The sequence below is a fragment of the Porites lutea genome, chromosome 4 (genome assembly GCF_958299795.1).
Source record: "Porites lutea chromosome 4, jaPorLute2.1, whole genome shotgun sequence".
NCBI classification, from domain to species: Eukaryota; Metazoa; Cnidaria; class Anthozoa; order Scleractinia; family Poritidae; genus Porites; species Porites lutea.
Window position 1 is genome coordinate 33,134,008 of NC_133204.1, and position 255,000 is coordinate 33,389,007.

A 255,000-nucleotide genomic window follows, 5' to 3' on the forward strand; every position below is an offset into this window, starting at 1 on the left:
ATTGTACATTTCTTTGCCGATGTTTTGCACGACGTTCGACTGCAACGTGAAACTTCCAGAAACTTCCTAGTTTTTAAGGATGGAAACAAGCTTGAAGCCTTTAAAAGCCAAACTGAAAACTTTACTTTTTAAAGAAGCCTATGATTTATAGTTTTAAGACTCATGAATGACTTGTTGATAGACGTTTTTAAGGTGATTTAAATTACTTAGTTTCAATACATTTTTTTAATCGAATCTGATAATTGCCTTTTTAATTGTATATATAGAGAGATTTATACTAAATTTTTAGGGTTTCTTCCGTATTATTTATTATTTATTTTTATTCTATTTTATTTTTATTTTTTGTTAGTGCGCATTAGATCATATATTTGAATGCTATTTTGCGCCTGATAAATAATAAATTATCATTATTATTAGTTACACGTTTTATGAAGGAAATGTCGGACGTGTTCTCGTTCGGTTTTTTTTTCTTTGTCGCTCATTTTCACCCTGGTGGCCGCTAGCATCCCGCCGCTACAAAATTTCGTCTTGTTCCAGTCCAACAAAAAATGTCCCCTTTTGTTTTTTCTCTCTCGCTGTAGCTCCTTTTCTCGTTGAGCTTCGCTGGCCTGTCGCCCTACTTTCTCTCTTTCTCTGTCTTTTTCTTTCACTATATTCCAAATTTGTGGTAATGACAATTAATCATAGCTTAATATTTAAAACAACACGGATACAGAAACATTTTCCTCTTTCCGTTTTCGTCTTTAGTCTCCGCTTCACAAGACGCGGGTGGCCATACGCTTTCCCACCAAAATAACTTAACATTTGGCATCGGCTTACTTGTAGTGGGTGTACGGACGGTCGTTCGGGCGTACGCTACGTCATAACCAAATTTTCGTGCTTTTTATCTTAACATTGGGGCTCCGCCGAGCGCGCTTCGCGCACGGGTGCGCCGCTAAAAACCTTATCGGTTCCCTTATCGGCGCAATCGATGAAGACTCGAGATGTGGTTTTCCGTTCTCTAGATTACTCGAAGAGAAAACTTTCTCTCACACTTTTCCGATCAACTGTTCGACGAACCAACGCTGTCAACTGTACAGCACAAATCTACCAGAGAAAAGCCGCGAACAGTAAAATTTTCCCGCGAAATTCTGAACCAGTCAGAAATAGTCTCCCTAGTCTTTTTTGTTTTTACCCTTTGCAGACCCCTCCAGATCAAGAAAACACACTCAAACATCAACCGAACCACAGGTTTTGTTTTTGTTGCAGGCGGGCTGCCTGGAGTACGCTTGAAAAATATGTGCTCGTAAAACGGCTTATCTTGCCTACTTCGCTACTGGACACCAAAACTGTGTGACAAAACAACAATAAACAAGACTTCATTCACACAAGACAATTGTCTCGTAATTTAGCACAAAACGCTATTCGAGGCAGGGAAAAAGTAAACGTACTGAAGTTAATAAAAATGAGTCACCTAACAGTACAGAAGCTGATCTTTAGAGTTATACAATGTAAACAGAAAAAAAAAATGAAAAAATTTATTTCAAAAAAATTAAAAAAATTGGGGCAGTATTTTGGCTTTAGGTTCAGGGAGGCTGGATCCAGCCCACATAAAGCATAGAAAAAGTTGTCAATCATCTTGGGACCTAACATGAGATCAGGTTCTATTTTCGTTTCGCGTCAGAAATAAACGATTCTGCGTGAGGGAATGTATGATAGCTGCTGAATTGAGCCTGATCTCAGGTTACTTACGACCGATATTGTTCGAAACACGGAATTTTTTCAATATGGCCATGGCGCTATATTTTGTTTTGTACTTAGTTTTAAATTCCCTTGCATTTACTATCTTATTCATATCATTGATGTTATTGCCGATTTTTCTTCATTCTATTCAATGATTCGTTTCAAAAACGCTTTATTCTACCGGCGCGGAATGCTCTCTGCATCGCTCAATCTACTCGAACATTCTTCTGGCAGAATTGATCCATGTCAAGGAGGAGTGGAGAGTCCCATGTCACTAACTGTCTCAGACAAGTTGACTGATACCTCACACTGGTGTCGGATTTTAGTTTAAAATAGATATTTTTTTATTTTAAACTTGCTTGCTCGAGGCCATTGTCGAAACGTTTTAAAATCTTTCAAACTTGACGACTGTCGAGAAGGAAAAAAAATACAATATCGGAACATTGAAAATGAACCATTTCTATCTATAAATAATTAAAAATCATCCCTACTCCAGTTCACTAGCCGCTGTGGAATATGAATATCTAATTTTCTCGCAAACGTTTGGGTTATTTTTTTGGAGAAAATGTGAAGGTGGCATTAAATCTTTCATCCCTTTTTTTTCACAGAAAAAAAGCCATCGAATGGAAATCGTTTAAAAGTGGAAGCGAAATGTGGAATTTTGTCCCTTAGTTTTTCGAGAGCGTTTATAATTTATAAAACTAAAATTCCAGCCGGCATCGGCCTTTAAACGATTGCAGTGTCATTTACAAACACGCACAAATGTCTATATACTCTTTTCTTCAGACCCCAACTGAAATACATGGAATATCAGCGTGCTGGGAGTGAAGTTTATTATTATTATCTTGGTGAAAAAAACAAAAAAAAAACAAAACAAAAAAAACAAAACAAAAAAAACAGCAATAACAATAATTATTCTCCTTTAAAAGATCGCCGGAAATTTAACGTCTGAAAAAAAAAAAGAAAAAACACGTTTTCCCCTTAACACATTTAATTATTTTGGCCGATATAAAGCTTTGTTTGTTTAATTTTTGCTGTTGTTGTTTTTTTTCATCTTTAGCAGCCTGGGTCCATTTTTTTTCATGAGGCTAGATGACTTTATATTTAAGCTTAACAAGTAACTTTATTGAACGTGCATTTAGCAAAAGCTGCTCGCGGCTAACCTGAGATCAGGCGTTTTTCTTTGCTTCTTTGTTTCTTTGGCTCGAGAGGGGAAAAAGGGATAATAGGGAGAGGGCACGATCTCAGGCTAGCTCGCGGCAGGCAGTGTAAGGACAATATATACTGTTACATTTTATCCAAAAAAAGTTACAAATATGACTTCGTATACATGCATGTATAAGATATTTTTACAGGATTCCAAGCTAGTCCAGTTGCAGCTGTCCTGTGAGAAAACAACGTTTTCCATTTCCATTTGATGCATTAACTATAGTGATCGAGTTTTTGTTATACTGGGTGGGAATTATATTCTCTCTATTTCAATTTATATTCCCCTTATATAACAACATTTCATTTGTACAAATCAGTCCAATCTGCATTTTTTTTAACATACTTGCTTCAGTAACATTACATAGCATGCGGTCTGAAGTCAAAACAAATGTTACCATAGCTTTAGCTGGTTATTCCTTTAACAGACCTCTCTTCGCAATGGGGAATTTCTTAAGAGATAAAATGTGACATAGCAAGGTTTAGGAGACGCGCTAAATATTTTCTGCTGAATATAGAATTAGCTTCAAAAACTTGTTTTCTAAATGTTTGTCTGGGCCGAGGCTTTCACAAGCTTTGAAAATTATCTTCTCCGAAGTCTTAATATCCCGTGGAGCTGAAATGAAACCTAACGTAAGTACGGTATGCTTTTTTTCATGCTCTTAAATTCCGTTATTTTCCACGGACCTTTCGATTTGAACATTTTGAAAACACGACACAAAGTTTGACTAAGTATCCATCTTCTTCGGGCGTTTTGGATTTCTCTATATTCCGTCAGTTCAAGGATGTTTACAAAAATGAGACAGTATGCAAATTGAGATTACAAAGAGTTGCGTTTTATTTGTCTGAAAAGTGTAATGACACTCCAGAATTTTCATTTGCTAAGTTTGTTCTGATGGTTCATGGAAATAGCACTATGAAATATTGATTACAGGAAAATGTTGTCAAGAAACCAGTGCACCTGTTGTGAGGAATTTTGAGCAGGGAATCTTTATTATCCAATTAGATTTCTTCATTCTAACATGAGCCAATCAACGTGTAGTATCCATTCACCGGTGAGTGCGCCCAGCTCGGTTAATCAACAACCAAAATGGCCGTCTGTTCGTTGGAACTGCACGGTCGAAGGATTATTGTCGTGGTCATGATTTGATAAAAGCTCCACTGTGGCTTAGACCACACCAGATGGTCGGTTTATAAGTGGATATGTCCAGTGGAGGGGCTAAAAACTCTTCCACACGCCTTTTACCTCCGATAAAGAACCCCCTTTTCAACCCACACGAAGATTCCGAGGAAGTTCGTGTTACGTCTGTGGTGGGTATTTTCGTGTTAATTTCTTGACCTATTCCCTTCTGGTAATGTTCTCACGAAACATTGTATATGTGTATTATAGAATAGCCATGTGGAGCGAACTCGTCCTGGGCGGAGATTGGGTGGCTTATCAAATCTTTTTAGCTCGCGGAATCGACATAGGTTTTCTCCAAGTTCTGATGGCCGCGAAGAACATGTCCAAGAACAAGCCGGCGAAGGTGTCAGCGGAAGTTCTATGAAACCGACTGTCTTAGCCAAAGGAAAAGCTACTAAAACATCGAATTTAGAAAACAGAGGAATTGTAGTAACGCCCGAGTTGTCACATCAAGATACGGGGTCAGAGACACAGAAAACAGTGAACAACCGCAGGGTACCAAGTTCACAGAACCGTTTCTCCCGTAACCTCAGCAACAACACAACGGAAGCTAATGTTACTAGCGATTCAAATAACAGGGAAGAGGATTTTCCTTTGAGCAACGAGAGTAAGGGAGGAGTTAAAGGTCGAGTCAGCGAGGAGAAAAACTCTTCTGGGCTTTTGCGAAGAGGCAAAGAGAAACGATCGCTTGTAAAACAAGATTCGGAAGATAGCTCCAGATTGACTCAAAGTGAAAGGCTGGGTTCAAACTCTGCTTCGGACAGCGAGGTGATAGTCCGAGGAAGTCATTCAAGAAGAGAAGACAAAAAGAAGCCGGAGAGGAAATATCATAATGCTATGTCCCTGAGGTAAATTATGATCGAAGTGAAATCTATGTGTTTTGTATATGATGTAGCCTGCGTTAGAACTCAGACACTTAATTATAGCGCCCTTTTGTCTCTTGTGCTCACACTGTGTCAAATTCCTTAATTGGGCAGCTGAAATTCTTCGCACCTACGATCAGGTTACCTTAGAAAAATTGAAATACATGAAATAATCTCTAGTTAGAATCAAGCTGGTGGTAAAATTATACCTGTTTATCACTTAATTGCAAAATTGGAAAGAACAGTTGATGAACAGAAAGCAGAGAAGCTGTTTGGACTTTGTTTTGTTTTTCAAATGACATTGTTTCGAAACGCTTTTTCTATAGCATCTATTTTGCGGTTTGCACAGTAGTTAATTACCATCGTATTTAATGAATATGTAGGAGGCATGCACACTCTAATGAACTTGTCATAAACTTCCTTTGCTGATAATGTTTTCATAGAAACCATCAAATCTGCCGCTACTTTCCGGGGGGGCGGGGGGCTACTTGGGTTAATTTTAGCTGGGCATGTGCCGCTTGCCTCTCAGAATCCCTAGTTCATCATAGTCTATTGTGTGGCTTATTAATACGGACCCCATCATAGTCACTGACGTACACTGTAGTCACTTTTACTGTATCTACATGGACATCTAACATGTAAAGTATAAAGCCTTTTAAGTAAGTCGTCCTGAAATGAATTGACATACCATAAAATTCGGAAAATAAGCCCCTCCAAATATAAGCCCCCCAAACCGGTAACGCAAAAAACCCTCCGTTAAATCGCCGTTCTAAATATAAGCCCCCGAAGGCTTGTACTTGGAAAATTGCCCTCAAATACAAAGTAAAACAAAGGAAAAACGGTAAAATTTACTTCCAACTATAAGGCTAGCCCAATCAATTTTGAAACGCAAATTCCCTCCAGCTCTGTAGATAAGCCGCTCCGAATATAAGCCCCTCCATAAATAAGCCCCTCAAAAAGGGTCTTTGAAAAGTATAAGCCCCGGGGCTTATTTTCGGAATTTTTTTAAATTCTTCCCGTTTAAATCCCTACCTACCTGAATTTTCTGACCCCTCAAAATCCTGAAAATATCTGACCCCATTCTTAATTTCTATTAAATGTGACTCCATCCACTCGCTCATCCCCAATTAGCCTGTTAATTGGAAGTACCCATCCCCACTTTGAGCTAATTTTTCTGATAGTCATAATTATATCCCCACCCTACCAATTAATGGTTGCCATGGTAAAGTCTGTACTGTCAGCTCTGTGAAATGAAATGGAATGGTGACAGTTGGCACAAAAGTAAGGTAAAGATGTAACAGAGATGAACATAGGCATGAAAAACTGACAATGGGCTTCCTCCTCAGCACGTGAAACAAAGGGTTAACAAAATATAGTCTTCCCTCCCCTCCCCACAAGTTATTGTATTGTATCAAAGTTTGGTTGTTGATTTATCCAGCTGTCCAAAACAAGATGCTCTAACATGCTAGGGGCCAATCCTTGCCTAAATCAAGCTATAATTGTAATTTGAGGCCTATTATTAGGATTAACTTGTAGCAAGTACTCATTAGGGACTTAAAAGCAGCTGCGTCTAGGATGAAAACAAAGACAAAATTATTGTGACGTATGCTTTCCTTAAGACTGGGGTGAGATGAGATTTGTTTTTGACCTCAAAATACAGCTTTAAGTGTGGGTTTACAACCTAGAATGAAGACAAACTTTCTAGGATGGCATCATTTAAAGAACAATAATATTAATGAAAAGAGAGTTTAAAAATTTTGTTCCAGTTAGAACAAAATCTTTCCTGTGTTTTTGCCTGAGTTTTCCACAAAGTCCTCAGGATGAAGATGAGTGCTGAGATATGCGCAATAATGCATGTACTTGTCAATTCACTTCAGTTGTTTTCATTTTCTTTCTACATGTTAGTGCCAGTAGGTTGGTGTTAATTATAATAATTATTAAACTGTCTCCTGAAATTTCAGAAGTGACTGGAGGGAAGCCACAGCATCAGGAGATTATCAGAGTCTTCTTGAATTTTTAACAAGAACATTTGATTCATTTTCTGAATTGGTCTCAGTATTTAAGGTATAGTCAGTTATTGTAAGTAGAATATAATGACATTGTACATAATGTAGTTTATTGCAGTTCTCAAGATGAGAATGCTGTTGTACATGTACTAGCCTGCAGATTAAAGAGTATCATTTTTAAATAATAAATTATCACCACAGCTTCTCTTATATTTTATAAAAGTTTAAAATTTTTATGTGTGAAAAAACGTGTTCATTAATATTTTATAGGAACCTTTTTTGTAATTTGGCTGTGTTAGTAAGAGTCTAAAAAGAAGAGAAGAGTTTTGTATTTTTCCGTTACAAATAGTGATTTACTTTTATTTCCTCAGAGGAAAGATGACTATGACCCAGAGGAGTTTAGTGAGAGTGGTATTGATTATGATTTTGTGCGGATAACCTATGAAATTGTGCTTTCCTTGGTAATTATTAAAACTTACTATTGATTTTTTAATAATTCATTTAGGACATTATAGAGGATGTTGAAGTAAAGTTCTGTTTACTATAGCCTCTGAGTGTGTTGCAGACAGTCTGAATTCCTGATAAAAACAGTCTTTGTGACGGCTTCCAAACACCACTTGTTCTGCAGGTATTCCTTAGGTTTTCAGGGATATCTGTATATCCATTTCTGATTGGCTTTTAGAGTAAATTTCTAATGCTCTCTGTGATTGGACATTTCGTTTCAGAGTGTTTTAGAAAAGTAAAAAAAAAAGTCCCCTTAAGAGGTGCCAAGGTAGTGATTAGATTGCTATGAAGATCTCCTGGTTGCTGCTGAGGAGATTTCTGTGTTCCTCAGCTTCCTGTACACACCTACCGTTTGTATTTTCTCATCTTTCAACTGGCATGGATTTTCAAGTCATTATGTATATATGCAGTGTCCTGACCACAATTTTTTTAAAAGGGTTTGTTAACTAATTCTGGTTCTTGCTTTAGCCCCAAGATGTGCAAAAGAATGTCCTGAAATCTGTGATTAACAGCCTCTTACAAGACATCAAACGGTAATAAAATTAATTAATTATAAAATAGGTTGTTTCCTGCCTTTTTTTTCTTGTATGCTATATGTAAATTTCTAAATCTTAATGTGGTGGTTGCAAGAAATATCAATACCAATCCCCCCCGACCAGTTGTGGTCAATCTGCCTCTGTAAAATTGAATTATCTCAAAGGTAGGGGTTTGATATGGACTAAACCTCTCCATGAGGGAAGAATGGATATAGTTTTTGTTGGAGGCGTGTGTGGCTGAGCGGTTGACACCTCAAACTCCAGATCTGGATGTCGGGGGTTCAAGCCTCACCCATTGCATTGTTTCCTTAGACAAGGAACTTTACTCCACTTTGTCGCTCTTCACCCAGGTGTATAAATGGCGTGGGTACTGGTGACATACTGCTGGGGGGTAACCCTGTGATGGACTAGCATCCCATCCAGGGGGGAGTAGCAATATTCCTAGGCATACTTCATTCTAAGGAAACCAGGATAAGCTCCGGCTGTTTGGGCCTTTGGCTTGTGTGGGCCTTTACCTTTTTTATAACTTGTTTATTTTTCATTCACACAGTAAAAGAACTAAAAATGATCTCAGAGCCTACATCATCTTGTTACAGGTATTACACATAAGTTTATAATTGTATTTTATTTTCCACTTTTCTTTTTACTTATACATGTACATGCATCTTCAATAGATTTTGCATTAATACATGTGCCAGTCAGAGCCTGTAAGAATTTTAGGCTGTTTTAAAAATGTTGAGCAGTGGAACAGTACTGTACATGTACATGTATGGCTTACATCGTTTCCTGGCTCTTTGACCTTTTGGCTCCTTTGTACTAGATCTGTTAGGCCCCATGTCATTTGACATATCTTCATATTTGTTACTGTAGTTATAATTGTACTTTCTTAAAATTGGGCTGTCAATATTAATATTCAACTGTCCAAAACAGGGTGCACATGCTCTCACATAATTATGCAGAGTGTTCATTAGGCATCGGAGATTGGAGAATTCTCTGTTTACTAAACACAGAATTCTCCAGCTGATGTGCGATGCCATGTTTTTCATTCATACATTCATAATGTAGTGTTACAACTTTCTCCTGCTATATACTAGAAATATTCCTAATGATGGCATGCATATCATCAAAACCCTGCATATGGGATCAACCTTTGCCTGAATCACTTAAAACTGGATGGTTTTCAATATGTTGGTGTTGTTGTTGTTTCCCTAGAAAAGTTATTTGAAAAATGATACAATGTACATTTATTCAAAATGTAGTTAACATAAATTGTAACCCATTCTTTTGTCAACATTACAGAATCCTCAATTTAACAAATCAGCCACTTATGTCATCTTTGCTCACCTTCTCCGACAAGTGTCATCTCTTGCCGATGGAGAGCATCAGTTTCTTGTTCACTGGTTTAGAAGGTTACTTAGACTATTTATTTGTTTTAGAACATTAATTGCATGCATCATTACAGGTACATTGTTAAGGCAAAGAAAATTGTTTTTTTAAGGTGGCAACTTTTTAACTTGCAAATATTTTTAATTAGTGTTGGAATTAAAGAAAAAGGAAACAGTGCAAACTGTGAAAGTTGGATATTGCTGTAGCTTCCAGAGTTTACTCAAACACAGATAATTAACACTCTACAGTTATTTAAGTAGCTTTTGCAGGTGCATAAATTTTTGTCCTTAGTTTAAATTTTATTTCCTTTGTTTTCAACTCATTATCATACATTACCATACCCCAAAATAAGGGGAAATAAGATTTAAACTAAGGATAAAATTGAACGACAACAAATGTCAAGGCCACTAACTTGTATGAGTTAAATTAAGGATAATGAGGGTAAAGATGTTACATGTACACGTGCCAACTGAGTTTTATCTACCCTACATTGTACACAATGTATTCATGTAGTCAGGCTAATTAGCAGGTGGCTACATAAACAAGTTTTTCCTATGAACGTGTTGTGGTAATGCAGTGTCAGTCGATCTCAATTTCATTAAAAAGTTTTTTGATCTTTTGTTCATAGAATTCCTGTCAATACCTTTAAAGGACTTATTACAAGAGTACAACAGGTTTGCTTATCCAAGAGTTTTTATTTTATTATAGAGATCAAATTATTAAGAGAAGTCATGATAGATCTATCAAGCTTTATAAAACCCACCTTGTGAATTAATCTCACTTTTAAGCACAGAAGGAAACCATGCTCATTATTAATGGCTGCTGTCCTCTAAACTGTAAAACTGTACAAGGCAGTTCTACCTTATTGTTTTGTTTCATTTGTAATTTTTTATGGGACAGATTTTGTGCATGTTATTATCGAGATGCATTTTCCTTGATGTGTAAACATTGAAAAATAATTCACAAGTTATGTTATTAAAAGTAATGTCAACAGTGACCTTGTAAGTTTTTTACTCAAAACATGTCTTGAGGAATAACTGGTACATGCAGTGGTGATATTGATCATGAGTTGATGATGAAGTAATGGCTTTGAAATGAAATTTTAAAAAGATTTTTACAAACTGTTAAGAGTTAAAAGCTGGTCTTTGAGTCAAAATAATAAAAGTTAACACCATAAAACATGTTAAAATGATTGGATCCAATATAAGCTTTTGCTTAACTGTTTATTTACTATGATGTGAATAAATTTTTCTTGTACTGAGAAATTTTATATTCTTAAAGTTTATTAGCGTCCGTCTGTTTCCGGCCAATATCAATGATCTCCCTTCTGAAGAAAAATGTACCTGGTGGATTCCTTCTGCTGTTAAAGTTCTGGCATTACTGAGTATGCTATTAAATATTAACCTTTGTTTTCCTATGTTAAATATACTGCTTTTGTTTCCATTACGAGTATTAATAACAAAATATTTTAATAACCACATTTTTTAATAATTTGTCAATTCAACCATATAATTTATTTAAATGTCAAACACGAGAATCAGTTTCCAGATGCTCTAGAGCCTCACAAGAATAATTATTTTCTCAGTCTAATTTGGATTCAAAGTAAATTTAAGTATTACTCTTCTTTCTAGCTTAGTTGATTGACTTTGATGTGATTATCAAATCGACTAAAAAATAAATTGTTAAACCATTAAATAAACTTTAAACTAGCTGAAATTTGTAGTTTCCTTTCCCTTTCCAAGTTGACCAAAGGGGTATTATATATTTGAGGTAACAACACTACTCAAGATGTTCCATCAATAACATTTAACGTGTTAACCAAGGTAAATGTAAATGTCTCTATCGTCACATCACATTTATAATAATATATTTTGTAATAATACTAAATTTACAACCTGGAAAGTCACTGATAATGTCTTTGACCAAATTTTGTAAACAAAAATAATGTGTGATAGTTATAACTGGAAGTTTTACCTTCGAGTGTTTTTTAAGTTTCCTTCTCTCAGTTTTTCTCAATTTCTTTTTGTTGCGGTATAGGCATAAGTGGTTTCAAAACCTTAAATCCCCACAAGGGGGTGTATGTATTTATATGGATGTCTTTGGCAGCAGCATAATTATATGCTGCTCATTGTAAGGTTAAAAACTGATGTTTAGTTTTTAATATCTCAGATGCATCCAACTGGTTGTTCACTCCGCCCCTCGTGAACCACACCTATTTCTACAATCAGTCCTTGGATCACATTGACCTTATGAGTGAATATTATTCATGGCAAAATCCTGGAGCTAATCCTGGGTGAGTCAATTCAAATCAAGAACTTTTTCAAGTGGCACTGTCATCAATTTGCTGACTCTGACTGCTGATTGTCATCTGGGTTGATTGTACTGCTTGGCATTAATACAATGTAAACTTGTACAACCTGTAAGAACACTGCCCTAAGACCAAGTGACTAACATTATTACTAGCAGAACTCCACACATTTGCCAGCGGAGCCACATAGCTAAGAAAATTTGGTTATCTTACATCCATCCGAAAAATTTTGATAGTCATGTGACTGTAAATCTGTCCAGCGTCTATACCTAGTGTACATGTAAGAGCCTGGAACCTGATATTACACATCCTTGTTGTGGGAAATTGGCACATGCCAAAACAGGGTGTTTGCTGACCAGCATCAGGTGACTGATCATCGGCTGAGGTGTCAACTCATTGCGGTTATGTGTTTTATTTTTAAGTTCTTCGCTGACAAGTTTTAGTTTTCAACTGATCCTAGGCTTAACTCCAAGTGGATTTCTTTTCAATGGTTACAGGTTATATTGTTTGAAGTAAATTACAAATTTATGAATGGGAACTTCTCCTTTAGCCGTGGCTAAATCTATATGCTACTCAGCTTTCACTTGACTCCATGAACATTCTTGGTGGACACACAAAATGCAGCAGTTGAGTGGTTAACCCCTTCTGGACGGCTTGATGAAAACTCTTAATGTTCTCAAAGTTTTCTTGCCCCAGGGAATGCTGCTGACTAACATTGCTCTTGCCTGGGGGAAAGTGAGCATGATAAGTTACTTGCCCAGGAGCCTTTTTTAACCATATGCTACTGCGGCTTGATGCTGCCGAAAGTGTTGGGTCCCTGTGACTTGAGAAAAGCTTTACCTGAAGGAGCTGCTGGTTCATTATGTGGTTATGTTACAAGTCAAATTTTATTTTAGGTTAATTTTGATATAACCTAGGTTGATTCTCAATTGCCTTTGTCTCCTAGCCCTGGAAGACAAAGGAAATTAAAAATCAACCCAGAATAAAGAAATTTGACCTGAAATCTAATTTGACCTGTAATGGATATATTGTGAAATAAATCTCTACCCAGAGGACAGTACAATATATTACATGTATGATTACTTTCCAAATCTCATCCACTGGGCTAGGTGTATTACCATTGTGGTTCTTTTAAGTGTAAGAGAATAATGATCTGCATGGTAATATTTTTTTCCCTATTATTGACTTTTTAGGAAGTTCTCATTCTGTCAGTACCCTTTCATTCTGAGCCTAGCAGCAAAGCGTTTCATCATGCAAAAGGACTCTGAGTCACAAATGATTGTAATGGCCAGGGTAGGTTGTACTGTTGTTAAAGTGTTTTCTCCAAGATCTTTCTTTTTTGAACAGGACTCAAAAGATTGTCTCTTTCTATGTTATGAATTGATAATTTAGCCATAAAAAAAAAAAAAAAAAATTAATGGCAAAATAAACATGTTTTGATCAATGCACTCTATTGCATCTGATACAATGTTAAAGTTTAAAGAATAAAGATGAAGAGGTTATGTGTAGTAGAATCTGGTTTGTGCTTATTTTCCAAGCAAAACCTGCTAAGTGAGACTGATACAAGTGCCTCTCCTCTGCTGTACCAAGTTTATCAGTTAGGTTTGGCACACAACCAGTAGCATGGGCTTAAACTATTCCCTAGTGGGTTAAAGGAGCTGCGTGACAAAATATTTCAAAGTTCAAATGGTGGGAGTCGCCACCAAACTTCATGAAACATAAAAATAACTGCTGAAACCATCAAAAGAACTCACGAATTACACAGCAAATACAAAAGGCAGCGCGGATGGACAAACTTGAAGATGATTTAAACGGATTGCCAGAAATTATCGAGGTTTTTGAAAATTTGTTAGCCTCATTTTCGTTGTTTGTATCGTTTGATAAAATGCTTGGGAGGCATATTTGTTTGGCATGAAGCTGTGATTTTTCAAGTTTCATGGCAAATTAGGACGCATAACTGGCATTATAAACAAAATGAAGTAGTCAGCCATGACACATGCCCTCTAAGGCAGCAAATGACTCATGTTTTTGTCCGTTTCCAATCATCAACAGAAAAGCCTTGTTGCAAAAGTTCAGCGGAGGGAAATGCCTGACATGGGAATGCTTTTTCTCAACATCAAAGTTCGCCGCTCAAATTTAATTTCTGATTCTCTAAATGAGGTAAGTGATCATTGATTTCGGACAGCTAGAGCTATTCTAATAGAATTGGGGATTTTGCAAGAGAAGAAGCAAGATTACTAATGTGAAAGGCTCTACCCAAATACCTCCCCTGGCTCACTAATTTACTTTTAGGGGGAGTGGGGGTGGGGGCATTTTTGCATAAGGAAAAGGGACAAGGCACAAACTATACTGAATACTCTCAAAACTTTTCAAGCAGGCACTGCTTTGTGACCTTTATATTCTAGTGTCTGAACATGTGAAAGTTTTTTGTACTGGAAGAAAATTGACATTTTCCTTAGACCGATTCAATTAGAATGCCAAAAAGGAAGACTATTGATAGTACTGGCAGGTACCATAGTGCCGTCATGTGCTATGCAGGGTTCGGTTAATTGTCAGCCAGTAACTTAGGGATGAATGTTATCCCAATGCTTTAATTCTCATATTCACAGAATTTCTACTGGTAATTGTAATACAGGTAGTTTACGAGAATCAAAGGCCGTTGGAGATAAACAGGGCTTCTGATATTTCGCGGAAAGAAAGCAAAATTTCGCGGGATTTTCAGGGGCAAATTCGCGGAAAAATCGGCCGATTTCGCGGGAAAAAAGTCAAAATTCGCGGAACAATCGGCCAATTTCAGGCGATTTTCGCGGGAGAAAAGTCAAAATTCGACGAAAAATCAGCCCATTTCGCGGGATTTTAGCGCAAAAAAGTCAAATTTCGAAGGATTTTCAGGGGCAAATTCTTAGGAAAATCGGCCGATTTCACGGGAAATTTCGTGGGGAAACTTCGCCAAGAAACAATCCGTAAAAAGCAGCCGATTTCCCTGGGTTTTGTTTGGCAAATTTCGCTAAAATCGATCAATTTTGCGTCGATATGACCAGCGTTGGTGAACGTTTTTGTTAACAGGGATAATCATTAAATTTTGCTCTTTCAACATCAGTTCGCTCGAGAAATGAGCGAATGTTTAAGCTATTAACATTATGGTTAGTGCCCAGTTTTTCGCAACGTTCATCTAAAAACGCCTGGTACTTTTGGGACGTTCTTTACTCTTTGCAGTGACGAAGTTTCAAGCTAAATTTGAACGTTTGGGGTGAATAAAACCGGTCTAATAGCCAAGATAAGTATTAAATATGTTTTGCCGACATGTATTTGGAAATATTTCTGGCGGACTTCGCGGTATTTCGAGTTTTTTTGGGAATTTCGCGGGATTTCGCGGAATTATCAGAAGCCCTGGATAAATGATGAATTAAGCAAAGCATTCATCGTTCAGTCTCTTCAATTCCATGGCATGAAATTATTTTTCCTTGTGCTTAATTTCTATGCAACTGTTTATTTCGACTACAGTCACAAGCACTTGAAGTAGAAGATTTCTGCTGTTAGTTATACTCGATGTCACTGTTAAAACTGCTGATCGTTATTTTTACCTCTCTTAGATCTCTCGCAAGCAGAGAGACTTAAAAAAGAAACTCAAAGTGACATTTGCTGGCGAACCAGGCCTAGACATGGGAGGCCTGACAAAGGAATGGTTCCTTCTGTTGGTTAGAAAAATATTTAGACCAGAATATGGTAAGTATATTGATGAACCTACAGTTAAACTCCTCTAGATAGCCACTAGACACTATTTAATTTGATTTGCAGACACCAAATGAGTTTCAAAAAAAGAGGTCGTATGTTGTTGCTGGTGTTGCTGTTGTCGCTGTTGTCACTATTGTCACTGTTACCACTGTTCAGTGTTGTCTCTATTATCACTGATGTCACCATCATCGATTTTGTCACTGTTCTCGCTGTTGTCACTGTTGTCACTGTTGTCAATGTTCTCGCTGTTGTCACTGTTGTCACCGTACCAGCTGTTGTCACCATTGTCACTGTTGTCGCTGTTGTTGCTGTTGACACTGTTGTCACTGTTGTCACCGTTGTCCCTGTTGTCACCGTTGCCACTGTTGTCACCTTTGTCACTGTTGTCCCTGTTGTCACCATTGTCACTGTTGTCACTGTTGTCGCTGTTGTTGCTGTTGACACTGTTGTCACTGTTGTCGCTGTTGTCACTGTTGTCGTTGTTGTGACTGTAGTCACCGTTGTCACCATTGTCACTGTTGTCACCGTTGTCAGTTTTCGCTATTGTCACTGTTGTCACTATTGTCACCGTTGTCATTGTTGTCACCATTGTCACCCTTCTCACTGGTGTCACTGTTGTCACTACTTTCACTGTTGTCACTGTTGTCACCGTTGTCACCATTGTCACTGTTGTCGCTGTTGTCGCTGTTGTCACTGTTGTCACTTTTGTCCCCCTTGTCACTGTTGTCACTGTTGTCACTGTTCTCACTGTTGTGACAGTTGTCACTGTTGTCACTGTTGTCACCGTTGTCACTGTTGTCACCTTTGTCACCGTTGTCACTGTTGTCACTGTTGTCACTGTTGTCACCGTTGTCACTGTTGTCACTGTTGTCACCGTTGTCACTCTTGTCACCTTTGTCACCTTTGTCACTGTTGTCACTGTTGTCACCGTTGTCGCTGTTGTCACTGTTGTCACTGTTGTCGCTGTTGTTGCTGTTGTCACTGTTGTCACTTTTGTCACCGTTGTCACTGTTGTCACTGTTGTGACAGTTGTCACTGTTGTCACTGTTGTCACCGTTGTCACTGTTGTCACCTTTGTCACCGTTGTCACTGTTGTCACTGTTGTCACCGTTGTCACTGTTGTCACTGTTGTCACTGTTGTCACCGTTGTCACTGTTGTCACTGTTGTCACCGTTGTCACTCTTGTCACCTTTGTCACCTTTGTCACTGTTGTCACTGTTGTCACCGTTGTCGCTGTTGTCACTGTTGTCACTTTTGTCACCGTTGTCACTGTTGTCACTGTTGTGACAGTTGTCACTGTTGTCACTGTTGTCACCGGTGTCACTCTTGTCACCTTTGTCACCTTTGTCACTGTTGTCACTGTTGTCACCGTTGTCGCTGTTGTCACTGTTGTCACTTTTGTCACCGTTGTCACTGTTGTGACAGTTGTCACTGTTGTCACTGTTGTCACCGGTGTCACTCTTGTCACCTTTGTCACCTTTGTCACTGTTGTCACTGTTGTCACCGTTGTCGCTGTTGTCACTGTTGTCACTTTTGTCACCGTTGTCAGTGTTGTCACTGTTGTGACAGTTGTCACTGTTGTCACCGTGTCACTGTTGTCACCTTTGTCACCGTTGTCACTGTTGTCACTGTTGTCACTTTTGTCGCTGTTGTCACTGTTGTCACCGTTGTCACTGTTGTCACTTTTGTCGCTGTTTTCACTGTTGCCTTTGTTGTCGCTGTTGTCATTGTTGTCACTATTGTCACCGTTGTCACTGTTGTCACCGTTTTCACTGTTGTCACTTTTGTCGCTGTTTTCACTGTTGCCTTTGTTGTCGCTGTTGTCATTGTTGTCACTATTGTCACCGTTGTCACTGTTGTCACCGTTTTCACTGTTGTCACCGTTGTCACTGTTTTCACTGTTGTCACCGTTGTCACTGTTGTCACCGTTGTCACTGTTGTCACTGTTGCAACAGTTGTCACTGTTGTCACTGTTGTCACCATTGTCACTGTTGTCACTGTTGTCACTGTTGTTACCGTTGTCATTGTTGTCACTTTTGTCACCGTTGTCATTGTTGTCACTTTTGTCACCGTTGTCACCGTTGTCACCCTTGTCAATGTTATCACTGTTCTCACTGTTGTCACCGTTGTGACTGTTGTCACCATTGTAACCGTTGCCAATGTTTTTAATGTTGTCACCGTTGTGACTGTTGTCACTGTTGTCACCGTTGTCACCGGTGTCACTGTTGTCACCGTTGACACCATTGTCACAATTCTCACTGTTGTCACCGTTGTCACTGTTGTCACCATTTTCACTGTTGTCACCGTTTTCCCCGTTGTCATCGTCGTCACCCTTCTCCCTGGTGTCACTGTCGTCACTGTTTTCACTGTTGTCACTGTTGTCACTGTGGTCACCATTGTCACCATTGTCACATTTGTCACCGTTGTCACTGTTGTCCACGTTGGCACTGTTGTCACCGTTGTTACTGTTGTCACCGGTGTCAGTGTTGTTGCTTTTGTCACCGTTGTCACCGTTGTCACTGTTGTCACCATTGTCACTCTTGTCACTCTTGTAACTGTTGTCACTGTTGTCACCGTTGTCACTCTTTTTTACTTTGTCAGTGTGTCACCGTTGTCACCATTCTCAATGTTATCACTGTTGTCACTGTTGTCACTGTTGTGACAGTTGTCACTGTTGTCGCCGTTGTCACTGTTGGCACCGTTGTCACCGTTCTTACTGTTTTCACCGTTGTCACTATTGTCACCCTTGTCACCATTGACACTGTTGTACCTCTTGTCACTGTTGTCACTGTTGTCAACGTTGTCACTGTTGTTACTTTTGTCGTCGTTTTCACCGTTGTCTCCCTGGTCAATGTTTTCACTGTTGTCACTGTTGTCACTGTTGTCACCGTTGTAACTGTTGCCACTGTTGTTGCTGTTGTCACCGTGTTCACTGTTGTCACTGTTGTCACCGTTGTCACTCTTGTAACTGTTGTCGCTGTTGTCGTTGTTGACACCGTTTTTACTGTTGTTACTGTTGTCACCGTTGTCACTGATGTCACCGTTGTCACCTTTGTTACTGTTGTCACCGTTGTCAGGGTTGTCACCGTTGGCAGCGTTGTCACTGTTGTCACCGTTGTCACTGGTTTTACCGTTGTCACTGTTTTCACTGTTGTCACCGTTGTCACTGTTGTTATCGTTGTCACTTTTGTCAGCGTTGTTACTGTGGTCACTGTTGTCACCGTTGTCACATTTGTCACTGTTGTCACTTTTGTTGCTGTTGTCACTGTTGTCACCGTTGTCACTGTTGTGACCGTTGTAACCGTTGTCACTGTTGTTGCTGTTGTCACCGTTGTCACTGTTGTCACTGTTGTCGCTGTTGTCATTAATGTCAGCGTTGTCACTGTTGTCACTGTTGTTACCGTTTTCACTGTTGTCGCCGTTGTCACTGTTCTTACTGTTTTCACCGTTGTCACTGTTGTCACTGTTGTGACAGTTGTCACTGTTGTCACCATTGTCACCGTTGTCACTCTTGTCACCGTTGTCACTGTTGTTACGCTTGTCAGCATTGTCACCGTTGTGACTCTTGTCACTCTTGTCACTTTTGTCACCATTGTTACCGTTGTCACTATTCTTACTGGTATCACTGTTGTCACAGTTTTCACTGTTGTCACCGTTATAACCGTTGTCACTGTTGTTGCTGTTGTCACCTTTGTCACTGTTGTCACTGTTGTCACTGTTGTTACCGTTATAACCGTTGTCACTGTTGTTGCTGTTGTCACTGTTGTCAGTGTGTTCACCGCTGTCCCATTTGTCACCGTTGTCACTGTTGTCACCGTTGTCACTGTTGCCACCGTTGTCACCGTTGTTACTGTTGTCACCGTTTTCACTGTTGTAACCGTTGTCACTGTTGTTTCTGTTGTCACCGTTGTCACTGTTGTCGCTGTGGTCACTGTTGTTACCGTTGTCACTGTTGTCACCGTTATCACCATTGTCACCGTTGTCACTGTTTTTACCGTTTTCACTGTTATCACCATTGTCACTGTTGTCACTCTTTTCACCGTTGTCACTGTTGTCACTGTTGTGACAGTTGTCACTGGTGTCACCGTTGTCACTGTTGTCACTGTTATGACTGTTGTCACCGTTTTCACTGTTGTCACTGTTGTCACTGTTGTCCCTCTTGTGACAGTTGTCACTGTTGTCACCGTTGTCACTATTGTCACCGTTGTCACTGTTGTCATTGTTGTCACTGTTGTCACCCTTGTCACCATTGTCACTTTGTACCTCTTGTCACTGTTGTCACTGTTGTCGCCGTTGTCACTGTTGTTACTTTTGTCGCCGTTGTCACCGTTGTCACCCTTGTCAATGTTATCACTGTTGTCACTGTTGTCACCATTGTGACTGTTGTCACCGTTTTAACCGTTGCCAATGTTTTTGCTGTTGTCACCGTTGTCACTGTTGTCTTTGCTGTCACCGCTGTCACTGTTGTCACTGTTGTCACCGTTGTCACTCTTGTCACTGTTGTCGCTGTTGTTGCTGTTGACACCGTTTTTACTGTTGTCACTGGTGTCACCATTGTCACCGTTGTCACAGTTGTTACTGGTGTCACCGTTGTTAGCGTTGTCATTGTTGTCACGGTTGTCACTGGTTTTACCGTTGTCTCTGTTTTTACTGTTGTCACCGTTGTCACTGTTGTTATCGTTGTCACTGTTGTCACCGTTGTCACTGTTTTGACTGTTGTCACCGTTGTTACTATTGTCACTGTTTTCACCGTTGTCACATTTGTCACCGTTGTCATTGTTGTTGCTGTTGTCACTGTTGTCACCGTTGTTACTGTTGTTACCGTTGTAATTGTTGTCACTGTTGTTGCTGTTGTCACTGTTGTCACTGTTGTCACTGTTGTCGCCGTTGTCACTGTGTTCACCGTTGTCACTGTTCTCACCGTTGTCACCGTTTTCACTGTTGTCGCCATTGTCACTGTTCTTACTGTTGTCACCGTTGTCACTTTTGTCACTGGTGTCACCGTTCTCACGGTTGTCACTGTTGTGACAGTTGTCACTGTTGTCACCGTTGTCACCGTTGTTACTTTTGTCACTGTTGTCACTGTTGTCACCCTTGTCACCATTGTCACTCTTGTCACTGTTGTCACTTTTGTTACCGTTGTTACAGTTGTCACCCTTCTCAATGGTATCACTGTTGTCACCGTTTTCACTGTTGTCACCGTTATAACCGTTGTCATTGTTGTTGCTGTTGTCACCGTTGTCACAGTTGTCACCATTGTCACTCTTGCACCGTTGTCCCAGTTTTTACTGTTGTCACTGTTGTCGCTGTTGTCGCTGTTGTCACCGTTGTTACTGTTGTCCCTCTTGTCACCGTTGTCACTGTTGTCACTGTTGTTACTGTTGTCACCGTTTTGACTGTTGTAACCGTTGTCACATTTGTCACCGTTGTCGCTGTTGTTGCTGTTGTCACTGTTGTCACCGTTGTCACCGTTGTTCACCGTTGTCACCATTGTCACCATTGTCACCGTTGTCACCGTTGTCACTGTTGTCACCATTTTCACTGTTGTCACCGTTGTCACTGTTTTCACTGTTGTCACCGTTGTCACTTTTGTCACCATTGTTTCTGTTGTCCCTGTTGTGACAGTTGTCAGTGTTGTCACTGTTGTCACCGTTGTCACTGTTGTCACCGTTTTCATTGTTGTCACCGTTGTCACTGTTGTCACTGTTGTCACTGTTGTCACCGGTGTCACTCTTGTTGCTGTTGTCACCGTTGTCACTTTTGTCACTGTTTTTACCGTTGTCACCGTTGTCACTGTTGTCACTGTTGGCACTGTTGCCAGCGTTGTCCCTGTTCTCACCATTGTCTCTTGTGTCACTGTTGTGACAGTTGTCAGTGTTGTCACTGTTGTCACCGTTGTCACTGTTGTCACCGTTGTCACTGTTTTCACTGTTGTCACCGTTGTCACTTTTGTCACCATTGTTTCTGTTGTCCCTGTTGTGACAGTTGTCAGTGTTGTCACTGTTGTCACCGTTGTCACTGTTGTCACTGTTGTCACCGTTTTCATTGTTGTCACCGTTGTCACTGTTGTCACTGTTGTCACTGTTGTCACCGATGTCACTCTTGTTGCTGTTGTCACCGTTGTCACTTTTGTCACTGTTTTCACCGTTGTCACCGTTGTCACTGTTGTCACTGTTGGCACTGTTGCCACCGTTGTCCCTGTTCTCACCATTGTCTCTGGTGTCACTGTTGTGACAGTTGTCAGTGTTGTCACTGTTGTCACCGTTGTCACTGTTGTCACCGTTGTCACTGTTGTCACCGTTGTCACCTTTTTCGCTGTTATCACTGTTGTCACCGTTGTCACCCTTGTCACTGTTGTCACTGTTGTCAGCAATGTCACTGTTGTCACTGTTTTCACTGTTGTCACCGTTGTCACCCTTCTCACTGGTGTCACTGTCTTCACTGTTGTCACCATTAGGGAGTTTAAGATACGGAGACTACGGACTACGAACTACGGCTGGACGAGCGTTGTCCTTTGTTCGTAGCACTGGGTTGAGTCGTACAAATATAGAACGTTAAGATTGCACTACAGACAGTAGACTACGAGAGAAGAGGCGGAGAGGGAAACAAGACGCAAAGATTTTCTTGTTTTCATCACAGTTCACAAAAACGCAAGTCAGTTTTGCATGTGATCTTATCTTTAGAACAATGAACAAATTCTTCCATACTTGAAGGAAGCAATTACGTCGGGTGAAATTGGTAAACAAAGTTTTGGTTACACAGGTTTTATTTTTTCGCCCATGAATACTTCTATGTCAAATATTAAAGAAATAGACAGAAATAGTAATAGCTCATTTATTAGATTTAGATGATGGACTTCTCCGACTACTGATCTGATGTAGTTTGAAGTATTGAAATGCCGAGTTTCGATTGTCTCGAAGATGTTTACGTCATTTTCATTCAGCAAATGGCACGATTCAAAAACTCGCATAAACAAATTTTACACACGTAGAAAGACACAATGATCAATTCGACCAAACATTGAAACTTTTCAAGTGCGAAGAGTAAGTAAATTACCTGCATGATTTCTCTTCTCCTACGCCGTCAATCTGAATTCTGCTTATAAACATCTGAGCTTAATATGAGCTTAGCTAGAAAGATTTGAATCACAACAGTCGATTAAAAGCGTAAATCTGAGCAGAAATTAGACACAACTTACATATTTCGCTTCCCTCTCACTTAAAGCAGGTGAATTGAAAACTTTTTTACGAAAAAATGAGATTCTTGAGTTACCGGACGGCAAAATACGAGCAAAATGTTCTCCGTAGCCGCAGGACTACGCGGGAAAAATGAACAGTCACGTGGTTTTGATCATGCGCAATAGCATGTTTATCCGTAGTCGTAGTCCGTACTCGCCGTATCTTAAACTCCCTATTGTCACTGTTGTCACTGTTGTCACTGTTGTCGCTGTGGTCACTGTTGTCAATTTTTTAGCCGTTGTCACTGTTGTCACTGTTGTGATAGTTGTCACTGTTGTGACAGTTGTCACTGTTCTCACTGTTGTCACCGTTGTCACTGTTTTTACCGTTGTCACTGTTTTCACTGTTGTTACTGTTGTCACCGTTGTCACTGTTGTCATTGTTACCGTTGTCACTGTTGTCACTGTTGTCACTGTTGTCACCGTTGTCACTCGTCACCGTTGTCACTTTTGTCGCTGTTGTCACCGTTGTCACTGTTGTCACTGTTTTCACTGTTGCCTTTGTTGTTGCTGTTTTCATTGTTGTCACCGTTGTCACCGTTTTCACTGTTGTCACCGTTGGCACCGTTTCGCTGTTGTCACTGTTGTTACCGTTGTCACTATTGTCACCGTTGTGACCGTTGTCACGCTTGTCACCATTGTCACAGTTGTCACTGTTGTCACCGTTGTCACTGTTGTCACTTTTGTCGCCGTTGTCACCGTTGTCACCCTTCTCAATGGTATCACTGTTGTCACTGTTGTCACCGTTGTAACCGTTGTCATTGTTGTTCCTGTTGTCACCGTTTTCACTGTTGTCACCGTTGTCACTCTTGTCACCGTTGTCACCGATGTCATATTTGTCACCGTTGTCGCTGTTGTCGCTGTTGTCACCGTTGTCACTGTTCTCACTGTTGTCACCGTTGTCACTGTTGTCACCGTTGTTACTGTTGTCTCCGTTGTCACTGTTTTCACCGTTGTCACTGATTTCACCGTTGCGACTGTTTTCACTGTTGTCACCGTTGTTACTGTTGTTATCGTTGTCACTGTTGTCACTGTTGTCACTTTGGTCACCGTTGTCACCGTTTTCCTCTTTTCTCACTGTTGTCACTTCACTGTTGTCACCGTTGTCACTGTTGTCGCTGTTGTCACCGTTTTCACTGTTGTCGCTGTTGTCACTGTTGTCACTGTTGTCACCGTTGTTACCGTTGTTACTGTTGTCACCGTTTTTACTGTTGTAACCGTTGTCACTGTTGTTTCTGTTGTCACCGTTGTCACTGTTGTCACCGTTGTCAATCTTGTCACCGTTGTCACATTTGTCACCGTTGTCACTGTTGTCGCTGTTGTCACTGTTGTTACCGTTGTCACTGTTGTCACCGTTCTCACTATTGTCACTGTTGTCACCGTTGTCACTGTTGTCACCGTTTTCACTGTTGTCACCGTTGTCACTGTTTTCACTGTTGTCACTGTTGTCACTGTTGTCACCATTGTCTCTGTTGTCACTGTTGTGACAGTTGTCACTGTTGTCACTTTTCTCACTGTTGTCACCGTTGTCACCGTTTTCGCTGTTGTCACTAGTGTCACCATTGTGACCGTTGTCACTCTTGTCACTGTTGTCACTGTTGTCACCAGTGTCACTATTTTCACTGTTGTCACCGTTGTCACCGTTGTCACCCTTCTCAGTGATGTCACTGTTGTCACTGCTTTCACTGTTGTCACTGTTGTCACTGTTGTCACTGTTGTCACCATTGTCACTGTTGTCAGTGTTGTCACTATTGTCGCTGTTGTCACTGTTGTCACTTTTGTCACCGTTGTCACTGTTGTCACCGTCGTCACCATTGTCACTATTGTCACTGTAGTCACTGTTATCATCGTTGTCACTGTTGTCATTGTTGTCACCGTTGTCACTTTTTTCGCTGGTGTCACTGTTGTCACCGTTGTCACTGTTGTCACTGTTTTCACTGTTGCCTTTGTTGTCGCTGTTTTCATTGCTGTCACTGTTGTCACCATTGTCACTGTTGTCACCTTTGTGACTTTTTTCACTGTTGTCACTGTTGTCACTGTTGTCACCGTTGTCACTGGTGTCACTGTTGCGACACTTGTCACTGTTGTCACCGTTGTCACTGTTGTCACTGTTGTCACCGTTGTCACTGTTGTCACCCTTGTCACCATTGTCACTCTTGTGACTCTTGCCACTGTTGTCACTATTGTTACCGTTGTTACTGTTGTCAGGTTTTTGACCGGTTTCTCCGCTGTCACCCTTCTCAATGTTGTCACTGTTGTCACTTTTGTCACCGTTTTTACTGTTGTCACCGTTGCCACTGTTGTCACCGTTGTCACTGTTGTTACTGTTGTCACAGTTGTCAGTGTTGTCACTGTTGTCAATGTTGTGACTGTTGTCATGGTTGTCACTCCTGTCACCGTTGTCACATTTGTCACCGTTGTCACTGTTGTTGGTATTGTCACTGTTGTCACCGTTGTCGTGTTGTCACTGTTGTCACTTTTGTCACCGTTTGTCACTGATGTCACCATTGTTAGTGTTGTCAACGTTGTGACCGTCTTTACTGTATTCACCGTTGTCACCGTTGTCACTGTTGTCACCATTGTCACTGTTGTCACTGTTGTCACTGTTGTCACCGTTTTCACTGTTGTCACCCCAGTCACTGCTTTTGCTGTTGTTACCGTTGTCACTGTTATCACTGTTGTCACTGTTGTTACTGTTGTGACAGTTGTCAGTGTTGACACTTTTGTCACCGTTGTCACTGTTTTCACTGTTGTCACCGTTGTCACTGTTTTCACTGGTGTCACCGTTTTCACTTTTTTTATCGTTGTCACTGTTGTCAGTGGTGTCACCGTTGTCACTGTTGTCACTGTTGTCATCGTTGTCACTCTTGTCACTGTTGTGACAGTTGTCACCGTTGTCACTGTTGTTACCGTTGTCACTATTGTCACCAATGTCACCGTTTTCACTCTTGTCACTGTTTTCACTGTTGTCACCAGTGTCACTGTTTTCACCGTTGTCAGCGTTGTCACTATTTTCACTGTTGTCACCGTTCTCACAGTTGTTACCATTGTCACTGCTGTCACTGTTGTCACTGTTGTCACCGTTGTCACTGTTGTCACTTTGGTCACCGTGGTCACCGTTTTCCTCTTTTCTCACTGTTGTCACTGTTGTCACCATTGTCACTGTTGTCACCGTTGTCACCATTGTCACTCTTTTCACCGTTGTCACTGTTGTCACTGTTGTCACCGTTGTCACTGTTGTCACCGTTGTCACCATTGTCACCGTTGTCACTGTTGTCACCGTTTTCAGTTTTGTCACTGTTGTCAGTGTTGTCACCGTTGTCACCGTTTTCACCGTGTCACCGTCGTCACTGTTGTCACCGTTGTCACCATTGTCACCGTTGTCACTGTTGTCACCGTTGTCACCGTTGTTACTGTTGTCACCATTGTCACTGTTGTCACTGTTGTCACCGTTGTCAGCCTTGTCACTGTTGTCACCATTGTCACTGTTGTCACCGTTGTCACTGTTGTCACTCTTGTCACCGGGTTTCACCGTTGTCACCGTTGTCACTGTTTTCACCATTGTCACTGTTGTCACTGTTGTCACCGTTGTCAGCCTTGTTACTGTTGTCACCATTGTCACTGTTGTCACCGTTGTCACTGTTTTCACCATTGTCACTGTTGTCACTGTTGTCACCGTTGTCAGCCTTGTTACTGTTGTCACCATTGTCACTGTTGTCACCGTTGTCACCGTTGTCACTGTTTTCACCATTGTCACTGTTGTCACTGTTTTCACCGTTGTCAGCCTTGTTACTGTAGTCACCGTTGTCACTGTTGTCACCGTTGTCAGCCTTGTCACTGTTGTCACCATTGTCACTGTTGTCACCGTTGTCACTGTTGTCACTCTTGTCACCGGGTTTCACCGTTGTCACCGTTGTCACTGTTTTCACCATTGTCACTGTTGTCACTGTTGTCACCGTTGTCAGCCTTGTTACTGTTGTCACCATTGTCACTGTTGTCACCGTTTTCACCGTTGTCACTATTTTCACCATTGTCACTGTTGTCACTGTTGTCACCGTTTTCAGCCTTGTTACTGTTTTCACCATTGTCACTGTTGTCACCGTTGTCACCGTTGTCACTGTTGTCACTGTTGTCACTGTTGTCACCGTTGTCAGCCTTGTTACTGTTGTCACCATTGTCACTGTTGTCACCGTAGTCACCGTTGTCACTGTTTTCACCATTGTCACTGTTGTCACTGTTGTCACCGTTGTCAGCCTTGTTACTGTTGTCACCATTGTCACTGTTGTCACTGTTGTCACCGTTGTCAGCCTTGTCACTGTTGTCACCATTGTGACTGTTGTCACCGTTCTCAGTGTTGTCACTCTTCTCACCGGGTTTCACCGTTGTCACCGTTGTCACTGTTTTCACCATTGTCACTGTTGTCACTGTTGTCAGCCTTGTTACTGTTGTCACCATTGTCACTCTTTTCACCGTTGTCACCGTTGTCACTGTTTTCACCATTGTCACTGTTGTCACTGTTGTCACCGTTTTCAGCCTTGTTACTGTTGTCACCATTGTCACTGTTGTCACCGTTGTCACCGTTGTCACTGTTTTCACCATTGTCACTGTTGTCACTGTTGTCACCGTTGTCAGCCTTGTTACTGTTGTCACCGTTTTCACTGTTGTCACTGTTGTCATCGTTGTTACCGTTGTCACTGTTGTCACTGTTGTCGCTGTTGTCACTATTTTCACCGTTGTCACTATGGTCGCTGTTCTCACTGTTGCGTTGTTTTTTTTGCTGTCCCTTTCTTCACTGTTGTCTCTGTTTTCACCGTTGTCCCTGTCTTCGCTGTTGTCACCGTTCTCACCATTGTTATTGTTGTTACCGTTGTCACTGTTGTCACTGTTGTCACTGTTGTCGCTGTTTTCACCGTTGTCAGTTTTGTCGCTGTTGTCACCGTTGTCACTGTTGTGACCGTTTTCACTGTTGTCTTTGTTGTCACTGTTGTCAATGTTGTCTCTGTTGTCTCCATTGTCACTGTTGTCACTGTTTTCGCTGTTTTCACTGTTGCCGTTGTTGTCGCTGTTGTCATTGTTTTCACTGTTGTCACCGTTGTCACCGTTGTCACTGTTGTCATTGTTTTCCACTGTTGTCACCGTTGTCACTGTTTTTACCGTTGTCACTTTTGTCGCTGTTGTCACTCTTGCCACCGTTGTCACTGTTGCCACTGTTGTCACTGTTGTCACTGTTGTCACTGTCGTCAGTATTGTCACTGTTGACACCGTTGTCACTGTTTTCAGTGGTGTCACTGTTGTCGCTGTTGTCACTGTTTTTGCTGTAGTCACTTTTGTTGCTGTTATCACTGTTGTCACTGATGTCGCTGTTGACACCGTTGTCGCTGTTTTTGTTGTCGTGTCTGTTGTCATTGGTGTCACTGTTATCGCTGTTGACATTGTTGTCACTGTTGTCGCTTTTGTCACTGTTGTCACTGTGGTCGTTGTTGTCACTGTTGGCGGTGTTGTTGCTGTTGTCACTGATGTGACTCCTGTCACTGTTGTCACTCTTGTCGCTGTTGACACTTGTCACTGTTGTGATTGTCACTGTTGGTGCTGTTGTCGCTGTTGTCACTGTTGGCGTTGTTGTTGCTGTCGTTGCTGTTTTTACTGTTTTTGCTTTTGACACTGGTGTCACCGTTGTCACTAATTTCACTGTTGTCGTGCAGGGCACAATGGGAAGGAACCTTTTTATTTATCGACTATTGCTATATTTAGTGGGGTACCCAGCGGGGTTTGTGCGGAGGAGAGAAGCCTGTCCCTTAACAGGAGCCTTTAATTGTTCCTTTGTTACAACGCTAAAGGGTCTTTTACTTCATGTTATGTTTTAGGGATGTTTACTTACAATGAGAAGTCAAGAACGTACTGGTTTAGCAAAACATGCATGGATAATGACTCTGAATTCAACTTAGTTGGTGTTGTATCCTTTTAACATAGTAAATGAAATCCCGTTGATCAATGCAAAGTACATGTAATTTCACTTTGAATTTGTTAAACTTTTTCTTAACCGTGCAACAGCTAATGGGCTTAGCAGTTTACAACAGCATCATTTTAGATATCAGATTTCCTCCTTGTTGTTACAAGAAACTCCTGAGTCCTGCGGTAGTTCCTTTTCGCGATCCTCATGCTACAGTTGGCATAGCACCGTTGGGGCTTAAGGACTTAATGGAAGCCATGCCGGTAAGTTTCCGCGGGTCCAGTTTTTTGAAAGGTTTATAACACTATCCACCGGATAAACCTCTGTCCAGTGGGTAAAGCAATTGGTTTCCCTAAAAATTATATCCACTACTGGTCTGGATAGTGATTTATCCGTTGAATAGCGGTATCCAGCGATTGAGCAACTCGGGCTAGGGGCTTTTTTCTCGAAAGTGGCGACAGGAATGGCTTTGAAAGTAATTCATTAAAATTCTTAAGCAAGCAAAGCAAAGCAAATAGACTGATTAGGGGGTTAGACCACCCACTACTGTTTCTTACATTTTGAGAGCTGCAAATTATTTTTCCTCTCCGGCCAAGTCACTTTTTTGGTCGGACAAAACAAACGTCGACTCAACCTAAGACAGATTCTGCCTCTTGAACAATTACTGTGCGTTATAAGTGCCCGATATTTTTATAGACTGGTTACTGCCATCTACTCACTGCCGTAATTTTATTTTGGTGGGACAAACATTCATTGTGCTTAAGGTAGATTTCATTCGTCTGCAAAGTCATATTTCTCGGTATTTTGAATTTTGTCTGGACATCATTTCCGACCACTTAAGTTTTTCGTCGGACATGGGCCAATTTTAAATCGGACATTTTCCGATGACCGACATTTACTTGCAGCTCTGGAATGTGATTTTAAAGTGTAGCTTCGGGCCACGGAAACGGATCCTTATCCCATAACAAGGAATTAGGCCACGCTACCTGGAGCTTCCTCATTCCCAGGATTCCTTCTTTGCTTACGCGGCTCGATTGCTTAGTCTTTTGTGGCGCGCGTGATGTCTTTACTTGGAGCGCCCTTAGCATTTATATTGAAGTTTATATTATCGTTATCTCTTGTAGGATCTTGGGCGTGGCCTCAAGGAACTCTTAGAGTACGAAGGAGATGTGGAAGAAGATCTCTGTCAGACATTTCAGGTCGGCTGTCAATATATTTCTAAACTTATTGTAAACATTAAACCCATCGTTGCCATAACTTTAACTTAACTTTGTGATAACATCGGTGATTACAAATTTCTCCTTTTTGGAGTTTGTAAATCTCATTGACAAGATGGGGTGTAGGTTTAAAGACGTTAGAACTAAAGGGCTCGAGAAACGATTAGAATTTTGATGAGACGCGCGTTAATTTTTTCGTATTTCACTTTCACTACTTTTTCTTAACTTTCTCCAATCAGGTTTTTGCAATAATTCAGAATAAATTTATGATTATTTTCCAGATTTCTTACACTGTGTTTGGGGAGGTCATCACTCACAGTTTGAAGCCCAGGGGTGATAGAATCCCAGTCACAAAGCAAAACAGACAAGGTAATTAACTTTTACTACTATGTTTGTGATAAACCTCCCCTACGCTAGTCGAACCCCTGATCCACTAGGTAGGCGCCTCAAAAGTCACAGTTTCGAATTCTTTCAGAGTCGAGTAAAATGTTTATTTTCCAGTAGGTGGTTAAATTAGACTGAAAATAAGCATTTATAGCGTAAGGGTTGATTTCCACTGTCGCGTAATTTTTACGTGCGTACGTGTGTAAAATTTACGTTCGCAAATAAAATAGAGGCAATGTATGAAAGGTCGCACATAAGCGTAAAAGTAGACCCTCGCTTAACTTCACGTTTAATCTCAACACTATATCTTGGCTCTTTTATTTATATTCACGTGATTAAAACTTTCGTGCGTTAAGGTGCGTAGCCAAAAAACGCGTCAGTGGAAATCAACCTTTACTTTGCTAGCCATTAAGTTATCTCATTGCTGTACCTAAGATTTTCATCCCTTTTGTCGCATGGTGCACATAAGTGGGCTCGACTTGATGCCATACACTGTACGCAGTCCCCCATTTCGCCGCCATTTTTCTTCTTTTCTTGAAGGAGAGAAGTGCCGAAGCTTAACACGATAGGTTGTTTGAAGTGGCGTGGGGTAGTCTGTACCAGGCTTTCAGATGGAACAGGCGTGGCAAAAACAAGCTCAAGGGGATATAGAACGCGTGTGATCTGATCTCTCTCCAGCCCCCGCGTGTTTTTCGCATCAGTTTTCACGATCTCTGCACATTACGATTTTGGAGCCTGGAGCGGAAAGTAAGGAGAAATCCTATCCGCCAAATTCCCACCTTATTCTGTCTTCTTGGCTCCTGCGCACACTTCGGCTGCATTCTTGTCTTTGCGTTAAGAAGCATAGTAGTGTTCGGTTCATCGGCGGTTACGACGGCAATGCTTCAGGACAGGCTCACCACTGCCGTGTGTAAACTTTTGTTACAATGCGATGTTTTCATTTCCGTCTCAGAATACGTGAATCTGTACGTGGATTATCTGCTGAACAGGTCTATATACCAACAGTTCGCGTCTTTTTATCATGGTTTTCACAGTGTGTGTGCTTCTAATGCGCTTATTGTAAGTACAAGTTTTACCTTCCCAGGCCAGGATCAGTAGTGCTACTCTTTGTAACTTGTCTTGAAAAATGTTATTAAAACATAATTGTTTTAAAACATTTCGCCAAGGCAAAGGGTCAAATGTCAAGCTTTCAAAACAGGAACTTAAACAATTATTTACCCAGTTTGAATTTTGCTATTGGTATATGCAGTAAATAGTAATGGTGGACTATTTTGATAAATTTGTGGCACACCTCCTTTCATTACGTGCAGTATTTTGAGATGAATGTTGTCTTTTATCCAGATGTTACGTCCTGAAGAAGTAGAGATGTTGGTCTGTGGGAACCCTGAGCTTGACATGGATGCTCTCAGGAAAGTCACAGTCTATGAGGGTTGCACTAAGAATGATCCTACTGTGAGGTTGGTTAACTGGCGTAAATCCTTATAGTAACAATATTCTAATCCTTTTCTGCTTCTTAAATGTAAATCTTTCGAAAGATACTGCATGCTGGGTTCGTTAGGCTAAACAGGCCTTTCCAGTCATGTATGATAGAGTACAGTATTTGTTCAAGCGGAACCGCGAGTGGTGTTACTGGAAAGTTTAGCAACATTTCCGGTGAAGTTCCTTGGAAAATGGCACACGAGAGAGAGAGAGTTAGCGACCAATCAGCGGCCGAGAAATCGCTCAGTTTAATTGTAAATAACTTTTGCAAGGCCAAGCCACTATTAAAGGATGTCCACTGATACGAAGACCTCAGTGGAAGTTCAAATAGTGCTAACTGTTGGTAACACCGGCACTATAAGGTGGAAATCTTGTTGCTTTCTTAGGTATTTCTGGGATGTTGTTCTGTCATTTTCACTGGACTTGAAGAAAAAGTTGCTGTTGTTTGCTACTGGTAGTGACCGGGTTCCTATCGGCGGCATGGGTGAAATGGAATTCAAAATCATTCGCATGGAAGTACCGAACAGCACGAGCATGTAAGTTGTCATGACAACAAATAACACCTCAAAGCCTATTCTAGTTTCAAACTTTGACACACATAAAGTTGTTTTGTGGTAAATTCGTCTCTTTGAGGTGCATGTACATAAGAAAAAATCGACGAAATCGAAGGGCGAGCTATAACGTGACCTATCGGTTACTAGCGATAATATCCTGCGAGCAAGCTCCCTCGGGATAAGGGGTGAGAGAAAACCGCCCCCAGAGAGCTTTCTCGGAGGCTATAGCGATAAAGGGAAGGGTGCTCTTCCTTTTGAAATTATGGTTCAAGTTTTAAGCAGCTTAGAATCCTCTCATAAGGTTGGTATCGTTATTTTCTTCAGAAGGCTTTTCATACCTTTGTTTTTGTTCTTGTTTTGCAGGTTGCCCATGGCACATACATGTTTCAACCAGCTCTGTCTTCCACCGTATAAAAGCCGAAAGATCCTCAAACAAAAACTGACCATTGCCATTTCAAATGCGGAAGGTTTTGGGATCGAGTGAAACAAGGGGATAACAGCTTGACTCTGTTACTGACTCAAACCCGCGGGGCGGGATTATGTGGTTTTATCTCTCATTGACCACTTTTTCAAGAGACCTTGTCGGCTAACTTTTAGTCGCGCCTAAGGGCGAAGTTATTTCACAGACAGGTTTCTTAGTGATAATTTTGATTGCCTGTCTTGTAGATTTAATTTTGATCCTAGTATGGACAAAAACTAAATTATACTTGTGGTTATACTCGTCTTGACCATCTTAATGAGTAAACGTTTTTTGAGTCTGTAGTGTACTAAGGTAAATAAGGCTTTAAACTAATTGATACTAGTTGTAAAAAAAATATCTTTCTATAAGATTTTACGTGTTACCAAAGTGAGGGTAATTAGTATGTAGCAGTTTTGATGAATTTGTTTCTATCTGTATAGTTTATTATAGTTGTTTACAGTGTAAATACCACCATTGAAGGGTATTGTAGATATCACTTAAATCAATTTCTTGTTTTTCTTTTTCATTTTTATAAGGGCTAGTTAGTTTTCTGGAAAATTTCTGTTGTGTGGGGTGTGGAGACTGATGAAATTCGAATATGTATCTCTTTGAAACATTTCAAACGGACAATTTTTTCTAAGTTGTCGTCCAGTCCTTTTTGCGTTATTTCTCTTGATTTATCTTTCATCGGTTTTTTGGTCTATTGCTCCTTGTTGTAACCTAATAGGCCTTTAAAAAATACCATAATACTGTTTGTTTTCCCTCCAGAATTTTGCATAAGCATTGTTTTCAATTTCTCTTGGGCCGTTGGGACTCGCGCCCCTAGAGAAATTGAAAACAATTTTTATGCAAAATTTTGGAAGGACAACAAAAAGTATTATGGTATTTTTGAGAGACATTTTCTTGCTCTGCAACCACGTGACAAGGCGGCCATGTTGGGGGTCAAAACAATATAATTTTTTCTGGAAGATTTTACATGAAAATAGAGTTTAATTCCCAGAGGAGAGAGATGCTTTTGTTCTTCACCAGTGTGCTCATTGTGGTTAACCCCTAAGCTCCAATATTAACAAGCATTTTCGGATCAGTGTAGGTTTCTGGGCAAGTGCCCACCTACCCCACACCTAAGCCAACATTATCACTTATTTCTCACTTAGGGCAAAATGTTTGCGTAGGGGAGGGGAAGGTGGGCAGTTTGCCAGAAACCTAAATTTATCCGCATTTTCTGCATACTGTTCTTCATACATTTTTTCTGGTACTTATTCTTGAGAGTATTTGTTCAAACATCAAGCCCCTTCATCTTTGGTGATTGATTCATGTATTCTCATTACCTCTCTTGATGAACAAGCAGTACCATTGTTAGGAGAAATTAGATGCTGGTTACTTTTAGGGCCTTAAAGGTTAACGTACTTTTTGATGGTATTGTATTCAGCTTAGCTTGTTTATCGTCTAATGTTCGCATGATCCTGTTTCGCCAATTGAGTTAATCGAGTTTTCTGAAGTTGTAATTAAATCTGGGCTTGAATCTGTGTACCTGTGTGCTTTATTAAAACACCATTGGCACGAGACTGGTCACTCGGTAATTAAAGTCTGCGTTCTAATAAGAACAAACTGATTTTCTGAAATATGGTGTATAGAAGCAAGGTAGTGAGGCAAGATCTCAGAAACCGACCCCCTTGGTCCCCGATACTCGCTCAGTCCAAATGTCCATCTGTTGCGGTGTTCCCCTTAGAAGGATTGATGCTACCTAGTCCCTAAGCCTCTTTATTCCTCACGGCCTGTGCGTTTCGGATCACTTGGTCCGAAATTGGGTCCGAACGAGTTTGTCTCCACGCTGTTCGCCGGTTTTGTCAACTTTTGACTGGGACCGGTTTGCAAAAATCCGTCAACACAGCTGGAAAGGACGCCTTAAGGTAAGTAACGATGCCAAGTTTGAACGTGATTTGTTGAATACTCACAAAGATATGGCTCCGCAAAGTCGCCGAATTTTACAGAGGTTTGTATGGTGGCGGTAAATTGGCGAACCCCACCACACAAAGGTCTGTAAAATTTCGCGACTTTGTGCAGCGTTCGCTCGCTGTTGACGTATCACTTTTAAACTTCACAGGTTTCCTAATTTTAAGGTGCTCTTTCCAGTAGTGGCAACGGATATTCTCTCACAGGTCTTAATCAAAACTTGAAAAAAACCGTGGGTGTATTGTTTTCAAGCTCAAACACAAAAAATTTCAACGGGCGACGGCCCCGTGCCGCCAATGAATAGAACTCTCTAGGTTGTGTGTTTTCTTTTCCCAATACAGGTCATGAGATAATACTCTGGAGAACTGTTTCTTTCAAATTTGGTCTTGTTTACATACTTATAATATATGAAAAGACAAAGGGCCATGTTGCCCGGGGACCTCTATGGGAAAGCAAAACGTACAAGGTAAAGATCTATTCACTCTTAACCAAGGTGTTGACAATACTCTAGGAGAGCGTATATTTGAGCGTCCGAATTGGACGTGGTATATATGTAAGGGTTATTTACCACGAACGAGGGGGTATGTGATATATTCACCTGGTGCCCCTCGGGGCGGCATCGGGTGAATATATCACATACCCCCAACGGAAAGGTACTTGGGGATAACATGCTTATTTTCCACTTGGGAGGTTTCCTAAAGAAAAAAACTTCACGGAAAAAGCTTTGAATTAATTTTCTAGAGATGGTCATTCCCAAGAGCCTCGAATTGTTTGAGGTTATGGAAATTGGTCAATTCATGTGGAGTAGTCAAACAGCAGTTTTACCCGAAAGAGATGAGTAACTCAGAAGAAGATGTATTCTCAACGTTAAGGCAGAGCAGTTTTGGAAATTCTCTTGGACCTTCCACCGCGACAGATTTTTGTGTCAGTCGTCCAACGAGTCACATTGCAAGCAAGGATGTTCGCAGGTTGACGTTGGGGATGTTATGTCAGTTTCGTTTAAAAGTGACGCTGCCGGCAATGCGAATTTCTAGTTTGAAGAACATTGCGCTATGACAACTGCCGATCTACGAAGAGAATGAAGTCCAAGAAAATGTGGTAAGTTCATTAAATTGAAATTTAAAATTCTGACTTGTCTTGTTTTACTGGGGTGGTTAAACACGTTGAAAAGAATATCAGCAGGGGAATGTGATGAGGGGAATAGGACAAGGGGAATATGAGCAGGGCATTATATATTCCATCGTTTTGTTATTAATATCAGCTATTATTTCAGCCCCACACTCCCCTGTTTACAATCGAAGCCGCCACCAACTTTTCAGACAGTGAATAGTAAGGAGGGTTTATGGATTATATTCCCCCAAGGAACAAAGGAAACTGAGCAAAGTGAAAAGTAAGGTAATCTTGATTTGACATCACCCCCAAGCCTTAGTGAAAACAAACTCTGATTTTTGCCCCCAAAATTCACTCACTCCTGGTTGTTTGATTCAATCCAATATAACACATTCTCTCCACGTCCTCCATGGAAATATTACCAAAACTAGCCGTAAACAAACAATCCTAAATCAGCATTTCATTTCAACACCTCGCTACAACACCCACCCACCACTCACAGTTACCTTCCACCAAAAATATTTGACTTGCTTCGAAACAAGTTCTAACACAAACCAATATTTCTTAACTTCTTGAAAACTGGTTTGCTCGTGACGTCGCGGCGGCCAAGTGGCCAAGAACAAGAGCATTTATTTCCTCTGGGAACTAAACTCCATTTTTCATGTAAATTCTTCGAGAAATAATTTTTATTGTATTGACCCCCAACATGGCCGCCTTATCACGTGGTTGGGGAAAATGACGCCTTTTGAACAGTTTGAAACAAATCTACCATTGGGACTGTCAATAGTTAATTTTGCAGGGTCCTTTACGTTTTTTAAATTAAATTTGAGGTGATAGCTAGCCACACAGCAGAAATCTGCCCGATTTAATTACGTAAGTCATGAAAAAGATTCTCAATACATAAACTTGGTTCCGCTTTTATTCTCATAATTAATTATTTACAAACAAAAAACACAAAATAAAAGTATGTTTTGGTTAATACAGAAGATACAGCGATTCAGCCAACGGGTACGGGCAGGAAACTTTATATTATAAAGAAAAAAAAGGAAAAAAGAAAAAGAAAAAATAAAAGAAAAAAATGTAGTAGATAATATAAGTACAGTCTGTCCAAGGAGGGGATAGAAGAGCGCCTTTCTCCCCTCCCCCTTTTTTGGCTAAAAAAATTTAGGCAAAGCACATGTATAGAAAAGGGCCAAGACAGTTGTCATTCCTGTCGTTCATGACGTCAACTTTCTCGTTACTCAAAGTCGCTAAAGGATTTTCTCATAAATTTACTGCTAGCAGACCGCCCTGTTCGTTAGCCTGTTCCAGGCTCCAACATAGTAGCGCGAAGAGATCGTGAAAATTGACGCGAAAAACGCATGGAGGCTGGGGCTTCTTCCCCCCCCCCCCCCACCTTCGCCCTCTTTCCCAGATCACTCGCGTCCTAGTTTTCCTTGACTTGTTTTCGGTCCCTACTATCTGGGAGCGTGGCACAGGCTACCTTCTCGCAGGCTATCTACACTTCTAATTTTGTTATTTAGCTACGGAGTGCCTCCAGGCGCGCTTTCATGTCTTCCATTTCCCCTTCATCATCAGACGGAACCATGGCTGCAGCTCCTTCTTCTTCTCCCTAAGACGAAGAAAAAAAAAGGAGCTTTACGTACAATAATCTTTGGTTATTTCTCTTTCTCATTGAAAGACAAAATAGAAAGATTTACAATGATTTACAGTCGTTTAAGCAACGAGCCATTTCGGTAACGTCCTGTTCGCTTATGTCCTAAGTCGTTTCGATAAAGTGCGAGATCATTTCGCTAACGTTAATTAAGTCGTGGTAGTGGTAGTGGTAGTGGTAGTGGTAGTGGTAGTGGTAGTGGTAGTGGTAGTGGTAGTGGTAGTGGTAGTGGCAGTGGCAGTGTCAGTGGCAGTGCCAGTGGCAGTGGCAGTGGTAGTGGTAGTGGTAGTGGTAGTGGTAGTGGTAGTGGTAGTGGTAGTGGTAGTGGTAGTGGTAGTGGTAGTGGTAGTGGTAGTGGTAGTGGTAGTGGTAGTAGTAGTAGTAGTAATAGCAGCAAAACTTTATTTATCCACGGTAACGATTCACAAGAGTACTCTTTCATCGAGCAGTGCTTTATTAATTATCACTACAAAATAAAAATTAATCTATAACTATAACTACAATTCTACTAAATAATAATTACTACAGATAAAACTGTGAGTTACTATACACAATTACATAAAATAACAATTGGCTAGATGATTTGAAAGAGCTAAGAAAGGGCTGTGTCTTAGCGCTCGGAGGCAAGCTGTTCCACAGAACAGACCCGCGGTAATGGAAACTACGCTTACCTAACTCAATCTACGGTCTAGGAACAAAAGGGCTGTATTTTGAATTTCTTAGATTATGTGAGTGAATACTGGATGTAGGTTTTACAGTTCTGTTTAGATAAATCAGAGCAGTTATGAAGAGACATAAACAGGGCAGTTGCTAGTTAGTTGCCTAGACCGTCAACGATCCAGACATTCCCAGCTAAGGTCACCAAGGATAGCGAAGTCCAGGTAACATTTACGTCAAAAAAAGAGATTAAGCGTGCAGTCCAAATTGGAAATTTTTGGAGTTTTTCAGACTGACACACACCTACGCTACCCCAAACGGAGGAACAGCAATCAAAAATGGTTCGATGAGAGCTTTATGGAACACAAATAACAAGGGGTACCAAGGGTAACAAGGGGTAACAAGGATAATAAGAGGTAACAAAGGGTAACAAGGGTAAGAGGGGGTAAAAAAGGTGACAAGGGGTAACAAGGGTAACGAGGGGAACAAGGGGTAACTAGGGTAAAAAAGGGGTAAAAGGGGTAACAAGGGAAAAAAGGGGTAACAAGCGTAACAACGGGTAACAAGAGGTAACAAAGGTAAGAAGGGGTAAGAAGGGGTAACAAAGGTAACAAGGGATAACAGGGGTAACAAGGGGTAACAAGGGGTAAAAGGGGGTAACAAGGGGTAACAGGGGTAACAAGGGATAACAGGGGTAACAAGGGGTAACAAGGGGTAAAAGGGGGTAACAAAGGTAACAAGGGATAACAGGGGTAACAAGGGGTAACAAGGGGTAAAAGGGGGTAACAAGGGGTAACAGGGGTAACAAGGGGTAACAGGGGTAACAAGGGGAACAAAGGGTAACAAGGGCAACAAAGGAAACAAGGGGTAACAAGGGGTAACAAGGGTAACAAGTGGTAACAAGGGGTAACAGGGGTAACAAGGCGTATTAAGGGGTAACAACAGGTAACAAGGGGTAACCGGGGTAACAAAAGTAACAAGGGGTAAAAAGGGTAAGCAGGGGTAACAGGGTAACAAGGGGTAACAAGGGGGAAAAGGGGGAAACAAAGGTAACAAGGGGTAACAAGGAGGAAAAAGGGGGAACAAGGGTAACAAGGGGTAAAAAGGGTAACAAGTGGTAACAAGTGCCAACAAGGGTAATAAGGGGTGACAGGGGTAACAAGCGGGAACAAGGGGTAAAAAGGGGTAACCGGGGTAACAAATGGTAACAATGGGTAACTAGGGCAACAAAGGGTAACAAGGGGTAACAAAGGGTAACAAGAGGTAACGAGGGTAACAAGGAGTAACAGGGGTAACAAGAGGTAACATGGAGTACAGGGGTAAAAAGAGGTAAGAAGGGTAACAAGGGATAACAAGAGGTAACAAAGGTAACAAGGGAAAACAAGGGTAACAAGGGGTAATGAGGGTAATAAGGGGAAACAAGGGTAACACGGGGTAAAAAAAGTAACAAGGGGTACCAAAGGGTAACAGGGGTAAAAACAGGTAACAAGGGGAAACAAGGGGTAACGAGGGTAACAAGGGGTAACAAGAGTAACACGGGGTAACAGGGGGTAACAAGGGTAAAAAAGGTTGACAAGGGGTAACAGGGGGGAACAAGGGGTAAAAAGAGGGAACAAAGGTAACAAGGGGTAACAAGGGAAACAAGGGTAACAACGGGAAACGAGGGTAATAAGGGGAAACAAGAGTAACACGGGGTAACAAGGGGTAACAAAAGTAACAAGGGATAACAAAGGGTAAAAGGGGTAAGAAAGGGTAACAAAGGGGTAACAAGGGGTAACATGGGTAAAAAAAGGTAACAAGGGATAACAAGGATAACAAGGAGTAAAAAGGGGTAACAACCGTAACAAGGGGTCACAAAGGATAACAAGGGTAACAAGGGGTAAAAGGGGTAACAAGGGCAACCAGGGGTAAAAAAGGGTAACAAGGGTAACCAGGGGTAACAGGGATAACAAGGAGTAACAAGGGGTAACAGAAGGTAACAAGGGTAACAAGGGGTAACAAAGGGCAACAAGGGGTAACAAGGGTAACAAGGGTAACAAGGGGTAACAAGGGTAACTAAGGGTAACAAAGGGTAACAAGGGTAACAAGGGGTAACAAAGGTTAACTAGGGGTAACAAAGGGTAACAAGGGGTAACAAAGGGTAAAAAGGGGTAACAAAGGGTAACAAAGGGTGACAAGGGGTAATAAGGGGTAATAGGGGTAACAAGGGGAAAAAAGGGGTAACAGTGGTAACAAGGGGTAACAGGGGTAACAAGGGTAAAAGGAAGTAACAAGGGGTAAAAAGGGGTAACAGGGGGTCACAAAAGATAACAAGGGTAACAAGGGGTAACAAGGGGTAAAAAGGGTAAAAAGGGGAAACAAAGGGAAACAAGGGTAACAAGGGGTAACAAGGGTAACAAGGGGTAACAAGGGGTAACAAGGGGTAACAAGGGTAACAAGGGATAACAAGGGGTAACAAGGGGTAAGAAAGGGTAACAAGGGGTAACAAGGGTAACAAGGCGTAACAAGGGGTAACAAGGGTAACAAGGGGTAAGAAAGGGTAACAAGGGGTAACAAGGGTAACAAGGGTAACAAGGGTAAAAACGGCTACCAAGGGGTAACAAGGGTAAAAAGTGGTACCAAGGGGTAACAAGGGTAACAAGGGTAAAAAGTGGTAACAAGGGGTAAAAAAGGTAACAAGGGGTAACAAGGGTAGCAAGGGGTAACAAGGGTAACAAGGGGCAACAGGGGTAACAAGGGGTAACAAGGGGTAACAAGGGGCTAACAACGATAACAAGGGGTAACAGGGGTAACAAGGGGTAGCAAGGGGTAACAAGGGGTAACAGGGGTAACAAGGGGTAACAAGAGTAACAATTCGTAACAGAGGGTAACAAGGGGTAACAAGGGTTACAAGGGGTAACAAGGGGTAACAAGGGGTAAGAAAGGGTAACAAGGGGTAACAAGGGTAACAAGGGTAAAGACGGCTACCAAGGGGTAACAAGGGTAAAAAGTGGTACCAAGGGGTAAAAAAGGTAACAAGGAGTAACAAGGGGAAACAAGGGGTAACAGGGGTAACAAGAGGTAACAGGGGGTAACAGGGGTAACAAGGGGTAACACAGGGTAACAAGGGATAACAAGGGGTAACAAGGGGTAAGAAAGGGTAACAAGGGGTAACAAGGGTAACAAGGCGTAACAAGGGGTAACAAGGGTAACAAGGGGTAAGAAAGGGTAACAAGGGGTAACAAGGGTAACAAGGGTAACAAGGGTAAAAACGGCTACCAAGGGGTAACAAGGGTAAAAAGTGGTACCAAGGGGTAACAAGGGTAACAAGGGTAAAAAGTGGTAACAAGGGGTAAAAAAGGTAACAAGGGGTAACAAGGGTAGCAAGGGGTAACAAGGGTAACAAGGGGCAACAGGGGTAACAAGGGGTAACAAGGGGTAACAAGGGGCTAACAACGATAACAAGGGGTAACAGGGGTAACAAGGGGTAGCAAGGGGTAACAAGGGGTAACAGGGGTAACAAGGGGTAACAAGAGTAACAATTCGTAACAGAGGGTAACAAGGGGTAACAAGGGTTACAAGGGGTAACAAGGGGTAACAAGGGGTAAGAAAGGGTAACAAGGGGTAACAAGGGTAACAAGGGTAAAGACGGCTACCAAGGGGTAACAAGGGTAAAAAGTGGTACCAAGGGGTAAAAAAGGTAACAAGGGGTAACAAGGGTAGCAAGGGTAACAAGGGGCAACAGGGGTAACAAGGGGTAACAAGGGGTAACAAGGGGTAACAAGGGGATAACAACGATAACAAGGGGTAACAGGGGTAACAAGGGGTAGCAAGGGGTAACAAAGGGTAAGAGGGGTAACAAGGGGTAACAAGGGAAACAAAGGGAAACAAGGGTAACAAGGGGTAACAAGGGGTAACAAAGGGTAACAAGGGGTAACAAGGGGTAAGAGGGGTAACAAGGGGTAACAAGGGTAACAAGGGTAACAAGGGGTAACAAGGGGTAAGAAAGGGTAACAAGGGGTAACAAGGGTAACAAGGGTAACAACGGCTACCAAAAGGTAACAAGGGTAAAAAGTGGTACCAAGGGGTAACAAGGGTAACAAGGGTAAAAAGTGGTAACAAGGGGTAAAAAAGGTAACAAGGGGTAACAAGGGTACCAAGGGGTAACAAGGGTAACAAGGGGCAAAAGGGGTAACAAGGGGTAACAAGGGGATAACAACGATAACAATGGGTAACAGGGGTAACAAGGGGTAACAAGTGTTACAAGGGGTAATAAGGGGTAACAAGGGTAACAAGGGGTAACAAGGGGTAACAAGGGTAACAAAGGGTAACAAAGGGTAACAGGGGTAACAAGGAGTAACAAGGGTAAGAAGGGATAAGAAAAGGTAACAAGGGGTACAAAGGGTAACAAGGGGTAACAAAGGGTAAAAAGGGGTAATAAGGGTAACAAGGGTAACACGGGTAACAAGGGGTAACAAGGGAAACAAGGGGAACCAAGGGGTAACAAGGGTAACGAGGGGTAACAAGAGGTAACAGGGGTAACAGGGATAACAAGGGTAACAAGGGGTAACAAAGGTAGCAAGGGAAACAAGGGTAACAAGGGGAAAAAAGGGGTAACAAGGGGTAACAAAGGGTAACAAGGGTAACAAGGGGTAACAAAGGGTAACAAAAGGTAAGAAGGGGTAAGAGTGGTAAGAAGGGGTAACAGGGGTAACCAGGGTAACAGGGGTAACAAAGGGTAACAAGGTAACAAAGGGGTAACAGGGGTAACAAGGGGTAACAAGGGTAACAAGGGTAACAAGGGGTAACAAAGGGTAACAAGGGGTCACAAGGGATAGCAATGGTAACAAGGGGTAACAAGGGTAACACGGGGTAACAAGGGGTAACAAGGGTAACAAAGGGTAACAAGGGTAACAAGGGCTACCAGGGGTAACAAGGGTAACAACGGGTAACAAAGGGTAACAAGGGGTACAAAGGGTAACAAGGGGTAACAAAGGGTAACAAGGGGTAACAAAGGGTAACAAGGGGTAACAAGGGTAACAGAGGGTAAAAGGGGTAACGAGGGTAACAGGGGTAACAAGGGGTAACAAAGGGTAACAAGGGTAACAAGGGGGAACAGGGATAACAAGGGGTCACAAGGGATAACAAGGGTAACAAGGGGTAACAAGGGGTAACAAAGGGTAACAAGGGGTAACAGGGGTAACAAGGGGTAACAAGGGTAACAAGGGGTAACAAAGGGTAACAAGGGTAACAAGGGGTAACAGGGGTAACAAGGGGTAACAAGGGTAACAAGGGGTAACAGGGGTAACAAGGGGTAACAAAGGGTAACAAGGGGTAACAAGGGTAACAGAGAGTAACAGGGGTAACGAGGGGTAACAAGGGTAACAAGGGGTAACAAGGGTAACAAGGGGTAACAGGGGTAACAAGGGGTAACAAAGGGTAACAAGGGGTAACAAGGGTAACAAAGGGTAACAAGGGTAACGAGGGGTAACAAAAGGTAACAAGGGGTAACAAGGGTAAAAAGGGGTAACAAAGGGTAACAAGGGGTAACAAGGGTTACAAAGGGTAACAGGGGTAACATGGGTAACAGGGGTAACAAGGGGTAACAAGGGTAACAAGGGGTAACAAAGGGTAAAAAGGGTAACAAGGGGTAACAGGGGTAACAAGGGGTAACAAGGGTAACAAGGGGTAACAGGAGTAACAAGGGGTAACAAAGGGTAACAAGGGGTAACAAAGGGTAACAAGGGTAAGAAGGGTAACAGAGGGTAACAGGGGTAACGAGGGTAACAAGGGGTAACAAAGGGTAACAAGGGTAACAAGGGGGAACAGGGGTAACAAGTGGTAACAAAGGGTAACAAGGGGTAACAAGGGGTAACAAGGGTAACAAGGGGTAACAAAGGGTAACAAGGGGTAACAAGGGTAACAAGGGGTAACAAAGGGTAACAAGGGGTAACAAGGGTAACAAGGGGTAACAAAGGGTAACAAGGGTAACAAGGGGGAATAGGGGTAACAAGTGGTAACAAAGGGTAACAAGGGGTAACAAGGGGTAACAAGGGTAACAAGGGGTAACAAAGGGTAACAAGGGGTAACAAGGGTAACAAGGGGTAACAAAGGGTAACAAGGGTAACGAGGGGTAACAAAAGGTAACAAGGGGTAACAAGGGTAACAAGGGGTAACAAAGGGTAACAAGGGGTAACAAGGGTTACAAAGGGTAACAGGGGTAACATGGGTAACAGGGGTAACAAGGGATAACAAGGGTAACAAGGGGTAAGAAGGGGTAACAAAGGGTAACAAGGTGTAACAAGGGGTAACAAGGGTAACAAGGAATAACAAAGGGTAACAAGGGGTAACAAGGGTTACAAAGGGTAACAGGGGTAACATGGGTAACAGGGGTAACAAGGGATAACAAGGGTAACAAGGGGTAAGAAGGGGTAACAGGGGTAACAAGGTGTAACAAGGGTAACAAGGGGTAACAAAGGGTAACAAGGGGTAACAAGGGTAACAGAGGGTAACAGGGGTAACGAGGGTAACAGGGGTAACAAGGGGTAACAAAGGGTAACAAGGGTAACAAGGGGGAACAGGGGTAACAAGGTGTAACAAGGGTAACAAGGGTTAACAAAGGGTAACAAGGGGTAACAAGGGTAACAGAGGGTAACAGGGGTAACGAGGGTAACAGGGGTAACAAGGGGTAACAAAGGGTAACAAGGGTAACAAGGGGAACAGGAATAACAAGTGGTAACAAAGGGTAACAAGGGGTAACAAGGGGTAACAAGGGTAACAAGGGGTAACAAAGGGTAACAAGGGGTAACAAGGGTAACAAGGGGTAACAAAGGGTAACAAGGGTAACGAGAGGTAACAAAAGGTAACAAGGGGTAACAAGGGTAACAAGGGTAACGAGGGGTAACAAGGGTAACAAGGGGTAACAAAGGGTAACAAGGGGTAACAAGGGGAACCAAGGGGTAACAAGGGTAACAAGGGTAACGAGGGGCAACAAGGGGTAACAGGGGTAACAAGGGTAACAAGGGGCAACAAGGGTAGCAAGGGGTAACAAGGGTAACAAGGGGTAACACGGGCAACAAGGCGTAACAATGACAACAAAAGGTAACAGGGGTAACAAGGGGTAGCAAGGGGTAAAAAGGCGTACTAAGGGGTAACAGGGGTAACAAGGGGTAACAAGAGTAACAAGTGGTAACAAAGGGTAACAAGGGGTAACAAGGGGTAACAAAGGGTAACAAGGGGTAACAAGGGTAACAAGGGGTAACGAAGGGTAACAAAGGTAATGAGGGGTAACAAGGGTAACAAGGGGTAACAAAGGGTAACAAGGGGTAACAAGGGGAACCAGGGGGTAAGAAGGGTAATGAAGGGTAACGAAGGGTAACAAGGGGTAATAGGGGTAACAAGGGTAACAAGAGACAACAAGGGTAGCAAGGGGTAACAAGGGTAACAAGGGGTAACACGGGCAACAAGGGGTAAAAATGATAACAAAAGGTAACAGGGGTAACAAGGGGTAGCAAGGGGTAAAAAGGGGTACCAAGGGGTAACAGGGGTAACCAGGGGTAACAAGAGTAACAAGTGGTAACAAAGGGTAACAAGGGGTAACAAGGGGTAACAAGGGTAACAAGGGGTAACAAGGGGTAACAAGGGTTACAAATGGTAACAGGGGTAACATGGGTAACAGGGGTAACAAGGGGTAACAAGGGTAACAAGGGGTCATAAGGGATAACAAGGGTAACAAGGGTAACAAGGGGTAACAGGGGTAACAAGGGGTAACAAGGGGTAACAAAGGGTAACAAGGGGTAACAAAGGGTAACAAGGGGTAACAAGGGTAACAGAGGGTAAAAGGGGTAACGAGGGTAACAGGGGTAACAAGGGGTAACAAAGGGTAACAAGGGTAACAAGGGGGAACAGGGATAACAAGGGGTCACAAGGGATAACAAGGGTAACAAGGGGTAACAAGGGGTAACAAAGGGTAACAAGGGGTAACAGGGGTAACAAGGGGTAACAAGGGTAACAATGGGTAACAAAGGGTAACAAGGGTAACAAGGGGTAACAGGGGTAACAAGGGGTAACAAAGGGTAACAAGGGGGAACAGGGGTAACAAGGGTAACAGGGGTAACAAGGGGTAACAGGGGTAAGAAGGGGCAACAGGGTTAACAAGGGGTAACAACGGGTACCAAGGAGTAACAAGGGGTAACGAGGGTAACAAGGGGTAATAAGGGGTAACAGGGGTAACAAGGGGTAACAAGGGGTAACAAGGGGTAACAACGGGAACAAGGGAGAACAAGGGGTAAACAGGGTAACACGGGGTAACAAAGGGTAACAAGGGGTAACAAGGGGTAATAAGGGGTAATAAGGGTAACAAGTGGTAACAGGGGTAAGAAGGGGTAAGAAGGGGTAAGAAAGGGGGGAACAAGGGTAACAAGGGGTAACAAAGGGTAACAAGGGGTAACAAGGGTAACAAGGGGTAACAAAGAGAAACAAGGGTAACAAGGGGTAACAAGGGGTAACAAAGGGTAACAAGGGGTAACAGGGGTAACAAGGGGTAAGAAGGGGTAACAGAGGGTAAAAGGGGTAACGAGGGTAACAGGGGTAACAAGGGGTAACAAAGGGTAACAAGGGTAACAAGGGGTAAAAAGGGGTAAGAAGGGTAACAAGGGGTCTCCACAGCAAGGGGTAACAAGGGTAACAAGGGGTAACATAGGGTAACATGGGCAACAAGGGGTAACAAGGGTAACAAGGGGTAACAAAGGGTAACGAAGGGTAACAAGGGTAACAAGGGGTAACAATGTGTAACAATGGTAACAAGGGGGAACAAGGGAAGAAGGGTTAACAAGGGGTTACAACGGTAACAAGGGTAACAAGGGGTTACAAGGGGGAAGAAGTGGTAACAAGAGGTAATAAGGGTAACACAGGGCAAGAAAGAGCAGGGTAACACAAAGTAACAAAGAGTACCACAGGACAACAAAGGGTAATACAGGGTATAAACAGAGGGTAACAAAATAATGGTAACAAAGGGTGACACAGGGTAACACAGATAGCCAGTCTTTTAAACGAATTGCCGTAGATGAATACTCTATGCCTGATGACTCACCGGTAACTTGTCTGTCACGTGACCTGCCTGTCCAAGAGCACCTGTGGGAAAATAACACAAATAAGGAAACCGGTCGTCTTGACACAAACTTAAGCAGTGAATTAACTGCACAAAAATTTCGATCACTGAGAGTAAAGATAGTGTGTGAACAAGAAAAACATGGCGTGAATATTCTTTGTGATACATGTATAAGCCAAGTAAGCCAATGGGCCATTCTGCAGTTGTCTCAAACCTCTGTTTCAAAGCGAGGCTAAGTGCCAAGCCATCTATATTAAAATGACATTTTACTCTCATAGAATAAAACTTATTTTCACAAGAAAGGTTTTACACTTAGCCTCGTTTTGAAAGTCAGAGAGTTCTTGGAAGTTGGGGATGGCCTATATACATGCAAGTAGTGATACCAGAAAGTTAAACTGTTATCAGTGCTAAAGGTTGTTAGTTTATTATTAATAAATTAGTTAACAGTGAATTTTATTGTACAAGAATCATTAGATTCACATTTTAGGCTTAATCTGTCGGAGTGGAGGCATGTGCGGCTGAGTGGTTAACACCTCAAACTCTGGATCTGGAGGTCTGGTGTTATAGCCTCGCCCTCACGTTGTTTCCTTAGACAAGGAACTTCACTCTACTTTCTCTCCCTTCACCCAGGTGTATAAATGGGTACCAGTGACATACTCCTGGGGCTAACCCTGTGATGGACTACTGGTAGTATCCTATCTAGGGCCAGGGGAGTAGCAATATTACTCCTAGGGCATGCTTCATGCTAAAGAAACCAAGATAAGCTCTGTTCGTTAGGGACTTTGTGTCGTGTGCGCCTTTACCTTTACCTACTGCAGCAGATGCTGACAAGAAACTAACTATCCAGCTGCAACTCTCAAATGCAAAGAATACTACACGTAGCTGTAGTTTCACTGTACCTTTTGTGACTTCAAACAAAACTTTTTCAACTTCTTCTTGTGCTGCTTCCTCTAAATCATCCTCCTCCAGTCCTTCAAATGTGTCTTCTAACATTTCTTCTATAATACCGGCCTGCAAGCATTCATGGAGGTAAATTCAACTTAAACTTTACAAGTATAATTTGAAAGTTTTTTTCAATTGTGTGGAGACCCTATGACACCCTATTAAACTTACCCATTTAATAGACTAAAAAAACGTAAAAAAGTTTAAAATGTAAATGGTTGCCCTAGCCCTTCCAAACAAATTTCAAGGACCCGTCAAGTTTTTTCACAAGAAGGCATTCTGGAACACCAGAAAAAATGTAACATTAAGGTTGACCCTTTGATCTCTGAATTTTGTGGGGCCTGTTTGGATGAAATCATCCATTTTCATCCAATTTCTGATGTTTGACATTTCCATCATTCAGTATATTGTAGGTCTTGATTGTTTTTTAATGAACATCTTCCCATTTTTGAAGGAAAAAATGATGCAAAGTCATCTTAATCCTCTGCGATATTGAAACTCGTTCAATGATAGCCTTATAGCTTTGATGGGGTAGGAGAGCTCGAAAATAGGCCTAACTGTGCGTTCCGCAGAAAAATATATCCCACATTTTGGTAGCATATATTTGTTGTGGGTCATATTTTATCCTTGGTTAAATTTTATTTCCCTTTGTTTTGAGGTATGGTAATGTATGATAATGAGTTTAAAACGAATGGAAATAACATTTAAACCAAGGATAATATTGAACCACAATATATACGTGTTTCAGGATGAAAGGGTTACAGTTGTAAACAAGTTTTTCAATTGCCACACTTTATTAAGATAACCAGTATGGCCTGTTCCAGGCCCCAAGATGGTAATGTGTGTGCAGAGATTGTGAAATGCCAGGTCACACCCATCTTGTTTTCACGATGCCCCTACTATCTGAGAGGCTGGCACAGGCTAGATAACCAGAGCACAGCAGGTCAAATTCATGCCTTCCAAGGATTATTAATTTTGTAACAGCAGTGTCATTACAATGTTCAATGAAAACATAAGTGTACACTTAATTTTGTGATATTACTTTCTGCCCATCCACAATAATAATGTTAAAAGTAAAATAATAAATTTTATTATATAGACGCGAGTGTTTTACTGGAAAATATACCACTCGTAAAATTCATAAAAACTTCATCTGGGACCCGAGTGGTTTATTTTCCATAATCTCACATGTGAGTTTATTGATGACGTAATTTTGGTAATTTCCCTCTATCATTTTATCAATGTCATTTTGTCTATATAATAAAAAGAACATTACACGGCGGCTTGAAGGTATGAATTTTATTTTCTCGTGGCCAAAACAATATTTTACTCACTTGCTGCGCTCGTTCGTAAAATATTGTTTTGCCACTCGAAAATAAAATTCATATCTTTGCGCCAGCATGTAATATCCTCTATATACAAAATTATGTAATAGTGGTGTGCCAAACATATTGATTATAACCAATCATTGATTAAAATCTTTCAGCTGCAATAAAATCAATTATGGAAAATAATTTTTATGGCAAAAAAAATAAAATTTGTTGTTAGCAAATAAACTCATATGTGACGCAATTTTAATGGTCTCAAAAAGAAGAAAGAAAATTTGATCACTCTGAAAGCACAGAAAAATTCTACATTAACTGCAAGTGAGAATCAAACTCACGACTCTCTGAGTTCTAGGTCAGATGCTCTAACCACTGAGCTACTATGCTGAGAAAACTCGAATCCACTGATATCCCTTTTCTGATACATTTTGTATGTTTCTGTTATGTTCTAAAACATGGTACAACAGCCATCTTATTAAAATGGAATTCTTACAAAGAGAATTTTCAGTTATACAGTAATCAATAATACAATTGATCGGATGAGTCAATCTGATTATTTCTGATGATTAATTATGAAATCTCAGGCAATTCCCAACAATAATAATATGTAAGAAAACATGCATGGAGCAATCTAACCATTTGCATACCTTCATCATCTCTTTGGACAGTTCTTGCATTGTTGCTTGAATTTCAGGCACCTTTACCAACTGCTGCATGTATCGCATTACTTCACTGCTCTTTTCGAGTGAACCAGCAAGTCGTAGAGTTGCTGTGTATGGTCAAATTGGCAATTCAACTTATCATCATCATCAATCTTTATTTATACACGAAATCGTATTATTTTACATGGTCTTCCTAGTAATCGTGCTTTAAACTAGACTAAAATACTCTAAGGAACTATTGACTATAATGTTAAAAATACAAAAACTTACATTATTATTACATTATATATTCTTACATAGTCAATGATGTGGCACAGTAGCAAGGACATAAGGCTTATTAGAGCTGTAAGGGTTTGCCATTACGTTCTTCCTCAAACAATGTATAATAAAACAATGTTAGATTTGGTTTTTGTGTGATAATTCTCTGAAATAATGTTAATGTCTTGGTAGGTGCTAACATGTCTGCCTCAGCCAGTATGTAACACTTTACACTGACATTGATGACTATAAAGCACCGCTTACAACCCATGGACTTATGCATTTTGGTAAGGAGTTTAGGAGGACTTAGAAACGGAGGGGTTTACATGTATATTTGAGGGGGCTTATACCTAGAACTCAAGGTAAAAAACGCTTCAAAATACATCATTGTAAGCTACACTAGCTTGCAGTTTAAAATATGTTTGCATTATTCTGGTTTTTGATTAACTTAGATAGCCTCAAAATGTCATAATAAACTGAATTCATTTCAATATCAAAAAAACCTTGTTAACAATCAAACTACAAATGACTCACCGAGCTGATTTTTCATACTCATCTCCACAGAGTTCAGTTGTGCCTTGGAAGCATAGATTTTGCTTACAGCTTTCCTTGACTGGACAATTTCTTTGCCAAGGATCATACATACATCTTTCTGTCCCTTCTTAGCAGCATCTCTCAGAGTTCTTGTGGCCTTCTCTTCCTCCCTTTGAATGGCTGCAAAGTGCATTTACAAGATAAACTGACGTCAGACTGATTCAAATTCTTAGCAAACTACAACTTTTTGTGTAAAAAAAAAAAATTTGCAACCATTTTTTAAGGATTTTTCAAGGAGCACCTACAACTACATGTAACAGATCTTGAGTAATTGTGCACCCCTTGGTCGACATAGTGACCGATACATCGCCTGACACTCGGTCAACATATTGGTCAATATATTGACCGAAACATGACTGACCCAGTCGACCTGCTCACCAAGTGATGTCAGCCGCCATATCAACCCATATATCGGTGGAGCGTAGGTCGATAGTGGTTGTCCAATTGTCGGTCGACATGTCAATTGATAGGTTACTGACATTCTGTAGAATGATACCTTACTGATACTTGCGTACTTTGCGGACTGTGATCTGTGTCGCAGATGTAATTTAACCCAGGTTAGTAATGTCTGCGGAGAAGCACAGATATCCCTGTTCTCCTCCCCATCTCTCAGAGGCTTCTTTGCATTAATTGTTGTATGTCACTCGTGAGTTTCACAGGTTTTTACAGAATACAACTTCCCTGTTCATTAGAAAATGACATTTTGACCACTTTCGTTATGGTATCTCGTGGGAAGAAAAACCATATGGACCTTACGAAACTATGACAGCAACCGCAACGAGAACAACAAAAAAGTAATAGGTTTGATGAGCAAAACAACAACTCTGCATATGCATCACGCTTTTTTGAACTATCTTTGCAACGACCTGAAATGACCAAATTTTAAGTTTACTTGAGAACTGGAAGGGATCGGCAAGGCAATAAATTCTACCATCTATGTCTGAAATCCAGTGCAGTCACCTTCCTTCAGCTCCAAACAAAATTCCCATCTTTTGAGTAACATGGCGAAACAGGATAATCGCGAAAATGGACGTTGACGTTGTCAGATCGTAAGGTCCATAACACTTCCAGTCACCCATACTACATGCTTTCAAGACGCTAGATGCTTTTAAAAAGACCCTAGAGCACATAAAATTATATGACAGTATATCAATATACCACCGACAGTCAACTGATATTCCACTGCCAATTAAAGGTCACCATATCGACCGAGTGTTGACCAATATACTGGCCAAATATTGATACTCACCTGATATTATATATGGATCGATATGTCGACTGACATCACGTGGTCGACAGGTTGACTGAGTGTTGGTCGATATGTCGACCGACATCACGTGGTCGACAGGTTGACTGAGTGTTGGTCGATATATCAACTGACATATCGGTCGCATTTCGGTCGACATATTGACCAAGTGTCGGTCGATAAATCAGTCGCTGTGTCAACCAACAAGTGAACAAATTACACAAGATCCCAACTAACAAGGAAAGTAATTTCACAGATTTTCACAAAAATGCACATTCCCAGTCATCAATCGTATGGAAACCAGGCTCAACTGTATGCAGTTTTATACTAGATGAATTCACTGACACAGGAAGTTTTGTCTGGATCCTGGTCATTCATCTCTGTTCTCAGTGCTGTAAACTCTCCCGGATAATCTGGGAGGCTCCAGATTTTCAACCGTATCTCCCGGTCTCCAGATTAGAGTCTGAAATCTCCCGGATAATCGTCAAAGTTTGCCATTTCTTGTAGACTCGACTCTCTGACAATGAAATTTCAAATACTTTGCATCGTTTGAGTGATTATTTTCTTAACATTGAACGTTTCCTTATAAACTCCAGTATGCCAATGAAATATAAGCAATAACGTGATTGGTGGCAAGTAAACTAATCAGGTCAAATGTTACAATTCCAGCAACATCTTTTTCGCACTTTTTTTTGGAGGAATGACGTCATGCGCTGTACATTATGACGTCATCCACCAATTCTCAATATCTGAAGACTAAAAAGTTGACAGCCCTAGTTCGGGATTGAGCCAAATGAATGCAAAGCTTGCAGTAGCATATACCTCTAATCTGCCTATCAAGATTTCTGTTTTCTTTCCTTAGCCCTCTACACCATTCTTGAACCTGGAAAGAGATTAAAAAGTCCAAAATGTAGATAGATACATCTACTCTGTACACTGTATACTGTGAATGTATGAGTAGACCGTTCATTAAGATTTCACCAGAGTCTGCAGCAGTCATGTCTTGAGACGAAAGTTTTGTTTTGTGATAACAATTTACAATAGCAGTTTGGCATACGCTTACATTGTATAAAGCTTGAATTTCTACCTGACTATTTTTTTGTTATAATTCGATCTGTGAAGACGATAGACATGAATTCAAGCTTTATTAAACGAAGTAAGGTTAAGTTCTATCTAATCATTTTATACAGCGTCCCATTTTCAATCAAAACTGGCCACAGTTTAATCTCTTTAAGGTGGCCGGATATTCGGCAATTGCTTCAATATGTTACAAGTAAGGTTGAGATCGATAATTAAAGGTAAGAGCCTGAAATCGAAACTGTACGTTGCAAGCTTAGAGGTATGCACCCGACGACTAGTAATGTTTCAAGTCATCTTTCATTAAAACCCTACAGACCTGTTCCTTTGGTGTCTTTTGAGGAGTTTGTCCAAATAATCCCATTCTGTAATCCAGAAAAAAATAACAGGATTATTCCAAAATAGAACATGTACTCAACATTTCTTTCTTTTGCCTGCCCCTGTGTATATCTTGACGTCATTGACTACATCAATTTCGCATCGGAAATAATCGGAGAGAATCCGAAGAGTTATCGATTTAACGTCTATCTTCGTTTCGTCAGTGGTGGAACAGAAGTGCAAGATGCCGGGCGTTTCTATATTTAAAGATGTTCCCCTTGTCCCGACAGACCATGTCTTTCACGTTAATCAACAATACAAGGACGACACAAATCCAAACAAAGTAAATCTGGGGATAGGAGGTAAAGTTTCTCTTTATTTTTGTGGAAAGTCGGGTCTTAAATTCTGACCGTCACGCGTTTGATCCGGCTGAGTATGTACCCGTGATCTGGAGTCGTTGTTTACAGTCGTTTACTAGTCTTTACTAGGTCGTCGTTTTCTAGGTTGTCGTTTACTAGGTCGTCTCTTTCTAGGTCGTCGTCTTCTAGGTTGTCGTTTTCCAGGTCGTCGTTTTATGGGTCGTACACGTAGGTCTTCCTTTTCTAGGTCGTCTTTTTCTAGACACCCGTGATATAATGGACGTGGCCAACCTCACAAATTCATATTTTTACCTTTTTCTCCTGCTATTTTAGCTTATCGTGACGACGATGGAAATCCCATGGTGTTGTCCGTTGTATCCAGGGTTGAAAAACAGCTGGCTGAGGAAATCGCAGCCAAAACGTTGAATCATGAGTACTTATCCATCGACGGTTTAGGGTCATTTACTCAGGCTGCCTGTAAACTTTGCCTGGGAGGAGACAGCCCCGCTATAGCAGAAAACAGGGTACGTTACATTTTTATAAGTTCATCGTGTGTGAATAGCGATAGCCTTTAACGAGGAAAATCTCAGATGCCATATTCCGACCTAAAAAGTTACATAATAACATACCTTATTATAGGAAATTAACACTCCATAAAATTAACGCGAATCGTTAAAATTCGCGTTAATTTAAGTCGCATTAATTTTGTTGAGCGTTAATTTCCGCGACGTTAATTTAATTAAGTACAGCGTTAATTTCCGCGCTCTTAATTTCCAGTATTTTAACCCAATTCTCATTTGTTGCCCCTATTCATTTCCTTCAGAAGTAGTGGGGAGAAGTTGATGAAATATCAAGCAAATTCATAAATTGTGATCATGTCCGTATTTGTCATGACCACTCCGTTTTACAAAGCATTGATATTACAAGGAGAAATTGGATGCTGATCACTCTTAGGGCGTAAAGGGTTAACATGGCCCATTTTGACGTTGCTCGTGTTTCTGGAAGAAGCGACAACAGACACATATTTGCAGATAATTTATTTGATATTTTATTGTGTTCTGAGTTGGAAATTATAGGCTTCCTCCATGAGGGAAAGCAATGGACAAGTATTTAAGTTAATTGTCTCAGTCAATCAACTACCCCAGGCCACTCCGAACCCCTGTTCGTTTGGTATCTTTTGTTGCAAAACTCTGGTGGAATCCTGGAAAATACTTATTATTATTAGGAATCAAATGCACTAGGAATTTAGGCAGTGCCTTATATTACTGGATAATTTGCTAATTGCACTGCCATGAAGGTTTCAATATTTTATGATGTGCACATTGCCATTTCCAATATTGTTTTGGATCCTTGAATAAGATGTGTTTGGGACTGTGAATACAATATCTGACATCATTAATGGTTATACCTTTTTGAGATGGAAATGAGTCACAACAGCATAGTTACGAGTGTTTGTCTAGTTGAATTGCATTTTAAGTAAATGACAAAGCAGCACAAAAAAGTTGCAAAAGTTAACCAAAAAAACACATGCAAAGATTAGCAGGATCATTGTGGAGCTCAAGTGCAACAATACAGTGTATCTTGTATTTGGGTTCTGTTGATGTCTATAGCATGTTTGTTTTTTTGTATTATTGTTATGTGGTATTAAAGACTATGATCCAAGGGGAATTGCAGTATTGATTTCAATATTGTGTGGGTACCTAAATTAAAATGTAACACATTGCAAAAGTAGGTCTCTAAAGACCCTGATGCACTGCTAGATAGGGTTTATCAGATTATGCCTGCATGATATTGAACGTGATACTATACTTGAAAAATAGAACGTATATTCTGGTTCAACACTTGTCTCGTTTTTAAACATGATCAGATGTTGTACATGTATGGTAGTTCTTAAAACTGTATGCTTATTCCAGCTACACCAGCTACAATGTACAATGTTGACAAATGTACATTCGTATATGGACCTGTATAGATTACAACCTCATATTTCCCAGGGTCCTCTCCTACTCCTGTCCCCTGCTAGTAAGGCTGAATACTTTCAACAGTCCCTCAGATGACTTTTACACATGAAGACTCATGACCTGTGCATTTTGGCATTATGCCAGGCTTTCAAGGACAGTACATGTATTGATGTTAATCGCATTATATTCTCTTAGACCCTTCTGATGGTGAATAGCTCTGATGAGTTTGTTATTGGCCGTGGATTTTAATCTTTCTTATCCACATGCCGGTGATTGTTTGGTTGACAGGTGTGTGGAGCTCAAGGTATTTCTGGTACTGGGAGTCTTCGTCTTGGAATGGAGTTCTTGAAGAAGTTTCATTGCTCAGATGTGGTGTATCTTTCTAAACCCACGTGGGGTAAGTTTCTGTGGCAGAGTTTTTTTTTGCAATCTTGAAAACAAGAACAACTCCCAAGGCACCTAGTTGAACTAAAGATTAAGGTGGATTGAGCGAATTTCTAAGAGTTTATAATTACAGTGTACAATGTATATCAATATGTTGTAGTTATTTTTTTATTTTCTTTAATTTTTGTTATCCCTTTGTTTTTGGATATGGCAATGTATATGTATGCTAATGAATTTGAAGCGAAGGAGAAACAAAAAATAACTGAAAGAAAAAATTAACTACAATGTATATTAAAATCTGAACAACCACAGTAATTGGCCATTAAGGGATTAGCACTTTTGGTTTGGAAGTGCAACTTAGTCTCATACAATGTAGTAGTCATTTCACTCAGATACATGTATGTGTAAGAAGACAGACAGCTTTAGCCAAATTGTTGTGATATCGAAATACATGTACATTTTCATGTGCATGTACGTTTAATATTTTTAGTAATATTGTGTTGAGGGGCTCTTTTAAGTTACGTGTACGGTGTAGTGTTTTCTATGGGTTATGTTAAAACAAAATATTATGGATGCCTACTTGTAATTTTTTTTATATGCATTCTTGAGACATGTATTATCGTTTTTATGGCCTTTAAGTCTCCAGTTCATTGAAACTTAATAATACAAAAGAAAAGAGGGCCTCCAGTGGCCTTTTTTCATTGGAAATTTTGTGTTGACCATCAAGTGTCCCTCATTACTCTTGAGTATGTATATAAGACTGTATTAACATGAACAACAAAAACTACTACATGGTGTATTAATTTTATTGTTAAATCATTCTGTTTATTTCATAATTTTATGATGCATGTGATAGTTAATAATGCCAGGGTTTGCAAATTTTATTGATGAGTGGAGTCAGTGTGACTTCTGCTTCACAAATTTTGGAGTCATTTTGGAATATTTGGAGTCAAGTACCACAATGAAAAACGCCATTTTCAGACTTGCCAGACGGTCCTGGCATGTATACACTATCGTGAGGGATACACGAAGTAGCTGTGGCGGTCCGCTGACCTGGAAAGCTCAAATCCATGATGGCGGTCATCGAGTAAACTTTGATCGTAATTTACCCTCTTCCTGTTTTGTCGTGCAGTATAATTCTTTAATTTCGATGATTTAATTAAGGTTTACAACGTTTACAATTAACGTGAATTGTATTTGATGTGAAAAAGGTAAGGACAAAACTGTGCTTGTTACCGCAAATTTCTGGAGCCGTAGTGGCTCCCTGTTTGTTACCGAAAATTTCTGGAGTCGAAGTGACTCCCTCCGTAACCTCCATGGAGTCATCTGAACAATTTTGGCGTAAAATACTCCAAATTTGGCGTATTTGCAAACCCTGAATGCTGTTTGTGGGAAAAGAACCTTGGAGACAGTATGCATTGTGTAGTAGGAGACTTTCAGTGCTGTGACACTAGGTACATTTTGAAGGTCAAAAAAAAATTATTTTGTCCTACAACATACATGTACATATACACTCATACAGTATGTCTATTATGCTTGTGTCAATGTGAATATGTTAATAATATAAACCAGTCTTTAATGTATGTGTACATCAGTTTTGTGTGATCTTGTTTAGGGAACCATAAAAAGATGCTGCTTGGTACTGGCTACAAAGCTGAAAATATTAAAGAATACCGTTACTTTGATAGTGCTTCAAAATCATTGGACTTCAGTGGAATGTGTGAAGATTTGAAGGTTATCATGAAATCATTATTTATTTTAAACATAATAACATTGTATCATGCACATAAACTGCAAAATTACTGGATGCATTAAACCCATTGACAATAGTTTATAGATGGGTGTGGGGAAGGAGCCTGGTAAAAATGAAGGGAGCTGCAAGCAAGTCTAGAAGGTAACCATGACAACCCTGAAGTTTCAGAAGTTTGGGCCCTGTTTAACAACAAAAAACTGCGTTTAAAATGTTAAGTGTATTAACAGAACCTTACAGGAATAGCCCACAAAAGTAACCTATAACAGAACATGGTTTGCTTTACTGATAAAATGGATGCATTATTAAACAATTTACAATTGTATTGTAAGTTGCATTACAAACCAGGTTTCAGTGTAATTTGATCAATTTTCAGAATGCTCCAGAAAACTCTATTATCCTGCTTCATGCTTGTGCACACAATCCCACTGGAGTGGACCCTAACCAGGACCAGTGGAAGGAGATTGCTGAGATTATGAAGGTATCTGGAGATAATCCTTGCTCCAAGAAACAAGAGTTAGTCTTTCAGTGTGCCTTTTTTCTTAATAAAACTATTAGATTTCTAACAGGATTGTTGAGCAGGCTTTGATGAGCAAGTCGTATGTCATTTTAAAAAAGATGCTTTCGCTGCAGTCACCATCATCCTTGCTAAAGTTCGTTATTATAGAGAAGGAGAAGTGCACATGATGTCATGTTACCAAGGTAGGAAAATTTCTGAATCACACAAATAGGGAGCTTAAGAAACGATGACAGCAACAAGAACGGCAAACAAGCAACAGGTTTACAGTGTGTATATAAACAAAATAACAACTTTGCATGGCATCACGTTTTTTTGTACATTTCTTAGTCATCACTGTCCGACTGTGGGCCATGAAACTTCCTAATTTCACATGCCCACTTATGGAATTGGTGAACACAACACAAATGTTTGTTTTTCTTTTTCTTAACCTAGATACGGTCCTTTTGTATTCAACCCCAGAAAATTTTGCCAACATTTGACAAATTAAATGAAATTGAATGAGATCAATGAAGTTTGAAACAGTGCAAATCCACTTTTCAAGTGATGTTTTCAGTTTGTTGTCATTCAGAAATTTTGCTACCATGGCAACGTGACGTAACGACTTCTTCTCTCTATTGTCATGAGAACTTCAACTTCCTCGAACCTGTTTTTACTGACAGCTACATGTATGATTAGTGTAGTATAAGTTGTTATAGGATGGTCTTGATAATACTGTAATATATTTTGTGTTTCCTCTCAGAGACAAAATCTATTTCCACTAATTGACATGGCTTATCAAGGTTTTGTGACTGGTGATCCTGATAAGGATGCCTGGGCTGCTCGTTACTTTGTTAGCCAAGGATTTGAGGTCTTAATTGCACAGTCCTTTGCAAAGAATTTTGGTCTATACAGTGAGTAGTATTTTGGTGTGGATTCTCTGTGTTATTAAAATATTTACTTGCAAGTGGAATGTTTGTATGTTGTAGGCTCATGTAACAATATCTGCTCTCATGTTAAATCCGGGTTTTCCTTTGTTTCTTTTGAATAATTCAGATTAGGAAACAATAATTCTTAAACTTAGAATTAAAAGGAAATTCTGAATCAAAGTAGGCTAAATACTGATGTAACCCAAGATCGATTTTACCTGCAACACTCTTTTCCTTTGCTAACCCACTAATCCTGAGGTCTTGTACACAGGCTAAGTTGTGAGCAACAAGAATGCATTTCTTGTAAATTGCAGATGAAAGGTGCGGCAATCTCTGTGTGGTGACAACTGATAATGAAACAGCTGAGAAGATTCGCAGCCAACTCAAGGCGATCATTCGTCCCATGTGGTCCAATCCACCCAATCATGGAGCTCGTATTGTAGCAACTATCCTGAACCAAGACGCCTTGAATACTGAATGGTAAGTTAAATCAATCAAAAGTGAAAGGCGTCTTCTGTCATACATGTCGAGGTAGTTGTACGTAAAACCTAAAAGTGCATTTTTTTTGTGGCTTAAGGCCCACCAACGTCCCTTATTTTATCGTAAGATCGTCAGGATCGAGCGCCAACCGATACGAGCGGCCGTCATGGTTTCTTATGTACCGAGGGGGTAGGCGTCGGGGTTTTATAGCGGTGTGGGGAGGTAGGCGAAAGATGGCCGCTCGTAATACAAAGTGCTCGATTTCGACGATCTTACGGAAAAATACTGTTGGGGACTGTGAACAGTCTAGATGTCGGGCTATTAAATGTGGTCAATCTAAGCACCAGGCTTTTCTGAAAGAGGGATGGGGAGAAAAAAGAAACGAAACGAGGAAGCCTTTTCAAATCCCCTCTCAACTAACACCTAAAGATGACCTGAAGCACCCTTGCTTGCACCGCGCGTCCAAACATTGATCTGATGGCTGTTCAAACATGGCTAACACGTTGCGGCATTGTGCATTAAGCAAAGGAAATATTGGAAAATGTTGAATGTCATCACTCTTATATGTACAATACTGACCCAGCATCATCCAACCAGCGACCTCTGGCTCAAGACATCGGACATTTCTGATCGTGTTCTTGCAGTCACAGCAAAGAAATGCATAAAGATTTGTTGTTTTGTCAAAATATTATTTTACTATAGTTAATTAATTTGATTGCTTTTTTTACTTTCACGCTCCCATCGCCATTGTCGTTGATTACGCTCCCCATTCTTCGTAAAGGAGTGTTACATGACAACAGAATGAGTAGCTGTTTTCCCAGTGATGTCCTTTTATGATTTAGCCAGCGAACTGCAGACGTACTTCCGGTCGTCGCCTCTCTCCCTCGGAAAGGAGGAGGGTGAGAAGCGACGACCCGAAGTACGTCGACAGTTCGCAGGCGAAGGGGTCATCTGTAATTGACTTTGCGAGTGAAAGATTACCTGAGTTAATAATTAAAAGTTAATTTGCCGCTTTGAGAGTTCAGAAACAGACGATATGAACGTTTGCCCTTCATCAGAATAGGCATGTTAAGCAAATTGGACAACCAACGTAACGTGAGAACGCGAAAACGTGCGAAAAAGGAATGAATGCGACTTACAGCAGTGATAGATATTTTGGTGATCTCAGAGTTGTCTCAAGCCTCTGCTTCAAGGCGAGGCTAAGTGCAAAGTCATTGACAGCAAATGAAACTCATTTTCTCGAGTAAGTTTTGCTCTTAGTCTCGTTTTGGAAAAACGAATTTGCCGTTCTGCCGTCGTGATGCAAGATCACAGTTGAAAGTGAAGTGCTTTCTTAGGGCGCTTTTTATTTGTCAGAACTAGCTGGTCGGACCATAGCCGGACCAGTCATTTTGACGATGAAATCGGCTTCTTCCAGGGGTTTTCACTGATAACCCATCTCCTTCCTGCACACTATTTAGGATTTGCCTAATCTGGCCGGATAGTTTTGATTAAGAGTGAAATTCTCATTACGACGGGAAGGGTCTGGCCGGTCAGTTCTGATGAATGGAGAGCGCCCCAAGGCTATGTTTGCACCATACCGCATAGTTTTTCTTGCCCACACGAAAAGCTATCAGTTTTAGTATGAACACCCATCCGAAATGTGACTCTCTACTTTAGAGATTGACGCGGTGCAGCTTCGCTCGGTTTCAAAAATAGCGCCGAAATCACCGTTCTTTTGTGTGGTCAGTAGCCCTATCAGGTCTTACTTTCGAATCAGGCGCAAAAGCTATCCGGAGTACAGTGAAGACAGCTTAAGACTCTTGTCTTACTGATTTGTAGGCGTGAAACATTGAAGTCAATGGCTGGACGCATTCTCAATTGCCGAAAACTCCTTCACGAGAAACTGAGATTACTGGGAACACCAGGCTCATGGAATCATTTGGAAGATCAGAAGGGAATGTTTGGATTCACCGGCTTAAGTGGTGAGTAACTAGTGCTAATTGAGGCGCACGCGAAATGGGTAATAAGAAGTGTTATTATTATTAGGTATTTCTCTCATGTTATATTGAAAACTGTAAAAACAACCAACATGTTTTGCTGTCGTGCTCACTTTTCGTCCGGTCAGACTTGCACGAGCATTGATCACTAGAAAGGTTATTTCCTACAAGGCAACCTTTGGTCACGTCGCGTGAAAGACAGTGGGGACTTTAAGGTGGTGTTACACGAGACCATTCGCAACGACGATTTTTAGCTCAACAAAGCGTTGCAACATTGTTGCGACCGACATTTTTTCGAGTGGTTACAACATTGTTCCAACATTGCAACGCTGTGTTGCACTAAAAATCGTCGTTGCGAATCTTTCCGTGTAACATCACCTTTGCGATCGGACGACGCGACGGCTGCGAAAATGTCGCTTCTAAAATGAGTTTGCATTCTTCCGGTCTTTATCGCGATTTTTCCAAATCACTTACTTTGTCAAATGTAGGCGAACCCTCCAGGAGTTGAATTTCTAAGAACTATATTCAAGTTTGGAGAAAGAATAAAATTTCGTCGTCGATCATTTATGTCCTCCCTAAAAAGTAAAATCAGGCAATTTCACGTCGTAGTCGTGTAAAACGGCAAAGAAATGTACAAAAAAGTGAGATGCACGTGCATAGCTGTTGTTTAATCCACTAAACCTGTTGCTATTTTTGACGTTCTCGTTGTCGTCGTCGTCGGATCGTATAGTCCCTATTAATAGAACGTAACGCTATCGTGCTCTCGTTTTCTGTTTTCTTTTTCGCGCAGCATTCGCACCTATCGCTGTTAAGGGGAGATATTTCTGTCGATTCAATGATTATTTCCTATTTATATTCACGACTACAAGAAGGGAATGGGTGTACAGCTCGGACTGTGAGCCTGAGTGTTTATTGCTGTCCGAATAACATAAAAAGTTCAACATCATAACGAAAGAATGGTATACAAATATTCGAAAACCCAAAAACTCAATGGGAAAAATTGGGAACGTATTCCCAAACCAATGCACAACCCTTGGGGGTTAAACGTAAAATCAATGATAGATAAATAAAGTAAGATATAAGAAATAAAAGTTGAAAGTTCAAGAGCTGAGATGAATCCGTTACAACTGTCAAACCTTTTATACCTTACAACAATAGAGTCAATTAACACCATAACTGCTCACCTGCGTTCATTGCATGCCACTTTGTTTAGCTCCGTACCAAGTAATCCGCCGGTCAATTTTTTCATGCTTTGTTTGCGCATCATTGTACACGCATTTATCACGATGACATGGGACCACAGGCAGACCACCCTCTGTTTGTGCGGCCGTTGTTTTGAAAGAAATACAGGTGAACATTACGGCGGCTACAATTATGAACTGGCACCAGAACTTGCCATGCCATACGTACGAAAGTTGACAAATTGTTCTTTAATCATTTTGAAATGACGATATTGTGCATTGGTAATTCTATTTTAAATACCTCTCTGACTATTTTGTTTTGACTGGACATTAACTGGACTGCGATGAATTTTGGAGTTTAAGCTGATTTTCTGATTTCGCCACGACCTTAAATAGAAATATGTTCATACTCTCTATATTAACTAATCGGATTTTTACTGATGTAAGACTAAACTTTTAAAATGATCAAGATTAACAGCCTTCGAATCCATGGATTACAACAAATTTTGTCAGAGAGACATTCGAGTGAGAGATTAGGTTAGAGCTCTTCCCTTTAACTTGTGTTTTTGAATGAAATATAAAATTTGTTTAACTGAAGAAAGAGTGTACTTCCTTGTGAAGCCTATCAAAAAGAGCTTGTCCCCGACAAGCGGTTCAGTTATTTGTAACATTTGGACTAGGAATTGCGCAGGTGTAAACCAACAAAATCAGTCAGTTACTTAGTTTTACATCCTTTTCAGTGGATCAAGTGAGGCTTTTAACCCAAAAGCATCACATCTATCTTCTGAACAGTGGTCGTATTAACGTTTGTGGCATAACCCACAAAAATGTCGATTATGTTGGCCGAGCCATTCATGATGTTGTGACAAATACCAGTGCTCATCTCTAGTGGGTTGTCACTCAGGCATACCTCGTTCGCATTGTAAGTTTTGTTACTTTGAAATCTTTGTTATTATAGTGAGCAGTCTTCACATTTTTGCATTATGGATTATCGGGCAAGGTGTACATGTATTATCCCTTACAAGGCAGTTGCAAAGTGCTAAAGACTTTTAAAAAGATATTTAAAAGTTTTATCCAGCACAAATGCTTTGCTACCCTGTAGTTCGTTGCTTGTTCCTTTCAAATGAGTGTGAATGAATTTTGAATTTTGATCCACGACCCCTGTCTGTTTTTTCCTTGGCGTCTCAGATTGGGCAAGTCATGAACGACACGTTGGCCTCATTCTTTTTCTTTGTCCCTATTACAGCAAGCTTCATACAATTCTTAAAACAATACGGAAACCGCTGTAAAAAGGCTTCTTTTTACTTGTGTGGACACTTACTTGGTGGGGACTAAATCCTGATGTGCCATTTTCGTCTTATTTTCTCCGCAGTCAAGCAAGTAGAGTTTCTGGCCAGCAAGTACCACATCTATCTGCTGAATAGCGGACGGATCAACATTTGTGGAATCACTTCTGCCAATGTGGATTACGTTGCCAAGGCAATTTATGATGCTGTCACTACATGTAATGCTTGAAAATCATATCGTCGTTTAGCCTTTAGAGACATCGACAATTATCGTTTTCTGGGTTTGGGTGTGGACTTCAATGCCACTTAAGTCTACATGTTCTATGAGAAAGCTGGTTCTGAACCTTCTTTGACTTTTTCTACGGGGCTAGGGTTAAAGGAATAACTTGAAGTGTTTGGTCTGGTGGTTCAGATCTGAAGGTTGGAGTTCCGAAGATTGGTCTTTTCTTCAACAAAGAATAGTTGGCCAGGCTCTGTCTCTTTCTTCACTGACATGTTGTGGTTAATTTTTTTATTTCGGTTACGTTTTATTTTTCCATTGTTTTTGGGTATGGTATTGTATGCTAATGAATTTAAAACAACGGGGAAAAACAAAAATTAACTGAAATAAAAAAAAAATTAACGGCAACATATATGTTTCAAGAGTACTGCGTCTTCATCTCTTCTCGGAGGGGTTTGAAATGAAGCACTGGTGTTTACCTGGACCCATTTTGACTATTGTTAGGCCATGATTCAAGCATAAATAATTTGTATGTGTGCTTTTTTTCCCGGTTGCTCTCGAGAAAGTCGAAAAGAAACCGTGTTAAATCAGAAGATCAGTAACAGTTCCTAGAACATGGACCGTGGTGATGTATTTTTTTATGTTACAGTGAAAAAGAGTGGTTTTTTTTAACCTTAGTAAGAAATAAAGCCAAATGAATATAAACAAACGTGTGGAATGGTTATAATTCAGCATGTTAGTCCCTCAGGGATTATACGAAGAGTCCTGACTCACCAGTGTAACCTATTTACCCTTAAAACTATGAAACCAAGTGCGAAACCTGTTAAGTGAAAACAATTTTTATTTGCATAAGAGTGAAATACTTTATCATTCTTTGTCATATGAATGATTTCTTGCTTAACCTCGTTTTGAAAAAGAGGTTAGGGGCAACTTGGAAATGGTCTGGTCAGTCAATCATATTGCGTAGCCATGTGTAAATCAAAACAACTGCAAAATAACTTTATACATACACACATTCTCTCAAACAGCTCTTATTGTCTCAATTATGTCATCTAGTTCATAATCTTAAAAGGTCTCAAGTAATTATATAAACTTTCTAAACACTAAAATAAGATAAATCATGCACAGCTTAATATTTTTTTGTTCATATATTATTAGGAATCAGGACTTACGTACTCTTTTTCTTTTCTATATTCTCACTTGTTTTACTTCTAATTACTTTTAAAATATGATTTTAAAAACATTGCATTGTATTGTATTGTCTGCCTATTCTGAACGGGCTCCCGGTAGTTAGTCAATCGTTATTTACACCACTTTCTAATTCATTAGCAAACGACGACACCGCATTCACTAATTTCAGAACTGACCGACTGGGCCATTCTCGTTGCAATGATAATTTCCCTTTTCAACAAAACTCTTCAGCCAGATCAGTGAAATCCTAAATAGTATGCACGAAGGAGAACGTTTGTCAGCAAAAACTCTTGGAAAAAGCCTATTTCATTTTCAAACAGGTCAGTTCTGACGAATGGAAAGCGCCTGAGACAAGGCATCTCAGTGTACAAGTGCGAATTGAATTCTTAAGTCGAAGAAACTGAGGAAATCTCTTCTAGCCTACGCATTCACGGTTCAGTATACCGTAAAATTCCGAAAATAAGCCCCCTAAAATCGTAACGCAAAAAACCCTCCGTTACATCGCCTCTTCAAATATAAGTCCCCCCCCGGGGAGGGGTGGGGGGCTTGTACTTGAAATTTGCCCTCGCATACAAAGTAAAACAAAGCAAAACGGTAAATTTCCTTCCCACTACAAGCTAGCCCAATCGATTTTAAAACGCAAATTTCCCTACGTAGATAAGAACCTCAGAATATAGGCCCCTCCAAAAATAAGCCCCTCAAAAAGGGCCTTTGAAAAATATAAGCCCCGGGGCTTATTTACGGAATTTTACGGTATTGCAGCCAAAGAAAGACGAATTAAACTGGAACCAGAAAACTCGACGATTTTGGGTTGCATTATAGCGCTTATAAACTCTTCATTCTATACAAAGCTGTTTAACGATATCACCGTCCAAGATGTATCTGATGAGGTAAAAGCTGTTAAACTAGGAATCGTTATACCTTAATTGTTTTGACATCGTTGAGTGCATAAACTGAATTCTGATGACTAGGACACTGCCTCGGCCTCTGTTTACTCGAGGGTTGTTCAGCCCGTTGTTTGTCTGAACTGAGTGGCAAAATTGAAGCAATTTTGTGAAAGCGAGACTGCTGGTAAGATTAAAAGTTTGTTTCTGTGAATACCTACTATGGGTAGCTTTGCATCATCCTCTGACGCAGCTCTATAGCGGGGGCACCCAACGAGAACATAGTTCAAAACCGCTTAAACATAGCACTGTTAAACGTATTTTAGTATTTAAACGGTAGATATATGCTTACTTTTATCCCCTAAAATTTTTTCATCTGTTCGGATTTCCTAGCTGAAAGTCTAGTGATCCGAAAATTATAGGGATCAAAACTTACCCTTTCGAAAATTTCAGCCAGAAAACAGGCTTCCGAAAATTCTAGGTGACCTTTTTACGCTAAAAATCCGTTAAAAATGGGCAATTATACCATTTTGTAGATGTTCGAAAATCCCAGGAGAGGCAGGCAAGCAAGAAATTTTACAACAAATGTTCCGAAAATTCTAGATCTCAAATCGTCTTCCGAACAGATATTTTCCGAAAATTGACATTGGGTGCCCCTGTCTATAGATTGTCTACAGTTGGGTCAGCTCAAAATTGACTGTTTGCGTTTCGTCATAACGCTTCCTTCCGCCCTCCTGCTCGTCAGACTCCCTATTTTCATTTTTAGACGCGCGTCTTAGTAAATTCTCTCCCCGCATAGTCGGGCAAAGTTTGCGAAGCTGTTCTCTGAAGTCGGGCATTCTCAGTGAATATACCATAAAGTTCAAAAATGAGTTGCTTAGTCGTAAGAACACTGCAATGTATATGATTACCCCTGGTGGATATTTGCAAGGATCCGAATATTTACAGGCGATTATGTAAGTGTTTATGACCTGGAATGGCAGCCATGTTACAACGAAAGCGCCAATTATAATCAACAAAGTTCTTGCCAGTTTTCGCTCCTGTTCTTCTTGCAGAGAAGACCGGTGTCGCGTTACCCAAATGACAGAATACGAGGTGGAGATTATTACAAGTGGCAAAACGAGTGACGATATGAAAAAGACGCTAGTAAAGCGGTGATCCTTGACAAGAACCTTGACCATAATTAAACCACTGATCGCTAGAATCCATGGTACGCAGACGGCAACGATGTAGGTGCAACGGCTGAGCATTTGGTGGCGGAAAGGAAAACAGACGGCACACATTCTCTCCAAGGAAATCACGGCGATAGTAAAGATCGATGCCAACCCAGTTATGATGTCCAAGTAATGGCTGGCAAGTCTCACTTCAGGCGGCTGGTGAGTCAAGGTGATTGTTATGAAAAGAGGGAGAACTAGCGTTCCTATTAACAGATCCGCCACGGTTAAGCCGATGAGGAGAAAGCTAGTTGACCTTCGGCGAAGTTTCTTCCTTGAAAATACTGCGATTGTAAGAATGCTAACGCCAGTTACTAGCACCGCAAGTAAAGCGTAAAAGAAACACAGAACTACTATTCCTTCCATCTCTGCTGTATATGACTTGAGAGGCAAATGAGTTGTGTCTTGAGGTTTTAACGCCTAGTGATGGCTTTCAGAATCGTATTTTGGCGAAAGCAAATGCAAATTCATGTAAATGATATTCGACTTCCTGATTGCGTGAATTTAGATTTGATTCGCAGATGTCTATTGGCGTGTATTTATATCTATCTTAATTCCACTCAACTGGATGTCATTTAACAAAAAAACGAGATAAATGAAAATACGAACCACAAGATCATCGGATCACGTATCTCGATAACGCGGAATACGCCAGAAAACCGGAACACTTTTAAAAGGAAAAGCCCAAGCGTCTTTTCGGAATATATATATGTCTGGATTTATGAAAACATGGCTTCAGTGAGTGTCTAAAGGTCCTATGCTAAAAGTGTCCTTGGTACCAAAACTTTGACCCTCCCCACCCAGGACAATGGGTGACTGTCTGCACCTCCCACTGAGCTCTGCAATTATCATGATAGTCATTCTCAGCAGAGGCCTGATTCAGCTGGCTAGGACAAATTAAGACCAAGGTACTCGCTAGTCAAAGCCTCCACTGAACACTGCTGCTTACTGAAGGGGCTGTGTCAAAACAGCCCCCTCCCTACCCCACACTAGTTTTGACCCCAAGGCTTGATCCACCCACCTACTGTTAGGGCAGTACCTGGGCTATCCAGCCGGTGCCGACCAAGACGTCAAGCCCCCTATTTTTTTGGACACCGGACTGGCCTGGATCCGGGCTGCGCCCGGCACCAGGCGAAAACCTGGTGGCCACGTTTTAAAGAAATCAGACAGATCTAAATATATATATATATATTTATGTATACCGAAAACTGGGCCTTGCAAACTGCCACCTTTGAGCTCTTTTTCGCTTCTGTTTTTATCGTCACGGGACTTATCTCCTCGATTTGTGAATAATATTATAAGCTAATGGAAGTCCTATGTATCTTTCCAATGGTTTTTAAAGTGAAACCGATATTTAACCCAATTTAGCCAAATGTATCCTTTACGGAATAAGTCAAACATAATACTAATAAACGACATTTAAAATATAAAAAGGTGAGGCATGAAAAGTGATCTTGATTGATTGCTGACAATTTTTATCTGATCAAGTTGAAATTAATATTGACATATATCGTTGTAGGTCCGTGCACACTTCGGCCAATCTAATTTTTCATTTTTCCAACAAAAACGGAAAAAGGAAATATTACTAATCCTTGTCATATTTACATATTTTAAGGTACAGAAAAAAGGAAAGCGGTCAGGAAAATTGATCATTTTTTCATTTTTCTAATTTTGAAGTCCTCTTCAAAAATACAAAAAACAATTTAAACGGCTAAAAGCGTATTTTGCTATTTTTAATTTTCGATATTGTTTGAAAAGCGAGAAAAACGAAATAATCTTCGATTTCTAATTCATTTTTCTATTTTTCCATTTTCCCACAAAAATAGGGAAACGGAAAAATGTAAAAAATATATTTATTCGAACCATTTTTTTATTTTTTCCGTTATGTTCAAAAAATGAAAAAATAGAAAATTGGCGTACCTGTCGCCTGATTTTCCATAATTCCATTTTAACAAGAAAAATGAAAAAATGACAAGTGTTGCGAATAATTTTTCCATTATTTCCATAAATAGAAAAAAACAAACAAACAAACAAACAAAAGCGGGCAATTTTTCATCTTTTGTTTTAATGAAAAATAGAGAAGAAAAATGACCAATCTTGAACACTTACCAATAAAGAAAAGATAAACCTAATTCACTTTCACTTTTGGATTTGATTAGATGATTCCTTTACCTTATTACTTAGGACCCACTCTGTGGCCTGTTCTAACATTGCGTCACCATAAAGTGTTCCTGTTGCATTCCTGTGGAACGTTTCCCCATACTTGTCGTGCGAGTGGGTGTCCCATGGGAACTAAAACCAAAACACCCGTTCTGCGGCAAGATCCGTTATTTCGGCAGGCTAAGCAGTCTACTTTGAGCATCTATTTCATTTAAAAGGGGTCCGTGCACACTTCGGCCAATCTAATTTTTCATTTTTCCAACAAAAACGGAAAAAGGAAATATATCATATTTGCATATTTCAAAGTACAGAAAAAAAGAGAAAAAAAGAAAATGGTCGGGAAAATCGATCATTGTTTTCATTTTTCTAATTTTGAAGTTAAATTCAAAAATACAAAAAATACTATTAACGGCTAAAAGCGATATTTTGCTATTTTTATTTTCTTGATGTTGTTAGAAAAGTGAGAAAAATAAAATAATCTCCGCGAGTCCTAGATTATTTTTCGATTTTTCCGTTTTAGAAAAACAGAATATTGAAAAAATCATATTTATTCGAACCATTTTTTCATTTTTTCCATTTTGTTCAAAAAATGAAAAAATACAAAAATGGCATACCTATCGCCTAATTTTCCATAATTCCATTTTATCAAGAAAAATGAAAAAAATGACAAGTGTTGCGAATAATTTTTCCATTTTTTCAATAAATAGAAAACAAACAAACAAAAACGGACAATTTTTCATCTTTTGTTTTAATGGAAAATAGCAAAGAAAAATGACAAATAATGAACATTTACCAATAAAGAAAAGAAAAACCTAATCCACTTTAGACTCATCACTAGTTTTGTTAGACGATTTACACAGGGTCGGCGGAGACGTGGGATGGGGAGGGCGGGTGGGGGCCCTTTAGTTCTCGGAATGCGAAAGTAGTTTCATTCACTTTTGGATTTGATTAGCTGATTCCTTTACCTTATTACTTCGGACTCACTCTGTGACCTGTTCTAACACTACGTCACCATAAAGTGTTCCTGTTGCATTCAAACTGTGGAACGTTTCCCCATACTTGTCGCATGGGTTTCCCGACATTAACGATCTTTGCTCTCGTCTTTCCAGGGCTGAGTTGCTTAAAAGGTGGATAACGCTATCCGCTGGATAAATAACTATCCAGTAGATAACGCAATCGGTTTCCCTAAAATACATAAAAAATTATCAGGCCGCTCGGTAGTGATTTATCCGGTGGATAGTCGCTATCCAACGTTTAATCAAATGTGTAAGCAAATGTATGGGCCAGATCATTAAGATGTTCTCTCGCGCGAGTGTATACTAGCCGCCTTGTTATGTTTAATATTAATTCAACATACTTTACTCTTGCAATCCTCAAAGACCCGATCTGCAGCAAGATCCGTTATTTAGGCAGGCTAAGCAGTCTACTTTTGAGCATCTATTTCATTTAAAAGCGTCTGACCTCTTCACTGGCGTGCTCTTTATTTGTTTTGTGCATGTGACTGTTCATCGACCTTCTTTTTAACTCCTTCCCCTTAATCTCTCTCACGAACCTCTTTTTTTTGTGCTGGGACCATACTGTTGCTGGCTTGAAAACCGTTGAGTTACCCCCCCCCCCTTTTCCCGTACCAATTTTCACGCCTTCTCCTCCTCCCTCGTACCCTTTCTAGATTTCTAATATTCTTCATTTCCACGGCCGGTACGTTACGGTTTTCCCGCCGCTTTCATCCACAGTCGACTCCCGACAACTCAAACCTTCAGGGAAATCGAGATCAAAAGTGAATGGAACTACGTCCGCATCTCGAAAACTAAGCCCTCCCACCCCCTAAATTCCCCCACATCTCCGCCAACCCTGGGTAAATCTTCTAAGCAAATTAGTGAGTCTCTTCTTCACCGTTAAAATATTCATAACTTCTCACTTTTCTACGCCATTTTTCAATAAAATAAAAAGTGAAAAACTGTCTGAAAGGGTGTATCGTTTTAAAGGTTTACTATTTATTAAATAAATAAAAAAATAGAAAATTGCTCGCAGCACTTGTCATTTTTTCATTTCGTTAGGTATGCTATTTTTCTATTTCTTCATTTTTTGAACAAAATGGAAAAAATGAAAAAATGGTGCGAAGAAATATGATTTTTTCATTTTTCCTTTTTTCTATTTTTTGCGAAAAACGGAAAAATAGAAAAATGAGTTAGGAATCGGACATTATTTCATTTTCCTCATTTTCTAACAATAGCAAGAAAATAAAAAATAGCAAACTATCGCTTTTAGCCGTTTACAGTATTTTTTGTATTTTTGAATTGAACTTCAAAATTAGCCAAAACGAAAAAATGATCGATTTTATTGACCATTTTCTTTTCTCCTATTTTTTCCAGTACTTTAAAACATGTAAATATGATAGGGATAAGTAACATGTCCTTTTTCCGTTTTTGTTGGAAAAATGAAAAAATAGATTGGCCGAAGTGTGCACGGACCCTGGAGCTTTAGCAGTAAATTCGATACCTCTGAGTTCGAGCGCAAAAAACTTAATCGCCTTTTAAAATTCGATGGAATAAAATCTTTTATAAGGTAATTTAGTCTTTTAGCTTTAACTTGATATATAACTTGCCTTTGTAGCGAAAATACTCGCGCGACTAGAATTTTTTTCTGTTGGCACCTCGTTTTCCTTTACCGAGACCTTAAGTAACAACGGACGGCCACGGCTTCGAAAAAGTCACTTAAAAAGTGAATTCGCGCTGTTTCAGACTTTATCGCGTTTCTTCCATCTCGTTCAGTCATCAAATGTTGGCAATTTTATGTCTAGAGTTGAATTCTAAAACACTGTATCAAAGTTCAGGAAGAGAAAAGAAAGCTGTTGATTTATTGTGTTCCCGTCCTCGACGAAACGTGAAATGAGGCACTTTCACATTGTGGTCGTGCAAGAAATGTACAAAAAGTTGTTGTTTTGCTAATCTAAACCTATAGAGTGTTTTCACATGACGTCACGGTGGCCATATTGGTGTCCCAAAACAATGAAACGGCGGCCATGTTGGTGTCCCAAACCAATCCTCTGGGAGTTGAACTCTTTCCTTATGCAAACCTTTCTTTTGTTCCAATAAATTTACATAGATGCTGGCCACGTGAGTGAAACACTCTATTGCTTTTTTTGCCGTTCTCGTAGCCGTCGCCGTCGCCGTTGCTTAAGCTCCCTATTAAAGTGGCTCTGTCACGGCTGTCTACTTCATTTTGTTACCATAGTCACTCGAATAAGACTGATTAAGGCATTCCCTTGGGGAGAATCAATGACCGGACTCCGGAAATGGCGAAGACCGAGCCTGGCTATTTTTTTTATTTACATTGTTTATTTACTCTCTTTTGTGTTCAGGGTGTTTCTGTTTTCAGTTTCGAACTATCTTTTGTTTTGTTTTTATCTTGGCTTCCTTTTAATTTTTCATTGTTGGGGCTTTAGAGAAGGCCTCCGCATGATTCTCCCTCAGGCTCGAAATCATTTATCCCGACGAAATGTGAATGATGTGATACAATTGGCTTGGTTTCAATTTGCGAAAGAAGGAATGACCCGAAAGGGCAGTAAGAGAAGCTGCTAGTTAGTGAAAATTTACAGATAATCACGTTTTACTTACATAGTCACTACAGGTCCTTTTTTGACTCCAAAAGGGAATAGGACAGGAGGCTTTCGGAACCCAGATGTAGACGGATCAATAGTTTATAAATCTTGTTTCGCTATTGGCTATTATTTCCAATCTCCTTGCTTTGGATAAGACCAGCACTTGTTTTTAGTCGTGTAGTTAAATATGTTATTTGTATTTGGGGAAGAGAGACTCCTCACTGGTAGCTACAATGTTATGAGCTGTTGAATATAAGCTTCGGTTATGATTCGCTAATGGCTTAATCGGAATCCAATTTGTTGACCTTTATATACAGGTAAAAAATAATAAAAAATCATGCATTCGGCGGGAAGTCTTCTAAAAGGGCCGGTGACCGCGTCCGTTATATTCACTGGTGACCGTTTTGAAAAGGTCAAGCTAACAGAGTACTGATAAGGTAAAATTTTCGGAAAGTTCAGTCTTGTGACCGTAATATGCAGGGTACAACAGGTGTATACAGGTTTGACTATATGATTCTCTCTCTACTAGCTACCACTGAGAGAAGCCTAATTTATAATTATATTAACGCTGTAGGACTAAGCAATAATGAACGTTTGAAAACTCTGAGCAAAAAAGTCAAACTAACCTAATTATCAAATAAAATAACGAATACATGCATTCGTTTAGGTCGGGCACCCAACGTGTGTTTTCTGTACTTGCGGACGGCTAAAAATTTCAAAATCCATTCATGTACAATTTTCGAAACTTATCTAATAAATTCCCTACGATTTTCTGAAGTTTTATTTTCACATCACTTTCCAAGTTAGGCTGTGTTTTTCGTAGAAAAAAGGAAACCTTAAATTTTCGGATTCAAAAATGCCATGGAGAGGGGAATCGTCTCACTTTCGTAATACGTCAAATTGCATCTAAAATTTTCGGGGAAAACAATACTCAAGCCTTTGTAATTTCGATGACTCTAGTTCCCCTAGGATGACCGAACAGATACAAATTTTCAGTTTAGCGCCGCTTAGAAAGCCTACAGTGTCTCTCAATGTCTTAGCTTTAGGAGGAAACCGTCGTTGGGTGCCCCTGATTCGTCGAACGGAAATATGCAAAAGGTTGCGTTTCACCGACTGGAGAATTTTTAGAAGAGTTCGCCTGTTTTGAAAGTTAAAAGTGACGACCTGAGCAACGTCTCTCTCGCGCTCGTTAATACTGTCTTTTGCTCTTCTTATACTGCAGGCAGCAGAACCCTGCTCTCATTCTCTTTTGGTGTTCTCCTAAATTAGAAACTGAATCATTCTTCAGGTGAAGTGTCTTGTCGACTTATGCAAAAATTACTGCAAGGTTGAAGCGTTTTGCAGAGTTGCTGTTTGAAGTCAGGCATTCTCAGTGAATACACTATAAAGTTCATGAAGGAGTTGCTTATTCGTAAAAATACTGTCACGTACAGTATTGGAATTATTACAGGATTTACGTGGGGTTGTTTGCAGGAAGTTCGTCTACATGCTATGTTATAGATGCTTATGACCTCAAAGGGCAGCCATGTTACGACAAATACACCGATTATTATGAAGAGAGTTTTTGCCAACTTCTTTTCTTGAGCAAGTCGTAGCGTAGAGCGATGATTACGCTGCATAAAATTACCGTGCTTTTTCCAAATGGCAACGTATGAAGAGCAAATAATTATAAGTGGCAGTAGGAGTAGGTGATAATGAGGACGTCACTTAAGTAATCATCTGCGATCCCTATCACAGTCCCAGAAACAACCAAGGCCCACGGCATGCACAAGGCAAAAAGGTAAGAACGCTGGCTTAGCTTTTGGTGAAGGAAAGGCCAGCAAACGGCGTACATTCTCTCTAACGAAATCACGGCGAGAGTAAAGATTGATGCCAAACCAGTTATGATGTCCAAAAGATAACTTAGCGATGCGACTTGCGGCGGCGGTCGAGTCAACGTGACTATAATGAAAAGAGGAAGAACTAGTACTCCAACCAAAAGATCAGCCACGGCCAGACTGATTAGAAGATAATTACTTCGCTTTCGACGAAGTTTCTCCCTAGAAAACATTACGATGATAAGAACGTTCACACTGGTAATGAGGATTGCAAGAAATGTATAGAACACGCACAGGATTAATTCCTCTGCCATATCTGTCTCCTCCTGGCGAGAGATGATTTGCTTGTTATTAGCTTTTGCCCTAACGTGTTTTCTTTCGAACTTCGCTAGCTCTAAGGAAAGTTTTCTGCCAGCAACAGAGTACGTCAAATGTTATATGATTCTCCTTGATCGCTTGACCGAATTTGAAAACGGTTCGTCTGTAGGCGTGCTCATAGACCCGGAAAAATTAAAATAGCTAGACTGTGTCGAAACGTCCCTAGCGGCGAAGAGCGGGGAGAAACGGATGTTAAAGGGAAGTTATAGGGTTATCCATATGTTAAAACTCTCCAAAAGAAATAGTTATGGTTATTAAAAGTAAGAATAAATAAATGAGTAAATAGATACAAACTTTGATGATTGTAATAATGACAACAGTATAGTATAGTGATAAGACGATTCTTAGTTAACCATTAAGGTAAAATTTAAGCTTGGATTTACGGTTGAAGACTCTAAACAGTAAAAATGCAATTTAAGAAATAAGATATTTTTGGACGACGCATTTTTAAATGTGCCCTTTTAAGGCTTCTAAGTTGTCTTGCTAAGTGTCTCTTCTTGTATGGAGACGATTTGCCCCAAAAGTTAAGGGGTAAAACGCTGCCCAAGAATGCAAAACGTCCACTTCCTGTTGACGTTAGTCGCCTAAGAACGTCCTTGCTAACCGCCCCCTGACCGCTCCACGGCGACAGGAACATCTAAAAGCAAAACGAGCATCACGTTATTTTGTCAACTGCATGATCAAAATTAAGATGTGAACTGACCAAATCATTAAAGGGCCAACGTCACGCTACTTGGCGGCTCTCTTTTAAAAAACTAAAACGTGCCTTCAATTCGTATAAAAAATAATGGTCCAGTCTTGTTACTTCATACTATATTTATTAGGCATCGAGACTGTTTTCTGTTGTTTGTTGCTACCGATGGCAAGGATGGATATGGATTGGAATTTGAAAAAGTTGGGCCAACATTTTTTAAATTTCAAACTTATGCCCACAAAAAATCATCAAAAAATAATTTTGCTTCGTATTCCCCGATGAATTTATTTTTTGTTGATACCGTCTTCATACTCTACAGGAGAATTTTTCGTGGGACCGTAAAGCCTAAATAATGACACAGAGTTGACCTAATACAGCAATATCCTCGTGACATAGCCACTATAAATTTACTCGACAACGGGAATGGCAATGCGATAAATTTTACATTCACATCGACGCGGTCCCTTTCAGTAGGTCCGATCTACCAGGGGCACTCAACGAGAATATAGTTAAAAACCACTTTAACATAGCATTGTTGAACGTATTTTAGTATTTAAACGGTAGATATAGGCCTATTTTTATCCCCTAAAAATTTTTCATCTGTTCGGATTTCCTAGCTGAAGGTCTAGTGATCCGAAAATTATAGGGATCAAAACTACCTTTTCGAAAATTTCAGCCAGAAAAAAGGCTTCCGAAAATTCTAGGTGACCTTTTTATGCTAAACATCCGTTAAAAAATGGGCAATTATACCATGCTTGGGAGGTTTGAAAATCCTAGGAGAGGCATGCAAGCAAGAAAATTTAACAAAAATTGTTCCGAAAATTCTAGATCTCAAATCGTCTTCCGAACAGATATTTTCCAAAAATTGTCGTTGGGTGCCCCTGACCTAATTTCCGTACTTTTTAAAGTGACTAGGTGACTTGAAATAATCGAAAAAATAATAATCATGTAATATTTGTGTTATGATGTCAGTTATAACAAAGATCAACATGTATCAATTTGTTTAAGTATAAGAGATTCAAAGATGGAAGGTGCACCTACAAAAATACTGGGTCGAGCCAACTTAAGATTAAAAACACGAGAAAGGATATATGAAATGGTTTCTATCAAAGTTATCAGTGTTTATTTTAGGGAAAAATTTCGATATGCTGTAGAGGACAGTTACCCTAAAGAGACCAGATGAATGAAACCTTGCACAGGGAAAGTGGATGTAAATGTAAATTTTATTTATCATTTTACAAGGAATGGAACGCAGTTTGAAATATATTTGCTCCGATTATTTACCTAATGGCTCCGCTAAGTCTTTGAACAATCTGATAATGAAAAATGACTTGATGGATCGTTTTTATGGATGGTGGGGATAAATTAATGGATTACAATCCCGGTTGCGTCTCAGAAACATTTACGACGGAACACTGAGCCCTTTTTTACTGCTTTAGAAAATTCACTTCATATCTGGATTCAGTAGGGATCCGCTCAACCATTTTAGTCCAATAACACGTGTTGGAAAACTGCGAAAGCCAGAGATAGCCAAACAAGGAACTTGCCGGTGTGAGTTGTTAAAGCAGTTCCATTACACAGTTCCAGATCACAGCAATTTACAGTGCAGTTTTCGCCGCCGCTGATGTACTTGCAAGCTCGAGGGGTACAAAAATCGTTTGCAAAACATCCACGTTCGTAGACGTCAAATTGTTTCCCCCAGGCGTCGAAATGAACGCGGGTTTTGGCACAGACGTCCAACCATGACGCACAAATCACTCGACTTCTCTGCTGGTCACAGTCAGTCCAGTTTACTTTTGAGTAACAGGTATAACACGTCAAGGAAACAGCTGAAAACATAAGAAAACGCTCATTAGGGTCTTTCAATCCAGTCACTCCAATATTGTCATGGGGTTTGCTTGAAATAAGGTCCTGGACGTCTCTGTTATTTGTTTTATCAGCCAATAGCTGATGAGAAAATCAAACCGTAGACACTAAGATGGAAAAGTGAATAAAGCATCTTTTGATTGTCCAATCAAATTACTGATTGTTTTAACGAAAGATGTCAAAGCGACCTGTCCGTTATTTTTAGAACGTTCGCTGAACCATCCAAAAGCCAAGCGCGTTTTTGTAATCTCTTGATAAGAGTCTTTCTTTCACCTGCTCGATTTTGGCTACTGGGGAAAAAGACTCTGCATGAGAGTAAGAGTACGTGCTGCTTGTTGCTAGGATACACTTTCAAACCCAGGCCTTATTTCAGTGCGTATGGTTTAGCGAGCTCAGTTATGACCATGGATTTACCAATTAACGGAATTAGCTCGCACTTGGTAAAAACAGTGAGAGACCAAGAATGGCTAGTCCAGATGTTCGGGCCTCGGCAACTTTAAAGGCTTGATGTAATTCAGGCGGAGCCTCACTCTAGAAAGAAAAAGGAGGCTCTCATCGCAGGGTGCAGAATGCTTTGCTAAATTGTTTTCCACTTAATAACCTTTTAACCCCCAATATCTACATACAAATTCTCCATGCTGATTTCCAAACATTTCCTCAATGATTAGTTGAGAGAATTTGATAAAAGATCAAAGCATTTTTTTTCTTTGTTGATCATTTGATAATCTCTCATAACCTTTTCTCTAGATGATGAATAAGTGCTTTTAGGAGAAAGTTGATGTTGGTCACTCTAGGGATTTAAAGGGTTTAACTAACACCGTTCTACAAGGGATTCTGACTACGTCATTAAGCAAGGTGGATTGACGCAAGGCGTACAAATAAATTTTTTGTCAACGGTGCTCGTTCACTATAAAAACGGCCACCTGTTATCTTTTGACAGCACGTTGGAAAAGGTATTACGATTAATTCAATTTGCTCAGCACAAATTTTGCTGTTTTCTTTTGAATTTCTTCTTAAAATCTGAAAGGAATTGATAACTTTGACTGAAATAATGTTCGCAATACTGAATAGATGAGAGAATATGGTGTTCAGTTGACCAAAGAGCCTTTCGACCCAGTTGATATTTTGAATATGAGCCATTAGTTTGTAAATGCAAGTTGCAATATCACGTCGTTAGTATGCACCAACGCTCACTTTTTTCGAGTGAACCTTCACTAACCAAATCTGCATTTACCATTTATCTAGCTATTACTTGCTTTTTTGTCTTTTTAAAGTCTTCTTCGTGACTTTGCAGTTCTTCAGACATTTTGTGTGCATTCTATTTAACCGCTAATACAACCGGTTCTCGAGGTTTCACTGTAAATTTTCCACCCTTGAATCCATGAACATTAGCCAGTCAGGGGCTGACCAAACGTATTGTAACCATTGCCTTTGAAAATTGTTTATGCCGCACAGCTCTCAATATATGGCATATATACATCACAAGTAGCAGCTTTGCTAGCTGCAAAATGAGGATGTCATTAGTAGGTTACCAGAGCTCAAGTAATTTATCGATGGCAGTTATCCTCGATTGCCAATAGCTGTGCTTCTTTCGGAACGGATTTTTTAAACGCTTTTCGATGATGTCGGCTGACTTAAGGCCGAATTAGAGGACTTTCAAAATGGCTTCCTGAAAGCAGTTAGAAGGACCATTAAAATTCCTGACTACTACCTTTGGTTCCCGGTTATTTCCATGCGCAAGAGTGTTGTTGTGAGAAATAATTGCCAAAGTACTTACCGGTTTTTTGAAAAAGCGCCGAGAGGATAAGTATTTCAATTGCACTCCGCATTGTTGCTAAACGTTTCAAATATTTCGTCTAAAAAAACAAAAACTTTTGAAGGCGATATTGAACTGCGTTCAAGGCCAGTGACTTGTACCGCAAAGCATTCTGGCCTTTTTCTTATGCAAAAGTTTGCAAAAATGGACTTCTGGACACTCGAAAGCTACATTAAGTACTCCGGTGCTTTTTTTTTCAATCGTGAATACGACTTCTACCTAGTCAGAATGTAAATGAAAGTCGAATTTTGGGCTCGTTCGGGTGAAAAGTTCCAGGAGAAGACGGAACGTCTCAAAAAATGGCCTGGTTTCCGATCGGAATATTCCTCCCGGAAATTCCTGTTCCTTTTTTTACTTCAAGATTTCTTCAACCTATCATTGTTACTAGTTTCAGTTTTTTGCGGCCATTTTTCGGCAGCCAGGACTGATTTGTGTAAAGGTAAATCCAGAACGGAATTTGCCAGTCCCGAGTTTTGCTTACCAGCAGTTACCCTGAACTACCGTGATCAAGGTTTTTTAATGTTAATGGAAAAACAACTGGCCCTGTCTCGATCAGATAGCAAGGCGGGAAGTTTGCCTATATGAAGAGCATGGCTAACTAGTTTAGTCCGCTGAACTTCAACGCGGTCGGTCAGGGTTCATTAAACGTCGCTTTGGATTTGTTTCTCAGTCGTCCTGCAAATGTCTCCCAGACCACGCATGCTCGTAATATCGTTGGCATTGAATACCTGAAAATCATGTTCGTCAATTCTTGTGTCTAGGCACTCCTGTAAATCGTATATCTTGCAAATTTTAGACATTTTCAGTACGTTTAAAAGCTTTTGGAGATGTTCTTCATAAGTAATATAGCAGACTTGAAATTAAACGGACGAGAAAATAATTCTATTAAGTGAAGAAATTGTTTAAGACTGCTGGGTCAAGGTTGCCGTATCACCGTACCATTCAATCACAACAAAAAACAGTTCTTGACTTATTACAAACGACCTGTGTAACCTGTGTAAACATCGTTTGTTAAGTTTAATTAACCATCTATAGGGATCCTCTATCATAATTAATAGTCTTAAATTAATTATTTTAATAAGTTACAAAAGTGGAATTTTCTATCCGAGAGTCTTTGACTTTCTTTTTTATATTTCTTGCTACATATATTTTATAAACGTCGTTCAACAACTCTTCTTTCGCTTTAAGTAGATAAGCGTTAACTAAGCTTGTTAGTCATGCTTAGTGCTTGAGAAATGTTTGTAGGTACAAGAGTGTTGCACCACGCAACAGAAATGACAATTGAGTAGTCCTAACGTAAAACCAAAACATAACATTATGCATTTTTTATCACAAATTTTATTAAACATTTAGAGGTAAGTCTGTTCCGTTAAGACAGAGGAAGGATCTTAAATTATCCTACACTCGGCTTGGGTTGGAATATATCAAAAAGTGCTTTTAAACTGTAAGTACATCCAATACTTCTCCCTTTGCTTCCATGGCCAGCAGTCCAGAAGTTACAGTTGGCAACGTCTAGATCAAGTCTTAGGGTAATCATATATAGAAGTAAAATGACTTAATCGCGAGTCAAAATTTTTTTATACTGATATCTTACATATCTTACATAAAGGATCGGAATTTCTAAGCCCCAGCCGACGACTCACGAAGGTGATTCAGTTTCACTTAAATAATTCTTGAAACTGAGGCGTTAAAGACACTGTCTAGCTAAGGGAGGCCGCCTTCAGCCTAAGGATGTAACGTTCCATTCTCGAGTCACTGAAACAACTAAACTGCACCTTAATCTAAATTATACGAGATACTCGACAAGATAACTGTAACACCGAGGTTAGGGAAGTAAAAAGCTGTTCACATATCGAGGACCTTAGTTTAAGGTAGGCAAGTTTAGTGCGTACGCTATTCAGTTTACTAAAACTTAATGGGAGCTTTTGGTATTACGTAAGTTAATTTTAAAACATTTGCTTACTGGCATCTGTTTCTCTTTTTCTCCCGTACTTATAATTTCTCTAGGAAAACCTTTACGTAAAGGAATTTAAGGAAAGGAGTTGAAAGTTAATCCCAATCCCAAGACCAGTTGCGGAAGCCATGGCAGCTGAATGTGTTCCAAGTGTTTTATGGAAGAAAAAAGCCTTTGTGTCCATCGCAGTTTTGCTTACGGTAAGATTAATTGAGGTGCATTTTCTCCCAGTCTCTAGATATTATGTTATCACGGAGTAGTATACTGAATAGATGATTAATTTTTGAGTTCATCATTTAATTTGCCAGTTTTGATGAATCATGACGTTCATAGGTCGCTCGTTAGGAACGAAACAATTTTCGAATGAATTATTCATGATCATTCATCCTTCATCTCAATTCGACGCCCAAGCTATAGCCGAGTATGAATGTTTGTTTATCGGACAGTGGTGGCCTAGTCTCCATTTATTACGTTAGGCCGTGAAGTTGAAATAAGTTAAGGAGGGCATGTTAAGCAATCATTGGGTTTTTTCGGAAACCATTGTTCCAAAGTTAAGTAATATGTTCTGGAGTGGGCATCATTTGCTTTCTTTTGTATTGCGTCCTTGGTGATCCCACTATTCGCAATATCAACGCTATGTTTACACCCGAAGCGATGTTTCCTGATTATTGTTGTTTCCGGATTTATTTACTTTTAGGGTATTGGGATTCGCAGGTGTTTTCACACATCAGTAAAAATCCAAAATCATTTACTGTACTTTGATAAAAACTGTTCACTTTAAATTCCAAATTCAGAATCTCAGGCCACGCCACCAAATCCGGACCTTGTTATTTCGGATTCACGCATCTACCATGTAACGAATCCGATACCAAAATCATTGGACTTGTGACGTGTTCGATAAAATCTCCTCTGGTGTCAACCTAGTCCAAGTTGAAACTGGAAATCACACTGTTTCTTATGGAGGAGTCAAAGTATAAGAGAAAAATATCCCACGACACTACAAACTAAACCGTCTAATAAGATGTACAGGTTTTTACTTTCCAATGGCCATTTCAGAGCAACCGCGACGCCAATGCTTTGGACCGCAAAATATCCATTGAAAAACAGCTAAACCTACTTTTTATCCTTAAATTGTGCATGTAGGAATTTTCTATTCACCATTATACGTGTACTTACATCGATCATTCCCATTCTATTTATTAAGAAAATTCAAAATTGTCTTTTTGTATGATTTCGCAGATTATTACAAGCGGGAAATCTCTACCTTTTAGGGGTAAGCACATTGACTTTTCTTCCTGTGGTCATTTTAATACAACTGTTATAGTTGCAAGTAACTCACAAGTGAACTGAACTGTTTCAAGAAGTATTGGTAAGGGTAATGAAGCCTAATTTCACTGATGGCATCGTACTGATGTACAGCGGTAACAATTTTGCGTCTGTCCTATTCTAATAGCTATACACTTGTAAATTGTACTTGTAAAATTTTTATTGAATTGACCCTTGGATGATATAGTTAGTTGTAAAAGCATTCCCTCCACAAATTTCTCCTACATGTCAACTGTCCCTCTCTACCGGCATCTCTAAAAGACGAACGCCCCCTAAACCGCTCATTGGTCCCGTAACTGATCTTAAGAGCTATTTACATGATACTGGAATGACTTTCATTCTGGAAAGGTGTTCATTCCGTCGCCACGTGTCTGTATTTATTCGTTGACCTGATACTGCTTTTAAATCCGGGTGAAATTCTTATTCTGGTATAAAGTTTCATTCAAGTATATTGTAAGCTGAGAATGGACTTCGTTCCAGGTTGAAAATTGCAAACCGTGTAGTATGGTGGTCCATGAGCATCTGATCTGGCGCATTTACTGCGAACGAGAGCTAACGCCCTAGGCCGAGCCGGTCGATTTTATCATCTGAATGCTGTGCTAACTTCACTCTGGAACGAAACTCATTATTCAAAATTATTGCAGTATCAAGTAAACAGCCCATTAAACCTTTTCGAATTACTTTACTCTCAAATATCTCCGCTCGGAAAATGCTCAGATGATTGCGGTCGCTTCTGAACACTTTCCGATGGCCCGGCTTTTTGAGCTTGTCTCTCGAGAGAAAAACAATAGTATCCATTCCTTGTTTCCACATTATTGGAGGGTAACACTGGCACTTTTTCATCAGATTCCCCTAGAAACTTGTTGGGAAATTTTAATATAGTCTTACTTGTATCGGAATAAAGTTTATTTTATTTAGACAAACTATATGAAAGAAATAGGTGAAGGAGAAAATCGCGGATTGTCTTCTTTTCTTATTTAGACCTGTGCAACACACCGTTGGGAATGTCCAACTTCCAAATCCCAAGCCATAACCTACATGCTTCTAGAGACACAGCATACTGGGAGAGATGGAATGCTAGAATAAATGATAATGTCAGCGGATGGTGTGTGGGATATTCAACCGACCGAGAATGGTACCAGATCACGCTTGACGCTGAACATTACATTACTGCTGTTGCAAATCAAGGAACACACAGGGGGTTTGTGTATGAGTTCTCTCTGGCTTTCAGCCGAGGTCTTGGTTGGTTCGACTACAAGGAAAATGGAACTATCAAGGTATGAAATATTATGATCTCACTGACCGAGGCCGACTGTAATAAAATAGTGTACAGAAATTTTCGAGAAATTAAACAGGCCTCTTTTGTAATACTATGATATAGTGACTAGAATGGATACTCCAAAGTCAGGTTAACACCTCATATTTAGTAAAATGTTAAGTTGTGGTCTGGGTCTTGTTTCTATAGATAAGATTGAAGGCCCCACTTTTTTTAGGAAAGCTGTCCTGAAAGAGGGTCATCCCTTGACCGTGTTGCCCCGGATACGCGGATAAGCGAGCAAAAGTGTCGGCAGGGCTAAAAGGGTGACCCGGCCAGGCGGGTAATTCCTTTCTCTAGCCGAGTCAACGTTTTGTTTTTCATCAGCAAACAACAACAACAAATTTATTGTACCCAAAGCAGAATATTATAGCAGTTTACAAGTTGTTAAATTAATCCGTTAACCAAAAAGGGTACTGACTTCCTGAAGTAACTAATAAGTTAAAAATGCCAAGAAGCCAGAAAAAGATTCATACAGTTTGCAGGTTTTCTAAAGAAATGAAGGAAACATTGGCTCGCTTGGGGAAGCTAGGGCAGGCGAATGTCCCTTCTTCCTAGGACAAGTTTTCTCCGGATAAATGGTGGCTAAGCTATTGTTATCTGCGATTTTCCTTGTGGCTGTCCCTCAGTCTGAACTCATCTTCTTGTATCGGTTGTCTTATAACGCTGTTTTAAGGCCATTCCAGGTCAGAATTTTAGCCTCACTTTTTGACCATCTTCTTGTTTTATTTGTGATGTCATTATGATTAATCATTCCTTTTGTATATGTTTTCTCTCTGCAGAAATTCCGTCGCAACATATTGGACTTCTTTCGTACAGTTTCAATACACAACCTGTCGTTTCCAGTAAGAGCAACGGTGATGCGAATCTACCCCAAAAGAGCTATTGATGACGTTTGCATGAGACTAGAAATCTACGGCTGTCTAGGTAAACGTTCCAGATGTTCGTTTTCAATTTTAAGCAATCTAAAAAGAGGTTGCTTCATGGGAGAGAAAGAGAAATAGGTCAGGGCTCTCATTCCCTTTACGAAGTTGCCTCTATTTTAAGAGTTTTGAGTCTCAGCTTGTTTTCACGAATACCTTGAAAATCGATTGCTACTGACTGTTTTTCTCAAAGGGCTAATGGGAATTAGTACACAAAAAAAGCAACGAATCCTCAAATACAGATCTGAAAAGCAGTACGTATGTTTCACTTTACCCGACTTATTGTTAACTTTTAAAATACAGTGAACGAAGCTTTCTATCAGCTTTGGCTGGCGTGCAAGAGAAGCTAGCTTCGCTCACTTAAAATTGGTTAATGATCACTAAAGCAATCATACCTTAAATAGTTTGCTAGTTTCGATTATCTCTTGTTACAGATGAAACCAAATGGTGCTAAAAGATAGAATAAAAGATCACTCCTCGCTACTTTTCTTGTGTATTGCAATTGTAAATCTTTTTTTCTTTAGCTTGTTTGGATTCATTTGGTATTGGAGAGAGGATCATTTCTGACAAAGCCATGATCTCCTCAACTACAATGGGTGTTGGGTTCGAGCCCTTCCATGGTCGTCTGAGGGGCATGTCAGGAAATGGTTCCTGGTGCGGTAAATCTTCTGATTTGGATCCATATCTACAAATTGATCTTGGAGACAGGTTTCAGGTCTCCATGATTGCAATACAAGGAAATGAACTCTACGAATGGGTGCAAGAAATTTGCAGGTATACGTTAATTGATGGGGTTTAGCCATTTAAATATATGTCATGGTGATGTTGTTTCTTTATCTTTCTAAGCCTCGATAAGCCGGCTACCAGTATGACAAATAATGAGAGGGATCTTTACATTTTAATGTTAATTGGTCTTTTTAGCTCAGTTGCATGGAAGTCTGCTGAGCGGGAGGCTTGGGTTCATAAACTCACCGTGCATGCGAACGCACTTAAATTTTTCGCGCGTAAATGAAATAGAGGTAATGTATGGAACGTCGCTCGTAAACGTAAAAGTTGAATCTCGCTCAATTTTTACTTAACGCGCGACCTTCTATATATCGCCTCTATTTTATTTACGCACATAAAAGTTACGCGACAGTGGAAATCCACCCTAAAGCTCGCCAATTCTTTTCTTCGTTACGCTTTCCAGGAGAGGAACGCGTGACCTTGGTTTGTGGTTTTGTGACTTGAAGATCATTAACGTAACATAGTCTTTTTTCGTTGTCTTACACAGAGCAGAGTCAAATCAAAGTTCTTTGCTGAGCTCAACTGAAAATATCACGGTTGGAAACAATTCCGTCGGAAATAATTTTTTTATAAATGCTACAATGGCCAGTAATTCTTCAGGAAATATTACGCTTACAAATGTCACATTGGCTAACAATTCTTCGGGGAATATCACGATTACAGATGTCACATTGGCTAACAACTCCTCTGGGAATATCACGATTACAAACATTGCAGTGGGGCAAAATTCTTCTACGGACGCGCTCAATGTCACTGAATTTAATACAAATACCAGCAATGCTACGCTTAACAAAGCAGAAAGTCCACCCTGTCAAGAAATCCTCGAAATTCGAAGGAGGGCCTTTGTAGAAATGTTTAAGTTATCGTACAGCGACAACAGCGAGCAGTGGAGTTACTATCACGAAGGAGGGAAAGTGAAGGTATGTTGATTCATTATACATGCTATTTGCACGCGATTCTGTGAACCAAGAACCCGTTTAACCTGCCGTTTAACCTTGCAAATATATCACTTGTTATACCAATGAGAGCACAGTTGTAATTCGGCCGCCGTCATTGCTCCCCGCCACTTCGCCACTTTGGGACGTTTCGTGAGTGAGAGACGTCTGTAGTTTAGCCACAAATATTCCGTAATGATGACATCAGTTTATTCAGAATCTATCAGTCTTTCAGGTCAAAAACATTAACGTCTGTCTCGTGCGGCTGTATTTCGAGGATGAGGTGGCCATTGGTAGCTCGACTATCCTTATCTCGTCACTCAACGCCTTTCCTGAGTGATACGTGACGAGATCATGAAGCGCTGTCTAGGAGACTGAGGGAACTGTACTTTAGTTTGGTTTCTTTGAACAGGCTATCGATTGTGGTTGGAGGAGGAGAGGGAGTGCAGCGTGGAGTGTTGAGAAGGGGAGAGACTCCCGTCTCCGTCTAATTACGCTTTCTTACCCTTTCCTTGTCCTATCCTGCATAAAGGTAGATTTAAAAAGTGGGTTAAATTTAACGTGCGTATTAGGACGGAAAAGGCGCGCATATCGGTGAAAGTTGAGGAAGTTCAACCTTCACGTCCACGCGCGACTTTTTAAACATTGCCTCTGCTTTTTTTATGGTGCATTTCCAAGTTGAACCTCGCTCAACATTTACGTCTCTGCCCGACCCCTTCTATATCGCCTCTATTTTATTTAGGCATGTAAAATTCATGTCTGTAGGGACATTTCCCCTTGTTCATTTCCTTTCTTTCTATTTTATACGTTGTTAATGAATGAGTGCGATTCCGGTTTGCTAGGAATTTGAAGGAAGTACCGATACATTTACTATTGAAGTGAGAAGTTTGGAGCTGACCGCTCGATACATTAGAATACATCCTGTGACATATAAATTTCGACCATGTTTGCGAGTCGAGATTTATGGGTGCAAAGGTATAGTATGATATATGATGGTTTATCTGCTGTGATATAGCTTCGTTCCTCTTTATCATTCACTGTATTTTAATACCTTAGACAAATAAATTGCACACTTCTGAACAGTTCTAGGTTCTAGGAGACGGCAAAAGATCTTGCGAAACCTGGACATTGTCTTGCATCGCCAAGGGCTCTAGTCTGCTACACAGCCGTTTCTAGTGTTGTCAAGCAACGCTTCTCCCTACTAGTGGGGAGGAGCGTTGCGTGACGATACTAAAACAGGTGTGTAGTAGAATACAGTGGCTCTAAATACCCTTTACCTTTGCCTTTCTTACGTGAACTATTCAAGAATATGTGAGCATTAATTTTTTGTGCTAACCCCTTAAAAAGGAGAGCTGGATAAACGGCTCTACTTTTCTACCGTGCCTTTTGTCCGAAAAGGCAATAAATGCTTCCTGACACCCATGGCGCCGTCTGGTTGATCGGCGCCGCGATTTTTTTTAGCAGACATCAGGCAAGGTTACTCCGGAAAGGAAAATTTTCTTATCACGAAAAATGAGAAAATCACGCGTTGTTTAGTCGCAAACCGCTCTGAACCTTCAATGTACGTTCGATCCTAAAGAAATTTTTCTCCAAGGATTGTGAAAGATTGTGAAACTTCGGCATTGTGAGCCGTTATGTACGTGTTCCACATCCAACGTAAAATTGGCGGCCAGTTGGCCAGAAATTTTGGCATTTTGGCATTCCATTTTTTGCTAGTAAGGTTTGTAGTTGAAAGATGCGGGAAAAAAAAATAATATAGCAACTATGCTGAGCGTTCCGGCTATGTAATCGTGTCAATTTCGCTTTGGATCATGTATGATCCAAAATTGCGGTTCACTTTGTTGAATGAAAATTTTGTTAATATCAAATGGAATTTCAAAGCCGGCACTGAGAGCAGTCAGTGAGTAAAACGTTTGTCACATTTTTTTTTGTTTGTCATAAAAAAATAATGTCCTCTTCTGATCGAACCTAAGGACGGTATTGTTGTGTTTTTTCTTCCACAGAATGTACAGACGCTCTTGGGGCCGGCTCAGGGCACCTGCCCAACAAGGCGATGACAGCGTCTACTTTCTTGGGCCCAGGCTATCAACCTTGGCTTGCTCGTTTGTTTAATCCGGACGGGGCCTGGTGCTCAGTCACAAATGACGAGCACCAGTTCCTCCAGATTCAGTTTGCTCAAATTCGGCTGATTCGTGAGCTGAGGATTCAGGGATCTGTCGCCAAGAAAGCTTGGGTTAAGGCGTACAAGCTAGAATATAGCGAATATGGCGAGACGTGGGCAACATACGACAATCTGGGACAGGTATTAAAAAACTAATGTGATTACATGATTGTAATGTGATCACAATGACACTATGTGGTGTCATGGGATGTCATGTGATCACAATGACACCATGCGATGTGATTAATGCGATCGTATCACATGATCACTTCCAAAAAAGACTTTAATAATTTCATTTCCATAAGAAAAGATTATTACATGTTTAGTTACTGACCGTTCAAAGAACCTTTAAAAAATTTGCACTATTCAATTCTTCGATATTGGCCGTCTTTTTGAATAATGCTTATTACTCTTGCCTTCCTAGGCTCTTCCTATGCGTTACGCCATTTCGTCAATTGACGGGAAACACAAGTGGTCTAAAAGTCACTCTTTCCATAAGTTTTGCGCCAAAGGACGGAATAACATGTTGCAGAGGATGAACTTTGAAGGCTTTTGAGTTTGAAAATATTCAGTAACTAAACACTTTGACATGTTCTTATTTGAGGGTACAAAATACTGTCCTTTCCTGGGTGTCTTTGTTCGCTGAAACCAAATATGAATTTAGCAACGCGTATTTGCCAATAGGTTTTACACCTTATAGTAAATCGTATTCTTCATGTTCTTGTTTTGCTTGTAACGGAAGACCGAATGTCGGCGAAAGTTAGGTAAACAAAACCGTGGAAGTCACTAACCAGATGAAAAGCTTACAAGTTGCTCAAAGCGGGAGCCAAAGGTAGTTACGGGTTATTCTACATGGTTGAATTCACATTTCCTTCTCAGGCCACGACTGGGCTAAGGCTGTTGCTGATTTGAACGTTGACCTCTTACATATTCGAAAATGGTGTTTCGAAAATCGTCTTCTCCTGAATCCTGATAAAACTAAGCTTATTGTTTATGGAAGTTGCAAAGTTTACAAAATCTGCCGGATATATCCGTCTCTCCCTTTTAGGAAAAGAACTAATACCGGCGCACGTCGCTTAAGACATAGTCGTGACTTTTGACTCTAGCATTACTTTTCACGAGTTTATCGTTAAACCAGTTTCTTCCTGCTTCTCAAGTTTAGCTCAGATCAGCCATGTTAAGCACGTGTTTGACAGATCGACTTTAACCACAATAATTAACACCAGAAACCCATAAGGGGTTTTCAACTTCTTATGAGTTTCTGTTAACACTCAACGTCTAGTATAAAAACGGTAAATAGGACAGACGCATTAAACGTCTGAAGACTTTAACGTCTTCTGTTAAGTGCTTCGATTAGACGCTCTTAACACACGACTTTAACGTCTCAGACGTTGAATGCAACTAGTATAAAAACGGGACCCCGTAAATGGGCGAGTTTCGTATTCCCCGGGCGGCCTAGGACGATTGCTTGTTTTTGCGTGAAAGCGAGGCTAAGCGGGTCACTTCTCAACAAAAAGACAAACAAAAATGAGAAAACTGCGTTTGAGGTGCCGAAAAAAAGAAAATTTGAAACGTTGAAAGGTTCCGGAGGCTTCAAAACGTACTTACAGGTTTGAGAAATCATTGTTTCAAACAGCAAAAGAGAAATCAGCTCGTCATCACTGAGAAAAACAACGAGCCTAACCAGAAATCGACCGAAATGGAGTTCAATAAAAATGGACGATGGTTTCAAAATCCTTAGGCACTGAAGGTAATTTAATGTTATTTCAGTGATGGTTAAAAGTTCTTAAAGCCATACCTTCAATTGGAGTGGATGTACTTGTCGAAAGCCTGCAAGTTAAACTGAAACCTTATTTTTAGTTTACTTTTTTTCTAACGAAGCGAATGCAAAATCTTTAAATTAACCGACGGGGCAGACGTTCTGCATTGATTCCCTGCACTATGAGAAAGTTAAATCGGTTTCAACAAAGGTGACTAAAATAGTATCAGTTAAGTTAGTTTCGAGTATAAGGCACCTTTAATAACACGAGCGGCCTTATTACCCTTGCTACCCTCGTTACACCTTGTTACCCTTGTTACCCCTTGTTACCCCCTTGCTACCCCTTGTTACCCCTTGTTACCCCTTGTTACCCTTGTTACCTTTGTTACCCCTTTTTACCCCTTGTTACCCCTTGTTACCCTTGTTACCCCTTGTTACCCCCTTGTCACCCCTTGTTACTCTTGTTACCCCTTGTTACCCCTTGTCACCCTTGTTACCCCTTGTTACCCCCTTGTTACCCCTCGTTACCCTTGTTACCATTGTTACCCTTGTTACCCTTGTTACCCCTTGTTACCCTTGTTACCCTAGTTACCCCTTGTTACTTTTGTTACCCTTGTTACCTCTTGTTACCCTTGTTACCGTTGTCACCCCTTGTTACCCTTGTTACCCATTGTTACCCCCTTGTTACCCCTTGTTACCCTTGTTACCCCTTGTTACCCTTGTTACCCCTTGTTACCCCTTGTTACCCCTTGTTACCCTTGTTACACCTTGTTACCCCTTGTTACCCTTGTTACCCCTTGTTACCCTTGTTACCCCTTGTTACCCTTGTTACCCTTGTTGCCCCTTGTTACCCTTGTTACTCCTTGTTACCCCTTGTTACCCCTTGTTACCCCTTGTTACCCTTGTTACTCCTTGTTACCCCTTGTTACCCCTTGGTACTCTTGTTACCCCTTGTTACCCTTGTTACCCCTTGTAACCCCCTTGTCACCCCTTGTTACTCTTGTTACCCCTTGTTACCCCTTGTTACCCTTGTTACCCCTTGTTACCCCCTTGTTACCCCTCGTTACCCTTGTTACCCTTGTTACCCTTGTTACCCTTGTTACCCCTTGTTACCCTTGTTACCCCTTGTTACCCTTGTTACCCTTGTTACCCCTTGTTACTTTTGTTACCCTTGTTACCTCTTGTTACCCTTGTTACCGTTTTCACCCCTTGTTACCCTTGTTACCCATTGTTACCCCCTTGTTACCCTTTGTTACCCTTGTTACCCTTGTTACCCTTGTTACCCCTTGTTACCCTTGTTACCCCTTGTTACCCTTGTTACCCTTGTTACCCCTTGTTACCCCTTGTTACCCTTGTTACACCTTGTTACCCCTTGTTACCCTTGTTACCCTTGTTACCCCTTGTTACCCCCTTGTTACCCCTTGTTACCCTTGTTACCCTTGTTACCCCTTGTTACCCTTGTTACCCCTTGTTACCCTTGTTACCCTTGTTACCCCTTGTTACCCCTTGTTACCCTTGTGACCCTTGTTACCCTTGTTACCCTTGTTACCCCTTGTTACCCCTTGTTACACCTTGTTAGTCTTGTTACCCCTTGTTACCCTTGTTACCCCTTGTTACCTCTTGTTACCCTTGTTACCCCTTGTTACCCTTGTTACCCCTTGTTACCTCTTGTTACCCTTGTTACCTCTTGTTACCCTTGTTACCGTTGTTACCCTTGTTACCCCTTGTTACCCTTGTTACCCCTTGTTACCCTTGTGACCCTTGTTACCCTTGTTACCCCTTGTTACCCCTTGTTACCCCTTGTTACCCTTGTTACCCCTTGTTACCCCCTTGTTACCCCTTGTTACCCTTGTTACAGTTGTTACCCCATGTTACCCCTTGTTACCCTTGTTGCCCCTTGTTACCTTTGTTACCCCTTGTTACCCCTTGTTACCCCTTGTTACCCTTGTTACCCCTTGTTACCCCTTGTTACCCCTTGTTACCCCTTGTTACCCTTGTTACCCCTGTTACCCCTTGTTACATTTGTTACCCTCGTTACCTCTTGTTACCCTTGTTACCGTTTTCACCCATGTTACCTTTCTTACCCCTTGTTACCCCCTTGTTACCCTTGTTACCCCTTGTTACCTCTTGTTACCCTTGTTACCCCTTGTTACCCTTGTTACCCCTTGTTACCTCTTGTTACCCTTGTTACCTCTTGTTACCCTTGTTACCGTTGTTACCGTTGTTACCCCTTGTTACCCTTGTTACCCTTGTGACCCTTGTTACCCTTGTTATCCCTTGTTACCCCTTGTTACCCTTGTTACCCCTTGTTACCCCCTTGTTACCCCCTTGTTACCCCTTGTTACCCTTGTTACGCTTGTTACCCCTTGTTACCCCTTGTTACCCTTGTTACCCCTTGTTACCCTTGTTACCCCTTGTTACCCTTGTTACCCCTTGTTACCCCTTGTTACCCTTGTGACCCTTGTTACCCTTGTTATCCCTTGTTACCCCTTGTTACCCTTGTTAACCCTTGTTACCCCCTTGTTACCCCTTGTTACCCTTGTTACGCTTGTTACCCCTTGTTACTCCTTGTTACCCTTGTTACCCCTTGTTACCCTTGTTACCCCTTGTTACCCCTTGTTACCCCTTGTTACCCTTGTTAACCCTTGTTACCCTTGTTACCTCTTGTTACCCTTGTTACCCTTGTTACCCTTGTTACCCTTGTTACCCCTTGTTACCCTTGTTACCCCTTGTTACCCTTGTTACCCTTGTTACCCCTTGTTACCCTTGTTACCCCTTGTTACCCTTGTTACCCCTTGTTACCCCCTTGTCACCCCTTGTTACTCTTGTTACCCCTTGTTACCCTTTGTTACCCTTGTTACCCCTTGTTACCCCTTGTTACCCCTTGTTACCCTTGTTACCCTTGTTACCCTTTTTACCCGTTGTTACCGTTGTTACCCCTTGGTACCCTTATTACCCCTTGTTACCCCTTGTTACCCTGGTTACCCCTTGTTACCCCCTTGTTACCCTTCTGACGCTTGTTACCTTTGTTACCCCTTTTATCTCCTTTTACCCCTTTTTACTCTTGTTACCCCTTGTTACCCTTTTTACCCTTGTTACCCCTTGTTACCCCTTGTTACCCTTGTTACCCCTTGTTACCCCCTTGTTACCCCTTGTTACCCTTGTTACCCCTTGTTACCCTTTTTACCCTTGTTACCCCTTGTTACCCCTTGTTACCCTTGTTACCCCTTGTTACCCCTTGTTACCCTTGTTACGCTTGTTACCCCTTGTTACCCCTTGTTACCCCCTTGTTACCCTTTGTTACCCTTGTTACCCTTGTTACCCCTTGTTACCCTTGTTACCCCTTGTTACCCTTTTTACCCTTGTTACCCCTTGTTACCCCTTGTTACCCCTTGTTACCCCTTGTTACCCTTGTTACCCCTTGTTACCCCTTGTTACCCTTGTTACCCCTTGTTACCCTTGTTACCCCTTGTTACCTCTTGTTACCCTTGTTACCGTTGTTACCGTTGTTGCCCCTTGTTAGCCTTGTTACCCCTTGTTACCCCTTGTTACCCCTTGTTTCCCTTGTTACCCTTTGTTACCCTTGTTACCCCTTTTTACCCTTGTTACCCTTGTTACCCTTGTTACCCTTTTTACCCCTTGTTACCCTTGTTACCCTTGTTACCCCTTGTTACCCTTGTTACCCCTTGTTTCCCTTGTTACCCCTTGTTACCCTTGTTACCCCTTGTTACCCCTTGTTACCCTGGTTACCCCTTGTTACCCCCTTGTTACCCTTTTGACCCTTGTTACCTTTGTTACCCCTTTTTACCTCTTTTTACCCCTTGTTACCCTTGTTACCCCTTGTTACCCTTTTTACCCTTGTTACCCCTTGTTACCCCTCGTTACCCTTGTTACCCTTGTTACCCCTTGTTACCCTTGTTATCCTTGTTACCCCTTGTTACCCTTGTTACCCCTTGTTACCCTTGTTACCCTTGTTACCGCTTGTTACCCCTTGTTACCCTTGTTATCCTTGTTACCCCTTGTTACCCTTGTTACCCCTTGTTACCCCCTTGTCACCCCTTGTTACTCTTGTTACCCCTTGTTACCCCTTGTTACCCTTGTTACTCCCTTGTTACTCCCTTGTTACCCTTCGTTACTCTTGTTACCCTTGTTACCCTTGTTACCCCTTGTTACCCTTGTTACCCCTTGTTACTTTTTTTACCCTTGTTACCTCTTGTTACCCTTGTTACCGTTGTCACCCCTTGTTACCCCCTTGTTACCCCTTGTTACCCTTGTGACCCTTGTTACCTTTGTTACCCCTTGTTACCCCTTGTTACCCTTGTTATCCCCTTGTTACCCCCTTGTTACCCTTCGTTACCCTTGTTACCCTTGTTACCCTTGTTACCCCTTGTTACCCGTGTTACCCTTGTTACCCCTTGTTACTTTTTTTACCCTTGTTACCTCTTGTTACCCTTGTTACCGTTGTCACCCCTTGTTACCCCCTTGTTACCCCTTGTTACCCTTTTGACCCTTGTTACCTTTGTTACCCCTTGTTACCCCTTGTTACCCTGGTTACCCCTTTTTACTCTTGTTACCCCTTGTTACTTTTGTTACCCTTGTTACCTCTTGTTACCCTTGTTAGCGTTTGTTACCCTTGTTACCCTTTTTACCCCTTGTTACCCTTGTTACCCCTTGTTACCCCTTGTTACCCCCTTGTTACCCTTTATTACCCTTGTTACCCCTTGTTTCCCCCTTGTTACCCCTTGTTACCCTTGTTACCTCTTGTTACCCTTGTTACGTCTTGTTACCCTTGTTACTCCTTGTTACCCCTTGTTACCCCTTGTTTCCCTTGTTACCCCCCTTTTTGCCTTGTTACACCTTGTTACCACCTTAATACCCCTTGTTACCCTTGTTCCCTCTTGTTAGACCTTGTTACGCTTGGTACCCTTTGTTAGCCCTTGTTACCCTTTGTTATCCCTTGTTACCCTGTTTTTTCTTGTTACCCCTTGTTACCCTTTGTTACGCCTTGTTACCCATGTGACCCTTTGTTACCCCTGTTTAATATAGGCTTTATTTTTTCAAAATATTTAGTCTCATAGAGAAAAACGTACGGGTAGTTTGGTTGACGAGAAGTCAACACTGAATTTTATACAGACGATGTACTGAGCAGTTTAAACTCCTTTTTACAAGACTAAAAAATAATACTAGGAAGTAAGATAATTAAAGGGAATAAAATATTGTCATTTTAACAAAGTTTACCGTTTTCAAGCTTAAAAGTTTACGTCTTCTTTTGGCTTCGTCGGTTTTTTTCTTTGTTCTTTTATTAAGTACTATCAGCTTTCCTCACAATTTTATTGTTTGCAACAGATATCCCTTAGGCTTTCTGGTAAAGTTTAAGCTTTAAAATCTTATTTTTACAAAAAATTTGTATTTCCAGCGACTCAGCGGCAAATTACCCATGTTTATTGTTTTTGCAAAGAAGTTGACCTTCATTTACACCAATCGACTTTAACGTCTCTAGCATAAAAACGGCCATTGTATTATTATTGTATCCATGAATAAGGAGGTTTAGAATCGCCTTTAAAGCAAACGGCAAACTTAAGATTTAATTATAAGTTGACAATTTACATGCATGTATCGTATGAGGAGCTGAAAACTTTTTAAAATAATTCTTATGGACAAACGTGGCGTAAAACTAATTCTTTTGGTGTAGAAAGATACGATGATAAGTATAAAGCTTGGTCAAGTGGTACAGTTTGCAGCACTAGCTTTAGTCTTTGCCCTTTTTGGCAGAAGGCCGATTTTTATATTTTTTTCTTTTGCGTTTTCTTCTTAAGTGTTCTAAATGTCACAATCTTTTTCTTTTTCTTTTCTTTCTCTCACAGGATATTGAAGGCAACACTAATGAGGACGAAGTGTCAGTGAAGACATTTTTGACTCCTTTTATAGCAAAATTTGTTCGAATTCGACCCGTGACGTGGCATCAGACCATTTGCTTGCGAATTGAGCTGTACGGTTGTGAAGGTAAGGTATTAAATAAATAAATAAGTAAATGAAAATAAGTAAATAGATAGATAAATGAACAAATGAATAAATGAATGAGTGAATGAATGAATGAATGAATAAATAACGATTTTGAGGTAGCATATCCATATGGTGGTTCTTCATGTACATGTACCTGATTCGTGGTCGAATTTGAATTTGGAAATGTTGGTTTTTGAGGAGAGGGGAAAACCGCAGTACCCGGAGAAAAACTTCGCGGAACAAGGAAAAGAACCAACAACAAACTCAACCCACATATGGCGTCGACGCCGGGATTTGAACCAGACCATATTCGTGAGAGGCGTTTACTCTTATTATGCGCCATCAGTCCTTGCTCCCCTCCCACCTTTCTTAGTTTAACCTGAGCCTTATCTTGTATACAAATCCTCTCAGGTTTTCAGCTCAGAAGTTGATGACCGAGATCAAATGGCGAGTCGCAACATAAAAACAGCTTTCTTATTTCTGCAATCAATTGTCACTTAGCCTTTAAGGCTAAAGCGCAACATGCATGCTTCTTATTTTCCTGAAAACAAGTTTTCTTTCGTGGGCTTTAACGCCGATGTGAACAAAAATTACGATACGCGTAAATTGTGGGCAAGGACACTGGAAAGCTCTAAATACTTCTAAATACGTTTTGTTTGGTTGCTATTTTCGAGCCTGTCGAGCAGCGTTCTGCGAGGGTACGTTAAAAAGTTGAGCCAATTACTAATGAGACTTGAGCCTTTAACCCAGCTATCTGTTATAGTGTCTTAGAACTTATCTACTTTAAAAAACGCCCACAAAATAGAACTGCGATTTCCTCTTTCATGCTAATGCTTTCCATATATGTAGAATGCCTAGTAACTGGTGACAAATAAGCTTGTTGACTTACTTTCCGTTTATGCTCCAGTGTCGTCTAATCCTAAGCCCGCTTCATGTGTCAAGCTAAACTGGTTCTCATATATTGGGTGGATGTTTTGGCCAAATTTCTACTTGAAGGTTGCCAATCTACTGTTTCTTTTTAACGCCAGTGTTTTACCGTTAACGTTTCTTTAGTTTCCTTTGTTTGAAAGACCGTAGTATTTGAATTAAACAATAAATAACCGGTTATCTTTAGTTAAAAAACAAGGGAAGATGAAGGCAGACATGAAATCCCCTATTGAAGTGCAGTTCATCACTCTAGAAATCTTTTATTCTTCTTTGCAGCTTGCAACGATCCGTTAGGAATGGAATCAAATCAGATCTGGTCTGGAGACATAAAAGCCAGTCATTACAGGACAGGATATTACCCATATGAAGCACGGTTGAATGGTAAAAGTGCTTGGATAGTCGATTTTAATCGCCTTCGAAAACCTTTCATTCAAGTGAAGGTCCAGAGTTACGGTGAATACACAGTGACTGGAATCGCGACTCAAGGATTTTACCATAACGTTGTTCGCTCATTTACCTTATCATACAGCATGGATGGCATAGACTGGGCCTACTATAGGGAGGATGGAAAAGTCAAGGTGATAAACTAAACTCTAGAGATTCTAGAACGAGACTTGCCCTTCTAAAAACTGTTCACTGGAAATTATAAGATAACTTAGGAAAAACGGAACGCATTAAAGTTGCATGGTTTGCATGGAGGCGGCTGCCACCATTGCAGCTGAACAGCATTCCATTTCTTGACCAAAATTTCAAAATTTCTTCCGCTGAAGAAGCTTGAACCTTGTGGATTGAGGAGGGGGGGAGGGGTGGGGGTGGTGTTGGAGTCGCGTCTGGGGCATTGCTCTTTTAGAACATTAAGCCTATCTTCTTAGATCCTCGAAAATGCAAATTTTAACACTCAGGTCATCAAATAGAATTGTTGTTGTTGTTTTTTTGGACAATTTATTTTGCGCTATGGTGGTCACTTTTTCATAAATGTAATAAATACCAGAAGCAGGATCTCTCGCTTCATATGGATGGTATTAACAGCCAGCGGTACCGAGGCTTTTGAAGTGGTGGTAAGCCTCCGGTTACCGCCAGACAGCAGACACTCTCACCATTGAAGAGAACAGCAGTGTTCTGCAAAACCTGTCCGGGGTAAAAAGATCAGTTTTGATAACTCTTTTTTCCAAGTATAGTGTGGATACAGTGGAACTCAAATATATCAAAGGACTAAGGGTGTTACAGGCTATCGTTATATCGTTATATCAAGGTTCTTTTCCATATATTTTTTTCATTACCAGGGCGAAGAATATCGTTCGTTATACTACTACTACTACTAATAATAATAATGATGGTTTATTAAAATACACATGGTGGCATAAAAACTATGAATTACAATGTGCTTACATAAGTTACAACTAAAAATAAAATTACATTTGTTTCAGAGGGACTGGGATTACAGGCTATTTAAAAGTTATTTACAATTCAGATATAGATAAAGTACAATACTAGAGATAACTAGACTCGTAAGATTAGTTAATTTTCGCCATTACTGGGAAAAAACTAGAACCGAAGCGTTTTGTTACGTGCGTATGATTACTTCTGGCAGATCTCTAACTGGAAATCTACTGAGTCCATGCACGAGTGCACGCATTTTTTTTTCGCTAAATTTTCCTGGCAAGATCTTTTTTGGTTTCGGCTTTCCCTTCTCATAATTTTTGGAGCCGATTTACTGAGTATTCCATAGACTTTACGAACAACTAATGAATGCTAGATATTCATCACAGACGAATGTTATGATCAAAGATCCCTTTTTCTTTTTAACTACTGTTTGGGAGGGAAGAACTACCTAGGTTTGCATGGAAAACAATAAGGTCCTTGTAAACATTGAGATTTCATGCATGAGTATGTTATGTTTTTTCGACAGACCTTCCGTGTGGGTGACCGTTCCAAACTGACAACAGTGCACGAGTTATGGAGGGAAATCTCTCCTGTTTTTGTCAGGTTAAATATTGAAGATGCTACGTCAAGTTGTGGATTGAGGTTTGAGCTATATGGATGCAAAAGTAAGTTAAATTAACATGTAATTTCCATCTACGTTGATTGAGTCATCAGAACAATATGTAGAATTAGGCGCAACTTTAAAGCGGAGTAAAGTGAAGTAAAGCGGCTCTTCCACATTTTTTGTTGACGAAGGCGTACGCCCAACCAAAGTAAAATGCCTCACCGCATTCTTTTCAAAGGGCCTTCGTCCGTGCGTATGATTACTTCTGACAGATCTCTGACTGGAAATCTTACGGTTTCCGGGTAAAGGCAATTATCTGCATCGGTTATGGGCGTACTTGAAGACAAGTCATTACTTGACAAACACCAAATCAATCGTTTCTTTTGTAGGAGTAAGCCCTGGAATCATTTTCATCATGATATAAAACCTAAGGCTGGTCTTGATGGTACTTGAATCATTGTATTATCTCTTATCTCACAGGATACCGAGTCTTCAAAAAGAACGCAGCTCTTGGGCAACAAACTTGGCAGTCTGGAAATGAAACTGAAAACTCAAGATTAGCAGTTGATGGTAACAGGGCATCCAATTTCTCTCTTGGTTCATGCTCTCTTACAGAGGTGTCCGAGCTCGCCTGGTTTCAAACACACTTGGGCGCGGACGTGAAAGTTACCGGGGTATTTATAGTGGTTCGTGGCGATGACTTCTACCAAGAAATTACAGAACTAAGCATTAGAGTTGGCTATAGACCGGAAAAGCTAGGAATTAAGGACCCACCCTGTGGAGGTACTACGCACCTTTTCCAAAGAGGTTCAGGGAGAATGATCCGCTGTTTACCAGTAGAACCTGGCTGGTATGTTACCATATTTTCTCCAGAAGTCAACAGCACTCTCAGCTTATGTGAGGTGGAAGTTGAGACCGCCAAGCTAGGTACGGTTTTCTTAAGTTACCTAGTTTTGTTTACTAGCCAGGTCGCTTATACCCTGAAATAATGATATAGGCTAAACGAACCAACGGTTTTGGAGCCACAAACTGATCGTATGCGCGTTCATTCTAGTCATAAATCAAATATTTTTGTGATGTGTTATATGAAACACGAGAAGGGGCTTTTTATTTGATGTCATTCAAAGATCCAAGCGTAGTGCAAAAGACATTCTCAATAGGAACAGTTAAAACCTCTCGTAAACGACCACCTACTGTAAGCGAGCGACCGTGACCACTTTTTGGGCAGATGGGTTGAGTTTGATTTTCTATTACTTTTGAGAGCGGCTCCGCGTAAATATCAAATAGACGTGGAAATAGTCAAAAAATGACCTGGCCTCAAACTCAGCCAGAATAAAGCCCTATGGGCCCTACTTACAAAATCGTTGGTTGAAGTACGATCGAGAGAATAATATTTTTTGTGACTTTTGTTGTATTTTTTACCGCTTTGTGGACTTTTTGACACTTAATACTTTAACTCAGCTTTATTTTAACAAATCTATACACATTTCGGACCAATATTGTTTCGAGAAGTTACCGAATAATTAAAGATTTGGCGCCTACCGTAATTCGTATTTGGTTGTGCTTCGGTCAAAGGTCACGTTTTTTCGCCTGTTTTTAGTGTAACACTTACATTTGCTTCGCTTTGTCAGCGCTCGTGATTTCATTTACCCAAAAATTTTATTTCGCTAATTTGAAGAAAAAAGAATGCTTTTTCAGACTAAAAAAGCCTTGGTGTTCAAAGCCATGTACCAATCCGCTTTTTTAGCTCGCGAAAAAGTGCTACATTTTGACGGTTGATTAAGCGATTTTGAGTCAACAACTTTGAAAATTTCTTTAAAAATCTCTTGTTGACCAAATCGCGAACTAATCAGTTAAAATTATAGAGGAAAGATAATAAAAGTACGAAGCGTCATTATATTTTAGTAGCCAACTTTATTTTAAAATGTACGAGCCACTGAATATGACTCTAATTTTGCATGATTTTTGTCCATTTTAGGCCTCGGGCAGAAAAAGATTCGTTAAAAAAATACTATTCACTCGATGGTACTTAAACCAACGATTTTGTAAGTGGGGCCCATAGGGCTTTATTCTGGCTGAGTTTGAGGCCAGGTCATTTTTTGACTATTTCCACGTCTAGTTGATATTTACGCGGAGCCGCTCTTAACTTCTTGTAAGCGACCACTTGGCGATGACGCGTGGTGTGATCTTTTTATTCACTGTATGTACTGCGCATGACTATGCCACTTATGCGGAGGACTTTCAGTGACAACATGGAACTACACAGATCGTAATTTGCGTTCACAAATTTGTGTCAGGAACTTTTCTCGGAAGAGATCACCTGTAATTTGATTACCGTAAACGACCACTAAATCTTTGCATTTTGGGTGGTCTCTTAGGGAGGTTCGACTGCACCTTATTTTTGTCTTTGTACCACAGTAAAAGATGATGGCCTTGGAATGCAATCCGACCGCATCTCAGATGAAAGGATCACTGCCTCTTCTTGGCTTAGCTCCGAACATGTGCCATTCTATGGGAGAATGGGGAGAAACATTGGACATGGAGCATGGTGTGCGGCAGTGAACGACACAAATCAGTTCCTCGAAATTGATCTGGGAATAGAACATATGATCACTAAAATAATCACTGAAGGAAAACATCGTCTGTCTAAGGATCACCTCGGAGAGGCTTGGGTGAAAGAATTTTTTATCTCCTATAGCACAGGGCTAGAGCACTGGAGTTACGTCAAAGATGTCAACACTCAACAGCCCATTGTTAGTATAAAAAACAACTTTTCTCTTAGTTTGGTTTAGCTGACTGTAAAATGCTTATACCCCCCAAATTATCATATGCCAGATGAAGGACAGTAGATGGTGGTCCTTTTTCTCACTGTTGATATGTCACAGCCCCCCTTTTTTCTCATATTGTGGTTAGTAAACCTGCGAAATTAAAGGGGCAAGAAATACCAGCGCTTCGCTTTCGCTGATTGTTTTTAAAGTGCGTCGGGATGTTGCAAACAGTCTTTGGTATTGAGCCGGTTGGGAAGGTTCAATATATATCCATGTAACTCAAAGAGCTTCATGTAGATACTGTAGTGTCTATTGATGAGATATTGGTTGTTACCGACTTTATGATGATGACTTGGACAATTTTTACGTTCAGAGTAGACCACGAGTTAGATAAAAGTCAAAGGATATGGTGTAATACCTTTCCATGTTTCTATGCGGCATGGTTTCCAGCATTTACGAAGTCGTATCATCGTTGACATTCGCGTAGCTGGCCTGTTTGTAGGGTATTTTTATGTCTTCTCGAAAAGGTAATGGAGAAAAGAAAAGAGCTTGTAAAGTAAAGATAGACGCGTGGAAATGATAACAAGAGCGCTTTTCTCCTTAAATATGATGCATCCTTTGTGGCTAAAAAAATGCTTTTTTGAAAAATTCCAATCGTGCCATTGTAAACCGCATCTGGTTCGCAGAAATAATGAGCTATAACTATAACTTAAAAGTCTTCCCTCATTTTCATGTCACATAAGCCCTTCTTAATTACCACCAAGTTGTGTTTTGGTCTGTACAGTGTAACATGCAACCGGAAATTTATATTGTCAACTTCGAAATGTCATTGTAGAAATTTTTAAGCGTCGATGACCAGACATTGAGAAGAGAAACCAACTTGGTGGATTTTAACGGTCGCGCGATGCGGGTTCACCCTATAAAGTGGAAAACGTGGCCATGTCTACGAGTGGAACTCCAGGGCACTAAAGGTTTGATCAACTTTTAATTTAGGTAGTACCAATTTTTCTGTGGTGAGTGGATGGTCGTTGGATTTTTCGCGCCTTATTGTGGAAGACGATCTACTTACTCTCTTGAACTTCTTGCGTCGCAACTAGCTGATTAACAATGCCGAACAAAGTAGGAACCATTTGCAGTCTAAAGCTCGTTACGCCAGTCTCTTCTAAGCTAGCAGGCGCATGAAAGTAATATGTAATCTCGTACCCAGATCTCCCACGGCCAGAGTGAGATTGAGCAATATGCACAAAAAAGGACGGGGCGTGCGAGGGCATGCGTGTCTCCATTATCCTTTCCTGGCAACGCGCCTATTAGTCTGATAGCCGAACTCTGCTTAAGATCTCACAAAGTGTTTTTTAATCAACAAAGAGTGACACTCTGAACGTTTGTTAAATGAATTATTTCACGTTAGGTCGTGAGGTCGCCTAGTCTGCTACACAGCCGTTTTTAGAGTCGTCACGCAACGCTCCTCCCCTCCTTGCGTGACGACACTAAAAACGGCTGTGTAGCAGACTAGAGGTCGCCTCGCTTAGAATGACTGCAGCACTTAGTGTGTTACTTGTTCTATTGCTTAAGTGTTGTGATATGGTGTAATCTAAAAACTCAAAGTGTGTGGATTCATGCTTCTAGTTTTTACTGACTGTTGTAATTCTGCATTTAGTCTGTTCAGATCCCTTGGGTTTGGAAAACATGAAGATACCTAACTCAGCCTTCACATATTCATCAAGTTACTCTAGAAATCAAGGTTATTATGCCCGATTAAACGACAGAGGTTGGTATCCCACAGCCACAGACGAACCCGCTACTTTGAAAATTGGATTCCAGCCTGAGAAAAGGAAGATAACTGCGATAGCATTACAGTCAGGAGGAGGATATGTCTCCACTTATGAATTATACTACAGCCCCAATGGTTTGTCCGTGGAACCTTGGATAGACAACGCACTTGCAAAGGTACGTTTAGGCACGCCCTTAAATAAGAGTAATTTATTTAACAGATAGGTTCCTTGTGTCTGTTGGATTCATGATAACAAATGACGTCAATATTGGTTGGGAATTTTTTTTTTGGCCCAAGTCTGATATTTTATATAAAACTGTACAGATACATGACGAAATGGAATTGATTTATACAGGAATTGTAAGTAGAGAGGTTGTTAAGGAGGGTGATTGAGGGTGAAAATTACATTGAATATCCCATGCGAATGAACAAGGAATGTAAACTTTGAAATTTAACTTCTGAAAGACCCTCTTATCTAAGCTGGCAACTTCTTCACCCACCCTTGTCACCAGCTTCCTCACCTCCCCACATTGCCAGCCTCCTCACCCATCTACCCTCCTAACCCTCCTCCTTACCCACCTCCCCACATTGCCAACCTCCTCACTCACCCCACCTCCTAACTATCCTCCTTACCCACCTCCCCACATTGCCAGCCTCCTCACCCATCCCCACCTACTAACCATCCTCCTTACCCACCAGGTCCCGGTTGTTCAAACTTTGGATAGCGCTATTCAGCGGATAGCGTAATTGATTTCCGTAATACCTGCCCGCTGGATAGTGATTTATCCGGTGGATAGCGCTATCCAACGTTTGAACAACCGGGGCTTGCTCGTTACTAATAGTAGCGTTAGAGTGGTTTAAACTAAGAATCGTGCTTCTACTGCTCAGAATTAAACAGAACGGTAATAGAAATACCTCAAAAACTAAACTGATTAAAAGCATTATTCAACATCGGGAAAAAAACTTGAGTGTGGGCCGTGGGATAAGCAGTAGTGGTAATTCTAGATCCAAAGAACCCTGGCCCTAGCCCCATCCATTTCACTATCTCGAGCTTGCATACTTTGGGGTAAATAAAGTGATTTTATAGGTAAAAATTCCTTTTCATACGCTTTATTTTAGGTTTTTTCAGGACTCACAAATTACAACAGTATTAACAGAGTGTTCTTACCGCACTCTGTAGAGGCCAGCTTCCTGGTTTTTCGTCCAAGTGTCTATTTCGGCGATAGAGTTTCTCGTCTTGAACTATACGGATGTACAGGTTTGATCATCTCTTATTCACTACCCATTCTGTTTGACCACAGGTTGACTGGGCTCATTGTACAGAATACTTGGTGGAAAATATCTCGTTGTTTTCAATTATGACTCCTTAAAAGCTGTATGCTAACGTTTTTTAGCTATTAATTACACGCTTTATCCCCCAGAACGTACACCTTCGTTGCGCTTTTGTCATTTTTTTTTATTTTTTAAAAGCCTCGGGATAATCTACCTAAGTGTGTCGCAGTGGTGGTTGTGTCACTTGGTGGCCAATTCTAGGGTTTTATTTTTGCCTGTGGTGCCTGCATGGTTTACCGACTACCAGTAGCCTTGGCTTAATCATCTTAGTCGCTGTAGCAAGCTTCACGTATTTTCAAATTCTTCCCTTACTTGTAAGATCTTACTAGATCTGCTGAGACGCGATATCCGCCTTCTCCTAGCAATGCTTTGCTTGCTGATTCTTTTGCTGACTTTTCCACTGCCAAAGTTGAAAAGATTCACACTGGCCTTGTGGCAAGAAACATCTATCGCCAGCTGATGACGATGAATTGCTTACAAACGCTGCTGAATTAAATAAGGAGGTCAGTCAAGAGGATGACAAGAAATTTTCTTACCAGCCTCTAAGCAAGTCCTGTTGTCTTGATCCTCTGTCGTCATCAGTTCTTAAGGGCTGCTTCCCTGTACTCCTACACTGTGGATCATGAAATACTGATATCTCGGCTCTCGAACCATTTTGTAGTGAAGGGAATTGCATTGGCATGGTTTAAGTCTTTCTTAACGTCCCGCACACAGTTTGTTAAGGTAGAGGAGGACATGTGATCAAAGCGACCGTAGCTGAGTGGGGTGCCTCAAGGATCGGTACTGGGCCTACTGCTGTACCTCGTCTACAATGCACCGAATGCTGATAACATCAAAAAGCACAACTTACCATACCATCTGTACGCTGATAATACGCAATAGTATTTATCCTTTGATACTGATTGCTGTGCTGATTTTTGGTGAGGCAAATTAAAGTTGCGTGTTGAACGCCGTTTCGGAGAAATTGACCTTGGAATGTGTAATAACGTTTTGAAACTTAAGTAGAACTAAACGGATCTTGTCGTCATTAGCTCCAAAGTTACACAGACCACAGCCACAGACCAAATCTTGAATATGTTCGGATCGGAGATGAGTTCATTGCCCCTAAGTCGTCTGCTTGTAACGTAGGAGTCATAATGGACAATTGCTTCTGTATGGAACAACATGTGAAAAAAGATATGTAATGAGGCAAATTACCATCTCACGAACATGTCAAAGATTCGCAAATATCTCACCCTGGACTCTGCCGAAATTCTCATCCACGCTTTCCTTGGTTCTAAGCTTGACTAATGTAACCTACTTCTGTATGGTATTCCCAAGTACTTAGCTAGTGTAGATTACAGCGTGCTCTGAATACGTCAGCTCACATTGTCACATTAACAACGAAATATGGTTCAATTACCCCTGGCCAATAATGTTCAGCAGTGCTACACGCTTGGTCTCCATAAGTCTTAAGTTTAGCCAGTAGTACAGCAGTTCTTGGCCACTGGAACGTAATGACCAAGACAACCTTCGATGACTCAGGCGACTAGAAATCTAAGACGGTGCTCTACTGTTGAGTGCTTTATAGACTAATATGGGAAGCTTGAAAATTAGTAATACGGGATTGTACAGGTAGGCAGGGTAGCTTAAGGCCTCAAGGCTATGGAATAACTTGCCTGTCAGTATACGCAAATCTCTATTAATAGCTATTCTTAAAAACTCAGTTGAAGACTATCTTCTTAAAGAAGCCTATATTGTTTAAACTTTTATTTCTAGTACACGTATTTACATTTGAATTTTCTGTAAAGTTTTAGATTTTAGATTTTTCAATTATACATCTTGTACATTATTAATATTTTTAAGCTTCGTAATTAATTTATCTCCGTGTTTTTTTAGCTTTTAGTTTTTACGTTATCATAATTATTGCAAAGCCCTATGAAGCCCTGTATAAATTATTATTATTATTATTATTATTACTAACCATACATTGATTTTTTTTTTCGCAGTTAGTAAAAAGTATAATACAGTGGGGGTTAAAAGTCATCGAAAAATCGCCAATTCATCATTTGCTGCATCAAGCTGGAAGCCTGGCTACTACCCTTATGCAGCTAGGCTAGAAATGTCTATCGCAAATGGGTCATGGTGTGCTGCAACAAACGAAGCTGGAGAATATTTAGAGGTAGATCTTGGGAGAGAGCTTGTTATGGCAAAAATAGCAGTCCAAGGCGACTCGGTCCAGTCGTATGGTGTGACCTCGTTTAGCATTTCGTATTCAAAGTATGGCGCTCAGTGGGAAAACTACATGATTCACGGGGATGTTCAGGTGAGAGCCAAGAACTTCGAAGAAAAATTCTCTGCCAAGGACACTTTAAAGAACTGTAAAAGGTTTGATCCAAGGAGTCATTTCATAATTAGGTTGAGGATGATCGTCCTGTTGAACGCAGTCCTGGATAGGAGTGTTATTGACAGTGACTGACGTTTCGACAAATTGTGCGGTAGTCATCTTTGACTCTGAAGATGACTACCGCACAGGTTGCCGAAACGTCAGTCACTGTCAACCACAGTCCTATTCAGGACTACGTTAACCCGACGATCATACTCAACCTACTTACTTTAAAGAACTGTCTATCGGTTCATTCGGTGCCCAAGATGATCTCAAATTATATATTTTAACTTTTCAATCTTAAATTTCTGAATGTTCATGTAAATCTTTTAAATCCTAAATTTTTTAAAATTTAAGATTTAATTAAGATTTAAGATTTAATTTAAGGTTCAAGATTTAAAATTTAATATAAAATTTAAGATTTAATTTAAGAATTAAAATTCTTAAAATCCCGAATTTTCATGTAAATTTTTATATCCTACTTTTCAAACTCTTAATTTAACTTTTGAAATTTCATGTATATGTTTAGCTTTCCCATCTTTTATTTAAATCTTAGATAAGAATGATTTATCATAGACTAGTAAACACGACCTCTCAAGCAGCTTTACTGCTTTTAAATACTGATCGCTTTTAACTAAAGGATATTCATTCATTCATTCACTCATTCGTACTAGGCTCAGCAAGCACACGATATAATTATCCATCATTAGCCAATCTAGGTTATAAGATGCCAGATTTTTCAAAGGCAAGGCAAAGGATCGCAAGGCAGTGAAGAGAGAAAATTAAACTTGTTACCGAAGCGAAGAGAGAATAAAGAAGTGAAGTCGTCTACGTAAATTATTTATTTTCTAGACTTGTTCCTATTTTACCGCCCGATTCATCGCAATCGATCGAGAGAATCCGGTTGATTATATGGAAACCAGGTGTTTACTTGAAAAAAAAAAAGCAGTTTATTTGAGTGTCAAGGTATTTAGCACGAAAGTACTAATTGGGGACACTATTTTGACGTCTCCTACTGGAGACGAGACTACCATTTTACGTGGTCATCCGAGCCACGCTAAGGTCTAGCCGCTTGCAGTGCCAAGGGAGTACCCTCATTTCTCAGTTATTTTAAGACCCCGAGTATTGGTCCGACCCCGTGAATCGATCCCGCAACCTTCCGCTCTGCACTCATGGTAAGCGCTCTGCCGACTGAGCTTATCCTGCCACTGACGAATGCTTCGCTTTGACGATTAGTCAGTTACAAGATCATAAATGCTACTTTCGTTACTCTTATAAGTCGGTATTTTCAACAATGTTTCTCTGTACACAATAAGGAAGCTATTCGATCTCCTTATTTTCTCCGTATTTTCATTTACATTTCAGAGTTTCTCTGGGTCATATAACAGCAACGTCTCTTGGAATGTTCTGACAAGTCCTTTCTTGGCAAGGAAGGTCAGGCTTATTGTCCTTGGTTGGAAAACCTACCCTTGTTTGAGGGTAGAAATGTTCTCCAAAGGTCAGTTTTAAAATCTAAGATGCTAACTGTATTGAAAAGCGTTGACGAGAGTTACACACTGAAAGCCAAGCTGTTTACAATGGCCATGTAGGGCTCTTCCACACGTATCCGTTTTTGTTTGAAAACGGATATTTTTTTCTCCGCCTTGGTCTACCGTCCATAGGTAACGGTCGCCAAAAACGCATCTTTTCAAAAACGGGGGGGGGGGGTATACAATGTATATATGTCTGCCACGTAACGGGTTTTCAACGGAATAGTTCAGTGTATGTTTAAAAGGTATACTTGATGACCGAATAAACGGGATGGCCAGAACGAAAGAACTAAGAAGACTAACTACGAGCTCTTATCTCACGCCAATACTTCATTAAGTTAAGAAAATTAGCCTTCTTTATAAAAAAGAAACATAAGCAGCGTTTTATGAGATGTATAGTCAGTCATTTAAGGATTAAAGGATTTAAAATTTGTTATTCCTCTGCTAATCTTGCACTCCACCGTCGCCAAAAACACCATGTCAGTGGCTGTTCTATTAAATTTCGGAAAAATAAGGAAGAAAGGATTGAAAGAAAGAAAGACATAAAGAAGAAAATTTTACTGCATCGTATTTTGTAGACTGTGAAGAAAGTCTAGACGTCAGCCTCAGTGAAGCCAAGATGGGTGGTTACACTGCATCTAGCTCTCTAGGCCCTATGTTTGAGCCATGGCGAGCAAGTCTTCTTAATTCAAGTAAACAACACGGATGGTGCGCTGATGAAAGTTCAACGCAGTTTCTGCAAGTTGATTTGGTAGCTCTTCATAAGGTTACAGGAGTGTCAACAAGAGGTATTCGGGCAGGTATCGTGGCTAATGACTCTTGGGTAGAGAAATACAGAATTCAATACAGTGAATTTGGAGATGTTTGGATTGATCACAAGGAGCAAAACGTTACCAGGGTATGTTGAGCGGAAAAGAAATGTCTCCCTTGTTTTGCCTTACCTCGGAGCTTTAAGGCGCATTGTTTTCTTGACAGCAATGTCATATATCATTCTCCTGAGCCGCCTCAAGCTAATTTTACAACGTGATTTTTAGAGAAGTAGGTCTGTCGATGTAGCCTGAAGAATTCTCTTCCGCCCGTAATCATATCCAGTAATATATTTAATCGTAGAGCGCTCAAATTGTTTTCGACTTGTCGGTGCGGCCCTTATTTCAAAATTGCCATTTGCCTATAGCAATTTTCTAAGTATTCTAATTTCTTTCCCGCCAAGAAAAGCTAAGTTAGTTTTGGTGGTCACAAGTCACTCTCCAGATCCAAGTAAATGACAATAACAACAGCAACAATGTCAGCATTAACCTGTCGAAAAACAGCAAGTGCTGCAATTACAAGGTTACGTTGCTCAGTCTTGGGCAGCACTTTTGAAATTTAATGATAGTCATACTACAAAAGAGAAGGTCCCTGATCGCTAGAATTAGTTTAAAAGTTAGTTTTTACACCACACCACGCCACTACGTTAAAAATTATATCCCTGAAAGATTGGCGAAAATGCCAATAAAATCAAATTTGGTAACTGAATATTTCATTCATTTTCTATATTTCTAGGCCTATGAAGCAAATAGGGATTCTGTATTTCTCAAGACACAAAACACCAGTTTTTACGCAAGGTTTGTTCGGATCATTCCTACTAAGTGGCACGACGCCATCTGCATGAAGGTCCAGCTCAAAGGATGTCCAGGTTTGCATTTTTTGAGTTACAGCATTCACGGCAAAAGGTACAGCTGAGCCTCAATGATACTCTTTATATACTTATTTTTGGTATCACGGAAAATGGCCCAGCCGCGCCTCATTGATACCCTAATTTCATGTGTCAGGGTACATCTTTCAGCCCATCAAAGCCATAAAGCAAAACAAGCAGGCTCCAAAAGTAATATTCCTCGTGCTATAAGCCATTAGCCAAAAAGCGCTCTTAATGTAATATTCTTCGTTCTATGAGCCAAAAACCATGAATATTTCTCGTTCTATTTTTTTTTCTAGTTTGCTCTGTACCCTTGGGATTAGAAGACGGCCAAATTAAGGACAGTCAAATTAGAAGATCAACTGCAAACCATATTAGTATGTCCAATGCTAGGCTCAATAATGAGTATGCCTTCGTCAGCGGTGTTGCTTCGCAACCATTTGTTCAAGTCGACCTTGGACCAGCGCGAAAGCAGGTCACTGCCATTGCCGTACAGGGAAGAGATCGTGGGCGTGTTCCATGGACGTTTTATGTCAAGTACATGAGCGACTTGCCCCAATGGTCTAATTACGCTGAAAACGGAGTTGTACGGGTACGTTATTTCCTAAAAAAAAAACCGTTTGAGGCTAACGAGCCACTCTGAATAGACCAATCGTCCACTTTTTTGTCACGTTAATTAAGAATGGTGCTTTCGACATAGTCTTGCTATTTTACGGTCTTGCGTGCAGTGAGCGTCAGAGTTCCAGGACCACAAATTATCCAACTAACACAAATGATCCTTGACCAGTAGAGTGGAGTGCAAATTACTAGTTTTCATTTGCGGCACTGTACATTTTTTAATTAATAATGATTTTTCAATGAAAAACGGAGTTGTTTGGTTTTTCCATGCACTTGTGGTTTTTGTTTCTCTTACTAGGTGTTTCAGGGACCAGAAGACTTGAACTTTGCAGCCAAACATTTTTTCAAACAGAACTTCACCACTCGCTACATCCGTGTTATACCGCTAACCTGGGGCTATGAAGCAAGCATCAGAATTGAACTGTATGGATGCTCAGGTATGTTGGTCGTCGAAACAAGTTAACTTTCAGAAAAGAAACTTTAGAACGCGTGATGAAATAATATAGATTAATATATTGCTATAGATGCAAAAATATTTTAAGATATTTAATATAAGCCCGTTGTTGGAAAGGTTACCCTGCGTGTCAGACGCAAAAAGGGAAGAGGGAGGGGAGGGGAGGGAAAAAAAGCAAAAGGTAAAAGGGAGAGGGAGCGCCGTCCCTTTGCTCTCTCCCCAATCCCCTTTCCTTTTCGTCGATCCTCACCTTTCCATTTTGACGCCCACTACGCAGGGTAGGGAAAGTTGTCAAATGCCTCATCCCGGGAAGGCAGTCGATGACAAATGCCCCGCGTTCATTGTTCCTAGAATCTATTTTCTTTTTACCTATAACATACGGTATGGACACGTTTTTGTTGTATACATCTGAATGGATTCACCTTAATTATATCAGTGAGTAAAATAGACCGTGATCATTGTGTAAGTACTAATATTTCCTCGTATGTCTTTGCTTTTCATCTCTAGTCTGTGAAGATCCTGTTGGAATAGAAAGAGGTCTCTATAATATAACAGCCTCCTCCTACAAAGGAGCTGGAAACGAACCTTGGCGGGGACGACTTAATAGGCAAGGTATCTGGCGTCCCAAGACTAACTATGGATGGGAATTTCTTCAAGTTAGTTTTGGTCACCTGATGGACATCACAGGGGTCGCTACCCAAGGTGAAACAGCAGCCTGCGGGAGAGTCCGGATATTGTTTCTGCATTACAGCCTCGACTCCCTGCGCTATGATCAGTACTTTGATCCTTTCACCGGAAATGTGAGTGCTTAGGGTAAAGTATATAATCATACTAGTTGAAGCTGTTGCCAAAAATTCCAGCGAAACAGGCTTGACAAATGCTTTTTTTCGGCGACATCACAACATAAGCTGTATCTGATCATATTTATTCAAGTGGAGTGGTTATGAAACTCGTTAGACTCCTTTGTTACATGTTTTCGTTAGCATCGTTTGGACCTGACTGTGCACAACTTTTAATAGCATTCCTATCAATTTGAACTTATTGACCAATAGAAATATCGCACTTATTTATTCAGTTACAATTTGTGAACAAAGAACAAAGGATTTTGCATGGCCGGGGAGCTTTTCGCATGAACTGCGGCACCGTTGTTTTCAACTTTGATGTTTGCCGGCTTTCATTACTAGCTTTGATGTAATTTATATTCTAATTCGCTACCCTGCTCAAACGAATATAAAACATTTATCATGTAATAAGCAACCACAATTGGGGTGTGTCAACACGATCCGCGTGCGACCCTCTTTATTAGGCCTTCATCAACAAAATGGATGAGAATGATACAACAAAACAGCTTGAAAACTCGGAAATGTAAAAAACAGAAGGAAAACCACCCTACAAAACGATCTAAACTATGTTCGTATAACAATGATACGGTAAACGTCCTAAACCTCTCATATAGCAGCATGCAAAAACTACCTTTACGAGAAACTGAGAAACCTAGCCACTGGGGGTTTAATTTTGAGGTCGGAGGGACGGTCGTAAGACTCGAATGAACATAAATGACAACAACTCAAGTATATATAGCCTACCGTTAATGAGGCAATTGTAACAACATACCATGTAACACCCCCAAAAAAGGGTTACAAAACCCATGATAAATACATTGGCTGACTAACGACATCCACCAATTTTTTAACGTGGCCCGAACCTATTTATATACTGATGGTTATGTTTTGTAATCGCGTTTTTCAGCGGGAACGATTTAACCGATATCTATGATACCGGGAATTATCAGAAAAGCTTGGAGTTTCATTAGGGACAATCTTTAAAATTAAGAAGGACGATTTTGAAAGCTTAAAGACGAAAAAGATGAGAGCGAGCCCTGGACGACCTCTTATGATCGATACCAGAATGGAAAGATTATTAATCCGACAAGTCAAAATCCTTCGTCGCGAAAACCCAAATATCACTTGAGGTAAACTGGTTGAGGCGTGCGGATTGCATACAGGTCAAGTAAGCAATAGAACGGCCGTCGTGTTTTGAACAAGTATGGATTTGGGTACAGACAGAGGCTCAAAAAGGGGGTTCTTTCCTCGAACGATATTGTATGCAGATATCGCTTTGCTAAAACGATTCGCAAAGAAAGATCGAGAGACGTGTGGACTTCCAAAGTAAACTTTTGCTTAGACGGAGTGAGTTTCTATGACAAAAGAAACCCTGCGGGCCAGGCAAAAGACCAACAAGGCCGAATATGGAGGACTAAAAAGGAGGGTCTGGCTGAGGAATGTACTTCGAGGGGAAGAAAGAGGGCAGTGGTGGAAGAGTTCTTAAGCTTTTAGTGGCTATTAGCTACAACAAAGGGGTTATAGCTTGCCATCTATACGAAAAGCTAGATGGACAGTTTTTTGAAAATTTTGTTAAAGCCAATTTTGGTAGTTTCTTTAGAAAACCGACAAAGCGCTCTCCCGCCTTTGGCTTCAAGACGGTGATCCGAGCCAGAACGCCGCGGGAGTGAAGAAGGCTTTAAGAAAACTTATAGCAGAATTGTTATCCATCCCTCTCAGAAGTCCAGATTTAAATCCTATAGAGAATTTTTTTCATTCAGTAAGAAGCGACCTGAACCAACAAACTTTGAGTAAAAATATTACTCGTGAAAACTACGACGAATTCCAAAGCCGTGTAATAACTACCTTTTTCAACTGACCTGCCGAATCGATTGATAAAATTATTGACTCGATGAATGGTTGTATCGATTTAATCATTGAAAAGAAAAGGAACAGAATAAAGTACCAGGCAGTTGTAAGCAGAAATGCCTACAATGGTAGACAATCAATACTTGTAAACAGAAGCTAAGATAAAAGGAATTACAGTCTTATGCAGTACAAAGCTGACGTCACTTACGTTTGTCTACAACGTTAGTTCCGGTTTGTAAACCGTGTACTTTGGTGCCTATTTTGAGGGCGATTCTTAGGCTAAGACATTCCGTCAACCAAGGCAATTATGTGTTCTGAATATAGTACATAATAATCTGGACAAACAGAGCACATTGTTCTTAAAATGGCGATTTCCAAACGGTTTACAACGATTTACTAGCGGTCTTTGAGGAATAGTTGATGTAAACCGTTGTATAGGACGTAACATGTGCTGTTCTTTTCATTCTGAGAAGACCTCTGTAATGGTAAGTTCTTGTTAACCGTTGGAAATAGTGAAATATATAGGAATAAATCTTTTGCAACGACAAAAAATGCTCAGATTGATGTAAACCGTTGGGCGACATGACGACACGCCTGGAAATTATTTTTAGAAACCGCAAGTAAATAGACCGCACTTGGTTCAATAGCAACTGTAGCCATGTTTCACTGGGAGAACAATCCGTGTCAGTGTCTTTCTCTGCTTCTGACGTATCGTAATTGCGTATCGAGTCCATAACGGCGTCTAAAGAGCAATGAACATTATAATTCTGTGACCATGACAACTACGCCTTGTTGTCACTGTAACGTCAGTCTTGAATGCTCACCCTGCCCCGGAGCATTTACAACCCTGAGAGCGGGCCAAATACAAATCAACATTCATTTTTGCATTCAAAAAAATTTATCTTTATTCTATTCCCCTGAAAAAACACTTTCTTTTCACTTCAAATGTTTACTTTGGCGCATACCGTTCAATATCCCGAAAATACAATCTTGGACAAAAATGTTAAGAAAAATGCACGTTGTATATGTAATTTTAGAATACTTCCCTCTAAAGCCCGGTTCACTCAAGATACTCCCCCCTCCCCCCAAAAAAACAATGTTGAAGTGTGGCCCGAACATTTTTGCTGCCTACTAAACAACATTGACCAGGGAGGGGTGGGGGGAGGGGTCACCATGGTGCCAAATACGCAGGGTGGGTCTCCTGTGTGTAAGAAAGAGCAAAATTCTTAACACTTTTTGTCCAAGATTGCAGTATCTAAAAGGGTATTCTTACCCAAAGTCTTATTGCAAGAAACTAAGTAATCAGAAACCCACGGCGAATACAGTTAGCATCATTTTACGAGAAGAACTACTTAAAGCTGAATGCGTGGTGAGATTAAAATTCTCGAGATTCTCGAAAACTACGTGGTATTGATATGACTTCTTTTCGAAGTGATATTGAAGGTTCCGTTCTACTCCAACATCAGGATGTTGATGTGAATAACTATGATGAAGTGTTACGGTCGCTACTGGACAAGCACGCTCCTGTGAAAGAACGAGTTATCACTGTCCGACCATCTACGCCCTGGTATACAGCTGAAGTCACTCCTGACAAGTAGAAACGCAGACAACTGGAACGTAAATGGCGAGTATCGAGACTCCCAGCTGACCCGCGAGCAGTATGTACACCAATGTAACGTTGTGAATAATCTGATCAAGTCTCTTAAGTCACAACCCTATTCGTCTATTGTTAAAGAAAACTGTTCAAAACAGTTCAGAAGCGCCCTCCAAAGACGACCTTATGTTAGCTGATGAATTTTCTACCTTTTTTACTACTAAGACAGATACACTACGTAATGATCTCCTTGTTAAAAAGAAGGCTCTTATTGATTAGGCCGAATGTGTTACTGGTGAGGTACTCGCTATGTCGTCGACTACATTTTCAATTTTTACTGAGATAAAACTTGATGACATCGGGGAACTGACTGCAGCACTGCTCTCGAAATCCTGTGTCTTGGATCCATTACCATCTTCCATTATCAAACAATGTACAGCCCTATTGCTGCCTACTATTACTAACATCGTCAACCTCTCTCTTCGTGAAGGCTGGATGCCTGCGTGTTTGAAATCTACAGTAATATCACCTCTGCTCAAGAAACCTGATGCGGCTTTTATAATTCAAGAACTTTAGTCCCCTCTCAATTTTGAAGGCGCTATCGAAGATTATTGTGAAAATTGTTGTTCTCCAGTTAAACAACTATCTGACTAGTAATAACCCACACGAGACCTTTCAGTCAGCCTATAAAGTACATAATTCCACTGAAGCTGTCATGGTTAAGGTACAAGATGATGTTCTTCATGCAATTGACAGCAGTAGGGCCGTTGTACTACTTATGTTACATTTATCTGCTGCTTTTGATACGGTGTCCCCTGAAATACTACTGAATTAATTGTCTCAACGTTATGGTATTACAGGGTCAGTACAAGAATAGTTCGCATCCTACCTGTTATCTTGTACACAATTTGTTCAAATTGAATGTTAAAGATCCTTTTTAGGTGAACTTAATTGCGGTGTACCGCAGGGGTCTGTTCTTGGGCCTGTCTTATATGTTTTGTTCACCTCACCAGTGGCTGATGTCTTAAAGAGACACAATCGTACATACCATCTCTATGTTGATGACACTCAGCTCTATGTGTCTAGCATTGAAATTTGTGTACAGGAAATGAACAATTGGATGATTCTTATGGTCTTAAGCTAAATGAGGAAAAAACCGAGCTGCTTCCTAAGTTTACTTTATCGGCCCAGTCCTTCACTGGAATTTGTTCGTGTTGGGGGTCAAACTATTTAACCGTTCTCTTCTGTTCATAATCTGGGAGTGATACTCTATCCCAGTGCTGATATGGAAGACCACATTAAGAAGATATGCAAGACTTGTCATTTCCATTTAACTAATATTAGTAAGATAAGAACATATTTGCATCGTGAACCTACTGAAGCAATTATCAACGCTTTCGTGACTACTAACTTGGATTACTGTAATGCGATTCTATATGGACTACCTACCTATATGGACTAAGTTCTCTTAAACCGCCTACAGCTAGTTCAGAATAGAGCAGCGCGTATCGTAACATTCAGCAAAAAGTATGAACATATAATACCTAGCTTAATAGACCTACATTGGTTGCCTGTTGAGTACCGTATTATTTATAAAATCTTATTGTTGATATAAATGGCTGTCATTGGATTTTCACCAAGTTATATATCCAATTTACTCAGTTTTTGTAACAGCTCCTACTCTTCGCGTTCTTGCTCGAATAAGTTACTTCAAGTCCCGAGATCTAAGCGAAAGTCTTATAGTTATCGAAGGACCTATTGCAGGACCTAAATTATCGAACAGTTTACCAGCATCTTTAAGAAATGTCAATTCCTTGAATTCCTTCAAAAAACACTTAAAAGACACATTTATTTCACCAAGCCTTTTCTTAATTTGTAAATAGATTTAGATTTTCTGAGTTATACATATATTTACTCGCTTGGACAGTTATTTGTTATTTTTGATATCACTATTTCTACCCTTATTTTTATTCCTCTTGTTGTAATTTATCTGTATCTTAATACATTTTGTGTAATTGTAATATTGTATAGCGTCTAGAACAGCTTGTGATATAGACGCTATAGAAATGAAGTTTATTGTTATTATTTATTATTAAAACTGCATGAAGCTCTGTTGAGCTAATACCTTCGATTGGCTCTAACTACTCTCCGCCCCCTCTGTTAAAGATGATTTCATGCAATTTCAGAGATTCATGATTGGTAGCGTTAGCTACATGTATAAACTCGTTTGATGATTTTTATTCTCCGTTGATATGAATTTCTTATTTTGCAGTTAACAAATCGGCCACAATTTTCCATTGTCTGCACTCTTATAGACCATAGAAATGACGCCCATAAAATATCAACGGAGAATAAAAATCATCAAACTAGTTTTTTACAATAACATTTATTTTTAGTTTCCTGCGAAGTTTCTTGGAAAATCACGCTCGAAGCGACGCTTTCCTTGTTGTTTTTCGTATTTTTGCTCTACCTTTGCAGCTTCAAGCACCAACGCACTGTCAGAAATTTCTCCCCATATGCTAAAATTTGGTTCTTCTTTGTCCATGTTAAGGAATAAAATTATTTTTACGAAAAACCAAAAACAAAGCAACCGGCACTGTGTGGCATGTTAGGTCATTTCCATGGTCTATACTCTCATAGACCACAGCTCTCGACCAATCAGCACGCGAGGATTCGCTCAGTTATTGTAAAAAATTTCACGGTAAGTGTATTGATACAAGCAAGATTTCCGTTCAAAAATGGTTCTAGAACAACTAACTAACTACCTCATAACACAACCATAGAAATCTTAAACTAAACGTGCCTGGGAGGTTGAAGACATCCCGCAGACAGACTAGCAGAATTTTTTCATAGAGTTAAATGATCTTCCTTTTGTATTATGTTTTGGGACGCCATATTAGACTTTCCACATTCTCTTTTTCCCCGACGATGTGAAGGGAAAAATTATCTAAACGTTCAAAATTAAAGTCAATATAATTATACGAACTTGAAGCCCTTTTTATCCATAAGAAAGAGCAATATATGATTATATAAATAAAATCATACTTTTTCTAAAATTATATAACCTAGTATCATGGTTTTAGATTCTTAAGTGACCCAACCATAAAAAAAGCATTATCAATATGAAACGTTCTTTTTTATTGATACAAAAATTTACCCGAACGACAAACCAAACGAATCATTTTGAATACGAATCTGAAAAGACAAAATAAATACTTTTAAATTAAAAAAATGAGAAAAGCGAAGAACACAATTTTGAAAACGTTACAATGATATTTGCCGTAAATTTTCATTGTTCTTTTAAAAACCAAGAGTAAGGGGTTTCACGCGGGCAAATCATGGCTGTCGACAAAATTGATGATAGTCATCATAACTTACTAAAAGAAAAGGCAAAACAAGAAAAAACATTTACTTCAATTCCGTTTCGGTTTTTGCTCTCCTTTGTTGCTGAAACATTAATCATTTTAATTTCCATTCTAACGCTGCACCTATATTTGCTACCGTACACATTGAGGGTCCGGAGCTGGATACCGAAAAGATACAAAAAAGTGAAGAATCAATAAAAAGCAATTGAAATTAATTTTTTGGTTCCACCAGCTTAGTCAGCTTTCTTATTTGCACCTTTTAGACAGGATGTTTTATTTAGCATGCTTCGCAGAAGAAAAGGTGCTAGTTTAATAACTCAGAATTTTCTCAAGTCCCCGACATTGTGCATTGTCGAGCCGTCTCTTTGTCAATTTTTGTCCTTTTTAAATGTTAAAAAAATTCTTTACTTCTGTGCTAATTACCGCAATCGTTCATATTTATGTTGTCTGGTTCATTCGACTGTATATTTTCTCCTGCCTCACGCTCAAAATAATCACCAAAACGCACAACTTATGACAAAAGCTGTGTTTGCTCCTGTCTAATTGCTTCACTACTTTCGTTGTCAGTTTCCTGTTTCCTATTTGGTAACAAGCTGATGAAACAAAATTAAGGTTATTTTTATTGTTCACAAATTAGAATCTCTAGTGAGAAACAGTTTAGTGTTTCTTGTACCAGACTGAGCGGGTTGAATGAAAATGGCAGCCATCAATTACAGCTATGCGGAAAGAAACCTTTCTTCCCCCGGTAACACCAACCTAGGGAATATTGCGGAGGACTCGGAAACTACCAAAGCCGTCAAAACTTTCGTCTTGTCGTCTTTGATCGCCGTAGCCATTTTTGGCAATTCTTTAGTTATTGCGTCCGTTTACAGGAACATAAACAAGCGAATGCGTGTCGCAAGTAATTTCCTTGTGGTGAACCTTAGTATCGCGGATTTTTTCTTAGCGATATTTAGTTTGTCGAGGTTGATCGGTCTCACTTACATTGGCTTTGAGTGGCCTTTTGGCGGTGTTTTTGGTCTAATCAGCTGCAAAGCTTACAACTTTTTCATCGCGTTTTTGCTGTACGTTTCCACAATGAACTTCATGGCGATAGCTTTCGACCGTTTCGTTGCTGTTTTCTTCCCTTTATCGGGGATCATGAAAGGAAAACTATTGTATTTTGTCATTGCTCTGACGTGGATAATTCCTGGCTGTTTCTTCTCATTCTTCTGGAAAATGATGAACATAGAAGTACGTCTTGGCATTAGAGTATGCTACGCTAATGTACTTGCTGTTTTTCCATCGGTAAAAGCATATTTTAATTTTCTCTTCGCGCAACATATTATTGTCATCGGCATTCCGATTGCAACAACCGTCGCACTTTACGCCGCTATTGGTGTGAAACTTCGACAACGGCGGCCTCCGGGAAATCAACAGGAAGTAAGTGTTGTTCAGAGTGAACTGATTGCACGTCGCGTTGTTCGAATGATGGTAACGGTGATTTTGGTATTCTGTTTGTGCTGGAGTCCTCTGTGGATTATTTCCACGATCTGCAATTCATCAAAAGACAACCCCGTCTGCAGAAATCCTGATGTACAATTCCTAAAATTCGTTGTGGCTTATTCTAATAGCGCCATCACACCATTTGTGTATCCGTTCTTCTCGGCCAATTTTCGGGAGAGTTACAAGCAAATTTTACGAAATAACTTCTGTTGTAAATGTGGACAAGTGAGTCCACAACTAAGTTCAGTTCGGGGAACTGTCTCCGCTCACAGGGCACCAGTGCAAAGCTTTCCACTGCAAGGACGGTCTTCAAATTAACAAAAATTGTACCCTTGAATTTACCGATGACAACTTCTGCCCGTGTACATTGAAGGCGTTGGAAAAATAATAGATAATTGTAGACATTTGTAAACTAAACGCTTACGGTTTGAAAGCAATAGACACTTACATTCCTTGGAATGGTCACCGCAATTTAGCTTTCCAAATCCTTGAATTTTATCAGTTAATTGGAGGACGTTATTTTGCAGGAGACAACGGCAGACAAAGATTTAGATATAGTTTAACTCACGTGTAAAGGCATTAGTTGTTAGTTCTGTTCCATTTCGCGACAAATCCTCAAAGTTTTTTAGTTGAAATGAAGAACTCCACTGATAACTGTTCTCCTACAAAATGATGCAAGTTGTCCATTGTATAAGCGACTAGATTCCGAATTTTGTAAAGTACATGTATAACGGGTGCTTTTTTTGCGAGCCACAGTCCCCCCCCTTTTACCACGCCAACAAGTTCTTCTAAAATTTATGCTTGAACTGAATAACCAGGCTTGATGAAAAAACACCCGGCCTTATCTATCTAAAAGGTGAGGCGACAGCCACCTCAAACAGATTGCACGATACGTCAGAGCCTCTTTTTTGTCTTCTTCGCTAAGACAGTGACGAGAAATTCTTTCTGCTTATAGGGTGAACTACAAGAAGTATATTCTTTCATTGACGAGGGAAAATTGTACAGTTGTCTGTCACTCGCGGATATTTTGCGACTATAATTTCTTAAGGAAAAGGGCTAATTCCCGCTACATGTACCGCAGTGTAATTGTGTCTTGTCTCTGTATATATTTTATGTTTCCACTGGACAGTTACATTAAATAAAGCAATATCTTTTGGCCATATGGTGCTCTAATCATATGGAGTCTAACGAAGGATTACAAAAGAAACCCCTATTCAATGAGCCACGTATCTGTACGGCCTATGGACATACAATTGGTTGCTTATTGAGCTAGCAACAGGTAGCGGAAAGAAAATGCCCCTCACCGTCTTTAGGCTCTTCTGTAAATATTAGTCATTTGGTTCTTATTCGATTGAGAAATACTACACTCTGTCAAATAAAACACTTTTAAATCAGCTTTGTGAGCTTTACATAGGTCCTTTGCCCAACAGGACACTTCCAAGCCGGGCTTGTTTGTTACTTTGTCTTTAAATCTTCATCTGACGAACGAAGGAAAACAATCCTAATTTCGCCTCTCACTGATTTTTTTCGCTGGTTTCTCGCCACGTTAGCTAACCTTTCCTCCCCGCTTTCCTCCAAAAACATCCACAAATTTATTTTTTCAGGGGATTACACTCGACGGGAAGTAGCTCGCTTAATTAGGTAAATGATCAAGCAATGAAAATCTATTCCACTTTCCCGTCCCCCTTTTTCGTGTCGGACTCACTCCAAATTTGTAATTACTACTACTTTAAAATCAAAATTTGCTCCCGCCGTGATGTACACCCCATAATCACTTAAAATAGCCTGTCTGATAAAGCGAACTTTTCATTACTTTTATTGTCAGTAAATCACGTTCCTGGAACGTTGTCCATTATTCCAGCTTTTCATGAATCAAAAACTGGTAACCCCCTTCCCCTACTGGTTGAATCTGCCTTCTTCAAACGATATTTTTTGATGCACAGTCAAGAGTTGAGAGGAGTTGACTTTTTTAGACCTTTGAACTTACGAAATCACTGTATCTTTGAAATATTTGTACACAGAATATACGAGCAAACTACGACAGCGATGAAACTGCGTTTTTCAAGTTGGCGTTTATCATCAGGGCTCGTCACGTTCGGATCAGGCCAACTCAGTACATCAAAAACAAGTGCATGAAGATGGAGTTGTATGGTTGTCCTTCAACTGGTAAATTTCTTTCAGTCCTACAACATGTATTTATTTAACGTCACACGGGATTGCCATGTTGGGTGTACAAGAGTACAATAGATATCCTATCCGTTAGGATCTAGACCCTAATCATTTGATCATTTTGTTTTGATCATTTTCATTTTGATTATTTATATATTTATATATATATATATATATATATATTTTTTTTCAGTCACCCACGAAACAAAGAAAAAACGCCACTGAATCCTAGTCAACAGTTTGGCACAGTAGAAACGACTTATTGACGAAATCAAGCAAAACTAACTACAAGAGAACGACTGGACAACTGACAATTTGACTAACAGTAGACGACTGTTTGACTGTGACAATAGACGGATCGAAACGCACCAATTACAGCACGAGTCTTCATAGCCAGTAACATCACGGCTTAACACAGACGACCAATAAAATTGCGACGTAATTGACCAATCAGGTCAATAACCAGAGTATAATACCATCAAGTGACGTGATTCAACTCACTTTGACCCTGAAGATGACCACCGCACAGGTTGTCGAAACGTCAGTCACGGTCAACAACAACAGTCCTATTCAGGACTACGTTCACACGGACGATCAAACTCAACCTACTTTTAAAATGACTCCTGGGTTCAAACCTTTCCTGAAAAAAAAAGATTGTTTTTTTTAAATTTAAATCTTCATTTTTCGAAAAATGTTTGCTTTGTTTTGTGAAACAAAATGGCCTCCGAGTGAAAACTTAAAGTAAGTTTAAAATCACCAGAGAGTTTAGCATAGCTTCTATTATTCTTCTTTAGCAAATGTCATTTTGTTTTGGGCAAAGGCAATAATAACGCCCCTTCAGAGTCAGTGACAATGAGAACGCAACCGAACCTCTCCGTCGGCCAGCTTGGGGAGAGAGATCAGGGGACGTTTGGATTTTTGTTTGTGTTGAACACCTCTTTGGATACTTTGGGCCATCTGCTATTCAGCAAAAGAGAGGTGGTTGTTATGGGAAAGTATGGATTTAATAGGAAACTTTTTTGGGTTACGCTTACCAACTGTCCGCAACGCCCGCTGGTATGATATGAAGGGCAGGAACGAAGGTCCTCCACTCCTGTCTGTTCTTGGTCAGCTTCCAGATGGTACCTCAGATGTAGTTTAGGGTTTTCATCTCTCCTTCTACCGTTGGACACCAGGTGTTCTTCGGTCTGCCTCTCTCTTGCTTTCTTTCTGGTGTCCAGTGTAGGGCTGTGTGGGTGATGTCACCAAGATCTTTCCTTAGCAAGTGCCCAATCCACCTTCACCTTCTCCTAATGATGATGGTCTCCATGCTGTCTTGACGACAACGAGCAAACAGTTGTTCATTTGAAACGGTGTTGGGCTAGAAGATTCTCAGGATCCTTCTGGGGCTCTTTAGGAGGTAAACGGAGAGATTAAGATCACTGGCAGTCATCCTTCAAAACTCTGAGCCGTATAACAGGATAGAAATTACACAGCTCTGGTACAGCTTCAGCTTGGTCTTTGTGCTGTACTGGTGGGACCTCCAAACCTTGCTCAACATTCTTAAGGTATTCCTGGCCTTTCGGAAACGGTTCTTTACGTTATTGCCTGCTCCTCCATCACATCTAACGATGCTGCCTAGGCCGGTAAACTCCTCAGTCTTGGGTAGATCTTCTTCATTTACCTGCACCGTTGAGGGGTTTGAGCTGTTCATTGTCATCACCTCTGTCCTATTCTGGCTTATCTTCAGGCCTATCTAGAGTCAGGTCATGAGCAAAGTCCAGGTCTTCAAGTGGCTTAAGGGTTGTTTTACTCTTAAAGATGATTGTTAATCAGGGCGTATTGCATATACGTAACACAATTAAAATACTTTTAGTTCAACGTCTTATGCCTTCAGGGCAGTTTATAAGTAAAACGTACTGAGAACTAACGGAATTAAGAAGATTTCAAATAGGTGATAGAAGTCGCATTCTGTCCAAATCACAAACACGGGTTAATTGAGAATGGATGTTTTGATCACTGACTATCATTCCCTCTGACAATACGGCTTTTTCATCTTTTTGGAAATACAACTTTACCAATACATTGGTTTTATCAGGGTAAGAAAATTGGGAGAGGTTTTGCCTGGCAAGTAATTTATATTTCACTTCGTCTATTATTTGTGTACCGGAGGGAAATTTCCAATTATTTTGTGTTTGACTGCAAATATAAAGTTACCTTACGGTTATCAATTTTCTTGCAGTCAAAGATGCCTTCGCACCCCTTGGCCTTGGAGATGGAAAAATATTGAATTCGTCCTTGCAGGCTTCAAGCACATTAAACCGCTTTCACAAACCAGGATATGGAAGACTGAACACTGTTATTGACGGTGGAGCCTGGTGCGCTCGTGACACAAATAAAAGTCACTATTTTCAAGTGGATTTACATGAAATACATAAGATAACTGAGATCGTGCTCCAGGGGAAATACTCAGGCTCCTCCCAAGAACAAGGCTGGGTTATTGCGTTTTCGGTCACTTATAGTATTGACGGTATAGTTTGGAGTCAACATATCAAGGACGGTTTATCGGTGGGTTCCATTTCTTTATGGCGAAGTTTGAAAACCAATAACGCTATTACGAAGAATCGGTTAGCTTAGTACCGCTTTAAGTGATCAGTCTACGTATTTTACTTTTTTTGCATTTTTTCTTAGCACAGCATGACAAGATAACTTGTATTTCCTAATTTATCTCTTTCTCTTTGATGCCTTTTCATTTGATAACGGAAAAACAATAGTAAGTGAAATAACAGAAAGTGATACGTAAGCTAAGAAAACACTTACCGTTTAAATACCCCATGCTACAAATCGAATTCTCGATAATCCACCATTCTACTCACTGTTAATGTAATAGCTTTGATGTTTGATTTTTGCCTATTGTAAAACCTGCGCAAACGTTTTTACTCGCGCTGATCGATCACTGGTATCTTTTCATTGCCAAATGTTAGGTTTTTGAAGGTAACGGCGTAAGTAACATGACGAGAAGCCATGAAGTGACACCGCCCTTGTACGCGCGTTTTATCCGACTTCACGCTGAGCAGTGGCATCAACTGATTTGTTTGCGAGTGGAACTAGTAGGCTGCAAAGGTACGTTGTTAAAGGGGCCATGTCCCAACATTTGTTATCCTTTTAAAATGCTAAAACGTGTCATTGCATCAAATGAATTCCAAAAATAATAGCCCAGATTTGTTATTTAAGACTATATGTAGGCACTGAAACTGTTTTCTGTCATCTGTTGCCACAGATGGCAAGGATGGACATAGATTGAATCTTGAATAAAGTGAGCCAAATTCGAATTGACCTAAAGCAGGTGGCTCGACGTGAATTTTTTAAGGGAGAATACCTCCTAAGTTTGAACAAAAACTTTGTCGCTACTGTTAAAGATACCGGAAAACCGTCACCACAACTGATAAAAAAAAAATGATATGAAAATGTTGCAAAATGACATTTTTTATATTGACATCAGAGTTGACACATCAGTGTAATGACTTTCACAACCTATTTTAGTTTCTGTATTATTTCTTGGCACTGGGAGGTTTTTTAAAAATATTTGTGAAAGCTTTGAACTTTAATTTCGGCCGCGATGCTGATAATGATTGCCAAAATTCTATGAGGTCGTCATGGAAATATTTTGGGATAAATTTTTGAGTGTTTGGATTGCTGTGAAAACTGATCAATCTCATTAATTAATAGCTTTATTAGAGAATGATGAGCATATGCTTATGAGGTAACTGCTGATACATGTAACAACCTTTTCCCACCGCGGCTGGAAAATGTTTTGGAGTTACAACCGAGGATGTTTGCATTCTGCTAATCAACAATGAAGGGTTTTAAGTATCAGATTTTTTCTTTTGTCTTCAGCTTGCGCACAGCCACTTGGCCTGGAAAATAAACATATCTCTGACGCCTATTTATCAGGATCCCATCCAAGCTTTCATAGGTTTAGACTAAACAACAATGACGCTTGGCGTACGAATCCTTACACTATGGACAATCAAGAATTTGTTCAGGTTACGCTGACGCCTTATGGTAAAACCGTGACCGCACTCGCATTTGAGGCGTTGTCCGCTTGGGCTATGTCTTTTACCCTAAGCACAAGCGAGGACGGTTCGGAATGGCAGGAGTATACCTTTCAAGGGAAAATTGAGGTATGAGGTCACAGAGCTATTTCTTCTGTCTCTGTTTTTGTATCACTTGTAAAGACGCCAATAATTTTCGCGAGACTCGGTTCATGCATTAAAATGTATGGTGGAGTTGAAATTGTCTAGACAGTAGGATTTTGTCTTGTCTTTATATTATTGAGCCCACTGACAGTATAGATAGTTTTTCGGCAAGGGATTGAAAGGGTAAAGAGGTTATGGGTGGGGGGTTTGCCGTTAACCATGAAAAACCTGATGCCAAGTTTCTCTGTTGTAGGTTTTTGCTGGATGCAAATCACCATATGAAATTGTGCAGAGACCTCTACCAAGAAACATTACATCACGTTACCTTCGCCTGCATGTTTTAACATGGAAGCTCCACAATTATGTGAGCTTGGAGCTGTACGGATGTGACGGTAAGAGAGGATTGTCACTGAAAACGTTTCTTGGAGACGCCACATAAATGTTTCATAATCAGAGACCACTTCAATCTTTTCTTCCTAAGGGATCGTTGTAGTTCGCCAGAAAATCGAGATCGGTTTTTTAAGGCCGTTGGTCAGTACCATCAGTGATATTGGACACAGAAGCAGTTATGGCTGATGTTTATCACGGTAATGCCGTAAATTTTAGTTTCTCTGCGTTGTCACTCTAAGCCAAAGCTAATATTCCCCCACGAAATCGTGTGACCTTGGACATGAGGGTGTAGTGGTAAACGCATTTGACCTTGGAACTAGAATATCCGGGCGGGAGCATTGTCCATACCATTGTGTTATTTCCACACCTTGTTGCTCTCCTCCGGCAGGTATATAAATGGGTACCGGTATATAAATGGGCATTTTCCTAGAAACCTTTCGATGGATTGTTATGTTGTCCGGGGGTACAAGATAACTATTGGCCCTCTTAAATCGAGCGCCTGCGTCCTTTTTTAATATATCGATGTTTAATTGCTGGGCTCTGTCAGTCTATCAACCGGCAGACCCGGCGTGGCCTGGTCTCTGAATTGTTACCTTAGCCACTTACCTAGAACGCAAATGATCTCCCAAATGGAGAACCTTTGAATTGACGCGCATACATTGTCTGGCTTAAAGTTGTTTCTTTTGCAGTGTGTGCTGAGCCGTTAGGAATGGTCAATCGTCTCATTCCGGACTCCAGCATCAAAGCCTCCTCTTTCAAAGTTGGTGGAGAACCTTGGCGCGCCCGGTTGGGGCCTGGCGACGGCTGGATTCCAGAAAGTGCCTCATCTATTGAATATCTTGAAATTGACCTTGGAGAGCCGAAGGTCATCACATATATAGAGATTCAGGGTGCTCCTGACAGTGATCGCTGGTCGACTTTCTTTCTCCTGGACTACAGAATGAACAGTTATGAGCCCTGGAGTAATTACAAACCTCGTGGTGATGGAGGGGTGGGCTATTTCACACAAGCACTAACTTCTTTTTTTTCCTTTGATTTTATACTGTGGCAGGAATAGACCCCGAAGTGGGGGGGGGGGGGGGTGTACTTTAGGACGCTGGGACCCTGGAATCCTTAGCCTATACCGGAGGTAGTTCAAGTGAATTTTGCTACCGTATACTACACTAAACTCCCCAAATCCCCTGCTACCCTAGAGTAGCTGTTTTCCACAAACAACTGAGGTCACTAGCACAGTCCAGCCAAAACAAAATCGATCTGATTTTTTTATATTTTTGAGTGGCAATTCCCGGTTTCCCAGTGTAGACTAAAATCTTCAGCGAGTTTAAATGGAAAATGATACCCTATTCTAGACCCAAACTCTCTGATTTATATACCCTATTCCAGAGAAAAATGCTTGAAAATCATACCCTTCACAGCGGCACATACCTATAAAGCCCATATATGGTAGTTACCCCCCCCGGGGAACAGACCCGGTAGTTATAAAGTTTTCTTTCAACCAGCTGGAAATAACAAAGTACAATTAACACGCTTCTCAGCATTCGCATATTGCATAAGCATTTTCTTCAATTTCTCTTTGGAAGACGGTAATACCCCAGGAAAAATTGAATAGCCATTTACAACGCACCTAATGATATGCAAAGTTGAGGTTTTTTACATGAATAGTTGTACAGTTTAACTTTCGATTACGTGACTATTAATGACGAATATTAATCCGGCGGATAAATTCTTATTCTAGCTCACTCTTTTGCTAGTTTTCAGCGGAGCCATACGGTCATGGACGGCCCACCCTCCCATCCAGAACCAAGGTTTCCTTTAGGCTATTACCAATAAGCGAAAAAAAAGAAAATATATTTTCTTTTGATTTTAGAAAATCAAAGCGATTGAAATGAGGAACGTGATAAAGAGAATCGCGACAGACCAGAAACTGGAAGCAAGGTTCATCAAGTTCAGGGCGCAAAATTGGGTGGGATATCAAAGCTTAAAACTTGAACTTTATGGCTGCGACAAAGGTAGTAATTTTTTGTTTCTTGGATAAATAGTTAAGCCAACACTGTTATGTCTGTTTGTTGTTGTTATCTAAGTAGGAATGGAAGAAAAAAAATCGTTTTTCACATTATCCAGGACTTGGTTTCAATACGAAACTGCAAAACTATACATGCATATATTAATTTGTAAAAAGCACAAAATCGTGCAATCTTCTTCGTACTTTTCGTTTTGCTCTGTGTACGTAAAGCAGCCTCGTTATTATTTTTATTACTTAAAATGCCGCCAAATTTGAACATATCATCTTCCTTTGGTAATCTGTTGAAATAAGAATGGATGGTCTGGTGAAGCTACTTCACTATGGTCGGGTTTGACCGTGACTGAAAATGTAACTAAAGGTCTCCAATTTTTTTCTTCATATTTCATTTGTTATACAAAATATACTAGCCATTTCAACAGTAATTTTTCGTGCCCTGTGGTACGGTACTTTCTTAAAAATCTCACCATTCGAGATCCTATTTTGCAGTTTGTTCAGATGAACTTGGATTTGAAAGTTGGACGATAAAAAACCCTGCCTTTTCTGCCTCTACGTACAAGTCCTCTCGATCATACCCATGGATGGCAAGACTTCACAACCTAGAGGCCTGGTGCTCTGATAAAAATGATTCTCAGCCCTTCCTGCAGGTTAGCCCATTTTGCTGAAATAAAGCATAATTGTTTTTCCCGCCCGCACACCTACTCTCGGTTTTCACATGACGTCACCAAAATTCAAACTAAGAAACTATCGATTCTTCTGAGTTTCTGAGTTCCATGAGGTATTACAGCACCTAAACACCTTTATTTAAACAAAGTTTTGGTTCCAAAGGGTTCTTCGTTTTGCGATAGGGGACGTTTGAGTTTGTAGGCTTTTGCGTGACGCGGCATTTGGCTGGCGGTCGGGAAGGCTCTTATGTGGGTTAAAAACATTACCAATTTTGGGAGACTTTGCTACCTAAACATTCCTTATCTCAGAATAAATATCACTTTAATCCTTTATGAGTTTTTCAAGCGATGATTTCACGCATTAGTAGGAAAACTCAAAAACAGATGTTTCTGTTGGTTTCCGGCGGCCATATTTGTGCCCCTCAAAGGGACACAAACATGGCGTCTCCATACAAAGCTTTATAAATTTGGGTAAAACGTTTTTCCGAATATCTCGCATATGAAAAACCGCACAGACCTGATTCTTGGCGAGGCCTTTTGCATATTTATCTTCTTTTATTTCCTGGATTCTGGACTTTCTGTACTGAATGGTTTGCAATTTTATTTTCGATTGCGTGACAGTGAAAACCGAGAATTTCTGGTGATGGCTGTCAGCAGTACTTTCTTAAATGGGCTCTGTCATGAGGAAACTGCTGCTTTAGGTCAATTCTGTGCTGAATTCACGAAGTCATTATATGGAGCCTTTTCCCACCAAAAAATGCTCTGTTAGAGATATAATTGTTTTGTTGATTTTTGCCGGTAAAGCTTTAAAACCTGAAAAGTTGGGCCAACGTTTTCAAGTTTCATTCTATATCCATCCTTGCCATCCCTAGCAACAAACAACAGAAAACAGTTTCAATACTTAAATATAGTCTTAAATAACAAAACTTGACAACTATTTTGGAATTCAGTTGATGGAAAGACAAGCTTTAGTTCTAAAAGAGATAGGAAATACCAATTTAGCCCCTTTAGACTAAAACTGTTACAAGTGATACCTGAGCGATGGCCCTGGTGCTGAGTTTAAGGTCAGTTTGATGTCCTGGTGATCCTTAACTGAATGTAAGTTTGCGAAATACGACATGGAAACTTATTCTTGTTCGTACACACAGGTTCACAAGTACTGTTTAAGATGCAAAAGTTTGTATTTCGCCTTGCCCGCCGAAAATTGTTTCATTTAGTTAAAATAGCTCTTAGTTGCTTGATCAAGGGATGGAAACTGATTGATACAAAAAGAGGAGGAACAACCAGGATTATTTGGTAATTGCAATGACTATCATTCCACACCATTTTAGCGACATTTTAGCGACAGTTTGCAGCACAGGATGGCATTCGTTTAAATGCTGCCACCAAAACGCTGTGATCCTCACCAAAGAGCCAAACGTCCTTCTTAAACTGCCGGATTAATTTATTTTGATAGCTTTCGTAGCATTTGTCTGGTTTTGCTTTCCCGGGGGGAGGTTCTTGCTGGTAATAGGCTAATGGGGATGTGCCGCGTCGCTGGATGGGTCACATTTTTACGATTGGATTGACTATAATGGGGTTGTATTTTCACCAGAGTTGCTAGAATGGGGTGGCACAATTTCGAGAGTTTTGGGGGTAAGAATATTCCGCCAGTTGGGATGGTAAAAAATTCATTGGCCCAAAAGTGACTAAGATGGGGTCTATAACTGGCCACAGAATAGACTATAATGGGGTAGGGGTTGTGAGAGGCCAGCGGCACATGCCTTGTAAAACACGAACGCTCTTTTAGACGACGTTTAGTCTCGCTTGCTTGGAGATTACATCGAGAAATGAGGAGGCGATTAATTCTACACGAAACAGGATTTGCTCGCTGAAGGGTTTTTACCTCCTTTTTTTATTGACGTGGAGTATTCTTCAGGATATCGACTTTTCATTTGTTTCTGAACTGATTTAGTACGCGTGTTAGCGACGACCGGAAATACGTATGTGGTCGCAGGCTATATGCGTGTATAAATTCACAAAAATTCAGGGGCATCGATTCCAGAAAAATTACATCATTGCCAGAGATAAAAAAAAAAGATTTACCTGGGACGTCATTTCAATTATCGCCGAAAATGAACCGCATGAATGAAATGAATGAAAAATGAAAGTTTACAACATCCGACCATCGCGGTTTTTTTCGATCACTCAGTAGTGTTCAATTGTTCCAAAGTAATCAACGCTTTCAAGCGATAGAATTCGTGGACCGACACGTGCATGTTTCGCAAAATCTCTAAATTTAATCTTTCCTAAGATTTCTTCGCAAAACATGCGTAGCTTCGGGCACGCAACGATTCTTATTCCCAGTTTCCACGGTCTCCGCAAGGAACGCCTGGCACAATGACCCCCATTTGTGCCATAATTACGAAGAAAAATGGCTTGCATATTATGGGTCTCGCTGCTTACGCAAGCGAGAATAAAAATTGACCCAAGTAACCGCCCCCCCCCCCCCGGGGGTTTGCCTTCTGTTTACTATAAAGGTTGACCTTGGGATACCCTACAGACTGCGTTTTATTGCTACTCAAGGACTTCACAGTAAAACCAACGAGAGCGGTTGGGTGCAGGAATACATACTGGATTTTCGCGGGGATTTTTCGACATGGCTACCATACGTGGAAGACAAATCTGTAAAGGTAAGTCAAAGTTCTCGTTGAAACACCTCTCAGTTTATTTTCTCCAGGGATCATCCGAATAACGGAAGTAACCGTGTTAGTGAGATGTTATTTACAGAAAGGTTAAGCCTGACTCTCATATGCGGCTGATCTACCTACGACACAGCCGCTGATACTGCCTAGGATACTGTCCCACTGGGAGAAGAGAAGTCATCGGCAACCGATCGAGGCCATGCTGTCTTTGACTCGAGTTCAACTTCGCTGCGTGTCTTCGGTTAAGACCTGCGATGTCGGGACTGTTTCCCAGGCATTACCGGCGATCACTTATGTAGCAACTAGATTAGGAGCATATGAGAACCGGGCACTAGTACTTTTGATCACGTGGGTAATTTATGTCACTTATCAAGAATAAAGAATACGCCATTTTACAGTCATTGTCCTGGCCGTGGCTTCTGATAAATATTTACGCTCCCAATACCACCACTAAGCAATCGTTGTTCTTCCAAACATTGTCTGAGCTTATCTATGATGAGGGATACAATGATTTTGACTACAAAATTATATTAGGAGGGGATTGGAACGTAACTATGGACCCAGACCTAGATTGTTCTGGTAGAAACCCTGTGTTAAAAGACTCAGTTAAGTGTGTGGAGGACATTATGTTGAATTATGATTTAGTTGACATCTGGAGAATCCGTAATCCTAATAGCAAGAAATTTTCTTGGAGACAAAAAAGCCCAATTATTCAAAGACGCCTTGATTATTGGCTCATTAGTGACCTATTACAAGATGACGTAGCTAAAGTCGACATAGTGACAGCTATAAGAACGGATCACCATGCAATAACTTTAGAAATTGACAGTCTAAATGATCAGCAGCGTGGCCCATCTTTTTGGAAGTTCAATAACAGTCTCTTGGATGACGCTTTTTTCGTTGAGCGTTTACGCGAGAACTTTCCTAAGTGGATAGACGAAATTAATTTTTGCGATGATTCGAGAATTAAATGGGACTGGATGAAATACAAAATTCGCGGGGAAAGTATATCGTATAGCAAACTGAAAGCTAAAGAAAGGAGAAATAGAATTCAAACAATTGAAAACAGGCTTAAAATATGTGAGGAAAAAGTAGCAGAATCACCGACGCAAGAAAACCTTGCCAACCTCGAATCGGTCAAAACAGAATACGAACAAGAGTATGATTACATTGTAAGAGGCTCAATCATTCGTTCCCGCGCTACATGGTTTGAACAAGGGGAAAGAAACAACAAGTATTTTCTAAATCTGGAAAACAGAAATAAGAAAAAAAGCTGCATACGGAAACTTATTCGAGCAAATGGAGAAGAGACTACTGTTCCGGACACTATTATGACTGAAATTCACAGTTTTTATTCTGAGCTTTATGACGAAAAGTCGGGAATACAAACTGACTATTCGATTTGTCCTTTTCTGGAAGATACCCTCTCATCTCCTAAGTTAACCGACTCAATGCGGGAAACGTGCGAGGATCAATTAACATATTCCGAATGTTTCAAGGTTCTGTCTACCTTTAGTAACGATAAAACTCCTGGAAACGATGGGCTCACCATAGAATTTTACAAGTTCTTCTGGTCAGAAATCGGAATATTTCTAGTGGACTCATTAAATTATGCGTATTTTCATGGTGAATTATCACATTCGCAAAAGCAAGCCGTAATAACTTTAATTGAGAAAAAGGACAAAGATAGGAGATGGATAAAAAACTGGAGACCGATTTCTCTGGTAAATGTTGATGTTAAAATTGGCTCAAAAGCTATCGCTAAAAGGCTAGAAAATGTCCTACCACATATTATCCATTATGACCAGAATGCCTTTGTAAAAGGACGAACAATTTTTGATGCAACTCGTACGATAACCGATGTGTTGGAATTTACTAAAATGCGAGACTACCAAGGTATAATGACCGCAATTGATTTTGAGAAAGCCTTCGATTCTCTAAATTGGAACTTCCTCCACAAATCGCTAGAGTTCTTTGGCTTTGGAGAATCCTTCTTGGGGTGGATCAAGACGTTTTATAATAATATATCAAGTTGTGTTTTCAATAATGGTTTTTCCACCCCCCCTTTCAATGTTAAACGGGGTGTTCGCCAGGGCGACCCACTCTCGCCATCTCTTTTCATAATAGTACTTGAATTATTGGCATTATCCATACGTAATAACGATCAAATTAAGGGTATTGAGGTGGGTGGTTCCGAAATCAAATTAGTTACATTCGCTGATGATATGACATCATTTGTTAGGGACAAATTTTCGCATCGCACCCTTTTTGATACTATCGATCTGTTTAGTACATACTCCGGATTGAAGGTCAATCACGACAAAACGGAAATTCTTCTACTAGGAAATATGGAAGTAAACAGCTCAGAACTAGGTGTTAATGAAATAAGTAAGGCCATAAAGATCCTAGGGGTTCATTTCACCTTTAATCACGCACTGTTTTATAAGCTTAACTTTGAATCAATCGTGAAATCTCTGAGGGGATTGCTGAAGGGCTGGAGCTGGAGAGGTCTTACACTACTTGGAAAAATTCAAGTGATCAAGTCTTTCGCCATACCAAAGATTTTATACAGGGTTGTTCTCATTTCAAATAAAGAAGAGTTTATCAAAAAAATAAATACTTTGCTATATTCCTTTGTTTGGAAGGGAAAAGATAAAGTAAAGCGCAGAGCTTTTATTAACCCTATTGATAAAGGAGGCTTGAAAATGCCCAACATTGAGTCAATGATCTCTGCCCAAAGAATAATTTGTATTAAGAGATATCTCTCCATTGACCCCGCTGGCTGGAAGTTTTTTCTGGATTTTTATCTTAAGAAAGTAGGGGGAAAATTCTTGTTTCATTGCAATTTTAACTACACTAAACTACCGGTAACTCTTCCAGAATTTTACAAAGAATGCATTGTGGCGTGGACCCTTTTAAATGAAGACAACCCCTCCTCATCCTCTGAAATAGCAAATCAGGTCATATGGAACAACCAGTTCATTTGCATTGAATCAAAGTCAGTCTATAACAGTAGGCTGATTAATCTTGGAATTGTAAAAATTGGAGACCTCTACGACACGTGGGGAGGTTTCAAGTCGAACAAGGAACCATTATATTCAACTCTCTCACCAGTTGAACATTTTCTACTTTTCAGTCTCTTCAATGCTTTTCCTGAAGAATGGCGCAAAATATTAAAAACAAATAAAAACTCTATCTCTTCAAAAACTCATGATCTAATCCAAACTGATTTCAAGTTACGTATTGAAGGGAAAAAAGTCAATTTCCATAATCTTAAATCAAAGTCATTATATGACAGTTTTGTTTCTAAGATATCCAGTATACCAACAGCGCAAAAGAAATATAACGAAGCTTTCAGCACACACACATTTCAGTTGGACTGGGAAAAGATATATCTACTGCCCTTCAAAACAACATTGGATACTAAATTAAGAGAATTCCAATATAAGATATTAAACAGGATCTTATACACGAACAAGATGCTGTTTAAGTTCAAAAAAGTAGATTCTCCCTTGTGCGATTTTTGTGAAAAGGAGTTGGAGACCATAGAACATCTCTTTTTCCATTGTACAAAAGTAAGCATGTTTTGGAATGATTTAAAGTCTGTACTTGATTCTTTTAATATAACTATTAGGTTTGATATCATGAATGTCCTTTTTGGGATCTTAGATACAGATAATATAAGCATTCTAGTCAATTACATCATTCTTGAAAGCAAATATTTTATTTACCGCTGTAAGTTAAATAAGGGCTGTTTATGTGTAAGTCTGTTAGTCGATAAATTTAAAAAAACGTTTCAAACCGAACGTTTTATCGCGAAAAGAAACAACAAAATCCATTTCCATGATAAAAAATGGAAGCCGTTACTCCCATTAATACAACAGTAGTTATCCAAACCTCGTTTTTCTAATACTCCCTGTATTACTCTGTATTTTAAGTTCAAGTCGAATAAGTTATGTAAGCCTTGTAGTGTAGTGCAGCGTAGCTTTTTATTTATTTATTCTATTTTCTTTTTTTGTTTTTTTGTAATTAAGGTAGTTGTTGTAAATTTTGTAATGTTTGTATGTTTCGATCTGTATGTTGTTTGTACTATACCTGTAAAAAGAAAATAAATAAATAAAATACAAAAACAAAAAAAAAAGAGACTGGAGATGACCTTTTTGTGTTACAAACGTTCGTACTTTGCATGCGCAAACCAGTTTTATAAATACGAAAAGCAGGAAGCTTTGTAACAAACAAGGTCACCTTGAACCACGCATCTATTCAAAGACAAGAGCACTCAGATCACACTTATCTCTCGTCTTGTATTAAGTTGAGCTGTCAATCATATTCTCAATCACCCGTGGTTAAAAGAGTTAATTGTCTCGTATAAACTAAACATATCCTTTACTTTGGCTAACTGGTGTCGTGATCCACCATAGCTTGTTCTTAGCATAGCCCTTAACGTTATTATATCCCTTTATGGGTCCGTCAAAATTATCAGATGTTTTTTCCTGTTTTTCTATTTTAGATATTCTCTGCAAATGCTGACGGCTGGTCGGTTGTAAAACACAAACTGAAGAATATCACAAATGCGAGACACATTCGCTTGCATCCAAAAACATGGCATACTTGCGCATGCGTTAGGTTAGAGTTGTACGGGTGCAAAGGTAGGGAACTGCCAGTACTAGATTTCCGAGTTTCCTCGCCCTTTGTTGAAGCGTGAGGAAACAATGTTTTTTTCGCCACCCAAGTCTCTGAATATAGTTCTAGTGCTGGAGAGAGAAAGAGGGTGGACGCTAAAGAAAAATCATTTATCTGAAGAAAGAATTCAAAGAATATTTACACCTACCAGTTTTGCTATGACTTTTTTCATACTCTCTTGTTTCCACTTTGCTGTTCGTGTAATCCTATGTGAGAAAAAGAGGAAGAGAGAAAGAAATAGACTTAGCGCCCGTAATTTTAATATCGAGTCATTATGATCTCCAGGCAGCCAGACTCCCACCCGCAAAATGAGTCCAAGATGTTTTTGTCGTTAGCACCCATTGTATTTTTTGACTCAAAAACCCTGTTCTGTAGCTGAAGCGGTGTAAATGGTGCATTTCTTTCATGTATTTCATCTGTTGTTGTCTAGGCATCTTGTAGGTAGATAAGACTTTACGTATCGTTTTCTTGCGGAGTCGAATTTTCTGATGCAATCAAGAACGGCGTAGCTGAATTGGGAGCCTAGTGTTACCTGAAATACTTTCACTAGCTACCGTTTTGATTTACACTATGGAGGAACAACTCGAACCTTGTGTCCCTTAGTATTTTCCGCCACTCAGAGGGGCTTCTCACTGATTCGTTGCTTGATTTGATACTCTAACTCTATTGACTTCTAGTGTTTGACGAAAGCACTCTAACCTCTTTGGGAATGAGCGACCATACAATACCTGATAACAGCATCATTGCCTCAGACGTGTTTGAGACTAATGGACCGTGGATGGCGAGATTAGATAACGCCGAAGGCTGTTGGGTATTTCCCTCTGCCGAAAACTTTCTTCAAGTGGACTTGGGCAACGGTTTGGTGTTAGTAACTGGAGTCGCGACGCAGGGCTGTTATAATACACAGATTAGAGAATATGGATACGTGTTGGAATATAAACTATCATTTAGTGACGATGGAGCTGAATGGTATTACTACAAAGATGGAAATGTGCCTAAGGTATTTATGTTATTGTCCTCCTTGGGGCAGTTCTTTTAGTCTTGGGTCGATTTAATAAAACTTTTACAAGACTAATTTACAAGTGTAACCATTGTTTTAGGGTCTGAAAACATCTCACTTGGACTCTGAAGATGACTACCGCACAGGTTGTAAAAACTTCAGCCAGTGTCAATAACAGTCCTATCCAGGACTTTTAAGTTTAAACTCTCGGATCCAGACGATGATATGAAACCTATTAGTTTAGAACTAAATTGTTTCGTTTTCAGCTTTTCGTTTCAGATCAATTTTCAGTTTCATAAGAAATGTAAGCGGCATTACTATGTTCAATGCATTTGTTTTCAATTAGGTTTTCCATGGTAATACCCTGAACGAACAAAAGCTCCCTGTGCGACACGTCTTTATGCGGGCTCTCTATACACGTTACGTGAAGTTCCAAGTAACTCGATCTGTCAGAAATTATCATCGACCATCGCTCAGAGTTGAAATATACGGCAAAACAGCAGGTGAGATAATATGATGCAGACCTGAAATACTCTTCCTACATGAATTAAAATAGAACCAGTAACAACGTCAACTACTCATGCCCAGTTTATTATGTTAATGATACATCATACAGCAAAACGTGTATTTACAGGTATTGATCAACCTTTAGGAATGGCCAAATGATCGCTTAGTACAGATTGATCGTTTTGTGGAAGTGAAAACAATGAAAGTAACATGATTGGACGTTGCCAATTGACTGTTGAATGCAGGCTCGCCAAGCTTGTCATTTTCCAAACGACAAGGATACTTGAAGAAAACACCTAAAATGGTTGGATTCGATTGAACGAAATTTGAATCCTACTCACGAGAGATCATTCAATCCAAATTCAGACTGTAAAATTTGAACGTGTTTGGAAAAAGAAGGAAATTCAATGGCTGGGTTTAAAAAATCTCCCAAAGCGGAGAGTTTATTATGGATTCTCACGAAGAACGCCTCTACCTGCAACCATACAAAACTCACGTTAATCGCAGATTTTCAAAAGGGTACGCTGTGTTCGCTTTTCCGCCGAAAACAGTTAAATTTTGCAAACTTGTTCTAACCGTTGAAACATTAAATATTTTTCAACGCTCTTTTTGGTGCCAGGTCCCTGCTGATTAGAAAAAAGCTAATACAGGATTATTAACTAAATTTTTGCTTTTTTGACATTTTCTATAAAAAGTGGGCAAGTTTCTTGAGGCGTCCAACTTTACAATCATTGCTTCAAGTTCGAGATATCCAACGAGTGCACAAGACAGCCTACTAGGCCGTAACAAGACCTGGTGCGCTGAATTTGATGACGTCATGCAGTTCCTTGAAATAGACTTGAAGCAAAGCAGTCATGTGACGGAAATATTAATGCAAGGTGCTGTTAATGAAGAAGCCTGGGTAGAGAACTTTACAATGTCTTACGGATACTCCGGTGAGGTGTGGACGAATTATAAGGAAGGTAGCGTCATCAAGGTAAAATTTAATTAGAGAAGTGTTAGTTGTACGCTGTATCGATTCAAGAAAATGATGTTATAGAGCTGCAACCTAACACACTTGAACACAGTTTCAATTATAATAGAGCTAAAATTGTGGTTATGTGGCCCGTCAGATTTCTTTGTTAGGTGTTTTGGACTTGACCTTGCGCCAGTTCAAAATCTAGCATTCGTTGTATTTTGAACGAACTTTAGTTAACAACAAAAACGTCCCATAAATTTAATAAGTTACAAATTGTGAACAAAAAACAAAAGACTTTGTACTTTCAGGGGGCTTCCTGCAGACACTGCAGAACAGTTGTTTTCCTACGGATTAACAAAACAGTGGAACAATAGATTGGACTGTATTCATGTGCATGTAAATTTGAAAGACAGCGATCCGCCTTATAACAGGTTTCCCACGAATTGAATGAAGGTGTGATTTCCAATGCTTGAAAATTATCTATATCTGTTATGTGGCGATAAAGTTGTAAAAGAAAGGTGCCTCTCTGTCTAATTTGTAGTTAGACACTTTTTTTTAAAATTTGTAGTTTAAATAGGCATAATCATTGAAATGTCGTGAAAGGCCAAAATCTTTTCTTTTAACCAAAACATTATTTTGCTTTTGTCACCTTTCCATCTAGGTTTTTCAGGGAAATAACAACAGCTTTTCTATTGTTAGACAACAATTCGCAAAACAAGTGTTGGCTCGATACATTAGAATTCACCCGGTCAGCTGGTCTAGCCATATTTGCATGCGCGTGGATTTGCTTAGTGCAGGTATAGATACCAATTTTTATTGCACCGTATATCACAATCATAAGTAGTGAAATTTGTTCATTCAACTCCCTATTGACATTGACCTCTCTTAGACCCCACCAAAGCCAAATTATTTAGCGGGACTTTATTCACCCTAAAGTGAAAACGTTGACAAAGATGTATAAAGCAACTAGACTCTTTGCATTACACTCTTTGAATTTTTCTCCGAGAAATAAACTTCTTTTCGTTGAAAAGGATTTTCGCCCAAGCAAACCTTTTCTTGACAAATGGCGCCGGCACTTGAGACAAACTTTAAACAAACTTTCGAAAGGTTTAAGAACTTAAACTTTGAATTGTGGAAATGACAACCTTAGCTTTCAATTGCTTTGCTTAACTTCTGAAAATTTTCTAGTTTGACCGCGGTGAACCTTGAGCCAGTCCCTGCTGTTTTTCAGACATTTTCTTTGATCCTTTGAGGAGGAAGGGTGGCGCAGCGGTGAGAGGACTCGACTGGGTTCGAATCCCGCCTTATGTGGGTGGAGTTTGTATTGGTTCCTCTCCGGGTACTCCGGTTTTCCACTCCCTTAAATCGAAATTTCAAATTGATACGGAATGCGGAAGAAGAGTCACTCCGTGGATGTCCTAGGACTTAATTAATTAATTAATTAATTAATTAATTAATCAAAGTTATTAATTAATTATTTAATTTATTTATTAAAGTAATCGATTTATCTATTTAAATTAATTGGTTAATTTAACAAATAAATTAATTTATGAGTGGAATTAATTAATCTTAATTATATTATCTAGTGAAGTGATTGATTAATTTGAAATGTAGCTCACTCAAAATAATTAGTTAATGACGCGGACACCTCTTTAAGACTAAAGGTCTGATTGACACCTTGGGCTCTTTTTTTCTTCTGTCATGACACAGTAGAGATTCTGACGGAGGTTTGTCCTCTATTTGATCCCCAAACTTGGCCGCAAGTTGCAATTTGGAACTAATTTGACGCCGTAAACTTCGATTTACCAGATAAGAAACACCCGCTCTAAACGTACACGATTCCCTAATATCCCTGCACAATTGCATCTAATCTACTCTAAAAAAGCTGAGATATAAGCAATTCAAAAGACTTGTATAAATAAATGAATTAATTAATTAATATCAAAGTGTAAATGACGTTCACGATATTAATGATACTGGTAGTAACAAAAGAGTATACATCATTGGTTATAATTTGTTGGCAATTTTAGGTTACAGTTTGCCCCTGGGAATTCAGAAACTAAAGCTCAACGATTCGGCCATGACAGCATCCAGCCACGCTGGACCAGGATGCGAGCCTTGGAGGGCGCGATTGGATGTTGGCTTTCAGAGCGAAGCTTGGCGCGCTGGAGAAGACAATATTAACCAATACTTACAGATTGACTTGGGAATTCAATACAATATTACCAAAGTAGCCACACAAGGGAGACATATGACAGGCGGCAGCTGCTGGGTGACGCGTTATAATGTGTCCCACAGCCTCGATGGGTCTACCTGGGGTCTGTACATGGAAGATACAGTAGTGAGGGTACTGCGTCTCATTTCCTTTGTTCGACCCGAGTCCCGTGTTAACCCCAAACACATTTAGTACAAAGAATTGCACGCTAGGCCATTTTCGCGTTTCAAATAACTCCCACTTTCAAAGCGAGGCCAAGGGCAAAACTTTTCTTCTAAAAATGAATATGATTTGCATTAGAATAAAATAATGATTACAAGGCTTCACACTACACTGAGTTTTCAAATAGAAGGTTGGAGTTACTCGGAAATGGCCTCTTCGGTCATGTTCCGTAAGTCGAAAGTAAAATAATTGCACAGTGAAAATCCAGCTAAAAGCTCGACAGTTATAACCACTGGTTCCCACTTTGGTTTTAACTCTAGTCAAAAAGTTGAGGTAATGTAAAGAATTAATTTGACGGGACAAGTCGCCTTTCTTACGTAACAACGACAAAATCACGTACTGTACATATACAGGTACATGTTACAAGAACGGGTGGTAGCAGAACTTTACATCATTACATTGCACCGTACGCACGCAAGTAATTTTACAGGCTTTGTTTCAAACTTCCACCGGTACACGAACAAAAAGATTCGAAACCAATTTTTTTTGTATAGATAAAAAAAGCACAACCATTTATTTACTTCAAGACATTTATTGCACTAACTATAAAGAATCAATTACAAAATTTTAAACAACAATAATAGTAAAAAGAAAGAAAAAAGGGAAAAGTAATTCATACTCACAATTATATACAACGTACATTGCTCAATTAAATACGTTGCAGCCAAAAACAGCGGCGCAATTGTTGAAAGCGGCTTATTTTACAAATAGTAAATTTAAAAGCACAACCATGCACAGTCACTGGTGATGTTAGTGATCATCTTATTTATTTTAATGTGCTGTGAAAGTCGCCTAACGTCATAAATTGTGTGCTTTTTTTCCCAGACATTCCTTGCAAACTCTGATGACCACAGTATATCTACACAGGAGCTAAACCCCGAAATAGACGCGCGTTACGTTCGGCTCACTCCTGTCACATGGTATAATCATGTATGCATGAAGGTGGAGTTATTTGGTTATAAAGGTATGAGTATTAGAAATTTGTCAAAGGGTTTGTCTTGTATATCTGATAAACATATCAATGTACTCACTTAAAAGCTAATCCAAGAGTCACCTTTCGTAAAATGACGTCAAGCAATCAAAGGACTTTTGATTTCACGTGCTATAAAAGTCAACTATCTTAGTCAATCAATCCGCCTGCTCTAGCTTGCATTTGATCATACCTGAAACATCAGGGGTTGAGCGTATGTCATATGAACCTGAATGTCCATGCAGTTGCTTCAGCCCCCAGGTACGTATAGTTAGTGGAGAGCCAAGTGCACTGGACAGATGTCCATGATTTGTTTGATAAGCCCGCACTTTACATGAAGCAGTTCCCTGGGCAATAAATGCGCATCCTGTAAAGAATTGATGAGGCTGACTGTGATCATCTTAACAGTATTTTTGTTGTGTAATGAAGAATGATACATTGAGCTTTATGAACCTACATGTGCTGCAGCTTCGGCGATGTTATTTCACAAAAACAGGTACTTTGACGCCAACATGTTTTTCGAAGCTAATATATTTCTCAATTCAGTTTGCAGTTTTCCGCTCGGTGCAAATAATTATCAATTAGGGAATGAGTCCTTTTCCGCCTCCAGCTTTAACTTGGAAAGCAAGCCTTGGGCCGCGCGACTTAACCGCGTGGTTGGCAGTGGGGCCTGGTGTGCAGAAAATAATGCAATAGGAGAATATCTCGAGATCGATCTTGTGCAAATTCTTCACGTGACTGGAATAGCAACTCAGGGCGAGCACGCGCAAAGAGGAAACTGGGTTACCGAGTATACATTATGGTACCGACAACATGGTAACAGCCCTTTGGCTCCATATACAGCTGGTGAAACGACTAAGGTATAGTGAAACATGAAAAAGCCATTTTAGAAATGTAGTTGGGGTAACTCTGCCTTCATTGACTCAATCACAACATCTATACCTTTCCTAGAAGACTTATCCCTTTTACTCACTGGTTAGCTCTGGTTGCTAAGGGTAGCTTAATATCCAAGAAAAAAGGCTAACTCTATTTGCATGCATGTTATTTGTTGACGACTTAACACTAGGTTTTCACTGGAAACAGTGACCAGTTTACTGCGGTCAAACACATGCTTGAAGATCCCAAAAAGATGAGATTTCTCAGATTTGTGGTGATATCCTGGCATGGAGCAATTTGCATGAGAGTGGAAGTGCTCGGATGTAAAGGTGGGGTGTTGTTCATTTTATTCTGTAAACTGAATACTGCGTTTCCACTCGAGTTCGTTAAGAAAGTGAGACTCCCGAGGAAACACTTGCTGCACAAGCTAATACAAAATAAATTGATGTCTTCATCGTGTATTAAAATCATTTACAACGCCGCGGAGCTTTTTTTTACTAAGAAAATTGCACTACGCCTGGGGTTGCTTTCCAGAATGAAGAGTGGAGGAAAAATTATGCTTTAAAAACGGTCGAATAAACTTAAAGCCCAGGTTTTGTTAGAAAGTATTTGCTGTTCATGTTTTCAACGTGAAAGAAACTCCTCTTTTAATCAACTATATAATGTACTATCTAATAGTCTCCTTTCTCTGCCAGCTAAAAGTCGAGGAGTTGTAGTTGAAAAAATGTATTTCGCTCTACTTGAGCAAAAAAGATATTTTTTACTTAAAAGAAATAAACAAATATTCGTGCCTCAATAAGTGACACCCTAATGGCATGAAGAATGCTTTGTCACTTCTTTAATAGCAGAACTTGTGACTGTTTTCCCTATCTACACATTCAACATTTGCCTTGAATTCCATCAATTTATATAAGCTGAGAGCTTATTTCGACTTTAGTTCTTTTGAATAAGTATATTTCTTATGGTTTCTTGAAAAGAGCAACCTTGAGAAGGACCTACGTTAGTGACAAATTAAGTTGTGGAATCTTCAATCAAAGCTAAATCCCATTCTGTAGGTTCTGGTTAAAGCGTTGAACACGAGAAAGCATAGCTCAAAAATGCGCATTACACAAAGAAGAGCCCAAATGCCAGCAAATCTTGTTCGTTTGACTCTTTCTAAAGTTACTTAACACTCTCATTAACCTAAAACTACGAATTACTTATTACGCCTGTTTGTTTGTGTGTTTTTATTATTCTTTTCTTCCTTTTTACATTTTGTTCAGCTACACCTGTAAATGGAGGATACACCGAATGGTCAGTTTGGTCAGCGTGTAGTGTCTCGTGCGCAGGTGGTATTCGACATAGAGAGCGGAACTGCACAAACCCCAAACCACAAAATGGTGGGAAGAAATGTTCTCTACTTGGTATCGATAAAGAAGTGGAACCTTGTAACACATATCTCTGTCCAGGTGAGACTTCCTGCAGCCAATGATAGCTCAGTTGGTTAGAGCCCCGAGCCGATAGTCAGTCACGATAGTCACGGGTACTACTCCCTGTGAAGTCATTTTTTAAGACTCTATTTTGCAATTGTATAAAACTGCGCTTAAACAATAAGTTTCCCCTTTTTCCATTTCATTCCGTTTTATTTCATGTAATTCATGCATGATTTTCCTCGTAAACGTCATTCCATGACATGAAACTTAGAGGTGAAAACAAGGAAATGTAAACGTTACACTTAAAGTAGACATCTACCATCGGTCCCAGACCGTTACGGAGATTGGGAGAAACTGTCCAGAAGTATGAAAAGACGTAATCCACCTTCTCTGACACATTTTTATTGCAGCACTCAAAATGAAGACCCCATCTGTTGTCAAACGAAACACTTTGTTTGCTTTGACAATCGACAATTGCACTGGAATTAAGATGCGGCTGGATTTTGGAGACTGTAACGTTATAAACACTTCTCTTTGCTCCGTTGAACACATTTACAATGTTACTGGATTTTTAGAAGTAATTCTTCAGCCAAAGAACCATTCCATCACACGACACCTTATTCGTGTTCAAGATCCTGTCCAAGGCTTCCAAGTAATCAAAATAGGTAAGGCGATTATCCTAGGGAATGAGTTGGTGATTCACTGGAAGCTGGACTTTGGTACTCCTGTCTTTATAACTCTCGATTATGGGGACAATACAACATATAACGCAGCTTTTAGTGGGGTATTGGGAACGATGCAGGGAAACAATTCTCACATCTATAAATCAACGGGTATATATTCCATCAAAACGTTGGCGCGGAATGAACTAAGTAACATTACGGTTATTGAGAGTGTCAGCGTGGAAATTTCCGTTACTGTTTCTTGCCTCCTTATACAGAATCTCGGTCCTTTCGTCAAAATCTATCAGAAAGATGTGCTTAACATAACGGTACAAATACTTAACGGATCTAATGCAGAGTTTCTGTTCGTCATGGGTGATGGTTCCAATGTCACGCAGTCATCAACAGAATTACTCTACCAATATGATGAAAGTGGCGTGCGAAACATTACTGTTGTCGCTTACAATAATGTTAGTTCGGTTCAAATAAAAAGAACAATCAACATACATAAGATAAACCTTATTAAAAATTGTACTCTTCATATTTCACCAGTTAATGTTTTTGAAATGGCACTTATGAGTTTAAATGTCTCTGAGGGATTTCCTTATCAATGTCTTTGGGATTTTGGAGATGGACGTTTTGATCAAACCACTTCATTCGACAACACGTCATCCATTTACCATCTGTACGAATTCGTTGGAGTCTTCAATGTTGTTGTGAACTGTTCCAACAACTTGGGACATGCAATTCAAACAGCGCTAGTTGCCGTCCAAGAGCCAATAAAGAATGTATCTTTTACGAATGATGGTCCTAAACCGATTGACCGTTCAGTGACGTTCAATGTCTTCTCTGAAAATAAAGGGACAAATTCTTGTTATATTCTTGATCTTGGAGATGGGACTGTGTTGGGGTATGGTCACGATCATTGCAGTCATGAGACCGTGCCAATCCACTTCCAACATTTCGATGAGAAGGTTTTTCCCTTCCGTTACAACTACTCCTCATTGGGTCGTTACAATGTAAGATTGAAAGCCTGGAACCTGGTCTCAGCCTACGACATTCATGACATCGCGGTTATTGTTAAGATACCTTGTAATTTGCCAACAGTAAAGGTGCCGGAGTTTGACAAAGACATCAATTTTCGCCCTGTTTTCACGCCATCACAGACACTCCGTTTTACTGTTTTTATTAAAATTGATTGCCGAGCAACTGATGAAAGGGATGTAGAGTGGACTGCTTCGCTCGTTTCACCAGCCTCTAAGGATAAACTTGGATATGACATTGATCTCAACTCGGATAACAGAAAGCTCGAGGAATTAACTATAAAGGAAAGGACCTTAACTTATGGTGTCTATCTGATATCCTGCAATGTCAGTATGGTTGGGCAAATGGGAGTGTATAGTGTCCAGGAGGGATTCGTTGAGGTAGTAGGTAATCCTTTAATTCCTTTAATCGATGGAGGAAGCCTCATTGTAAGAGGCTTTGACAAACCTTGCACATTTGACGGCTCAGGCTCTCATGATCCTGACGAATTCCAGTCTGGTTTTTCATACTTCTGGCTCTGCCAAAATGCGTCCCTGGAGATTCCAACAGAAATAGCATCATTAAGTAGTGAAGCTTCTCTTTCAAGCGTTCCAGTTTTCAATGAAAAACTGTTTTGCGGTGGATCTGGAAGAGGAATTTTGATGAAAGGTGGATCTTCCATTGGAATAAACACTGGCAATCTTCAACCGTACTTTTCGTATGCAGTCACGCTTTTTGTGGCCAAGACCGTGAACAGACATTTTCGAGTCGCCAGTGTTACTCAAGTGGTAAATATTGTTGACGGAGACCCACCGGACATCAAAATTAGGTATGGAGAGAGTTACTATCATTTACTACTGAGGGCCTAGAAATAATTAATTGAAAATAAATATCGTTTAAGATACACTTGTTATGATTTGTTGGCCTCTGTACTCTCCTTAACAGTATTGTCGGCTGAGAAAACATGTTGTAAAGGGCATGTACTATGTAGCTCACATTAACTTAGTTTGGCCCTTCTTTAGCCTCTTAACGGCAATTTGATTGTAACTGTTGGTTTAGGAAATGCTACTATTAACGTAATGTTAGATTGCTTGTCACCCAACAACAGCTTTTTCTTTGTAATAGACAGAAACGTACAGGAACTTCTTGGTTTTATTTAATTGCATGATCACTTATAGTGAGACAAGCTAAACCGTTTAACATTTAGACGATGATCTCTTTTGGGGGGTAGGTGTAAGAGAAATTGTGGCTCTTCAATAAACCCATCAGAGGGCGTTCTTTTGGAAGCTTCCACGGAATCAGAAGCGCTTACTAATCTACGATACAACTGGCATCTGTACGAGCGAGTCGACCATGGGAACACTTTTGATTGGAAGGAGGTCAAAGTCACAGATTTAACAAATATGCATCAGCTGTTCATACGAGATCACACGCTTAACCCTGATCGTTCTTACAAAGTAACTGTCATAGGGCAGGTTCATGGGAGAAACGATGGCTACAGTGAAAAATTCTTGACTGTCAACATTCCTCCACGCTATGGGAGATGCAGCGCGGACAAAAGAAGTGGTTATTCCTATGAAACAGTTTTTAACATTATGTGTGAAGGGTGGGTTGATGACGACCTTCCACTTTCTTACGAGTTTCAGTATCAGAACCGTTACGGAGTAGTTTTTCTGCTACACTATGGGACATCATCTGTTTTCTCTACCAGTCTTCCTGTTGGGGATGCAGAAGCTAATTTTACCCTGGATTTTCGGGTTAAGATTTGTGATACGCATGGAACATACAACATTACCAGTGTCGATGTTCAGGTAAATGTCAAGCTTGATGCAAGCGTTTGTGTAAGGCATAATATTTGTCTGTGCTTTGCGAATTTGTTGATAATTTATGACACAAAATTTTTGGGACAACTTTCAAACCGACGTAAATGAGCCATTTGAATCATATTTATTAAAAGGTACATTCATAAAAAAAAAACAATATCAAGAATTAAGGTCAGCAAATATTGTACGTGCTCTAGGAATGTATGTGTTAGGTATCGTTAATAATTATGGTTAATGCTATCTCCAGGTAGGCGTTTTTCAAATCATTTTACATCGCAAGAGAATTTCCCTAACAATTCTTCCTGTGGCCGTATCTTTTTTATGTTTTAAAGACTCTACCATAATTCACGTAGCGTTCCTAAGGTTAATTCTACCTTAAGAGCAGCAAATTTACGTTTATCATGATGAGTTTTTAGGCTGATGTAAAGAAGGAAAAACGACAAGTAATATCTTAATTTCTTTTTAGGTTCTCCTCAGTGAAACACGACAAGAGGAAACATTTTCAGAGTTGGAAAAATCTATAACAGATTCATTGCCACACTTGTTTCTAATAGGCAAGACGCAGGAGGCCGTTCCTAAAGCCAATGTCATTGCCTCGGTTCTTAACTCTTATGCCTTGCAGAACGGGTCGGCTGGAATGCAGGAACGACAAAAGGTAATAATATCTTTAAACTATGTTCTTTGCCATGTACTAGTAGTCAAATGCTTGAAGTGGTGTGCCCAAATGTCAATTGCTCCAATCAGCGCCCCTTTCAAATAAGCGTCCCCTCGCTCGTCGAATTGGTTTCCCCTTTCAAATAATCGTTCCCTTCAGAATCACTATCCCCCTCTCATCTCAAGAAAATAAAACAATGCAAGAGAAATCAAGCAATCAGCAACACGAACAGCAAAGAAGTCTGTCAGCCACTTGCAGATTTTCGCAGGTTTTGTGGATGTAATTCTCGGCAGAATAACGTACTATTTTAAAAACCTCAAACCTTTTTTGACGAATCATGTTTTATTGGTGTGAACAAGGCTAAGTTCCCCTGTAAACCAATATATTATCATTTTTAGTATGTCTTCACATGTTTATTCTATTTTGGTAGATGAGGACAGAACTCGGAAACATCCTCGCTTCACAAGAAATGTTATCGTTATTTGATGTCAAGCAGATCGGATCGGCCCTGGGAGAAGTCAGCGAAATTGCAGACGAAGTTCCTGTAGACATGCAGGTACTTGTGGCTTCTTTTTAGTTCATACTCAAGGTAGAAAACCGATCGGTGTATAGAATGTTTTCACATGAAGTCACGGTGGCTATGGTGGTGTTCCAAACCAATCCTGTGGGAGTTGAACTCCTTTTTACACAAACGCTTTATTCTGGTCTAATAAATTTGTGGAGATGCTGGCTATGTGAGCGAAAATGCCCAATAGCTTAGAGCAACGACAACTTCTGTTAAAAAAAGAAGCCTTGAATTTTTTCATTTAAAGATAGGTTACAGCAAATTCTCCAAGAGGCAAAAAGATCTCCATAAATGCTCGACACAATCCAAACCCTTTCGTTAACTTATGTACCCTTCTGCATATCTCTTCAGGAAAAATACGTAAAATCCTTCAAAGAAATGGTAGGTGTTATCAGGAAGGAATCTCGTAATGAAGCTTCACTTACCAGTGTAATTAATGAAACGGCAGTAATAGCAACAAAGGGCCTGGTAAATATCATCAGAGCAGCCAGTGACTCAGCTAGAGTGAATGAAGCACGGGCTGCAAAGGATAGCCATTTACCTGGTAACGAGACCAAGGGAAAGGTAATGTTAAGAAGACTTGCTATTAGCATGTTTTGCCTTAATGTTGACTATACCATGATACACAAGGGAGAAGTCTCTTTCAAAAGTGGACATAATCATGCAATGCTTGCATGCACCCACTCAAGTAGTATAGTAGGGATATTTAGATCCATCCTTTGGAGTGGAATCTCATTTAATCGAATTGGAATATATCAAAGTCGGTCAGGCCATGGATAAGATGCTGGGGCATCTTATCAAGATATGATGACAGATTGAGTATATTTTAAATTTTGATCAAAGACGTCATTGTTTACATCGCCTTGCCCTTATAAATTGTTCATATAATTTGATGATGTCGCATTCTTTTTTCAAAGTGTTGATTGGCCTTCATTTCCTTAAGATTAATACGCTGGAAATTAAGGGTCTTCCGGCGTACTTATCGTGCTTTGTTTAACTATAAAATGGTTCATTTATATAGTTTGTCGCTTTAATCCTCTTTGTTATTGATCGCAAGGCTCGCTGTATTGGAGTTGCACTCAAAGTGTAGGTCTGTTTATTCGTATAATCTCGGCGTTAGAATATAACAACTGTTTTTGCCTTTAAAAGGAACTAGGTAAGACTAATGGAAAGGTAATATTTTGAGAAGAGTATCAAAATCAGAACTTAGAAACTGATCCTTTTGTACACTTGAGGCACAGTGGTCCCTTTGTCATGCAGCAGCGAGGTTCCACTCATTAAGTTGCATACCCAATACATGTGAGGTGGGACGTTTATTTGACACTTTCGGACACTTTCTGACACGTTCTATGTCCCCTGTGTTCTTAATACAGCGTGCTCGCTATGTTGTGGAACTTTTTTGGGGGGAATCGCCTCTTAAGTATCTATCGTAATCGTCTGCCTTTTTCATCTGCTTTCCAACTTTGTTGTTGTTGATTTTTTTTTCAGGCCAGAAAGATTGCATTAGAGACCATGGCATTGCTGAAAAACGTAACCGACACAATGAGTACCCTGACTGTTGTTGGGGAAGAACCAGTTGTTGTGACTAGTCCACACTTGTCAGTAGTTCTTCAAAAGGTGAATTCTGTCATTGAAGTAGAGCGTACCGTTAGCGATGGAAAAGTAGCGGTGCACTTTCCCAACTTCACCGAATTGCTTGCCGAAAAGCTGGTTGGCAGAGATGTTGATGTGCAGGTAAGAAAATATTGATGCCATTTGGTGTTATTTGCTTTGCAAGTTGTTGACCGAGTAAGTCTAACAGCGAAAAATTCATTAATAGTCACCCGTAAGAGCCTCCCCCTTCCAGTTAAAATAGACCACACCTCCAGGCTCTAGGTCCTCTACTCTTTTCGAACGGTAATGTGACATCTTTTTCGTTCCCTTCGAAGTGATGAGTTATGCGTCATCAAATCACGGTCAACGTATTCCTACCAGGTTTTTAAAGATCCTAGTTGATGGCCTGGCCACGATGTGAACCCGAAAACATCCCGCTCAGCAACAACAAAGCACTCTTCTAACTGGGCTAAGGAGTTGTTGTTTCATAAAGCGAAGATGCATGATTACTTCAAAACCCTGCTATCATGCGCGACAGCAAAAGGAAATTAGTTCGCATCGAATTCCATTTTCGTATAGCTTTTATTATTGAATGGCGCGCAAGAAAATTGTGTTTCAGAAAGAAAAAGTGCAATCGTTATTGAGGTCCTATCGATTGTTTCGTGAAACCAATGACAGCTGTTGTTGCAAAACTGTGCCCTCGTACCTCTCTACCAACTGTAGGGAGAGATGCATTTCATTGTAAAATCAATGTTATTCCACTCTCTCACTTACTAATGGTATGTTCCCTTTATTTGCCAGGTACTTGTTTTCTTTGAAAATCCATTTACTTGGCATAAGACGGCGATGAATGTCTCTTCACACGTCTTGTCCGTTGTGCTTAAAGACGAAAATCATGATGCATTGAATGTGTCTTCTCTTCAAAATGATATTAACCTATTCATTACTCGCGATGTTACAAAGTTACCGAAACCTACTGACAATTTTGTAAAGGGAGAAAATGGTAGCATGCGTTACCACAAATTTGACGTGAAAAATGTTGGAGAACCAATGAGCTTTCAGATTATTCCTGACTTGAATAAGAACACATTGTTTGAGATTCATTGGCGCCAGGGGGAAAGGCCCAAAAGAGGTGGCGATAGCTTTGTTACAGTTTTACCCGACTTTTCTTCCTGTGAGAGCCCTGAAAATAGCAAAGAGCACTGTGAGTACGACCCATACACTGTCTTTATTGATTCATATATGTTACCTGTTCCTGGTGAATATTACATGGGCATTGCCAGTTACACGGTGTCAGAGGAGGTTGTCAACGGTTTGCATTCACGAGAGAGAAGATCTTGCTGGGAAGGTGGCCGTGTTAAACGTTCTTGTATAGAGTACAAGGATCCTCCACCTCAACCTTCTCCTACACCCCAAGGAAAGGGCGAATACAAAACTCAAACACCCGTGTACAATGCTGAAAAAGACATCAACTACACCGTGAATAGTTTTTCCTCCCCGTGCATGTACTGGAACGAAAAAGACGAGAAGTGGACATCCCAAGGCTGCAAGGTAAGATGCCTGTATTTTCACTGGCAAAATTGCATACCCTTTAGGGGCTACTGGTAAGTTTATTATTTCAGTGGTTTATGGTAGCCAAAAGACATTTCTCTACACTTCCCACCAATGACAAATGGGTACGGAGCACATAATTAATATTGGGGTAACTTAGGCAAAACTTTAAGCGAGAAAAGAAATGCGATTCTGTGGCCGTGAATAGGGTGTCACTATATCCTACCTGCACTTTTTTTGCATAATTTTATCAACCAGTTGATAGCATTTTCATTTACTAACTTTAAATAACCGTTGTTTTGAGGCTGTATGAAATTGTTTCATTATTTTTATCAGCGACTTTCTGCGCGAGGTTTGTCAAAAGCCTGTCTTGTTCTATGTTGTGGGCACAGTTTAAAATACGTCTCACTAGGTTAAACACTGTATAAACCTGAGAACGGATTTTTACCTGATCGCTTTGGGTATCGCCACAAATCGCACAAACGTCTCCCTTGGAACTTCACACGTGCATTTACGTACCCGTAAAAACTTTACCACAGACCGTAATTCAAAGTACCTTTTCTTGTCAGGAGCCTGTAGCATCCCTACTGAGGCAAACTGATACGACCACAAGTTCCAAAAGAAAAAATGCACCTCGCCAAAATATTGTTTAACAACACAAAGTGTTAATCTAATCCTAGGTTGGAAATAAAACCCGCGTTGATCGAGTGCACTGCCTTTGTAACCACCTGACGTCTTTTGGTGGAGGATTTGTTGTCGCTCCGAATCCAATCGACTTTGATAAGGTGTTTGAGGGCTTCAAAAATTTATCTGACAACATATCTGTTTTTGCTACCATCATAACCGCATTCGCCATCTACATTTTGATGGCGGTATGGTTAAGGCGAAAGGACAAGAAGGACGAAACTATGGTGAGTATAACTGATATTTCGTCTCATCTTCTGAGGGTTTTTTTTGGGCTGCGAAAACATACATATTTATTCGTAAGTAGTAGTTTTGAAAGGTTTCCACTGCTCGTTTTTTCTAATTGTCAATTTGAATCACATACTTGCCACTTGCCTTGGACGTAATTATTAATCTTTCTAATAAAAAATGTGAAATGCAAGATCATTAAAAAGCTTCAGAGCCGCAAAAAAGAAGTCGGAGATTAATCAGAGGATTTTTCCCGTCCCAGTGAGTGGCGACCCTGTGTATCGTTTACTTTACATGCAGAAGTTGCTATCCATGCTTTGAAAATTTAATGAGAGAGTAACCTGTACTGATTGAAGTTTCCTTAAGATTGTTTTACTGTCATATTACAAACAAATTTATTAATAGTGATTTTGTGTTGATCCGTTTTAAACTCGGGCTATATGATGTGGATTGCAAGTTTTGGTCTTCTGAGTAAGCAAGACAAGCGAGGAGTAAATACATTAAGTAATTAAATTCACTTTTTTGCTTTTGTGTCTTTTTTTTTCGATTTTCAGCAAATGCCAACGACTATTGATTCGAAAGGGGAAGGAAGTCAACACAGCTACGAAGTGATAATCCAAACTGGTCCATGGCGTGGTTCAGGGACAACTGCAAACGTATTCTTTATTATGGTTGGTGATGATGGAGAAAGTTTTCCGATCGCTCTTAAAGATAACAGAAAAACTCTTTTCACCCGGGGATCTACAAACGAATTTCTGATTAAAGTACCTCAACGACTGGGTAAATTGCTGTACCTTAAAGTGTGGCATGACCTGTCAGGTATGAACTCGTCTTGGTATCTCAGTTACGTCATTATACGGGACATAGAGACAGAAGAACAGTACATTTTTGCCTGCGATCGCTGGTTGGCCCTTGAAAAGGGCGACGGTTTCGTCAGTCGGGTCCTGGAAGTAAGTGATGAAAAGAAACTCACGAGTTTTGGGATTCTATTTCGGACAAAGACATCCAAGGACATTTTTGATGGCCACTTGTGGTTTTCAGTCGTTGGAAAACCCTCTAAGAGTACATTTACTCGCGTTCAAAGATTGACATGTTGCATGTCACTTCTGTTCAGCGCCATGATTACAAACGCAATGTTCTACAACATCGGTAACGAGCCGGATGATTCGAACGTTAACCTCGGGCCTTTGGTTTTCAGTCTCAAGCAAATAATCATAGGAATTCAGAGCAGTTTAATTGCACTTCCAGCGAACATTATTGTTTTGCAGATGTTTAGAAATTTGAAACCAAGAGCAACAGTGTCCTCAAAATACGCACGATCTTGTTCCCCCACTAAAAATGCGATTGGTGACAGCGATTTCTTGCCAGTAAAAGATGATGTGGCCAAAACGTCCGGCGAAAAAGGGAGCAGTCCATGTCTACCTTACTGGTTTATATATGTTGCCTATTCTATATGCTTTCTTACAACACTGACTGCAGCGACGTTCACCTTGTTCTACAGCATGGCATGGGGAAAGGAAATTTCTAACAAGTGGCTCTCTTCCATGTTAATTTCTTTCTTCCAGGACGCGTTCGTCACGCAGCCTTTGAAAATCTTTTTAGCAGCTGTGATAATATCTTTAATTCTAAAGAAACTGCCTAGTGATTTTACTGAAAAGAAAAAGTCGTGTCTGAAATCAAGTAGCAAAGAACATCATTCAGAGGCATTTAAACCCAACGAAGGCACAAAACGAGTCGATGGAATGCCTGAACCACCACACCAGTCTCTTATTGAAAAAGCAAGGAAATATAAACTGAAGGAAAGGACGGCTTTTGCCATTTTGAAAGAAAGCCTTTTTCACCTATTATTCCTATTTTCATTGTCAATGATAAGCTACTCCGCTCGAGATCCTGATGCGTTCACTCAGAGTAACTTGCTGAGAAATGTCTTTGGCACTCAGGTAAGGGTTTTCCTGTTTATTGTAGCAAACGTTTAATCGACAGAAAATTCAACCGTTCCATCTACTTGTTTTGAAAAGCTAGCATTGTTTAACGTTGTAATTAAATTGCTATTATGCATCGTGTCATTCCTTACGTGCTCTACATCTGGGGTAAATTGGGACCTTTATCACGTCATCGTCATAGAATCACAGTTAGTTCATCCTCGAAAAACGCAAGATCATTAACAGAGCATTCACAATACCATACTAACAATATAGGATACCCAGAAAAACAACATCAAAAGAGATACGATAGCCTTATGTCGGTCGTTATTTCATGCTCTTTTTAGGCAAACGACATCAAGAATCTTTGGTCTTTTGTGGATGATGTTTTGCTTCCATTTGTTTTTACCAAAAAGTGGTATAATGGAGATAAAGACCAACTGGAAGGCTTCACCGATGAGAAAGCTTTATACATCATGGGCATGCCACGTCTGCGACAACTCAGAAACAAACCGGGTACGTCGTTTTGAAAGTCTGACAAAGCAAGCTATTTAAACTGCTCCATTCTGTTAGCCCTCCTACCAGCCTCGGGGAAGTTTTAGATCAGATGGCCAGCGGGATCAAGGGGCATTTATTTTGTGCTGGAAATACTATCTGATGAATGAAATGAACTGGGATGGGAAATGTTTCACTTGCTTTTTGCACGAGATAAAAGTTTGTTTGCTGCGTTGATACAATTTACCGTTGAACGTCTCAATTAAACTCCTAAGTAATTAGAGAACACTTGACCGAGTGAAAATTCGGCTGGTGGCACATTATATTAAGGAGAAAAAAAATTCTTTAACACCAACAATTTGTTGAAAGTTACGGAAAGCTATCCTGCATCCCTTCATCAGTGATGACGTTTGCTGTCATTCGCAGTGTAAGCCTACTATCTCACATCTGCTGTGTCCGAACACGCTAAGGACGCAGGCCACTCCATCGACTAAGGTAGTTTAAAAGTTATTGGCCACGAAACCACTTGCTTTCACGCAAGGTGCGCGAGGCCATAAACATTCATACTAGCGACCGGAAATGAACCTTGATCAGGGCTACCACCTTTCCCCAATTTATGGAACAATTTTGCAGCCTCATCAAAACGAGGCTACGAATAACAGCAAACGTTATCACTGGTAAAGGGATCCGGATCGGTTCCGAAAGCTCTGCGTAACTTTAAAAAATTGTTGGTGTTGAAGAATACTTTTTTCTGCAGAGAACACTTGTTATGGACACCCATTGGGAAAAATCATCTACTACCTCCACTTGCCACTCACCTACTGATCTGTAAGCCTAGATTGGTGCGAGATCATTCTCGTCGAGAGTGAATAGTTAAAATTATAGGTCCATGCCGAGTCTCCCACACCCATGTTTACCGGTACTTTCGCTGCGACGTTTTATAAATGTGCCTTTCGTAGAAGGTGGTTCAACAAAAACGTTAGATTTTGTGAGAAAAAGTCCATACAGTTTTTTTCATTTCCAGGCATTTGCAAAGGCGATTACTCCCAAGATTTCAACATGAGCTGTGAAGGATCATACTCCATGCTTACCGAGGAAAAGAGCTTCTTTTTGCCCGGATGGGTACAACAAGCAGACCTAGAGTATTCCACATGTCCTGTTCCATGGCGATACCAAACCTCTATGCAGTTGAATGGAGTGCCTTTCTGGGGAAGCAAAGCAGTTTACAGTGGCGGAGGATTTACAGCCGTCTTAGGTTACTTCATGCAGCAAGCTAAGAACGTGATTGGAGATTTAAAATTTTTTAACTGGATTGACAAGTACACCCGTGCAGTTTTAGTCGAGCTGACTGTGTTTTGCGCACCGGCAAACCTTTTCAGTAGCGTGACCTATCTGGTAGAGCTCACTGGAACTGGAGCAGCAACGACATATTTGAGAGTTGATACGTTTCGCTTGCACCAGCACGTTGGACCACTCAGCACACTTGTGGGGATGTGCGAGTTTATTGTTATAGTCATGGTGTCTATAGGATTCTATGTCACTTGCAAAAAAATTTTCAAGCAAGGAAAAGTGTTCTTCAAAAATTATTGGAATGTCCTGGATGTTGCCCAGCTTGTTTTGTCTTTCACTGCCGTCGGGTTGTATATCGCTCGTATTGGTAACGCGAAATGGACATTAAACAAAGTGCAAGAAAATCCATTTATCTTTATTAGTTTTCACTATGCCATAAAAGGGGACGAACTTAACACTTACATCATGGGTTCCATTGTTTTCATAGCTACGCTGAAATTCATCCAACTTTTGAGTTTTAACCGCCATATTGCAGTACTTGGGCACACAGTTTTACAAGCGGGCAAAGATCTGCTGCCATTGAGCATGGAAGCATTGATCGTGTTTTTAGCGTTTAACATCTTTGCGTACGTCGTCTTTGGTAACAAGGTGGAAGGGATGGCTGATTTCATAACTACGTTTGAAACATCTCTCGCTATGACGCTAGGAAAGGCATATTTTGTGGATCTTAGCCACGCAGATAGACTTTTAGGGCCGCTGTTTTTCACCCTGTTTGTACTCGCAATGCAATTCTTTTTGCTAAACATGTTTATGGCAGTTATTATGGACACTTACAGTGATGTTAATTCAGAAATCGATGAAAATTCAGACGAGTTTGAAATCGCAGGATTTTTGCTTCGTTATCTAAAATCTCTTTTCGGTAGTGGATCGGAGTTTGAAGCAGGCGATGAAATTTGGAGGAAAACAAAGGAAAAGAAGAAATCTCCCAAAGAAAGGAGTATCAAAGAAAGTTGGGATCTTCTAAAGGAACAACGTAAACTACTTAACCAAAAGATCAAGTCTTTGTGCAAGTTGGAAGAAGAAGTTGGTCAAGGCGAGCTAGATTTTGCCGAACTTTTGACCACCCAATATACTTCAAATGAAACGGGACCAGACGAAGAGTTCAGAGAGTTCTTGGCTACTTACCTTTGTCATACGATATCTTTTGACCATTCTATTAAGGATGACTATGCATAGAGATCAAGAATGATAGATCGTTTTATTAAATTTCTCAGCTCCGTTTATGTGCAGTATCACATCGTTTACGTATTCAAAGTGATTTTACTTGGTCCCTGAAACAGCTTCTGAGAATTAGTGTCAAACAAGTACACAAAGGAAATGATAATAATAATAATAATAATAATAATAATAATAATAATAATAATAATAATAATAATAATAATAATAATATATTTATGTATTTGCTATAAACTGCGCCTTTTAACATATAGATGATGACAATGAGATTTGAGTAAAACACCGTTATGAAGTATGTCGTCTATCTATTCCACTTTTTAAGTAAAATCACCCTTTCTGCATTTTTAACTTTTCCATAACTACAGCGGGTTTTGTCATTATGCTTGAAAGTATGTGAGGGAGTTCTCTGGCAAAGAAAATTTAATCTCGCGGGATAGTTAGAGGTAATATTGCAAGAAATTATTCGCAAAGTTTCTGCATAAAAACGCAAAGCATCTTGGAGCAGACTGAAGACAGTTATACAGATAAGACTGCTCGCTTTATTTAGTTAATATAGCTTCGCGATGTCTGAATACGAAGAAAGTTTGGTCGAAATTATAGTATTATTTATGTAAACTTTCAAAAATGCGACACTATTTTTCTTTTTCAAATCAGCTTTAAATAAAGAATGATTTTTATATACACTTAGTGGTAATATTTAGTTCTGAGTGTGTGTAAGTGTGTGTGTGTCTAAGTGTTTGACTTGTTTATGTGCATTCTACTAGAAACGGGTAAACACTTTATCTTCGGGGTATCCCAATGCGTTTCTCAGATGTTTACAAGTTGGTACGTTCTCTCGAGAAAAAAAAAATTAAAAGAAGAAGTGTCAGTGGTCTGCTCAGTCTCTGGAAAACATGATTTCCTTGTTCCACTGCATAACCCTTAACTTGTGAACTCCGAACTTGAGAAGGTGAAAGGATGGTGTGAGGTAAATAAACTGTCAGTGAATACGGCAAAGACTAATTTTATGATAATTACGTCCACTAAGAAAAAGGATATGTCCGTGAATATTTAGATTAGAAATAAGGACGAAACGTACTACCGTCGCGTTCGCAAGGACCATATTAAATATTTAGGGTACTAATCGATGATTGTATCTCCTGGAAATATCATATCTCATATATTTGCACACGAATATCCAGGAATATCGGAATTATATCCAAATTAAGGGACTTTCCATTTTTTAGGCAACTTATTTATTCTTTGCAAACACACATGGTAAAGATACCGAGAGTGTTCTCCCATTGCTGAATTTGTTAGACATGCTCACAGTATACAACGTTTATTGTCTGCATCATTAAAAATTAACCCATCTCTGGCATAAAGGTTTACTATCCGATATATTTCTCGACACCTTTCTTTACGCTAGTGATGTCCATAACTACAATACTAGATCTGTAACCAATAAAAAATTATGTAAACCTCGTGTAAGAACGAATACTGGCAAGCAGATAATATTATTGAAGGCAATCACACAAGCATCCCACAATACCTTAAAGAATTGAGTGAGTACGCTTTTTCCAAAAAAAAAAAGAAATCACTTTTTATGTACACTTTAAACCTCAACCTAGGACCAGACTCTCTTATGCGATATGATGATGGGCGATAAGAAGCTATAAGATGGTATTCCTATTCCTATGAGGGTCTACTGCACTGTCTCCTATAATAAGGTTCAATTCTAGTGAACGCAGAAATTTCATAGGCTTTAATCTCCCACGCGCTACTCTTATATACATGTAATTCTAAGATACTAAAACAGATCTGGTACGTAGCAGTTGCCAAGTAGTTTTGTATTATGGTAATTGTCTGCCCCAAGGAGAAAAATAAGATGAAGAAGACAAGAAGCACTGTTTTAGAACGAGGAGAAGACTGAGTACCAATTGATCCATAGAGGGAAAGACTCTGTCCTAAACGAAGAGGACGTGGGCAACATTTGTTGAAAGGTATAGTTTGAAGAATACAGAAGAACGGTAAGGATCTTGGTGATTTCCCGGAGAGAATTGAAATACTCTTTTACTCGTCTTTTGCAAACACTCTGACCTCGTGCGTCAAATTTGTGTTTTGCGAGGATCTTTGTACAGGTTTGATTCTTTTTTTACCTGTCGAGCTTTTTCACATGACGTCACGGCGGTCATATCGGTGTTCTAAGACAATGAAACGGCCGCCATGTTGTTATTCCAAACCAATGCTTTTAACTCTTTACTTTATGTCAAAGCTTTTTGTTTTCAATAGGTTTAATTTGCATAGAAGCTGGCCACGTGAGTGAAAACACTCTATATACCATGCTTGTTATTTAAGTCAATCAAAGCGGGACGTTTAAGATCAAGACCGAGGTTACTCTGATTTCAGTTGTAAGTAGTCAGTTGGAAATAATTTAATCATTGATTAGTTTATAGAAATTATTCCTTCCGTAATTTTGAGACTTCTAGTGGAATTATTTTAAATTAATATATAAACTAGTTATTTCGAAGGTTTTGGAGAAAGGTCTGTAACAGTTTTTTACTTAAGATGCAGAGAATAAATAGTCTGCCGTCGCTTGTGAGAGAAACTGAAATCAAATTTCTAGCTTCCCTGCTTGTGGGACAATCCTGTACAATAGGTAGGAGCAGTGTTTTCGTTATATTCCACTTGTTTTACTTTTAAGACCAATAGATTCTGCCAATAAAGGAACGGTGTTTGCCATTTGTTTTACAACTGCCGTTAGTGTCTTTTCTAGAATGGAGGCAAAGTATTTTATAGGGATCTTTCCTCTTTAGCAAAGCATCAAGACACGGAAGATGATGATCGTCTATTTATTGTTAGCACTCAAGGTAAGTACTTTCCACTTCCCTCTTCTCGGTCATCCTAAGATTGTCATAATCCTTAGCTTTTTTTTCTGATACACGATTTATCCCAATTTGTTTTAACTGCGCTTGAAAAATTTGATTCAACTTTGTCCGTACTTTTGTACTTGCATGTTTGTTATTACCACTGTAAAGAGAGTTTTAAATTATTTTATTGAAGAAAAAAATGAAATGAAATATGAAGCTGTAGCACACCATTCATTTCTATTCTTCTTATCGACGTCAATAAATTGAAATTCCTTTTATTAATTATTTTGTAAACTGAAGCATGTTATAGTTAATTGAAATTAACTATTGAAGCTGTCTCAAAGAGCTCGTAGACTATCAAGGGAATCAAGATTAATTTATGTAAACACTGGTTCTCGATTAGCGCTATTTGTTGACATTATATATTTATAATTCCATTCACACAAAGGGCTGTAAATATTCAAAACTTTTGAGATAGGAATCATGAAAGCGCCGGTGTATTTTCATCAGAGCTATTATGTTAAGCTTGCAACTTTTTACTCCTTTTAATTCAGGAGAAGGTTCTTGCCTTTGATGCAAGCCCCAATAGGCTATCACCTGGAACAAATTTCTTCTCTCTCTCTCTCTGTTTGAATCTTTTGCTCGTGTTTATTCGCCATGACGATTCTTCACAATGATTTTTCACTAATATGCGTTCTTCTCTTTTTTTCTAGACCGCTTCGATACTTGTACAATCTCAAGGTAAATACTTGAGCAGACACCCATTCTTTTAAATTGTAATCTAAAGCATGAAAATAAAATATTGGGCATCTCAAATGTAACATACTCTTAAGTAAAAATAGATTATTTTATCAACTAAATGGAAAGATAGTGAGTAGACATAATATCTTTTCAATACTGCAATCCATCTTAATCCCGGTCAAGAGAAAGTAAGTAAGAAGAATTTTTGCTATATGACTAGGTCAAGTTATACTGGTGAGAATATTGTTTTCATGTAATCGCCATGAAATGAAATTTTTCCTCTACGTATAACAGACTGTTCAGATCCCCTGGGACTCTCCACCAATCAGATATCGGATGACTCTTTAACTGCCACCACTTGGCAGCCAGGTAGAAGCGATCCTTGGTATGGCCGTTTGAACAACGAATCACGACGCAGCTGGTGCTCTACCTTGTTGGACGTTAATCAATATATTCAGGTTGTAAAATTTACTAAACACTTTTAATAAGGTTACAAGTATGATGTGAAGCATTTGGAATATGAACAGATATTTATTCTTGCAGATGCTCCTAAAAAGAATGTGGCATTCATTGAGTAATATTTTTCCGTATACTCTCATCCGTTTTTTTTTTGTTTGTCAGTACTTGGGCTATTTCCTCTTCGATTTTATTTGTAAACTCTTTCTACATTTTCTTGAATTCTTTACTGATTCCAAAGTAGCTAGGCTGCCTGATCGTGGATAATTAGCAATACTGAATGAGGCAGAGTAGGATATGAAGAATTCTGCAGATCGATAATAAAAACAATAATCTGCAACCAGGCTGCACCAGGCTGAGGTCGTTTTGACGTCATCGGTTCAATATGTCAAAATTCTTTCCAAATTTGGTCAACAGCAGCTAGTTATAGTGAATTATGCGTGTGGTTTTAGCCAATCAGAGACGGGGAAATTTTTTTAATGAATAATAATTTGCAATATACAACCATTGATAATCAGTTCATGTCATCCTTTTTGTATCATTTTTGCCGGGTCACTTTATGCTTTGCAGGAGTTGAAAATTCTCAAATGTTGCTCGGTAATGAGTAGCAACATATTTGACATGTAAGGTGGTGGTATCTATTTTTTTCGCCAGTTAAAGTCTCTTACAATTTGACTGCTTTAGGTCGATTTAGGACCAAAACAGAGGAAAGTGACCGCGGTAGCAAGCCAAGGTAGTCATAACTATAATGAATGGGTAACCGAATATGAACTGTCGTACAGCTCTGATGGTGGAACATGGAATTATTACAAAGATGGAAATAATCGTAAGGTATGTACAGGGCATATCGTAAACCTTCATGCGTAAGTTAAAAGCTTCCCTTTCATGCTACACTTACCTATAGTACGCCTACAGCAGGAACTTCAGTAAGGATCCATGAGTGTTTCATGCTCAGAGTGTTAGCCTACAACGCCGTCGTTCTTAAGGATTAGGATCGCGTGACGAAGCTCTAAGAAAGTCTGAGTGGGAGGTTATACTGGTGCCGCACTTAGTAATAATAACTTTTTTAAAGTTTTTTTTTCTTTTCCGTTAAAAATCCCTTCAAGTTTTAAAACGATTTCACGTTGCTGTTTATTATTTCAATCACCATAACCTACTACAAATTTTCATCCCCTATTTTTATTTCTCTTTCGTCGAAGCCAAGGCAAGAGGAAACGGCCAAGGGAGGGCAAAATTTGCTCGCTATAACGAGGTTTTGTTATACCTGGGACCTCGTTATAAAGAGGTTCGTTATATTCAAAATCCACTGTGAGAGTGTTCACTCAATCATTCATGTTCAGAAAGAGACTTCGGTCTTGTATTTTTTAAGGAGGAGATTACATTGTAGTATTAATACCTAAATCGAAGTGGAACCTCTTTCAGGTTTTTGGCGCAAATAAAGATCGCTTGACAGAGGTAAAGCATCTCATTGATTACCCATTTACTGCAGTGGCCTTACGATTTCACCCAACAGCCTGGAGTGGTGATATATGTATGAGGGTTGAAGTCTTTGGCTGCGATGGTGAGTTTTTTTTAACTTATTTTGGGTACATTTAACACTCAAAAAAAAAGCCGGCCATAGTTATGATAATGATAATGAAAAATAATTTCTTTATTTGCCCTCGACAGTATTTATCTCAAAGGCTAGTGGGGCCGAGCAAACATCTGAAACAAACAAAAAAATGGACGATAAATTTAAAAAAGTTAAGAATTTCAACTGGCTGGAGGCAAACCAGTTGGCTATTTACAAGCACAGCCAAGGGTTTGAACTCGTGCTTGACCACCGTGAGCAAACCCAGCTTAAAGTCAGGGCGGGACTTGGACTCGGGGCCTACGGATTGCAAGTCCAACGCTCTTACCCCTCGGCCATGCTGCGATGAAGAAGATTGACCAACTTATGTCCCTTGGAAATGGTTGTCATGTTCATACATGCCGATACGATCATAGGAACGCTATGCATTTCTGGAAAACAACACAACATATTTTATCAGCTAGTTTTGCAAATGAATAACAAGTAATTTGCCTTTCTGATGTAGCTGAACTTCTGGAAAACAATACAACATATTTTATCAGCTAGGTTTGGAAATTGATATTAAGTAATTTGCAATTAATTGTCTAATGTAGCTGAACTGCATGAGGGTTGTTTACTTTGATAGGAATCACCCTTTAGCTTACTGCTCTTATTGTTCATTGACTCACAGTTTTCTCAGATGCGATTGGCGTAGAAAACGAGACCATCATTAAAGATGATTATATGGTAGCATCCTACGGCACGTTGGCTTCATATCAGGCTAGAAAGGGACGGTTAAACCTTCCCGAGGCTTCCTGGGAGGCAACCGATTACGGAGCCTCATTTTTAGAAATAACGTTTGGGAGGAAACTGAGTATGATTACAGCTGTAGCAACGCAAGGGAGCGGCAAACTGCAGAACTGGGTGAAGACGTACATGCTGAGTTTCAGCATGTGGGGAGATGAGTGGATGGTATATACTGAAGATGGCAAGGCTAAAGTAAGGAAAGATTTCTTGATAGGTACCTTTTGATTTTGCAGATTTCTTTGTTGTGATTGTGTAATCTTATTTATAACCATAGCGAAGTGAATGTAAGTGATAATGTCAATCCCATGCCTTACACTGTACCTTAGCATAGTTTCCAGTAATCTATTATCCTGTTCACAGACCTTCTATTTTCGCGAGTATGAAACTGAAAACCGCGGGGAATATATTGACCGCGCTCTATATGTCGCGCTCTCGCTCACTAGATTGTAGAAAAAAAGACGGAAAACTAATCTAGCTACGGAACAAATGCAGCTGCCTAAATTGTGGCGTACTTTAGCACTTAACAATTTTGTTTTGCTTTTAGGTGTTTAGTGGTAACCGTGATCAGAACACAGTTGTCAAGCAGTATCTCCGACATAATATGACAGCATTGATGATTCGATTCTTGCCAAAGACCTATTACAATAGAATTTCCATGAGGGTCGAAGTATATGGAGGGAAAGGTACATTCCTTACTTGATAAAATTGAAATGTGTTCAGTCTTTAGGGCCTTTTTTATGTACTCTTTTTATCAGTAATTTGTCGGATGTGAAGTATATGAAATAATTCATTTTTGAACTGCGGTTGTAGATGAAAGTGAAGAATGATCATCGCAGTAAATTTTCCAATTTAAGCAATTGGAAAGAAGAAGCCTGAACAAAAAAAAAAATCAGGGCTTCAACGGGATTCGAACCCGTGACCTCCGCGTTGCCGGTGCGTTGCTCTACCAACTGAAATATGAAGCCACACATTGCTTAAATTGGAAAATTTTCTGCGATGATCATTCTTCACTTTCATCTACAACCGCAGTTCAAAAATGAATTATTTCATATACTTCACATCATTTCACTCCTCACGGGAGATATGAACTCAGTAAATTGACCTCGCTGCAAATGTGTGGCTTCATAGCTCAGTTGGTAGAGCAACGCACCGGCAACGCGGAGGTCACAGGTTCGAATCCCGTTGAAGCCCTGATTTTTTTCAGGCTTCTTCTTTCCAATTGCTTAAATTGGAAAATTTACTGCGATGATCATTCTTCACTTTCAGTAATTTGTCTAATCGTCATTCTATCATTTTTTTTACCAAAAAGACCTTAGATTTGAAATAACGATTCCTCCTTGCTTTGTAGTAAGTGAATTTTGTAAAGACGATAAAGGTTCCGGCTTTCTTTTTAGCATTAGCAGCAAAAACGATTTATTTATTTCATAATAGTATTTGGAGCTTGATTTGACTGTTAACCGTGGAGCTGCTTGTTTTTCTTTTTACCGATTACTGCATGTTTGTCAAATACAGTAAAACTAAACTTGTGATTGAATTCTGAGAGATAAGGGAGCATTTTGACCGGAGACCATTGCACTTTACTCTGCTCAAAAGATGGATAGAGCTATCAACCGGATACAAATTAGGGCGACCAATTGCGTTGTCTAGTGGATAGTGATTTATCCAGTGGATAGCGCTATTCACCTTTTGAACAACTGGCGCAAGGACGTTTTTAATTCAACTCATCGATTGGTACATACGTCATAAAATGTGACCTTAGAAACAAACTTAAAAACATTAGCTTAAAAGAAAACAAACGAACAAACAAACAAACAAACAGAAAAACACACAAAATAAAAAAGACCGCAAAGAAAAGTTCGGAGGGACCAAGATTAAACTCCATTACAAGCTCGCATGAATAAATTAAATCAGTGATAGGTGACTGAGTGAAAATCAGTATACGTAGTATATTCTTATTTTTTTTTTATAATTCCGTTTACCATTTATATTTGTAAGTTTGTCAGGAACCATTTGGCGCTGAAAGCGGAGATTTACCCGCCAACATGAGTTTCACTGCTTCAAGTCACACTGGAGCAGGAAACGAACCGTGGGAAGGTCGCTTGAATGGAAAGAAAGCTTGGTGTGCAGGAGATAATGATACTCATCAATATCTTCAAATAGACTTCGGAAGAATCAGGACGATCTCCAGCATCGCTACTCAAGGCCACCCTACTCTCAGTCACTGGGTGACACAATACGGTTTGTCATATAGTTCAGATGGAATATTCTGGAGAAAAGCCCTTGGCGAAGACCAATCAGTGGTAATTGTTAATGCTGTGATTATGCTTTTGCTTCACATTATAACCTACGTTAACTGAATTCTTCTACATCAAGCATTCTCAATCCTTCCTGGTTTGTGATCAACGCTTTCACGTTTTTCCAGTAACTCACCACACTAACGTCCTCTAATGAGACTTATTCAAAGATTTTTAAAGGTTAATTGTATTTTTTACTGAGTTAGCACTAGTTTCTGACTATAAATGTAAATGTGCATGCGGGAATAATGTATGTATGACCATGTATGTATGTGGCATATGAAATATTTTGCAGACCCTCGAGGGTAATTCGGATGGAACCACAGTAAAGGAGGTATCCCTATACAAGCATGTGTCGGTTAGATTTCTCAGGTTTCTTCCAGTGCTCTGGAATGTGGCCATTTGCATGAGGGTAGAGCTGTATGGATGCGAAGGCAAGTTAACTACTCCACAGGAATGGAACTAGCCATGAACATTTCAAAAAGAGGGTGTAGATCCATGAACTATGGCGTATGGATGTTGTAAAAAACTGGGTTAAATCAACATGCTTAGAACAGCAAACTCCCCTAAAGACTCAGAGTTGCTCCCCCATCAATGTTCTTTTATTTTTGGAGGGCTTACTCAGCAGGATCAAAGTGCTGTAGAGAGCTAGAGCCGGTTTCACGACGTTCAGCGTAGGATAAAAGTAACTTTTTAAAGACCTTAAATATTATTTCCAAACTGATGCCGTTCGTCGGAGTAATTTTGAAGGGGTTGGGCTGAAAACGTTTGCTTTTAAATCGTTTAAGTTTACAGTGACTAACTGAGCTTTTGAGCTAAATATTTGTGACGCAGTCTTGTTTTAAAAATAACCAATTTATTCACCTGACGAGAGTCATGTGCCTGAATTCGTTTACAGCTATTTAACAGGGAAACACTTTAAAGAATGTTTCCTCTCCCCTAATGTTTCTTCCTAACTTATCGTTTTCAGACTGCGCCTATCCAATTGGCCTAGAGAGAGGTGTTATTCCAAACAATGCCTTTACAGCGTCGTCTTGGTACGATGTAGATCATGAGCCTTGGCTGGCACGGCTATACAGCAGAGAAGGCGAGGGAGCCTGGTGCGCACGGGAAAATGACGGAGCCCAGTACCTTCAGGTTGATCTCGGTCAAGTTCACATCATAACAGGCGTTGCTACCCAGGGCAAATATGAGATATCTGAGTGGGCGATAAGATTTCGAGCATGGGTGACAAACTTCAGTCTGTCCTTTAGTGACGATCAAACGACTTGGACCAATTATGTTGAACATGGCAACACGCCAAAGGTGAAAGAAAAGGAAGTAATAGACTTAAGTTGGTTAAAAGGTTAAAGAAAAATCATTTTCATTTTGGTCACTTAAAGAAGACTTGAGTGGGAATGACCTTGACGTTCTCTGTTGTAGATTAAAAAGTGTTCATAAGTTTTTTGTCTTACAGAAGGGATCATATCTTATATCAGTTAATCCTTAGAAATTGTAAAACTGAAATTAAAACAGAAGCTTTTAAGGTTAATACTATATCTCTGTCTACTGATAACGGAGTTATTTGCTTATTGTTTCCTGACCATTTGATGGCCGGTAGTCTTTTGTTTGTGATGACTTAACTTACAGTGTATGTGATTTTTGTTGACGACATCTTAACATTATCGGACAATATGAAATTTCACTTTGTATACTGTTCTCTTGGTGATTTAGAAATTGTGTTGAAGATTTAAAGTGGGGACCCAATATTTTTAAATTTTAGCCAGAATTCTCACCCTTTGATGCACTAGCTTGTGTATTACACTCAAACGGGCAGAAAAATGAATTCTCGTCCTTTATCTTTCGTTTTTTATTTTCCTTTTTCTGGCAAATTTGCCTGTTTTGCGGCCTTGCAAAATAAATTTGTACCTTTAATCCCCATCTCTGTAGATTTTTGAAGGTAATTCACGAAGCAGTCAAGTTGTGCGACGCACGCTTCTGAAGAAGATAGTTTCAAGGTATTTACGGATCCTTCCAGTCACGTGGTTTGGCTGGACTTGTATGAGAATGGAGGTATACGGATGCAGAGGTACGAACCTAATTCAAGACGGCCACACCTTTTGTTCAATCTTTAGTATTTGTATAGCAAACAGATTTTCATTTCTCTTTAAGCCTTTTTGATCATCGTCAAATGGAGCACTGAGGAGATATGTCTTGACAATGTGTTCTGTTGAACTCGCGTTGTGATTGTACACATAAACCTGACTGGTTGTAACGACGTACGATGCAATGAAAAATTCCATACCTTTTAAAATGCAATCTTATGACTTGCTCTTAATAAACGTATCCGTTTCTCTGATTGTATCCCTTTTTTGAAGATCGTGCCCTCGGTTTCTCTTTGATCCTTTAACCTGAAATTAAAGCATTGACCGCTGATCAAGAGCGGCTCTTAGTGTTGGCGCCCTTCCTTGCTAAATCGAACAAGATTTGAAAAATGGTCGGTCTTTATATGGTCGGTCGATGGTCTATGATCGGTCACTTTTATTTGAAGACGGGCCAGAGCAGTACCGCACTCACAAGAAACTGTGATAAAGGTCAGATTTAACGCCTTTATCGCCCTTGTCGTCGTAAGCGCCCGCTTCGACAAGAAAGTGCACAGATTTTACCGGTGGCACAAAAATACGAGTGCAAGAAAAGTCTAAGAAAGGTTAGGCAAAAATCCAAGAATACTGCTCTGAACTTAATTAATAAAGATCGTTGTTTCGTGGTCCTAATTATATTAGGAAGGAAGCTTTTTATTACTCTACTCAACCCAAAATTAAATTAAATGGAGAAAGCAGTTCATTTAATTTTTCCTAGTTATAACAGTCTGGAAAGCTTTCCAATAACTAAATCAAAAAATTTACATGTGATTGATTGCATGAGATTGATTAACCTTCATATAAGACAGTTGGCACATACAAAAAAGTTTGATCAAGGTTTTGTTATAAACTATTTTCCAATTCTCTCTTCTGTAATGCGATTATTTTCCAGACAGACAGTGAGGGTAATGCGTAATAATGTAACACAATTACTAAACATCAAGACGATGTGTTTGGCATGACAACTCGAGAATTTTTTTTATGATGAGAACCTCGGCAAGACTAGAGAATTTTTGTAATAATGCCGTAGATGCTGTTGCAAGTAACACCCTTAAAATCTTGGGAGAATAACTGAAAATTAAAACACTGTTTTTGGCATGGTATCTGCAAAAAGTTTGGTCTTTACTTAAGCCAATAGGCCTGCCAGAAATAATTCAGTCCCGTTTCCCCTGTTACGCTTGTCAAGGGCCGCGATCCATTCAACCAAAATTCAGACCGGTCCGACCGGGAATAGTGGTCCACCTCAAAAGCTCTACCAGTTTTTCCGAAACTTTTCCGGTTGAACCGAACCGATCCATTGAGTTTTGGACCCAAATTTCTGGAAATTTAGGTTGAATGGATCGCGCCCATGTTCAGTCAAATTGACAAATCGCGTAGCTACAAAACGACCGTGAACTAGTCCTGAGCAATGCATTTGTATTGCCTTTATTACCCTTAGCTTGTTCCATCGCTCTTGGAATGGAAGACATTCACATCCCAGACGAATCTATCCTAGCCTCTTCATTCTATGGTAGTGGTCGCTCTTCGAAAAGCCGTCTTTTCAAGGATCCTTATGGGTGGATACCAGCCGTCGCAGATCAGAACGCTTACCTTCAGATAGAAGTTGGTAGCACAGATCACGTGATCACTGCTGTGGCGACACAAGGGTTTCGCAATGATGAAACAGCAGTGGTTAAATTTCAGTTGTCGTTCTCAAAAGATGGCCTGCACTGGTTCGAACACAAAGAAGACGGCGAAGTCAGGGTAATATAAAAGCTTCTTTATAATACATCATGATCTCTGCCGATGTCTGGGTCTCGTTAGCGCACATCAAGTGTCCAGTGTTACAGGCCAAACGTCGAACTTTTCAGGAGACAAACCAAACTTAGTGAGTTAAGTTCATGAAAAGTTCGACGTCTGGCTCAGTTAAGTTCGTCTAAATGAGACTGGATCGTCCAACACGTTCTATCCGTCTGCTTCAGACGCATACAAAGTGTGAAGTTCGACTGCGGGAAAAACATCAGTCTTTAATTGCGACGAACTAGACTAATGAACTAACAATTTCGATGCATGATAATGTATATTTAGCCGCGGTCGGTAGAACATTATTAGAACTGCTTTTTGGTCTGATTCAGATGATTGGTTCGACGCTTCGTAAGTTCGACGTCTGACCCAAAAGACAATTTTAACTTAATTTAGGTGGACCCAAACTAGAGTTTGGTTCGTCTCATGAAAAGTTCGACGTTTGGCCCAGGCCTTAACGATGTATGGTCTGGACTAAATCAATGATTGATTCCACAATTGATTGAGGTAATATGTGATAATTTTTGTCACTGTAGATGTTCGAGAGTAGCTTTAGCGCCAACACAGTCACAAAGCACTATTTGAAGAAGAACGTCACTGCACGCTTTATTCGGTTTTGGCCCAAACAGTGGCACAGAAAGCGGTACATTAGAGTTGAGGTGTACGGATGCAAAGGTAAGTGTTATGAAAACATCATCCTTTTTGAAAAGGAGGCTGTCACACTTAACTTTCGATCAAGCGTTTTGGTTTTCTTCTTTCTTTTTTTCTAGAAGAACGGGGGAGAAAAGGAAACTTGATAGGCTCAAAAACAGTCTGTTTCTGAACACTTTTGTAAGTGGATATCAAAATAATGCGATGGCGTCAATCAGATTTCTGTTTTTTGAAAAACTGGCACTTGTATTTATATGATGGTGCATTATCAGCTGGAGCTTAAGTGTTATTATTATTCATTCAAAATATTTCCCCAATTCTAATTGGCTAAAAGCACACGCACAATTCACCATAACCAGTTACTGATCACCAAATTTGGAAGAATTTTGTGTTTAACGAGGAAATGACGTCAAAAATGCAGCCCGCTACAGGTTAATGCACCGTTAACCGAGAAGACCTGGGGACGAGGTTGAGTTGTTTCGGTTGTGAAAGCAAAAAAGGGCGGACACTTCATTTGTGTCAAGAGTAGGAACTACAGCTGGAACTAGGCGAAACAATAGCTAAAAACATAGCAAAAACAGCAAGAGGACAACTCGGAGGGCGACATCTCTGCTATTTGGAGAATATTTGCGGAGCTGGACAAACCTAAACGTACACTATCAATGATGAACTGAACATCGATGCAGGTAAGCATGTTTTAGCTATGTTTAATTTTTAAACTGGGAATTATTTTGAATGAATAATAAAGCAATTAATGAATTCGGCTTTCGTAGGATATGAAGAATCAAGCAGACCTCGGAAGGTGTTATCCACTTCTGCCTTCTGCCTCGGTGGATAACACCCTCCTCGATTTGCTTAATTCTTCATATCTTACTCAGCCTCATTCATTGATAATAAATTATCCCCACAAAAAGGAAAAATGGTAAATCAGAGGGTCAGCGTTAGTTCACCGCCGGAGTGGGTTGTTTTATTCAAATACCATTGCAGGAATCCTGTATTTTTCAGTACACCAAATACCAGAAATATCCGGCCCAGACAACAAAAAAATGCCACCAACACATTTATGTTGTTTCGTTTCAGTAGTTATTGGAGCACAGATGATAAATGATGAAATGCCGCTGGAAATTAACATACGTTACAACATCATTACGTAACGTTTCTGTAGATTTTTATCAAATATAGATTTGGTTCTTGCGCCAAGCACCGGTGTTCTAACGTTGGATAGGGCTATCCACCAGAAAAATCATTATCCAGCGGATAAGTATTAAGGAAACCCACTGCGCCATCCACTGGATAAAGATGATAGCGTCATCCACCTTTTCAACAACTGGGCCCAAATCGATAAGTTTGTCTTAAAAATTCATTCAATAAACTTCGTCCCTATTTTAGGACGCCCATTATAGGCTGTGGCAATATTGATCCATAAAATGCTATGAACAAATAACATTTAGCGTGACATCCGTCTTTCTTAATAGGTTGTCCCCCGCATCACGTTTTTCCACCGTTAATATATCCCACAATAGATTTATGAGGCTTCACCGCAAAAAGAGGACCAACTCGGTGCGTCTTATGCTACTTTCATAGTGTTGCAAAGCATCTAAAATACTTTTAACTCTTTGTATCCTTTAGTTTGTAAAAGGTCTATTGACGTTTCAAACACTACTAGTGAAGTTAACTATCCTATCATGTCTACATATGATGGTTCCGTTCTCACACCATGGCAAGGAAACCTTCGATTAAAAAAATTGTCCACAGTACCTTCTGCGTGGTGCGCTCCTAAAAATGACTCAAATAAGACTCAGTTTCTGCAGCTTGATTTTCGTATTGTCAAAGTTGTTCATACAATTGCTGTTCAAGCTCATCCAACTGAGAACAAGTGGATAAGGAGTTTTACCTTAAGCTCCAGTCTTGATGGAATATTTTGGAAAGAGTACAAGGAAGAGGGAAATTTGAAGGTAATTTCAGTCGTGATAGTAAATACAACTTTGCTTAACGTCGATATGGTTTACAAGCAAGAAACTGACGCTGAAACTGGCGCACATGTGCAACCTTTTTTGGTGAATTTCAAGGGTATGCTTAATTAAATGCAACAACACAGAAGCATCTAGCTCTTTACTACATCTTTGTAAATTAGTAGTGATGCCTTTAAAGTTTATCTGCCCTGGTGAAAAGCCATGTTTTATTATAACGCTTTGGATGGCTTATTTGATTTTCTTCTGTTTAGACTTTTAATGGGAGCTTAGATGGGACTTCTGTGGTCGCACGAAATATCAAATATAATCTTCGCGCCCGTTTTCTGCGTATCTTTCCAAAGACCTGGCACATCTATCCTTGTTTAAGGCTAGAGGTCTTCGCTAAAGAAGGTATGGACATGCATCATAGCCAGGGAGGAATTATTCCATGAGAGGCTTTAATCGAGCCTGTAATGAGTGTGGAAGTTTGGTTTCAAATAAATCAAGAAAACCTCCTGCCTGAACAACTGCATAACAGGCGCGAGACGAGGAAAGGAGAAAAACAAACCGCCTGTTACCAGTCCATTGTTGTGGCTCTTCCCACGTTCACTACATGAACGTTGCGTTCCTATTGGTTAATTGCATTGATGACGCGTTGTTCTGGCATGTTCGTCTAGAACAAAATAACCGTCAAGTAGCATGTTGTTTTGACGATGCCGTTCGAGAAGCCTTTCCTTTGTTTCCAAATGTTCCAGAAATAAAAGAAAAACAAAAGAAATGTTTAAATTTAGGGTCAAGATATAATATTTTCCTGGATTTTTTCCAACTAGGTTAGGAAAAAGCCTGATTTACTAACGTTTGTCAATTAAGTGTTGACAAGCCAAACACGACTCATAAGCTCGTGACCTTGGAATTTGTTTGGAATACACGTTTCCCTCTTTTCTTTGTCAACACTGTGTTCGGACATAACTAAACTTTGACTGCGCAAATCTTTCGCCACACTGAGTCTTACATTATTGAAGGTGATAAATTTGCCCTCGCAGTTATTTCCTGTGTTTTATGCTGTTGTTGGTGTTTCTGGTAGCCCGAAAAATGACAATGTTTGAATAATGGATCGTGTTTTGATTGGTCCTTTTGACATCACCGCCGTCAGTTTGCGTAGGTGGGCGGACGAGCCAGAACAGTGGACTGGTAACAGGCGCTTTATTTTTCTCCTCCCCTCATCTCGCGCTTCGCGCACAATGTCTCGTTCGCCTCGCTTGGCTTATAAAGCGCCTGTTATGAAGGGTAAAAAGAATGGGAAGGACGTTGGAAGCTGAAATTTCTATCCCCTCTTTACATGAACCATAAATTAAATCTGGCGAACATGCAATTTTGTTTATTTTTTGAAGGGCTATGAACAATAAATTATAATGTGCATGAACCAAGACTGAAAGTCTGCAATGGCATGCAAGTGAGCAATATAACATTATTATATTATTACTTGTCAAAGTAAACCTAACCATCATTAAAAGCTTAAAAAACGTTTCTGAATTCAATCTTATAAATTCAGTGGAAAGCATTCTTTTTTGAAATATTTCCATGATATTATAGAAAAGTATAAATATGGGACCTGAACTACACAGATTACGTGCTATAGATGGATATTAGTCACACTTTGACAGACTTTCCATTTCACTTACAAAAGTAATCACAGAAGATGGAAGTTTCTTTCCATCACGAGTTTGCAAAATACACTGCTGCAAGTACAAAAATAGTTTTTTTAAGACCTGTTGGGTATTCAAACATAAAAACATAATGACAAGCCCGCAACCCAAGAGTTTCCTTTATAAAGGCTACCACTGAAGGAACACAACAATAGCTTGTCGGCAGCCAAATGCACACTCTCGATTGGGCGAATCTAAAGCCCCATTCACACCGAAGCTTAAACATGTTTAAAAGCTGTTTAATTAAACACGGTTTGAATTTTCTTTCCTTCATAAAAGCTGCTAACTAACTTAAATGGATTGCAAATTTAGTGTAAATTACAAACCATGTTGAATTTTATTTGAATCCTGTGTGCATGGAACACTGTGTCGCTGTGTTATATGATAACTTGCAATGTATACTTGTTCTTATTTTTCTTTTTTTGATATTGTACTGCAATAAGACTGCACTGATGGTCTGGGAATGGAGAATGGTTACATAGCAGACGAATTCGTTACAGCCTCAAGCGCCCTACGAGTGAATAATGAACCTTGGTTGGCCAGGTTATACAGTCAGTTGGGTGAAGGAGCTTGGTGTGCTGGGGTAAGAGAAAATATTTTTCTGTCGTAACTCTTGAAAAGATCACCGTTGCTTTCGCCACCCAATAAATTTCACCTTTCACAAGGAAAAAACTAAAGTGAAATGATTTGGTATTTCATTGGTATCTATAAAACAAGTAGGACATTACATGACCACTTGAAGATACGAAATTTCTCTTCAATTGTTGAGAAATAATTCACTGGCGACCGCAGCGAACCAGTGAAATATTTTTCAATGCTAGAAGAGAAAGCATCTGTATCTTCAAGCGGCCACGTAATATCCCCTATATATGTCAATGACTCTCTCGAAGATTAAATAGCCACCAGACGTCTACATCTGTACAAACTGAATTTTAAAACAAGTGATTTGAATTCTTTACACTGTAAAACGTGACAATAAGAGCTGCCGACATGATATTCTTGGTGCTTGCGACGGTCAAAGTGGCATTTTAACGTAGATGAAAACCTGTACAAAGGTACATGCATCCTATAATTATTTTATTTATAGTTAACCTAAGACTGAATGACATACGATGTTCAAGTGTCGCGTCTCACTGGTCTCTAAACGCCGTTCTCATAAATGGACTACACGGTTGTACTTACTTTGCACATTAGAATCGTTGCCTCTCGTTGCTTCCCCGCTTATAGAAAAACGACGAGAAGCAGTTCTTACAAATAGATCTTCTACATCCCCATCACGTGACACGCGTAGCAACGCAAGGAAAATTTCCAGTACCTGGGTGTATTTTTCCGGATGCTTGGGTGACAGGCTATCTGTTGCGGTTTAGGCAAGATGATACTGACTGGAAAAACTATACCGAAGGGGGAGCAGATAAGGTAGGTTGCTAAATTGATAGTGCGTTACCTGCAGTTACCACAGGAGTCTAGAACTAGACCGAAATTGTTGGAACAATGATTTAATTTTCGTACTTGTTTGTAACTTAGGCATAACTTTGAAAAAGCAGTGCGTGCAGTTGATGGTATCTTCCGGTAGCCCACATACACGTGTGCACATTCCTCCCCATACACTTGTCCAACATTTCCCACATAAACGTGTTCAGGTGTTCAACATTCTCCAGATACGCGTGTTGATCATTCCCCCACGTACACGTGTTGAACATTCCTCCTGATACACTTGTTCAAAGTTCCCCAAATTTCCCCACATGATTTTAAAGTGTCCAACATTTTCCAGATACGCGTTTTGTATCTTGAACATTCCTCCTCATACACTTGTTCAGAGTCCTCCTTATTTCCTCACATAATGATTAGGTGTTCAGCATTCTCCGACGTGGCGCGTGCTGATCATTCCCTCACGTACACTGTTCTCTGCATCCCTCCGAGTAGACGTGATCAGCAATTTTCCAAATTTTCCCCACTCATTGTTAAACATTTCCCCACATACACGTTTTGAACATTGCCTAAAATACACCTGTTAAACACCCGTGCACATACACGTGCTTAACATTCTCCCTCGTACACTTGTTCACCATTCCCCCTTACACATGTGTTCGGCAGTACTTTTCCACATACACGTGTTCAGCATTGTGTTTGAGGAGGAGAAAAAGGCTAAGCATGTGTACTTTCCTCTTCAGCGTCTTCAAGAAAGCAGCATAAGCAACGAACACTTTTTCATCAAGGAATGAAATATTAGCAGCCTGATATACTAAGTCCCCTTACTGAGCATACATGCGATATCGTCCTTATGTACACTTACAACTAAGATCCAGTGGAGTACATTTCTCCAAAATCTTACTGAAGTGACATATTTTGCCTGGATGAAATGTCCAAAATTTGCTATATTTTACACCTTCTCATTCATTCACCTACTCCAACTTACGTTCTTAACACCAGCCAGGTTTATTGTCATTACCTAATCATCTCCCTTTTTTTTCTGATGACAGCTTTTCCAAGGAAACGCGAACCATTCAAGCGTGGTCACTTATTATTTGAAGGATGGTGTGGTCGCTCGTTATGTGCGTTTTTGCCCTGTGAACTGGTTCAACAGAATTTGCATGAGAGTAGAGATTTACGGATGCAAAGGTTGTGTCCCAAATTTTTGCTTTGTTAAGACATTATAATTTGAAAACGACAAACGACAACGAGCAAACAAGACACAAAACACAAAGAAACAAATAAAGAAGCAAAAACAAGAAAGCATTTAATCTTACTTTATTGCTGCCCGTAGCAAGACCTGTTATCCTTCCTTTCTCCCCATTCAAAGTTGTCATTGCAACTATTGGGGTCTTTGCACCTTAATATTTGAGGAGAGATCAGCAGTTACACGGTTATTAACGAAGTAATATTTAAAACCAACTTAACTAGTATTAACAGATTTTATAGTTATTTAGAATGACAAATAAGTATTTTGTTATCCACACGGTAAATGATGTCTACTTTAATAAATTATTAATAGCGTTTTTGTCGTTTGTTGCAGCCTTTTTTCATCCTCTGGGTATGGAAGACTACTCCATACCCGAAACAAGCGTCATATCTAAATGGAGTGGAAAAATTAATACTGCAAGATTAAACACTCTCAATACAGCCTACTGTGCAGGTGTGTATATAATCGCAATTATGTTTTTCGTGTAAGTCCTTCTGTGCTCAGCACATGCCGCTAGTGTAACTGATAGGGGCACTTTTTGGAGTAAATGAGGGAAGGAAACGGACTCCAAAAGCAACGTTAAAAGTCACTAAGCGCACGCTAGCTAGCGGAGCACCATACCTACAAAAATGTGGTAGTCCATTTTGACTTGCCCGCACATTCGTAATCACGTGCGCGTACCTGCGTAAGAGGCCACGGAAAGGGCCAGGGATAGCACAGTTTGAAAGCACTCGCCTTCCCACTAATGTGGCCCGGGTTCGATTCCCGGCGTCAAAGCCATACCTGATTTAAGTTTGTTGTTGGTTATCTTCTCTGCTTCAAGAGGTCTTTCTCGGGGTTCTCTGATATCTTCCTCTCCATCAAGTCCTGCCCTGCTCCCGTGCTGGATGTGTTTTCTGTAATCACGAGCTGGAATCCCTGGCCACCCTTGTAAATAGCCAACCAGTTCGCCTCCTAATAATTACTTTTCATCTGAATTATTTGTTCCATTATCCCTAAGGAGCCCACGGGGTAAGCTGATAGTAAAATTTTTTTTTCTTGATATTATTTTACTCACTTTATTCAGGTGTCTTTATCTCTAAATAAGGCTTGTTTAGTTTGGGTTAAAAGCAGATAGGCGAAATTATATTTTAAATCTTTACATCCATAATGACTTCTGATTTGCGTTAAATGTTACATCTCCTTTGCTTTGAGTTGCCACGTCTGCATTTGTACGAAAGAGCTGATAAAAACTACCTTAAGACTCGTTTTCAAAGCGAGTCCCCGTGCTTATTGAAAAAAGCTTTTCTTTTACAGGCAAATTATAGTGCGTTTTTATAACAATTGCTCACGTGACCAGCATCTGTGCAAATTTATGGGAACAAAAAAAAGCGTTTACATTAGAAAAGAGTTTAACTCCCACAGGGTTGGTTTGGAACACCAAAATGTCCACCGTGACGCCATGTGAAAACGCTGTATACTAAATCGAAATATTATAGAGAGGCCTGGGGTCAGATAAATAAAACTTTTACAAGTGTACTTTACAAGTGTAGCTTTTTTTTGAGTCTGAAAACAATAGCTACACTTGTAAATTGCACTTGTACAAGTTTCAATAAATTGACCCATAGAATAACTCAAATATCGACTATTGCTTCATAAAGTATTAAATAACCCCATTTCAGACTGTTTAAAATATTTCCCCCGAAATAAATCCGCACTGTATTTGTACCGCAAAGGAAAATGAAAATTGGTTCAAAAAATCGGCAGATAGCTAATTCAAATTTTCAAAACTATGGCCGTCAAATTCTCAGTTGCCATGGTAACGTCAATGTTGGCGTACACATCACGGCGACTTTAAAATGTCGCTACCTTTGAGAGTTTAGCTTGAATGGTTTTGAAGTTTTTCAACTTTTTTGGTGAGGGGGAACTCAAAAGCCCCCACTTGTCTGAATAGGGTTAAAAGAGCATAGCAAAATGAGTTATCTCTTTAAATTTGAGCCCATGGCTCCAAAACAGTGCGGATTTATTTCGGGGGAATTCTATTTTAAAAGTGCGAAATTTGACACAGAATGTCGGACTAACCCTTTTGCTACCCAGCAATTTCGCAGTTTGGAAATTAACGGCAAAGCAATGACTACATACATACATAGATTTATTTTAAAAAATAATACTTAAAAATTTATTATTAAAAATAATAAAAAATAAAATGACGTCTGCTAAGTTTTGCTAGTGTCTTGGGACCCATGCAAAAGTTTAGCTTTTCTTGTTTTTAATATCATCATTATCTTAGTCGACATCATCATCACCATCATCATCACCATCATCATCATCATAATTACTATTGCCAATATTTATCTCAGTGCATTTAAGTTTTCTTTTGGGAGCCACTTAGTGATCTCTTCTGGGGATCAAAACAATTTTAATTCTTTGATCTCTTTATTGGAGTGACTTTGTGATTGCACTGTGTTTTAATCTCAGGACGATCAGAAATGTTTCTTCAGATCGACTTGGGATATGCATCAAAGACAGTTACCGCAATTGCCACACAAGGACATTACTCTTCATGGGCTTTCGTTCAAGCTTACCTTCTGATATTTAGCAGGCGTGAAGGTGAATGGTTTTACTACAAAGAGGGTGGCGTAATTAAGGTAATTAAAAATTTAAAAATATTTGAACTTAATATTCAGTAGGCATATATACGTTTGTATGCCAAACTACCCATGTTTACAAGAAACTGCTAAATGCTTTTAAACGCCTACAGACTTGTACCTTAAAGGCTTTAGTCCACTTGTGAAAAACGTGAATAGAGAAAGTCGTCGTGAACGGTCTTTGGAGTGGTTAAATTCGAAAAAGAAAACGGTATCGTGTTGGTACCTTCCCTCTCAGAAACGGTGCCAAAAAGTTGTAGCCCCCTGATGAAATTTGTTTTATATCTTCTTCATAACTCTACAGGAGCATTTTGTGTTTGGGTGCTGGCACTAACTAATGACTTCAGCACAGAATTGACCAAAAACAGCAATATCAACGTGACACAGCTCTTTTAAGAACAACTGAAATAGGATGATGCTTTGCACCAGATTACCAATCGACAGTTTCAGCTGTACAGTATTGTTATTTTATTATACCTTAAATGTCACGGGGTGGGTACGGTACCTTATTCGACTTTTGATCTAATGGACCAGAATTTGATTGCCCTTGCCATCATGTTCTCGGTCTGGGTCGTATATATTTAACATTCGTAATCCATCACGCCCAAATGTTAGCCAAAAACGTAGTTCTTCTCCTAGCATTTTGTCGTATTGTTAATTTTTCTCTTCCGTCTCCTGGTATTTTCTTTTAACGGGCCTTCTTTTGCAAATCTGTGCTCGACTATGTGATCAGTACCTCTGATGCGAATAGGTCTTGCGCGTGGACATTGATTCGAATTTTTCACAGACCGAAGCAAAGGGTATGCTGCATCTGTATTTTTATTTATTCCATTTTAGCATTTTGTTCTTATTTATGTTAATTTTCAACTAGGGTTTCCAGGGTTTCAATGTTTTTTCTTAGGTTTATTTAGTAACACTTACCCTTCGTTAGGGGATTTGACAATTTGTACCATTAGGCAAAATGTAAGTGCTGGGCGTGCCCTACTCCTTACGTCAATGTAGTAAAAGCCCCGCGTGTAAGAACCTACATTTTTTGATAATCTGGTCAAAAAAATCTTGTACTTTGAGGCAGTAATTGGCAATTTAGGCTAAGTTGGTTCTTAATTTCTATGATTGAGATGCATCTGTTGACCACCAGAAAACTAGGTTTTGCTCCTTAAATTTACTGTATTTGTTCAAAACTGTATTATGACCAGCCTACCCAACTGATCACAAAATGTATACTGTTATCTCTAAAACACAAGCTTTTTGTTAAAAGAAAAATGAATGAATGAATAAATGAATAAATTTAATATCAATTTTTAAAAGTACTTTCTTGTAATATGAATTTGCAGTATTAAAGTCAAACACCTTGGGTAAAATGTATATAACAATTACTACCTGTACCCAACATATAAGAACCAGCTTCATCTTGCTTAGCTAAACAGGCTCTTATATTTTTGGTTATCAAAATGACAACTCTCTGCTTGCAGATTCACTTACCAGTAATTAATCTGGTGGCCAAATTGCGAATGAAAGACTTTACCTCTTTAAGTATTCACCAGTGTATCCTTCAGCAGGTCCCTCACTTGTTATAGATGGCATGTTTTCAAAACAAGTCAAAAGCAAGATACATATTTGTATTGTTTTCCCTTTTGATTTTTGCAGGAGTTGCAAGGAAACACTTCGCCAAGTGAGACCAAGCTGAATATTCTACAATATCAAATCCTTGCTAGACATCTACGGTTGATGGTGAACAAATGGGTGGATAAGGTTTGCGTAAGGATGGAAGTATACGGATTCGAGAGTGAGTAAAGCCTTTGCAGAGTTTTCTGGGTATATACGTTAAGCTATAGATGTGTTTAATGAAGGCCAATACCTTTGACTTGATAGACGTCGATGCCCACTGGCAATATCCAGTGCAAACCGTTTGAGAAAAAGAACGCTGACTGGTCAACTATATCATATTCCCATCCTTTCCCAGGTTCGTAAGTCAAACCCAAAGAATGAAAAATGTATTTCCCTTAACTAGGAACAAGTTTTATTTAACAACTTTTTGTTAATTCCTTTAAGCTCGTACAATCCCGATGATTTCTTTCGGGTTGAACCCAAATGTCAACCTGACTTCAACAAGTTTTTTGGGCACTGGAAACGAGCCATGGATGGCACGACTGACTGTCGGACCTGGTGCCAAGGCCTGGTGTGCCGCGCCTCCAGACATGAAGCCTTTCCTGCAAATAGACCTGGGTCAGATTGTGGTTGTTTCAAAATTAGCCGTGGCGGGAAAAAGTGGTCAAGGTATGGTGACGACGTTTACGTTGTCCTCAAGTGAAGAAGGAGGCTTTTGGCGAATGTACAAGCAAGATTCGCAAGAAAAGGTAATAATCGATTATAATATAAGTATTGTGTTATTTTCTCACCTTAAAAACGTCTAAATACTAACATATTTATTTTATTTATTTATTTAGTCACTCACAAAACCTTACACAACATGAACAAAAGGTGTTAATTAAATTATAAAATTAATGTGACAAGGAAGCCTAACTATAAAATGACTGAATAAATGATTAAATAATACCCAAGCATCTACCCTTTTAATTTGATTCCAAACTTTCCCTGGAAATGGAATGACTGTGCACTCCTAATGTTTCTCTTAAAAACCCCGTATCAGTACGAAGTTGTCCTTAGCTACTTTTAAGTATATGTTGAAACAAATGTATCTCAAGTATTATGTGATAAAAGTGGGCTAATTAATGTTACTAAATAATAAATAAAATAATAAAGAATGGACTGATTGTTGAGTCTTTGATATGACTTTAGTTCATTTGTCTACGAGCCATTCCGATTAAAACAAGTTGCTAGTAAGATGGAAGACATAAAACCAAATATTTTGTATGAGTGGCGCCTCATTTTCATACTGACAGATAAGTCATTACTTTATGGCAAGGGTCAAAAGTGAGTAGAGCGTCGTCGTCTTAGCATTTGCGTAGGCTTTTGAGACTTTTATTTGGACATCTTTTTAGCCACCATAGCATTAAGAAGAAAATTGTTCTTAAGAAATTAGAACCCTGGGAAAATTTGTCGTAATGCATCTTTCAAAGATGCAAGTGACCAAGTTTCTTTAGGGTGTAACCCTTCTGAATGCTTTTCTTTTCTTTCCTTTTAAAAAAATAATTTAGGAGTTTATGGTAGAAGAAGACTACACTAAGGCCTTCACTTTTGAGCTTCGTTTCAAAATAAAAGCCAGGATATTTAGGCTCTATCCTCTACAATGGATTACTTTTCCTTGCATGTCTGTTGAGTTATATGGATATAAAGGCGAGTATAACATTTATTGCTTCATGTAAGATATTTTCTTGTAGTTAGTGTTAGACGCTTAGGAAGACAGAACCCTGGTTATATTGTTGCAATTCACTGTTTAGATTGCACGTGGCCCTTGGGACTAGCAGAGTGGATGATACCAAACGAAGCTATGTCAGCATCAAGCTCACTCGGTACCAACTACGCTCCGTGGATGGGGAGACTTGGCGGTAGAGTGGGAGGCGGTGCGTGGTGTGCGAAAAGTAATGATAACACACAGTATCTTCAGGTAGATCTGGGTTACTTAGCCAAGATACAAGGCTTTGCTATTCAAGGAAAAGAGGGAGTGAGTAGACATCCGACTCTTGAAGCGGCCTGGGTCAAGAGTTTTACGCTTTCTCACAGTGTAGATGGATTTTCATGGACAAATCATGACGGCATGGAAGGTCCAAAGGTTTGTTCGAGAATTATGAATACGTATACGTCAAAACACGAGCTGGAGTGCTTTAAGTGTAAAACCAACCCAGTACTTTGATAAAAGTGGCGGTATTTGATCAGACTAATCACGCTTCTGCTCTTTTCATCAATTATCACAATGAGTTTTTGAAATAAAGATAAATACATTATGCCGGTTATGTCCATACTGTTTGCATTTCTTTATTTTGCACTATTCTGTTGCAGGTATTTCCAGGCAATACAAATTCTCATGCGGCTAATGTCCTTTCTTTGGAGGAAGTAATTATAGCACGCCATATCAAAATTATTCCCCAAAGCTGGTATAATCACATATGTTTACGCATAGAACTCTACGGGTGTGAAGGTAGGTGTGCCTTTTACTCATATGCTCTGCTCTGTATTGTTGCACAAAGCATGTGTACTTAATGAGAGGCATCAACGTAAAGTAGGCACACATCATCAAGTGTAACCTTTTCTCATCAGCTTTCTCATGGCTTAGCTTTATTAAGCACCAGCTGGTTCGGCTGATGGTAGACCACAGATTTGGTGAGCTGGGGAGGCTCAGTTGCATATCCGACCATTTTAACAGATTCTGTAGAACGCTGGCATGATCCTAGTAGTCGTTGTGTTTAAAATGTTGCCGTAGTTGAGATGACTGGGTCATCGAGGAGCCGATGGGCTAAAAAGAATATCACCTCTACTCATCTCTCATTGAATGTTTGTCTTCCTGGAAGTGATGTCCCGAAAGACCCGTCCTTTGCTTTGCGATGAGTTTGTACAGTGTGAGTTTGCGATGACCTTGTACAGTGTGGGATCAAAGACAAAGGGGCCGAAAAGAGTTGTGCGGAAAAGATTGAGCGGAAGAGAAGAAATTGCTGCGATCCACTTGCATCAATCAATGCGACCTTTCAACTACTACTAATGACGACGACGACGACGACGACAAGATTGCAACTGCTGGAAGGGGACATAAAAAGACCCACATTGCTGATCGAATACAAATTGTGGAAAAAATATAAAAAAATAAAAAAAATATAGATTACTTGGGAAGCAGCAAGCAGTGGTGCCTTCAAATTTAGTATTGCAGCTTTCCAGTGGCACGCCCTGTGCCACAATCAAGATAGCGTTTTGAAATTGGTTTGTAATTTGTATATATAGAGACAGAGTGGAGAGAGAGTGAGTAATCTTTGGTAAATGAAGTGGTTGCCAATGGGAAAGTTAATCTTGATGAGTGAGTCTCACTGGTTCCATTGAAATATTCATTTCGCTTTCAGCATGTGGTAACCCTTTGGGAATGGAGACCTTCGACATTCCAAATTATGCTCTTCTTGCGCCTGGTATACAAAATTATGGTGAGGAGATGCGTTTACGTTGGACAAACCCTTTACTTTTGCCCGAACGAGAAAATGAGTTCGTTCAGGTGGATCTTGGCACTGGCGGGAAAACCTTGTCTGCCTTAGTAATTGAGGGAGATGACGGTATCAATAATTGGATTTCTAAGTTTGTTGTAAATTACAGCAGGGATGGTAATGAATTCTTTCCTTACATGGAAAACGGTATTTTGAAGGTAAGGCTAGAATAAGTATGTATACGGTTAGCCACATACACTCTAACCTTTTACACTTTTTGAAAGACTTGGTGTGGAATGAAAAATTACAACAGTTTATATTGAGGAGTGCGTCATTTGCAGGTCTAGCCGACCTCTTTATCTGATGTAAACGTTCAACTAACATAAGAAGAGATTTCTTTTAAAAATACGTTACAATTAGAAGTTTTTAACTCTAAATTTAATGTTATTATTATTATTATTATCATTATTATCATTATAACTAATTTATTGTATAAATGGAAGGGCCTCAATTCTTAATGCCATGTGTAAATAATGTCGCTATTTTTTCAGTCCCAGTACTTTCTATTCCAGTTCATTCCATTCCATTTTAGTCTATTCTTTTCGATTCAGTTCGCTATTTTCCCACTGCCCTGATACACTGCGTCAGTCTATCAAGTTTACCTACGGCCCACTGCTTCCAATTTCTCCTGGGTGTTCCTATCGTCCTAAGAGAAATTGAAAACAATAAACGCCCCAAAATTTCGGGGTGCAAACAAAGCTACGTGCACAAGCAGCATTACTGGAAATCGTAGCGACCATGTAGGTCTGTGGACAAAACAAGAGCGTTTTGTTCCGTTGGGAATTAAACTATTCTTCATATATAAATTCTGTGAAGAAATTTGTTTTGTCAGCCAGGATTTGCCGCCTTGTCACCTTGTTGTAAACCAAGGATAGGCTATTTAAAAGCGTGGCCGAGGAACAAATCCAGCAAGTGGCCAGAGCGGGACTCGAACCCGGGACCGCCGGATTGCGAGTCCGACGAGCTGACCACTCGGCCACTCTACCTCCAGCATAATTCATCATAACCAGCTACTCTTGACCAAATTTAGAAGATTTTTGCGACGTGTGTAAAATGACGTCAATTGTGCAGCATAATTGCTTGAAAACTGAACAGTTAACCGAGAAGACCTGGGGACGAGGTTGCGTTGTTTTGGTAGTGAGTACAAAATGGCGGAAAATTTCACTCCTTTCACGAGGAAGAAATGGGGGAACTATTGGGTAAAAATATACCAAGAATAGCAAGAAAAGAACTCGACGGATGACATCCGCTATTAGGAGAATATTTGCAGGACTAAAAAACACTTAATCTCCTAAACTTGCCGATAAACATGCAATTAAAGATTAACTTAACATCGATGAAGGTGAGCATGTTTTGGCTTGTTTTTAAACTAGGAATTATTTTCAATGAATAATAAAACAATTAATGCATTCGGCTTCGTATCATCTGAAGAATTATGGAGATCTCGAGGGGCCCTCCTCCTCGATCTCCATAATTCTTCAGATGATACTCAGCCTCATCCGATAATTGTTAATTATTATTTTTGTGATCTTCACTTCCAGACATTCCATACCCCTTCGGAAAGTTTTGCGCTCCCATATAAGCACAGACTTGAGCATAATATAACTGCCAGATACATCCGGGTGATAGTAAAGGACTGGGTTGGTCGTCCAAGTATCAGATTGGAGCTTTATGGTTGTGAAGGTATTAAAATACTGGTCATATTGAATAAATAAATATTAAATGAAAGAATAAATAAGTAAATAGATTAAAAAGTAAATTAATTAACTATATTAATTAATTATAAACTCCCTATTTCCAGAGATATGAAAGTTAAAATCATTAGGACATTGGGGGAAAATACCATTTCCTCAATGCTAAATATTTTGAGAAGGTCATAGAATTACAAACTGTTTTTTTCCTTTTGCAGTGTCCTCAGAGTTGCACGGTTTCGGAAATGAAATTATACCAGTTTCTTCTTCATCTGCGTCGAGTAGTAAGCCTTCCCACGAACCAGAAAAGGCAAAGCTGTTAAGTGACGAGGGTTCATGGTGCGCAGGTCAAATACAGGTTAATGAATACCTGCAGCTTGACTTTGGAAAGGCCATGATGCTCACCGGAATTGCTTCGCAAGGACACCATAGCAGAGACGAATACGTAACAAAGTACAGGCTAGACTACAGCGTTGACGGTGCAGTGTGGTTTCGATACACCCACGCTTTTGATTCGGAATCCGAGCGAATTGAACTGGAAGCGAATAAGGATAGCAAGAGTGTAACAGTAATTCAGTTCTTACACGAAATCAAAGCACGCTATTTGAGGATCGTGGCAAAAACCTGGCACAATGAAATCTGTCTCAGAGTTAGAGTACTCGGATTTAACGGTACGTGTTAAAGTACCTTATGTACGGTATTTTCTCTTTAAATAGGGCTGTACTCTGGTGCAATTACTGACAGTAACCGTAGCCTAGGATATCTAGAATTAGTTTTGCCTAGTCCCTAGGCCTCATTATTCCGCGCGGCCAATTCGTTTCGGGTCACGTGGTCCGAACGAAGAAGTGAGGCCTAAACAAAAATCCTCAATAGTGAGACAGAGAGATATCCTTGCGGTTGCTTACAAGACCAAAGTGTCTCATTTCGACGTTAAAAATTACATCGCTGATAGACACAGATGGGAAGGGAAAGTTCAGAAGAATGCTTAGTTTTCTTTTATTAGACAAAGGAAGGCTTTTCTTTACAAAATTATTCTTCGAGGTATTGGAAATTTTCTTTACGGTGGAGCATTTGGACTTTTTTGAAACGCAACCAAGCAGCGAAGTTTTTGAAGAATCACAGGTACATTTTGTACTTTACAGTCAAGAAAATTACGTTTTTAATTTAAAAGGAAATTTATGTTTTTGTAAATATTTCATGGACATTTTATATATTTTGAGATCGGCTTGAGCTCCCCGACTAGAGATTTATGTTGAATTTTTCCATAATTGTGCTCAGCCGATTTTGCTCGCGTGAACGGATCCCTGAGCCAGTTAGTGTAACGCGAATTGCTTTAAGGATTAATTTATGGGCATTTATATAAATTTTCTCGAGAAATAATTTCTCTGTTTGTTGTTTTGTGTTCTTTCATTGATAACATAAGCTCAAAACACGATCCTGAGCTCGAGACTACAGCATCCAAGTTGAATTTTTGATTGCTTATCACTTCTGCGAAGATTTCGGCAAGTTTTATAGAATTTGTACTTTTTTGTTTTTTGGGCACTTTTCGATACGCAGCTGAGGAATTTTATTTGAAAGTATGTTTTTCTGATTATTCAAGACGTGCGCTTTAAGTTTACTTCACAGAGGGTCACTAAAGTATCGTTTTTACTTTGAAACTTCGCGCGGTCGTTTAAATGGGTTAAGAGCTAAAAACTCCGATGGTTCAATTAGAATGACAAGATTGAAGGAGCAGAGATCAATCTTCACAGGATTATGAATGACATTCTGGTGCCTTTCGAAAACGTTCCTCAAAAGTCGATCTTCTGTTTCGCTAATATCCACAAGGGTTTCAAACACATAATTTCCTGCCGTTCACAACATCTTGAAAAGCTCCAGAAAGTCCATCAATTTCAAAAGCAACGCACGCATGTGCATTCTGTTTTTGTCTAGGCGTTTCCCGCCCGTTCGCCTCGGACACGTCACCGAAGCAAATTGACCGAGAAGGCCTGGGAAAACGCCGTACAGGGACTAGGAAAAAAAGGGTTTAATTAAATCGGATACATTTTTTGGTGATTTTGGTGATTGAAATAATGAAGAGATTTAGAATCGTGGTTATGGCAAACTGCAAAAGTCAAATTCAACTTGACAATTTTTGAGAATAGAAAATGAGGAGATCAAAAACTGTGCAAACTAATAATTCTTCTAGATTAAACTGTCGAAAAACTACCCCAAGATATGTGAACAGTAAACGAGAGGAAAACTCTGTCACTTGGTACAAACGAGATTCTTAATAAATCTCTCGTAATATGTTGAAAACACAAACAGCAGCGTTACATCGATTGTGACTTGAAGTTTGAGCAGGATGGACGAACATTTTTGCTGCGGAGCGACCGAAGGGAGCGAGCAGCAAGATAATCAGGATTTAAAGGAAATATATAAGGGGCGACGAATTCTCGAATTCATCACTTTTTACCACAATGCATTGCATTTAACCACACTTTTTACCACAATGCATTGCATTTAACCAGAGTGCATTGCTCCACGAACAACTCAAATAAAAACACGGGGAAGTTCGGTGGGTGAGAGAGTGCATCGTTCGCTGCTCAGACTTAGAGTTTTCTTTGTGGCAAATTTTCTACAGCACGGTTAGAGGTCTTACCAAATTTTAAGACACGCAGGAGTCTTTCAGGTGAGTACGATGGTTAACTTGGGGATTGGATTTCAATTCAAGAGCCTTTGACTCGTCCAGGTGTTAAACCTGACGAGAAGATGAGCATTTGCTCTTCGACTCCGCAACACGGGGGATATACAAATTCCAGCTTGCTAGAAGGTGATGTGAAAGTGAGAAAATGTCATGCAATCCTATTCTTAAGAAACTGTATGAGCCGAAAATGGATGTGATTTTGACCATTCGCTTCAACAGCGGAAATCGAGATAACAAAACATATGTTTTGTGTCCTACTTTGCAGACGAGGACGTGTATCGGCGTTTTGAAAAGCATAATTATGTTCTTTCATTCATTCATTGCCATGGAATATGCGCTTACATTGTTTTTTCACTGTTAATAGCTCGGTTAATGCGGCTGGCGATCATCTTGCCGGCGGAAGTTTCATGGAAAAGGAATAAAATGAAAGACTTTTCCTAATGATTACGTAATCAAGCTCTGTGGTGTAGTGGTTAGATGTAGTCGCGTCGAGTCGAAGGTGCAGGGTTCGAGTCCTACCGAATTATTTATTCCTACTTTCTTTTTTTTCCTGTGTTTTGTGTTGTTGTTTTCTATAAATATATAGCTAAATAACTGTTACTTGATCAAGTGCAACAAACAGCAAGAAAAGTACTGTGTTTCCAGAGAAAATATCGTGCACCGTATATTAAATATATGAAGAAACAATCTGAATTTCTATTATTTCCTACAATTTACTGTGGGAAAACCAGAGTTGATAACCACTTGATCATTTTCTAAACAACGTTCCCACGAGTTCTTTCTATAGACTGATAGTAATTATTCTAGTACTTTCCAACATGTAAATAGGACATTCAATGTCATTTTTGATTCTTTTATGTCTCACTGCCTAACTAATGCCAGTATCAACAGAATGTGGCGCAGCATTACTATCTTTTAGATACCCTAGTTATAGAGAATAAAGCTAAAAGGCCAAATAAATGATGAAATATAATATAAAGAGTTGAACAAGGGAAAAAATTTCGTTTGGAACATCTCAAGGGCTAATAAGCCCGGCTATAGTAGTCTGGACAACTTAAAACATCAAATACCCGCTTTAGAAGAACTTGATTTTTTTGCAGTTACCATTATAGAATTGTTGTACTTTACTTAACGAAACGGCTCAAATTGAAAGCAAGCAAAGAGCTTCACCGAGCATAAGTTTTATTGTATTATCAGTTACTTTTTGTTTTTGTGTAGTTTGTGATAGTGACTTGGGGATAGAAACTTCAAAAATCACCGAATCGTCTATAACAGCTTCCAGCAATCTTGGAACAGGTTATAAACCAGGGAACTCTCGCTACAATCGCCATCAAGGAAACGCCGCATGGTGCGCGCGTGAAAACAACGTGGATGAGTACATACAAGTAGACCTTGTCCGCACTCACGTCATTTCACGAGTTGCAGTTCAGGAAAAGCTGAAAACTTCGCCTAAGGATGGCGTAGGAGTTGCCTGGGTGACTAAGTTCGTAATTGCTTACAGCCAAGATGGATTAAGCTGGTCAGACTACCCGGACGACAACACTGTCAAGGTCATTAATCAGTAGCATTTGAACTTTCTTTTTTGACGGAAAAGTGTAAATCCTAATTATAAATTGTGGGTTTGAACGTATAAATCGCTCATGGGACATTTTAGCCGAGTTGTTCGAAGGGCACTAGTTACCTTGGCAACTCACATCTAATTACCGTTAACCCACGATTAAAGGCAAGGGTTCACGAGTCGATTTGCAACGCGCATTAAGGCAATAATGTAATGCTGGAATAAAGTCGTAATAATGGGAAACAATGTAGCAACGGCTTTTAACAACTTGGCCCTGCCTGAATGTTAACAAGACAAACTGTGAATTTTAGCGTCACAGTTAATTACTTCCCTCACCTAATTAAAATACTTGAGAAGTGGCATTAATTTGTACGTTATGTTTAATTTGTTATTGATTTTTGTACTTATTGATTTTGCTAGGTTTTTGTAGGCAATAAAAGACATAGACTTGTTAACCAGATACAGGCACGGTTTGTGCGCCTGATTATTAAGGAATGGCACAAGCACATCTGCCTCAGGATGGAGCTGTATGGTTGCCAAGGTAACAAGCAGGATGTATCAATTCTCTAGCCTTGCAATTCCATGTGTATCAGTTGCTGGTTTTTCACTGTCACGCCATGAAAATAAGAAAGAATCTAACCATAAGATAAAGTTTAGAGTATGGAAAAAAGAAAGAAAATAAATACGCAAACAAACAGCCTCCTCCTTCACAGCCTGCGTCGCAGACATAATTTAACCCCGGTTAGTAACGTCTGACAAGCAGCACCGCGACATCCTTGCTCTGGGCCCCAAACGGACTCAACGAATTACCCGAAATGCGTTTTGAATTTCCTATTACGATTGGCAAATCGACAATAAATTTTTTAGCAGGCCATTTATGGCGCGTATTTAAATCCCGGTACACAGGTGGGGTCCCCGAAGGATTTCGGCGCTGTTTCTCAGACGGACTGAAACAAAGTTCAGTTTCGTCAGTGGTGCAGGCTACCTCACCATGATTCAGGTTCTTTGCGATTTTTCTTATCGAGGTACTGTGAGAAATGCTTTAACCAGAGCCAGACTTAACTAAGTATGGAGACGCCCTGTTGGTGTCCCTCTCTTCCTCTTGTTGCTAAATTGACTTGGCAACAACAACAACAACTTTATCTAACTACGCTAGCGAAACACAACAAAAGCTGATTTCCAGTTGGGCCGTAGCCAAACAAACATTACAGTCTTATAATAAATGCAATATGTTTACTATCGGAATGCGAAATGGTACAAAATTTTAGACAATAATTAATTACGTTAAAATTTACACAATACAGCTAATCTTATATTGGTGGGGTTTTTGAAAAATAATCAATATAAGTTTTGAAATATTTACACATACAAATTAACGAATTAGAGCGATCCAGCAGAAGGCAAAGAGACAAGTTTACTTTTGAATTCGGAAAGCGACTGCACTACCTAAGAATGAAGCCTATTGGACACTGTTGGAAAGTACCTCTTTTGCTCTTATCTTAATTAGTATTTAGCTGCAACATCTTTTCTTGTATACGTTGTATTAGACTGAATTTCCATATGGCTTTTCTATTTTTGCAGCTTGCTTAAATCCTCTCGGAATGGAGAACTTCCAAATTCCTCGTTCGTCGGTGACTAGTTCATCCCATTTTAGTAAACATAATGGATACCGGGCGCGGCTGGGATATTACAGGAAAGAAATGTGGTGTGCATATAAAAGGGACCTTACCAGTTATCTACAGGTAATTTTGCGTATCATAGGTTATGTTCACACTATAGAGTACTAAAGTGTGACGTCATAAAAATTAAATTTCTGAAATTATGGGATTTGTCAGGATACTCTAAAAGAACAACGTCCAAGAGGCCTACTTGCCAAAAATGAACATTTCGGGGCAAATTGTCTCTGAGATCGTATCCCGGTTATACTCAGAAAACTCCATACAAACCCTTCTAATTGTTTTTTGGGTCGACCCAAAAAAAATTTAGAAGGGTTTGTATGGAGTTTTCTAAGCATAACTGGGCTACGATCTCAGAGACAATTTGCCCCGAAATGCTCATTTTTGGCAAGTAGGCCTCTTGGACATTGCTCTTTCAGAATATCCTGAAAAATCCCATAATTTCAGAAATTTCATTTTTATGACGTCATCACTTTAGTACTCTATACTGGATAGCTATTGCACCAGCAGGAAAAAAATACCGGATAGGACTTCTGTTCACGGTGATTTCGGCGCGATTTCTGTAACGGAGCGAAGCTACACGCACCCGCGGATCTCGGATAGGTCCTCATGTACTGGTCATATACTATACCGGATAGCGACTTTTCGTGTCAGCTAGCCTGCGTAGCATGGCGGTTTTGTCGAGCCGGCGCAGGAGCGGCGTAGGCGCGAAATTCGCGCGCGAAGCGCGCGAGAACGAGCGGCGAAGCCGCGAGAAAAATAAAAACCGCCTGCCCGGATTCGTAGCCTTTTCAACTGCCGCCCCCTTCAACTCATTTTGACATCCTGTTGACAACTTGTTTGGTTTCAGTTTTCCCAGCCAATCAGAAATAAAGTGTTGACAGCCTAAACACGACACAAAAGCTCGTGATATAGTGTAAAACGTGACCTTGGCCGGAATTGGAGTTTGCTTGAACAAACATGGGTTTTTTCTTTGTGGCTATCTCGCGCATAGGTGACTACACTGCGTTCTAAACTTAACTGAGTAGATCTTATTTTTGCTGCACTAAGTCTTACATTTATTTAGAGGTCATGGAGTTGGTTTGTTTAATCCGTATTGAGTAATTATTTCCTGTGGTTAATGTTATTTTCGCTAATTAGAATTTGTTGATCTCAGATGCAGTTGCAAAGAACTAATTTCTTTGACCACTCTTAAAGCCTAAAGCTTTTTATTACGGCTAAATAAATATTTTACTTTCTTTGGTCTTTTCCGACTAAAATGCCTGGATCTGGACAACTACAAACCAAGGAGCCTTGGTTTGTAGTTTCTTTGTCACTGCTTTGTCCGTGAATGTTTTGACGCTGGGCCCGGCTTTTTAAGTGTTGTTTGCAGGATGTTGTATTTTTACGTATAGCGCGATCTTCAGATTTGAGTTGTAGCTTAAGCTACACCAAGCGAAAAAGTTTGGAGAATTACGCTGTGCGTTTTTCTTCTACCGTATTCGATTCATCGACCACAATCGCGGACACCGTTCGATATATTGCGCTGGAGTGCGTTATTCTCTAACACCGAGTAATAGAGAAAATTGAGGTGAACTTTCTCGAAGCACTGAAATTTACTGTTTCTGTCATAACGTCCATTGCTTTACAGCTCAGCGACAACATTTCAGATATCTGGTCGTCGATAGTACTCTTTGGAAATTGTGATCATACAGGTTTTCGATGAGGATATTTCTTCTTTGGCCATAGCAAAGACAGTAAAGATCATGCTCTTGCCAAATCTTGTTGACAAAATTTCCATGACATCTCTCCTTTGAAGAAGACTGTAAATGGCCATTTCCTGCTTAGGCTTCAAAACAATTGCCCTGTTTTCCCGTCAAATATTCAAGATCGACGACGCTCCGGTCAACGCTTCTTTGATATTTTGATTTTGTTTTGCGGAGATGATTTGTTCAGTCCCTCGAAACTCTCCCATGGGAGATTACCAAAATATTTGATTGACAGGCGAACATTCCGAACCAATCGGAACGATCCGTACGCTGGCGTGCGGACCGACTCAAAAAAGCCCCCCGTCCGTGCAGGCGGTTTTTCAAGTCGCTTCCGCCCCAATCTCCTCGCGGTTTCTCTGCCCTCGCCCGCCTTTATTACTTAGCGCGCCCAACCAAAACCGCCATGCTACGCAGGCTACGTGTCAGCAAGAAAGGCTATCCAATATAGTGGGAACATAGCCTTAAGGAACTGCTTTATCTTTTCAATGGACAAAAAAAAAATAATGGATTTGTACGCGCCAATTTTGCTCAGGACAAATACGATGCACAAAGGTGCAATCAGGGGCAAAGATGGTAAATGCCACATTTGCCTCCTTATTTACTTCCCTGTGTTAATTACTGCTTAGTTAATCAGTGCTTTAAAGGCCAGTTACATCGTTGTATATTTTAGGGTTTTTAGTTTATGTTATATTCATAATCGATACTATTCAACCAGTGAGTTTTCCATTGTTTTTAATCAAGTAAGTGGGATTCGGGAGGGTTTATCTTTTAAGTAGTACTTCTTCTATATAAGTTGTACAATCCCGGATATATTGATTGTTATTATTGTGTTATTGCTGCCGCGCTAGCGAGCAAGGTAGCCACAGACCTAATTCGTACAGGGACAAAAATTTTCGATGTCTACCCACAATGCACTTTTTTACCACAATTCCTCGCACACAATGCCTTGACTTCGCAATACCATCATACCCAGCATGTTTCGTACCGTTCCTCGTGTCAGCGAAAATGTGGTGTAGTTCATCAAGTACTGAATGATATTCAATGCAGAGTAATATTCAGACACGGGGGACACTAGACCCAGCCGGACTGGATGTGGACTTTTTAAAATTTTAAATATATATATTTTAAAATTTTATTTGAACTCAAGGAGAGCACGAGCATGTAACGTTAGGTTATTGTTTTCAATTTTTTGGAGCGTTGCATTGCGCGTGCATTTTTTCTGTTGACTTTAAGCCCCTGAGGAAGAGGGAGCACATGTCATGTATTACATCTTTGTTTTGAATTATATTTAAACGCTACATTGCGCGTTCCTTTTTTCAGTTGGTTTTAAACGATTATTTGCGTCGCATAGTTGTGTGACACTAATTCAGCGCAGTGCGATTTGGAGGCGAGGTAAGATCGTTTTCTTGGTGGAAACCCTAAACTCTTTTAACAACTCACTGATGAAGAAATCGAGGAACGCATCCTCGAAGCAGAAGGTTTACTGGTTTATAACAGCAAAAAACACTATTGTACAGATCAAACAGAAACAGGAATAGTAACAAAGTGATTTTTATCATCCAGAACTTGTTTATGTTTTCATTGCAATAACGAGAAAGTCATTTCTATCATACAAACTGTTGTTGTTATATTTCATTCTTTTTCAATTTGTAGCAAAAATAACGTTCTTCTCGACATCGAAGAGAAACACAGAATATTCTCAAAGTCATTTCATGCTAATTGTAAACTTGTAGCAAGAAACAAAATAAAAAAACACACAGTAATAATAAGAAACTCATTTCTGCTATGCAGAAATTGTACCCGTCATATTTCCTTCTTTTTAACTTCTCATAGCGAAGCGCTCGCGCGCGAAGCACGCGAGGAGCACCATGGGTAACAAAAAGAAAGTAATCTACCCATCCGAGGCCATCCGAGAAAATTTGGTAATCAGGTGACCGTACGCCCGCCCGCCCGACCGTCCGTCCGCACCACGGGCATGGCAACCCAAATGCAACTCGAGGAACTCGAGACATCTTTTAGTTGGAAGAACAACATGAAAATTTTGTAGCGGCGGTGATAAAATGAGAAATGCTAGCGACCACCAATCAAATGCAAGGTGAAAATGAGCGGCAGTGAAAAAGAGTGAACGAGAACATGTACGACATTTCCTCCATTAAAAGGGTAACTAGAAGTTTCTGGAAGTTTCACGTTGTAGTCGTGCAAAACAACGGCAAGGAAATTCCGGAAAAAAAGTGTGCTGCACGTGCAAAGTTGCTTTTTTTTGCTAATTAAACCCGTTGTTGTTTTTTACCGTCCTCCGGAGTTGCCTTCGCCACTTACCATTACACGATTTTATATTTTGTTTGAACGAACTATAAATATTATCAAGAGCTTCGTTTTTAGCCCTGGCTAAATCTGTATGTTATTATATTGTTGTGCTGTTTATGTTACGTTTAATACACGATATTGAATAAAATTGTTCGAAGTAACAGCGACAGCACTCTTTAGGTGCACTAGTACGTTTGTAAACTTTTTAAATTATTATTTTTGTCATGTATTAATTATACTTTTTATCATGCGTTTTCTTCACGAACCTAGTCAGGGTCGGATACTTGGGGCAACCCTATCCCACGCAATATTTTATCTGGAAAAGTGTGTCTCAATAGAGTTTATAACAATGACGCTTTTGTGAACGTTGGAAATAAGCATACGAAAAAAAAAAAAAAACGTAACAAATTATTATGCAAGAAATCAAATCTCGCACGTGTTTCGACATTTTCCAGTCTACGAACGACACTAACCGAAGAGGACATGGCGTCTTGTTCCAGAGCTTTTCGACAGCCTAAAAATGCCGAGGAAGGGAGGAAGTTAATCGAAAATGGTCCCCTAAAGTCAACAAGTGCAGTGAAAAAGTAGTCTCTGAAAACATTTTTGCGGAATGGCCGAATGGTAGGTAAACAAAAATCCAGTACTCGAGCCTTGCTTATTCACAAGTCTTGAGTGCAACGCGCTTGGACACTGCTATAGCCAATATTACCGCTGAGAAATCACTAGAAGTATGATTACAGACCGAACTTGAATCCACTCAGTCCCTTTACCATTACTTAATAAAAGGAGATTTCCGTTCTTTGCAGGTAGATCTTGGTAAAGTTAAGACCATTAATGCGTTTGCAACGCAAGGGAACACAGTTAGACAGAGAGATGCTCGTCTTAGAGAGTACTACATCCAATACGGAGATACTGGAACAGACTGGTTAAACTACACTTATGAGGGACAGCGAAAGGCAAGATGTTCTATTATGTGTAGCAGCACGCATATATCATACGTTGCGGTTGCGCTTTTGATTCAAGTTTGCACCTAACTGACACATTATACATTCATCGCTATATAGTTAACCTAACTTCAATTCCCCCTGTACAAACGATGAAAAACAAATAAAAAATCCACGATTCATTGTGAGCGCAGTTTGTCACCCATGATATTAGTTTGTAATCAAATGGTGTATACTCGTAAAATTAAGAAATGGTTTCACTTACGTTTTATCCAAATTCTAATAACTCCGCATTAAGTTATTCCCTAATTTCCGTAGAGATTGCTTTAGGAAATGACCTCCTCCAACCATTCTAATGAACCACCTCAACACGGACGTACCTTTATGTTGCTTGTTAACTTCCCTTACTGCCTCCCCAATTATTACTCATGAATAGTACGCTTTGTGTTTATGCGCAATAGTCCGGTCAAAACCCGGGCATTTGACCGTCACTTGTGCCAGGGGAGTGGAGAATTTGACTATTGCTTGGGTGGGGTGAGGAATTTAAACCAGCAACATAAAGTCTCCTCAGTTGGACGATCTCGGGTCTGACAACTCTGGTTCGATAGATGCTATCTTTCTTATAGTGAGATGGATGAGTTTAAAGGTAAATTCAATTGAATGGCTTTTTGGGCATAGAGTTCAAAAGCTACATGTATTTTGAAGGTACAATGTTTGAGAACAAGATCACGAGTTTATTTTTTCTTTCAATTGCTTATCAGCATCATTTTAAGTCCGAAAAATTACTGATGTTGAAGTTTCGAATTGATTGGTGCATAACACGCACACGAAAGTATAACATTCATTATTTATTGGTGCAATCAAAATTGCAGATATTTCGTGGTTATGAAACACAAGTGGACACGGTAATGGAATATCTGCCTACGAACATCACTGCAAGGTTTATAAGGCTCCGTCCTACACACTGGTATCTATACATCTGCACCAAACTGGAAATTTACGGCTGTGAAGGTAGGATGTATTTTCGCCAAATTTTTCTTAGGGACACTTGACACTTTGAGAAAGACAGATAGATACAAACAGACAGAGAGACAGACAGACAGACTGACTGACAGACAGACAGATAGATAGATAGATAGATAGATAGACGGACAGACAGACAGACAGACAGACAGACAGACAGAGACGATCTATCGACCCTTTGATCGATAGATTTAACAAATACATTCCCATGCGTCTGTTCAGTAATAGATCACAGATGACGTCAAAATGAGGTAAACGACAGAAAAAGTGGCACACGAGCCGCAGGCGAGTGTGTCACTGATGTCCTTACCACGTTGAACTCTTCATCTCTGCTCTATACTGAAGAGACGCACGGCAACATAGAATCCATTCCGTGACGTAGAATCTATTCCATCCTTAACCGCGGCAGGATAAGATCAGTCGGTTTTTTAGCGCTTGAATGCATACTCAGGGTCAAACGAAGAAGTAAAATAATGTACTTCGTAAAAATTATGTCCCCAATAAGCACTTTGGTGCTAAATACATTCAAACTCAGATAAACTGCATTCTTTTTTTATTCGTTTCATACAAACTTGCCTTGTACCGCTTGACTGTTCGAGGATTTTTGCCAGTTTAGGTATTACTCTAGTCACAAGAGATACGTTTCGTATTTGCTCTTCTTTTCGTCTGTATCTTACTTGTAGACAGTTTTCCCAAACGATTTTCACTGAGGCCTTTCGTGGATAAAGCTTACAGCTCAAAGCAGAATAATTGCGCAATTAGTATTTCCAAACTGCGAGCACTCCTTGTAGCGATGACACGAGATGGCAACTAATGCGAAAATTTCTTCCCGTTTAGGCATTTGCAATCGCCGAGACTATTTTTGTCTTGGTTTATGAGCTTTCCACTTGCTAAATACGAAATAATGTAACAAAATTTTCAACACCGCGCGCCAAGTTTTCCGTGAGGTCATCCTTGCGTCCGTATACTCTAATAGATAATGGATATAAAGACCAATTACATCGCGCGTAGCATTCAATGCTTTGTATGAATCAACATTCAGGTGAAGAAATCGTAAAACGGTAGCTAGAATTAGCTATTTGCATGGCGTACCTCTTGATGTCTGTGAGAACAAAAGTAATGGCAACACTCGTTTGGCGAAAAGCGGCAGCTGTAAAAATTGCTCCAAAACTGGCCAGCGACACGGAGATAAACTTACCGCTATATTGCGGTTGACTTCCCTCTTATTACACAACTTTCGAAATAGAGACTATGATTAAATTAACTGATCTTATTTAACTGAACAATAAAATATATTTTTTTCTGATTCTAGTTTCATAGACGCATTGATGACACAACTTGGATTGTCAGGATTGGTATATTGCTAGTGAAACACACTTACAAATACATGAACCATGTAGGCGTGTGTCTTGATTTTCTCTCACCGTTAACGTTTCGTATACTCATTAATTTATACTTCTTGGTTAACTGAAGATTGAATAGATTTAGCGACCCGTTTTCAGGGTGGTTTATTGGTATTCAAAAAAACCATAGGGTTCCTCCTTTTAGTGTGCAGCCTTTTACTAAAGCGAAAGGCGTAAAGCGAAAGCTTTGGAAACCAGTGTACAATATATCATGCTCATAATACTTGCAATAAAGTTTGTCCTCTCAAATTTGTTCATTTTGCCAAAATGTTTGCAATTGAAAAAAAAGAAAACAACAACAACACCAACAACTGCGATATGCACGGTTTACGTCAGTGGACACATTTTAGCGACCATGCTGAGCAGCAATGAAGTTTTGCGCTCTAAAGGCGTAATTTTATCATGAAGTGATTTCAGGAGTATATCAGTTTTATAATTCGTTTGCATTGGATTCTAACTCACAAATTATATGTACTTCACCCATTTGGCTGTAGCACCCATTAATTACCGTAAAGCTGTAAGCAATATATACAACAGATTCCGATTCAGTCCCCATTGGCGACCCTTATTCGGTCTTCTTCGATTGTGCACATCCTGGTCAGCAAAAGCAACTGCACCCGTTATGCTACTAACTCTGTTCGACCGCTCGTCGTCGGCATCCTTTCTTTCATCCCCCCTTCCATCCTTATGTCTTCTTTGTTGGACTTTCATTCATTGATTCTTATTATTTATTCTGTCACACACTCATGCATATTATTTCACGATTGTTGCGCATGCACCAATTCCGGTTTTTACATGACGTCACCAAAATTCAAACTAAGATGCTATCGATTCTTCTGAGTTTCTACTTTCACGTAGCCTCCCCGCGGACGTCCTTTGGGGTTCGTGGGGGGTAATGAATGCGTGACGAACGAACCCCAAAGACGTCTGCGGGGAGGCTAACTTTCATGACGTATTACTTGCACAGTACCTTAACACCTTTTTACCCAAACAAATTTTCGGTTCGAAAGGGTTCTTCGTTTTGCGATAGAGAACAGTTGAATTTCTTTTGCGTGACGTGGCATTTAGCTGATGGCCTGGAAAGCTCTTATTACCGATTTTTGGAAATTTTCCTATCTAAAGATTCCTTGTCTCAGAATAAATATTACTTCAATCTTTATGAGTTCCTCAAGCGAAGAATTCACGCATTAGTAGGAAAACGTAAAAACCGATGTTTCTGTTGGTTTCTGGCGGCTATATTTGTGTCCCTGAAAGGGACACCAACATGGCGTCTCAGAGCTTTATAAATTTGGGTAAAACGTTGTGCCAGATATCTCGCATATGAAATATTGCACAGACTTGATTCTTGGCAAGGCTTTTTGAATATTGATTCTAGACTTTCGGTATTTAATGGTTTGCATTTTTAATTTTTTGATTGGCGTGACAGTGAAAACCGAGAATACGGGTAATTTTTTCAGATTTTCTCTAGGAACCCACACAGGATGAGTATGGTCAATTACATCTCGTCATTCTTCAGGGGTCAGCTGATTCTTTCACAATATTCGGAGAAAAACGCAGAATCATGCATGAAGTAGTCATATAGCCATTCCCAGCAGCATTGACATTTAAAGCGCACCAACCTTAATTCACTCGCCTTCAGATAGATTCCCTACCAGCCTTTTTCCTCTGATTAGTCAGCGGGCCACTTTAGTCTCATATCCAGAGATGCATCCGCTAGCCTGCAGTGCAGGCGTATTTTGGTCGGGCGAAAGCTTGTTGTTTGTGTTCGTATTGCTGTAACCGCCATCTTTGATTTTATGATGGAGTAAGAATAGGGAGAGTAAAAATAGTAAAAAGTCCCGCGCGCTTTTATTTTTCGTCTCCAAAGCCTCCCGGCCTATGACGCAGGGAGGCCTCTTAGGAGCCGTATCTGTACTGTATCTGCGCTGCGAGAGCAAGTTGCGCGAGGCGCAAAGGCCTTTGGTCTGACACGTTGCTGAACCCTCGAGCCCTAAATCTCGTGCTGCAATTACCTAGGATTCCCTCACAGACGTCCATTTTGTTCGCAAGAGAGATAGTGTAGGGCATTTCATATACAGTAAACCCCGCGACTAAGAACCTGTTAGCCCTAAAATTTGAAACAGGTTCTTATTTTCTAAAATCTATGAAAAACTTCTGCAACTGAACCACCAAATACTCTTAGCTATAGTGGAAATAGTATCAAGCACCCCTTGCCCACCGATTTAAATAATTTATTAAGGCAAAACCTTTCTAGAATAAGACAGTTTTCGAAAATTGAAAGTCATCTAAATAAATATTCACTTGCGAGTTAGAACAGCATGGCTTAACAGGGTCGTAAATGAGAGCAATAATGTGTGAAATGAGCTTGGAAACATTTTACATTATCAATCAGATGCCAAAGATTAACAGGGCTCATTGAAACGTACCTTGGATGAGCTGCATCTTGAAATTCAGGTCGTTGAAAATCTCCCTCGAAACTCTCGAACGCTCCTTCCACCGCGGAGAGAAGACAGAAATTTGCCGCGAAGCATCATGGGATATATGAAATTCCCCCCTTTCTTAGCTATATTGTATTTTTTTTTTCTTTGGAAACTAAGAACCTATCATAAGAACCCAATAGCCTAAACGTGTGCTAACGAACATTATTTTATACAAGAACCTGTTTAGCTAACTTGAAAAAATCCAAGGTTCTTAGTCGCGGGGTTGAATAGGTGTTCGTTCATGAAAAGTGGGGAAGGCGCAAAGAAGGAGGAAAAAGATTCTAGGGGTAGGGGGGGGGGGGGGGGTCGTGGGTGGGGGTGGTGAATTAAAGCGAAGGAAAGCCTTCTGGTACTTTTTTTACAAAAGCTCGTTCCGGTATTTTGGATTCTGGTATACCCTATGATTGTTTCACTTTGATAGTTATTGTCAACAGTCCGCTTCTAAGCCCCCCTTTTTTTCCTGGGCATTTCTCTTTGTGCCGTCCCGACTATTTGAACGCCAGGAATAGGCTATTAATAGCAGTGTACAGAAAATAGACGTTCATTGTATAAACTATATCCTATGCAATATTTAAGTGTAATATTTTAGGCGCAGATTCTAGAAACGAACCTTTCCGAACAGATCGCGTGGCACGTCCATTTCCTGTTTACACGCCCGCATACACCACAATATAGGAATCTCTTAAATACACTGACATTAATTAACTAACGACATCGCAACATTTTCTATTCCAGGAACAAAACAGATTCATTATGGGGCTATTTTAATTAAGGAAGTTGCCATTTTGATGGTTTTCATCTACAATTATCACCTAATTCATTAAACAAATACAATAACTTGTTGAGTGCTTGATTGGCTTCGCGCCCACAAAACACGCGCCAAGTGTTAATATGCACGACCTTATTTGACTTGTTCGGGGATCTGAACGTCTAAAAAATGCTTGCCATTAAATTGCACATCCAATAAATGTTAGCTCCAGCTGTTTGGTTGAGAAGATACAACGCCGTGAATGAAAGTTGGCTTTTAAAAGCTTGCTCGAATCGATATAGCAGCAAATCAAACAGAAAACCAATATCTTCATTTTTGACATTTATGCAAATTTAAAGATGACGTCTGTACCCCTGGGAATGTCATTTATGTGCAATATAGTTTTAACTCAATCGTAGGGTCGTGTGAAGTCTTCCGTGATGTTAACACACACGCGTTGCAGCTTGGCAAAATCTACACAGTAAAACGCGTTGAAAAATCCTAACCATCCACTTAAACGGTAAAATGCTTCGATTCAGGTGGAGCGTGCCTGTTGGAGACACAGGAAGTCCGCTTTTAATATGTGCAATATTCGAAATTTTGAAACTTGATAGTACATTTTGAAAGTTTCGAGTGTTATATTATTGGACAGTGGTTGCCAGTAGTTGACAAACCGCCGAACCAGTGCGAGAGAAGAACTGCCGAGGCGAAAGTAAACCGAACAGCGACAGATAAGAGATCCGCAGCCGCGTAGTTTTTCTGGTTATATTTGCTGCAATTTAAGGATTCTAAATTATGAAGGTCGCAGTTCACCCGATGAAAGGAAAAGCGGCAATATTGGAATGCCAGTATTCAAAGGCAGATCCAGAACAGTGAAAGCGGAGGCTACATTTCGCGAGGAAGCGGAAAATACGTTGCCTTGTCAAGACGAAAAACAAGAAAAATCCCAAAGCGACGTTTTGAACGGAAATATGCCGCCGTATTTATCAACCCTGAAATTCCATCTCAAGGATCTTGAAGCGGCTGCGATTAGGCAATCAGACTATTTGGAAGAAGGTGTTGAATATACTTCGCTTCCTGTCCACAAAACGAAAGGGGCACAATCTATAACTTTACCAATGAATATGCCGGTGGTAGAGAGCAAAAACTGCTTTCGGCGGAAAGGAGAAAGCTCGCCCAATGTGAAAGACAGGGTGAACAGTTCATTCATCACGGAAGAGTCTAAAGTTTCAGTCGGGTCACGAAATGATGGTCAGGGAGGTACAAATTGCACAGTGACAGAGAACACAAACGATACGCGATGTAGTACAGGCAAATGGCTCAACGACATCGATAAATTAATAAGTTTCAAAGCAAAGCGCAAGGTTGAAATATTCAACAAAGAAAAGAAAGAGATTGTGAAACAATGGACCTCAAGTCCCAAGAATTTTTACAAGTGTATTTTGAAATGCAGACAAAAGCAATTAGCCATGAGTAATGGGCTTCGAACCATAAAAAGGCGCTCGCGCGAAGGAACGAAAAATGTCGCTTTTCCCGCGGATGTGCTTTTATTTTCGGCGATCGAAGAAAACGCTTCAATTGAGCTGGCTGAAATTATAGAAACAAACAAGATTGATGTGAATTTAAGTACAAACTCCCGTGGACTTCCACCGCTTCATCGAGCTGTTCAACGCGGTGCGGTCGACTGTGTTCGTGTGTTATTGAATAACTCGGCCGATGTAAACTTGAGAGACTCTACAAACTCGCTCGCAGTCGGTTTAGCGATTTCAGCGTGCCAATTTGAGTGTCTTGTACTGTTAATTGAGTCGGGAGCGAGCTTTGAGGAATACACAAATCAACGTTTAAAGGAATACGAAGACGTCCAGGTTTTATCCAAGAGTTGTTATCGTGCCTTTGAGGCGAATGTTTAAAGGACACGTATGCAATGATTCAACCGTATCTCACCTGAAACTTATTGAACTACCATATCAAATAAAAAAATGCGAACGTCGTTGAGGTAAATGTTTATCTCTGTGTTTCATGTTTGCGGTATAGGTGGTTGTTTCGATCGGAACCGGAAAAGAGCAATTGTCCTTCTGAAAAATTCACTTAAATAGAAAAATTTCTAATTTTGCATTGTAATGTCTTTTAAACAAATAATGATTGTGTTTACTTAAAAAAAAAAAAATGTTCTGTGTTCAACAGTATCTGAATAAACAACAACACGAAAGATTAAATGTTCATATTTATTTTTTTTAGTATTACACGAATCAGATTCAAGTTATTATTTTTATGGCTGGGCCACTAGCACACAGTAATTGAAGGTACATGACTTGCATGCTGTATCCCCCCTTAGGCTCTAAATAATAAAAAAAATGCTTGTAATTCGGCCTTTAGGGAAAGCTGATAGATTGTTCATCTCTCTCTCCTTTTTTTAAAATCTAATGCTAGGAACCAAGTCGTTTTGGATGACATTAAAGTAAGTTAGCACTGTCTAATTTACTTCATATTGGCTTTTTTCACTCTGATAAACCTATCAACTCTGCAATATTTTTCAAGTAGTTTATCTGAATACAGTATACTGATTAACTTTTTAATTGATGTCGGTTTTTGATAAGTACGGTTTCAAGGAGACCACATTTATTTCTTTATTATAATAGTTATACCCAGCAGATTTAACAATTGACGAATTTCGATGACTATTAAAGGCCAATTTTTGGTTTAAAGCTGTGGGTTTGCCAGATTGTTTACCTACCTTTCCAGCTCAGAGTTCAAGTCGAACGCTCAATATGGCAGCCGTCTTGGTTTCTACCCCCGACTATGATTAACCCGCGACGCCCACCCCCTCGGTATATGAAACCACGATGGCCGCCCGTTACAGTATGCAAGCTCTCGATGGTTCAGAAATGGGCCCAAAAGCACAGTAGTAGTCAGTTTCGAATCGTAAAAGACAAAATTTGAATAAAAGTTAATTCAAAAATCGTGTTTTGAACCTTGAGTCGAGTCGAGTCGAGACTTTCAGATTTTTTTTTTGTCTAAAATTCTTTGTTATCATGCCCGTTCTTCGATCCTCTGATCGCGAAATTAACAGGCTCATATGTGACGTAAGTGTTGAAACAATGCTGCAACCATTCGAAACAATATCGCAACTGAATGTTGCAACGCTGTATTGTACCAAAAATCGTCGTTGCGAATAGCCCACGTTCGACATATTCCATTGTCTGGCAATTTCCCAGAATAGACTTGAGCACAAAGAAAAGCAAACCAAAATATAGAAAAATGACCAGAAAGCCTCGGAGTCACGTTAGCATTTTAATATATCGAACGTTGGCCAATGTCCCGTGTTACACCAGTGGTGCATTTAACTGCAAATGGAAGAAATATTTCACACACTTGTCTGTATCTTATTAAACAAAGTGTTCCTTTATTTACGTAGGAAAAGATTCCATAGTAGAATTGAAAGCAAGTTTTAACACTTAGTGCTATAAAACGCATCCTCGGAGACCAAGGAGCAGTCAAATTGTTTTTTCACGAAAATGTGACTCCTAACTTGCTTTAAAACCCTTACTAGTGCTGGGTATTCGAATTACAACAGATCTAGATTGAGCGGTATTAAATCAAGGACAGTAAATTGAAATTGGCAAAAAAAAGAAAAAAGAAAAAAAGGGAAAAATGATTTGTACGTTTTAGGACTGATGTAAAACCTGTAATTTTCATTATTTACTTTGTTATTTATATACTTATTTATCTCATTTCATTTCATTTTATTTTTTGCCACCGTTCAGCCATGGCTCCTGGCCAGGTCATTATTGATGGGGAGATTTGATCACTTGAATTCATTAATCCACCATAAGTTTTGCTTTCCGATATGGTGCCTTGTATAAATGAGCGTTCAATTTCATTCTCGTCTTACGCAACCATAATTTGTGCTTTTTTTGTTTACGGTGTCATAAGTGGTCTTATACCCCCTTCCCCTCTCCAAGAATAAAATCACTGACCCATTTCACATAAGCTTTATGAGTATTAAGTAGGTTTATTTGGAATTCGCATCTCCCTTATCTCAGACCACACGTGTTAGCCACAAGAACACGTTAAGCTTAAATCACACGTCTTTTTAGAGAAAAAACCCGGGAGTGGCACATTCCAATGCTTTGCAGTCCCTTTTTTGTCTTAATACATCCGAAAATATGATGGCATAAAATAAAGTTTAGCTTTTGGAGTTGCTTTTAGTGTCTTGTTATATTCATCAATTATCACTCATTGCGCCCACATTGGTTACTGACACTGATTTGGAGCTCGCTGAGGTACTTTGTACTGCCTATCACTATTCTGCATGCCGAATAGTGGCCCCGCCAACCCCCTTCCCCGCCTGGGTCAAATTAAACTTCATGGGACGGGCCAGCTTATGCGTCAGCCGAAGTGAGAAAAGATTGATTTTGGTTACTTTGAAGAGATACTCAAAAGAGTATTTTGTTGTAGCTATTACTTTGTGTGAATTAATTTTGGAAATAATTATCATGAATTGTTGCTAAGTAGAAGGTGTGTAATCAGAATATGCCGAGAATGCGATAATCTGGGTGTTGCGAGTGATTGTTGCCACGCATGTTACGTGTTCATTTCACAAGTACGTGCTGATAAACGCATGCCAATGCGTGCATTGATGACATTAAGGATATATTTATAAAAGTAAAATATATTTTTAAAAGCAGCTAAAAACACGAGAATGGAGCAATTAAAAAGTAATTATAATACCACGCTGTGGGTATTGTTCGAGATTTTAAACTTCCTTCCAGGCACCAACGCGCATGACAATGTGGCTGTCACTATGAGGGTGTCCCTGGAGAATCAACACCAGCGTCCACTCAAAGGTCACAACATGCTCCATTAACACCGCTCTGAAATACTCGTCGATATGTGGGCAAATTTTAGCGGGGACTTGTAGCAAAAACAGACTGGCATGTAGCAGTAATGCTCACCTGTTAGTAATCAACTAATGCTACCAAGTTGATATTTTTATCAGGCACTTTTGAATGTAACATTTAGTTGGATTGTAATAATCCAGAATCTGATAACCAACATGGCTAATGATGGAAAAATACTCGACGAGCTGCACTTTCTTTCACGGAAAATCCAATCACTGGAAAAAAAGCTTGAAACTAGTCTGGCGATTCAAGAAGATTTGGCAGCCAGTCTACTCACTGAAGACAGCTCTTCTTGCGCAACATCGGCTATCATGGCGAGTAGAAAGTTTGATAGAAGAAATGCCTTTGGTTCAAGTTGTTCAGAACCATTTTCTAGCGATGACGATCATGATGGTGAGGATTTTGATGGAACGGCTGAAGATGAAGGCAAGGAGCTACAACGCTCGTATCTGATCATTCCGGTCGGTTCCTACAAAGATAAGGAATCCCACACGTTTCCGTCAGAAAAACAAACCTTCACGTGGTCAGAAATGGATGACAATGCGTGTAAGTACATTAGTGAAAGCGCATTGAATGGCGATAAAGAGATAGTGAATAATCCGGATGTAAATGATAGCGATAGTAACAAATCAAATATTTCTAATACACCGGTATCATCCACAAATCGAGCTTCACCGCTGAGCCAAAGTAGATTTGTAGCGAGTGAAAGACAAATGTGTACTCAATGGAATAGAAATGACTCTGAGACAATGAATTTAGAAGATTGTTTACTCAACTCAAGAGGATCGCATTCCATTGCTTATGAACCTTTTGAGGAGCAAAATAGGATCGCAGGAGCATTCGACATAGAATACGATGAAGACAAGAAAATTATATCAAACGAGCCCAATACAACTTCGTCTTCAAGCTGCAGATATGGACTCACGATTGGCATAGCAACGGCAAAGGGTTCATCTCAGGGCACTGTGCTAAATGGCGAAAACTCATCAAGAGAAGCCCCTAATCGCGATGATAGATACCTAGGAAATTCTGAAAGACTTGAAAGAGGTGTTAAAGATGAAGAATTAAAGGAACAACGAGCAGTTACTGTGCAGTTAAGGCCTTTGTTGCAAAAATCAAAAGCACAGTCAATATATTCTTCCGACGAGGTAACGTTTGATGGAATTTGTAATGACTCTTCAAAGTCAATGTACTGTGACGATGTACTCACGGAGAACAAACAGGGGTCGAATGATCAATCACCTGAGATCAGCAATTATTATAAAGAAAAAGACAAGCAACTTTCTTTTAACGAAATTTGTGTTGACTCTGGGTCAACAGAAGGTGACCAAACGAATTACAATTTTGTTGATATGTATATCCAAGATGTAATCTCTTCTGAAAGGAATCCAGTCTCATTAAATGCAAATCCCGATATATACACATCTCCGATAAACATGGTATCAGGCAAACAGCGAGTATTGAAGGATTATCCACTACTCGCCAAGAATGGAAAGTACGAAAGTAATGTTTATTTAACAGACAGAATGAAACCTTACCAGAAAGGAACTCAACGTTTTGTACAGGACGAAATTAATTATGACACTGAGGGCAAAGAAGTCATTAAGATGCAAATGATTCATATGTCACGGATACAAAGAGATTATGGTCCCGATTCCAAGCTGATTGACGATGAAAGACCGTCTGCACACAGAGAACACAACGGAGAAAAACATAGCGTAGCTCGAAATCACTTTATGTCAAGAAACGTAAACATGAACAGTGTGTCATTTGGGGTAAACGAAGCAAAACCTTCATCCCAGTATGTCAATAGTCATATTTCACAGTTCGCTGATCGTGTTTATGGAATTATTGGTTATAACAATGACTACAAAACAAGTGATGCTGATAGTAGAGAAGCAACCGGCGGCTACAAATTACAGCCGAAAGTCTCTCCGAATCATCCCCGTTTTGAGCAAGTTGCCCAAAGCCCAGATGGTAGACCACACATGAATCCTAGAAAAGATGGATTGCAGACAAGGGAAACGCGTTCTGAAATGAAATTGGATGACAGAGGATTATGCGGTGACTTTCAATCTAAATTTCCCTTGGATACGGACACTTTAACAGAAAGCGGGTTTTCCGAAACATTGCTGTCTGCGATAAGTGATGACGTGTTTTTTCCTGCAACGCCAAACCCACATTCAGAGAACAAACCTCTTTCAAAACCTATTAACCTTGATCGCACTTCAAATATTGAGTCATCTGAATCAGAAAGCCCTTATTCTTCGCTTACAAGCGTCAGTTCTCACAGCGAACAAATGTACCACGGCAAGCTCGGCAGTGATTCTATTCATCGTTTTCCCGGGTTTGAAGATAGGACGCGATTTGTTGATCCGGCCTCGCCAATTTCATTTTTGGAGAAAAAGGAGAAGCGCTCTACTGTCCAGACACACATAAGGGACAATGATTCCACATCGGACAGCGAAAACCATATGCGTAGTTTCAGGCTGTCCCCTTTACCAAGACCTGTCTACGCCCCGACTCTCCACGAACCCTTTCTGGGAGACTCAGATATCGTTCAACGGGAATACGCTGCTGGGCCAAGAAGAGTGGCATCGCCAACTTCAAGTGTAGAAACCAGTGATCTCTCAATGACTGATAGTATTTGTGGATTCCAGTACCAGTGTGAATGCCAGACAGGGATCCCAGCGGTTGAAGATTTCAGAGATGAATTGAAAGCCATTTCCAAATATGTCTTGAACGCTCGAAGAGAGTCTTCATCCACCTACAGAAAGCCTCGAGAGAAATATTTCTTAGATGAAGAGCAGGATGAGATGGGCATATTTGATACGCACCTTCAAATGAAAGAGAACGATGCCGTTCCAATGCTTGTAAGAGTCATTGTAAGACTTCGAAAGCACTTCTTTGGAACTATACAGTCCCAAACCATTTACAAGGTAAAAAATCATCATGATAGTGATATTAATAACAACGAAACATTACAAGAGAAGCAGCGAGGCCGAAGGATCTCCTTCTCTCCTTCTGCCATGCTTCTGAGCGCAATCGGTGAAAACTCAGCGGAGGAAGTGAGAGAGGTTATTGAAAAAGAGAATATAGACGTTAATCAAATAAGTCCCAGTGGTCGCTCGTTGTTGCACAAGGCGGCAGCCGCTGGAGACCTCGAAAGCATTCACACACTCGTTCAATATGGTGCTCTGGTTAATATACAAGATCAAGATGGTTTTCCACCGATTCATTCGGCGCTTAGAAAAGCTCATTTCAAGTGTGCCATTTTGCTCATTGAGTATGGAACGGACGTGGGGCGTTACACCTCTGAACGTGTTCGAGAATTTTTGGAAATTAAAGACATGACGCGAGGACACTTGCCTGCCCTTCTAAAGACCAACTTGTGATGCTATGGGACTCTGGTGTAGCAAATTTCTGTCATATCCCTGATAGTAAGCCTCATTCACACAAGGAAGGTTTCCTTAACAAGTTTTCTCAAATGACAAAATCTCCTTGGTCGTGCAAAAGGGAAAATTGACGAGGCATGTGTTTCCCTTAATTGTCAAGGGAAAGCTCATCATTACAGGATCATTTTTTTGTCGGGGACTGAAACTTGCTGTTTTGAATGTGGCTTGACTGTATAAACTGGCGTAGTTGGTTGTTATTTAAATGAAAAAACAAACAAACAAGCAAAAACACCTGGTAAGAAATACGGTGAACTTATAGAATTAATACCACTGACTAGAGAAAACATTTTTCAAAGTAACATTTCAAAACAGCAACACCGGAAAGCAATGCCTCATGCGTTTTCGAGTTTTCAACGATAAAGTTAAGAGGATTTTCTTCCCTGCACCCAGCTTTTTCTAAAATAAGAAATGCGCTACGTTAATCCAATTAAAAATATAGTAATGATAAAAATGATTCGAATGATCCATGTTCGTTACATATCAAAATTGGTATAATTCTTCAGCTGCTTTGAGATAATTACTTGAAACAAATTGCAGTAGAACCCTGGTAACTCATTCCCCTTGGATTTGACCCCACTTTTCAGTCGCCAGTTTTATTCGGTTATCTCGAACTCGGATAACTCGAATTCCTCGCTAACTCGAAATAAATTTCCTTTCCCTTGATCAAAATTTACCCCAGTGACTTGAATTCTGTTCTTGCAACTTGCCACGGATGCCGTCCCATTCAGTCAAGTTATAGTCTTGTCCGCGACATCTGTTAAAACTCTAAACTAACACTACACGTACAGCTGCACTTTGATTTTTATTAGACCTTACGAGGTCTTATTTTTAGTGCATAAAATAGATCAAGTATTTGACAATCATTCCCCTATCTTATGATGATTCATTCCGGATTATCAGAATAGGAATGCATAATCGTGTTAAAGTTTCTAATAAGAGAACTGAGTTAATCAATACAAGTCGTGATCAAGATGGCTTCAACTATAAACAAAGTGTAGATACCCATTTAAAGGCATATCAACGTTTAGAGACAATAAATTTTTGGTAAAATGAACGGGAAGACGGGAAACAGAATGTTTTTTTACTATAAATAATTGACCGCGGTTAAAAACCGCGTGTAAAAATCAAGAACAATTGGAAAGTGTGCTAAGAAAAAAATATTGTTGTTGCTGTATTTATTAGAGCTGAGTGTATTAGCTGAAACCGTAAGATCTAATAGTAATAACAGAGACACTTCACTCTCAATACGTGTCTTCGTGAATAAACATTGTTGTCCTCTTAAATGTTTCATCAGATTGAATTTTTTTTTCTCTTGTCTTGATTGTTTGTCAAGATCTCTTCGTTCTTATCGCTTTTCCAGTTGTTATTTTCAGTCCTACATGAATCGCGTTTAGGGGTACTTAAAATGCCGCGTGTATCAAATGAATATGGAGTTAAGGAGTAAAATGCAAATGAAGCATAATATTCTGAGACCTCCTCCTACTAGTTCAAACACCTGACAGCTCGCACTGCAAGTTTGGACTCAGCTTGGTAAGATTCAGAAGTGGGTAAGCACAACACAACACTTTATTTACACCATTTACACATTATATTTCCAGTACATTTTTTTTTTGTTTTATACAGATTTACAGATTTAATTGTTATTTTTGCACTATTTACATATTGTTTACGTTGGAATTTTAATTTGTATAAATACCTTACGGAACAATGTCTGACATAAAGATAACAAGAAATTAAGGAATTAAGATGTGCGCAGTGACCGAAGTAGCTAATGCTTCCAGGCTGGTCACTGCCACGTTAAGCCTGGCATTTAGACAATAAGCGTAGTGAAAAATAATTATTCAAAGAGAAAAGGAACTGAAGTAACAAGTCGACGTGTATTAAACAAAAAACAAAAAGAAAACAAAAAACAAAAAGAAAACAAAGAACAACAAAAAACAACAAACAAAACAAAAGACAACAAACAAAACATGGCTAAAAGTAGTTAAACTCAAGTAAACTAAATCATACATTCTATTACAATTTGTTACTACTGAGTAGAGCATAATTTTGGTGTCTAGAGGCAAGTGAATTAATATTATCGTAAGCGGACTGGTGATTTTGGAAATATTACTGAAAAAATAAAAGGTTTTTTTGAATTTTTTGCTCAAAGCCGATTATTTAATATTCTGCATAGCTGCATAACAGCAGAATGACCTGACTGAACAGTCCCGTCTAATAATGAATTCTTTCTATACAAACGTTTTATGTTGTATGTCATTTTACAAATTTAGTGTGGAAGGGAAGCGTGTGCTTCAATCGTCCTGAATATTGAATGAGTGTAATTTGTCTTGTAAGATTGTTCTGTAAAAAACTGCAGAATTATAAGTAAAATAGGACAAAAAATGACAAATTCTCACCGAGGTCTGAACGGTAAACAAGCAACGCCTGATAGTTCTGTTTAACTCTTAGGTAATGTCATGAAAAAGGCTGGTTTACGCGCTACTAGCACCAGAGCACACAAAAAAATCCGGCCTGATCCAGTTTTCATTTGGGCCTTTCCTTTAGACAGAGAGATGAAACCGATGAGTCATACTGCGCGTAAATTGACTGCCACCGAGGAATATCGTGTCTTAACGGCCTTTATAGTATAAACTTATATTTCGTCCGGAGTAGTCAATCAATAAAAATCGGTGTTGATTTGTCAATCGATACATCAATAAAAATCGGTAAATCTGATTTGATTGATTGATTTGATTCGATTGTATCGATCAATCGGTTCAAATCGATGACACACTTGTTTCGTTTATCGATTTATCTTGATTTTTACCGATTTCATCGATTCATATCGGAAGAAATATCTGTTTATCTGTTCACCAAAAAATTAAAACAGAATTGTATTTCATGCAAACAGTAAATTTATTAACAATTGATCATGAGTGGCAATTGAGAGTCAAAGGATCAAACATTTATCACTAGTTGTTTATCAAACATCATCACTTATAAAGAAATTTTTTAAAAAAATCTTATATTTTCTTTAAAACCAGGTTTAAAATCTTTTTCTGATGGCTGATATTGGCCAGGTCTGTAGGCGCCCAGTTTTTCAGGATTAGATCTACCACCCTTTCAAAATAACGTCGGTGTAGATCCGGGTGCAGTTTAAGAGAACCCGGAATAGTAAATAGATAAAGATCGAAATCGATAAAAATCGTTAGCAATCAAGTGATTTTTATCGATTGATATCGGAAAACAGTGAAAATCTATCGAGGAAAATATTTTCGCCTGAATCCAGACTCGAACGAATGTCTGAAATTCAGGCTAGGAAGAAAAAAAGGAAATCTTTATTTGAGGATGCATTTCTCGTGATACTTGCCTGCGAGAACTGAATGTAATTAAACCGAACCATTGTTGTTATTATGAACTAATTAAATAAAGGGATAAAATTGTGTGTAATAGTTTCCACATTTCTTATTTTCATGTTTGCTGATCAGTTGATACTCGTGGATGTGTTTTCTTAGTTGACTCATGCAAAAAAACAACAATGGCGGACTTCCGTTATAAATCGTTAAAACCATGAAAAATCGATAATATCGATTTGACACAACTACTAAGTTTATTTTCACCGATTTCCGTTATCAATCGATAAAAATCACTTGATTGCTATCGATTTTTATCGAATGACTACTTCGGGTATTTCGGGACTGTCCAGGGCAAATAGGTCATTTTTCTTGGGAAGATTTTGTCTTCCACGTCTAATCTACTGTGGCCCAAGGTGATTGCTATTTATTGGGTGTAAGATTTTAGATGTTGTTTCATTCTTGCACTGTTTGGAAATTATTTTTTCCCTAAAATCACCCAGCCACACCCTTAAAAGTCATATGGATCTTCCCTAATAAATTAGATAACTAGAACCGTTACGACGATTTTAGCCCTGGCTAAATCTATATATTAGTCTTTACAGGGTACTAATCTTTGGCTTTGATGATCTGGTGTAGTCCAATCCGCTAATTTTGTCCTTAATTGCTCGTTGACGTAATTGGCTTTTCAACAGATTTGTTTTGTTATTATAATCAGTGCAGTTAGATTTTCAAACATTGTATTCCTGTTTTGCTGAGAGCTCATTGCATCGATTTTAACGACGTATTTATTATTTTTGGGGGACGAACTGGTATCATTTTCGCAAGAGGAACTGCTATTTCAAACTAAATTGTTGAAACAAGTGAGTGAATTGCCAATTGAAAAATCTATAATCTATTTCATCTCGCACCAGATCAAAGGAGTAGAAGATACCGACTGTGTAAAAAGTAAATTAATTTAGTCCATCAGGATCAAAGGAAAATCATGAGCGACAAGAACACTGTTGTCAGAAAAGGACGAAGAAAAATACTTTACGTTTTCCGAGTCATAAACTTGAAAAGTTTAACAAAACAGGAAGAAATAACAAGCGAGTCCTTTGTAATAGTAGAATCCACGCCGCTCTGTGACAACAGCTCCCAATTGCACCGATGGAGATCCTTCACTGGACCACCCAGTGGAAATCGTTCGAGGCACTCTTCTTCAGTGCAAGGGAATGCCAAAAAAGAAATGAATAAGGATGGTAACAGAGAAGAAGTTGAAACAAAGGCTACAGAATTAACGAGTGAAGATCTCCATTTCTTGTACGACGAAATAACTAAACCTACGGACTTTCACTTCACCGCCAATGAAAAGACTGGGAGCTTTTTAACCTAACTATGCAGACATATTGGCAGTGGATACATATTTTCAGTGGAGTAGCACGATTAGCAATCGGCTTTTGTTTTCAGTGGACTAAACAAGTATTTTATACCATATATCTATTTTCAAATTTTATAGTATTTAAAGGAAATAAATTCTTAGTTTGATCTCTTTCATGTTATTTTTCTGTGTGTTTGCTCCGCTGTTAATATGCTACCCTGAATGCACTAATTCTGGAAAAGTAAAAAAGGATATTTAACAATTAATGAATGAGGCTGAGTTCTTATGAAGAATTATGGAGATCGAGGACGTTGTTTGTATACTTTTTATTTTTTGCTATTTAATAAATAACAAATAATAAAAAAATATACTCTAGACTTAGATCTTTGTGACTTAGAAAAAAAAAACTTCAAGATATATAAAAAACATACTATAAGTAATAGAAATATAGAATTATGCGTGTATGTGCAACGTTAAAAATTGTAGGATTATAGTTTAAGAATGACATAGAAAACAGCCAGTTGGACATTTCTCGAGCAAAAAATTTTCCAGGTCCATTTTCTTAATATGTCTTTTAAAACAAATTGCTCTGAGGTAGAACAAATCACCTGTACGAAGTTTCGACTCGCCAAGTAATTCCAGTGTTTGCTTATTCTGAAAACAAAAGCCGATTGCTAATTGTGCTACTCCTTAAAAGGTACTCTTTAAAAATTGCTCCAGACCTTGCTCTGAAGTCGAATGACTTATTCCTAGATATTTTTGAAATATCACTTAGCTGTCTGAAACTCCTGCTACACACCTTTTGATGTGCTGCAATGCATCTTCAAAGTCTACGTTGCAGCCTCCCTGATTCATGTAGAAAGCTCAGATAGAACTGTTTTCTGTAGAATATCTGTTTAGAGAAGCAGGTTTGCCTAGAATTTTCTTCTGCTTGAGGAAGGCTAAAAGTTTCTAGATGACCGTTCCCTTCATGAATAATTATTGAACTACCTAAAATTCCCGGATTCAAAAATGTTTTGGTGGGAGGAGTGAGTCAGTAAAATTCTCACTTTCTTTATACGTTAAATTGCGTCTAAAATTTTCGGGAAAATAATGCTGAAGCCCTCGTAATTTCGAAAATACTCAAGTTCCCCTAGCATGACGGAACAGAAACTGATTCTATAGCGCCGCATGGAATGAATTTCTAGAGATCTAAAAGTACTCTGGGTAGCCTAAAAAGTGTTTTTAGTCAATGATTAGGAGGAAACCCTTCGCTGGTTGCACTAATGTCTTGTTGTTTATGATTACGAACAATGTCTTGTTACGAAATTAGCACGGTCGGCTGTTCTGCGAGGAATTCGCAACTCGCTTGGGGAAGATGAACGACAGTGATGCCCCCTGTTAAATTACCGATAAAAAGTCATATAGACTTCGTGATGCAAAACGTTATCGAAACACGCGCTATAATTTATGCACTGAGGTAACTTTAGGCTTCCCGTAGAAAATTAGCCTAGTTGTCTCGTCTGGATGAAAAGGAGACGTTTTGCAAGAGGTGGACAGATCAGAGTTAACTGGCGTTAATACATCTTAACAGACGTTTAGAACCCTTTTAACACACTAGTTCAGCATATTAAAACAAAAAAGCCAAAACGAAACGAAACAAAAATTGATACTGAAAGTGCCACGCAGGTGCAAGAGTGTTTATATGGCATTTGAAGGTGGAAATCATTCACTTTTTGTATGATAAATAATACGCTGCACCGAAACAGCTGGAAACTGGGATATTGACTGCAATTTACCATACATCTCGAACACAAACCGTCATCAATGAGACAACAAATAAATAAATGGAAAATTGTCGGGTGCTGTCAGATGTCTTCTGGTCAAGGCTATTTTAATAATAGCTTTATCTATAGGAAGTTAATCTCTTCTATTTGAAAAATCCACGGAATAATACGAGGCAGTAGGCAGCCTTTTTAGCTTAGAGGTTAAAAAGTTTTCCGGCATAGAAACACGGATGCACCGGGGAACCTACAAGTAATTAACTTTTAAGAATAAAACAGCATGTCTCACCAATTACATAACGAGCCTATCCTCTTTTAGTCAGAGGGTAGTTTGACGGTTTCTCGACGGACTTCCTGTTTCTGTTAGCCGCTAATTGGTTATTAGGCAAGTTTGACCAGCCTAAAAACATCATCTACAATTAAAAACAGATAAACTAGCGAAGATTGATAAATTCTGTGATCCACGGCTGGTACAAACATGGAAACTTGGTTTTGGGTGCTCGGCTGGTTTCTTTCAATTATAACCATGACTGGAAATGGGTTTATTATCTTCCTTGTTTGCAGCAGACGACATCTACGAACCAAAACCAACGCATTTATCGTATCTCTTGGAGTAGCAGACTTTTGTGTTGGAATGAACGTGGTTCCTTCGCTTTTCTTCTTGGAACTGATTGAGCAAAGTCACTCAAAAGGTCTTGACAAAGGCCTAAAGCTCGTTAGGTGGCTGTTCCAGGATGCATCAGCGATGAATATGTGCATTTTAGTACTGGATCGCTACATAGCAGTTGTCAAGCCTTTGAAATACCTGACCTTTATGACTTCCACACGTGTTATCCAGCTCATTTCGTTCTCCTGGGTAGTAACAGTTGGTATTATCCTGGTAGAATCCTCTCTTTTATTTACGTCGAAAGGCAAGCTCGTACTTATTTGGCTATCTTTAACCACAGGGCCCGCGGAGCGGATTTTCATGCGGGGGTGCTAATGCGAACGCGTAAGCGTGAGCAAACTAAGGGGGTAGTGGGGTATGCTCCCCCGGGAAAATTTCAAATTTAAGTCTTCTGAAATGGCTATAAATCCATCTAAAACTGCTAATAGTAATATAAATTTGTAACTGTTACATCGGCACTTAAAACAACAAGTTACAACCTAGCCCGCACGTTAGACCAAAATCTAAATGAATAGACTTTGGCCCACACACAAAACGGTTGAGTGTCACCCGGACATTTTTAAGTCGGATTCGGAAGGTGCCAAAGTTGCCTTTCCGATTATCATTAAGAGCGACAAACTAATTGGCAACAGCTCAAGAAAAAGTTTGTCTGTTCTCTGTTTGTGGTGTTCAGGATTGTCAGATTACTAAACCTTCTTTTTGTGGTAAGTGACAGATCGGGTAACCAAAGTAAAAAACATCTGAAAAAGTAATGGGGGGGGGGGGTCCTCCAGCTCCACCCCCCTGCGCGGTCCCTGAACCAGTTAGTGGCCCGCAGGTGTGAATGGTCGAATTTAATTCGTGGACAAAATAAGAGAGTAGCCAAATAAATCAGTCAATTTAGATTTCTTTCTTTTCGCGTCAAAACGATCACAGAGAGAACACTCAATAATTAACACTATTGACAAAACATACAAGGAAATTTTCGCTTTTAGGCTTGAAAATTTTAGGCTTACTCTGACCAATTTACTCGCAATTCTGTGTAATTATTCATTTTTCTGGCCACTCTCATCTCAATTCATTATTTTTATAATGCATGTGATTTCATTCGCAGGAAGACACAAAATGGAAGACTGGTTTGAACTACGCAACGCAAAATAGAATATCTAGAATAAATTGGTGGTAACCAAAGAAATGTTCTAAAGTCAATTATAATTTTATTCACATCGGATTATTTACATATTTTAACTGATTAGTCAGTAGTACTATACTCTTCTAACTGACAATTTAACCGTTATTTCGCCACATCTCTAATCATACATAAACTAGACGGGAACATTAAACACTCTGGCAAAATTTCGGACGAACACTTGTCGAACATAAATCTCGTCTGAAGTTTTCTCTTCGAAATATGCAATGTCTGGGAATATCCATGATCAGAGGCTCAGAGCACTAGTATTTAATTTAGGAAATTGGAAGTTCGCTTTTTTTACAGAGCAAAAGGACCAGAAGCTTTTTGTTTTTCCGTAGCTGTCAGGAAATAGAGAATTTTATAACCGCAATATCACATATTTTAGGCGTTTTTTGCAATGGAAAGGCAGAAAAACGATCCTAGCTTGGGTACGGCACCCGTTTAAGTTCTACAATTCTCTGTTGTATTAGACCCACTGCACTGGTCGGTAACGCAACATTCCCGTTCAAGGCTTTCCCCCTTCGCTAATGAATCTCACTCAACAAAGACTTCCTCCGAGAAATCTAGTTATAATAAATTCCTGTCATTTTCTGATTTACTGGCCTGGTTGATCTCAGTTCAGTATCTGGCCATGGCCTGACCCATCTTGCATAATTTGTACCGGGAATTGGACTTTGCACATTTTTTGGTTTGATGGGTCGTCCTTGGGACTTGAATTAACGTCTACGTCTTAATTGGCCGCAGGACCGTCCATAATTATGGAGCTTGATATTTGGCTCAAAGGATATGTTTTAGGCATCTCCAGAATGGTCTCATCATTGCAATCTGCACTACTCACTGGAATTTTTATCATTTTCTGGTTTAATTGATTGCTCATGGAATCTGAGTGAACCATAAAAAAGACTTCATTTGTCTTGGAACTTTTCTCACGGTGACGTGTTTGGTGTTGCTGGATTTTCCCCATTTTCCTGTTTTGATGATCGGTCGCTGGGTTCTGGGTGTACTTCCACAGTTATTTCATGCTGTGTATAATCTTCTCTTGGCGTTGGACTTTCTTCTCCGGAGCTTATCTCCGCAGGGTCTGTGAGATGGTTGCCAACCCATGCTAACCATGGCCTGATCTGAGAATGTGCATCCTGTGATGGAAAGGGCATGATCTGATTACGCAAGCGTCGTCCTCTCTCTTTACCTGTGTTTACAATTTCATCTATGTAGCTGTTGGATGAGCAAGCTGCAGGGTCGTTTCTCGCCTTGTCTTTTTCAGCCTCGCATGCATTCTTGGACGTAACATTCTCTTTGGATCTTTTCTTTTGCTCCGTGTCTTGAAAAGCGGTTTTTCCGAAAGGGTCTTGAAGAAGCTGTTTCAGTGCGCGGCGAACCTTTTCGTTCGAAAACATAAGATGACGGGATTGATCCCGCTGGAAAGGAGCGTGCAAAGGAAAGCTATGTGACGAGGAAAATGCACTTTGATGGGATCAGCTTTAGGAGGACCCAGGATTGCAATTAAGAGGGGCGGTATGTAGCACACTAGGAATGCAAGTACAGTAATGATGACAGTTTTGGAAGCCTGGATATATCCAGTTGAAGTCTGGCCTGGCCTTGGAGTCGGGGCAGATTTAACCGCTTTCTCTATGAAAGAATGCCATCAAATCAGGTTAATGCGCTATATTTTCTACATAGCATCAGCTAAGAATCAGAAAATGATAAATTTTCTCTTCAATTCAACATGATAAAAGATATTGCAATTCTGAAATGAAAATATAATTATTATTGCAAATGAACCTGTAATATTCAAATGCTTTTATTGTATGTCATTGCTTTAAGAGCTACTTAGATATCTTACACCGATATATTACGCCGAGAACGATGTGCCCTGGTCCAAGAGGCTTTTATTGAAACATTCTTCTCCTGAGAAATTATAAAAACCTAAGACTTGGATATGAACGTTGCTGGTTTGATTGTAAACAAGCTTCCAGCATATCATAGGTCATGGGAATAACCGACTCCGAGACTGTTCAAATCCTAGCGAATCCAACACTCTGTTAGGGGCTTTGCAATAATACAATAACCTGTGCAATAACCTGGAGGGGGGGGGGGGGGAGGGTGGTTCTTGCGTGTCTCCCTTGCGCGCGTCCGTTCATAAGGGGGAAGCCCCGTTATCAGTGAGTACCGGACCTGATATTTATAGGATCCCACAAGTAGATCATATTGAAGAAGAAAATCTCTCAATATTTACTTCACAAACCGACAAATTCTGCGTGATCTATACTTGCATGCAAATCATGCTTTATTGGGAAAGCCAAGGACCTCGTTCACAGCTTTTGTTCAAATTGTCATGTTTAGTAATATTTGTTTTGCTTGTTTGCGATTTGTGTCAAACTACATATACGTTGGGACACGTTTGTTCTTGATTTTTTTTTTGTAAAGAAGTCTTTAATAATAACAAAGGCTATTCAGTTTACAGATTATGCCTCATTGCAAAGTTTTTATTAATTACGGGTTCTAGGTGTGCCATGTACTGTTCTTGATATTCGTGATATTCCTAGAAGCCACATCAATAACAAAGAAGTTAAGTTTGAATAAATTATGTACCACTCAAACATCAATATAACTTGTAACCCTCCCTCTATGTTAAAAAAATTGACATCTAAACTCCCCCACCCTACACCATAATTTAAGTTTAGCCCCCCCACCATCCCCATTCGATTTTAGAACCCCCCTTCTGATAATCATTGCACATTCCCTTATCAGGGTGGCATAAGGATGCCTGGAAAATAAAATAGAAAAATACTTATTATAAACTTTTGATCTCACCTGGCGTTTCTTCCTTTGGATTAAGCAAAATACCAGGACACCGATAGCAATTGTGGTCAAAATAAACACTGCGAGAATCACTATCAAGACCATTTTTGATTTAATTAAAAAGGCCCGACGGTAACTGAAAACAGAAGCATCCTGAAGGTCGATATCAGAATCAAACCACGACAACAAAATAGTTCCGCCAAAGCAGACCACCCACTCTATAAGTACTATTTTCATAGCTTTTTCATTCGTCTTCCATGTGAAATATTTTAGGTCTAGTGCTATTGCCATAGACACATTTACGAGCAGCACCAACATGGAGACGGTGTTAAGATGGAAACAGAGGCGGGTCACAAAAAGCGAAATAATCGCAAAAGTCTTTCCTGTAAACCATGCGACATTAAGGACACCCCAAAGCAGGTACATGGGTGCTTCAATGAGCCCGCGGAGTAAATCCATGAACGCCAGATTAGCGATTAGAATGTTTGGAAAGGTGCGAAATTTCTTAAACTGAGCAATGATACCAAGAACGAGCACCTTTCCAGCAACTGCGAAGACAGCCAGTAATGGCAGAAGTACAAGCACAGATATTGTGGTGGAAGAGTAATCTTGCATTTTCAGAATTTTTGCGGCGCGTCCCGCCCCAAATCCACTATCAAATTATGACAGTATCTAAAGAGCACCGAAGTTTACTTTGATGTTTTACGAATGAGGTTCCATGTATAGTTGAGACGTTCTTCTTACTGTTACATAACGTGGGGACTAAGTGTCTTATTTTTGACACATGAGTTTCAGTTTTGAATTCTCTTGTGAGCCACGTTTTGAATAGTTTTGAATTTTGTACAACTGACGTTTTTCCTTGGGTTGAACAATTAAGTGATTGTTTACATATATTTGAACAGATATTCAGGGATCCGAAAATAGAGTAATTAAATTACAAATATCTTGCGATTCACTTTTTCCCGTTTTTTTCTACAGAGCTTTATAGTTTTCGTAGATTTTAAAATATTTAAGCTAGAATAAAGACAATTTGTTTTCAAATTTTCTAATGATTTTCATCCCAGCGGACGTGTGGTCTACGAAAATATTTAGTATCAAATGTATTGTATCCATTGCTAACGGCAAATAAGCGAATTTAACAATGTAGATTTGTTTTTCCTAAGCTCAATTATTTTTTAGTGTAAGCTCATCAAATTTGAGTATATTCTAGATTTATTTTTGGAAAAAAAGAACATTTTCTTGGGGATTTTGACTCCAAAGGAGTCAAATGTTAGTTGATGAAATAAATATATTGCTTTCATGTTCGCTCATGTTCCTTCTTTGTATGATTTAAATACTTAACTGATAAATCGTTTAGAAGTAAAAAAGCAAACAAACAAACATCAAAAAATTGATGTGCTAAATTTTCGAGATTTTATAAAAGGAGCAAAATGAAAGGCATTTATTTTTCTTTGTATTGCCTAGCAACGGAAGTAAAGTACATTGTACATTCAGCCGTCAAAGTATCTGAAATCAGAAGTAGCTGATGAAGCTTACGAACTTGGACCAGCTGTCATGAACCTACCAGCTAACTGACCAGCTATCATGAACCCACTATCGTTCCCTAAATAAGTTTGATTTGAAGTTTTTTTTTTTTTTTTTACCTCAGCTCGTTATGATGATAGATTCGAAAGAAACGCTTGAGAGAAATGCTTCTTTTTTCATAAAATACAATTTCTCAACATACATTTTCAAATTTTCCTGATATAATCAAGAAGTTGGCCAACAAATATAAATAATTTTTGGCAATGGCAGTAATGTCATGATGATGTCACTTATTACTAAAAAAAGAAATGAAATCATCCACCATCTTGAATCCGCCATTTTGAATTTATTATTATAAATGACTTCCACTTTACTTAAAATCCTTAACCACATTTAAATAATGATTTATATTTTAAAACATGTGCTTAGCTCATGATGTTATATTCTGTTTCTTGAGTTATGTGGCAGGGGGATGTTTGTAATAATTAATCATTCAGAACTGTAATTATTTATTTTTCCTTTGATCATTCTTGGATGGGGCTTTATCTTTATACAGCCGCCTCCTAGAATCTTGGAAGGATCGTATTTTATAATGAGTCACCTCCTCAAAGGAGCACTAGTAAACAACTACCCACAATCTTTCCCTAAGTAACACGGATTTCTGTATTTCACTAATATCAGAAAAGTATTATAATATGGAATAAAGCTACTTTTTTCCCTAAAATGACACATTTTTTTAGTTATAGCTGAGCCGGTTGCCTGCGTCGCAGACGCTCTAAACCTTCTGCATACAAAGGGTTTAGACGGGTGCGTGGGCCGGCTACAACGCAGGCTACTGAGCCGAGTAACTTTGTGAAATCGCAAATTCACGGAACGTGAAAGCGAACAATGAAAAAATATTTTTAATTTCAATATTTGCTGGTACATTTCAGGACCCCCCCAAAAATCACCATTTGATCGATTTTCGGTTAACTTAAGAAATATTTTTTATTCAAAGTTCCATCGACAGCTGACGTCTTTTCTATTTACTATGATGCCGGAAATCTGAAGATAATTTCCAAAATAAAAAAAAGTAAACATTTAGAACGTAATATATATATATATATATATATATATATATATATATTTAGTATATACTAAAACAGTGGATAGTGTTTTTCGCGCGCTCTGATTGGCTACTCAAACAGTGAATATCCTGCACTATTCACTGATTCACCTCCAGTTCCTCCGAGCGACCGACGCCAAACTCGCTTAAGTTGCAAGCAAAATGTCTTCCCGGTTTGGTGCCGTAAACAAACAAAGAAATTTCACAACTAATCAAGCAAGCTGTTTCCGAAATACACGAAGAAGGTGACGAAGTTCGGATTGGAAGTTTTAACAGGTAAAGCTTTGTCTTTTTGACATGAATTTGTCAATAAAACCGGTGAAAAAGTTTTTTGTTTACAAATGCAAATTAAGCTTAAGTCTTGCTTACTTTATTTAGTTGAGTTGTTCATAAATAAGCTTAAAACTAAATTTAATAATCTTTTTTATAGAATGATTTTAAATACAAAAAGGATTCACAACTCCTTTTGAAGAAATTTCCCCGCAAGAGCTAAACAAATGCCTTCAAAAGTTTTAGTTGTCGGCAAGAAAAAGCGACGGCCGCGGCCGCCCGGTCATTACGCGCCAAAATTGTAATCGTTAGCAACACTATTTGAGTTAAAAATAGTCATCTTTGTGCTCAATTATCTCACTGTTTTAGTATATACTAAAACAATTATTCACCTCAGTGTCGGTGGCTAGTCCTGGATATTTACCTCACTGCTTCGCAGTTCGGTAAATAACCAGGACTAGCCACCTCCACTTCGGTGAATAATTGTTATATATATATATATATATATATATATATTACGTTCTAAATGTTTATATATATATATATCAGTTGGGGAAGAGTATCTTAACAATTTAGTGGACAGCGGGTGTGGATGGTGGAATTTACGCCATGAATAAAAGAGCAGCCAAATAAATCATTCAACCTAGGTTTCCTTTTTTGCAACTTCAAACGTTCACAGGGAGAACTGGTTTTGTTTTCTTTATAATTAACACTATTGATAAAACATAAAAGGAAATTTCCGCTCATGTGTTGGTAACAAAAGCATGCAAATCTTAGTATAACTTTGACCAATTTATCCGCAGGACTGTATAGTTCATTTTTCACCATTGATATAAAGTGACCTGTTTCATGCAGAAAGATACAAAAAAGATACTGCGCAAAATAGAAGACATTAGCGATAACCATATTAAGAAAAGTTCTAAAATCAATTATTACCTTATTTGTCTCAGATTATTTATATATTTAAACTGATTAGTCACTAGTACTATACTCTTCTAACGATCAATTTAACCGGTATTTTGTCGCATATCTAATCATTCATAAACTAGATCGGCACATCGTCTCAGTACTCCGGGCAAAATTCGGACAAACACTTGTCAAACATACAGTAAACGTTTGTTCAATACTGTAAACGCGGTTTGAAGTTTTCTTTTCGAAATATTCAGTGTCTGGGAATATTCATGATCGGAGCTCTAGTATTGAAAAATTAAGAAATTGCAAGTTCGCTTTCACTACATGACCAAAAGTTTTGTGTTTTCCAGTAACTAGTAAACTTACGCAACTGGACGGGAGAGGAGAGAAGGCGGCAACCCTTATGTGACAAGTGTGACAATAATTTTTTTGAAACAACTTTTTGCCAAACTTCACTTTCCCTTAAACAGATCTTTTTGTAAAGGACCAGAAAACATTGTTTATTTGGTGTTAAGTGAAGATCACGACAAGACATGCAAGTAATAGCCCTGTCACGTTTGTCACACCCAAGTGTTTTGCCATACTCTTCTTCCTGCCGTTCTGTTGCGTAAACTCACTACTGAGAGGAAATATAGGACTTTATAAATGCATCATTACGTAGGAGCTTTTTTTGTAATGGAAAAGGCAGAAGGACCTTCCCAGCTTGGCACCCGTTTACTCTTAGGTTTCACAGTTCTCAAGCGGTATAAAGACCCACTGCACTGGTCGGTGGATGTTCCACAATATTCCCGTTTGAGGCTTTTCCCCTTTGACTCACCAATTGTCCTCAAAGAATTCCTTGGAGAAATCTAGTTGGATTTCCGCCATTTTCTGGTTTACTGGTTGATCTTTAGTTACTGGGGTGACCCGTCTTGCAAAATCGGTATCGCCAGTTGGACTTTCTGCAATAGGCCACTTCCGAGTTCCAAAAACCCTCACTTTCAAAATGAGGCCAACACGTGCACAAAATTTTGTTGTGAAAATGATTTTGCATGAAAATGAAAAATAATTTCCATATCAAAGGTTGAGCACTTAACGTCGTTTTGATACAGAGGCCCTGGGGAACTCGGAAATGACGTATTTTCTGGTCTGCTGGGTCGTCTTTGGGACTTGGATTGACGTCTACAACGACTATTTTTGGCCGTCTTCGTTGGCCGTAGAACTTTTCATGAATGTGGAGCCTAAAATTAGCTCATAGCAGGGGCGGATCCAGGATTTTTAATGGGGGTGGCTGAAACCAATCAGCCACCAGACTTTACGTTTATTTATTTTAAGTTGTCCTATGTTTGTCCCAAAACATGGCGATTTAGGAAAAAACGAATGGTAGACTGTAACATTGCATAGTCTTGAAACGCCACAAAATAGAAGAAATAGAAGCTTCGTCCAAAAGTGAAGACGCCTTCATTCGTCGAGGGTGCAGGGCCACAAATTTCTCACAGACCACGCTTCTGTCAATGGTAACTGCATTTGCATACGTGCCGATGAAGGCCAAATCTGAGAGTCGTTCGGTGATCATTAGAATGCGAAGTCAAGTAAGGATCCTCCGAATAAAAGAAAATGACCTCTCCACCTCCGTGCTTTCCATTGGAAGAACGGCGAGAATTTCTAGAAGTTCCCTCACGTTTGGGACGATGTTTTTTGCGTGTTGTCTGTTCTGTGAGGAGGCCGAGATGGATTCATAATCCGACGCCTTGCTTCCAGTGGTTCATTCATCGAAACAGTTTCCGGCTTTCGAAAGATGACGGGAATAGCATCAGACGGCCCCACCTGTCATACAATTCTTGAGCAAGTTCCAGGTGTGGATCTAGGATACATACTGACGGATTTCCTAAATGAGCTCCAAAGGCGCAAGCTTCTAGGGGGGAGTCTGGGGACATGCTTCCCTCGGAAAAGTTTTTAGATTTTTTACTTCCTAAAGTCTCCTTTCCTGGGTTTCTCAGTTATTCTGACAGGATTATTGGCAAGCGTTCAACCTTTTACCATTTAAAATGTATACATATATGAAAGATCTGACCTCTTTTCGTGAAAAGTTGGACACCGATGTGGTTCCGCGCATGAGTTCACGGGGTAGCCAATCGATAAAAACCGATATCGATTTGTCAATCGATAAATCGATGAAAATCGATAAATCTGATAGATTATATCGATTGTATCGATCAATCGGTAGAAATCGATGACAGACTCGTTTCGTTTATCGATTTATCTAGATTTTATCGATTTCATCGATTTATATCGGAAGATATATCTGTTCTTCTGTTCATCCATACAAAAATGAAATCTGATTTCATGCATTCAGTGAATTTGTTGACAATTGAGAGTCGAAGGATCAAACAGTTTATTATGACTTTAAAAAAAAAGTTTAAAAATCTTATCTTGTGTTTAAAACCTGGTTAAAAATCTTCTTTCTGATTGCCTATATTGACCAAGTTTGTATGCGCATAGTTTTTCATGATTTAGATCTGCCACCCTTTGGAAATAACACTACTTCCGGAGTAGCCAATACATTAGGCAAAAATCGAAATCGATAAAAATCGTCAGCGATCAAGTGATTTTTATCGATTGATAAAGGAAAAAGGTGAAAATCTATCTAGCGGAATCTTTAAGCCTGAATTTCAGGTATCCCTTCGACTCAAGGGGATGTGTGAATTTCAGGCTGGGAAAGCTGTTATGTAAGGTTGTATTTCTCGTGATTTTACCACTCTTTTCTAAATGCGGTGGAGACATTTGTGGTTAACGGTATATTTTGGCTTTCATGGCTAACGGTAGGAGCCGGTTGAAGTTGAATATCTCTCCGCCGCAATTAACAGGTAATTTAGAAACTCGATTATTGATCTGAAAAAGTTTAAAGTTTCCATCGGTTGAAGCCCGCTCTAACGGCGACCTTTCAGGGGTAGAAAAAGCGGCTGATGTCTCAAATAGAGTCCAGGAGCATCGAAACAAGACACGAAGCAAACTCGCAAAAAGCAATTTTACAACTATCTCCATGACAAGTTGCAGCTAAATAATAATAATAATAATAATAATAATAATAATAATAATAGTAATAATAATAATAATAATAATAATAATAATAATAATAATAATAGAAACTTGAAGCAAACTTGACTCTGACTTGAACTCGGTCGCTCTTAAAGCATTCATGGTGCTCCCAACTTTGATTTTGTAAAAACCATCCGCTACTTCCAAAAGCAAGGAGCATAGTGAAGCAATAAAGCGTCGATTAACACTCTGGAAACAAGGGGACATTGATTTGCTGCTTAAAGAAGTGAGGTTCATTCAAGGGAAATTTGTGAATTCCAAGAAACCTAGAAAGGTTGAAGACATATCCAAAGCCTTCTCAAAGCTGGTTCTGAAAGGAAAATTGACAGCTGCAATGAAACTCCTAGATAACGAGAGCTTGTCCGGTCTGCTCGACCTATCGCCAGATGTCCTGCAAGGGCTACAGGACAAGCACCCACAGGCAGCTGATATCGCAGAGGAGAGTTTGTTACATGGCCCAATTGATTATATTCCGCCAAATGTTTATGACCTCATAGACGAAGAATCGATCTACAACTCGGCAAGTAAAACCAAGGGCTCAGCCGGACCATCTCGAATGGACGCAGAGCTGTATAAGAGAATCCTGTGCTCTAAGAATTTCAAGACCGAGGGCAAAATATTGAGAGAAGAGCTAGCCGTGTTCACAAGAAATCTGCTAAGGAAATCGTACCACCCATCCTTACTTGAAGCCTTTACGTCCTGCAGGCTTATCCCCCTTGATAAGAACCCGGGAATCAGACCAATTGGTGTTGGAGAGGTACTAAGGAGAATAGTGGTGAAAACGGTCAGCGGTTTCTTAAAGGAGGAAATAAAAGAAGCGGCGGGTCCCCTACAAGTTTGCGCTGGTCATAATGCAGGAGCGGAGGCTGCGACCCATGCAATGAGTCAAGTGTTTGTTGAAGAAGGAACAGATGGAATATTGCTAATTGATGCTAGTAACGCTCTTAACCAAATGAATAGGTCAGCGGCCTTACACAATATCCAGATTATGTGCAAAGAAATGGCGCTCTATGTTATTAACACATATAGAAGCCCATCTAGACTGTTTATTTGTGGGGGAGGTGAAATACTTTCTCGAGAAGGCACCACACAAGGAGATCCGCTAGCGATGCCATGGTACGCACTTAATACATCCATAATGATACAGAATTTGAGGGATCATTGCCCATTGGTTAAACAGGTGTGGCTTGCAGACGACTCAGCTGGAGGAGGGAGTATAGTGCAGTTATACAACTGGTACAGGCAATTGAGTAAGGAAGGTCAAAAGTTTGGTTACCTTTTGAATGGGACAAAGAGCTGGCTTATTGTGAAGTCTAGGGAACTCGCGGAGGAAGCAAAGAGGGTGTTTGGAGAGGAAGTCAACATAACGACTGAAGGTCAGCACCATCTGGGAGCAGTTATTGCGTCGCAAGAATACAAAGATCGGTATTGTGAGGAGAAGGTTCGTGCATGGAAAGAGGAAATCGAACGTCTCTCTGAAATAGCGAAGAGCCAGCCCCATCCGGCGTATATTGCTTTCACAAAAGGCTACAAGTCGAAGTTCACCTACTCCATGCGCACGATTGAATCGTTTGAAGTTTATGTCGATCCAATCCAGGAAGTGATTGAAGATTTACTACTCCCAACTTTGTTCGGTCAATCAGAGCCTCTCTTTAATGAGGTGCGCAGACTTGCTACCTTAGCAACGGGTCAAGGGGGTCTAGGCATTCCTGATCTGAAATCCGAGGCACCGCAGCAGTTTGCTGCCTCGAGACTAATAACCACCGCGCACGTAGATTCTATTACTTCACAGAGTTCCATCATGGTGCCAGGAGAAAGATCTACGGAGGAGCTAAAGAGGCATCAACAATCACTTAAGAGAGCAAGTGCTAAAGAGAAAATGGATAGCATTGATTCAAGCCTCTCCCCAGGCCTGCTGCGTCTGGTTAATCAATCGAGGGACAAGGGCGCAAGTTCTTGGCTGAATGCGATGCCTCTCGCAGACAAAGGTTTAGCCCTCAACAAGCAAGAGTTCAGAGACTCGCTACGCTTGCGTTATGACTTGCCCTTAGTCGATTTACCAGGTCACTGCATATGTGGGGATAAATTCACCGTTAGTCACGCCCTCTCTTGTAAAAAGGGGGGGTTTGTAGCGCAGAGACATGACGGTGTACGGAACTTGTTAACGACATTGATCGACAAGATCTGCAATAATGTCGAAATCGAACCACGCCTTCAACCCCTGGACAACGAGCGATTTCATTTGAGGAGCGCTGTTACAGGTTCTGAGGCAAGGTTGGACATCAAAGCGGGAGGTTTCTGGGCAAGAGGGGTTAGGGCATTTTTTGATGTTAGAGTTACTCACGTCAACTCCAAGTGTTACCAGAGTTACCAGAGTTACCAGATCTCGTTTGAACTCTTAAGATCGGTACATGCATGCGTCAGAGGTTCGCGAACGCCTTTTCGTAGCAAGATAGAGCAATCATTAGACTGTAAAATAAATGTCGCTAGTGCGGATATCTGAAATACGTGTCTATATGCTTTTATACTTAGGGCTTTTAATGGGTACTGGTTTAGCCGTCATTAGTATAATTCGATTGTATGGTCTTAATATCTCTGCATAATGGAATTCTTTATTTTATAGAATTTTGAACTTTTATTATTAATCATATCTATTTCCTCTTCTTTTATGCAAGGTTAAGTTACTTCTATTTTTTTAGAATTTGTAAATGAATATTGTTTTGATGAATTAATTAGATTTTTTGTAACAGCAGGTTGATTGTAAATAGGATTTTAATTGAGGTTTTGTAATAAAGATTTTAATTTTTTTATTTAAAAGTTTTAATTCAAATTAAGAAATAAATTAACTCAAGGATCGGATGGGGGAGGTGACTGACTGTCTGTCTCAAATTGAGTGATTGTCTGATTTTGAAGAGTCTTTGAAGCATCCACCATGCATTCCCAAAACCAAGGAGGGAAATTAACTGATAATTTTTTTTGTTAAAAGCATTTACCAGAAAAAGTCAACACTCTCCAAGCCTGCAGTAAAAAACAAACAAGCAAACAAACAAAACAAATGAACAGTCCATAACGCCCGAATTCTGCAACAAGTTTAATTCCCAGCTACAGTATTCTTATCGTATTTGTTTACAAGTGAATTTAACAACTCTGTCTCTATGATGAAATCATGCAAAAATAAAAAAGAAAAAAACTTATTTTGTTATACTTGAACTCTACAGCTACATTCGAATTCTAACAACTCCAGAAACGAATTCTTGAATCCAAAGTAACGAAAACTAATTCCCAGCACATGCCTTAAACACAGAGAGGCTTTTTTCCTCCTTGATGTTGTCTTGGCTTTTCGCTCTTTAAGCCTGTTCTTTATTTGGTGATCATAGCTGGAATCGGAGAATACCGAGCCGAAGCCTTCTCATACAATGTCACCTCTTTGAAATCTTCGCTGTGGTGCAAAATCTGAATGCGGTGGTCTATAAAGTGAAATGGCGGAAACTGCATACTTGTAGGGTTCTTAGCTCTGCAAAAAAGAAAAGAGCTGAGATCAGCACAAAACAGTACTTCATCAGGTTGCGCGAGCACGTATCTTAGCCGAATATTACAATTACCAAGTTAACAGCTTCCGATGTCTTGATAGAATTTTGTTGCTTAAACCTTATTACAGAATAACTTAATAAGGGCGCTTTGCAAAAGTCAGGACCAAAATAATTTGGAAATGAAATATTATTTAGTCTTTCCTCGAAATCAGTTTTTACTACAGCCCATCACATCCGAGCATGTCATTTAGGAATAAACTTATCTGGCTGGATAGCCCTGATTAATATATAGTGTAATTCTTCTGACGAATGCATTGGTCTGGCTAGCCAGTTCTGAAAAATGGTAAGCGCCCTAAGATGAAATGCGCGCTCTGATTGGCTGCAGGCTTCTTGGCATTGAGGGAATATAATCATAGTTGAAATGAAATGTCAAGATTTTGCTGCTCGCGCAATTATCGCTCAAGCACGTACTACAGTGGAACCTCCATTTAACGAATCCCAATATAATGAAGTCCTCGGTATAACGAAAGATTTTCTTTATCCCAGTAATAGTGAATGAAATACGTCAAAAAGGACCTCGACCGAGTAACAAAACCTCGTTATAGCGAACATGTTTTGCCAGTCCCTTGGCCCTTCAATATTTCAAGGTTCCACTGTAATTGGAGAGATTTAACTGTCTTATTTATCACTTTCCTCAACTGCTTAAGGACGATCTTTTCAAACATGCTGCATCAACTTTTTTCTGCTTATGGTGGCGTCTTTAGAAGGGCGCCCAATTACAAAGAACTGCCTTTTTCTGCAAGATATCTACTTCAAGGAGAAAATATTCCGTAGAAATTTCTAAAGCTCGAATATTACGGCTACAAATTTCGGGATAATCGTGTCATTCATCTAAAATATTGAAAAATGTTTGATTACCAACTCACCTAAGAATTTCATCTTTTATTACCAAGATATTGCGATTACTGTCTAAAAAGGCCTCCTTAAAATTTTCTGTATGAAGACAAAACGTCACCTAGAATTATCTACTATAAGGCTACTCCATTATATCCTCGAAATTTCGACAGGACCCATCATGGCCATACAGTGTAGCTAGCTGTTCGGGGTGAGATGAAAAAGCCACCAAGAAAAACTTTCGAAATGAACCAAACGTTCCCCTAAGACATCTGAACACTAGATTAATAGTTGTACGGCAGCTCCAAATTAACCAAACAGGCTTCTAAAGCCTCAAGGAAAGCATTTTAGACACTTCTGACGTATAAGGAAACAATCAGTCTTTGGGTGCCGCTGAACATTTTAAACAAGCAAAATTCGTATTTTGATAACATCTTTTTTGTTTTGTTTTGTTTTGTTTTTTTGTTTTTTGTTTTGCAAAACAAGAGGTATACCAGGCTATGCAAGCAGCAAAAACGTTTTTTATTGCTTACGTTAGATTACCAAAACACTTAAAAACGTAAACACTTACTTGTAAGTGCTATTGAAGTTACATTGGTAATGGCTACCATCTTTAAGCAACATGGCGTGGGCAATATAACCCTTCAGTTCTTCACCACTCATGTACATTATCTCAGTGGATGGCTCCCATCTCGAAACTTCCTTCTTCATAACTGGACCATTTTCTGGAAAGTCTTTCCCAGTGAAATGAATGTCATAAAAAAAACAGCCCTTGTCCTCTTTGTCCAAGCTGACGAAAGAGGGGCGAGATTTACTATGTGTACGCGACAATGCGACCATAAACATTGTTAGTTAGCAACTTATGTACTACATAAATGAAAGATAAAAATTTCGGGTTTTTCTCTTCTTCGTTTCTTTTTTACGAAAACTATTTTGAAAAAGAGGCTTACGCAGTTCTAGTTTAAAACAGAGTTTAAAAAGAAAGACACCATCCAGTAATAGCAATAGCAGGAAAGCGCGCATGAAAGCGATTATGTATCAAAGATGAAAACGACTTAAACGACTTAAGCACTGAGCACTGCAGGTTTTAGATTTTACTAACCTGATGACGCTTGTAACGTGACATTTGCCCTTGTCTTCATATTCGAAGTGTCTTTCCCAAGAATACCCCCCAGGAAACGACTGCATAAAATAGTCTGGTATGTCTTCGTATTCGGTAAATACCCTGTTGCCGTACTGGAACGCGGTTGTCAGAATATCGTAAGCGAAAGGAAGAGGTCCGCCACTTGAAACTGTAAGATAAATAGTTTGTGTTCCCCTAAAAAAAACATAAACAGGAAATCAACGTTGCGTAAGAAAACGTAAAGAAGACCGCCCTTGGCAACTGTAAGATTTATACAGTGTTTCCCTTAAAAAAAAAAAACAAGAACGGGAAAACAAGGCAGAGTAAGAAAACGTACACAGGTCCGCCCTTTGACGGTACGATTTACAGTTTGTGTGTCCCTACAAGAAACATGAAAAGGAAATCAAAGTTAAGTAAGAAAACGTAAAGAAAGCCGCCCTTGGCAACTGTAAGATTTATACAGTGTTTCCCTAAAAGAAAAAACATGAACGGGAAATCAAGGCAGAGTAAGAAAACGTACATAGGTCCGCCCTTTGACGGTGCGATTTACAGTGTGTGTTCCCCTAAAAAAAAACATGAACGGGAAATCAAAGCTGGGTAAGAAAACGACGAATTCATATGCAACGCGTGCATATACGACCGCAATTAGGCAACGGTTCAATTTCAAGTAAAAGTCTTATTTCGCTTTTAAAAGGCCATGACTCAAGATTTCAGAACCGCTAAAAGCAAGTTGTTTTCTTAGTTAATTTAATCGTAGCTTTCTTTTATATCCTAAAATATTGTATAGTCTGAGTTAATGACTTTCTTGTTTTTATAACTCAGATATTTACATTGAGTCAGTCCTACCACTTGCTTGAGAAAATGCACCTTTAGCAACATGGCTGAAATCACATGATAATGTAAAAAGGGAGGGGTGTTCATAGTCTAATCACACCACAGAGGGTGTGCCGTTCAATCTCATAAAACGTTAGATAGAAGGACAATAAAGGGTCTGTTTCAAGTAAATTCTCCTTGTGTTAAAAAAAAAAGAAAAAAAAACATACAAAACTGAGCTTGCGATCCAGCATTTTTAACTGAAGAGAAACAAAACTTGTAGTCGTAAATTCTTTTAAAAGAAATATGGCAAGGATAGGTAAGTTTTAGTTATCGATTTTTTAGCCAGGTCAGGAAGAGACTTTCCTTAAGGGTTTTAGTTCTTTGCCATAACGATCATAGGCTAGAAAACAAAAACGGCATATTTTGTTCTGCAGTGCTATGGTTGAAAGTCATAGAATCAGGTCAGACAAATTGTTGATGGTTAATCTCTTACACACAAGCAAAACGTAAAATGTATACTGAAATCTCTTCTGAACAAACCAGTTTGAAGCAAAGAGGTCAGAAGCCTGCTTAGAATGATGTAACATTTTTTTTAAAAGAATTACTTACTCTTTAGGCACTCCCTTTCCGTGTCCATCAATCGTGAACTTATGCTCGTTAACTTCACCGTCCATATGAAGCTTTATCTTCATTTCTTTTTTTACGCTTGGTGTAGTCTGCGGAATGAAAATAATTTTGGATAAACTAGATCAATTAAACGTCAAGAACTTGAAGTAAAGTTGAGTGTTGAGTAAAATAAACAGTTAGAATTAATAAAATACATTGTAAAACCTTTTCCCGTCCAGAACTTACCATAATAGTAGACTTGAAGTAAGACTGGGATAAACCTTACAGCTCTTGTTGTTTTCGATCTGCTCTCTTCCAAATCACCAGGGTGAATGGGACCTCAGCTTAGAGAATGCTGCTATAAAACTGAATGTCACACCCAAAATTTCCTTCAACCAATCACGAACCAGAGAGCCTTTGAGACAAAGCTAACATTATATATGCTCAGAACAATATGTCTATCATACCATATCTAAATACCTATGCAGCATAAATATCATCAACCACAAAAAAAAAAAGGGGGTTAAACTTGCTGACCTTGTATCATCTTGTATGCTTCAGTAAAATTACGTGACTATGTAGAGCCGAAAAAGGAATTCGAGATAGTGATAATTATTGATTTAAACGCCTGGTTTTCAGACAATGACAAAAAAAGGCGGAATTCAAAGGTTTCTCAGGATGGTGAGAACATAAATTATCCTGATAATGATTATGTTGTTAGAACATAAGCTCTGTTCTGCTTTGGTTTATTTGTGAAAACATTTGTTCCAGTCTGTAAGCAGTCTCCTCACCTTTTTGCCATTTATCCACGAGGGCAGACAGTAGGCTCTTTGCATGACTCGATCATGTGATCAACTTTCGGTAAACACGAAAACAGTTCACTTTTGAAAAATCTTATTAGCACAAGCTGAGAGAGCATATTAAAATTACGTAACCAGAGAATTTTAAGCCGTATATCTCAAAAGTAGCGATTACAACGGCCGCCGAAAGTTAGAAGCATTTGAATGAGAAAAACAACTTTTGCCACCCAGCCGCGCTTGCATGGTTTTCCGTACAAATCCTTGTAAATTCTAAATTTTTTAAGTAGTGCTTAGGGAAATATTTCATCTGCGTTTTAAAAATTTCGACATTACAAGGAAAGTAAGAAATTACAAATGCTTCCAACTTTCGGCGGCCGTTGCAATGGCTACTTTTGAGATATAGGGCTGAAAATTCTCAGATTACTTAAATTTAATATGCCCTTTCAGCTTGTGCTAACAAAAGTTTTCAAAAGTGAACTGTTTTCGTGTTTACCGAAAATTGATCACCTGATCAAGTCATGCAGAGTCTGTTGTAGTCTATTTCTTATTTTAATCAAAAACGCGACTTGAAACAATTGTAAAGTAGCTATACATAATCACAACAATTGAGGCGTTTTTGTTTTGTCAAAAGTTGAAATAAATTAAAAAATACATCCATCTGCACAGCAAAATTCTATTGCAGCACTAATCCCCATATTACGTGTTCGTGGTTTTTTCAACGTTATGACCTTAGCTTTATACATGTTGCTTTTTTGCTGTGAAGCAGCATGAGTACAAGGTAGTCTGTTATATAACGTCTATTACGAGATAACGCAGAGAGGCAAAGAAGACTCATCGGTTTTTTTCGATGGAGCAGAGATTGAGTAAAATTCTCTGTTCGGTTTTTAACCTCGTAAATATTAATACGAACCCGGCCCGGAGAACTTGAATGAGTTAATGTCATTACGAGAAACAACATATGCCTTGAGAAGAAAGGACAATTTAAACATGCCCAAGGTCAACGCAACACGCTTTAAACTTAATCCTAGCGGTATCAGGCGCCCAAGATCTGGAACAACTTGCCTGATGTCGTAAGAGCGTCGTCCGATTTCAAAACGTTCAAAAAGTGACTGTTAGAAAACGAGGCATTATTTTAGTATCGACGAATCGCCTTTCTAATCAATTTTGTAAATAATTTTTAATAGCATTGTGTATGTGACAACTCAATTTTAATTGTAAATAGCTTTCATATTGTTTTAATCATATTCTAGTATTTCTATGATGTTTCATTTACAGTGGCATACCTGTGAATTAGCTGGTAAAGTTTTATTTTTTTTTTAACTAATCCATGTAGCTATGTAGCTAGCTATGTAGAGTATGCGCCATTTAAAATAAAGTAGCTTATCATCCATGTGATATATTTGAGTCAAGACAGAAAAATGACCCCCAAAAAACGAATCAAGATGTTGAAACAAAGGATGTCTAGACCAACAACAGATACACCTTTATCTGACCTCAACCTTTTATTTTCTCTATATGCTCGAAACCCAACAATCCTTTTTCTCAATATTTTGGTGATAAAATGTGAAAACACAACCAGAAAAAAAGTAAGTGAGTTTGCAGAAAGACTCCGAATATCATGGGAAGGTTATCCAAAAATGTTTTAGCCAGTTCCGAACTTTAGAAGTTTCTTTGCGGTAAGTTATAAATGAGTTTACGTGCTCAGAGAACCTTCTAGGGAAGTTGATTTAGTTGATTACACACAAACACAGACGGCTTTTTAATTACAACTGAAAAAAAGGAATCTGAGACAGTGTATTAATCGAAAAACAGAACCCATTACAGAACACAAAGAAATGATTATATGGGAAAATTTCAACTTTTGTTTGAAATACACCTACCTCCGAAACCCCGCGAGGGGTGACGTAACGTCTATTAGATGATCTTTCTAGCTTATCATCCATGTGATCATGTCAATGGTCAAGATTTCATTCTGGTTGTCTTTACACTAGGCCGTTAAGTAAGACTTAAGAGCTGCTAAGTTTCACTTAACCACAAATTCGTGTGTGAAGGCCTAAGTAAAATCCCAAGTAACTTTACCTTACATCTCATTAAAATCAGAAAGTTGAAACGATTCAAGAAAGTTTCAAGCGACTTGAAAACCATCCTTAAAACCCCGCTTTATTACCGCCGACTTGCGGTTAACTGCGAATTTTTTCTTTCCTCTTTTTTTTTTTGAGAAAGGCGAAGCATGTCAATCAATCTTAATTATGTTGCGTGGGAAAATAGTTAATGGTTTTCAAAACACTAAATGACCGGCAGTCCGGTATTTTCAATAAATTTTACTTAGCTAAGAATCCCAACCAACAGACCTTGTCACGGTTTTCGACGCCATCTTGACGAGTAGGCAAACGCGTGAGAAATTACAGTGTTTGTATGAGAATCTAATGTCCAATAATTTCCGTAAAACGGCTGTTCTGAAAAAAACATGACTTGTAAACTAAAGCTACACAGAAAAGGATTTTACTGACAAATTTTGGGGGCCGTTACGGTGCTTAAATTTCTCCAGAAGCTTGCTTAAGATTTCCATATATTTGTCGGCAATTTTTCCCGGGAAATTTTTACAGACAATTGTATAGAAAATTTTGAAAAAAGGCTCTAGGTCTTCTAGCGCAAGTAACGCCCTCAAATTCTTTCAGTAGAATCCTTAAGAGTGAAGCTTTAGTTTACAAATCATATTTTTTTAAAAACAGCCGTTTTACGGAGTATTCGACATTAGATTCTCATACAAACACTGTAATTTCTCACGCGTTTGCCTACTCGTCAATATGGCGTCGAAAACCGTGACAAGGTCTATCCAAACTATCAAATGCTTTATAGATCGCTGGGCTCAGAAAACGAAACGATGTTTTGTGACACTTGAAACTTTTCTCCGGTCGACTGCCGGTCAAGGTTTTTAAAATACTAAATGACCGGCAGTCCTATATTCTCAATAAATTTGACAAATCGAAAAAAACCCATCTAATCTAAACTATCACTTATGTCGATTAAGAAAAGTCAAGCGATCCTGAAACTCTTTATAGATCTCAAGTTAAGCGTTTTGTTTACGCTGACTGCTCAGAAAACGAAACCATCTTTTGTGACACTTAGGCCTGTTTCAAACGTCGTACTTCTGCCGTGCCCAACTCAATTGATCGAATTAAATTCGACTTTAGCACGGCAGTAGCGCGACGTCTGAAACCGAGTCGTGCTACTGCCGTGTAGCACGGCAGGCCTTGCCTTGCTACACGGCAGTAGCTCGACTTGGTTTCAAACGTCGTGCTACCGCCTTGCCGAACTCAATTCATGAATTATAAATACATTAGAATATATTTAAAAGTTTGCTAAACCGTTTCTTTATTTTTGTGTTTTGTTTTTGGCAACAGCCGTTCCATTCGACTATCATTGTGTGAATTAAATTCGACGTCTGAAACCAAGTCGTGCTGCTAACGTCGTGCTTCAGTCGAGCCACAGTCGAGCCAGCTTAGCACGGCAGTAGCACGACGTTTGAAACAGGCCTTAGAAATTTTTTCAGGTCGACTGCTGGTCAAGATTGTCAAAACACTAAATGAACGGCAGTCTGCCCTGCTAGCAGAGTCGCTTCGATCTTTCCTAGATAAGTCGGGAAAGGGGAAGAGGAAAGAGGAAAGAGGAAAGCGGAAAGCGGAAAGCGGAAAGAGGAAAGAGAAACCCTGAAAAAAGTTCCACGTGTCACAAAACATGGTTTCGTTTTCTGAGCCCAGGGTAAACCAAACGCTAAACTTGAGATCTATAAAGCGTTTCAGGATCGCTTGACTTTTCTGAATCGACATATGATAGTTAAGATTAGATGGATTTTTTCGATTTGTCAAATTTATTAAGAGTATAGGACTGCCGGTCATTTATTGTCTTAAAAACCTTGACCAGCAGTAGACCTGAAAAAAGTTTTTTAAGTGTCCAAAAACATGGTTTTGTTTTCTGAGCCCAGCGTAAACCAAACGCAAGACTTGAGTTCTATAAACCATTTCAGGATCGCTTGACTTTTCTTAATCGACATAAGATAGTCTGGAGTGGTTAGGATTCTTAGATAAGTCAAATGTATTGAAAATACCGGACTGCCGGTCATTTGGTGTTTTGAAAACCTTGACCGGTTACCGGCCATATAGCCATGTCTTGAAATATTTCTTAGCATATTTAGGCGCTAGTGTAAAGACTACCATTGTAGTTGAATGAAGCGTTTATTTGCGTTTTGTCTGTGCTATTTGAGATATGTATTTTTGGCGATAACATCCACCCGTGGTCCACTTCAGTCTTAAATCATTCGACATTACATTGAACTATTTGCGTATGCCTTAAACCGTTTGTCTTTACTTTGAACCATTTGCGGCTTAAACCATTTATAAATGTTTGCGTGAATTCTTACTTTACTCAAACCAAATCAAATAAACGCTTCATTCAACTACAATAGGCGACTAAAATCTTGACTTCTTGACTATGGGCAGCCGTTATCACCAAAAATACAATTATGTCAAATAGCACAGACAAAACAAAACGCAAATGGTCTAGTGGCCAAACAAGAATCGGTTTGAATGAACCCCGCTTTATTACCGCCGACTTGCGGTTAACTGCGAATTTTTTCTTTCCTCTTTTTTTTTTTTGAGAAAGGCGAAGCATGTCAATCAATCTTAATTATGTTGCGTGGGAAAATAGTTAATGGTTTTCAAAACACTAAATGACCGGCAGTCCGGTATTTTCAATAAATTTTACTTAGCTAAGAATCCCAACCAACAGACCTTGTCACGGTTTTCGACGCCATCTTGACGAGTAGGCAAACGCGTGAGAAATTACAGTGTTTGTATGAGAATCTAATGTCCAATAATTTCCGTAAAACGGCTGTTCTGAAAAAAATATGACTTGTAAACTAAAGCTACACAGAAAAGGATTTTACTGACAAATTTTGGGGGCCGTTACGGTGCTTAAATTTCTCCAGAAGCTTGCTTAAGATTTCCATATATTTGTCGGCAATTTTTCCCGGGAAATTTTTACAGACAATTGTATAGAAAATTTTAAAAAAAGGCTCTAGGTCTTCTAGCGCAAGTAACGCCCTCAAATTCTTTCAGTAGAATCCTTAAGAGTGAAGCTTTAGTTTACAAATCATATTTTTTAAAAAACAGCCGTTTTACGGAGTATTCGACATTAGATTCTCATACAAACACTGTAATTTCTCACGCGTTTGCCTACTCGTCAATATGGCGTCGAAAACCGTGACAAGGTCTATCCAAACTATCAAATGCTTTATAGATCGCTGGGCTCAGAAAACGAAACGATGTTTTGTGACACTTGAAACTTTTCTCCGGTCGACTGCCGGTCAAGGTTTTTAAAATACTAAATGACCGGCAGTCCTATATTCTCAATAAATTTGACAAATCGAAAAAAACCCATCTAATCTAAACTATCACTTATGTCGATTAAGAAAAGTCAAGCGATCCTGAAACTCTTTATAGATCTCAAGTTAAGCGTTTTGTTTACGCTGACTGCTCAGAAAACGAAACCATCTTTTGTGACACTTAGGCCTGTTTCAAACGTCGTACTTCTGCCGTGCCCAACTCAATTGATCGAATTAAATTCGACTTTAGCACGGCAGTAGCGCGACGTCTGAAACCGAGTCGTGCTACCGCCGTGTAGCACGGCAGGCCTTGCCTTGCTACACGGCAGTAGCTCGACTTGGTTTCAAACGTCGTGCTACCGTCTTGCCGAACTCAATTCATGAATTATAAATACATTAGAATATATTTAAAAGTTTGCTAAACCGTTTCTTTATTTTTGTGTTTTGTTTTTGGCAACAGCCGTTCCATTCGACTATCATTGTGTGAATTAAATTCGACGTCTGAAACCAAGTCGTGCTGCTAACGTCGTGCTTCAGTCGAGCCACAGTCGAGCCAGCTTAGCACGGCAGTAGCACGACGTTTGAAACAGGCCTTAGAAATTTTTTCAAGTCGACTGCTGGTCAAGATTGTCAAAACACTAAATGAACGGCAGTCTGCCCTGCTAGCAGAGTCGCTTCGATCTTTCCTAGATAAGTCGGGAAAGGGGAAGAGGAAAGAGGAAAGAGGAAAGCGGAAAGCGGAAAGCGGAAAGAGGAAAGAGAAACCCTGAAAAAAGTTCCACGTGTCACAAAACATGGTTTCGTTTTCTGAGCCCAGGGTAAACCAAACGCTAAACTTGAGATCTATAAAGCGTTTCAGGATCGCTTGACTTTTCTGAATCGACATATGATAGTTAAGATTAGATGGATTTTTTCGATTTGTCAAATTTATTAAGAGTATAGGACTGCCGGTCATTTATTGTCTTAAAAACCTTGACCAGCAGTAGACCTGAAAAAAGTTTTTTAAGTGTCCCAAAACATGGTTTTGTTTTCTGAGCCCAGCGTAAACCAAACGTAAGACTTGAGTTCTATAAACCATTTCAGGATCGCTTGACTTTTCTTAATCGACATAAGATGGTCTGGATTGGTTAGGATTCTTAGATAAGTCAAATGTATTGAAAATACCGGACTGCCGGTCATTTGGTGTTTTGAAAACCTTGACCGGTTACCGGCCATATAGCCATGTCTTGAAATATTTCTTAGCTTATTTAGGCGCTAGTGTTAAGACTACCATTGTAGTTGAATGAAGCGTTTATTTGCGTTTTGTCTGTGCTATTTGAGATATGTATTTTTGGCGATAACATCCACCCGTGGTCCACTTCAGTCTTAAATCATTCGACATTACATTGAACTATTTGCGTATGCCTTAAACCGTTTGTCTTTACTTTGAACCATTTGCGGCTTAAACCATTTATAAATGTTTGCGTGAATTCTTACTTTACTCAAACCATTACGCAACAGGGCAGCCGACCCTTCGTTATCCAGTTCGATCATTCAACAAACCGATTTTTGTTTGGCCACTAGACCATTTACGTTTTGTTTTGTCTGTGCTATTTGACATAATTGCATTTTTGGTGATAACGGCTGCCCATAGTCAAGAAGTCAAGGTTTTAGTCGCCTATTGTAGTTGAATGAAGCGTTTATTTGAAAATTGAATCTGTTCACGGGCCTACCGCCACTTGTTGCAAACTTGGAAACAAACTACATAATAACTACATAAGCAGGCGACAAGAAAGTCTTACTCGAAAGTCTTACTCTTACTTGTAAGTAAGTTGCTGCAGAAACGTGACTTCCAATATCGTGGGAAGGTTATCCAAATTTTTTTAGCCTTTCCGAACTTTAGAAAATTCATTGCAATAAGCACTTCTAGATTATTTCATTGGTTTTACACTGTTAAGTGTCTAGGCTCAAACCACGCGTTTATTTTTTATTTTTTAGTATCCGTGCTCGTAATCAGTTAACGGGTGGATTAAACAATTACCGCTAAATGAGGGTGATAGACAAACGCAGACGACACCAATTTATGTTACAGTGTTCAACTAAAATAGAATTTGAGGGTATGTTCCTTTCGGCGAATCCAAAAACGGATTGTTGATCCTAGATTTGCCAGATTTCGCGGTCAAAAGGAACGTGAAATCCGAAATTGGATTTGTAACCTTGGTAACCTTTCGCCAACGCGTGCAATATGCACGACAGCCTCTCAAAAAATGACGTGTTTTCTACTGTTTGACAAATTATGCGATTATACCGTGCAGTATTTAGTGGTTTGTAGTTCGAATAGCGACGATGGAACATATTAAACAGACAAAGAAAGAAGCGCATAAATTGAAAATTATGTAAAGAATGTCGGCCAGTTTGATCCAGTTCCATAGCTCGGGTTTTTTTATGTAACACGATCGAGTGCCCGTCGCGTCTACAAGCGAGTTTGTAGTTAGATAGCAGTTCATTTGTTACTACTTATTTCTGATTTTAAGCAATCCTTAGAGACAAATGGTTAGTATATGGATATTTTAATGTACCAGGAACAATCTTCTAATGTTTTCAGATGTTTTGCGGCAAATGGCAGCAACGAGGAAACTCTACGGCCTCTATGGGAATACTTCAACTGGAAATACCGCTGGATCATCTGACTAATTTCTGATCCACTGTGAATGGAACAGCGTAGATCACTTATCCGTTAATCTGGATTTGGATTCTTCGGATTTCAAATCCAATGAATCCTTTTTCAAAAAGGATTCACCAGATCAAAAATCCGAAAATCCAGATCAGAAATCCGTTCTTAGATCTAAAATCCGTTTTTGGATTCACCGAAAGGAACACACCCTCGGAGATAGTTACTCACGAGGAGCCGCAAGCGGTGATATTTTTGTACGGCATCTGGCGGCACATCAAAGAATTTGGAATTGAAGGGCAAATTCCTAGAATATCTTCCCCAGTTAAGCTAGAGAAAAGGTGTTAAAAAACCTCAGGATCCTAAACAACACGCCAATCAAAATATCACTTGGACCTTTTCGCTTATGAAGAGCTATCACGCGGCTAAGCTTGAATTCGATATATATTGAAATAGGAATTCGTGTCAATAAAGTATCAGCACAGGACGAAAAATCAAGTATCCGTAAATTTAAACATGGTGGAAACACGTGACTCTGTTGCGGAAACACAGCGGCAAACGCGTATTTTCCGTTAGCGGATCCATTACGGTTTCTCATGTTTCCGTCGCTGCGTTTTCAACGGAACCGGAACACTTTTTTACATGTTTCCTAGAGATTTCCGTTTCAGGAATCACGTATTTCCGCAATCGTTAACGTGTGTTTATGTTGCGGAAACGCGATATTCCGTACCGGAAACCTGTTATTTCGTTCGTTCTACTGGCGGAAACGTGCAGATACGGTCCGGCAACCTGACTTGTTTTTCTGTGTTTCCGTCTGTTTCCGTTACTGCGTAAATACATCCAAAAAGTTTCATATTTGCCGAAACCAGGTTTTCCAATGGCAATTTTTCTTTATTCTTACATGAAATTAACCTTTGAGTATTTTTCCTGGTTAACTTACATGCAATGAAGACTTGTTCATTATATAAGTCAGACAAATATATACCACCATAAAACTGAAATCCATCTGTGTTGCATTTAAAATTTTATTCCATTTCCTGCACATCGACTCGTATCAAACAATGCTTATTTATGGTCCTATCTCATACGCAGAAGTTGCAAAGTGAACATAATTGTAGCGTGCTTAGAGGGTATAAAATAAGTGCAAAGATTCAAATGCACAAATTACATCAGCAAAAAATGAATGGCTAAACTTTGACATAATACAAGTACTGTCTTTTGAGGTAAATTAATTGTATACGTCACAAATTGAAAACCTCGCCTTTTTTCAACATACTAACAAATTTAACAGACACTAATGTAATCTTGAATTCAAGTGCAGCTTATGGCTAGTGATAGTTTTGTAGCCTATAATATTTCAGCAAAGTGGAATATGATTTGTCTGGTGAATGTCCTGAGTAGGACTGTTGTTGACAGCGACTGACGTTTTATCAACAAGGTGATCATCAATTTCATGGTCATTGTCAAAACATCAGTTCCTGTTTGATCATTTTCCACTTTCTTATTCCAAACGAATCCTAGCCTCAAACCATTCAGGATAACAATAAAATTATTATATTGTGTCGGGTTCTAACATGGTGTTCTAAACTACTTACAATAGAGTACTAAAGTGATGACGTCATAAAAATGAATTTCTGAAATTATGGGATTTGTCAGGATATTCTGAAAGAACAATGTCCAAGAGGCCTACTTGCCAAAAATGAGCATTTGGGGGCAAATTGTCTCTGAGATCGTAGCCCAGTTATACTCAGAAAACTCCATACAAACCCTTCTAATGTTTTTTTGGGTCGACCCAAAAAAAATTTCGAAGGGTTTGTATGGAGTTTTGTAAGCATAACTGGGCTACGAGCTCAGAGACAATTTGCCCCCAAATGCTCATTTTTGGCAAGTAGGCCTCTTGGGCATTGTTCTTTCAGAATATCCTGACAAATCCCATAATTTCAGAAATTTCATTTTTATGACGTCACACTTTAGTACTCTATTCTCTATGACCAGTGCAAAGATTCAAATGCAAAAATACACCAACAAAAAAGTATGGCTTCCGTTTTACATAATTCAAGTCTGCTAAAATTGTTTATGTGTTTCATGTATACCTTTTCTTACAACCTCTCACAAAATCAACAGATACTTTTAAATGAATCTTATAAACTTGAACATAAACTCTGTTTCATTACCACACATTGATGAAGGTAATAATTATTATTTCAAGACCTTGACAGGTTTTCAAATTGTTTTAAGGGGCAACATGTATGCAGGGTGCAAAGAAAATCATTTTCACAGCTTGCCATCCGGGCAAGCTGAAGCTATCATTTTATTTTACTAGCCCAGACGTCATTTCAACTAGCCCCAAAAGCTTTTTGATGAGCAGAATTTATTTCACAGTTCTTCTGTTATTGGAATTTCTCAAAAAAAAATCACTTGCCTGTCAGGCAAGTTAAGAACAGAATTCACTAGCCCGATAGCAAAATCCACTACCCCTGGGCTATTGGACACTGCTTTCTTTGCACGCTGTGTATGTCACGAGGATACTGGTGTTTTAAGTCACTTCTATTCTGAAGTCATCGCTTAGTGCTCGATCGCTGGATATTGGCCAAGCTCTGTTTTGTGAGGCCAATTAAGTTCCATGATCTTGCTTGCTTTGAGAGAACCTTCTGCACCAAAATTGCATACCAAGGTGATCTGACTGTTGTATGAAAAACAAAACAAAGTGCTTTTAAGTAAAATTTGACAGAGGCTATTCCCCAGGCAATCAGGGGGAGGAAAAACCTTTTTGCAGCAAGAAAACTACACGTACTAAATGAATAATATATAAATCACATATGTACATGTGTACAGTTGTGTTTTATAGTAATTTAGTCAGGATGTTATGTTCCCTGCACAATAAGACTGTGGACCAAGGGTTTAATGTAAACAGAGGCTGTCTGTAATGCATCAGTCAATTCCAAATGTGCCCAGCCCCCACCCTCCCCCCCCCCCCCCAGGAATAAATTGAAGAGGGTTGTAAAGGTATGTTCTCGATTTTATGGATATGAATGCATTTCTTCATTGCATATCAAGCCAGAATTACATATAGAAAACCGGAGCTATCGATGTGAATCAATGTGTTTTGGTTATTGAATCAAATTTCTGTTGATATTATTTCAAAAACATCCTTTCATATTTATAAAACTGTTCGTAACATATAACGTTATGTACAGCGTTTAAAATGTCAATAATTTTATATCTATACTGAAACCCTAAACTGGTGCATATCATCGCGGCGTGAAGTCTTCATTAGAATCCTAGCGCTATTACAAAGGAAGACGTTAATTGAAACGAAAAATCATACATTAAAATGCTTAAAACGAGATTATTCGACCGTGCGATCGATGAAAAATGTTGCATTGTTGACAGAGGACGGGGCATTCGCCCCCTTTTTTTGTCCCCACCCTGGGGGATTTGACAGCTCAAGAGTCCCCACGCCTGGGAATTGACTGATGCATAATTCCCAATACCAGTAACAAAAAGCCTATTTTTCCGGGGCACAAAAGAGAAAGTTTAACCTCTTGCAGGTGGAACATTATCAACTAAATGAACAGGGTCAATACCAGGAGAGGCAGGGGAAAGTAACTAGGTGTGGGACCAAGAAATGATGTTCTCACAACTTGTAAAGCAATCACCCTGGTGGGCAGCAGGGAATTGCAGTCATGTACAGTTTATAACCACCCCCCTCCCCCCGGCGTACAATGTATTACACAAAACAAAATTCCCATCAAACGTTTCTGAATACAAGCTATCAAACAATATCAAACACAGCTTTTTTGAGCTTGATGCCTGAACAAAATCAAAACACACCAAATTATATTGAAAAAAAAAATCAAATGTAAAAACTGAGTCACCCTTGGGAAAGCAAAAAAGCCAGGGAAATCTGACAAGTGCTAGATTCAGAAGGAAAATGCTTACTATTTAGGCCAATTAAGGAGCAAAGAGTAAAATCGAGATGATTTCAACTTGCAGATTTAAAGACCTTTTCCTTGGTAAACAAACGTACTGACATTTTCACAGAGAATATATATTTTAGAATTAACTCTGAAATGGAAATATTAAAAGAAGCAAGACCTTTCATTACCTTGACTACTTTCACACTGGATCAATAATTAACACACATGTCATCAAGAGTTTGGAATTTAAACGTTCAATGTTGTTCCATTCGAATTTTCCTTACACGAGTTCCACTTTGTTTGATAACCGAACTCAATGTATGATTGACTTCGAAAATTGTATGTATGTACTCAACTTTTTTTGTGAGTTGGGTTTTGTTGAATGGCTAAGCTGCATAAAACTCTTTCATGTGAAAGAGGTTGATTTAGCTTGAAAACCAAACATTCAGTGTGATATGCCGGATACACATGTATTTCCTAAACTAAAATATTTTAGCAGTGAGAGGCGTACCAACAGAGGAAATAAATCAATAATTGACAAAATATCATGCCTTTTGTTTTTCTCACTTGTATTTGTACCTTGTATTTGTACCTTGACAGTCACTGCAACCATATAACAGAGCTATGAGTGAGGATATCACATTACTTTAGTTACGATGCTGATTAAAAAATTACTGGAGAAAGTGTCAAATTTAGTCAAACTAAGTCTATTCTATAGAGCTTATGTAAATAGGAGCTTGCATATCTGAATAACTTAAAATACGATAAAAGTAAAAATTCTGCCAAACATCTTAAAATTTTAATGAGTAGATTTTGAGAAATCATCTTCTGTGTACCATTGCTTTTTTCGCTGCCTTGTTGGTTTGTCTAATTTAAAACATGCGCCGTCACGCGAGTTACTGCTGACTACCCGCAAAACTGTGTTCAGCACCTTAAATTCAATGTTATGTTTGCTACAAAACACTACTCCAGCTCAACTCTTTGGTAGCTATTATTAGTAATGTGTTGCATATTTCAAACTCTACAGAGGAAACTGTTTAACAGGAAATGTCTGAAAAGCGATATACGGTTACATGTAAAATCAATACACTGGAGAGTAACCAAACTATAATAAAGAGAAATAATGTCTGACCTTCAATTTCCCTTTTTTATTATTTTTTTTCTCAAAACCACAGATCTTTGGTTATTTAAGGGATGATCAGTAAACAAATTTAATCTCCTGGTCACTTTGCAAGTTGTGGGAACATTGTTTGGATCTCATTTGAGAGAACATATAAGGAGTACCCCCTCCCCACTAGTCAATATGATGCTTGCATAGAACTGCAGCGTAATACAGGATAATAGAAGTAGTTTTACCAGTTTAACTTCACTGCTGGTATTGCTGTCCACCGAGATGAAGACTTAAAGGGGCTGTGTCACAATTTTAGTATCATTCTGTGACAGTTGATTTCACACTATTTACCACGCCACATTACGAAGTTCATTTGGAAATTGGGTACCACATCATGAAGTAGCCAAATTACGTAGCGAGTTTATAGGAAATCAGTTGAGAACTATGAGATGTAGTTGTCAACTTTGGCGTGACTGAACTTCACAAGTTTGCTCAACACCCGGAGTAGTCAATCGATAAAAATAGGTATCAATTTATCAATCGATAAATCAATAAAAATTGGTAAATCTGATTTGATTGACATTGACTGTATCGATCAATTGGTAGAAATCTGCGACACACTCATTTAGTTTATTGATTTATATAGATTTTACCGATTCCATCGCTTTTTATCGGAAGATACATCTGTTCTCCTGCTCATCCAAAAATGAAAACTGAATGACTGAAAACTGAACAGTGAATTTGTTGACAATTGAGTTGCAAAAATTGAGAGTCGAAGGATCAAACAATTTATTATCACTAGTCTTTTTAAAAAAAAGTTTTAAAAAACCTTATCTTTTCTTTAAAACCTGCTTTAACGTCTTCTTCGGATGGTCGATATTGGCCAGGTTTTTTATTTTTCCCAGTTTTTTAAAATATAGATCTGCTGCCCATTCAAAATAACCTCAGTTCCGTGTGTAGTTACTTCCCGGAGTAGCCAATAGATAAAAAACTAAATCGATAAAAATCGTTAGCGATCAAGTGATTTTATCGATTGATAACGGAAAATGGTGAAAAGCTATCCAGAGAAATCTTTTGGTCTGAATTTTGGGTATCCCTTTGATGTAATAATTATAAAACCGAACCGTTCCTTTTACTATGTACAAAAGGGTCATGGTTTTAGAGAGACTCTTGTGACTGAAATAGTTTCCACATTTCTTATTTTCATGTTTGTTGATCAGTTGTTACTCGTGGATGAGTTTTCTCAGCTGCACTTATGCCAGAAAACAACAATGTTGGAAGTACTGTTATAAATTGTTAAAATCATGAAAAATCAATAATATCAATTTGACACAGCAATTTAGTTTATCGATTTTAACCGATTTCCGTTACCAGTCGATAAAAATCACTTGATTGCCATTGATTTTTATCGATACCAAGTTTTATTGATTGACTACTCCCGGTCTAGAGTAACTTCTTTTCCCAGTTGCATTAATCACTGAGTTCTTGTCAAAAAAGTCCCAATTCCTGGGATCACACTTACTGCAAACATCTAAATATTCTTC

The 255,000-nt window shown here is 39.4% G+C and overlaps 11 protein-coding genes and 1 non-coding gene across 13 annotated transcripts; 9 read left to right on the forward strand and 3 right to left on the reverse strand.

Annotated features, from left to right (window-relative positions):
- The first annotated feature begins 3,989 nt into the window (after positions 1-3,989).
- On the forward strand, positions 3,990-34,293 carry LOC140933347 (probable E3 ubiquitin-protein ligase HECTD2). Its single transcript, XM_073382886.1, has 21 exons — positions 3,990-4,239; positions 4,319-4,959; positions 6,936-7,038; positions 7,352-7,441; positions 7,953-8,017; positions 8,571-8,616; positions 9,320-9,429; positions 10,035-10,080; positions 10,688-10,790; positions 11,576-11,699; positions 12,908-13,007; positions 13,767-13,874; positions 15,308-15,440; positions 28,551-28,639; positions 28,738-28,899; positions 29,761-29,835; positions 30,135-30,222; positions 31,190-31,296; positions 31,579-31,694; positions 32,103-32,252; positions 32,634-34,293. Exons 1-21 carry the CDS (start codon positions 4,132-4,134, stop codon positions 32,752-32,754), a joined length of 2,685 nt encoding a protein of 894 aa, XP_073238987.1. The 5' UTR covers positions 3,990-4,131; the 3' UTR covers positions 32,755-34,293.
- Positions 34,294-36,694: 2,401 nt separating this feature from the next.
- On the reverse strand, positions 36,695-53,763 carry LOC140935442 (charged multivesicular body protein 3-like). Its single transcript, XM_073384990.1, has 7 exons — positions 53,616-53,763; positions 53,042-53,102; positions 50,914-51,093; positions 50,107-50,228; positions 48,092-48,203; positions 47,175-47,215; positions 36,695-37,405 (listed from the first exon to the last, which is right to left on the reverse strand). The coding sequence occupies exons 1-7, from the start codon at positions 53,658-53,660 to the stop codon at positions 37,313-37,315; spliced, it is 654 nt and encodes a 217-aa protein (XP_073241091.1). The 5' UTR covers positions 53,661-53,763; the 3' UTR covers positions 36,695-37,312.
- Positions 53,764-53,815: 52 nt separating this feature from the next.
- On the forward strand, positions 53,816-65,348 carry LOC140933348 (aspartate aminotransferase, cytoplasmic-like). 2 transcript variants are annotated; one of them, XM_073382887.1, is made up of 10 exons: positions 53,816-53,976; positions 54,307-54,497; positions 56,223-56,331; positions 57,934-58,052; positions 58,445-58,549; positions 59,328-59,478; positions 59,808-59,973; positions 61,795-61,937; positions 63,874-64,055; positions 64,506-64,647. In XM_073382887.1, exons 1-9 carry the CDS (start codon positions 53,859-53,861, stop codon positions 64,020-64,022), a joined length of 1,251 nt encoding a protein of 416 aa, XP_073238988.1. In that variant the 5' UTR covers positions 53,816-53,858; the 3' UTR covers positions 64,023-64,055; positions 64,506-64,647. The 2 variants fall into 2 exon arrangements, with proteins under 2 accessions (XP_073238988.1, XP_073238989.1); XM_073382888.1 differs by lacking the exon at positions 63,874-64,055 and having other exon boundaries at positions 53,817-53,976; positions 64,506-65,348.
- A 128-nt stretch (positions 65,349-65,476) lies between these two features.
- Positions 65,477-68,431, reverse strand: LOC140933349 (adenosine receptor A2a-like). Its single transcript, XM_073382889.1, has one exon. The coding sequence runs from the start codon at positions 68,292-68,294 to the stop codon at positions 67,386-67,388; it is 909 nt and encodes a 302-aa protein (XP_073238990.1). The 5' UTR covers positions 68,295-68,431; the 3' UTR covers positions 65,477-67,385.
- A 16,113-nt stretch (positions 68,432-84,544) lies between these two features.
- LOC140934554 (uncharacterized) lies at positions 84,545-160,658 on the forward strand. Its single transcript, XM_073384159.1, is given in 53 exon segments — positions 84,545-84,817; positions 85,638-85,782; positions 86,303-86,552; positions 87,052-87,484; positions 88,342-88,474; positions 89,503-89,765; positions 89,768-89,801; positions 98,626-98,927; positions 100,259-100,397; positions 100,817-101,263; positions 102,755-103,089; positions 103,940-104,075; positions 104,762-105,051; positions 105,995-106,133; positions 108,196-108,512; positions 109,938-110,070; positions 110,680-110,999; positions 111,644-111,776; positions 112,076-112,368; positions 112,693-112,831; positions 113,356-113,648; positions 124,004-124,148; positions 126,373-126,698; positions 127,115-127,253; positions 128,028-128,314; positions 128,583-128,721; positions 129,409-129,710; positions 130,587-130,728; positions 131,229-131,386; positions 134,463-137,086; positions 137,723-137,849; positions 138,599-138,737; positions 139,449-139,771; positions 140,118-140,274; positions 140,974-141,254; positions 141,898-142,033; positions 143,267-143,583; positions 144,499-144,637; positions 145,190-145,503; positions 145,710-145,848; positions 146,782-146,967; positions 147,342-149,445; positions 149,848-150,427; positions 150,906-151,094; positions 151,525-151,650; positions 152,011-152,223; positions 153,148-153,393; positions 154,054-154,803; positions 155,484-155,714; positions 156,270-157,655; positions 157,985-158,160; positions 158,890-158,960; positions 159,157-160,658. Coding segments are annotated over 53 exon segments (19,041 nt in total).
- Positions 160,659-163,474: 2,816 nt separating this feature from the next.
- LOC140934555 (lactadherin-like) lies at positions 163,475-169,417 on the forward strand. Its single transcript, XM_073384160.1, has 6 exons — positions 163,475-163,507; positions 165,389-165,535; positions 166,127-166,265; positions 166,945-167,252; positions 167,605-167,743; positions 169,056-169,417. The coding sequence occupies exons 1-6, from the start codon at positions 163,475-163,477 to the stop codon at positions 169,415-169,417; spliced, it is 1,128 nt and encodes a 375-aa protein (XP_073240261.1).
- Trnaa-ggc (transfer RNA alanine (anticodon GGC)) lies at positions 168,179-168,251 on the forward strand. Its single transcript has one exon. It is a non-coding gene; the product is annotated as a tRNA-Ala (tRNA).
- A 3,677-nt stretch (positions 169,418-173,094) lies between the features above and the next one.
- LOC140934556 (uncharacterized) lies at positions 173,095-203,305 on the forward strand. The gene is made up of 23 exons (XM_073384161.1): positions 173,095-173,217; positions 173,793-173,931; positions 175,537-175,862; positions 176,132-176,270; positions 178,009-178,148; positions 178,793-178,981; positions 180,046-180,184; positions 180,579-180,698; positions 182,703-182,872; positions 184,520-184,658; positions 184,925-185,229; positions 186,031-186,169; positions 186,274-186,605; positions 186,833-186,971; positions 187,882-188,174; positions 189,558-189,699; positions 189,926-190,378; positions 193,612-193,943; positions 194,372-194,492; positions 195,533-195,693; positions 200,489-200,638; positions 201,499-201,637; positions 202,962-203,305. The coding sequence occupies exons 2-23, from the start codon at positions 173,793-173,795 to the stop codon at positions 202,967-202,969; spliced, it is 4,215 nt and encodes a 1,404-aa protein (XP_073240262.1). The 5' UTR covers positions 173,095-173,217; the 3' UTR covers positions 202,970-203,305.
- Positions 203,306-206,710: 3,405 nt separating this feature from the next.
- Positions 206,711-208,537, forward strand: LOC140933350 (uncharacterized). Its single transcript, XM_073382890.1, has one exon. It carries the CDS (start codon positions 207,123-207,125, stop codon positions 208,188-208,190), a length of 1,068 nt encoding a protein of 355 aa, XP_073238991.1. The 5' UTR covers positions 206,711-207,122; the 3' UTR covers positions 208,191-208,537.
- Positions 208,538-211,125: 2,588 nt separating this feature from the next.
- LOC140933351 (uncharacterized) lies at positions 211,126-216,454 on the forward strand. The gene has a single exon (XM_073382891.1). It carries the CDS (start codon positions 211,337-211,339, stop codon positions 214,574-214,576), a length of 3,240 nt encoding a protein of 1,079 aa, XP_073238992.1. The 5' UTR covers positions 211,126-211,336; the 3' UTR covers positions 214,577-216,454.
- A 16,732-nt stretch (positions 216,455-233,186) lies between these two features.
- On the forward strand, positions 233,187-235,189 carry LOC140934557 (uncharacterized). The gene is made up of 2 exons (XM_073384162.1): positions 233,187-234,897; positions 235,156-235,189. The coding sequence occupies exons 1-2, from the start codon at positions 233,504-233,506 to the stop codon at positions 235,187-235,189; spliced, it is 1,428 nt and encodes a 475-aa protein (XP_073240263.1). The 5' UTR covers positions 233,187-233,503.
- A 509-nt stretch (positions 235,190-235,698) lies between these two features.
- On the reverse strand, positions 235,699-239,957 carry LOC140933352 (GFP-like fluorescent chromoprotein cFP484). The gene is made up of 5 exons (XM_073382892.1): positions 239,839-239,957; positions 239,596-239,702; positions 238,150-238,365; positions 237,619-237,837; positions 235,699-236,137 (listed from the first exon to the last, which is right to left on the reverse strand). Exons 1-5 carry the CDS (start codon positions 239,839-239,841, stop codon positions 235,984-235,986), a joined length of 699 nt encoding a protein of 232 aa, XP_073238993.1. The 5' UTR covers positions 239,842-239,957; the 3' UTR covers positions 235,699-235,983.
- Between the last annotated feature and the right edge of the window lie 15,043 nt (positions 239,958-255,000).

What these genes read in the sequence shown, in the direction of transcription:
- LOC140933351 (XM_073382891.1), top strand. Translation starts at nt 211,337, where the DNA reads ATGGCTAATGATGGAAAAATACTCGACGAGCTGCACTTTCTTTCACGG.
- LOC140933352 (XM_073382892.1), bottom strand. An exon ending in CACGTTACAAGCGTCATCAG is followed by an intron (nt 237,838 to 238,149) that starts GTTAGTAAAATC and finishes CTCTTTCGTCAG; the next exon opens with CTTGGACAAAGAGGACAAGG. An exon ending in AACTTCAATAGCACTTACAA is followed by an intron (nt 236,138 to 237,618) that starts GTAAGTGTTTAC and finishes TCTTTTTTGCAG; the next exon opens with AGCTAAGAACCCTACAAGTA.
- LOC140933348 (XM_073382887.1), top strand. Translation starts at nt 53,859, where the DNA reads ATGCCGGGCGTTTCTATATTTAAAGATGTTCCCCTTGTCCCGACAGAC. An exon ending in AGATTGCTGAGATTATGAAG is followed by an intron (nt 58,550 to 59,327) that starts GTATCTGGAGAT and finishes GTTTCCTCTCAG; the next exon opens with AGACAAAATCTATTTCCACT. An exon ending in TGGATTCACCGGCTTAAGTG is followed by an intron (nt 61,938 to 63,873) that starts GTGAGTAACTAG and finishes CATCCTTTTCAG; the next exon opens with TGGATCAAGTGAGGCTTTTA.
- LOC140934556 (XM_073384161.1), top strand. Translation starts at nt 173,793, where the DNA reads ATGTTCGAGAGTAGCTTTAGCGCCAACACAGTCACAAAGCACTATTTG. An exon ending in AAGGAGCTTGGTGTGCTGGG is followed by an intron (nt 178,149 to 178,792) that starts GTAAGAGAAAAT and finishes CCCCGCTTATAG; the next exon opens with AAAAACGACGAGAAGCAGTT. An exon ending in ACCTTACCAGTTATCTACAG is followed by an intron (nt 195,694 to 200,488) that starts GTAATTTTGCGT and finishes CGTTCTTTGCAG; the next exon opens with GTAGATCTTGGTAAAGTTAA.
- LOC140934555 (XM_073384160.1), top strand. Translation starts at nt 163,475, where the DNA reads ATGATGATCGTCTATTTATTGTTAGCACTCAAG. An exon ending in TGAAGTCTTTGGCTGCGATG is followed by an intron (nt 166,266 to 166,944) that starts GTGAGTTTTTTT and finishes ATTGACTCACAG; the next exon opens with TTTTCTCAGATGCGATTGGC. An exon ending in CGAAGTATATGGAGGGAAAG is followed by an intron (nt 167,744 to 169,055) that starts GTACATTCCTTA and finishes TATATTTGTAAG; the next exon opens with TTTGTCAGGAACCATTTGGC.
- LOC140935442 (XM_073384990.1), bottom strand. Translation starts at nt 53,660, where the DNA reads ATGGGATTATTTGGACAAACTCCTCAAAAGACACCAAAGGAACAG. An exon ending in TCTTGATAGGCAGATTAGAG is followed by an intron (nt 51,094 to 53,041) that starts GTATATGCTACT and finishes TGCACTTTGCAG; the next exon opens with CCATTCAAAGGGAGGAAGAG. An exon ending in TGTCCAAAGAGATGATGAAG is followed by an intron (nt 48,204 to 50,106) that starts GTATGCAAATGG and finishes GAATGCTTGCAG; the next exon opens with GCCGGTATTATAGAAGAAAT.
- LOC140933347 (XM_073382886.1), top strand. Translation starts at nt 4,132, where the DNA reads ATGTCCAGTGGAGGGGCTAAAAACTCTTCCACACGCCTTTTACCTCCG. An exon ending in AATTGGTCTCAGTATTTAAG is followed by an intron (nt 7,039 to 7,351) that starts GTATAGTCAGTT and finishes TTATTTCCTCAG; the next exon opens with AGGAAAGATGACTATGACCC. An exon ending in ACTTAATGGAAGCCATGCCG is followed by an intron (nt 28,900 to 29,760) that starts GTAAGTTTCCGC and finishes TATCTCTTGTAG; the next exon opens with GATCTTGGGCGTGGCCTCAA.
- LOC140933350 (XM_073382890.1), top strand. Translation starts at nt 207,123, where the DNA reads ATGCCAGTATTCAAAGGCAGATCCAGAACAGTGAAAGCGGAGGCTACA.
- LOC140933349 (XM_073382889.1), bottom strand. Translation starts at nt 68,294, where the DNA reads ATGGAAGGAATAGTAGTTCTGTGTTTCTTTTACGCTTTACTTGCGGTG.
- LOC140934557 (XM_073384162.1), top strand. Translation starts at nt 233,504, where the DNA reads ATGAGTCAAGTGTTTGTTGAAGAAGGAACAGATGGAATATTGCTAATT. An exon ending in GTTACAGGTTCTGAGGCAAG is followed by an intron (nt 234,898 to 235,155) that starts GTTGGACATCAA and finishes TTTTATACTTAG; the next exon opens with GGCTTTTAATGGGTACTGGT.